Here is a 288358-nt window from a genome sequence, read left to right as displayed (position 1 = left end):
CCATTATATCTCATAGTTATTGTTTCATGTTTGTACTATAGCCTTTTCATATACAGGGTGTTCGGGATAAATTTGACATATTTATAATTAATTATATTTTTCCGTAAGTTACATGTATTAACACACACTTCTCTTCATTTAAAAGTTTGGACCCTTCTTCATTCATATACAAGATGTCAGAAAGGATGGATAGCTGGAACCCACCTGAATCATGGAAGAGAATAACTTGTATCATGATGATTCGTGCCCGCCATCAAAATAAGGATATTACGACTGCTGCCCAATGCTCCCTGAATACAGTAAAAACAATCAGGCATGAACTAGAGACTTGCAATGGTGACTACGAGGATGTAGCAAGAAGAAAGATCCCTAGCAGACGATCTGATTGCGTTCGTACAGCAGAATTCCTCGCAAATCTGCAGGAACAGGTGTTGAAGAACCCTGCCATTGGAATTCGGGCTTTGTTCGTGGAGTTGCTAACTGTAGTCAAGCCCTGGATAACAAGGGTAGCCAATGGTAGGCCGTATGTATGGCAGCAGGATTCGGCCCCTTGCCACACCTCTGGGAAAAGTCAAAAATGGTTGTCTGAAAATTTCTACGACTTCACCAGTCCAAATGTTTGGCCTCCAAACTCCCCAGACCTTAACCCCATGGATTATTTTGTATGGGGCGCAGTTGAAAAAGACACCAATCGCACTTCCAGTAATACAAAAGCCCAGTTAATGGATAAAATTAAAACAGTTTTTGCGGCCCTTCCCAGGGAGACTGTAGCATCAGCTTGTTCGAGGTTCCGAAGCAGAATTGAAGCTGTGATCGATGCTAATGGTGGTTATTTTGAGTAAATCTTGTTGATAGTATTGTAATTAACTCTGCCTGTAATGTTTTTTTGTCAATTCATTAAATTTAATAGATACAAAGAAGATTTTCTTTTTCCTTACGAAACTGTCAAATTTATCCCGAACACCCAGTACCATTATACATTGTGAAGCAACGTAACAATCTAAACACAGAAGCAGCCGATAACGTACGGTTAGGAGTGTTCCTAATGAAGTAGCCAATGAATACATATTTTGAAAATATTTCTAAATTCGCAGTAGTTTCGTAAGAAAGCATCATTTTTATTATTTTTATTACAAAAGTATACATATCACATAAAAAGCTTGTTTATTATACTAAATGCAATCAGTGAAAGTTAAGAGAGGCTTACGACTAACTTCAAAATAAGGTCGCGACCTTAGCAGTTTACGCACTGTTAATTAAGAGCGATCTGATCGTCGAGTGTGGTTATTGTGCATGTCGTATGTTCTACATCTCTTGCAGTAAGAGCCCATGTGCATGAGAGCGGATGATGAAAGAAAGAAGCAGTGTAGTGGTGCGCGACCTGAAAAGTTTGAATCCTGTTGAACTAGATCTCCGTCACTAAACTCAAGCATTTATCTGCAAAGCAGGTATACTTCCGGAGTACACAACATACCGTACTTGTAATTCATGTTTCTCAATATATTTTTTAACAATACGCCCACATAAATAAAAATAAAAAAAATTCCACGGCACACAAATATATAGTAAGTTGATATAAATAGGTGTTAACTTAAAAAACGTTTTGTGCCAGTGATCAAGGGATAGAAGAAAAGGCAACATTGATGAACACCAACAAAAAACGCAAAAATAAGATCAGTTGATATCACACACATCATACTGTCATTTGATCTTTTGGTATGCTCGTTAAAGAGACTTTTGCAAGCTGTTGGCATGAATGCTGACTCATTGCCTGCACGAAACATAACAGCATATCTCCATGGCAGATGTGCACTTCATCCTGCAGTCTCTCACTCTGTCAGCTACAGAAGTCTAATACTCAATCATCTGTGTACCTGCAATTGTGGTAGTGAAGATTTTAGAGAAGTTAGTAAGAACTGGCATACAGAAATGGGTAGACAATCATTCTATACTCTGCAGGGAACAGCATGGGTTTACTAAAGGCAGGTAATGTTTTAGCAATTTGCTCATATTTTATAATAATGTAACGGCTAGTTGGATAAAGGGTACACTATGATAATATTGGATTTTTCTAAGGCATTTGATAGGATACCACACGATAGGTTGTTACGTAAACTGGAGAATATGGGATTGGAACATAATTTATTGATTTGGATGAGGGGATGGTTAACAGATAGATATCAAAAAGTGGTATACAGTGGGTGTGAATCTACCAGATTTAAGGTAACCAGTGGTGTACCTCAGGATTCAGTCCTTGGGCCATTTTTGTTCAATCTATACATTAATGACTTCAAGCAGGGTCTATCATCAGATTTGCAATTGTTTGCTGATGATGTGAAGATAGGCAGGGCAATCAGGGATGCTACTGATATTCAGAAATTACAAAATGATTTGAATAGATTGGAAATCTGGGAAAACGAAAATGGCTCTCAGTTTAATGTTAGTAAGTGTAAAGTTATGCACTTTGGCGTGATTAGAGATCCAGCGGCATATTATATTAGCGAGATTATGTTACAAGAAACTGAAGAAGCAAGGGATCTTGGTGTATTGGTGGATAAGAATTTAAAGTTCAAAGGTCACATAGCAAAAGTTGCAAATAGAACTCAGAGGATAATTTCTATGCTGAAGCGAACCATGATATGTAAGGATAAGGAAGAAATTTTGCCTCTTTATAAAGCTTTGATAAGACCACACTTGGATTACTGTGCGCAGATTTGGTCTCCCGGATTTCAAGGGGATAAAGAAGCTGTGGAAAGGGTGCAAAGAAGAGTTACAAAGATTATATCCGGATAATGGGATTTAGATTGAGGACGATTGCGAATATGTGGATTACAGACTCTGGTTAACAGGAGAAAGAGGGGTGATATGATAGAGGTCTATAAACTTTTGAATGGGTGTTATAGCATTTCAAATGATGAAATTTTTCGTTATATGGAAGGCAGGGAGAGAACACGGAGGCATCCATAGAAGTTAAGGTTGTTCTCTGTCAAGAAAGGGATAAGAGCTAGGCTTTTCTCTCAGAGAGCAGTGAGTGAGCGGAATAATTTGCCCTTAGGGGTAGTGAGTGCATCTAGTGTAAATGAATTTAAGGGAAGGTATTGCTGGGTTGGGTAATCTACAGCCTCCCTCGATGAGTCCTTGACTCCCTGGAGGTCTTAGATAATAATAATAATGCTATTCAGCTTACACTTGTGCATATAAAAAGGTAACTGATACCAAAAAGTTGGTAATTTATACATTGACTTCTTTACAGGTTATCCCCTATTCTGTGCATAATTCACATAAAGTGCTGTGTGCAGTGTTACACCTGTTGTACAAAATGAAAATGCTGGATTCCCAGCCACATTGGAATTAAGGGAAATGAGACTGCAAATCAGTGGCGCACCCAGAGTGGCCCAAGGGCCCTCCTCCTAAAAAAGAAAAAAAAACACTAGAAAAATTTCCAAAAATATTTTCCTAATAAAATTAATTTTTTTATTTATGTTGTGTCGTGTCTTCTATTTCTATATTACTTATGAATTAGCGGTCACATAAGATGGGAATACCATACAGCTCTCGGGAATCAAGGCCGCTGTGAACGCAAGGCGAACTAGGTGGTAGTGCTCGGACGGACCAAGCGCTCCTTCGTTTGCCCGAGATGGGCCAGAGGAGATCACAGGTTTCATGTATTGGCGATCATTGCAGATGCTCAGTCATATCGTCTACTCAACTCGCCCCCCCCCCCCCAAGATTTAATCCTGAGTGCGCCATTGCTGCAGATACAGCTGCTACATCGGTTCATACTTATTTCAACGTATTGTTTGACAGTACCATATACAGACTACAGATAGTTTATAAGATCAAAGCTAATTCCACAATGGCAATCATCTAGCAGGAAGCACTGACAAACAAATGACATGATATTAAGCCTGGAATTCAACGGCAGTGTAGTCAACGTAGAAACAGAAGGGAGGAAATTGTTTTTGCTAGGCTCCTTATAGACCACAGTCATCTTACACATTTTTATTTACTGAGGGCTGATGACTCACGAATGTGTAAAAACATGCAACAAGCATCTTACTAATTGTCATATTCTGGTGAGTGCCAGCACTGCAAATGAAAGAGGAATGAAATTTTTACCTATGTAGTTGAGCCCCATACACTCAGGCAGATGTTATCAGACTCAGACAAAGTACATGATGTTTTTAACTTTTCACAAATAATTAATTTATACAAACACATTCGATTACAAATTTTATTTATATGTAGATACGTGGTACAGCGCACTAATGCTCAAACGTTCCTCCCTTGCAGTAAGCGCTTTCGTCCACTATTGCATTTCACTGATTATGTTTGTCCTGTCGATTGCCATGCTGACATAACCTTACAGAATGTCCCTCGACTAACATGTGCCATTTCAGCTGTGTTGGTCACAGATGTACCTGCCAGCCTGTAACCATTGCAAACGTCCCTGGCATTCCTAGGGACGTGTGTATAAAGGCAAACGGAGGCCTGCTGCAGTTTATCTCATGTTAAAATGGAATTCAGAGAGGACCTCAGTGACTTTGAAAGAAGCATGATTGTTGGAGCCAGGCTGGCAGGTACATCTGTGACTAACACAGCTGAAATGGCACATGTTATTCGAGGGGTTACAGGAAAATTCATCGAAAAGCGAATTCATCGAAAGACAATTCATCGAAAAGGCAATTCATCGAAAGACAATTCGTCGAAAATGCAATTCATCGAAAAACAATTCACCGAAAATTTTAAATTTTCGATAATGTTATGGTAAAAGTAATCCATTTAGAACAAAAACTAAACCATGCAGACAGCTTCTTGTACCAACAACTTCTACTAAGTCATTTAAGTCACAGAGTTTTTGTAATAAAGTACATGATTTGGACACATTATTTCTTTGTCGCCCCGAATATAGCTGAACTGAAAACTGGAACGGTTCGACATTTTCTTGTGAAAGTTTCAAATAGCGATTCTGAGTAATATTCATCCCATAATAATTGCTGTATTGAAGTCGCATATTACTACTAGCAACAATAATAATAATGAAGCCCGCATAGCTCAATCGGTAAAAACGAAGCCATTTAGTTAGAAAGACCTGTGTAGTTGGATCCCATTTACGCATACTTTTTATCAGTCCTGTTCTGCTAAAGGTAAGTTAGCAGGCATAATATAGATACGGCTGGGCTTTTCTTCCGGAAACAGGCAAATCAGTCCCATGAACAGACATGAAACAGTTATCGGACAAGAAAGACTATAAGAACCATATTGTTCTATAATTTTTCCCTATGAAATTAGCATTGTAATCTCCTTATTCACGGTTCAGGTTTTGTTCTAAATGGATCAATTTTCTCATAACATTTTCGAAAATTTTAAATTTTCGGTGAAGTGTTTTTTCGATGAATTGCATTTGCGACGAATTGTCGTTCGATGAATTGTTCATTCGATGAATTGCCTTTTCGATCAACTCTCCTGATACCGTTTGCAATTGGTATTTGCATATGAACTGCATCTGTGCTTGGTGAATCGTAGACACTGCATTGCAACTACCGATAAAGCGACCCAATAGTTCGGTGTTTCCAAGTTTTGTCCATTACCTCTATGATATGCCTTAATGGACATGGCAAATTATCAAACATATGTAAACGCCAGCAAATTCTACCACTCGCCAGTAGGATTACCGAGCAGTTAGCATATCCATTCTCCAACCGACAGACCACGGATTCGAATCCCACCATGTGCAGATGTCTGTAATTCTGTTTAGGTGGTTCGAAAGGGTTCCATTTTAGAGTTTCTGGATTAAATGAAAATTATATAAAAATAGGGGAAACCCTTAGCCAACCCAAGCTACTTTAGTACTACAGCATTACAACTTTTCATGAGTGGGATCGAGCTGATTTGAAAAATGGTGTCAGTGTTTAACTATTATCTATACTGTACATATTTCTGATTAGAAAATTATTGGAATAAATTTCATTTATTAAAAATGACCAGCCATTTTATTAAAAATATGTGAGAAACTAAGAGAACATTTTTTTTAATAATTTTAATTTATGTTAATTTTTATGGCTATTTTGCCTATTTTTTTTGTTTAGGAGTATCCCTTTTATGATGTCATTGGCTTTTCACTCAATTTTTAGGGCATTACTCATGTTTTAAAGATATACATATATGAAGAATATAAGGAAGGAATAATTTTGGACATGCTTTTGTAGGATGTTCCTGGTTGTCATCTTATTGAGCGGCATCCGGCCTATGGCGATATTACTGAAGTATGACTGAAAGGAAAGTGGGGTTGGAAATGTAGAGATAGGAGAAGGAGAATTGCGGATAAAACACAAGGTATGTGAAATTTAAAGCTAGGGGTTTTAAGGGTGGGCGGTGAATTCATTGGGAAGAAGGTGAAAGATAGAAATTTTGGGGGAAGGAAAAGGATACAATATGATGAAACAAGATTTTTTTTTTTTAATTCTTTGTAAGTCAATATTATTGAGCCTGGTCGGCAGAGTGGATATTGTTTCTACTCGCCAACCAACAAGCTGTGGATACGAATCCCAACGTGAGTATGAATGTTTATAAAGGTCTTTATATGGTAGGTTAATTTCATCATCCATTGTGAGAATGCTTACTAGAGGCCTGAAATAGCATACAAATACCATATTGGGATCTCTATAGCTGGGTAACTACCATCCTTAGCATCCCCACTCAGAGTATACTAAATGTATGATAGATTCACAACCTTACTGTATAGGATTCACATAACGAAATAATCGTCCTCTAGGGTGTTCCAAATTTTCAACATAATGTTTGAAGAATAGATTTATTTATTTTCTATTGCCCTTAATTAAATATAAGATCAAGAACCTTTCACCCACTTCTGTATTACGGATATTTACAGAAAATAAGAAAAAATCCGGGCAAGATTTTATATTAATAATTTTTTTCTGAATGCTGATCTGATAGAAGTTTGGAATAATTCAGTAGTGGAGTATAATGGAGTATATTATACTTGGCATGAAATTATATTCTTAGTTTAATATATTACTATTTTTTTTTGAGAAATAAACAAGAATTAAAAGCATTTATTATTAATTTATTTTATAGTGATCTTTCTTTGGGTATCGAAAGGAAAAGGCTTGTCTTATATTTGGCCTAAATACAGGCTCTTCATCAGTATTTCCTTGAGCGAATTTTCTTATCTCTTCTTAAGTCCGTTTACACAGATCTTTCCTGACACACTCACAAGGAAATCCCACACAGTTTTACTTTCCATTTATGTTATAAATTGTACAATGAGAGCTATGTTCAAATCACCTGAGATTCATCTTTGTGACCAGACTTCTTGATTGTGGAATGCCATCCACATTTCAGAGTAGCTACAATGTAGAAAGAAATCTTTACACATGTTTCTTATTACATTTTACTCTCTCTCTCTCTCTCTCCCCCCCCTTCTTATCAAAATGGACCAATAGGAGGCAAGTATATGGACGTTTAGGAAACGATCATGTTCTTCTACAGGGTGTTCGGGATAAATTTGACAGTTTCGTAAGGAAAAAGAAAATCTTCTTTGTATCTATTAAATTTAATGAATTGACAAAAAAACATTACAGGCAGAGTTAATTACAATACTATCAACAAGATTTACTCAAAATAACCACCATTAGCATCGATCACAGCTTCAATTCTGCTTCGGAACCTCGAACAAGCTGATGCTACAGTCTCCCTGGGAAGGGCCGCAAAAACTGTTTTAATTTTATCCATTAACTGGGCTTTTGTATTACTGGAAGTGCGATTGGTGTCTTTTTCAACTGCGCCCCATACAAAATAATCCATGGGGTTAAGGTCTGGGGAGTTTGGAGGCCAAACATTTGGACTGGTGAAGTCGTAGAAATTTTCAGACAACCATTTTTGACTTTTCCCAGAGGTGTGGCAAGGGGCCGAATCCTGCTGCCATACATACGGCCTACCATTGGCTACCCTTGTTATCCAGGGCTTGACTACAGTTAGCAACTCCACGAACAAAGCCCGAATTCCAATGCCAGGGTTCTTCAACACCTGTTCCTGCAGATTTGCGAGGAATTCTGCTGTACGAACGCAATCAGATCGTCTGCTAGGGATCTTTCTTCTTGCTACATCCTCGTAGTCACCATTGCAAGTCTCTAGTTCATGCCTGATTGTTTTTACTGTATTCAGGGAGCATTGGGCAGCAGTCGTAATATCCTTATTTTGATGGCGGGCACGAATCATCATGATACAAGTTATTCTCTTCCATGATTCAGGTGGGTTCCAGCTATCCATCCTTTCTGACATCTTGTATATGAATGAAGAAGGGTCCAAACTTTTAAATGAAGAGAAGTGTGTGTTAATACATGTAACTTACGGAAAAATATAATTAATTATAAATATGTCAAATTTATCCCGAACACCCTGTATAAGGTCCGGATAGGGCAACTCGTAAATGCCGGCGAGTGTATTCTCGTAAGCTCTCTGGTCAAATACAAAAAATATAAAAGTTTCTGTATTTAGCTTTGAAATAATGCTGGATTTAATATCCACTTGATTTATACAATCTGGCATCGTCGAAATGAAGCATTTTGGCTCTTTATTTTAGATAATAATAATAATGATAATAACCTAAAATATTTTTTGAGAACGGCGATTTCTCGGTATCGAAAGTTAGAGGTTTGATAATGATTTTTAAAGCAACGAAAGAGGTTTTAAAAAATCTAGGGATTTTGTGAGCGCAAGGTCTAGTGCTTATGTAAAGCACAAGTATTGTGCATCATTATTGATTGTTGGACAATTTCATAACTTTTGCATGAATCACTTGAATTTCCTCCTTAAATTGGGAGAGGAGCAAATGGAAAAAAGAAATCTGTTAAATTGTTTGGTAAAAAAAAAAAAAAAGAGAGAGAGAAAGTCGAGATTCTAGGTTACAATTCTTTTCAAAGCTATTTGGAGGTTATGCTTCTTTATAGGCAACAATACAGAAGGAAATGTCAGAGGTACAATAACATAAAAAAGAGAAGTGATTGCAATTGTAAATATGTCGTCTTACAACTTTGACGATTGTGTACAAAGGTTGCTTAATAATAACTACGGAAAAACATCTCGAACAGCTCCTAATGTTTAACTGACAAAAACAGCGTGTGACGCAATTAGTGGCACGTCGCCGAATTAATGAATTACTGTTTGTGTCCTTGTGGATATTTCGAAAAAAAAGGAAAGCAAAATGTGAAAGATATTTATCATAAGTATTATTTCTAAGAAATTCCCATGCTACTACTCTTAAAAAATATTATTTTTAGCTATTTTTGCCTGTTTTCGTTTAGGAGTGTCCCATATTTTAAAAACATTGGCTTTTTACTCAAGAATCCAAAGGGCATTATAAGTATATTTTAAAGGTAAAATATATGCAGGCTAATTAGAGAAATAAATTTTGCACATGCCTTGTTTTGATGTTAGGTTGTCTTGGTTCTCCAACTTCTGCTGTTAGGCTGTTAAATGTTAGGCTTTAAATGTTTTTAAAATAAGGGACACTCCTAAACGAAAACAGGCAAAAATAGCCGTAAAAATAAAATGATATTTATCATGTTTTCATTAAAATTCTCATATTACAGCAGCATATGACAGAAAACTGCACTCATATAAGAATATGTGTCCTGATGAGTATGTAGAATTTTCAGCCAAAAAACAAATAACTGACATTAGGTTTTATTAGGCCGTAATAGTAAAGATGATTAAACCGACTAGTTTCGCCACATATACTAGTATTTTAATTTTTTTTTCGCGCACAATTACTGAAGAACTGACTGACCAGCTTCCACATTCCAAGTGTTTTCTGTGTTTTACTTTTGTGTAATGGTTTCTTACATATTCTGCTTTTTAGTTATGTAATGGTTCACGTTTATCCCTTTATTGTATTATTTTTTGTTCTTCTTAATCTAGAAGAATAAGCCACTAGCATAAGAGGTGAAACGAGTCGGTCTAATCATCTCTGCTATTACGGCATAATAAAACCCAATGCCAATTTTTTGCATCAGATATGTGTCCTCTTAAACACACTACACTTTAATACACAGTGCGCTTTTAAATGACTACAAATAGATAGCTGGGGCTAAATTGGAAATCTGAAATTCAATATTGTCTATGCCGATCCCATTACATAAGTAAAGCCATCTCTGTATTAGGCATTAACACAGGGTTTCCCAGATGGGAGACTGAAGAACTCTCCTTACTTTGCTGGCAGATCACGTTCAAAACACAAAAATCGTATTTTATTATTATCATATCTTATTATTATTCTATTATTATTCTCGTATCCCATATTATTATTCTATCTTATTAATTATTATATCACATATTATTATTATTACATGACACCTCCAAGGAGCCCAAGGACTCATCGCGGGAAGGCACTCCACTTCGCACAACCCACCATCTCCACTACTTAATCCTCCATTCTATATAGATGGCGTTAAGTGTATACTCGAAATTACGCCTTTATTTGAAAAAAAAAAAAAAAATCCCATATAAAGATTCCTATCAACACGACGAGATTCGAATTCGGGTCTTTTCCAATCGAAAAAAGAAAAATCGAATACTGTTTCCACCCTTGGTATTTTTGCCTGTATGAGGGATGAAAAACCCGTGTTTAAAGGGAAAAACAGTGTTCTAGTTCAAGTCCTGAATGAAAATGTTGTTCGGCTATTCTGTCTTATTTTGTAAATGAGGCAAATCTAAGATGCCACTAAAAATGCCCATATTCAACGTAGAATGAACAAGTAGTCCGTCAATAAACTGACTTGTTCATTTACTAGAATAATATTTAAGCAAAATTAAAATGGTGACATATATTATTAAAAATTTTAATTTCTTCATTTTTTTTAATTCAAAAACTAAGATATTATTGAAGAAAATTTTCAGAAGTGATCAATAGCTTATGAAAACAGTTCATGCGAGTTACTTAGGTACTGCTACTTAAAAGGGATAAGTTATTTTTCAATTCAATTCAATTCAATTCGATAATTAGGATTTATGCGTTGATCGAGAGTTCACTTATGAAAAAGACATCTTTCAAACATAAGTTTGCGAGTTATGTCATTTTCATAATATATAGTTACTACTAGAATTCAGATAATTATTGCCCTTGTTCGGTTCTTCCTAGTGTTCGATGAGAACTTACATCTCAAAACAGCAATCGGAACAATGAAATCTTTAAATCCAAAGCACTAATGCAATGAGAACACATATAGACTCCTGGATAAGGTCCATATTGTTTTAAGTAGTGAAATACCAAGCATTACTCATGCTTGGTAATGCTTGGTTAACTTGCGAAGCTTTGACGAAGTTTAAAAACCAGTTTGCTTATTTGGCAGGAAAATAACAATGAATATTTATTATCCTTTTGTTTAATAGGATATCTTTCACATATTTTACGTTGGTGTTTCATATGAATTAATCATCATCAGGCTATAATTTTTATAGTAATCAGACTATTACTTTTCATATTAATTGATCATCATGTTAATAATTTTCATATTAATAAAACCATCGCGCACCGACGGGGTTATTTGAAATAAATCCCCCATGCAATAAATTCATTCAGTAAAAATAGTGAAGTTAAATTTCACTATCTTTCTGCTCAAAAATGAGCCATTTCTAAATGTGTTTTCTAATTAAGCATTTAAACAAGTAAAAATGGGGGCAATTATATTGAAAGAGGACAAGGTCATTAAGAAATTTTGAGGTCAGTGTTGAATATCCAAGTCCTTGTTCTATACAGTGCTACTTTTAAAAAACTGTAATACATAATGACAATTAAGTAATAAAGTATTCATACTTCAGCCAGTTAACTTCTAAGATTGAGGTAAATTATTGAAGATACGTCGATTGCATCTTTGATCTTTACTAAAAATTAAGGACCATATCAAATGTTATAAATTTTGCAAAAATTTATAATAAACAAATTCATACTCTTATAACTTAAAAGAGCATGAACTGAACGGTTAGCTTCTTAATTCTGGATGATAATTCATGCAATCGTATGGCAAGGACGTCAGGTCTCGAAAGCCTAACCTCATAGAATGACGTTCTATTTTTTTATTTTATTTTTAGTGATAAGAAGGTAAGGCCTTCAGTCATAAATTGCATAATGCATTTTTTCCAAATTTTTACACTCCTTTACCATTAACAAAACTCCACATTATATGTGGAGTAATTTGTGGAGTAATAGATGTTTACGAGCGGAAAAACTATTAATTCAATCGTTTTAGGTTAGTTTCATAATCCGTTCTGTCTGCACGTACGAGTAACTCCCCTCTTAGTTGACGATTTTAGTGAAATCTGATATTTAGAATGTTCATTAAAATTTGTCGAGTCATCCAAATTTCGGTTTAAATCCGATGATTTTAGGATGCGGGGACTTCTACAACGCGATGGAATGTGCAGTTTTTCCTTTGGTTAGAAAGACCTAAATATAAATCTCGTCTGAGACGCGAGGAGTTTTTATTCTACAAAAGAGACGAACGGGTAAGAACACACGTAATTATCAGAAAAATACAGTATGTACTGATATATATATATACTGACCTCATATGGATATGAGGTCAGTATATTTCATTCTCATAGCTATATGAATGAAATGGCCTTTTAATGAACTTTTATTTATATTTAAGACCTCTGTTACAATTTGTCGAATCGTCTTCGCCTTAGTTTAAATCAGACAATTTAGAGTAGAAAAATTAAGCAAAACCATTCAAAACGATATAAATATAATGTACGTTACATAAAGTCAAAAAGTAGGAAAATTATCACAAAAGCCATAAAAAGATACGCTTCGCAATAGCATTTCTATATAAGACATCATTCGTTATAATACAGACAAACGGTCATCAAAACGTATGCCACCGGTGAAATATTTCCTTAACTACACACTAGAATGTAATCCATATGACTCCTCTGATAAATTTGATCAAGTCTGAAGTGCATTTGGAATCGGTATGATTATTTTTAATTTTTAAGACATTTTTTTCACTGAACAGTTCGGAAAATTTTTCTTATCAAATTAGCTGATATTAAACTTTAAAACCAAACTTTGACTTATTTTGAATACTTAAATTATATAAGAGATCAAAGACTGAAATTCTTAATACGATTAATTTTTGTTGGAGATATTGATTTAATATCAGGCCAAATGAAGACGAGACTGGATCTTGAAGGAAGAATGGAACAAAAAGTTAGCATGTTTAAATTTGCTGTATAGAGATGACAAGTTTGTTTAGCACAAAAACAAAGTTTCATGAATTTTTGTTGAAGATATAAATCGGATAATAAATCATAAATTTTTGTTTTGTATAAAGAGATAAATGATCTTTGAGTTTTAGTTGATGTTATTACAGCACGACGTCGACCAAACGGAAAATTGATGATGAAAATAAGATTTTTAAGTAAATACTCATCGCGTGGTCTGTCTTCTATTATTGGGTTGTGAGCTTTATCTTCGGGCTCACATTACATGTGATGGCGGATGTATTCGTTTTCCTGGGGTTCCACGTGACTGTTTTTGCATTCACCTGCTCTCCCATTAACAGCAAATCCTATCCACAAATTACCTTCTTTTCATTTTACAAACCTTGTACTAAACAAATCACCACAGCTTTCAGAATAGCATCTGCAATTCCAGATTATTCTATATTAATATCATTACTAGACAATCTGGTACCTGTTTTATTTCTCACAAAAATAAATAAATAAATAAATAATCGTTTCTTCCGTTATTTTTTTTTTCTGATGATTTCTGGAGAAGATGAAATTTCGCTTCTTGAGATAACATTCCCCAGTCTTTCACTATAAAAATAAAAAAAAAAAATGCGAACATATTAAATTTTAAAACCCTAAATTCTAATTCAACCATTCTTCAATGGTCTCCTAATAACATTGGTAAGTTCAATTATTTTCTCCAGAAAAAAGAGTTTCAAAAAAAGTTTCTTTCGGTCTTTATTTTGACAATACCCAAATCTCTATACAAGACGCAATTTCACTTTGGGATAACTCTAATCTCCAATTATCTTTCCATAAACATAATAACTATCTAATATCTATCTAATATCTATAATAACCATAAACATGTAGTTTTTGAGTTATCATCATCTAAAAAATTAGGTTAGGTTTTCTTGTTTTGCTCCATGCAGATCTTTTAACTCTATAAAAATCGCAGATCCATCCAAATGTTGTTGTTCTCACATCTACGACGGTGTTCCTAAGAACGTCTTAAAATAATTGATTTCGCACAGAAGAGATCAGTGAGATTTTTAATTACTCATCCCTTTTTTACTCCACTCTTTTTCAAAGACAAGTTCAGTTTATGCAGCTTGCATTTGCCACAAATATTTCCATAATTTTTCCATATTTTCACTGTTTTCATCCGAAATCGCATCCGCAGTTCTCTCGCTCTCTTTGCTAAAATGCAATGATTTCCATAAATTACGGAACAAAAAGAAAAATCGTGATAACTTGAGGAGAAAAGGAAAAAATATCTAAATCTAAACGTTAGGTGCATTATGTAAAAAGTGACATTGAGTCTGGTTATATAAAATTTGGCGCTGTTAGAGGTATATTCAATTGAGCGACGGCATAAAAGTCGACGTTTGAGTGATTTTCCATACCGTGTCTGGAGTGAAAACAAGACATTTCGAGACAATAAAAGTCTTCTATATAGCTTCAATACATCTAAGCGATGAATTCAGGTGGGGGAGCCATCCTAGGACTAGAGGTCAGCCAAAGTCAGGTGGAGGTAGTCAGATATGAGTCGTGTCGTTCCGCTATTCACAAACTGTGGAACCAATTCCAACAGTCACAAAGAACATCTCGGAGATACAATTAAAGCACACCACGGGCTACAATTTCAGTGGGTTACCGATATCTCTGATTATCTGCTCGCCGAAACAGGAGCGTAACTGCAATCCCAAATCAGTTATATGACCTCGAGTCGACTATAGGAAAATTAGTATATGGAGAGAACCAGGAAAACGTTATCATCCCTCTAATATCAGAGAAAGGGACCCTATGGTGGAGGTTATGCGATGGTTTGGGGAAGCTTCTCGTTGGGAGGACGCACCGACATGTATGCGTTTCCAAGCAGAACAATGAATGCTACAACTTATGAGACGAGGTCCTGGAGCCTTAAGTTTTCCGTAAGTAAGTGAAATAGGGAAGACATTGATCCTACAAGACGATAATGCTCGTCCTCATCGACCGTCGCTTGTGAACGAATATCCACAAGAAGAGAATATCATACATATGGACTGGCCAGCCCGGTCTTCTTACCTTAATCCTACTGAGCATGTCTGGGATGCTCTAGGTAGATGTGTTACTACTCTCAACCCCGCTTTCCCAAACTTTGAAAGACTTAAGATGGCTTGGCAGAAGTAATAGTCTGAGATCCTAGACATCATTATAAACAATATTAAACTATTCATTTGTAATTTTGTTAGCGTTGCTTTCACATCTCATATCATACTGCTTTTCACCGAATTGCATAAAAATTTATCATATAGTTTTTGAGTTATCATGATATTTATCTTTGTTCCTTTAGTTACTGAAACCAGTATATATGAAAAACTATTCAATACTCCTTCAGAGTAGAAATCCAGACTCAATGAACTTTTTTCTTTCTTTCTATTATCTTTTAGAATATTCTCTCATCTTATGTATTTCTTGAAGAGTACAATCTATGTAAATAAGTTTCTTCTTTTTCTTCAACTTTCTGCCCATCCAAGGCATAATAATGCTGAGGAACGTTTCACGAATAGCATTATAATAAAAGAAATTGCGTACCGCTAAACGTGATCATGGTTAATCGCGTCTTGTCCCTGGTTGTCATGATAACTCAACATTTCATTCCTTTTTACCGTTACTTATCAATCTTCACTCAATTGGGAGCATCGTGCCCTCGATCAGGAATATCCATCTGACTCTATTTTGACTCTCTACTTCATCTAAGTCCAGTTCCTTCTAATATTTTGAAGTTCTTTTTCTCCAACAGCAAATCTTTGGTCCGCCTATTTTCCCCTTTCCTTGAGGATTCCACTCTAATACTTGTTTGGCTTTGGGTTTTTTAAGGTCCTGTCCTATTGATCTCCTTTTGCTCGGATTGATGTTATACATTACTAGTTTTTTTGTTTAGTTTTCTATCATAATTCTTTGATAGAAAATAGAAAATTCTTTGATTTTCTATCATAATTCTTTATTGAAATCTTTCCGGATTTTAGATTTTTTCTTAAATATTAATTTACAGAGCTCTGAATGGTTTTCTTCCTAATTGCTTTTGTTGTTGTCCATGTTTCTGATGCACAGAGTAATACTGATTTAATATTTGTATTAGATAATCTTCTTTTGTTTTTAAACAATTCTTTTGATCTCCATATTTTCCCGAAAATGCTAAAAATTCTCTGTGCTTTCTGTGCGTTAGATTTTATATCCTCATCTACTCATCCTTCTTTATTTATTATTGGTCCTAGTTAATTAAAGTTCTACACTGTTTCTAAAATTTGTCCATCCAGTGCAATGTCTTTTCTCATTTGTGATTTATTTTCATTATTTTCGATTTCATTTTATATATTCGACAGTCAAGGCTTTTTCATTTAGTTTTATCGTTTTTTCCTTTCATTTTTGTTGTGTACCAATAAATGTATATTGCCAAAAATCCAGGTCATGTAGCTGTTTAGATTCAACTGTATTCCATTTGTGCTTTTCGGCATTTCTCATAACCCAGTCTTCATAAATAAGATATACTACTGTGGATAGAATGCAGCCATGATTAATTCCAGTTTTAATTTCAAAGTTTTCTGAAAGTTCTCCATTTTGTATGATTTATATTAAAATGTTCGTAACTAAGTTGATGATTTTACATTGTATGACATAATACATTTCCATCGAGCTTCCCTATCAATGCTGTGCTGTCAAAAGCTCTTTCAAAAATCAAGGAAGTTGATATAAAGATTTGACTACCATTCTATTGACTATTCTGTTATTATTCTGAACATTGCTATTTGATATACTATATACATGGCCTGTTGGCTCTAAATCCTGATTGTGTTTCTGTTATCTTTTTGACTATTTCTTTTTTTTATTGTTTCTAGTATTATTCTTATTAATGATGTTCCTCTCCCGTTGCTTCAATCTCTTAAATCTCTTTTTTTTTTCTTTTTTCCTTTTTTTTTTTGGTATGTTGATTAGTAATCCAATATTCCATTACTAATCACCAAAAGGATTGTTTAACATTTTGTGACTAGTAATGATGAAATCAGTAAATGCAATCTGGTATTGCTTTGGTTCTTTAATTTTTACAATGTAATAAATATCTAGTTCTGATTAGCAACGTAATCAAATTTCTCTCTCTCTCTCTCTCTCTTTCTCTCTCTCTTACACACACACACACACACACACACACACACACACACACACACACACACACACACACACACACACACACACACACACACACACACACACACACAAAATTGATTAATTGCATTTTTAGTGGGAATGCCTTGCGATTAATTCGATGATTATTTTTTTTTCTTTTCAATAAATTATCTTTCAATTAACTATTTTAAAGGTGAATTTTTCTACATAACTCCGGACAGAAGAAACGTGCGAAACTAGGGCAGACAGCTAACTCCATCTCGCGATCCTAATCTTAATTAGTACATATAAAACCCGATTTCACAATAGATAAAAACGTTACTCAGGGCCGTCGTAACCTACTAAGCAACTCAGTCAATGTCTAGGAGCGGCAAGTTAGAGGACGGCAAAAAGACGACAAAATTGCAATCTCAACCAAAAAAAAAAAAATGTGTTTTTTGTAACGTTGTATTTTTTTGTTTAATAACGATATTGTCGGTATGGCGCTAATGCGTGGGTACAATGGCAGCAAAGACCACGTTGTCGGGTGATTTGAATTTGTGAGATCCTGTGCAGTGCAGTGTGTGTGTGTGAAATGTATTCTTCGCGAAAATTAAAAGAAATGTAAACTGAAACTGAAACTGGAGAAAGAGTGTGTATTAAATGTTTCAAAAGTGGATGTCTATTAGGTGACGAAAACGCAGCAAATCTTAGTAGAGTGGACAGTACCGATGGTAGGACGGAAAATATCGGAATTAATGTCGAATGTGCGACCATGGAAATAGAAGAGAACGAAATGGACATAAATAAAGCAATAGCACGCTTGAATGTTATCCTTCACAGAAAAAAAAAAATCGCAAAATTGAAAAATTGAAGCAGCGGTAAGAGAATAGTAGGGCTGAGAACAGAAGGTCGTCTGAAGAATAATAAAAACCGAGCGAACAAACAAGAAAAACACTTTAAGGAGCAAATTGTAAATGGAGACTCAATGATCGGGAGGAGGGGGAGGGGGTACTTAATGAAAGTGTGATAAAATCGTGCTTCTCTGGTGCAAAAATTCACGATATTAGTCACGTCATCCGGATGCAAAAAGGTAAGGGAAAGGCACAAATTGTCCTGGTTGGCATAAATGATTTAAGAGATGAGAAGTATTCCATGAGGAATGATGTAGAGTTGTTTTAGAAGAGGCAAACTGAAGAGTGAAAAGGTGAAGATTGTAAGTCTCCAGCCAAGCTATGATAGAAGCAAATTGATGAAGAGGGAGCTGGTAGCTAATGAATCAATACGTAGGTTGTGCAGAAGGAATAATGTAGGATTTGTGAATCTGTGGTCCGTGTTTGACAGAAACCAGGATTTGTATAATTCTGATTGACTGCATCTAAATGGTTTTGGTGTCAGGTGTCTAGAGAGCTTTGTTCACCAAACATGCCGAAGCGCAAATTCAAGAAAACTTGTGGAAGCAGATGAATTTGTGTGAAGGCACCTATGAGCCGAGTGAGAATGACCAAATGCGGAATCTAGTCTCTCAAGCAAAAATACTGAATAGGGCAGTTAATTCCTGAAGTAAAGTCGGTTGATTGGCCTAAAAGAATGCTGTAGTTTCTATTAACTAATGCCAGAAATATTGGGAACAAGAGGGACGAATTTTTGGCATTAGTGGACATTTTCGACATTTGGTCTCACTAATGAGACCAAATGAGACTTGGCTAACAGCAGATGATGTAGTTAGAGATTGTTGCTAAAGGTTAGGGAGTTCCACAGATGATTTGGAAGACTTGCATCGGCAAATTAGTAGACCGAGTACAAGTGAAGTGATTATGACGGGCTTCAACTATGGAGATATAAAGTGGAAGGAAGAAAGATCATATGGGGAGAAGAAAAAGAATTTATACACATACTGAGAGATCATTACTTCAAACAACATGTGAAAGAAGGAACTAAGAGTGCGAGGGTATTGGATCTGGTTATAGATTCAGAAGATTTCGCCTATCGGAAGCAATGTGGCCACCAAAGTGGCCACATTGCCTCCGATACTGGCGAAAGTGACAATTCATTCTTGACTTGGAATATTCTAAAACATACATGGGAGAGGTATGAGAAGTGGTATATGTCAACAAGGGGGGGGGGAACCACAAAGCAGGTGTTTATCACGAGCTCAGGAGGAAGCTTACATCTGTGTAATGGCACAAAAAACTGCAGGGTAAGAATGTTATTAGTGCATAGGAGATAGTTAAGGGTCATTTAGAAACAATATTAAATTGTATATCTAAGGTAAAGAGTTTTCATCCGGTAGGAGTTAAATGGATGAGTAGTATCATTAAGCATAAGATGCAGAAGAAAGGTGACCCGCAAACTCATGAACAGTATAAGGGCAAAATCAGATTATGAGAAGAATTCAGCCGAGCAGGCCAAAGGAAATCCCAAAGAGTTCTTTCGTTAAGTGGCAAATAAGAGAACGAATGACTATGGAAGATCAACCTTAATGAGTGATGATGGTCACGAGAAGACAGAAGCGGATAAAATAGTTGAGTTATTGAGTGACCACTTTGCAATGGTATATGATCCAAGTGAAGTTACTGCTTTAACATATGTGACAGACACTAATGTGGGAACAGAGGTGAATGAATTGGGGATTCTTAGGATATGCAGAATCTAAATGAAAATACAGCTGTGTGATTAGATGGGATATCAGCTAGGATTTTGCTAGAGTGTGTGCATGGGAAATGGAAATGCCTCTGAATAGACTTTAATTTAAGTCATAGCTCTGGCAGAGTTGCAAATGAGTGGAAAGAGAGAAAAATAATTACCTTACATAAGAGAGGTTCTAAGACTGCAGTAGCAAATTATAGACCAAGCAGTATCTCAGGCGTTGTGGTAAAAGTGTGGGAGAATTGGTCAAGGAGAGAATTCCAAAATGGATGAACAAAAAAGTGATATTGTGAGGGGCAACATGGCTTTGTGAAGAGTAGGTCAGGCTTTAATAATTGACTAACTTTTTATGATAGAGTAACAGCTGAGTTGGATAAAGGAAATGGCTACACGCTGTATCTGCTGGATTCTGCAAATGCATTTGCAGAATATCGCATGGAACTCCGTTAAGTTCCATGCGATATCGGTGGCTGCTGCAGAGATATCAAAAAGTAGCATGTGGAGATGCAGAATCTAGGTGAAAAGAGGTGACTAGTGGTGTGCCGCAAAGTTCAGTGCTGGGACCATTGCCGTTTTATTTGTACATAAATGGTATAGGAAATAACCCGAAAGGAAATATTCAGTTGTTTGCTTATGATGCCAATTTAGGTAGACTAATAGTTAATCAAGTCCGTGCGGTTAGCTTAGTGGCTTTGCGCTTCGCAACCATATGCCTGGGGAAGGAGTGTCCTGGGTTCGATTCCCGTCGGTGACGTGAGGAGCTGAAGGATCTTCCTCAGCCATAGCCAAGTTAGCCAGTCTTGGGCGTGGAAAGCAGTGTTTTTTCCCCAATTTATTCTGGGGTTTTTCATCCCGCAAGCAGGCAAACTGGCCTTGAGAACTCAACACTACAGGCCATAGGATACACCAGGGCATAAGGCTGACCACCTTATCCTGTAAACGGATTGAAGTCCGATGATCAATGGGCCCTCGACACCGCAAGGTAAAAGAGGGTATAAAGAAGATGAGATAATAGTTAATCAAGGCGATGTGAAAAACTTGCAGGACGATTTAAATAGGCTGTCAGTATGGGTAAAGGATAATGGGTTTCAGTTTAATGTGGAGAAATGTAAAGTTATGCATTTTGGGATAAATAAATTACAAGCTATGTACCACATTCATGAAACTGTACTCAGGAAAATAGATAAAGCTAGAGATTTAAGGATGATGGTAGACAGAGAGTTAAAGTTTTGAGGATATATTGCTAAGGTAGCCCATAAGATTACTTTGCTACTGAAGTAACAAGTAGAGATAAGAAAGTTGTAATTCCTCTTTATAAGGCCTTGATACGTCTGGATTACTGTATTCGGGTCTGGTCTCCAGGATTTCTTGGAGAGATGAGAAGCGGTGAAGAAGATTTAGTGCAGAGTGACCAAGATGTGAGTGATCTGTGGAATGTTTCCTATGAAAATAGATTGAGAATGGATTGCAAAAGTTGTTTGATAGGAGAAAAAGCGTGAATATGATAGAAACATATAAGTTGCTTAAGCGGATTTATAGGATTGATGCAGAGAGAAATGTTTCAGCACTTGGCTAGAGGGACCAGAACAAGGTGTAATTTCTGGAAGTTGAATAAAGGTGTAACTAAAGGGAATGTGAGGACCAATAGTTGTGAATGAGTAAAATGAATGGCCAGAATCGGTTGCGAGTGCTTTGTCTGTTAGTGGGTTCAATGAGAGGTAAATATTCAATGAGATTGTGTGGATAGTTTGGGTCTCCCGCGATGAGTCTTCTGTCTCCATGGAGGTACTCGTACAACAACAACAACAACAATAATAATAATAATAATAATAATAATAATCCCCCAAGGAACACGGCCTAGTCGTGGCGGTGGGGCTTGTGTACTTCAATGATGTTTAGAACTATTCTGGCGGTAGCATAGCTTCCAGCAGGGCCACCGTTGCAGACAGGTCTTAACTGAGGAGCCAGACTAACAGTGTTCCATCCCCCATCTTAATGGTGAAAAGCAAGAAGAAATCCATTCCGGATCAATCGACGCCCGGGTCATCAAGAACTACGTCAGATGTTGGGGATCCTGGGCATCAGACTACAAGTGGGCTACAGGACCTAGCTCTCCTTGCTGGGCAATCAGGGTAGGAAATTGAAAAGCGACTGGAAGAAACCAAACTCAAAAATGGACTGTAGAAGAAAACAGAGAAGTTATGAAATGTTTTTACAGATCAACACCACAAAAACGGGTTTTAGAAAGCGTAATGCATTTAATTTGGAAACAAAAATTCCCAGAATCTGCAATAACAGAACAAAGACTTATGGACCAAACGAATTTCATTTTCCATAACAAAATATTTACTGAACTTGAGCTGCAAGAGTTATGCAATAAACAAACAACTCCAGTAACAGTAAATCATCAGGAAGTAGCTGTATCTAACTTTGGAATTCAACTCGGTAAGCATCAAGCTGACAACATACCTCAGAATGTTTTGACAGAAGTGCAGTGTAAAATGAAGTCAGGGATATTGGAACATATGAATTCTATAAATGACCGTATAAGACTACCGCCAGTAAAAGCTTTACATGAATCTAAGCTAAAACAGCTTCTTTTAGACACAAATGCTGTCATAAAAACCATCACAATCAACAGTATAAAGGAAACAAATCAGCTTAGGACCTATACAGCACAGCCTATATCATTACAGTGAATCTTAGTTGTAAACAGCAAGAGCAAAAGCCCAAGGATGAAACAATCTGCACCATGGAAAATCCGGTTGGAACAAAAAGCAACAAAGTTGGAGCCGATATGAGAAACTTAAAGAGTTTTAAAGAAGGACGGCTAAAAAATAATAACAGGGGAACAAACTGATTAACACATATAATTTGGCCAACAAAACAATTGCGAAGTTAACGAAGAGCTAAATCAAAGAATTATAGCGACTGCACATAAAATTAAAAGATATGAAGCAAGAATAAACCAATATGTACAAAATATGCAATTTCGAAAGAACCAACATCAATTCTTTCAGTCTCTCCAGAGAAATGCAAATGCAGACAATCATTCACCAGAAAAAGAAGAAGCACTCAAATTTTGGAAGCCGGGATAATCCTATTGAACATAATGAAGATACCACATGGATTAAGGATTAAGGACCATGGATCAAAATGTCATTATCGCTAAAGAAATGGTCAGTGCAGAAGCTAGAAAATTAAAAAACTGAAGTGCACCTGGCAAAGACGAACTACATGGATTTTGGTTAAAGCATCTAACCAGACTACATGATCGAATGGCAGAACAATTTAATTATTTGCAGTCAGGCTCAGTGGAAGACTGGATGATATCAGGGCGCACTTTTCTCTTCATGAAAGATAAGGATAAGGGTGCGTACCCAATAACTATCGTCCAATAACATGCTTACCAACTATGCTTAAACTGTTCATTGCAATCATAGCAAAGTCCATGTACCGTTACTTATCGGATAACCAGATTCATCCGATTGAACAAAAAGGCAAATTTCAAAAATCTAGAGAAACAAAAGACCAGATCCTTATCAACAAAATGATTCTCAGAAATTCAAAAAGACGGAAAACTAACTTACACATGGCATGGGCAGACTATAAGCAAGCATTCGATCCCCCTCCCACATTCCTGGATCCTAAAATCACTACAAATATTTGGAATTAGCAAAAACATACGTTCGTTTCTGGCTTCTACTATGAAATCATGGTAAACAACTTTAATAGTCAATAAGGAACGATTCGGAGATTTTAGCATTAAACGTGGAATTTTCCAAGGTGATTCCTTGTTGCCAGTGCTCTGCAACATTTCTTTGATATCTTTGTCTATGATTTTGAAGAAAACAACTCGGATATGACATTCTTAAATATAATATTAAAATTTCCCATCTGTTGTAAATGGATGACTTGAAGTTATATGGAAAATCGGCAAAGCAAATAGATTCTTTACCGAACACAATTCGTATTTTCAGTTCAGGACATCAAAATGGAATTTGGTTTAGATAAATGCGCAATTTTATCTATTAAATGAAGAAAAATTAATAACACTAGCAATTTTAATTTTGATCAAGAGAAATATATAAAAACAATTTCAGCTGACGAACACTATCAATACCTAGGAATATTAGAAGCCAGTGATATTCTCCAACAAAGTTAAGCAACATGCAGCAGCAGAATACACCAAAAGAGTTATAATATTCTGAAAACAAAACTAAATAGATTAAACGAAATTAGAGCAATGAATTCTTAGGCTATACCAGTGATCCGATACACAGCTGGCATAACAGATTGGACAAAAGAAGACCTGGCCAAATTGGACTGCAAAACTAGAAAATTAATGACTATGCATCATAGATCACATCCACGAAGTGATGTTGACCGGTTGTACCTACCATGGAGAATAGGTGGAAGTGGTCTGCTGCAAGTGAGACAGACTGTGGAAGAAGAAATTAGTTTAAAAAGTTACTTCGACATTAACTCTGAGCAAATGCTTCAAGCAATCATACAAGACGGTCTTCTAAAAGCAACAGGAAACAAATCCGATTACAAAAGGGAACAGCAAAATAAAAGATATGTGCGCTGGAAAATTCAACTGACAGGGCCAATTTCTTCGCAAGAACAGGTATTAAAAACTAATGCAATGAAAAATTTTGAACATCAATAATAACAGCAAATGCAGATTATGCGATAAGAAAGATGAGACTGTAGAACATCTAATCAGTGCCTGCAGCAACATAGCTCAAACTGATTATAAATACCGCCATGCTCAAGTGGCAAAAATAATTCATTGGCATGTACGCAAAAAATATGGCTCTCTTACTTCTGATAACTGGTGGAAGCATAAAATACAGAGTATTGGAAAACGAAACAACAAAAATTCTCTGGGACTTTAGAATACAAACTGATCGGTATTTGGAACACAATAGGCCAGAGATCACAATTATCGAACATCGACAGATTTGGATTATTGATATCGCAGTATCCAGTGATAACAACATTAACAAGTGATCAAGGAACAAGTGATCAAGATCAAAGAACCTGAAAAAATTACTACATATCGAGATCTGGCAATCGAAGTTGGCAGGCTGTGGCTTAAACACACCAAAGCCATCCCAATAGTTACTGGCACTTGGTTCAACTTCAAAGAAGCTATCCAACTATTTACAGCAATTAAACATCAACGAAGTGACCCTATATGATCTACAAAAAAAGAGCATTACTTGGAACACATATTTTACGACGCTATCTGACAGACTATTCTTAGATTTTTGGGTAGAAGCTGAATTCTTCTGTATCACTAGCCAAATTGTTGTTTAAATTATATCTTGTTTTGATTGTTTATCCATTTTATGAATAAAGTAATAATAATAATAATAATAATAATAATAATAATAATAATAATAATAATACTTTTTTCTTTTTTTTTAATGATGATGATAATTTATTGATTGCTAAAATATTTATACATACAATAAACATCTTGTATGACATTGCGCCTTATATACCGACTTCAGCACTAATTTTCTACACTGGATTTCAATTGAAATTTTTAATAATATTTTTTTGCCTTTATATTATGTATTTACAACACATGTTCTTCTAATATTAACAATGAAGATTATACAGAATTTTTTGTGTGTGTATATATATATATATATATATATTTTTTTTTTTTTTTTTTTCAAAGTTTGAGAAAGAGTAATTATACAAACAAATTTCTGCATCTGTTTATAAGGATTACTTGTAGATGAGTGAGGCAAGTGAATCCCACCTACTTCGAAGCTTGGGTTAGCTTTTATGAAGAGAGTGGGATTTTGCCTTCACTATTTATGTTGGATTATTGATATCGCAGTACCCAGTGATAACAACATTAACAACAAAAACCTGAAAACTGCTAACTGAAAACTGAAAACTTGTTACTGCTTATGTATGGGATGTAGGCATTGGATGCTAGTGATTTGTGATGTGTATATTAGTGTTAATGGTATATTAACTTTGTTGATATATTTTCCAGAGTTCGTTTTTTAATGTTCTGTAGTAATCTACGTGTTTTAAATTTCTTGGTAGGGTGTTGAGTTGCGTGGGTATCTGATGTGATCTCATAAAAGAACCGTATGAGTTGTTGAAGGGTGTGTGGATGCAGAGAGTTGTTATAGGTCGTGTTATACGATATGTGTCTGTTGTTCCGATAGGTGATGTTGAAGTAATTCCTTGTTAATGTCATGTAGTGTTTCAGGTTTTTGATACTCAGAATTCTGTGTATCGCCATGTGCTTGTCGGATATTGGTTGTTGCGTGTAAGGTATCCAGATCACTGTTGACACGATTTTCCTGTGTAGTGTTTCTAATTTTGTTAGGTGGCTGTTTAATGTATTTGCATAGACTGTTATTCCGTATCTGCATAGGGATTCGCAGATACCGTGATACAGGAGTTTTTTTTTTTTATGTTGGATGGAATAATGTCTTTAACTTGGAAGAGTTTTGCTGCGATGATCAGGAGTTTGGCGTGTAGGTATTCTATATGTTTTGTCCAATTAAGGTGGGAATCTGTATAGAGACCGAGGTATTTTGCGTGTATTACATGTTTGATTTCGGAACATTGGCAGATATTTTTGTTGTTAATGCAGCGGTATGTGTGACAATGTATCGATAGTGATGCGAGGCGTATGATTCTTGGGTTGTGTATTATCAACATCTGAGTTTTGGTGCCGTTGATTAGAATTGCGTTTTGGTGGAAGTATCTTGTGATTTCATTTAGGTCTTGTTGTGCTTTGCAGAAAGCTGTGTTAATGTCTGTGTGGATTGCTAGTAGTGCAGTGTCATCTGCGTATTGAAATATTTGACTTCTTACGGATATGTTATGAACATCGTTAATGTATATGTTGAATGGAGTGGATGATAACATGGCACCTTGAGGTACACCGTGTTTTATTTGTATACTCCGACTGTGACATGTACCTATTTTTGTTACTTGTGTTCTGTTTGAGAGGTAGTTCTTGAACCATGTATGCAGTGTTCCTCTTATACCTATTGAGTGTGGTTTGGTGAGTAGTTGTTCAAGTGTATCATGTTCATGTTATCAAATGTATCAAATGCTTTGGTTAGGTCCAGCAGTATAAGGACGGCGTACTTGTTTTTGTCGAGAGCTTTGTTTATTGTACCGGCCACGTCTTCTAATAAAGTAATGGCGCCTTTTGTTTTCTGATAGCCGTATTGGTTTTGTGAGATGATGTTGTACTTCTGTAAATAGTCTGGTGTGTGTAATTTTTTCTAGAATTTTTGAGATGACTGGTATAAGTGTAGCTATTGGTCTGTAGTTCTGAGTATCGTTTCTTTTGCCGTGTTTGTATATTGGCGTAATTACTGCAGTTTTTAGTTGTTGTGGTATAATGCCTGTGTTGTTTAAAGTGTGTTATAAGGTCTGTGAGTCTTATTTTGTGTATTCCTGGAAGGGTCTTTGGTTTTAGTTGTAGGATTGCTTCTTTCAGTTCCTGTTTTGTTACGGGTGGAAAATACATCGTTTGTTGTTGACTTTGTGTCGGTAGTTTTTTGTTGATCGTTGGTAGTTTGTCTTTTTTGAGTTGTGTGATGTTGTTTGTGAAAGCATGGTTGAATGAGTCTGCTAGTTCCTCTTGGTTTGTGTCCTCGCCGAAGCTTTTTGCAATAAAATCTTGTGCTGAAGTTTTCTTTTTTCGAGTTACTAATTCGTTGAGTGTAGCCCATGTTTGCTTAATGTTGTCGTTATATTCCCTGAATTTTTGGAAGTAGTAGCGTCTTTTTGCCCTATGAATTTTTGTTGTTAGTTAATTTCTTGTGTTTTTGTATAAGCTTTGTATATGTGTGTTACTGGGTGGCTTTTTAAGTTATTTCCATAGATTTTCTTTTACAGTAATAGTATTTAGTATGTCGTCATTTATCCATGGATTGGTGTCTGTTTGTCGCCTCGTTTGTGTAGGTTTTGTTGCTTTTTTGTATATTTCTGTGAAATTTAGTTGAAAATTCTCGTATAATGTTACAGGATCATTTATTTTAAGTAGGGAATTCCAGTCTGTATTTTTTACTTGGTTATTGACAATGCTCTTTAGTATGATCGAGTTTTGTCGACTTTTGTGGTGGTGGGAGGGGGGGGGGATAGGAAACGTAATAAAACGAAGTTGAGACAAAGTAGTGATAGGCAATTTTGACGTTAATTACTGATGATGTATATGTATCGATGAGAGCCTGTATGTCGGTATGATCAACGCATGATTTTGTTAGTGAGATATTAGTATTTCTTCTCTTGTTGAGGAATTAATGGTAGCGTTTATGTTGTACTGACTTAGTATATCTAGATATGTGTTAGTGGTTGAAGAAGCGTGGTCAAGCGTATTTATGTTAATGTCTCCTATTAGGATGAGCCTGTGTGTTGTACGGGATTCGATGCCGCTTAGCCATCTTTTTAACTCGTGAAGAAAACTGAGTGAATTATTATCTGGGGGTCTGTATATTGTGTTTATTGTGTATTTGATACTATTGTGGCTATTTGTGATTTCCAAAATTAATGTTTCCGCATGTTCGAAGTGAGTTTGTTTTTCAGTCACATTGTATTTTTCTTTGATAAATGCCACAATGCCACCTCCTCTTTTGTTTGGTCTACATAAGTTGTAGGTTTGATAATTATTTATGTTGTATGCGTAAATTTCTGTGTCGTTTATTGCAACTTCGGTCAGTATTAGCGCATCTATGTTTATCATGGTATCAATATAAGCCAGTGTTTTTTTATACTTCTTATGTTTGTGTGTATGATAGTGAAGTTGGTATTGGTGGAAATGTTGTCTGACAATTTCTTCAGAGTCAAAGACCTTGAAGTTTATGTTGTCTGACTGGATATGTTCACCTATGTTACAATGAACACCTATTTTTGTTTTTAATTTTACATAGTTTCTTAAATTTAGGGGCGGCAAAATAATGTTTGCCTGGGAGCAGCATACATCCTAATAATGGTTCTGACCTTACTTCAGTAAAATTAACTTCTTGGTCCACCCATAGTTCTGATCTTTTATGCGATTTACAAATTTTATTGAATTATATTTATATTTAAATATTTATATTCGGATTTATATCTATATCAAACATACGAATATTTAAATGATCCGAATATAATTATATATTTTTTAAATCAAGGTAGGTGACTTAGAATGTCACTCATGACAAAAGTTTAATAGAGTGAAACAGCATCCGGAAATGATTAAATATAGTATTTAATGCTTACAGTGTTTCATCTCAGTTCCAGAGACATTGTCAATACGAAATGATACTTGTAACACACAGAGAGACAGCACAAAAATAAATGAAACACGTGGACAAAAGACTGGAGTTATACACACCAGTCAGCGGCCTAGGATGTAAACTAGTATCTCGAAGTATTAGTGGTTTCCCATATTTTGGGAAGTTTCATACAACCATATATATTCAAATTAGGCTGATTTTAAAAGCAGCGAAGATTCTAAAAACAGCCTTTCTTTTCTAAATTTACTGTGATGAAGCATGATGGTCTTTTTTCAATTGATTCTGTAACCTGTATCCAAACTACAAGGTCAGATTGACCATACTAATGACTGCAGATGTATTTTTTATGTTCTTCAATTTGCATGGTAGCTGATCTTCCTGTTTTTTTCCACAGTGGGACAATTTGCAGGAACAAGGAACTCTATATACAATACACTTGGAACTGAGAGGGGAAGGAGTTTGTCTTTAGTGGAGTGGATAAGAGTAGCTAGTTTTAAGTGGAGCTTGAAAGTGGTGCAAAGATTGTATTCCTTTGAGATTCTGGATATTTTTTCTGATGTGCCTTTGATGTGATGAGTGGGTTTTCTATATATACCGAAAAGGACAGGTTAACATTAGATGGGGGGGGGGGGGTGATCAAGGTTTCTAGGAAGGTCAGACTATTATGAGTTTCCTTTTCCATTGCAAATTGGATTCTAGGGTGAAGACTATTCAGGTGACAGAAAAGTAGCAAATGTGTGTGGGCCATGATGCCAAATAGAAAACACATAATTTACATATCTTAACCAGATAGAAGATTTGAGAGTGGCTGAGTCGAACATGTTTTTCAAAATCTTCCATAAAAAATTGACAAGGGGAGGCGAGAAGGGATATACCGCAGAGGTACCCTCTATCTTAAAAAGAAATAACCGGAATGGACAGCAGCGAAAAAGAGGTCAATGATATCAAGAGGAAAAACTTTTTTAAAGCAGTAAGTTGTCATTTAAGATAATGTTAGTGAACAACGAGGTGATGTCAAAGCTCACTAGGATATCAGTATTATTATTATTATTATTATTATTATTATTATTATTATTATTATTATAAAAACCTCCATGGAGTCAAAGACTCATCGTGGGAGGTCCACTGTTATACATACGGTTTATCATGCCGCGCCTTAAATATATTCACCGTCTCTGCACTCACTACTCTCTCGGGCAATGCATTCCAATCACTCACCACTTTCCATGCAAAAAATCTGCTCTTCACTCCCTTGCTCACATCCTCCTTTTATATAGCTTCCATGGATGACCTCTTGTTCTCCTGCTATCCTCACCCATTCTGTGCAAAATCTCCCCAACATCATCATCATCATCATCATCATCATCAAATTCCTGCCATGTACCCTCAAGAGGTGTACAGGATATGATAGTACCACATGAAAAAATTACATCATTACTAACTTCCTATCAACAATTTTCCTCCAAATCAGTCTGTTACTTGTCAAGACGCCAACATTATCAGATCTTATATTTCTATCGTCTAAGGCACTTTGCACCGTATCAATCCACCTATATATCAATCTCCTCAACATTAATCTGGTAATAACCTTTTAACATCTTATATGTCTCAATCATATCCCCCCTCCTCCTTCCACCTTCCTTATCCACCCGCAGATACTGGAATAAGAATAAGAATAAAGAATAAGAAAGCAGATCAAAAACACAAAGAGGAAACATGACACCGTTCAGTGTTTTATTCTCTAGAAGAAAATAAAAGCAGAATCTGAGAAATCTTACAAAAGTTATAAACAGAAACAAATTAAAATAATGAAAGTGTCTTTGTTAAAGTAACTCAGTTGATATTAACAAGAGCTTGCACTTCCAAAGTCGAATATATTAATAGAATATGCATTATGACTCAGTACTAATATACCCAGTGTACTGAATATATACAGTGCATGTGCAGGGGAATATTATTTTCAACCAGAATATCTTTATTTCACGAGTTATACTGCTTGCTTACCGGCACTGATTTCCATCATGGAAACTAAAGCTCGATGTCTCTGCTAAAGCCGGCCGTTCTCACCTTTGTTGAAGTTTGAGAACAAAGACTGGAAAGTGGGACATTGGGTCATATTTGTGTTAAGGACGTCTTAAATATCACTTTTTCACTATACTCAGATGATTCAAAACAAGGTCTACGTAACAAAGCGGCCAAGGATAGAAAAGAGGAAAACTTCGATTAAAAGTGAATTTGTATATATAGAAATTTATAAATAAAGCAGAAACAGTACGCATTTTTGTAATAGTCAATAAATTATTTTTCCCTGAAATCCAGTAAGTACTTATATATTAATTTCTTACTACACAATGACAAAATGACAAATAAACAATGATCTCACGTCAGCAATACTTAGAACGTATGGTAAATTCAGGAATGGAAAGAGAAGTATACAGTTAAAAAAATATCCGTTATGGAACTGACCCTTTCTCTGTACAAATTCATTTCTGAAGAATAGATGAAAACGTGACCTCTCAGCCACAGAAGAAGTGCTATTTATAAAAAGGAAAAAAAAAAGTACTGTAACAGAAACTGCAAATCACTGCGAGGCGTTCTGTCAAATATTATATATATATATATATATATATATATATATATATATATATATATATATATATATATATATATATATATATATATATATATATATGTCTCTCTCCATGAATGGTTCCAGTCTTTTCTGAATGATCTTAAGTAAGACTTTACTTGCATGAGAAATCAATGCTATAGTTCTGTAATTTTCGCACTCTCTTGCATCTCCTTTCTTCAATTAAGGTATATAAACTGATTTTTTCCATTACCTAGGCCATGTGTGTGTATATATACACACACACACACACACACACACACATGGCCTAGATATATATATATATGTATGTATATATATATATATATATACATACATACATACATACATATATATATATCTAGGCCATGTGTGTGTGTGTGTGTGTGTGTGTGTGTGTGTGTGTGTGTGTGTGTGTGTGTGTGTGTGTGTGTGTATACACACACATGGCCTAGGTAATGGAAAAAATCAGTTTATATACCTTAATTGAAGAAAGGAGATGCAAGAGAGTGCGAAAATTACAGAACTATAGCATTGATTTCTCATGCAAGTAAAGTCTTACTTAAGATCATTCAGAAAAGACTGGAACCATTCATGGAGAGAGAAATGCCAGACGAACAGGCAGGATTTCGAAAAGGCAGAGAAACAAGAGATCAAATTGCCAATGTGAGATGGATAATAGAAAGAGCACAGGAATATCACAAGAATGTCTACCTTTGTTTCCTTGACTATAGCAAGGCTTTTGACTCTGTACATCATGTGAAACTGGAATGTGTTAAGAACAATGGGAGTCCCAGAGCATTTCATTATCCTTCTGAGGAATCTTTATTATGAACAAGAAGCAGCTACTGTCCGAACAGATCTTAAAGAAACTGAGTATTTCACAATAGGTAAAGGGGTGCGACAAGGATGTATTTTATCTCCATACCTGTTTAACTTGTACAGCAAATACATTTTAAGAATGGCAGGACTGGAGGAGTCTACAGTTGGAATTAAAATTGATCGAAAAAATATCAGTAATTTGAGGTATATGCAGATTATACCACATTGCTAGCAGAATGCAAAGAAGATTTGAAGGAACTTATTATGAACGTTATTAAGAAAGTGCTAAATATGGTCTTAAACTTAACCTCAAAAAGACAAAAGTTATGGCAACATGTGAACTTAATGATTTTGAAGTAGATGGGGAGAAAATGGAACCAGTTAACAATTTTGTGTTCCTAGGATCCCGAATTGATAAAGATGGTTATTGTACCGAAGTTAGAAGAAGATTATTACTCGGTAAAAAAGCAATGACAAATTTAAGCAAGATCTTTAAAGATAAAGATAGCCTCACAACAAAAATCAGAATCGTGAAAGCAATAGTATTCCCTGTGGTGCTGTATGGATGTGAAAGTTGGACCCTGAGAAAGAACGAAAGAAGGAAGATAGATGCATTTGAATTATCGGTTTGGAGACGCTTACTAAGAATACCATGGACTGCAAAGCAAACCAATAAATCAGTGATAGACAGAATAAAGCCAGATTGCTCCCTTGAAGCTATGATCATCAAGCAAAAATTGTCATACTTCGGACATATTATGCGAGCAAATTACAGTCTGGAGAAGATGATGATGATGCTTGCTAAAGTTTGATGGAAGCAGGAGAAAAGGAAGACCAAGAATTAGATGGTTGGATGGAGTTAAAGAAGCAACTGGAATGCGCTTGAAGGTTCTGAAAGACGGACAGATCGGAATGGAGAGTGTATGTTCATGGAGTCGCCAGGAGTCGGAAACGACTCGATGGATCATAAATATACTGTATATATAGTATCTTTTTTTTCAAAACATTTCACCTGTCGCTCGAATTTTCATATTCTCTACAATATTATTTTTCAAAACTGAATTTTAGTTATATCTTAATATCTTTAATAAAGCAACAAGCAGTACACGGTTTTTTTTTGCGGTTTCCTATTTTTATATAAAATCAAAACAATTAAGATGCTAATACAATTTTTGAAATTCGGCGATATCACGGAAATCATTCATGATGTTAACAGCAGAGAGTGGTAGTGCATGGCAGAATGCTTACCTTTCAGAATGAGGCTATCGTGAACTCTCGAGAATGTTCATGAACCTTGTCACGATTGCATTCTTTTCTACATCTTGTAGGTCTCAGATGCTGTCAGCTGAACATCTTAACCTAGATGAGGTTCTTCATAAAACCTAAAGAAACAAAAGGCAAAAATCGACTGCTGCGAGTAAAACACGGTGTACATGTACATAAATATTTCTTTGTAATTTGTATATAAATGTAACCTGATATCAGTACTGTCCGTGAAAGTAGTAACAGCCAACTTTAAAAACGATGCAATTGTGAAACAAAGTGACACTGCTCGAGAAAATAATGAAAGGTCAACTTCAAGTAAAAATAATTCTCATAAACTGCGAATCAAGCTTTTGGTGAAGAAATTGAACGAGCTTATTTTTGAATGTACCGTCAATAAATACTTCTACTAGCAAAATTTCTTGAGAGTTCGTAATGAAGTGCAAAATGAATTAGACAAATCTAGAGTTGAAGTTTTAATGTTTTATTAATGCGATGCACCAGAATACATAGTTGAACTTTTCGATCTGAAAGATTATTCAGAAATACAACTATTGATATACAATGTGCTTCCCAGTTTTTAAATGCGCATTTTGCACGGGATTATTTTATAATATCTGAAAATACTAAATTAATTTTAACTGTTGAAGATGTCAATTTTGCAAGTGTATTTCTTAAAATAAAAAATAAAATGTCCCATGAGGTATCCTCTACAACTTATCTTAGCAATATAATAGATCATCACTCAGTACTATTGGATCAGTCTCTACAGATATAAGTAGTGATATGAGCTGTACTGTTAGTAATGAAAACATTGAAACTGATACATTTGAAAAAGAAATTATCATCTAATGTAAATCAACTATATGAAGAATTTACCAAAATGTTCATATATACAGATGACAAATACCATTTATAGTGGAATAAATAAAGGAATGTGCACAACAGCCGTTTTCCTTAATATATCTAAAGCGTTCAACTGTGTGCATCATGGCTTGCTCCTTTTGAAAATGTCTACATATGGCATTGCAGGCGTTACAAATGATTGGTTCAAATCTTATTTAAATAACAGAAAACCGTATATCAGCTGTGGAACCTTCCACAGAGCAACAAAAAGAAAAGACTGAGTCCGGCAAGGTTCGGTGCTAGGACCTACAACATCTTATTTTTAATATATGATCTGTGTATCATTTTATTATTACATGACACCTCCAGGGAGTCCAAAGACTCATCGAGGGAGGGCACCAACTCCATGACTGTCCGTCTCAACCACTCAATCCGCCAACTACAATGAACCGCTACTACTTTCATCAACGACAAGAGACCATCTACCGCCGGTCACCACCACCACCACTAGTATTTTCATAGACAATCACAAATATTCGTGCCTACGGCGGAATTCGAACCCGCAGCCTTGTGGCTGGAGAGCGGATACGCTAACCACTCGGCCAACCAATATCATTTTACCAAACTTTTTGGTAAAATAATATCGTTCGCTGATGACACGGCATTAATATATACTGAAACGACCCTTGAGGATTTATAAAAGAGGATTAATCATTATATGTTGACACTACTAACTAAGTGGTTTAGCAATAATGGTATTAAATTAATACTGATAAAACTAAATACATATATTTCACCTTAAAAAATAATAATAATAATAATAATAATAAAGAAATCAGTGAAGTATTTGAACCATTATATTGACAGCAACCTGAAATGGAACTTCTATATCGCATTTTTTAACAAATAAGTTAAGGTTTTTAACGGAATATTTTATGTTAAAAATTTGTCAATTCAGCATTTTTAAGATGTTTACATTATCATAGATACATTCTTCACTGCAATATGGTATCACCTGTTGTGGTGGAGATTACTACAACAATCTGTTTCCTTTGATTCGGACAATCAGATCTATAGCCATTACTAAAATCTTCGCATATTCAACTAGTGACATGTTGAATGTCACTAGTGGAATATGCGTTTCTCTTTCTCGGCATTTTACCATTACTGAAACATTATCTATATAATTGTATACTACATGTAATAAATAACATTGTAAATTTTTCTGCAAAAAATGTAGACTATGGTTTACATCTACAAGCATCTACATTATCTGCTGAAATCATTACTTTGGCACATGAAATTGGTGGAGAATGTTTTGATATATTTAGCCAGAACGATGTAGATGAATTGCTTGTGGATAATGCTTTAAGTGACGATGATATTACTGGATATCGATTAACTTTAAATATCGTCGAAGATCCAGAAAACGATAGTGAAGCGGAAGAAAAACCTGTTTCCCTCACTACAAATATAATTCGAGGTCTTGAACTGTGCAATAAATTGGAAAATCATTTTCTTGTTAATGATACACAAATTCTGAACGAGCCTTTAAATTCCAAAGTGAGCTGAAGAACTGTATGTCTGGATATCGCGAGCTGTATAAAAAATTAGTGAAATCATCATCGCAAAGTTTAATCACTGATTACATTGTCAAAAGAAAAAATTCAGCACAGAACGAGGGTGAAGCTAATTCTGTTTGTGAAGAACCATTGCTTTTACCATACAGATCTGATGCGCTGACTTTCTCTTCTGGTGATGAAAGTGATTTTGCACCAGTTCAGAAACGTTGCCGAATATTGTCTAATAAAAAAAAAAAATGTTACTTTTCAATAAAATTAAATGAATAAAACTTTAAAAACAAACTTAGGTATTCTTATTTTGCTGAATTTTCATAAACTTTTTTTATGCGATTTTAGGTTTATTTTAATTCATTGCTTCGGTTTTATGCGGTTTTAGAAAATTATGGAACGTATCCATAATTTTTCAACGTAGGTTTAGGCCTTTTTTGTGCGATTTTTTATATGCAGTTTTCTGTGGAACGTATCTACCGCATAAAAAAGAGACCGGACTGTGTGTGTGTATATATATATATATATATATATATATATATATATATATATATATATATATATATATATATATATATATATATATATATATATATACCGGATGGTTCAAAATTCCACGTACAAATTTTGAGGGGAGATAGAGAACATCAAAATCAACTATATTCACATAGGAAAGCATGACCGGAAACGCCACTGGTACTAACAGGGACACAAAGATACAGAAATAACGCAAGGCAGCAAGTAGTATAAAAGAACTTTATTAGGCGTAACTGAACAGTTCAATAGTAGTTGGATACATAATATGGTAAACGAAGTGCATGTCTGCCATCTCAGCGTTCGTAAAACGACGCATATTCTTCGTATGAGGTCGAAAGTTGAACGAGGAAGCACAATTGCTCACCTGGAGCTCTGGCGAACAGCGCCACTTATCATTTTCGGGTGGCCTTTTCGGCCATGCTTTCCTATGTGAATATGGTTGATTTTGATGTTCTCTACCTCCTCTCAAAGTTTGTACGTGGAATTTTGAACCACCTTGTATATATATACATACACACACGTGTGTGTGTGTGTGTGTGTGTGTGTGTGTGTGTGTGTGTGTGTGTGTGTGTGTGTGTGTGTGTGTGTGTGTGTGTGTGTGTGTGTGTGTGTGTGTGTGTGTGTGTGTGTGTGTGTGTGTGTGTTAAAGTTACCAAGCTATTTTAAACCTGGTTTTACTCCATTTCCCAAGTAAGCAAACAGACAAACAAGTCGAGTTTGCGCCTGAGTGTTGCAAGTCAAGCTGATCCTACAGGTAGTGCAAGACCAAGGCAACTCATGGTAAAAGTAGTATAAGCTCCGATCACTAATCTTAATATTTACCCTTAATGCAAAGCACACCTCTTAGCGGAGATGTATGATATTTTCTATTAAAGGCAAGGGGGCCACTACCCAGACCGGTTTCGATCTTTATTGAGGTCTCATCAGTGGGAGCCAGGCTAGAAATACCAAGATTTTAGTAATACCGAGCTCATAAGTATTTTACCAGAACAAGTTACCATAAGGTGTTTTAACATTATTAAATAAAAATCTCAGGAGGAGATATAAATGTAGAAACTTTATATATATATATATATATATATACAGGGTGTTCGGGATAAATTTGACATATTTATAATTAATTATATTTTTCCGTAAGTTACATGTATTAACACACACTTCTCTTCATTTAAAAGTTTGGACCCTTCTTCATTCATATACAAGATGTCAGAAAGGATGGATAGCTGGAACCCACCTGAATCATGGAAGAGAATAACTTGTATCATGATGATTCGTGCCCGCCATCAAAATAAGGATATTACGACTGCTGCCCAATGCTCCCTGAATACAGTAAAAACAATCAGGCATGAACTAGAGACTTGCAATGGTGACTACGAGGATGTAGCAAGAAGAAAGATCCCTAGCAGACGATCTGATTGCGTTCGTACAGCAGAATTCCTCGCAAATCTGCAGGAACAGGTGTTGAAGAACCCTGGCATTGGAATTCGGGCTTTGTTCGTGGAGTTGCTAACTGTAGTCAAGCCCTGGATAACAAGGGTAGCCAATGGTAGGCCGTATGTATGGCAGCAGGATTCGGCCCCTTGCCACACCTCTGGGAAAAGTCAAAAATGGTTGTCTGAAAATTTCTACGACTTCACCAGTCCAAATGTTTGGCCTCCAAACTCCCCAGACCTTAACCCCATGGATTATTTTGTATGGGGCGCAGTTGAAAAAGACACCAATCGCACTTCCAGTAATACAAAAGCCCAGTTAATGGATAAAATTAAAACAGTTTTTGTGGCCCTTCCCAGGGAGACTGTAGCATCAGCTTGTTCGAGGTTCCGAAGCAGAATTGAAGCTGTGATCGATGCTAATGGTGGTTATTTTGAGTAAATCTTGTTGATAGTATTGTAATTAACTCTGCCTGTAATGTTTTTTTGTCAATTCATTAAATTTAATAGATACAAAGAAGATTTTCTTTTTCCTTACGAAACTGTCAAATTTATCCCGAACACCCTGTATATATATATATATATATTCCTGAGCTTCTACTCGGTTGTAATGGTACATTTTAAAGAATAAATATTTAATGACTTAAACCGAGATAAAATATGAAGTTTTAATGAAAATGATACAATTAGTTTCAGCCTTTTAAAGCCTTCTTCAGGTATCCACTAAAGGTAAAATACAGTAATAAAAATTGAAGTTACAAAAAACTGAGAATTACAGGCAAAAATGCAATACATAATTGACACAAAAACGTTGTATTTTTCAAGTTGTTCTATCTAACGCGCTATTGTTTATTGCATGTGAGCTTGCAAGTTCTCGTGAACGCCAGTATTGAACAACTGCAGCATGGCTATCAGGAATGTTGTAACTCAAATAGCTGTTCAAATGTTCAGGATTAAGTAGGATTTCCCTGGACTCCACGATTTTCCTTTCAAACTCATCACTGCAACGAAAAATGTTTACGGATTTATCCCAGCAAACTGACTCTGTAGATCATCATGAGGATTGGTTGAGAAAAGAACATGACTGGATAGGGCAGATGCATGTGATCTTTTATAGGATATGCCTCTATTATGCTCGTCTATACGAAGTTCAACAGATTTGTTAGTCTGTCCAAAATAAGGAATATTACAATCGCACCACAACTTGTAAACACCTGGATATTTCAGTTGTGATGAATAGGCTTCGGATGGCTTATAAGAGAACGGACTTTAGGGAGTGTAGTGAAAAACGTGATGATGTTGTATTTTTAAGGACTTTAGCCAATTTATTGGAGAATGAAGTAATGTAAGGTATTGAGATGCTACCTTTAAAATCAGTAGTTTCCGTAGTACATTGCCTAGGAGGATCCAGAAGAAATTTCTTAATCGTTTTTTCAGAATATCCATTTTGTTTAAAGATAAGAGAAAGGTGATTAATTTCTTTTTTGAGCTCATCTGGTTCATTTAAAAGAGAGCGTGCTCTGTGTCCTAAGGTAGAAATAGTTCCGAGCTTTTGTGGTGGAAAGTGATGAGACTGACAGTGCAGATATCTGTTGGTATGAGTGGGTTTTCTGTATATAGAGATTTTAAATCTATCAGAGCATCGTGTAAGAAATACATCCAGGAATGGCAGGCAGTTATTTCGTTCTAGTCCTCAATTCTGAAGATTACCACAATAAAATGCTTCAATTGCTTGAAGACAACATTACGTATTCAATTCTTCAGGATGATCCAATAACGGAACTACAAAACCACACAAACAATCTGTTAAAGACTGCATTTAAACTTCCACAATATTCGCATTTCTTTACGCTCTCTACACCCTCTTATACCACGCATTTATGAAGTTCCAAAGATACACAAGGAAAACACTCCTCTTCGCCCAATTGTGAAAGGAACTGATGGTCCTACTTATAAGCTTTCGAAACATCTTGCAGAATACCTCAAGTATTTCTCCAATAAATCTTCATCGTTCATAAAAACACCACAGACTTCGTTTCTCATATGAAAAATATTTCAATCAGCGAAAATGATATCATAGCAAGTTTTGACATTATCTCATTATTTATTAACATCCCTACAGAGGAGGAATTAACATTACTAAAGGACAAATTGTCTACAAAGATATTTGCTTTATTAAAGCATTGTATTCAATCTGACTACTTAAGATATAGGGACTCCATTTACAAACAAAACCAAGGCCTAGCAATGGGCAACCCTTTATCCCCGGTTCTAGTACACATTTTCCTGGAATATTTTGAAACGAAAGCCATATCATCCTTCTCACTTAAGCCAAAACTTTGGAGACGTTATGTTGACGACATTTTCATCATATGGAGTCACGGACACGCATCTCTCATGGATTTTCCTCATCATCTTAACAACCAGCATTCTAATATAAAATTCACTGCCGAACTAGAACGAAATAACTGCCTTCCATTCCTGGATGTATTTCTTACACGATGCTCTGATAGATTTAAAATCTCTATATACAGAAAACCCACTCATACCAACAGATATCTGCACTGTCAGTCTCATCACTTTCCACCACAAAAGCTCGGAACTATTTCTACCTTAGGACACAGAGCACGCTCTCTTTTAAATGAACCAGATGAGCTCAAAAAAGAAATTAATCACCTTTCTCTTATCTTTAAACAAAATGGATATTCTGAAAAAACGATTAAGAAATTTCTTCTGGATACTCCTAGGCAGTGTACTACGGAAACTACTGATTTTAAAGGTAGCATTTCAATACTTTACATTAGTTCAGTCTCAAATAAACTGGCTAAAGTCCTTAAAAAATACAACATCAGCACGTTTTTCATACACTCCCTAAAGTCCGTTCTCTTATAAGCCATCCGAAGCCTATTCATCACAACCTGAAATATCCAGGTGTTAACAAGTTGTGGTGTGATTGTAATATTCCTTATTTTGGACAGACTAACAAATTTGTTTAACTTCGTATAGAGGAGCATAAGAGACACATCTCCTATAAAAGATCACATGCATCTGCCCTATCCAGTCATGTTCTTTTCTCAACCAATCCTTATGATGATCTACAGAGTCACTCAGTTTGCTGGGATAAATCCGTAAACATTTTTCGTCGCAGTGATGAGTTTGAAAGGAAAATCGTGGAGTCCAGGGAAATCCTGCTTAATCCTGAACATTTGAACAGCTTTTTGAGTTATAACATCCCTAATAGCCATGCTGCAGTTGTTCAATACTAGCGTTCACAAGAACTTGCAAGCTCGCATGTAACAAACAATAGCGCGTTAGATAGAACAACTTGAAGAATACAATGTTTTTTTTGTCAATTATGTATTGCATTTTTTCCTGTAATTTTCAGTTTTTTGCAACTTCAATTTTTATTACTGTGTTTTAATCAATCTTCTGAAATCTACTTCTGAACTTCCTTGACACACAAGACTATCTCTCCGCTCTTTCCATCCCCTCATTCCTCGTTTGTACGGCCTGCCTAAGATCCACAAGGCTGACACTTCTTTAAGACCTATTGTGGAAGGTATTGACTCACCTACGTACAATCTGTTTAAACATCTTGCAGCGTCTTTAAAACATCTGGTTGGTAATTCCTCCTCAATCAAAAACTCTGAAGATTTCATCTCAAAAATAAAAAATTTAAATCTCATAGACTCTGACAGAATGGTGAGTTTGACATCGTGTCTCTTTTTATGACTGTACCTACAGATGAAGTTCTGACTCTTCTTAAGGACAAGGTTTCTAAGAAAATATTAGCTTTTTTAATTCAATGTATCAATTCGGCTATTTCTGCTATGAAGATAAAATATATAAACAAACAAGCGGGTTAGCTATGGGCAGCCCTCTATCCAAAGTCTTAGCTAACATTTTTTAAGAAGATTTTGGAGAGAGCTATTTCTATAGCTACTTTAAAACCTGCAACTGTGGTTATGCTTCATTGATGACGTCTTCCTTATCTGGGAACATGGTTTAGAGGTACTTCAAAACTTCCTAAACCATTTAAATAATCACCATCAGAACATTAAATTCACACCAGAACTAGAGATTAACGGCATTCTCTCCTTCTTGGATCTAAATATCAGTAGATTACCTGACTGCCTTAAATTTTCAATTTTTCGAAAAACCACCCACACTGATAGATATTTGCATGGCTCTTCTCATCACTATCCTCCTCAGAAACTGGGCATCATCTCCACCCTTGCCCATCGAGCAAGATGTCTCACTTCCACTGAAGAAGACCTTCAAACAGAGCTTAACTTCCTGAAAAACACCTTCTTAAATAATGGATACTCATCTCGCAACATCACTAAACGTTTGAGACCACGCCAACAACCTCGACAAGAAGATGAATCCAACCCTATCACTCATATGCAGTTACCATTTATCAGTTCTCTTACCCCAAAATTATCTAGGATTATGAAGAAATTCAACAGAAAGACCGTATATACTACTCTGCCAAAACTTCGTTCTTTTCTGAATCGACCAAAACCAAAACACAACCAACTGCATTTTCCTGGTGTTTATATAGTTATGTGCGACTGTGGTCGACCTTATTTTGGCCAGACAGATAAATCTATTTCACTTCGTCTTGAGGAACATAGACGTGACATCTCCTACAGTAGAACACGAGCGAGCGCCCTTTCCAGTCATGATCTCTTCTCCGCAAACTCTAACCTCGAAGAGCGGCCACACCAAGTTGATTGGGACCGCACAACCAATTTATATATATGAATTTGAAAGACGAATTATAAAATCAAAAGAAATAGTTCTGGACCTTCACAGTTGAACAACAATCTAAGCTATAATTTGCCTGATTCCTATAGCGCAGTAATCCAATACTGGCGCTCTAAAATTAGCTGTCACACACATTCAACTCATGCCAACAGTAGCACGCGGTCACCTATTCAAATATGACTGTTACTATTCTGCTTCTTTTTATTAAGCTGGAAAGTCCATGTTTTTTACCTTGTTATTTTTATAAGTCTTATGTTATTTCTTACTCACCTGAAGAAGTCGATGAAACTAGTCGTAATTTATTAAAGTTTTTTGTTATACTTTCTCGGGTTCATGTCAGTTAAATTTTAATTTTATAAATAAATAAATAAATATATATATATAAATAATACTATATATATATATATATATAGTATTATTTTTGACTGTCTATTATTATCACTTGTATCGGTCTAAACCAATGGTTCGCAACTTTTTAATATGAAGGGCACAATACTGCGGGCGCTGCGTTGCCGATTTCTCCTGATTTAAATAATTAAACTTAAAATAACAATTGCATGAATGGTTTTGAAATGTCTTTCTATATTACTTTTTTTAGAAATAGTCACACTATTATTGCATAATTTAAAAAAAATACATTTGCCATTATGACCGATAAAGCAAGGCGTTAGCGTCTTATCTGACAGATACATTCTAATTGTTAACATTAATATTCTTAAACAGTTAAAGAATATTCATGTTAACAATCAGCATGTATCTGTCAGATCAGATGCGAGCGCCCGAGTGGACGAGAGATCTCTGATCATAAGTAGTTTGAGTTGTTGACGTCATCTAGTTATCAATGCGACAGCTCTCACTACCCTTCACACCATTTCTAAACATTGTTAGAATCCTTTGTGTTTGTTGAATCAGCCCCGCTATCAGTGTAAATACTTTGTTTTCCAAAGATATTTCTAACCTTTTATAATGGATAAAGGTGCAAGGAAAAGAAAGTACTATTTTAATGACGATTGGTAGGATGAGTATTGTTTTATCAATCGAGGAAAGAGGTCTGGAGCTTGCTCCACCTTTACTACGAGTTGCCCATAGGGCATTACTTATGCTTGCATCCCCCGAAACTTTTAGTTTCTATATATTCGGCACGAAACTCTTGCAGTTTCTGTATTCGGCTCTGAAATAATGTTGTATTCGATATTCACTTAATTTGTACCATCATGTATTATATTTGCAATGTTTTTTCTTTATGTTTTCTTGCGTTTTAGCACATACTAGTAATGACTGTATCTACTACGTACTACTATACAGATATACTACGATCTACGTGCTACAAAATTACCGCTGCGAGCTCCAAAGCAGTTTACAATAATTTCTCTGAGGGCGCACCAAAAATTCACTGCGTTGCCAACCTCTGTTCTAAATACTTGCTCCACTGTTGTATTGTATTATAATTTGTTCCAGAGGCGCACTCAGGATTTAATCTTGGAGGGGTCGAGCATTCAAGATTTAATCTTGGGGAGAGCGAGTTGAGTAGACGATTTGAGAATACACACTACGCATTGCATACGAACTATGACTGAGCATCTGCAATGATCGCCAATACATGATACCAGTGATCTCTGGCCCAGCTCGGGCAAACGAAGTAACGCTCGAGCACTACTTCGTTCGCCTTGCGTTCACAGCGGCCAGGATTCCCGAGCGCTATAGGGTATTCCCACCTTATGTGACCGTTAATTCATAAGTAGCATAGAAATAGAAGAAATGACACAACATAAATTTAAAAAAATAAATAAATTTTAATTAGAAAAGATTTTTGGAAATTTTTTCTAGTGTTTTTTCATTTGGGGGACCAGGGCCTCTTGTCCCCCTCCGTGGGTGCGCCAATGATTTGTTCTACTTATTTAGTGTTTTAATAGACTCTAATAAATTAATTACTTTTGACATATTCAAATGTCCTTTCAAGATCACATTTCTTTTTTTTACACAAGCGCCTTTTGCCTTTTAACCATTCTTGGTAAAAATAAAACACATCACATCAATAGCTATCCAACCCTCCTAGGAGTGTTTAAGGCATTAGTTATGAAATATTTTGAAGCTTGAATCATTTGAGCACTACAAACTTTGTCGAATGAAGAAGAGAAATTTGCCTATTATCATAACCTAACTATAGACAGGATATAAGGTTAGCGAAAGAAAGTCATTAATGTACAGGAATGAAAGTATAACCAAAAGCACAGAGCATGGTGCAATTTTGTGCTGATAAAAAAAAATCGAAAAAAGTAACGTCCAGGGAGGAAGCTGGTGATTCAACCGCAAAAAAACAGAAGGTAGACAGTAAGTTGATAACTTGTATAGAGGCCTCTTTGCTGAAATGTCAAAAACGACCAGATGAGATTCTCCAAATTTTTCCATGACTTGTATCAAAAATCAAAAACATTGGGTGAGGTTAGCGAAAAGTTCTACTGTGGAACGACAATGGCAGATTCACATTGATGTGTCCAAATAAATGGAGTTGGCTACTGATGACCTCCTCCATTTTTTGAGAACTCAAAAATGAAAGAGGTCATCAATGGAACTATAGTCCCATCGGCATTTGGTCCTTTTTTTAGGAATCGGCTGTGTATATAAGCTTACTTTTATGCTGTTGAGAAGAAATGCAATATGAATATGGAAGCTTATACAGGCGATATAGGATGGGTAAGCATTCCAAAATTAACAATTTATATTAGCAACGAAAGAGCCTGTGTAGCTCAGTGGATGTGGCGTTTGCACACCATCGCGCTAGGCCGCACGAAGGAAGTCTTGGTTTCGAGTCTAGTCGGCGACTAGAGGAAATTTTTCTAAGCCTTTTTTCGACCGGTTCCCGAGTTAGTCGATCTCTGGCACGGGCAAGCAGGTTTTTCCTCCCGGAAACTCGGGTTTTTCGTCCTGTAAACTCAAGAAAATCGACCGTAGAACCCACATTATTTCAGACATTAAAATATATTGTGTTAGGGTTAGAGACCACGCGATGGCGGCACATTTGAGCCGTCTCTCTTCACTGCGTACCGCTTAATTAGTGATAGCCTTGGGCCATCTGTCTCTGATTGGGTACCAGTGGAGATTGAACTGCCCACTCAGTCTCCAAAAGTTAGATAGGGCTAAATGGCCTCGCCTACTCCCGTATATACGGGAATAAAAAGGCGTTAGCTGATTTTTTTTTTTTTTTATTAGCAACCATCCTATTTTTATTTATTTATTTAAAAATGCATTTTAATGAATTAAATTTAAATAACTAAGATTAAATTCTTAATTATTAAAGTTATGACTACAAAAACTAATTAAGTTGTTCTAATTAAAATTAGAGCAGCTTCATTGTAGCACTAAATAAATGTCGTGTTAACTGTATTCAAATAATGAAACATTTTTATATTAATATTCATTGGTATGTTATAGGTTACAGGTTTTGCGATCAGAAGTTGCAAAACTTATAGCAAACCGGGGCTATGAGGATCAGAGTCAGCAAGCTCTTATAACCGTTCACATACAAGTTCGAATTGTTCAGAGTAGAATATTAAACTGTCGATATTTCCATTGTTTTCGAAAGAACTATCATGACATCTGCAACAAATTACACTATTCAAAGCATTCTATCGAAAAATAGCATATATTTTTTATGACTGGTCATAAACAGCGGTATTCCCTTTCCCGAATTACTTCCATGTTTAAAAATACATGGCTTGGTCACTAACATCACGCAACACTTATTCACTTTCCGCGGAACACAATTTCGGAAACCCTGTACAAAAGGTGACAATTCATATCCATGTCTTCGTCGTGCTCCTGAGACCTTCCATTGGATATATTAACCACTGGATGCTAATGGACTTCTGTGAAGGCTAACTGGTCAGCTGGCAGAAGAAGACGAATCACAGTCGCAATTGATGCGGAGGAGTCTCAAGGAGCAGACCTCTATAAAAGAAAAAACTGGGCTCAGCTGGTCAGCAACCAGTATGGATCCCTGTCCAGGACAAAGTGATGGACCATACGGTTATGGTTCTAGAAATGCGCAGGGAGAATTATTATTTAACTTAGCAGCAAGTTTTAATTTACCAATAATGAATTCAGTATTCAAAAAGAGGTTTAACAGATGGTGGATTTATATTTATCCTGATGGTAATAGCAAGTGGAAGATCGACTTCATTCTCCGCCTAAATACAAGCCTATTTACCTCTGTACTGGTGCTCAATAATTTTAGATTTAGTACAGATCACAGAATGGTGAAAGGAATGATCTCATTATCAAAACAGAAAAACAGGATTAAGTGTATCAAACCAAACAAATCAAATGATAATGTAATATACAACAACAAAAAAAAAGAAAGAAAATTCGACAAAAATGATTGTTATCAAAATCTGAGACAGTCAGAAAATGATATTCAAGATCTTTGCAAGGCTATTGAAACTATTATTACGTTTTTTAAATAAAACTTTAAATAATTCTACTGGCAGGAAGAATGATAAGATCACTCAAAAAAAAAATAATAAGATACTAATAGATGAAAGAGAAATACTAAAGAAAAACAGATGACATTCATCGAGAGATAAAATTAAATTTGCAGAAATTGGAAAATTTGTCAAAAGAGAAATCCGAAATGATCTGAGAAAATTCAATACAAGTGAAATATCCAAGGCATCGGAAGACAGAACCTCATTAAAATAACTAAAATTGCTCGAGGCGATTTCTGAACTTTATACAAGCCGTATAAAAACAATATAATCCTAAAGATTATATTGAGATTTTCCCTAGTCAATAGCTGAAATCAAAAATAATTCTTCTTCACAAAAATTATGAAGAAGAAAAATTCGTAAAATCAGATATAAACAACTACAGGCCTATAAGTGTACTATCACACAACTATAAAACTTTTACAACAATAATCCTCAAAAGAATTTGTAACCATCTGGACTCTGAACAAGCAGGTTTCAGGAAAAAAATTTCTACAATATACCATCTACACAACGTCATCAAATAGTAGAAAAATATTTAGAATACAATAAGCCTTTATATATGGCCTTCATCGAATATAGCAAAACATTTGATTCCATAGAACATTACCGTCTTTCTGTGCTTTGAAAGACATGGAAATGGAGGAAAAATATATCCGGCTACTTCAAACATTTATGAAAATAGTGAGGCATCTATCAGGTCGAAGGAAAGCAGCGACTTCTTTAGGATGGAGAGAGGCATCAAACAGGATCCCATTGCTCACAAACTTTTCACAGCAGCCCTCGAAGCCATTTTCAGGAATCTGGATTGGGATGATTATGGAATTAATATTCAGGGGAAGATGTTAAACAATCTACGTTTTGTGGATGACGACGTTCTGTTTGTTGAAGATGGCTGTCAATTTAATCTGATGATCAATGAATTAAGTATAAAAAGCAAGGAAATAGATCCAACAATAAACTATCATAAAACAAAAATATTGACATAACATGAACATATTCCCATTGATGTTGAAAATACTATAATAGAATATGTAGAGAACTACAAATACTTAGGACAAATGACCTACATGTCAAATCGTTTTGACCTTGAAATCCAGTGCAGAATCGACAGTGCTCGGAAGAGGTACTGGGGAATGAAGCATTGGATGAAAATGAACTTCTCGATTTCTCTAAAAAGAAAATTATTAGATATGATTATCCCATCAACTTTGAATTATGGCTGCCAGACTTGGGCACTAACCACTACAACGACGAAAAAGCTCCAAGTTTGCAAAAGAGCAATGAACAGGAGTTAACTAGGAGTATCCAGATTAGATAGAATAAAGAACAAGGAATTAAGATACCTAACAAAAATAAAAGATGTCATTTGGAGAGCTAGGAAATCAAAATGGGATTGGGCAGGCCACTTAGAAAGATATCAAGATGATCAAAGAAAGCAACAGAGTGGCTGCCGAGATGAGTCAGAAAACTTGGAAGACAGACAAAAGATAGAGAGATGACATCGCAAAATGGCTCGGTGTCACATGGACAAGAGTGTCCCAGGATAAGAGAGAGAGAGAGGGAGAAGTTGGGGCAGGCCTTTGCCCTCCAGTGGGACATTTAGGCAGACATAAACGAATATAAAAAGTGCTAATCCATTTTGCGAAATAAGCTTAAATGATCTAGGTTTAATTGTTTTTAAGAATGCACGATCAATATAAAATAACGCTATCATGAAACGTACACATTTTTTATGATTTGATTACTGTTTTTCCTTCCATGTCTGTTATATTCTACTTTAGATAAAACCGTTTTCATAATTACAACAATCCTTAACTATCGAACTTTTATCTCTAGTCGAAATGTACTTAAAAAACTTAACGTCCTACACTTTATTCTCTAAGGAAAATATATATGAAAGGGTACAGTCTTTCGTGAGAATGAAAGGGTAAGAAGCGAGGAATGGCGATGTTAATTTTGTATAGAGGAATTCTACAATCACAAGGTGAGGTGTTATGAGGGAAATAATTTCAGTCATTTTGAGAGAGTATGGTGCGAGGCGGAAGTAGGTGGAATGATTTTTTAGTTATATGTTTCAATAGACCCAGGAACTGTGGAAAGTGCTGACAAGAAATGTATAAGCAAACTGGCTTAGCAAACAAAACAAGGTGAGCATTATCGGGAATTTTAATTACGATAATACAGATTAAAATGAGGAGACGAAATCTAAGCCATGAAAAAGAAATTTGCTAGTTGCTGAGAGAGTTAAATTACTTTAATCGATATTGCAACAAAAGGACAACGAGAATCGTATCTTAGTTCTGGTCATCCCATCGTTTCAACTGACGAGAGTAACCATGAGGTAATCACCCTGCTGGCGATGATGGAACATCATACAACACAATATAAGAACTTATACACTGCTTGAAAAAAAATCAACGGACGCCACAGTGTGAGGAACAAACAGCCATGGTGCTCACCTTAATAAGATGTAGGACCTCCTTTCGCTGCGACGACCGCAGTAATCCTAAGGGACCATACTATTCGCAAGCGTACGATAGCGATTAATGGGAATTCTGGACAATTTTTTCTGGAGACATGCAATGAGGTCCTCGACTGTCGTGGGACAGAGGTCCCTTGATCTTACCCGAAGCTCCAGTTCATCCCACAAATATTCAGTAGGGATGAACGTCACTACACTTGACTAGTGTGGTGACATTCATGCTCACACACCACGCAGTTACAACAACAGCAGCAGACTTATAACACAGTGCTTTGTCTTGCTGAAAGACACAATGGTCATTTCCGTAGAAATGCCACGAAGTAGGAAGCATTGCTTTGTCCAGAATTAAGATACCTCTCGGAGTTCATGTTCGTGGCACCACAAACAAGTTCAAGGCCAAAACGGAAAACATACGACCATACCATCAAACCACCACTTCAAATTTCATTGTTGGGGTTACGCAATCTGGTAAAAGACGTTCATCTGGCATCCGCCACACCCCCTCCATTTCTCGGTAGAGGGTATACCTTGATTCGTCGTTCCATAACACAGTTTTCCAAGCGTCTAAGTCCCACCGTTTTCGCGCTCTGAGCCACGGTTCTGAATATTTTTGTGTAGATTCGTGTTCCAATCGAAGCCCAGAACTCCGCATTTAACGTGGCGTGCAACGAATGGGCGGTTTTTACATGGAGTTATGAAGTGCTCTCTACGGTCGCGTTAGGTCAGTGGTGAGTCGTCCACTGCAAGTAGCACTTGCAGTTAACTCTCTGCACTTCCATCTCGGTATCACTGATTGTTGACCTATGGTGGCGTGATTTGTCAACAATTTGCCTAACAGAGGCTTGCAACATGGCATATCATCACAAAGTCACTTTCAAACTCCGTCAGTTACTTTCCCGCAACCAATTCATTCAGACACAGTTGCACTGACATGGGAGCATCATATTCCCCCAATTTTTACCGGCTAAAAACACGTGGCTCGTTACATGGCACGATGTACCCTGCCCATGAGGGTGTTCGTTGACTTCTTTCCAACCATTGTGTGTGTGTGTGTGTGTGTGTGTGTGTGTGTGTGTGTGTGTGTGTGTGTGTGTGTGTGTGTGTGTGTGTGTGTGTGTGTGTGTGTGTGTGTGTGTGTGTGTGTGTGTGTGTGTGTGTGTGTGTGTGTGTGTGTGTGTGTGTGTGTGTGTGTGTGTGTGTGTGAATAAATTACCTCCTACCAGAAGGTAATTTATTCCTACATGCTCCATTGCTTATATTACATGCAGCTTACAAGTACTGATTAACATTTCTATTTATATTTTTGTATCAATTTTCATATTTACATTTATATTTTTATATATACATATATTAATACTATACAGTATAATTCACATAATATCAGTTAGATTACAAGGACTGGAAGTCGATTTTATTGGCAAATTTAATTAATTCTATATAATACTTTTCGATAAGTCTCTGTTTTGACACTGGCCACTTGTCTCCAGAAGTGATGACGTGTTGTATTAGGGGCATCCGGATGGATGCAATAGCTGACAGTCGTAAAGTATGTAGTCAACAGTCTGTTGACTACATACTTTACAAATGCATGATGGTGATTCTAGGATATGGAATCTGTGTAAGTAGTGTCTTAGTTTTGCATGTCCCGTTAGTAGCGTGGTTAAACCTGGAGAAATGGCGTGTTTTTTTCAGCCGGAGTCTGCTTCTGATGCTTGGCAAGAATTCTTTTGTTGTTGATCCGTTTTTTGATGTTTTCCATTCTTCTTCGCACATGTCTAGGCTTTTCTCTTCTGCAAGTGCTTTTATAGCAGATTTCGAGTACTTTTGTAATTTGTTTCTAGCTGCTTCTTTAGCCAACTGATCCACTCTCTCGTTTCCTGCTATTCCAGTATTTCACCTGGCAGAATTTGATTTCCCATCCTTCTAGAGTGAGATTTTGAATCAGATTTCTTGTCTGTTCTATTAATGCAATATGGTTGTTCTGTTTTTTTTTTATGGTGCTATAGTGCTTCTACTATCACTGTAAATTGTTGCTGTCTTTTGATGAGAGGTGTTGAGTTCTAATTCCTGGAGATATGTAAGTGACTGAACTATAGCAAGTTGTTCTGCTTGGTTGTTGGAACAGAGAGGGTTCTTCGGTCAGTGTGTGTGTGTGTGTGTGTGTGTGTGTGTGTGTGTGTGTGTGTGTGTGTGTGTGTGTGTGTGCGTGCGTGCGTGCGCGCGCGCGCGGGCGGGCGTAAGCATGTAGACTTTGCCGGTTCATAGATATAGAAGTCAGTTTATAAGGCAGATTTATTAATTTAATTAATTATTTAATATCTTCAGTGTTCTTAAGTACCAGAATTATTTTATAGGTCTTTTGGAACTATCTTGAATTTATCGCTAATGACTGAATGGTTTCCAACAGAATTTAAGAAAGATGTGGTAATACGAATTCATGAAAAAGGATGCAAAAATGATCTTAAAAATTATAGGCTAGTCTCTCTCTACTCCCACGTTTCTCCAAAATATTACAGAAATAAATAAAAAATTGAGTAGTAATTTTTTTAGGAAAAAAAACTGCTCCTTCTCTGAGAACCAGTATGGATTTAAACAGAAACTAAGTACTGAGCACGCGCTGCCGAACTTCACAAACTTGATTTATTGATCAGAAGACCAACACACACTAACTTTATCAGTTTTTCTAGACCTCCAGAAAGCTTTTGACAAGTAGTCCAAGATATTTTACTTAAAAAAAATGGAGACTATAGGAATTAGATGATGTAATCATGCCAGGTTTAAAAGTTATTTATCTAGATCACAAGCAGTAAAACTTAATAAAATCTATAGCATTTAGTTAAATTGCGGTGTTCCTCAATGTTCTGTGCTTGGACTAGTATTATTTATCATTTACATCAATTACTTCTGTGACCTACATTTGTCAAGTAAATAATTTTGCAGATGACACCGCACTGATATTCACTGCAAATTCTTAAGTGAAGTGCAAAACATGGTCAACACAGATCTCCAAATAGTGACAAGCTGGTTTCGTGTAAATAACCTTTCTCTCAGTACCGAAAAAACAAAATTTATAAATTTACTAAACTAAAGAGCCAAAAGACTTCATTTCGGCGATGCAAAATTATATAAGTCAAGTGAATATTAAATCCAGCATTATTTCAAAGCCGAATACAGAAATTATAAAAAGTTTCGTAGAAATTTGACCAGAGAGCTTACGGGAATACACTCGCTGGCATTTACGAGTTGCCCTAGCCGGACCTTATACGAGACATGATCGCTTTGCTCAAGCGCTCATATATTCGCCTCCCATTGGTCCATTTTGATAAGGTTTCACTAACCTGACAGCTGTTTCGAACTGATTGGTTAATAAGGTCCGGCTAGGACAACTTGTAAATGCTGGTGAGTGTGCTCCCGTAAGCTCTCTGGTCAAATCTGGTCAATACTCTCTGCACCATTCACCCTCGCAGAGGTTTCATGCATTCCCTCGCTATGCTAGATAACAGGCGATGTTCCTAATTCTAAATATTATTTATTGTATTATTATTTACTATGTATATTATATAGTACGTTTTCTAACTAGCAGGATTAAAAATAGAAGTTTCTTCTGAAAATAAAAAAACAGTACTTGCTTGCGCAAAGGATAGACTAACTCCAGAAATGGATGGAAAAAAAATCCTGCCGCCTAGAAAAAAGACCCGAATCGAACAACTTCCTTGTACTACTAGCCTTATAGAGGATTCCAAGAATTTACGATTTTTTTAAAAAATTTTATTTTATTTTGTTGTATATGTTAGTTCGCGATTAATCCGGTTAGTTCGCGAAATGGCTGGCCACTTTGCCAACTGGCTGAAGTACAAAATATAAGGAACATGTCAAATCTGTTCTTATTATTCGGACACTGGCTGCCAATTCTAGTAATGGCAGGAGATTGTAGCCAAAATAATAAGTTACTGTGTTTGTTTTTTTTAATAACCTTTTGAAATATTTTGGGAAGAACTTTATTTGCATTTTGAACGGTAAAAATTATTTTATTTATATCAAAATCTAAAAGAAAAATTATATAATTAATGATATTAATAATTTAAATGCAAAGTTATACGAATTTATTGAACTCTTTATAGGAAACCATATATGTACTTATTACTATATAAAAATTTTGGCGAACAATTTTTGAACGAAATTCTACAGTTTCTTTAAAACTTTTCAAAGAAATCCTACAGTTTTATTGAACACTTTAACAGTTTGTTGAACATTTTAATAGTAAACTACTTGTACTTCTCACAATAAGAAGAATTTGTTGCACACTTAGAAAAATAAGTTTTTTGGGACACTTTAAAAATCATAATCTATATTCTTATTAGAACATGAGGAGCTTTCGTGACACTTGGAATTGCGCATTAGTTTTAGACTCTGCATTTACATCTATTTGTTGAGGACTTTTGAGTGCAGTTGCAGCGAGTATAAATTTGCCCACCACTGGATGAGATTCTTCAAAGAGATCTTTCTTCTCCGCGCATTGACTTCAGCTTTATAAACTTCCCATGATGAGAGAAAATTCACTTCTAGGGAACATTTTTTAAGCACGCCGTACTCTGTCTCCAGCTTGTAAAACCAACTTCGACTCTCATGGCCACCGCAACTACATTGCGACTCTGTAGACATCAGGTATGCAGATGTAAACATTATCTCCCACACTAGGAGGTAGCCACTTGACATTAGATTTAAGGATTTTGTAGCCAGAATCTGTAAAATAATGTGCGCTATTGTTCTTTTCGTAAGAATTATTTCTTGGTTTTTACAGAGAGAGTGCATACAACTTTCCCTCCGTTGCCTTCAATTTCACTTTCAGGTGTTGCTTCGTAATCGCATGAACAGGGTGCTCACAAGTAAGGGCAAAGTACATTCCTCTGTGAATACCATACACAATATTTTCCTGTCCTTGTTAAGTATGACTCAGTTAATATTCATAGGCTGCTTGTTTTTTGTTATGGGAGATCTCTCTAGCTCATCATCTGTTAGAAGCTTGTCCAAGATGTCTTTTTGATGGATGTGAAATACTTAGACCTGCTTTAGCTTCACAGCCAAAGAAGGCCGTATAAGGTCTAAGAGCTTGAGCCCAATGTTGTGATTTGTTTTACATCCATATCATAATCATGTTTACTTAATGTCTTGGTTATATATTTGTAAGTAACCTTGGCATTGAGTATGTCTCGATTCAGGTGCGTGTGTGTGTGTGGGGGGGGGGGGTTACTATCTTTAGTTCATGCCACATGCTACTAAGTTCATTTATTACTTTATTTACGAACTCTCTTCCATTTCCCGATTGTTACTTCTTTTGTCTTTAAGTGGTCACACACATTTTGTCAAGCGATCCCGATAATTAAATATGAAGGCGTGCAAGAACACTGTTGATTTTGGAATTTGGCCGGGCGTGATTGGCCAAATCCCGAACTGGGCAGCCAATGCCCGAAGAAAAAAAAGCATAGCATGTATGTCGGACTTTAGACGATCAGTTTGGCCAATGTGAGAAGATAATAGCCATTTCGCGAACTCGCAGATATAAGACTTTAGCCCTTACAACAGTATATTGCATAGCGATATACCGTGATTACAACGTTTACAGATCAGGATGGCGAATGGTTGGTGTACCACTTTGAAATTCCATCGCGGGCATGCATGTTGGGTCTTTAGGTGGAAGATGAAATTGATCGCCCGGTGTGAGGTTATCACTCTGCTTACAATTGAAATGAAAAATCTTCCATATTTGTCTCTACAGCATAATTTCCGGATTATATAACCTACAGCGCTTTTAATACTACTATAGTACTCTAGTGGGAAGGATGAAGGGGAAAAAAAACGTACTAATGTTTATACGTGATCTAAGCAGAATGCAATACAGAATGTGTAAAACTGCTTATAAAAAAAAATATTTATTTTTCGACTTACATATTATATTATTTCCTTCCAAGGAGAGAAGAAAAGAAGAATTGGCCTATTATATTATAAATCTCATTTTGTTTCTTGCTGTATTTTACAATTTGTCCCAGTGATATTTCACTGGCTAAATGCGACAATAATAGTAACTCCGTTCTCTTTTTATTGTGTTTGGCATCTTTGCCTTACGCTATTTTTATCAGGAAGACATTCGTCTACTGTATTTTTGAAACACTCATTCACAGAAAAAGCATTACAAACTTCTTTTGTGATATAGGTCACCCTTTAATTTCGATAAGTAAAATATTATTTGAATAGGCCACTGATGAATGAAATATAACAATAAGATGACTTTTAATCTTTCAATATGATGATTACAAGATATTATTCAAACGAGAAAAAAGGACGGAGGAGTGTGCGTTTCTTTGTAGTAGTTTAACGTCAGTACTCTGACATCACCAACTGCGTAACTTCCTGTAGATCAACTTTAATGTTATGCAGCAAGTATATTAATTCACTTGACCTAAAAACATCGTTAGTGCAAAAGAAATTTAATGAGGCCACCGGTTAAAGTCTAGACTACTACTACGGCTAGAATTTGTTTTTAAAAAATACTGAATAAAACTAACCTTTTAGGGGGAAGAGGAAGTTAGTATACATTTTTTTAAAAAATCAAAGGCCTAATTTAGAACATGAGAATAAAGACAATTTTCTTAATGAAGGCAAATTTCTTTCTGTATGCCAAAGATAAATAATAGTAAACTAAAAACACAGGGAAGAGGTTAAAATTTTAATAATTCAAATAACTTATTGGGATTATCATAAAACTATAATCTCCGTGACCTAATCTTCTACTAAATTCAAGATTCATAACTTAAAGCTTACAAACTATTGTCAGTAAATAAGAATCTCATTTCTAATATACAGTCACCCTCGGTTGAAAAGCACTTCCCTGTGCTTCGTAGAGAAAGGGACCACACTTATTTTGAATGGTTTTATTTACTTAAGCACAATTAATTTAGCCACGGAGGATTTACTTTTAATATAATATTTTTAATGTTAATGGTTGCATGAGACTAAGGTGGGCAATTTGCTTGTGAGAATTCAGTTCAGGACAAAAACCTTTACAGGAGCTTTTCAACTGAAAGTAAGTTAGGTCTTATAAAACGGCGAGTTTCTCTCCCAAAAATTCTCATCCTCTGTAGGTCAGTCAGTATCGACGATGCCCTATGGCTGAAAAGTCTTGGATTCGAATTCGGTCTAGGACGCAAAGAACCTGCATAACGGTTTTTCAAATGAAGGTCTCGCACGGAGCTAAAAGGATTTTTCTGTAATGAAACTGGAGTTTTAAATCCAGCGAAACAGATAACCAATCTCACATAATTTCACTTCCTCCGGCTGTAGTTTTAACCAACAATAATCATATCCTTGATGTGTTTTTCATCCCATAAAAGGTTAAAATAGGCTAGCATGAACTTCTCTCGTTGAATCTTGACTTTACAGTGGTCGGATAATAATAATACAAAAAATAATACGAATGAAAATTTAAAAAAAAATTATCTAGTTTTGTAATTGATAACACTACTGATATGTTATATCAATTCCTACTAAAAACGGAATAATTACTAATAAAATGAAATAAACAAATATGCCAAAATAACAGATAAACTGACACCCCATTCGTTACTTTCAATTTTATCCTTTTTGGCTGCGTAATTTTAAGTGAAAATTTCCATTACTATATTCAAAGAAAGTCTCCATCTGTGAATAGTTCGTAAAGTTATTTGTCAGGAACCCTTTTTTGTAACACTGCAAACCGCATTCCCATTCAGAGTCACAACGGGAGACGAAAAACTACTGCACATGTATGTACATGTTACATGTTAGGGGATTGAAATAATCGAGAGAGAGAGAGAGAGAGAGAGAAAAGACATTTCTCAATTTAAGGTGTAAAAAGCATAAATATTCATTATTTAAGTCTCTTAACTGTCAAATATCAAAGTAATCATCTTTCTAGTTGCATCATGCTCTTAAAACAGATAGCAGTTTCGCGACAATTACATTAAAAAAAAAAAGGAAGACCGGCATTACATATTAAAATATAAAAATAAAAAAACTGTAATTGTGATATATAAGACAGGATATCACTATATAACTTATGTACAGCAGCTTTTAAGCACTGTTGGTGATATATACCAACACAGTGTTTATCTGTAAACCGGGAATAATATTCACTTTTTCGAAAGTTCACAAGAACGCTCGCAGATAGTGCTAAGAAATGTTGTGGCCATATTTTTTTTTTTTTTTTGTCTTTTTAAGACGGTCTTGACGGCTGAAATGAAGTTTTTAGAGAGATCAGCATACAACTGAGTTAGGTTTCCCACAGCTGAAATATCTTTTATATTATTTCAAAGTTTAATAATTGGAATCTTATTAACGTCTACGGAAAAAGGATTTTTGGAAGAGCCTCGTCAATTAACCACTTGTGAAAATCCTTGAACACGTTGAGGAAAATTTTTTGAAGCTGATAAATATATATTTTACGTGATATTCATCAAATGGTGAGATAAAATATCCCACAACTATTTTTTTTTTTTTTATGGTGGAAAGTGGTCCAGATTTTTTCCCCTCTTCGCATTACATTCACTTCAAACGCATTGGTAGGAAAACATGGCAGGCAACCATTTACCTTTTCCGTGAAGTTTCGAATGAAGCTCATTAAAATATTATTATGCCCAGAAGAAGTCAATTCGAAAATGTTTGAAATGATGGTAGCCAAAAGTATGTGTTGAATGTAGTAAAAGTAAAAGTAAATAATTTTTTTACCTTTTCATCATTTCCCATGAGAGAAATGGAATTTATAGAGTTAACTTTGTGTGTGTGTGTGTGTGTGTGTGTGTGTGTGTGTGTGTGTGTGTGTGTGTGTGTGTGTGTGTGTGTGTGTGTGTGTGTGTGTGTGTGTGTGTGTGTGTGTGTGTGTGTGTGTGTGTGTGTGTGTGTGTGTGTGTGTGTGTGTGTGTGTGTGTGTGTGTGTGTGTGTGTGTGTGTGTGTGTGTGTGTGTGTGTGTGTGTGTGTGTGTGTGTGTGTGTGTGTGTGTGTGTGTGTGTGTGTGTGTGTGTGTGTGTGTGTGTGTGTGTGTGTGTGTGTGTGTGTGTGTGTGTGTGTGTGTGTGTGTGTGTGTGTGTGTGTGTGTGTGTGTGTGTGTGTGTGTGTGTGTGTGTGTGTGTGTGTGTGTGTGTGTGTGTGTGTGTGTGTGTGTGTGTGTGTGTGTGTGTGTGTGTGTGTGTGTGTGTGTGTGTGTGTGTGTGTGTGTGTGTGTGTGTGTGTGTGTGTGTGTGTGTGTGTGTGTGTGTGTGTGTGTGTGTGTGTGTGTGTGTGTGTGTGTGTGTGTGTGTGTGTGTGTGTGTGTGTGTGTGTGTGTGTGTGTGTGTGTGTGTGTGTGTGTGTGTGTGTGTGTGTGTGTGTGTGTGTGTGTGTGTGTGTGTGTGTGTGTGTGTGTGTGTGTGTGTGTGTGTGTGTGTGTGTGTGTGTGTGTGTGTGTGTGTGTGTGTGTGTGTGTGTGTGTGTGTGTGTGTGTGTGTGTGTGTGTGTGTGTGTGTGTGTGTGTGTGTGTGTGTGTGTGTGTGTGTGTGTGTGTGTGTGTGTGTGTGTGTGTGTGTGTGTGTGTGTGTGTGTGTGTGTGTGTGTGTGTGTGTGTGTGTGTGTGTGTGTGTGTGTGTGTGTGTGTGTGTGTGTGTGTGTGTGTGTGTGTGTGTGTGTGTGTGTGTGTGTGTGTGTGTGTGTGTGTGTGTGTGTGTGTGTGTGTGTGTGTGTGTGTGTGTGTGTGTGTGTGTGTGTGTGTGTGTGTGTGTGTGTGTGTGTGTGTGTGTGTGTGTGTGTGTGTGTGTGTGTGTGTGTGTGTGTGTGTGTGTGTGTGTGTGTGTGTGTGTGTGTGTGTGTGTGTGTGTGTGTGTGTGTGTGTGTGTGTGTGTGTGTGTGTGTGTGTGTGTGTGTGTGTGTGTGTGTGTGTGTGTGTGTGTGTGTGTGTGTGTGTGTGTGTGTGTGTGTGTGTGTGTGTGTGTGTGTGTGTGTGTGTGTGTGTGTGTGTGTGTGTGTGTGTGTGTGTGTGTGTGTGTGTGTGTGTGTGTGTGTGTGTGTGTGTGTGTGTGTGTGTGTGTGTGTGTGTGTGTGTGTGTGTGTGTGTGTGTGTGTGTGTGTGTGTGTGTGTGTGTGTGTGTGTGTGTGTGTGTGTGTGTGTGTGTGTGTGTGTGTGTGTGTGTGTGTGTGTGTGTGTGTGTGTGTGTGTGTGTGTGTGTGTGTGTGTGTGTGTGTGTGTGTGTGTGTGTGTGTGTGTGTGTGTGTGTGTGTGTGTGTGTGTGTGTGTGTGTGTGTGTGTGTGTGTGTGTGTGTGTGTGTGTGTGTGTGTGTGTGTGTGTGTGTGTGTGTGTGTGTGTGTGTGTGTGTGTGTGTGTGTGTGTGTGTGTGTGTGTGTGTGTGTGTGTGTGTGTGTGTGTGTGTGTGTGTGTGTGTGTGTGTGTGTGTGTGTGTGTGTGTGTGTGTGTGTGTGTGTGTGTGTGTGTGTGTGTGTGTGTGTGTGTGTGTGTGTGTGTGTGTGTGTGTGTGTGTGTGTGTGTGTGTGTGTGTGTGTGTGTGTGTGTGTGTGTGTGTGTGTGTGTGTGTGTGTGTGTGTGTGTGTGTGTGTGTGTGTGTGTGTGTGTGTGTGTGTGTGTGTGTGTGTGTGTGTGTGTGTGTGTGTGTGTGTGTGTGTGTGTGTGTGTGTGTGTGTGTGTGTGTGTGTGTGTGTGTGTGTGTGTGTGTGTGTGTGTGTGTGTGTGTGTGTGTGTGTGTGTGTGTGTGTGTGTGTGTGTGTGTGTGTGTGTGTGTGTGTGTGTGTGTGTGTGTGTGTGTGTGTGTGTGTGTGTGTGTGTGTGTGTGTGTGTGTGTGTGTGTGTGTGTGTGTGTGTGTGTGTGTGTGTGTGTGTGTGTGTGTGTGTGTGTGTGTGTGTGTGTGTGTGTGTGTGTGTGTGTGTGTGTGTGTGTGTGTGTGTGTGTGTGTGTGTGTGTGTGTGTGTGTGTGTGTGTGTGTGTGTGTGTGTGTGTGTGTGTGTGTGTGTGTGTGTGTGTGTGTGTGTGTGTGTGTGTGGTGTGTGTGTGTGTGTGTGTGTGTGTGTGTGTGTGTGTGTGTGTGTGTGTGTGTGTGTGTGTGTGTGTGTGTGTGTGTGTGTGTGTGTGTGTGTGGTGTGTGTGTGTGTGTGTGTGTGTGTGTGTGTGTGTGTGTGTGTGTGTGTGTGTGTGTGTGTGTGTGTGTGTGTGTGTGTGTGTGTGTGTGTGTGTGTGTGTGTGTGTGTGTGTGTGTGTGTGTGTGTGTGTGTGTGTGTGTGTGTGTGTGTGTGTGTGTGTGTGTGTGTGTGTGTGTGTGTGTGTGTGTGTGTGTGTGTGTGTGTGTGTGTGTGTGTGTGTGTGTGTGTGTGTGTGTGTGTGTGTGTGTGTGTGTGTGTGTGTGTGTGTGTGTGTGTGTGTGTGTGTGTGTGTGTGTGTGTGTGTGTGTGTGTGTGGTGTGTGTGTGTGTGTGTGTGTGTGTGTGTGTGTGTGTGTGTGTGTGTGTGTGTGTGTGTGTGTGTGTGTGTGTGTGTGTGTGTGTGTGTGTGTGTGTGTGTGTGTGTGTGTGTGTGTGTGTGTGTGTGTGTGTGTGTGTGTGTGTGTGTGTGTGTGTGTGTGTGTGTGTGGTGTGTGTGTGTGTGTGTGTGTGTGTGTGTGTGTGTGTGTGTGTGTGTGTGTGTGTGTGTGTGTGTGTGTGTGTGTGTGTGTGTGTGTGTGTGTGTGTGTGTGTGTGTGTGTGTGTGTGTGTGTGTGTGTGTGTGTGTGTGTGTGTGTGTGTGTGTGTGTGTGTGTGTGTGTGTGTGTGTGTGTGTGTGTGTGTGTGTGTGTGTGTGTGTGTGTGTGTGTGTGTGTGTGTGTGTGTGTGTGTGGTGTGTGTGTGTGTGTGTGTGTGTGTGTGTGTGTGTGTGTGTGTGTGTGTGTGTGTGTGTGTGTGTGTGTGTGTGTGTGTGTGTGTGTGTGTGTGTGTGTGTGTGTGTGTGTGTGTGTGTGTGTGTGTGTGTGTGTGTGTGTGTGTGTGTGTGTGTGTGTGTGTGTGTGTGTGTGTGTGTGTGTGTGTGTGTGTGTGTGTGTGTGTGTGTGTGTGTGTGTGTGTGTGTGTGTGTGTGTGTGTGTGTGTGTGTGTGTGTGTGTGTGTGTGTGTGTGTGTGTGTGTGTGTGTGTGTGTGTGTGTGTGTGTGTGTGTGTGTGTGTGTGTGTGTGTGTGTGTGTGTGTGTGTGTGTGTGTGTGTGTGTGTGTGTGTGTGTGTGTGTGTGTGTGTGTGTGTGTGTGTGTGTGTGTGTGTGTGTGTGTGTGTGTGTGTGTGTGTGTGTGTGTGTGTGTGTGTGTGTGTGTGTGTGTGTGTGTGTGTGTGTGTGTGTGTGTGTGTGTGTGTGTGTGTGTGTGTGTGTGTGTGTGTGTGTGTGTGTGTGTGTGTGTGTGTGTGTGTGTGTGTGTGTGTGTGTGTGTGTGTGTGTGTGTGTGTGTGTGTGTGTGTGTGTGTGTGTGTGTGTGTGTGTGTGTGTGTGTGTGTGTGTGTGTGTGTGTGTGTGTGTGTGTGTGTGTGTGTGTGTGTGTGTGTGTGTGTGTGTGTGTGTGTGTGTGTGTGTGTGTGTGTGTGTGTGTGTGTGTGTGTGTGTGTGTGTGTGTGTGTGTGTGTGTGTGTGTGTGTGTGTGTGTGTGTGTGTGTGTGTGTGTGTGTGTGTGTGTGTGTGTGTGTGTGTGTGTGTGTGTGTGTGTGTGTGTGTGTGTGTGTGTGTGTGTGTGTGTGTGTGTGTGTGTGTGTGTGTGTGTGTGTGTGTGTGTGTGTGTGTGTGTGTGTGTGTGTGTGTGTGTGTGTGTGTGTGTGTGTGTGTGTGTGTGTGTGTGTGTGTGTGTGTGTGTGTGTGTGTGTGTGTGTGTGTGTGTGTGTGTGTGTGTGTGTGTGTGTGTGTGTGTGTGTGTGTGTGTGTGTGTGTGTGTGTGTGTGTGTGTGTGTGTGTGTGTGTGTGTGTGTGTGTGTGTGTGTGTGTGTGTGTGTGTGTGTGTGTGTGTGTGTGTGTGTGTGTGTGTGTGTGTGTGTGTGTGTGTGTGTGTGTGTGTGTGTGTGTGTGTGTGTGTGTGTGTGTGTGTGTGTGTGTGTGTGTGTGTGTGTGTGTGTGTGTGTGTGTGTGTGTGTGTGTGTGTGTGTGTGTGTGTGTGTGTGTGTGTGTGTGTGTGTGTGTGTGTGTGTGTGTGTGTGTGTGTGTGTGTGTGTGTGTGTGTGTGTGTGTGTGTGTGTGTGTGTGTGTGTGTGTGTGTGTGTGTGTGTGTGTGTGTGTGTGTGTGTGTGTGTGTGTGTGTGTGTGTGTGTGTGTGTGTGTGTGTGTGTGTGTGTGTGTGTGTGTGTGTGTGTGTGTGTGTGTGTGTGTGTGTGTGTGTGTGTGTGTGTGTGTGTGTGTGTGTGTGTGTGTGTGTGTGTGTGTGTGTGTGTGTGTGTGTGTGTGTGTGTGTGTGTGTGTGTGTGTGTGTGTGTGTGTGTGTGTGTGTGTGTGTGTGTGTGTGTGTGTGTGTGTGTGTGTGTGTGTGTGTGTGTGTGTGTGTGTGTGTGTGTGTGTGTGTGTGTGTGTGTGTGTGTGTGTGTGTGTGTGTGTGTGTGTGTGTGTGTGTGTGTGTGTGTGTGTGTGTGTGTGTGTGTGTGTGTGTGTGTGTGTGTGTGTGTGTGTGTGTGTGTGTGTGTGTGTGTGTGTGTGTGTGTGTGTGTGTGTGTGTGTGTGTGTGTGTGTGTGTGTGTGTGTGTGTGTGTGTGTGTGTGTGTGTGTGTGTGTGTGTGTGTGTGTGTGTGTGTGTGTGTGTGTGTGTGTGTGTGTGTGTGTGTGTGTGTGTGTGTGTGTGTGTGTGTGTGTGTGTGTGTGTGTGTGTGTGTGTGTGTGTGTGTGTGTGTGTGTGTGTGTGTGTGTGTGTGTGTGTGTGTGTGTGTGTGTGTGTGTGTGTGTGTGTGTGTGTGTGTGTGTGTGTGTGTGTGTGTGTGTGTGTGTGTGTGTGTGTGTGTGTGTGTGTGTGTGTGTGTGTGTGTGTGTGTGTGTGTGTGTGTGTGTGTGTGTGTGTGTGTGTGTGTGTGTGTGTGTGTGTGTGTGTGTGTGTGTGTGTGTGTGTGTGTGTGTGTGTGTGTGTGTGTGTGTGTGTGTGTGTGTGTGTGTGTGTGTGTGTGTGTGTGTGTGTGTGTGTGTGTGTGTGTGTGTGTGTGTGTGTGTGTGTGTGTGTGTGTGTGTGTGTGTGATGTGTGTGTGTGTGTGTGTGTGTGTGTGTGTGTGTGTGTGTGTGTGTGTGTGTGTGTGTGTGTGTGTGTGTGTGTGTGTGTGTGTGTGTGTGTGTGTGTGTGTGTGTGTGTGTGTGTGTGTGTGTGTGTGTGTGTGTGTGTGTGTGTGTGTGTGTGTGTGTGTGTGTGTGTGTGTGTGAATTTCGAGATTAAAAGCTATTTCTTCAGGGTGTGTGTCAGGGGGTAAACAAAAAGTGTGTGTGTGTGTGTGTGTGGTGTGTGTGTGTGTGTGTGTGTGTGTGTGTGTGTGTGTGTGTGATAATGTGTGTGTGTGTGTGTGTGTGTGTGTGTGTGTGTGTGTATGTGTGTGATTTTTCTGAATTTCGAGATTAAAAGCTATTTCTTCAGGGTTAACTTCAGGGTTAAACAAAAAGTCTTAGCATGAAATATCTTCACGACTTCACTTTTATATAGGGAGCAGCCGAGGCATGAAGCTATTCTATATATCCGATAATGCACAATACAGGAAGTGTATTGCACTTCCTGTATTGCAGTATTTAGACCATCTATGTATAACCTAATACGACAATAACTTCGCACACTAGGGAAGAAAAAAGTCAGAAATATCATAACTTCTTGTACGAAAGAAAAATAATAATAATAAATAAACAAATAACATCGCAGGAATCTGTAGATACTTTCAATTCACATTGCAGAACACATAAGAAAGCATAACGAAAATGAAAATACGGATACGAACAATCAAACCCCTTGGTTAACAAAGCACTTTTAGATGTACAAAGAAAGGATGCTTTATGGGAAGCACTATAGCGATACCAAAGTAACTCAGCTTTAAAAGCAGAATACGAAAGAATAAGAAACAATCTTACAATGTAGATAGGAAAATCCAAAAGAATCTCTCTAGATCTACTCTAGAGACAAATTAACGTCTATAAACCTGGCATTCGACTGACGAGATGCTGGATGCTGAATCAATCCAAGCAAAGGTCCAAGAATGGATGGCATAAGACCGAAAGATATTAAGTAACACGCAATTAGTTTAGGTTTAATCATACTAAAATTAATGAATAAAATTTTTCAAACTGGATAGCCACCCAACACATTAAAAACCTCACTAATCAAATATGTAAACAAGGGAGAAGAAATTCATTCAGCAACTACGGACTCAACTACTCTACAAGTTATCAACCAGATTATGGAGGGCATCATTCTCAACAAACATGCTACATATACAGAAAAATTTCATATTTTCTTAAAGCACTGTATGCTTTCCAGAAGAGTAAAGGAATAACAACTATTTTGGAGGATTTCACAAATCTAATCAATGCTGCCGTAGGTAAAACCAAAGGTGTCATGGTCGTCTTTATTGACCTGTCTAAAGCATTTGATGAACTGAAACATGAAACACTTCTAGAAAAGCTGACATATTGGAATAGGTGGAACTCTGTACGCATGGGTTAAATATTACCTCCAAAACAGAAAGCAAATATCATGCATCGGATTATTCTACAGAACAGAGTTACTAGTAACCCGTGTCGAGTTACTAGTAACTCGACAAGGAGCTATTCTCTCTACTTTCTTCTTTATCTATATGCATGATATCGATCAGCTACCTCTCAGGGACAAGATTTTCCAATACGCAGATGACACAGCAATGGTATTCACACGTTCTGACATAAGCACTGCTCAAGCAAATGCAATATGACATCAATCTGGTCACCAGGTGGCTATAAACCATAAATTCTATTCATGTAAACTCTGACCGTACAAAATTAATGGTATTCAGAAAGAAACTCGGCCAGCCAGTTGGCAATAAAGAGATAACACCCCAACAGTTGCTTTCCTACATACCATGCAAATCCTATCGTATCCTTATCCTCCGTCTCTTAGGACGGGTTGAGTGCCCTCTAATGATGGGCTTACGACGAATCAATGCAGCCGGCTCGTCATTCCTCTGCTGCATTCCCTAAGGGCAGTATTCATGACTGTAATCCGTGTGTATTCACGAGGTCGGTTTGCCTGTTCTGGGGAATGAAAAACCAGAGTTTCCAGGTTAAAAAAAACGCCACCTCCGTATGAGACCGGCTAACTCACCTTCCGTCGAAAGAGACCAGATAAAGGCTCCTCGCGTCACTGACGGAAATCGAACCCAGGTCTTTCCAACCAAAGGGCGTCGTATATACCAGCTATCATTTTGTAGCTACGCAGGCTACAAAGCAAATGCGTAAGTAAAATAATCACCATTACACAAGTCGAAACAGTACGATACATTGGAACTTACCTGGATGCAGATATGAACTGAAATAGCCACGTAAAACACCTAAAAATTAAACTCCAGATAGTAGAAAGCAAGCTATACAGAACTGAAAGATTTAGTTCCTACATACATAAAAGCACTAATATACAAGGTATTATGTGAAAACATATCAAGATATGCTACAGCAACGTGTGCATCTGCGCTGACTATAAACTAAACAAATTAATATCACTCAAATATAAAATGTAAAATGATTTATCTACACTGCAATGACAACACAATAAAGTATTAACAGCTAAACATGTATGCCACTAGGCATTTATGCCAAAGCATTACACGATGCTAAGTATAAAATAACTAGAACCATGCACAGTATAATAAGATCCTAGACAACTATATAAACATATAAATATAACAATCATTATGGAACAACTGCCCGGAATTTTGAATGCTCGGAAAAGCGTTCCAAAGAGTTCTACACTTTTCACCACAATCGCTTTTCTGAAGAAATTACAACAAATATACTGTAATACATTTTATAGTGAAAAACCACATTACAGTAGTCCCCCCCCACCTCTTATCCGCGGAGGATACGTTCCAAGATGCCCCGCGGATAGTACCGAACCCAATATATATAATGTTATTTCCTATACATACATACCTATGATAAAGTTTAATTTATAAATTAGGCACAGTAAGAGATTAATAATAATAACTAATAATAAAATAGAACAAAATTATAACAACGTACTATAATAAAAGTTATCTGAATGTGAATGGAATCTTAGCAACCTCAGCATACGTTTTATTATTATTATTATTATTATTATTATTATTATTATTATATGAAGTCGAGAACTTTCACCTTAAAAGGATGCCCTAAATTTACGGCTTCTCTTTGGCATATCCAAATTGTCAGAATCACTACTCTCGCGCTTAGGGACCATTATTAAGTAAAATAAGGGTTACTTGAACACAAGCACTGCGATACCGCGACAGTCAATCGGATAACCGAGAACTATTCAGAACGGCGCGCAATTTAAAACTTATGAATAGTCTATTACTAAAAGAAAGAGCCATACGGCTTCATTTCGGCGATGTAAAATTACATAGGCAAACTGGATATTAGATCCAACATATTAACGTTTCGTAAGCTCTCAGGTCGACTTACGAAACATATAGTTTCTACAAACATTCGGCTTTGAAATAATGTTGGATCTAATTTCCACTTTGCCGATGTAATTATAAATTATTTCTAGAATTTTCCATTTAATATTTTTGGACCCGGGTTCACCGCGAAAAACTGAAACCGCGGATAAGGAAGGACTACGGTATAGTGAAACCCGCAGGGATTGAAGCAGCGTTATGAGAGGTATTGCTGTACTCTAAAACGAGCAAGTTACACCATAAAGGAGAAACAAGTTCACTACATAACTTATGGGCCTAATGCGATGTAGGCTTCCAGTTAAGCGATGCACCACCAAATTCCTAAGCATCGTGTGTGTGTGTGTGTGTGTGCGTGCGCGCGCGCAGTCGCGTTCACATAAATCATTATATATCCCTTATCCACAAACAGTATTAAATTTAAAAAAAAAAACATTTACCATGAATATAATATTGTGTATATGTACGTATCCAAAATATGCAAAATACAGCATTATTATTTGTGTGCTGAAGATCTGGATGAACAGAAAATGTAATACGGTATTTTAATTGTATGTATGGGAATCTCCGTATATATTTATATATCTAATCAGATATGATAATGATAAACCAGTTTATTATTTTTTTATGTGGTTCCCACCAACGAAAGGTTGTCAATAAACCTATAGTACTTTTGTACCGTGGATAGGCTAAGGATTTTTTTTCTCCTGTTTTTATCATTTCTATAATTCTTTTATTACCTTTTCACATAGTCCCGGAAACCCTGCTCTAGAGACCAAACATGGAACTTTTTTTCAAGCCGTTTCAGGCCTTTAAGCGGGCAATGATCTCACACTGGGCGATGAATTTGGGTTTGTTAAAAAATATATAAAAATTATTATTACTCTTATTATTATAAAAATTTACAGATATTATTTTCATTATTCAAATGAAATATACTCAAGTAAAAAATGTCTTGCAGAAAGAACGGGAAACTAACGCGGCTCAGCAACATCCTGACAAATATCGATGTTCTAATCCTGACCGAAGTTTGCGTATATAAAATTAACAATTACCAGTCTTACGCCATATGTAGAAGGCGCAAGAGGGGGGGGGGGGCATTATCGATTTTGTAAACGAAAAGCACAGTGCAACCTAAACCATAACCACGCTTGAACATGCAGCAACTCTTGGAAATCACGAGTAACGACACACACAATCACAAATACATGATAAATACAATATGCAGACCACCAGATAGAAACCCACTCAGTTGCCTTCAAAAATTATAGAACAACAAATACTTATCCAAATGGTGACATTAACAAATATCCTTGACCGTGGCTCTCCGACCACTAACACATCTTGATATATTAAGCCAGTACAACATGAACCCGAGCATAAACTTCCCAACAAGAGAAGAAATACATAACGACTCACTAACAACACAATCATGCACAGACCACATCACACATACACACCACCAGTAATCACCACTAAAATCGCTGACCACTACTTTATCGCAACTTCATTCCACAGTGCTACCTGTTCGTCTCCCCTCTCTACATACACACCGCGCGCGCGCGCTGTAAAACCTCACTGGATAAACCACACTCTACTATAATAGTAAGAAGCATCACTGGTAACCTTATAAAAAACGCAAAGTAGAATAGACAACTTAATATTAATGATCCAATAACTTTATACGACAGCCTCGAATTCCCGTTTATAGAAAATATATAAAAGCAACAAAACACCCAAGAAACAAGGACTAAATAATCCTTGGATAAATCAGAACATTTATCAGTCTTGCAATAAAAGACATACTATGGAAGAGTAAAAAAAAAAAAAGTCACCCAACGACATTCACCTACAAACATTATACAAAAACACAAGAAACCAACTAAACTAAAATTAGAGGTGCAAAAAGACACTATTTTCAGAAATTCGGGAAAAATACAGTGCCAAAATTTAGCAAATGTCTACACTTAAATGAACTACACCCTTTATCCCAAAAGAAACCGAACGCTTAGAAGAAACTAGAGGCGCCACCTGTTGTATATATATATATATATATATATATATATATATATATAGAGAGAGAGAGAGAGAGAGAGAGAGAGAGAGAGAGAGAGATTTTTTTTTTTTTTTGTCGAAAGCGGCAACCTTCATTAGTGTTGTGTCAACTGCTTATGACATTTGTTTCATTAGAAGCGGAGTTATAGTGTCAAGAGCGCATTACTGCTCCAGAACTCTTCTAAACAAAAGAGAAGATGCCAACCAACGTATAAAAATTTATATCACGGAATTTGTGAAACAATACTAAGGTATGGTATAACTATCTACACAAACACAAGTCACTTATCAAATTTAGAAAAACTCCACCAATGAATCGTTTCCGAGGTGCTTTGGAGACCCGACACACCAGACAATAACCTAACCGAACCCCTAAAGGCAAAACATAAAATCCTGAGGTTAAAGAATTTAAGATACTACATACTAAGACGCTATTTCAATAACTTACCGTAATAACAGAGAAACGTATAGCATAACTAGACCAAACACAAGCCTCTCCACAACAAGGCGCTATAATAATTTGTAGGGCACGAGGGAGAATGTGAGGGTGAATCTTATACCTATACTACTCAACAACTTGCCATATTATGTAAAGGATCTGAGCAGTTACAAAGCATTGAAACCTGAAATATAGAAATTGTGTCAGCCCACTAAGTATTGAAAAAGTTGCCATACGCATCTCATAAAACAGAACCACAACAACAAACGCTAACAACATAAAGTTAAGTCAATCGTTAAATCTCACTGTCTTCAGAAAAGCTAACTGTAGCTTCGAAGTCAGTGGGATTACTCTGCCTCATCATTCTTTCTGCTACTATTAGCAACAAAGGAATAGTATTACTAAATATTAGCATCCAACTCATTTTCATAATATCATTTCCATCCCTTTACATTATCAGTGAACTTTCCAAGCAGCACTCTTGCGACTGTTTATTAGAATCATCTGACATTACCATTGTCCATTTTGATTTGCTTCTCCTGAGTAAATGTAGATATGCACTATCTACTTTGACTTCATTTTGCAATTTGATTTGGTGATGAGAGTATTCGTTTTTCATGCACTTTGTCTTGTCAGGGTACATTTCTAATCCTATCTTTCTACAGTGCAAATGTATTTCATTCATTGCATTTATTTATTTCTAGCTCAGATAGCTGATGAGCTCTCAGATACTACTAACATTTTCAGATATTTTAGTACGAATTTCAGAAAAGACTGATAGTTTTGATCAGTATAATATACATCATCATCCTCCCAAAAAAAAAAAAAATTCCCTTAAAAGCCTGCTCCACTTCCAAACGCTAAACAACAAAATATCTCATCACGGTACTTACCACAACAAACAGACGTTAGGCTTATGACATGTTTCAGTATAACAATTATTACCATATCTTTTTTTTGTTTGTTTGTTTGTTTTCTTTTTGTAATTTTTTAATTCTCTGCTAAATAATTTATTCAAAAGTTTTTAAAAAGTATCCTGCATACTTACATATAATAAAAAATATAATAATTTCAAGGAATCTTTAGAAAGAATTCACAACCATGTAAAATAAATAAATAAAAATAATTTCTTCCTGTGCACAATGCTCAAACTACAAAATTATACTATTTTATTAATATTTATTTCTGAACTCTGGTGTGCGAAATTGTCCCTAATTATTTCAAATAAATAAATAAATTTAATTAAATGTTTTACTTTTACTACATTTTTACAGAAAAGACTGTGCAATGCAGATAAATTTTAGTAGAATCGAAAATGACTTAGAAGTGGAAAAGAAATAAGATAGAATAATTAAACATTTATTCGTCTGAAAACAGACGTAAGCGGAAGAATTCATTATAAAAATATTAATACCGGAAACACCTGCGTTTATTATTTTAATGGTAAAATGTTTAGCTAAGCTTCATAGCCATTGTCAATATAGTTATAGGAAAACTCAAAACAGAACAATTTGCTTGAAAGGATGTGATATTATGTGCAATATCGACTGCAGGAGAATAGCTAAACTGCATTAATAGATATTCAAAATAAATTATAATAAATTAATTTAGTTAATTATTTTTAAATTATAAACAAAATTTAATTAAGATTATGGAACACATGAATTATTATTATTCCTGACACCTCCAAGGAGTCCGAAGACTCATCGCCAACACGCGAAATCACGTGCTTTATAGGTAAAGTTTTCCAACTGTTATACAAGCAACATAGTCAACTACAATAATCATAAAAGAGAAGTTAATTTTCCGACCGGTAATAATAAACCACTCATCCCACAATACGGACTGATTACCCTATTATCGGAATGGATTCTCCTTTTTCTGAGATGCGCAGAAGTGTCGAAGGATCTCTAATCGGTGGGCGAACTATACAACTGTCTCAACCACTACACCGAACCTCTACTACGAATCATCTCCATCAATGCCATCTACCGCCCACCTCCACCACCACTACAACTAGAATTCTATGTCAGTAAATTGCGCGCGTTCTAAAGGGCCGATTTGTCTGTATGCGGGATGAAAAACCCGAGTGTCCGGGAGAAAAAACCCTGCTACCTCCGTATGAGATCGGATAACTCACCTTCGATTGAAAATCTTCAGATAAAGGTTCCTCCCGTCGCAACGAGAATCGAACTTAGGCCTATTCCAATCGAAGGGCGCAATGTACCGTCGTTCTTCCAACTGCGCTACAACTTCCCAAAATGGAGAAAGTTGTAGGCAGTCGTTTTTGTTCAGAATCGGGTTGTGAACGTGTGCTTCACATCTTTCTGTAGAGACTTTTTAGAAGAAAGTAATTGTATAACACTTTAATTTTGTTCCACTGAATGTGTTTTCTGGATGTTCTCATTCGACGTCAACCAAATAGCAGTTTACAGTTCTCAGTATATAGAAAACCAACACATACTGGTAAACACATTGATTCAAACTATTATCATTGTCCTTGTCAGAAATATGGTGTAATCTAATCCTTAGTTGATAGAGCTTATAAATTTCTTCTACAAATTCTCTTTTAAATATAGCGTTGTTTATTATCAGAACTATTTTAGTGCAAACGGTTATAATGCAAAAACTATCGAAAAAATAATAATTATGGCCGTCGGCCTAACCCTCCTCAAGAAGAAATTACCAGAATTTATATTCATATGTTGAGGGACTTTCTGAAAAAACAGCAAGATTACTTCAACAGGTTATATACAAGTTGCTTTCCATCCAGTTCGCAAACTTACTATGTTACTTATCTCACTAAAAGACAAATATACACATTCATCTTATCTTGTAGTATATAGAATCCCTTGCTCTTGTGGCTTATCTTTTTATGGACAAACTGGTCGATCTGCACAGATTCGTCTGGAAGAACATCAGGAAATATATTTCTATTAACGAACCTAAGAAATCCAATTTAGCAAACCATTTCTTCTAGAAAAATTCTACAAAGGAAGTTGTGTAGAACATATTCACAAATCGAATCTGAACAAAAATGACTGCCTAAATCTTTCTCAATCTTGAGAAGTTATATGAACCAATACTCACCATTCATGTGTTCCATAATCGTAATTAAATTTCCCAAATTTAATTTGATTATAATTTAAAATTGATTAACTCAATCAATTTATTGTAATGTACTTTGAATATTATTAATGCAGATGGAGTTATTCGTCTGCAGCCCATATTTGCACATAATACGATAAGTCTGACGTTAAAAATAATGAAATATATCAAGTGCTTTCAATTAAATGTTTATTATTTTTATTTTATTATTATTTTTTTTTTTTTTTTGAGTTTTCCTATAACTCTATTGATAATGGCTATGAAACTTAGGTAAAAAATTTACAATAAAAATATTAGACGTAAGTGTTTCTGATATTAATATTTTATAATGAATTAAAGAGCCTATGTAGTTCAGGAGAGCCTGTGTAGCTCAATTTATGTGGCATTTGTACACCACGGCTCTTGATCGCATGAAGGAAGGCTTGGTTTCTAGTTTAGTCCGCGACTAGAAATTTTTCTAAGCCTTTTTTCGGCCCGTTCTCGAGTTAGTCGATCTCTGGCACGGGCAAGCGGGTTTTTTCTCCTTAAAACTCGTTTTTTTCTTCATCCCGTAAACTCAAGAAAATCGACCGTAGAACCCACACTATTTCAGACATTAAATATATTCTGTTAGGGTTATGAACTAGGAGATGGCGGCACTTGAGCAGCCTCTTCACTTCGTGCCGCTTAATTTTCATAAAATTTTCCGATGTGTGATAACATACACCCATCCTATGAAACGCATTGATTACCTATTATCGGAATGGATTCGCCTTCTGCCATGTGCAGAAGGGGGTAGAAAGGTTTCACATCTGTTGTCGGACAGTAGAATGATGTTCTAATAATCGAATGCATTTTTTGGCTTAATACTCACAAATTTACAGATTTTTTTCATTTTCTTCTTCATTTTTCTTTTTTTCAAATTTTCAAATTTTCTTCATTTTTTTTTTCCTTTTGTAGTGATTTTGATAGTCTCTCCAGTAGGTTCAAATTCGGGATGGACCACTCGATGTCATCCTTTTCAATAACTATTGAAAAGGATGACAATTATGGTTTTCGTTTGAACTTGCTAATTCTTTGTCTTCCCTCCAAAAATTCGTGTGTCATTTAAACACTTGAGTACATGATAGCGAATCATTACCATCCGTCAGCTCAATTTTATCTAACGTTTCGGTAGCACTGTCGTTCAGTTTAACACAAAATCGAAACGCACAACGTGATTTCAAGATTTTGCTTCTCCATTTTCGTGACAAACACACCAGACATACACTTTCTAAAAACACAAAACTCCAGAGATGTTTACCCTACCGAATAATAACTAGCACCGACGGAAAAAGCGGGAATCACTCAAACATATTCTGTCATCGGCGGTTCGAAGTACTACCAATTGTGGCTAAAAAAAAAAAAAAAAATCATTACTTTCCTACTAGACCTCGCAGAACTGAACGGTACTGCAACATGAGTTATCAAATAGAATGAAGAGTGACACGCTTTGATAGCAAATGAGTGAGGAAAATAGATAAAAACAGATCAAAAGAGTGCAGAAGAATTGCACTACTATATTCCAGTAATATCAAGAATCCAAAAAAAAAAAAAAAAAAAAGATACATGGACTTGGATATATGTAGAGAATGCCAACTGAACAATTTCCTCAAATTCTCCAAAATGGAAGAGATGAATGAAAGAATTCACATAGAAAAGCAAGGAAGAAATGGATAGAAAATATCAAGGGCGCAGGTGTGAACCCTTACAGAAAGTTGAAGAACTTGGCTACCGATAGATTGTATTGGAAAGCTGTTTTCATGATAGTCTCAACACACTCTGGACGGATGACGATGTTGGCAATGATATATAAAGAAAAGATTATTATTTGAACTCGAAAGATGAGTGCATGAAAACCTGATAAAACGATATAAATTAAGCAGTATGATGCATCTATTACAGCAATGTCATAGCTTCACTTGGTAAGTTAGAAATATCACATATATATGTGACAGTTCTGATATTTCACTTGCAATGATATACATATATCTTACTAAAATTTGCATAACACAGCAAATAGAGTATATTCACTTCACGTTTCATTTTCCAATAGCTTGGTGTTTGAGTACGTATGAATCATTCCTTCAACTGTTAATTTTTGAGAAAATCATTTTCTATCAAATCGCATTTGAGTAAACTAAAACAGTTAACTTTATGAGAGTGATGTGGTAACTGTAAAAAAAAAAAAAAAAGTAGGATGTCATAGAGCTAGGTGTGGAGTATTCTGACAGTTCTTACGGCAGACTACAGAAAGTATTATTATGCAACAATGAAACATTTCATGTTAGGATCCACTGGGATTCCTAAATTTCTGCCTTACATTTTCACACAATAGCTCGCTATATTGTGTACACTTTATCTAAGTTCTTTTTCCTGATAATCCACAAAGTTATGATTGCTGTAAATCTCAGAATATTATAAGAAACAGTTTTCTTCTTGAAAGTTTTGAATTTAATTGGCAAGTGAGATCATGTGCTTCCAATCTCATTTCTAAAATTTAGTATCTTCCTTATATTGAAAGATTCATTTGTGATTTGTGGCCATTTACAGAAAGGTGTCATCCTCCTGACAACATCGGTTACAAATGCAATTGGTTAAAGTTGCCCATGTGTTCTTTGTAAACTTAGGTTGCACAGACTTTGTGGAACTGGACACTGTTCTTGATTACCGTGTAGCAGCAATATGATTAATCTTTGATAAATGAAGGTGAAACGGAATAATAAAGTGAGTTAAACCCAAAAAACAAGATATGCTTCTTCATGTCCCGTTCATATTTTCGATCATTCTTGTCTATATTATTATTATTATTATTATTATTATTATTATTATTATTATTATTATTATTATTATTATTATTATTATTATTATTATTATTATTATTATTATTTTAACGGTGTCTCCATGGAGTCAAAAGACTCATTGCGGGAGACCCGACATTGACACACTAACCATTATTTACACAATACCTGTCATACCTCTCCTTAAATTCATTCACAGTTGAAGCATTCACAACCAGTTCTGGCAAAGCATTCCACCCATTCACAACCCTCCAAGTAAAAAATCTAGTCCTAACACCCTTGTTAATCACACTCTTACACAATCTCCAGGGATGGCCCCTCGTTCTCTCACATCCTGCATTGGTCTTAAGAATATCATCAGTATCAATCCTGTAAAATCCTTTTAACAATTTAAATACCTCTATCATATCTCCTCTCCTACGTCTATCAACTAGTTTTTGGAGACCACAGATCATCAATCTATCCTCATAGGGAACATCCCACAGACCTGCAACAATCTTTGTGACCTGCCTCTGAATCCTCTCTACCACTTCCGCATCACCAAGAAATCCTGGCGACCAGATCTGTGCACAATAGTCCAAATGCGGCCTTATTAATGCCTTATAGAGTGGAATAATAACTTCCCTATCCCTGCTTGTTAGGGTGTTCCTCAACAACCATGTAATTTGATGTGATGTTTTGGCAATCTTAGCAATAGGCCCTTTAAACTTAAGTTCTCTGTCCACAATAACTCCCAAGTCTCTTATCTCATCAACTTCCTGCAGTTCAGTTCCGTTAATATAGTAAACAGCATGCGATGTCATCCTCCCGAAGTGCATCACCTTACACTTAGCCACGTTGAATTGACAGCCATTTACCTCAGTCCATAGCGTCAGCCTATTTAAGTCATCCTGTAAAATATCCACATCATTTGAATTGATTATCGCTCTTCCCAATTTTGCATCATCAGCAAACAAGTGGATATTTCCATTCAAGGTATTTCCAGTATCATTGATGTACAAATTAAACAATAGAGGACCAAGAACTGAGCCCTGAGGTACACCACTAGTCACTTGCCTTTTCCTGGACTCAACTCCTCCGTAAACGATTCTTTGATATCTGTCCGCCAGCCATCCTTTAATCCAAATCACCATCTTCGGATCCAAATCCATTTGCTCTAATTTATGTAACAGAGTTCCATGTGGAATCCTGTCAAAAGCCTTTACAAAGTCAAGCAGTATCACTGAGTAAGGATTTCCTTTATCCAACTCCACTGTTACTTTATTATAGAACGTAAGCAAATTACTTAGGCAAGACCTACCCTTCACAAAACCATGTTGCCCCTTATAAAGTATCATATTGCTGTCCACCCAGTCCTGAATTCTAATTTTAACTAATTTCTCCAAAATCTTAACCACCACTCCAGATATATTGAATTGTCTATAATTTGCAACATCAGTCTTAGAGCCTCCCTTGTGCAATGGAACTATTTTCCCCTCTTTCCACTCTATTGGCACTTTACCAGAACTGAGGCTTAAATTAAACATCCTGGTTAGAGGAGTTGCTAATTCTCTTGCACATTCTCGTAACACATGGGCCGATATGCCATCTAACCCAATGGCAGTGTTAGCATTAAGGTTCTTTAATATATTAAGCACCTCAATTTCATCTATCTCTATACTCTCATCAGGCAATGGCACATCTGACACCGCACTATCACTACGAAGATGATACACTTTTGCGAAATGATCACTAAGCAACTCAACTATTTGATTAGCTTCAGTAATTTCCTTACCATCAACACTTTTTGAAGTAATCTTTCCATGGATATTCTTCCTTTTACTAGCCACATAGTAAAATAACTCTTTAGGGTTTCTTTTGGATTCATCAGCTAGCTTTATCTCATAATTAGCTTTGGCTTTCCTTACAATACAGGTTACTCTCTTTGCCTGTACCTTATATTGCTCATTGGAACGCTCATCACCTTTTTCTTTATATGTCTTCCACAACCTTTTCTTTATCTGCAACTCTTGTTTAATAGTATTAGTCATCCATTTTACTCCTACTTGATTTCTCCTTCTGACTCTGGGAATACAGTCTGATACAGCTTTCTTCAAATACTCCTTGAGAATCTCCCACGCACCATCAACATCTCTCCCCTTGAATTTCTCATGCCATAATACAGCTGAAAGCTGACTTCTCAGCTTGCCATAATCACCAGCCTTGTAATTCCACATATACCCATTCTTAATAGAATATTCAGTATGTCTTTCAATCTCCCAGGTCAAGACCACATGATCGCTTTCCCCAAGTGGAGACATTGTAACTAAATTACTTATTGATATGTTCTCCGATGTTATGACCAGATCTAACACTCTAGAATCTCTTGTCCCTTCCATCACATGCTGTCTCAGGTAATTATCTCTTAACAATTGTATAAACTCCATTCCCTTTGTTCCTTGTGACCATTCCTTCCCCCAATCTATGTCCCCAAAGTTAAAATCCCCCATAATAATTACTTGACCTTTACTCATCGTGCTAATTTGCCAATACATGCTATCTACATTCTCCCTTATTCCCCTTGGATTATAGCAACAACCAATTACATATTTCGGCTTGTTAATCTCTATCTCACACCAAACAGCCTCTAATGAACTGCCCTCTACATACCTGTCACAGTGAGGTACTTCTATCTTTTTTGGCTTTAATGTTTCGTCTATCATTAATAAAACCCCTCCCCCCATTCTGTCATCTCCGTCCTTCCTGAAAATACTGTACCCCTTACATTCAATCCCAATAACTATATCATTCTTGGTTAACCAAGTTTCGCTAATTCCTATAATTTTTGGCCATGTTATACTAAGTAATGACAAAAATTCTTCACACTTATTCCTAATACTTCGAGCATTGGTATACATAAACTGCAATACACCCTTCCTCCCATAATATCCCTGTGTGCGAATTACCCCACTCTGTCTACTGTTAACATTCTGCGAACAATTAATCCCAGTTTCACAACGATTAATGACTTTAGTACTATTTACAGCTAACTCTATCACCTGCCTCCGCAAATTTGTCACTGTATTCTGTCAAAAGCCTTAGCAAAATCCAAAAGTATCATAGTGTATTCATTCATCTTGTCTAGTTCAATGGTAACATTGTTATAGAATGTGAGCAAGTTGCTAAAACATGACCTTCCCTTAGCAAACCCATATTATTCATTGCAAAATAGAGATTGAGTGTCAACCCATTTCTGAATGCAAGTCCTAACCAATTTTTCCAAAATCTTCACCACTACTCCTGAGATACTAATTGGTTGATAGTTAGATATATCGGTCTTTGCACCACCCTGCCAAAAAAACCACCCTATCACCCTTTGCACCACCCCTCCACCACACCAAAAAAAAAAGTAAACAAGAACGTAATTTTAGTATGTACTGATGACTTAACTAGCAATAAAAGTTCAGTATAAGAAACTATATGAAAGGGATGTTGGAAGAAGGTAGAGTGAAGAGTGATAAAGTGAAAATCGTAACTATATTACCACGATATGGCAAACATGAATTAAGAAGAAGGGCTATGCTGGGAAATGATGCGATTCGTAGGCTGTCTAGAAGGAAAGGATGCGAGTTGCTGGAAGTGTGGTGTGAGTTTAAGGAAAAGTTGAATTTGTATAAGAGGGACGCCCTGCACTTGAATGCGTGTGTTTTATTTTATTTATTTATTTAGCGTTTGGCGAGGAAGAATGCATGCATAAGACACCACCCACACCCACCCACCCACCCACACACACACACACACACACACACACCAAAAAGGACATACATGACAATAAAATGCGTAAAAAATATAATAGTGTGAAGTGACACTCTAATCATATATACATATAAAAATGTACAAATAAGCATAAAATTAAAATTGGATGTTTAAGTTCGACAGCCAATCAACAGCATGTGTATAACCTGTTATAAAGTCAGTTACTGGTCCCATGTAGGCTCTGTGAGGAGAGTCAAACGTGATATGTTGTATAGTTTGGTTACCCTCACCACAGTCACAAGATGAGTTTGGTCTTATTCCCCAAGTAAATAAGGAAGCTCCACACCTACCATGGTTGGTGCGAACCCTATTTAGGGAGGTCCATATTTTTCGAGGTAGGTCGAACCCTGATGGAAGGCTCTTTGGATTAAAGACAGTCTGCCAGATTACCAGGGCTTTGACAGTCCATTCCGTCTGCCATGCTATTGTTGCATCATAGCCCTCAGTGACAAGCCGTTGCTCCGTTATTATAGGCGGGTGTCTTGACTTAAGCCTCTGTGATGTAAAGCTGTCAATATCAGAGTGTATAGGAAGCACTGGATTCTGCCACCTTTTGTTATATTTGCGAATCAGGGTGTCTTGGCGTCGTAGTTGAGCAAAAATGTTCTGTAACTATGTTCACGACGGAAATGAGCATTTTCATGGAAATGATGCCTAGGTGGAAACGATTTAGACTTTGTGTTAGTCCGATTCGGAGCCATCAAACGTGTACAATGATGTTTGCATATATATAAGGCACTAGAGAAGAAGAGAGAGATCTGCAAATTCTCCAACTGTATCATGCAAACTACAGACAAGAGTATACAAAGGAACATGCAGGTAGCATATTATGTCTGTACACAATGGTAGGAGTATCAGAAACAAAGGGGTAGAGTTTGTTGCCTTGGTCAATATGCTGGAAACTTAGATTATAGGCATTTCCGAGACCTGGCTATCAAAAATAGGCATATTAACTGGTATTGAGCGTAAAGGATACAGTGTTTTTAAAAAGAATAGAGAGGATAGAAGAAGAGGGGGTGTGCTGCTAATGATATCAGATAACTTGAATCCACTTAGAGTTGAGACTTATGATTGTAATACTAGTAACAGTTTTTCATGTGGCAGTGAGTTTTAAGCCATATGGCGTGAAGTGGAAACTAAGAAGATCAAATACATAATGGAGTGTTGTACTGACCTGGTGGATCAGCTGCTAGTGATGGTGAAATTCATCACCAAATAAAGACGATGGGTGCGAAAAGAGTAATCGTAATGGGAGACTTTAATTATTCCAACATTGATTGTGTGTAGCAGGAAAATCTCATGTATGATAATTTTATTATTATGTGACACCTCCAGGGAGTCCAAAGACTCATTGAAGGAGAGTGTGCCAACAGCATCGAACGATTGAATCTCTTCCGCGCTCAAACATGCTTAACTTTTTCGTGAGTCATTAGTAGCAGAGGCTCTACCAATCGACCAAACTTTGCTGGCAAAATATAAAAACCGAGCTAGCCAGGATTATATAGTAAAATGTATGATATTTGATACGGAGTTATTTAGGCACAACCTTATTTTGTTTTATTTTATAAATGTCTTGTGAGCTGCAGGTTTCCAGATAATTTACTTATCATGATTGCCTGAACACCATTACGAAAACTGGACTTCATGAATCCCAAATCAAATCCCCTCCCTGATTAGGGCTTTTTTTTTTTTAATTCACCTATTATCTTTTGAAATAGACAGTTATTTTTATAATTTATTAAACTATATTTTGTTATAGGTTTCAGGTTCCAATCCTAAAACTGTAACTTACAGTAATAGGTTGCAGTTTCGGGGGTTTAGTTTAGATGTCAGTAAAGTTCAGAAGTCGTTTCCGTAAATCGAGATTTACCAAATAAATAATCGCGCGATAAGCAGCCAGGAAGGAAAAAATTATGATATTAAGTTAAGATATTTTAGAAAAGAATCATACTTAATTTGTTTTGATTTCATTTCAAGCATTGAGTAGAATATGATATGCATCTAATGTATGCGTTGTACACACAGTTACAATAGGATAGTAACACAGAAGCTTATTAGCTCTTTATACTTAAGTTATAGTAACACATGCTTTTGTGAAGATTATTAGCAGTTAATATAGGCATGCTAATTGCAGGATGCAAAACTGTTGCGAGGTTCCTGCTACTATGTTGTTTAATAATCGTATTCCTTTCAACCTTAATAGAAAGAAGAAAGGTCCAGTACCCGTTCTGTACCCATAATAGTAAAACGTATTAATAATCTATAACAAATGCTTTTCTGCCGGAAATATTAACATCAGCTGTTACTGTCGTAGTTTTCTATGTGAATAGTATGGCTCCTAGGCAAAGGTCACTTAGCGTGTCTTCTGATATGTCGGATCATTTTTACAATATTAACGAGCGTCCAGTAGATGATATTTCTTTGGAATTTTTCTACAAACCTCATACTATAACTCTTCTTACTGTATCTATTGCTGTTCTCTTATATATTGCATTTACAAGGTATGCTTCGAGATTAATGCAGTTTGCGTTTTGAAATTGCTGTTTTCCCAATGTAATGCTCAATCTCAATATGAACGGGAATTGTTTTAATAACAGTTTGTGCCTTATTAATTTTGGAGTAATTCCAATTATCTGAATTAACTCTCTGCGTATTCGGATATTGTCCAGTAATTATTAAAATTCATTTAAATTTTATATATTAATTTTGTAATTTGTGTCACATTGCAGATTGCAGTCATTGACACATTAAGGGAAAATTCAAAATTGAATTTGCAGAATTCATGTAGAATTATGTTTAAAAAAATTCCCAATATGAAAGAATAAACAAACATTTGCAGTCCATTTGTTTCTATATTTTCATACCTGTAAAGCATTAATTTAGATGTGTAGTATTTGCTATTCCCTATATCTCCACTTCTAATTATTATTATAATTGTGTTTCTGTGAAATCAACAAACTCATCGCGAGATACCCTACATTGACACACCAACCATTATTCACACAATACCTGTCATACTTCTCCTTAAATTCATTCACAGATGAAGCATTCACATCCACCTCTGGCAACGCATTTTACCCATTCTCAACTCTCCAAGCAAAAAATCTAGTCCTACCATTCTCGTTAACCACACTCTTAAGCAATCTAAAGGGATGGTCCCCGCGTTCTCTCCCTTCCTGCACTGATCTTAAAAAAGTCATCAGTATCAATCCTATAAAATCCCTTTAATAATTTATATGCCTCTATCATATCTCCTCTCCAACGTCTATCAGCTAGTTTTTGAAGCCCACAGACCTTCAATCTATCCTTGTAGGAAACATCCCACAGACCTGCAACAATCTTTGTAACTCAGCCCTGAATCCTCTCCACCATTTCTTCATCAAGAAATCCAGGTGACCAGATCTGTGTGCAATAGTCCAAATGTGGTCTTATTAATGCCTTATAAAGTGGGACAATTACTTTCTTATCCCTGCTTGTCGGTGTGTTCTTCAACAACCATGTAATTTGATGTGATGTTTTGGCAGCCTTTGCAATATGGCCTTAGACACTTAGTAATGCGGTTTGCTGTCATAAACTATCTAAAACAGCTACAAAAATCACTCTGTTTCTTGAAATTTTCCAACTATAAGCATGTATTATTTGCAGATATTCTTCAAACATAGAAGGTTTCCATATAATATCCATAGCCATTATTAATTGTAATAATGTTAGACCTCCACATAATGGGCTAACTTTCACCTGTTTAGAAAGTAAGGTTAATAAGTCACAGGCTAAGGCCATTGTTAATTTTACAGAGCACTGAGTGTGCCTCATTATTAGTAGGCTATTGGAATTAGTGCTTTTGGATGTTTCCTTGTTGACTTGTTAATCTTACCTTGTTATTGAAGTTGCTGAAATGAGTATTATTATTAGACACCTCCAGGGAGTCCAAAGATTCACCAAGGATGGGTACCTGCTCTATAACTCTGATTCTGCCATTACATCCACCAACTGACCACAACTACTACACCAATGGCATCTACCGCTGACCACCACCACTAGTATTTCCATAGACAATCACAAACATCCATGCCCATGGCAGGATTCGAACCCGCAGCCTTTTGGCTGGAGAGCGGATACGCTAACCACTCGGCCAGCCAGGCTGGCCAAAGGGAAACTAAAAATATTAAAAAAAATGGGGGCACTATGGTTTCAGGTTAATTGACAGAATGAGAATATTCATATGGATTATGCCAACCATGGTTTAATATCGTTGTTTTTAAATTTTTAATGCTTCAGCCACCCATAAAAGATCAGAAATCTGTAATACATCTATTGCTATGGACAGGAAAAAGATTAAATAATTCATAAATCCTGATCTAGATACCATACATGGATTTTCCTTTTTCAAGCCAGTTCAAGACTGCAGTAATAGAGGATGAGAACCTAAAATTTAGGTTGTTAGGTAACATGTTGGTAAAAACAGCACAACATGTTATGATGTGCAGGACACTGACATGTAGGAGTAAGGAGATTATAGTTCTGTTATTGTATGTTAGGTTTTGGTCAGGTTATATGGATTACTCTACAGATATGGTCACCTTGTTTTGAGAAGAGATAGTGGAAATACTCCAGAAATGAGTAAGGTGGCTTCTGATCTCTTGAATGCTAAATAAAGAAAGCAGTTTCAGTCTAAGTTTGAAGAAAGCAATTTTCAGTCTAGTGAACAGTAAGGAGAGATGTGAGACATATAAGTTGGTGATGGGTTAACAGATCAATGCAGATGATATTTTCATAGAATTGAAGGAGATAGGGCAAGGGGGGAGGGAAAAGGCATCCCTTGAAGCTAGTCAGTTTCTTGCATGGCAAGTGCTGGATGATTAGAATGCATTCTGAGAGTTTAGCAAGTGTTGGGATAAGAATACCTTTAAGGCAGGATTTGATCAGCTGTGTATATGTGTAAGACAGTGTTACCTCTTGCCTTCATAGCGCTCTGGTGATAATAATACTTCTGCTCATAATCTTAAAGCAGTGTTCCAAGCCTCTCTTGGATGATATTGTCAAAAAAAAGAAAGAAAAAAAATTTTGAGAAGAGTAAATATTTGCTTCTTATGAAATCATGGGTACAGCTAATTAGTGAGTGAGGTGTGCCCAAGGACATGGTTTATAGTTTGTCTTAGTGTATAATTGTTTATTGTTTTGGTGACATATTGTTGTTCCAGTTTGTTTGTTATGTTGGTGAATCATCTTAACAGATTCTTTTGCATATGTTATTAATTTGGCAGTGTGATCTGCTCTACTCATTGTTGGTTATGATGCTCACTACACACAGGCTGGCCTGGTTGGCCAAGTGGTTAGCGTATCCACTCTGCAGCCAAGAGGCTGTAGGTTTAAATCCTGCCAAAGGCATGGATGTTTGTTATCATCCCTAACCATTAACATATGTAATGCTATAACCTGTGTCCTGGCACAGTATGACTTTTAATGTCTTTGCACCATAAAAAGCAAATCAAACCAAATTACAGTCTGTTTTTGTTGTTTCAGATATTGGTATTATTAATTGTTATTAACATGTGGTCCAGAGAGGAAGTTCTTGTAATTTAGCTCTGATGATTTAGTTGAAATAGGGATATGGCCTAGATGCTGTATGATAAGTTTAAGTATGCTTGTCATTAATATGGTATTTGTGTGGTATCATAATTCTCAATCATAACATTGGTGTAAGGAAATATGCAGACACTCACATTATTATGCCAACCACTGTAAAATTATATTTGACAAGAAATAATATTTGCATTTTCATCCTTATTTTATACAAGCGTGAGCAAACAAAATTTTGCATGTGAAATATCTTTACAACTAAAACTAATTGTAATAATAATAATATAATAGATTTAGTTTAATCCTTTATCCCAGTGAGAGCAAACAAAGTTTGCGCCTGAAAATATCTTCAGGACTAAATATAGTGTTGTACTATCTTATCCAGTAAGTAGTGCAACACAAAGGCAACTCGTGGCAAAGGTGGAGCAAATATTACAGTTGACATCGAGTAAGTTGCTACAGATACTTCAGTATAGAGGAATTGACTTCTTGGGATACTAAATTGCTTTAGTGTCCCATAACACATACCACACTGCCTTCACAGGCCATGTATAATGTTATATGTTATTGGAGGAATCATTATCCAGACTAGTTTTAACCTTTATTGAGCTCTCATTAGTGGAAATTAGACTTGCAAAGATACAGATGACTAACTTATTGGTGTATTACCATACTCCTTATTAAAGTTGTACCCCCCCCCCCTTCCCTGTAAAAGAAAGAAATTATTCTTGACAAGAAGTTGAATTTCACAAGTAGGCTTATTTTTGCCTCATTCTTTGGTGAAAGAAGTATAGACAAGGGCATCACCAGATTAGATCATGCCCTGAGGCAAACAATTAGATATCACCCCTGATGGATTATAAGTTAAAAATATAAGAAAATCTCCAATTGCTATTTTGTTTTCATTACAAGAGAAACATTAATGCAAAACGATTACATAATAATATTAATTAAATGTTTGCTCTACCGGGATATAAAATTGTTTATAAGCTTATCAAATTTAAATTATAAGCTATGTCTGCCTCTATCGATATAGTTGCTAGACTAACCAATCTTTCTTGGATCATTGCTATACGTAGATAATATTTAATCAGTTTAAGCTTAGAAAAACTTCTTTCCTCACTTGCTATGCTAATACAGGAATTGTTAGCGTAGTGACAGCACCTACCACAATATGGCTGAACGAGCACCCTTATTAAGCCATGCCGTGAGGCAGGCTGCCTCTATGCTACACCCTGTCGACGGTACTGAGTATAGAAACAAGAATATGATTCTTGTTTAGTATAATTTACTTCCTAACAGAAAGTGCTATGCCATATAAAAATATTTAACTGCTTTGGTGCAAGATGTTCAGTATAGCACTACTCAACTTTCCAGCAATTTTTATATCTGAAGAGAGGGTTTGTATTCTGCAGAGCTTGGCAGAGAGAGAGAGAGGAAAGATGATTGAGATATAACTTTGTGAGAGAAACCTGTTAGATTGATGTTGGAGAAATATAGGCTATCTCTGACTTATGTAAGAGTTAAATTCTGCAAACTTTGTGTAACTCGAATTTTACTTAAGTTGGGTTTAATTCCCCACTCCCATATTCTCACCTGTTAATCACACCCTGTTGTTTACAATGTATGGTAGTGCATTTTTGAAGGTTTTTTTTTATTAGTTTCATTCACAGGATTCACACACAAATTAGATTTTAGTATATACTTATTAATGGAAAGTATTATAATAAAGTATAAAAAGTATGAGAAAATTGAGGGTTGGGAAATTGTTTATTTTGGCTGTTCAGCCATCATCATCAATTTTCTGATATATACACTCAAGGGGTGTTCAGGCTACTATGACAGCTTTACATGATTAAGTTTACATTATTATTCATTTCCTATCAACAATTTTCCTCCAGATTAGTCTATCACATGTCAGCACTCCAATATTGTTGTATCTAATATTTCATTCTTTTAAGGCATTTAAAAGGATACTGACCAAGGAAATTCAGGAAAGTGATTTCCTCACTCCTGGTTTTCTTAAGAGAGAAAGACATTGTGGAAACAGAAGAACGATTTAGTGAAATAAAGTGAAGAGGGTAATTAGAACAGAACAAAGGGTTAGAAGAACAGTATGAGATGTGGCGAATACAGAACAAAAAAATTATACAAAAATGATGAGAAACATCAATAAATGGAGCCCAAAACAGAGAACTATAAAAGGTTAATAGGGTGAAATCTTGATGGACAGAGATGGACATGATACTGTCGGTTATATAAGACACAGGGAGATGTTGAGGCCCAAAAGCGGTTGATTGATGATTTGAAGAAAAGATCACCACCCAGCACAGAGTGAGAGGCAAGATATACTGGGGAATTCTGAAGTTTGGTGGTTAGGTGATAACAGATGAACTATTCTGATTGTGTAATTTCATGAAAGAAAAGCACCAAAAGAATGAGCAAGATCAGTTCTTCATCCATAATACCCATTCACAAAAAAAAAAAAAAAAAAAAAAAAAGGGCTGCATAAACTACAGAACTATTATTCTAATGAGAGATGTACTTATGATATTAACAGAAAGAATTGGGAAACTAATTGAAGAAAATCTAGGAGATGAGCAAACAGGATTTAGAAATCTGTGTATCAAAAATTAATGTTAAGATTAATTGTGGAGTGCTCTACATAAATATAAGCATACTGCTTTGTTGGCTTTCAGAAAGCATTTAACAGTATATTGATGAGAAAGTAGTATGGGCTGTATTCGAATCTTATGGAATGGACAGGAACATGGTATGTTTATAACAGAATATCAGTGATAATGCAGAGGCTGCTCTGAGAAATTGCAGAAAAACAGGAAGTGATTCTGGGCAAAGAGGCATGAGACATGAAGACCTGCTATTCCTTTTATAATGCTTTCAGTAATTTAAGATTTTCAGATGACACTCATTATTGAAAAAGATGAAGAACTAGAAAGAACAGTAGTGAAGTTAAATGAAGGAGGAAAGAGATGTGGGCTGATAACAAACATTAAAAAATCTAAAACAATGATGTTTGGAAAGAAGAGGATGAAGAAACATATAAAGGTCAATAGATACAAGCTGGAAGAGATGAAGGGCTTCATGTACCTAGGGTACAACATGATGCACAATTTTGGATAAAAAAAAAAAAAAAACAGAGAGAGAGAGAGCTTGTATAACAAAAGCGAATGTAAAGCTACAGGTATTGAACAAGATATGAAAAAGTAAATCAATGAGCCATGCCTAAAGCTGAAACTGCTGGAAACATGCATAGTCAAAAGCACTCTATGTGGTGTGAAAGATCGATAATGGTCAAAGACAGTGAGATGAAGGTTGACATTTGAAAGAATGTTCGTGTGGTTAGCCTAGTGGCTTTGCACTTCGCAACCATATGCCTGGGGAAGGAGTGTCCTAGGTTCGATTCCCATCAACAACGTGAGGAGCTTAAGGATCTTCCTCAGCCATAGCCAAGTTAGCTGGTCTTGGGCATGGACAGCAGGGTTTTTTCCACCAGTTTATCTGGTGTTTTTCATCCCGCAAGCAGGCAAACCGGCCCCGTGAACACACACGGATTACAGTCAGGAATACTGACCCAGCCATAGGTCTGATTCGTCAGCTATGCCGGTCCCGGAGCCCGGATAAAATTTGGGGGGACTGAGATGGTGCCTTACCTCCCCTTAAAGGGGACTCACGGCCATGTATCATCACACAAAATTTATTTATTTATTTGAAAGAATGTGTTATAGAAAGATTCTACAAATTGGATGGATGCAAAAGGTAATAAATTGTAGAAAATCAAACTTCAGGATGGATAACAGCAGAAAGATCAAAACTTTGATGTTTGGTGAAATGGACGATATATAAACAAGAGGACAGCAAAGATGAGATTATGTAGATCATGCAAAGAAGTATCATGGAAACTTCAAAATTTGAGTCACCTGGCCACGGATAGCGGGGAATGGCAAAGAATGGTAAAAAACTGCATTGGGCTCATGAGCACTAATGATGATGATGATGATGAATGGTCTAACGCAGGGGTTGGCAACCTTTTCAGACTCACAGGCCACATTCAACTTTTAGTTTTAATAATCGGGCTGCAAACGTTTAATTAACGGAAAATAGTGAGTGAAAAAATACTTAAGTTATCAATTTTTATTATATCAATCTTAAAACACACAGAAATATTTAAAGTATGAGATATGAAACAATGAAAATGAAACTCAGTGAAAAATTATTATCGCTTATAAACAAAGTAATATAGTTTATCCATCACAATATGTGTGTCCCTCTTAATGTGCCTTTTGTGACTGTTTTCTCTTAGCCAAATTATCTAGATCCACTTGCTAACCTAAGGGCTGCCGCTTGCTGACCCCTGGTCTAATGCACTCACCCATCTTCATTACTTGTAGATCCACCCATTTATTATTATTACGTGAGACCTCCTGGGAGTCCAAAGATTCATCAAGGAAGACACCTACTCTACAGCTCTCTGTCTCCACCAACTACAAAGAACCGCAACTACACCAACACCATCTACTGCCCACCACTGTTAGTATTTTCACAGACAATCGCAAACATTCATGCTCAGAGTGGGATTCAAACCTCTAGCCTTTTGGCTGGAGAGCCAATACATTAGCCACTCTGCAAACCAGGTTGGCACACCAATATAAATTTTGCACTCTTGCCCTATATTAGTTCTCCTAGCCAACCTTGTGTCCACCTTTTGGATACAAGCCACTGAATGGGTTGGAGAAATTCATCTGATCCCTCTTGTCATTTTCAGATCATTTGATCAATTCTGCCTTCCATCACTTGCAGATGAGTTGCTAGTTTCTTCTGTGGTAATTCATAGTAAGTTATTGTAGATGATCTCCTCTCTTTGGACTCCACCATTGTCGAAGTACCCCAGGACTCACCACTTTCATTAACCTTTTCTCCTACAGACTGGGGACATTCTCTGCTGGCTGTAAATCCTATCTCTAGTTTTGATGATAGTATAATTATGCATCTTCCCTTCCTATTCTTAATTTTACAGCCCTTTAAGTTCTCAGGTTATCCAAGCTTTAAGATTTTACATGTCTAGAACTGTGATGTTCTTGCTATTCCTCATTACAGTGAGGACAGCGTTGTGAACTTCAGCTGCCAAAACACGTTGCTGTCTTATTGCTCATAAGAAAGATCTTCACTGTCTCTTACTTGGATAATACTAGATCTCAAGTAAAGATGAGATTTCTCTTCTTAGTTAGTTGCCACTTTTTTACATCTAGGCTTTCTTGGCTTAAACATAGCACACACACCCATAGCTTCCTAAGCCTCAGAAGATGCTGCTTCTCACCAATAAAACTACTGACATGATATAAATCGCAGATTTAGTCCATCTTCAAAATCCTGTCCTGAGATTTAGGATGGTACCTCAAAAACGAAAGAAGTCTCGATAGTATCCAAACTAAGAGAGCAGTCTGCTTCTCCTTCCCCTCTCTCACTCACTCACTCAGATGTTCTGTTTCTTCTTTTATTCCATTCTGTAGGTATTTTTGTAGTTGCTGTTCTCCCGAGCTACACTATCACTCCTCCACTTGCTTAATGGATGTAAACACATAAGTAGCTGCTGGTCAAGCCCAATACACCTTTCAGCTGCTTCATACTTAGCAAACTAATTTGTCATACTCTTTCACCTCATCTACCGCTTCTGTGGATATCCTTCCGTACATTGTTTTCTTCAAGGTCTCTGACTTCCAACTTGTTACAAAGCACATTGACCAATTCCTTTATTCTTCTCAACTATGTGTCCCACATGTTGTACTGTTGTATTAAAGATTTTGCACTTGTTTATGATGTTGGTTTATTAAACGTTATTTTGAAGCATTATAAATTATATAATGCTTTTAATTAGTATTCTGTTAATTAATATAGTTCATACCAAAGGTTCTAAATACTCCATAAAAATCATATCTCATTCATTCTTTATTTTACTCTGCATTCTTGCATTTAAAAATATAAGCTAAATATATTCATAGAACATTGGGTCTCACATGTATTACGTAAGCATTCTTTTATTATAAGGCTAACACAATGGAATTATTTATACAGTTGTATTTTAATGTAATTTGATTTGAATATACAGTGTTATTTTGTGTATTTGTAGAAATGAAGTCAATCTGGAAGCAAATATATGGTGTGGAATCAACTGTGTAGTATTCTTTTTTCTAATCATCAGTGTATTAGCATTTCCTAATGGTAAGTTTTTTGTTATATACTTTTTAATTTTGTAAGAATTTCTTTTCAAATATCTTTGACTTGGTATAATTCCTCTCCTCTTTATTATTATATCAGTCAATCAGTTGTATAAAAGAGATTGAAGAACTATCCATTATCAATTTAAAAAAGTAATGGTGTACAGAATCGGTATTTATCAGTATAATTCCTAAATGCTACATGACTTTTGCAAGTGACACATTGTTCTTTACTTTCCCAATCCTGCATTTCAACTTTGAGCTTTGAGAAAATATTCTGAACTCATCATCAAATTCCCAATAAATATCCTCAAGGCTTATACATGATGCCATGATAGAACTAGAGAATTAAATTTACATTATTACTAATTTCTATCAACAATTTTCCTCCAGATTAGTCAGTTATTTGGTATGGTCACTGCTAACCGCTCATTCCACTTAGATCGTGGTCTTCCTCTGGATCTTTTTTCACACCATCCTGGAATCATAGGCTTGTTTTGCAAACCTTTCCTCTCCCATTCTGTTTAAGTGACCACACCACATTTGATTAGCTCTGCTTACACAATCCTGAATATCAAGTTCTTTCTTAATGTCTTCATTTTTCCCATGATTCTGCTATTGATGGCATTCATTCACTTTATAGTTTTTTTTAGAAATCTGTGGTCTCTAATCATTGATCAGTTGCTTTTTAATCCAGCTCTTAGATCTATATATGAGTTGAAATTGATTTCAACATTTTCTTCTAGGCTGCTGATTTAGTGCTTTAGTTAATTTCTTATTCTATATAAATTTATTTAATTGGCTCCCTGCCATGCTGGTATGCTTATGCTGTTATCTGTTTCTAAATTCTCCAATTTGGTTGGCCAAGAGGTTATCATACCTGCTCTTGAACCAGCAGGTCATTGGTTCGAATCTTGCTGTGGGCATGGATGTTTGTAAAAGCCTATTCTGGACAAGCTTATAAATCTCTTTGAGTTTATAAGGCCGATCTTTTTTAATTTAATTTAATTAAATTTTTTTTTTAAATTTAAATAATCATCTTAACTATCATATTCTCATATTTTGGCTGTTGTACTTAAATATTCAAAATGTGAGAGTATTTTGAAATGCAGCATGAAAGTAATGTCACCCCTCTGTCAAAAAATATAATTTATTTAACAATGGCTTTTGCATGGATTAATCTTCCATCTTTTACTGGCATTCTATCATTTTTCATCATTCTCACTCAGCAGTTGCACTTCATCTTAACTATCATATTCTCATATTTTGGCTGTTGTACTTAAATATTCAAAATGTGAGAGTATTTTGAAATGCAGCATGAAAGTAATGTCACCCCTCTGTCAAAAAATATAATTTATTTAACAATGGCTTTTGCACGGATTAATCTTCCATCTTTCACTGGCATTCTATCATTTTTCATCATTCTCACTCAGCAGTTGCACTTTTGGCATTGCTGAGTGAGATTTATGCCAACCCTATAAATGTCTACTTTGATATTTGAGCTCTACATGAACAGCTTACTTTAGCTTTTAATCATTCCCAAGATTGTGTCCCTGGAATGCATTCTCAGAAGGTGCCATATCTGAGCTTTGGTTGGGGTGGAGATGATCATCCCATCCATGTTGCAATTGCATCCCTTGTATGCACACTAGGGTGACATCTGGTTTTGTCATGAAGAAGGAAAACATCTTTCCTGTTAAATTGAAAAAATGCACCTGTAGTGGTCGGTCAAACTCTACAGGTGCATTTTTTTTTTTTTAATTTTTTTTTATCCACAAAAAAAAATCACATCTTTGTTCCTGTATGACATTGCCAGTTTGTACTACTTGTGTATAACAAGTAGTACAAATTGGAATGTGCCATACTCATTCTATTACTAATTTTCATAAAGAGCTAAGTTTCAATTTTGATATCTAGTTTAATGTAACTTTTCACACCGCAAGGTAAAAGAGGATAAAAGGAAAATGAAAAAAATGAGATGCAACTTTTCATAATGTGATCCACATAGATGAATGATAGTAGTGATAGCATGCATCATATCTTGCTCCTAATTTAATATTAAACCATTGTCCACCAATTCCTCCATAACTGTTGACTTTATAACTAAAATATAGATTATGAGTAATGTTCTGTTTCCCTATATAACTGTGCATTTTGAACAGCTTTTCCCTCAGCACCTTCACATATTCTTTTTAAATCTGCCAAATATACGAGAGCTGTTCAATAAGTAATAAGACTAATTTTACTGTCGCGAAACCACTCATTACAATATTAATTTCTGTGGAATAAAGAAATGTTGCTGTCTGTATTAACAAAAGAGGTTGATAGATGCGTATACGGGCTGATGTGCCAGAGTGTCACATGACTAAACGCAAGCTTGTTTCGCGACCAGTCATCGAAATGGAAGCATCCTTGGAACAGTGTTATGCAATTAAATTTTGTGTGCGTTTGCAAAAATCAGCATCGGATACTTTTAACATGATACGCGAAGCTTTCCACGATGAAGCAATGTCGAGGGCAAGTGTTTTTTGCTGGCTTAAAACTTTTAAGGAAGGAAGGCAAAATGTGGAAGATCTTGAACGTGAGGAAAGATCTTCAACGTCCATCACAGAGACAATGATCAACACAGCAGCGATTATCATCAAGGAGGATCGCAGAATTACAGTATGCCAGCTGCATGTTGTCCTGAATATTTCTGTGGGAAGTGTTCACTCAATCATGGCTGAACATTTGGGACTGAAACGTGTTTGCGCCTGATGGATTCCCAAACTCTTGACACCGGAGCAAATGCAGCATCGAGTGGATGTGTGCACAGAATGGAAAGAAAGACTGGAACAAGAAGGCGACAACTTCTTAAAACGCATCATTACAGCAGATGAAGCTTGGTTGTATCACTATGACCCTACAATGAAACAACAAAGCAGTGAATGGAAGCATCCGTCTTTGCCTACTCCCAAGAAAGCAAAAACTGTAAAATCGGCTGGTAAAGTTATGACCATAATGTTTTTTGACTACGAAGGCATTGTTTACCAACACTCTGTAGAACCCGGGAATACTGTAAACGGCTCATACTATGCGGATGTTTCACGGACAATGGTACAGCACGTCAAAAGGAAGCATCCATTGCTGAAGAATGGCTTCTTATTGCACCATGATAATGCAAGGCCACATATTGCTGGTTGTGTAGTGGACGTTTTGCAGAAAAACAACATAGATATCCTACCACACCCTCCATACAGTCCTGATCTTGCACCATGCAATTTCTGGCTGTTTCTCAGCTCAAGAAACCACTAAGAGGCCGCCATTTCGAAAGCAACAAAGCATGTGTAAAAGCTGCGGAGGCGGTTTTGAAAGAACTCTCAAAAAACAGACTTGACATGTGCTTAAAAAGTGGATGCAACATTGGAACAAATGCATCGCCTTTAATCGTCATCATGTAAATGATGACGATTAAAGGTAATCTATTTTCTGTATAAAGATAGTCTTATTACTTATTGAACAGCCTAAGTAGATCCTTATATTCTTATGATTTCTCGACTATTTTTCATAAAAGGAAAATATGATACCAGCAACTACTGTTTGTGAACCCAGCTTGTTCTTCACATTTCTATTACACAGATTTTCTTAGCTTCTCCTCAACTATAGTTGTAGAATTACGAATTGTTAAAGTAATTGTTCTTTTAATTATAACTAAATTAAAATGAATAACTTTTGTGAAGATGTGTTTCAGAGGCATCTTCAGTGTCAGAAATGAAAAAGAATAACATACGGACATAACAGAAACAAAAATTCAATAATGCATTGCTACAGCTTTAGTAATGTAATAGTGGTCAGTTAATTCCTCAAGCTAAACTAGGAAAGATGAACAGATATCAGAGACATTAAATTATCAGTGAAGAAGATGAACATTCTACCTGTTCAAATTTGGAAAGCAAAATAATGCATGACAGCTTTCTTTATAAAGCTGTTCCATAAGAAATTTACTCTTGTGTAAAAGGACTCTGTGCTTAGAGGAGATAGCATGTTCCACAAAGCTAGACTGGTCATTTTTGTGAGAGTCGATACATTTTATATCAGTCACAGTGAACAGAAGTAGATCTTTGTAATTGTCCAAAGTGTGATAAGCTGTAAGGGCAAGAAATCTGCTAGACTCTTGGAAAGTTTAATGCAGTAAGTTAGTCTTTTGGTGACGAAAGGAAAGTAGAAATTTTCTGCACAGGGTGAGATGTCTGAAATAATGATTCATTGTGTTATCCCATGACATATTATTATTAATAAAATGAGATCATCATGGAGTCAAAAGACTTATCATGGGAGATGCATAATGTTACACACAAAGTCCATCAAACCATGCTTTAAACTTATTCGGTATATCTACATTCACATTCACAAAACAGTCACTGGCCAGTGACTGTTTGGTGAATGTGGATATACTCTCAATGGCCCCTTGTTGTACCCTCCCATTTGATGAGAAATTTATTTTAGTCATAATTAAAAAACTACATTAACCCAGTCACAACCCTTTACCAACTTAAACATCTCAATCATATGCCGTCATCATCAATCTGTCATCATATTCCACACCTCCAAAGACCAGTTACCAACTTAACTATATCCTTGTCACCACGAACCCCATGTACCCAATCTGTGCACGCTAATCCATATGAGGCCTGATCCATTCCTTATACAATAGAACCGTAACCTCTTTATTTGTACTCATTAAAGGTTGTGGCCAGTCATAACCCTTAATAATCTGATATCATGACCACAACTTACACAGTGTAATCCCTGTACTGTGCCACCACTCCAAAGTCTTTTGTCTCCTCAACCTCCTCCAAAATTTCCCCAACAAGTATATACTTTGCATCCCATTGTTGCCCACCAAATTTCAAAAACTTATTCTCTGACAGTTCCATACATTTGTCCACTCATACCATCTGTTCAAGTCCTGTAAGGCTACACCATCTGCTCGATTCCTCATCACTCTTGCCAGTTTTCATCATCTGCACACAGTTGTATATCTCCAGTTAAACCCGTCCCAGTATCATTAATATACAAGTAAATAACAATAGCGTTGTAAGTCAGCGGTTAAAGTACAGGAAGATGGTTTAATGTTAAATCTGGTGTGAGACAAGGATGTATATTATTCCCTCTGTTATTCATTATCTATATGGATCACATTATGAAGGAAAGTGGTATTAAACATGATATCAAAATTGGAGATGTTAATGTCAGCTCTTTGCTTTATGCAGACGATGTTATACTTCTAAATAAATCTGCTACAAGTCTGCAAGATTCCCTTACTAAATTGAATAACTGTTGTAATAGATATGGTATGAAGGTCAGCAATAAAAAGACAAAGATAATGAAAATAGGCCGAATCGTTGAAAATGTCAACTGCGTTGTGAATGGAAAACTTGTGGAACAAGTAAAACATTTCAGCTACTTAGGCACGATTTTTAGTGAAGATGGTAAATTAAATATGGAAATAGAAAACAGAATCAACAAAGCTGGTGTGATAGGAAGTCAATTGAATAAATTCATATGGAATAAGAGAGAAATTACTTGGAATACTAAATTAGCTGTATACAAGACAGTGTTCAAACCAGTTTTAACTTATGGATCTGAGAGCTGGGTCAGAAGTAAAACATTTGACCAAAGACTAGAGACTGTAGATATGAGAGTCCTGAGAAAGATTAGAGGCGTGAACAGATGACATCAATGGCAATATCAAATTAAAAACGAGGATATTAGGAAAGAACTTGACATTGTCAGCATCCAGGAATGCATTAGCAGAGCTAATCTCAGGTGGTATGGTCACTTAAATAGAATGAGCGAGGAAAGATTAGAAAAACAAGTGTTCTCTGCCAGGTTGGCAGGAAAAACGACCCAGAGGAAGACCAAGATATAGGTGGATTGATACTGTAAAAAGTGCCTTAGAAGATAGAAATATAAGATCTGACAATGTTGTAACTTTGACAGGTAAGAGATTGATTTGTCAGAAAATTGTAGGTAGGAAGTTAGTGATGATGTTAATTTTTCATGTAGTACTATCATATCCTGTACACCCCCCTTGAGGGTACATATCAGGAATTTGATGATGATGATGAATAACAATGGGCTAAATAGACTGCTGCAGCACACCACTAGTGACTTTCCTCTTCTGGGATACTATCATCCGTTCCATCTGCCCAAACAGACTGCTGCAGCACACCACTAATGACTATCCTCTTCTGGGATGCTATCATCCAGTTCCATCTGCCCAAACAGACTGCTGCAGCACACCACTAATGACTTTCCTCTTCTGGGATACTATCATCCAGTTCCATCGGCCCAAACAGATTGCTGCAGCACACCACTAATGACTATCCTCTTCTGGGATGCTATCATCCAATACCACTTTATTCATCATGAAGAATACATATCTTATATCAAATACCATGAGCCAGGAATGATAATATTTTCTTGTGAGGTGCAGTTTCTTGTAGAGCAACAGTGTCCACTTTGTGCCTGCTAAAGATATTATTTAGTACCTCTGTTTTTGGTCAAGTAAATCTCTCGATGTTCAGCTGGAGTAGAGTCAATCAGTTCCCAATGTTTAAAGTATTCATATTTGGTCATGAAGTGTTAAAATATAAGACTTATTATTGTTTATGTGACCATAGGTTTTTTTTAATTACTATATATGTTCATATAAGAACACCTACCAGTTTCGCTAGCATCTGTCTAGCTTTCTCAAGGCTTGAATGGTAAACACAAAAAAATGATAAATGCACAAAGTATGAAGAATACAAAACCATTAGTAACTATAAGGTAGCTAAGTTGATACATTCACGTGACAATGTCAGCATGTATTGCGAATCTTTAGTCCTTGTCCTGAACACGCGTTATATGATTGTTGGCGTATTGTAGTTCCGTTAAACTGAGTGAATTGATTAAATTTTTCCAAGTCTCATTCAGAGACTTGGAAAAATTTTGTTGGCTAGTTGATGCTTGAGCCAGTATGTCTGCTTTGATGATGTATACTCATTTCTTGTAGTGTATCCTATTGTCGGCATCTGGCCGAGGTGAAGAAGTATTAGTCAGAGGTTGCTACTTCCTATTGGGTGGAAGGCAGTACAGGCTATCATCATTCCCTCAGATAGAGGCAATTCCTGACATGGAGCAGACATCTGTGCAGCTGCACATTATCTGGTGGATAGTTGCTGTGGTTAATCTTTGGATACTTCCCTGGGGGGGCATGCTTATTTAACCATATCACATTGTTGTCTTAAGGTTCTGTAGCATTTTGTGATATGGTGCCCCTCCACCATATTGCCATTAGAAGTGGCTCTTGGTAAGGACTCACAAACACTCCTAATAGCAATGCTGCTGTTGGTCTGGGATTGCTTATTCATCGAGTTACTCTACTGATCCCACAGTTGCTCTCCATGTGGAGGGGTGGAGGGCAGGGGGGGAGGCTGATCCACTATCTGCCAGCTGTGGACTGGTCTAGTTGCTATGATCTCTGTGACTCAAAAATTTTTGTTGTATCTCAGAAGTCTTTGTGACAGAAGAAATGTAGGAACAATTAAAGAGGAGTGTAATTATTTCTCTGTGCTGTATTCATTCCATTAAACTTAATTATGAGTACAAGCATACCTGAATGCACAGTTTTATATGTATATTTTAATATATATAATTATTAATGTGTTGTATGCTGACATAAAAAATAGAAACAGTTGGTTCTTTGATTAATTTTGACACGAGTAGTTTATAATAGAATGGAGAGGATGGTTACATACATACGTACATAGCTCATGGCAAAAACATGATGTTAAGAAAGAGAATCATGATGTCATTATATAGTAACAGGATTGAAGAATTTAAAATATTTTAAGTTAAAACGTTGAAGGAAAACACAGATCTAATCGAAGAAGTTGGAAAATAAAAATAAGAGTTAAAAGTAAAAGTCTTAATATGTTATAATAAGGAAAAGAAACATATATATCATTATAAATTCAGATCTAAGTTTGTAATCCAGGTCACAGCTTCAGGAGCTGCTTGTAAAAGTCATTCTGATAAGCACGGAAGGTGCATTCTGTTACAATATGTTGCATAGTTTGTCGTAGAGCACTACAGTCACATTCTGGAGATGTTTGTTTGTTCCATTTATAGAGAGTATTTCCACATAGGCTATGATTTGTCCGAATTCTATTTAGTAGATATGTTTTGCGAGGTAGATCTGATCCTGTGATGATATGATCACCTTTAAAGTTGTTATGCAAATGTTCTTTTGTATTTTCCTTCCATGTTTCTTCCCACTTTGATAAAGGATTAAAATTATTTAGCACTAGTTCTTCTGCTGCTCGTAGTGATGGATGGCAAGATTTCAGTCTATTGATGTTAAGAGTTGGGAGATCCTGATGAATTGGTAAGTTCGGATTACCAGCAATTTTTTGGAATTCATGGACTAAAGAATTCTATATACGTAGTTCTTTAGGAATAATGTCTGCTAAAAGAAGTAACCAATATGTTGGGGTCGATCTAATAGAGCCTGTAATTAATCTTAAGATATTGTTCAATTGAGAAATGGTAATCCTTGTGTGAGGGCTATTTAGCCACACAGGAGCACAATATTCAGCACTTGAGAATACCAAAGCAAGGGGGCTGTTGTCTGAAGAGTAGAGGCTCTAGAACCCCAGGTAGTGCCACAGAGTCTCTGTAGCATATTATTATGTGTCCTTAGTTTATATGCCAAGTTTGAAAGATGTTGTCTGAAAGTGAGAGAGTGGTTAAGTGTGACTCCCAAATACTTAGGGAATGTATTATATGGAAGTATAGTGTTGTTCAATTCAATTTTTAGTTTCACATTTGCCAAGTTATTATTTAGATGAAAACAAGATATTACTGTTTTGCTCCTATTTAAACAGAGCCTCCATCTTTTAAAATATTCATCCAGAATAGTTAAGTCAGCTTTTAAAATTTCTTCTGTATGACTTATTCATTTATGCTGTGTAGTTATTGCTATATCATCAGCATAACAAAATTTCCTTGATGTAGTGACAGGAAAATCAGATATATACAGATTGAATAATAACAGAGATAAAACAAATCCCTGTGGCAGTCCATTATTTAACTTCCTTTCGCTGCTAGTCTTATTACCTATAGTCACTATAAATCTTCTATCTCTTACGTATTGTTAATAATATGGACTATTTTTTTGCATGGGATAATTTTATATAATTTATATAGAAGGCCTTGTCTCCAAATGGTGTCGAAGGCTGTTGACAAATGAATAAATGCTGCTGATGTTTTTAAACCTTTTTGAAAACCAGCTTCTATGTGAGTTACCAAAGAGAAAACCTGGTCACAACACCCACAATTTGGTCTGAAGCCAGCTTGTTCTATTGGGACATTTTTAAAAATTGTGGAGCTTATTCTATTATAAATAAGTCTTTCAAAGAGTTTATAACAACAACTGAGGAGAGTAATAGGTCGGTAACTTTCCGATTTATGATTAGGCTTATCAGGCTTTAAAGGATAGGATGAGAGAGAGGATGGTTAGTTGAGGAGAGGATGGTTAAAAATGTTAGCCACAAGTACTAATTAGAGAGAGAAACATGAAGTTTGATTTTGAGCATGATCTCTAATAAATGGAAGTAGTGGAAGGTAAAACAGAAAAGTCCAGTTCAATGACAGATCTGAAGACTATGATGACTGCACTTGATAATATGAACTGGGATAAGTATTTGTATTTGCAAGATGGATTTCACATAATGGATTTAGCATTCAGTGCTTGAAGAAATTCTTGTTCAGTGAAAAATTAAATATGGATAGTCAGGAAAACCAGTATGACAAGTTAGCTGCTAACTTGGAAACATATGCTAAGGTAAGAAATAGATTATGAGAGAGAGAGTATGTTAGTATGGAGAGGATGACCTCCTAAATTGTGGGAGTGGTTTTTTCAGACAAGGAATAATTGTGGCACTTGGTAAGGAATTTAGTGATGAATCAACTCAGGCTACCTACTTGAATTGGTCAGGTTTTAAAATTCTTGAGTGTGCATCAATGTGGTAGTTGGTTAGTATGCCACTATTATCTATCATTTGGTTGTTTTGTATTTGTGTCAAAGCACTTCATGCTGTGAGGCCAGTTTATTTTTGTTTGTTAATTCTATGCTTATAAACCCGGTATAATGCAGAGGTTTCCACCTCTGTGTTACACCAAGTAATTTACCCTCATTTGCAAAGACCTAATAAAGATTATTCTTTGCATTCCTAGATGGGATTCAGAACCAGATCTTTCCAGCCAAAGAGCATCATTGATACTGACTGAGTTGTGAATTTTTCTGCTTTGCATCACTGTGGTAGTTGGTTATCATTTACGTTCACCAATACCAGAAGCATCAAGTGGTGAAATTTTTAGCATTGGTGCTTTAGTGAGACCTGGCTCACAGAGGATATACTTAGAGAGATAGAATGCAATGAGCTTGGCATGAAGTACTAAAACATACAGTTCAGTGCCTCAGGGTCTTCTGAAGAGGATAACTGTGTATTGCACAAACAGGTAAACCTTATTGATACAACTAAAACTGTTTATCATTATGGGAAATTTCAACTATGAGGATATAAACTAGACTAAGGGGAAAGCACTCAAGATGAAAGAAAGAGAGTTTGTAATTACAGAGTGATAACTACTTTAAGCAACACACAAGGGAAGGAATTTATGCAAGAATCTGTACATAAATGAGGTAGTAGTTTAGCTTTTAATTAGAAACTTGGCATTCAGTTTTAGCAGACAATATGAGAGCTTTGAATAAAAAAGGATATATGTTGAACTACAAAGCTGGTGATTATGATGGACTGTAAAGGCAGCTGGAAGTGGGGTTTTGGCATGAAAACTTGCAGAAGTGGTCAAAGAATGTCTGAAGAAAGCTTTAGCTGACTATATCTCTAGATTTTTTAGGTTTATTTTTGTTGATATAAGACTTTTGTATAATACCATATTATTTTATGCATCTAATTTTTGTTATTTTGTTATATTTCAAATTTAATTATTTTAGTTTTAACTTTAATTGCAGTATCACTTTATACCTGTATGGTGATACTCCAGCATGTGGCTGAGCATTGTGAAAAGGATTAACATTCTTTATTCTAGCTTCCTTGCAATTGTGCTGATGCACTGATGATGCCTGTTAATTTCAGACCAAAATATTTGCAATAATAAAATTATTATTCTTTATACTTGTGAATCTCCTTCTTCAAGTGTCATCCCCTAGAAGGAGGTTGGCAACCATGTCACAGAACTTTTTTCTTTCTTTTGTTGCTCTGGAACATTTATGGTAATTCAAGCCAGTCCAGTCCTCGATGTCTTCAAACCACATTCTCCTGGGTCTACTCTTTTTCCATCTAGTTTCCCTTCTAATATTAATTTCTGAATGCCTTCTTGTCTAGTTAGATGTCCAAAATATTTAAGTTTTCGTTCTTTAATTATTTTCATTAATGTTCTTTTCATTTTTGCTTTCTTTAAAACATCTTCATTTTTCATTTTCTCTGTCCATGGTATTTTTAACATTCTTCTGATGGCCCACATTTCGAAAGCTTCTAATTTTTCCTCTGCTTCTTTATTTAGAGTCCAAGCTTCACTGTTGTAGAGATGGCTTGACCAGATATAGCATTTTATACTTGTGAATAAGTGTGTGTAATAATCATTATTATGTCTCTAGTGCCATTAAAAATTTGTTTAAGGTAGTTAAGCCACAGATAGCTGCAGTGCTGAGGAGAACACTAATTTGATGGAATAAGAATGTTATTCTTTCCTGTTACAAGAGTTTGATAAGATCGCCTATTGACTACTATGATTAGATATGATCACCTGGGTTTGGAGGAGATGAGGAGACTCTTGATGGGATCAGCAGAGAGTAATCAAAATATCTGCCTTATGGAATTGTGTACATGAAGATGGACTCAGGGAAATGGAATGTAGTCTTCAAAGTTTCAGTAATAGATGGAAGAGAAGAGTTACTATGCAAGTTGGTAGAGAGATTTAGGCAATTATAGAAGCAGGTGAGATTTTACAGCTCTTGTCAGCTGTGTGTGTGATGGGGAAGAACTTGGTATCATCCCTGAAATCTAAGACATTCTGCCTTCCCATAGTATGGCTAGCCAGTTTTACTACCCAGTGAAACACTGCTGTATTGCTTTTTAGAGGCACAAAATGTGGTTCTTGCTATGATTTTTCTCCAGAGTAGGATCCCCAGTTTCTGTTCCACCCCCTTCTTCACACATGTAATGTGAGTGATAGCCTTGCTGAATACACTCTCACATCATAATTAACCCTTTAACTTCTACGGTCAAGTTAACTCGAGCACAGAAAAAATGGCGACCTTGCTATGGTCGAGTTAACTCGATTGATGAAAAATCAATTTAACTTGATTTTTCATTCTGCATACAGACAAATCGGCCCTTCAGAACACATGCAATTTACAGACAAAAAATACCAGTTGTGGTGGAGGGTGGTAGATGGTGTTAATGTGGATGATTGGTAGTAGAGGTTCGGGTGGAGACTGAGAGTTGTACAGTAGGTGTCCTCCCACGATGAGTCTGCGGATTCCTTGGAGGTGTCACGAATAATAATAATATGCAGCACGATGCATAAACCACGTGACTGCGGGGATTTCCTTGATGTCACAATATGGCGTCTACCAGTAAATATCTGCGTTATCTTACTGATGATCAAATTGATGAATTGTTAACAACAAATGAGTCGGGAGAAGAATTGTCCGAGTTAAGTGAATTGTGTACTTCAGATGAAGAAGATCCTGGTGATTCTACATAAATTAATGTGTGGAATTTGCTTAATCAAGTGGACACCCCTCGATTATGCAAATTTTATAAAACTATTATTGCCATTTTTGTGAGTGAACAAGTGTATATCAAGAATGTATGATTCTGTCCGGACTTAATACTTCGGTAAGAAAAATTATTTAATTATTTTTATTTATAAATTTTTTGCAAATTAATTCAGCACATGGGACAATGTCAGTAGAATATAAAATCAGCAGTTAAAGGGTTAATTCTGTAAGGTCCAGGTTTTTCTCATGTATGTGGCAAGTGATGACTACTGGTGATTGTGAATGCTTCTTCAGTGAACATTTTAAAATAAAAATAATAGGTATTTATGCACTGCATCACCTGAAAGTCCTCTCTTGATGAGTCCTTGACTCCTTGGAGGAGCCTGTATAATAATTACCCTCAAGATCAGTAAATAGCCTGTTATTCATCTCTGTCAACCTATATTTTATACCAAACCTGCCATATTTTGTTCTGTTATCTTTTATGAACTTAAGGAATGTTAGTACAGTGGAACCTCAGTGATTGAACTTAATTTGTTCCCGAAGGCTGTTCGGAAACCGAATTGTTCAAAAACTGAAACCATTTTCCCATAAGAATTAATGTAAAATGGATTAATCTGTTCCCGAACCCCAGATGATTGTTTATTTAAACGTTTACAACAGTACTTCATGCATAAGATCGTATATAGACATAATGAAAATGCATAAAATTAATTCGTTCCCTGTTCGAAAACCGAAACCATTTTCCCATAAGAATTAATGTAAAATGGATTAATCCATTCCCAAACCCCAGATAATTGTTTATTTAAACCTTTACAACAGTACTTCATGCATAAGATCGTATACAAACATAATGAAAATGCATAAAATCTTATAGAAAAAGAATAAACACAATAAATAGATAAAATAAAAACGAAAATTTAACTTCACTTTAACTATACATATGGAGGAGAGTTGATGGCATAAGTGGAAGGAGGTAAGGGGAGTCCTCTTCCATAAAAACATCAGGTTACTCTCCTTCTGGTTTTTTTTTTCTCTCTTTCGTTTTGCACTTCTCGACTCTGATTGAGACACGCTGGACCCTTGTCTCACTAAAAACCTGTCCAATGACATTTGTTTTTGCCTGCGTTTTATGTTTCTGAAGTGAGACATGGCACTGTCATTGAAATGGTTTATGATGCAGTTTGCTACAGCTTTGTGAAGGTGATATCTTGTCACAAAACTTTGCACCTCACCCCATTTCGCACACATTTCTTTGATCAAAGAACTAGGAACTTCAATCCCTTCCTCTGTGTCTGAAGACATTTCCTCCAACTCTGTCTTTTGCGGCTCCTTCTGAAGGTGTTCCAGTTCTTCCGTGGTGAGCTCATTCCTGTGATCCTCCACTAACTCCTCCACATCAGCATTGTCAACTTCCAAGCCCATGCTTTTGCCCAGAGACACAATATCATCAACAAGAGCAACATGCTCAGCCTCAATGTCTCTGTCTGCTACACAGTCTGGCCACAATTTCCTCCAGGCCAAGTTCATCGTCCTGTAAGTCACTTGCACTCAGGCTTTGTCAAGGATACTTAAGCAATGGAGGATGGTGAAGTGATTTTTCCAGAATTCTCTGAGTGTTAATTCTGTGTCAGAGGTCACTTCAAAACACCTTTGAAACAGTGCTTTGATGTAGAGTTTCTTAAAGTTCGAAATGACCTGCTGGTCCATGCGCTGAATTAGAGAAGTTGTGTTAGGGGGCAGGAACTTCACTATGATAAAATCAGACTCCTCCACTAGCTTGTCCTCCAAGCCTGGAGGGTGAGCAGGAGCATTGTCCATCATAAGAAGGCATCTAATCGGCAAATTTTTTTCTCGAAGGTATTTTTTCACACTTGGGGCAAAGACTTTATGGATCCACTCAATAAACAATTGCCTAGCCAAAGCCCTACTATTAGCCCTACACATAACAGGCAATTTACTTTTCATCACGTTATTTTTCTTAAACACCCTCGGATTCTCAGCGTGGTACACAAGTAATGGCTTGACCTTGAAGTCCCCCCCCCCACTTGTGTTTCCACATAGCAAAAGAGTCAGCCTGTCCTTCGTTGGCTTGTGTTCTGGCAATGCTTTCTCCTCCTGAGTGATGCAAGTCCTCTTTGACAATTTTTTCCAAAATAGGCCAGTTTCATCACAGTCCTTGCATAGTCACTAAATTCTTGCACATATTTCTCAGCAGCTTCTCGGTTCGAACTCGCAGCCTCCCCATGCCTAACCACACTATGTATTCTGCTTCTCCTCTTAAATTTCTTGAACCACTCTCTACTAGTTTTGAACGCATCAGTATCAGCACTCATACCAGGGTTTTTCTTTAACAGGTCATCATGTAATCGTCTCGCTCTTTCACATATTATAGCCTCAGAACCACTATCACCAGCTAACTGTTTCTCGTTTATCCAAATCAGCAACAATTTTTCCACTTCTTCAATCGTCTGCGATCTTTGTTTAGTAAGAACTTTCACTCCTCCTGCAACATCAGCTTTCTTGATCGCCTCTTTATTTTTGAATATTGTACATATTGTTGATTTCGCCATACCAAACTACTTATCAAGATTCGAGACACGAATGCCACTTTCATGTTTGGATATGATTTCTTTTTTCATCTCTCGTGGTTCTAACAACTTTTCTTTTCGCTTTGTTGCTATCACTATTCTTCTATGGCCCCATGGTGGCTTAATTAATAATAATTTATGAAAATAAAAAAACAACAAAACACAAAGAAAATCAAGAAAACTCACTGCAAATTCGAACAGGTGTTTGCACCAAATGAAGGCTGCCGCTTAACTGACACCTTACAGCTCAGCATGCAGAGCACGTGGTTGCCGTTTGCCTGTTCAGAAACCGGGGAATTTTTTGTTCGGGAACCAAATAAAGAACCAAATTCTTTATGCAACTATTCGGGAACCAAATAGTTGCATAAAGAATTCAGTTCTGCAACTCAGGTATTATATATAAAGTAATCTTTATTATAAAATCCTAGTAATTTGTATTTCATAGTTTTTGGTATTACTGTTTACTCCATCTACCCATTTCAGAATTCTGCTCTAGCTATGAGGAATGGAGTTATTTCTTTTCATTTATATAAGGTTATGTAGAGGACACTTTCTCCTGATTGTTTGGTTTTGCTTTCCATCTTAACCTTCTAGGAAAAAGAATTACCTGAAAATTTTGTATCTCAAAAAATTCAAGTTATTAAAATTACTTTTCCAGTGCTTTAAGAATAAGGGAATTGGGAAATATTAATTGTGTTGTGTATTTTTGTAGGCCCATTTACAAGACCACATCCGGTAATATGGCGGATAGTATTTGGTAAGTATTTTATAAACTTAGTCATTTAAAATTTTAATAATTGTGTATTAAACTGGTAGTAGTATTATGTGTAGGAAATAAAGATTATGCCCAAAAGCAATTATTTAAATTCCAACAGATTTGCAGAGTTTTAAGATGGAAATATCATCAGAGAAATCAAAAATAGTGGTAATTGCAGAAGAACCAATATTATGTAAATTGGAAGTAAATCAAAAAATATTGGAACAAGTTATGAAATTCAAATACTAGGTAAATGTTACCAGTGTAAATATAATATTATTGAAGTAAAAAAAAAACAAATCCTGAACCCTAATAAAATATCAGGATCTTTATTTTTCACATATAATTGACTTTAAACTCAACTATATGTGAACATACAGATCTAACAAAAGAAATAAAAGTAATAGGCTATAAATCAGTAGTCTGACTGATATTAACTTATATAAAATACAACAGTGAATACAGTATGTGAAATGAAAGCATTAAGAAAAATAGCTAAAACAAAATTTGATAGAATAAAATTAATTGAAAAGATATATGAAGATTATCAGTTACAACCCATAAATAAATAGATAAAAAAAAAGAAGAATAAAATAGACATGTTAATAGAATAGATTCAAAAAGAATAGTTAAAATAGCAAAAAAACAAACAAACAGAAAATGTTTTTTTTTTTTTTTTGCTATGTTTTCCTAATTTGTAAGTGCAGTGCTATGTTTTCCTAAATTGTAAGTGCAGTGAAAGTGAAAAATGCTCTTTTTCTCCTCACTAATAGTTTTACACTAAAATGATTGTATCATTGAAATAAGTTAATCCTTTCTTTTAGTGTTACGCGGTGATCAGCATTCATTTAGAAATTATGGACTTTACAACCATGTTATAAATAATTTTTAATATCCCGATGTTTCGATCTTCATATTAAGATCATCATCTGGAACAGTGTTTCCCAAACTGTGGTCCATGGATCCCGGGGGGGTGGGGGTCTGCGGGATAGTTTATTTTCATTAAACTTTATCTTATTATGTTGCTCACACCTGGCCTAATTGATATGTTCATATTCTTCCAAATATCTCCATTTATAACAGTATTGCATTGTCATAAATGACACATTTAGTGTTGTAAAATTGTAATTCATTACTTTGTTATATGTTATGATTATCTTAAATTTCGTTATTTCTATTATCTTATTGTTAACTTAACTATATACCTTTTATTTATTGTTATATATTATGGTTTCTTATTTTTCTTTATTTCTATTTATTCTGTTATTTCTGTTATCTTATTGTTAACTTAACTATATACCTTTTAGTCATATAATTTCCTCTTTTATATACTTCTTTATGAGTGCCTAACTGGACTCTACCTAGGAATGATTCCTTTTCGGATACTGGCAAATTTATTTTTCATTGCTGCGCCACCCAGTATCCTATAACATGAGTTAATTCAGGTTCAGGGAATATTTCTAGTTTGATAGGCATTCACTCTAACACACACTAAATAGATATCGGTACTAATTGCAATTTTGGCCAATGATCTATCACTTAAACATATTCATCAAATTCCCTCCTGCTATGGTTCTAATTTTTATAAGTGGTAATTTGAATTCTCGAATTCAGGCATGAGTCAGGTATATGCAACAAAACATGTTTATTGGAACTAATTATAATTACAACAAAAACTGGATTAAAATACTAAGACTTACAGATCTCTTATTAGGTTAATATCTCATGCTAAGCTAGTTACACAATGCTAAATTAATCAAAATGCACTCAGATCACAATGCTAATCATACAAAACAATAGAACTAAATGACGATATTACTCTAAATCAATTCTCTTATGCATGCTACTCTTAAAGACATTTTATACAACTTGTTACTATCTGGCAAAGGTCATTCACAAAATACAAATACACATACAATTTCAGTCACATGCAACTATATAGATTCATTCTTGACTTTTCTTTGTTCAACAGAATTTTGCGGTCTCAAATTACGAATTCTTATCAGAGTCCTCTATGGGTTGTCCACATAACTTAATCTAACATTAATTTCTATCTCTTTCAAAACATATAATAAAGGTCTTTACATTACCCAGTTCTTTCCGAAGGTCTGTTAACTGCTCTATGTTGATCGGGTGATCCTTTGATCGGTTGTTTCTGTGCCTGGCGTATGGCTACGTCGTCCCTTCTACATTTTTACAGACTCGAACTTATTACTGCGTTGACTGAGGATTATCTCTGCATCTTGGTTCTTGAATGGGGCATCCAGCGACTAGCACATTTTCTGCATAGGCCGATGATTCGCGTGCGGCTCGTCTTGGGATCTTGCTCGGCATACTCAGAAAAACTGCCCGCTGTCTGACATCGTAGGACCCTGGCTCGTCCTTTCTCTGTCCACTGGTCAGGAATCCTCAAGGTGAAATCAGGAACAAAAAAGCCTCGCAACATCGTGCGTATTGTGCCTTATATTCTCTCCCTCCTTTTTTGCACGACCCTTAATTTTTATGCCCTCAAGATGATCCTCACTTTCCTTACTGCCATTAGGTGCTGTCTTCTAGGGAAGCGCGCTTGTGTCATCTCCCATGTATGCAGTACCCTGCAGCGTTACGGCTGACACATGCATTTCAGACACGACCTTTGCACTGGTGCTCTTTACTGTCTGGCAATTTACAAAGTTTTAGACAGCCTAATGGGACAAAATTTAACTACTATTTCCCTTTTTACAAAAATCATAAAATCTGATAATTCTCCAATTTAGTTTTCGACTACAAATATTTCTGATACAATTCATATATTATTACACAATTTCCTATACAACAAATCAGAACTTTCTGCTGGTGAACAGGTATTATCTAAGTTAGCTAGAATTCTCATGTTAGATTCTGAATGAATAATTTCTTGAAATTCGTCCATTCAGGATCTAACAACTTCATCTTTCTTAATGATATATAAAATATAAAAAATTTCCATTTTGGATTTTATGGTGGCTGCTGTGAATTAACATTCGCTACAGGGGGGGTCCACAATATCAAAAAGGTTGGGAAACTCTGATCTGGAGCATATACAAATATACAGGACAAGTAGGTTACATTACATACAGTAAGCTAAAGAAACAATGAATTGATCACAAGTTATTCTACTGGCATGACCTCTAGTGAGAAAAAAAAATTAATTATTTATAAACTACATCAAGCTAAATTCTATTTATGATAACATGAATAAACATTCTTTCTTACTGATAGTTTTCTTTCAGTAACAATGATGTCCTATTTTTAGCATTACAATTGTTATTTTTGATTTAGGATCCTGGATTTTCTACAGCCCTGTTTATAGTTGCTCTTAGTTTGCTCCAATACGTTTGGAATTTTTAGACCATCATTATTGTTCAGATTGTAGTGGTTGGTAATAATCTCACAGGCTTCCTTAAATTTGTGTTCATACCATGTTTTGGTGTGATGTAGACAACTAGTGCTTTTCCAGTCAATTCTGTGTAAGGTATACAGGGCATATTGGTGGCTTTCAGGTTGTATTTTTGTACTATTCTGTTTATTTTCTCTGATGTCCCTTTAATGTAAGGAATAGTTATAGTTTTATTGTAGTTTGGTTTGTCTTTGTTTATTATTGAGGTCTTGTAGAGAATTTTGTTAATAGTGTTTTGGCTGTACCCGTTTTTTTGAAAAGTATTGCTGATAACTTTAAATTCATCTTTCAGTGCCTGTTCACTGGAGCAGATCTTCAGAGCCCTGTTTTTAGAATACTCTAAAACGCAGGGCTCTGAAGATCTGCTCCAATGAACAGGCACTGAAAGACAAATTTTTTTTGTCTTTTTATTGCTGACCTTCATACCATATCTATTACAACAGTTATGCAATTTAGTCAGGGGATCTTGCCGACCTGTAGCGGATTTATTTAGAAGTATAACATCGTCTGCATAAAGCAAAGAGCTGAGATTAACATCTCCAATTCTGATATCATGTTTAATACCACTTTCCTTCATAATGTGATCCATATAGATAATGAATAACAGAGGGAATAATGTACATCCTTTTCTCACACCAGATTTAACATTAAACCATCTTCCTGTACTTCCTTCAATTTTAACTGCTGACTTACAACTCAAATAAAGACTAAATATTGCTTGATATAATGCAAAATTTATTTATTTATTTATTCGTATGGAGTTTCCTCCCTTTTTCTGACCCGTCCCTATTGGGGCAAGTTGAGCCCCCTCATGGGGAGGGTTAAGTATTTATGGCTGTAGATCCGTGTGTGTTCACAGGGCTGGTTTGCCTGCCTGTAGGATGAAAAACAGCAGATAAACTGTCATAAAAAACCCTACTGCCCACGCCCAAGACCGGCTAACTTGGCTATGGCTGAGGAAGATCCTCAAATTCTTCACGTTTTTGACGGGAATCGAACCTGCGATACTCCCTCCCCAGTCATATGGTTGTGAAGCGCAAAGCCACTAGGCTAACCGTGCGGACAATGCCAATTGACACCATATAACTGTAGTGTATTGAATAGCTTCTGTCTTGGCACCTTGTCATATGCCTTTTCCAGATCTACAAAACTTAAATACATATCTTTGTTATATTCCCATGATTTCTCAACTATCTGTTGTAAAGTGAAGATCTGATCCTGACAGCCTCTATTTGGACTGAATCCAGCTTGTTCTTCACCAAGCTTTTCTTCCACAATTCTTCTCAACTGTTTCTCAAGTATACTTGCATAGATCTTGCCAGGAACACTCAGTAGGGAAATACCTCTGTAATTCTCACATTCAGTTTTATTTCCCTTTTTATATATGGGTACTATGATAGCTCTACTGCAATCATCAGGAATTCGTCCCTCCATCCAGGCCTTCTGAACTATGCAGTGCAGCCACTGTAAGGCTTTTATACCACCATACTTCAGCATTTCTGGTCGAATATCATCTACTCCTGCTGCCTTTCCACATTTCAAGCCTTTGATGGCTTTTTTTACTTCAAATATGGATATGTATTCCTGACTGTATGCCTGGTGAGTGTAAAAGCCTTACAGTGGCTGCACTGCATAGTTCAGAAAGCCTGGATGGAGGGACAAATTCCCAATGATTGCAGTAGAGCTCTCATAGTACCCATATATAAAAAGGGAAATAAAACTGAATGTGAGAATTACAGAGGTGTTTCCCTACTGAGTGTTCCTGGTGAGATGTATGCAAGTATCCTTTTTTATCACTGTGCTATCATTGCTCATTTCATTCAGCAATTTTTCAAAGTAATTACTCCATACTTCAAGGATATCTTTTTCTCCTGTTTTCATGTTACCTTTATCATCTCTAATTCCTTTTACAGCACTCTTTCCTCCATTTCTAAGCTCCTTCAACAACCTCCAGAATATTTTGCCATCTTCTTGATATTTATTTTCTATGTTCTTGCCAGAGTCCTCCCATGACTTTTGTTTAGCTAGTTTTACACAGTGTTTAGCTTTCTTAGATTTGTCTCTGTATTCTCTAAGAGCACAAGCTGACTTATTTGCCAGGAACTTTTGATATGCTTTTTTCTTTTCCTTCACTGCTTCTTTAACTTCCTATGTCCACCATGGAGTTCTGATTTTACTTTCCTTGCAGACAACCTTACCACATGCCTCTCTGGCTGAATCAATCAGGGTTTTCTTCAAGGATCGCTACTGAATCTCCAAGGTTTCATTCCTGTTCTCAAACTTTTTTTCATTTTTTCTTCAATAATCTGTGTGTATTTTAGTCTACAGTTTACATCTGAGAGCTGCTCAACTTTTATTCACTTTAAAACTTTCTTAGGTTATTCTTTTTGATATGAAATATTTATTGAATGTTTATGTATGAATAAACATTCATTTACATGAATGTTTATTCATGTTATCATAAATAGAATTTATCTTGATGTAGTTTATAAATAATTAATTTTTTTTTTTCACTAGAGGTCATGCCAGTAGAATAACTTGTGATCAATTCATTGTTTCTTTAGCTTACTGTATGTAATTTAACCTAGCTTGTCCTGTATATTTGTATATGCTCCAGATGATGATCTTAATATGAAGATTGAAACGTCGGGATATTAAAAGAGTTATTTATAACACGGTTATAAAGTCCATAATTTCAAAAATGAAATAAGTTAACTTTATATTTCTGTGGCTTTGTGGTTTTTTACATGAAAAAAAAGAGATGCATTAAAAACTTACTTTTTGATTTGAGAATTATTTAGGCAAGACAGGTTTCTCCATTCAAAAGGTGGAATTTTAATTCAGCTAGTATTAGATAATAGGTTTTTTTAGGGCATGAAGTGGTGCTTGGTATAATTTTTCTCCAGAGTAGGCTTCCCAGTTTCTTCCCACACTTTCTTCACACAATCATGTGAGTCTGATAACTTTACTGAGTACACTTTCCACAACATAATTAACTAACTAGGTAGTCAGCAGTCCTCCATTCAAGAAGGTGCTGGCTCTCTTTGGACTCTCTACTTACAGACATTCAAGGGTACAGCAGTAAAACAGCTCCCACAGACTGGCAGCTGAATAGTACACAGGACCGAACCTGTTGGTAATGCTTCAAGGGACTTCCTGATCATCATCTTTCTCATCCATCAGATTACAGGTTGTGTCCCCTATGAACAAATTTTTGCCATCTGTCTCTATCTCTGGCCATTTCTGTCATCTCTCTGAAGCTTGATAATGACAATCACAAACATCCAATGCCATGGCGGGATTTGAACACGCATCCTTTTGGCTGGAGAGCAGATATGCTCACCAACCAGGCCAGCAACCTTTATATGGCACCCTTTCTCAACTCCACTGACCAAACTGGAAGAGAAGTGGAGACATTTGCTATAAGAAGTGACCTAAAGCAAATTATTCATCACCCAACCAAAATTCCTGGCACTCTTCTCACTCATCCGAAACTTGGGATCTTTTCTTAACCAGTTCTCCTTCCAGGCCTTTCCTTCAAAGACAGTCAAGTTCTTTTATCAGTTACAACCCATGATCAAGACTATATTTGGTAATCTCTAAAAGGACAGTGTCCAAACCGTGTATTGAGATGTTTGACACACGTTAATGTTTAATAATTATACACTATACACTACATAATTATATACCACAGCTGAATGTGGACATAAATTTATTGCCAGCATACTAATAAATTACATTACACAAAAAATGTCTTATAAATTTCATACAAATTAAATTGCAATATGTTTTCTGCAACAGTTACAAATTTCCTAAGAACATAGTTAAGATATTAATGTACAATGCTTATAGAAAACTATGCGGAGAGACATTTCAGTATGGAATATTACCATCCTGAACTGCAATGCAGCTGTCACAGCATCATACCATGCTTAGCACCAAGTGATTCAGGAGTTCCTGAAGCAAACTGGCCCAGCTCTGTAACGTCAGGAGAAGACTCATTTAACAGAGACTAATAGTAGGTGTCCTAAAAAGAAGCCCTTGTTAACCTAAAAATTAGATTGCCTCAGTTAATTGATGCAAGAGCATGACAAATGGACCCCTGATCAGTTGAAAAGAGTTATTTTTTCTGACAAGAAAAAGTTTAGCCTGCAGGGAGCCAACAGCAGACAGACAGTTGAAGACGATCAGGGGGAAAAATTCAACCCTGACTGTCTGGTGTCAACAGTCAAATTCTCAATCAGCAAGATGATCTGGGTCTGCATATTGTATCATGGTGTAGGTTTCTAGCATTTCACAAAAAGTTCAGTAAATGCATAAGTGTACCAGAAAATTTTTGATGACTTGCTGTCTACTATTGGAGATCACTTTACCATAATGATGAACTGCATCTTTCAAGATGGCTCTGCCCCTTGTCATAGGGCAGAAAGTTAAATAATGCTGTTATAACCCTAAAATGTATCATATGAATTTAGTACTTAAAAAAATCATTAACTTTTGTTGCAGGTTAATAAGTTGCTCAATTCAGTGATTACTGCGGCCAGGAAACAGCCCAGGTCCCAACTCCATTGAGAATTTGTGGTACCAAATGGAGACTGAAATACACAAGAAGAAACTGAAAATGCTTTGTGAGCTCCAAGAAGCCATTACAAGGGTATTGTATCATGACTTGACAGTTGCATCCATCAGGAAATTGATTTTGTCAATGCTCCACCGATGTCAAGATGTAATGAAGAAAAGAGGAGTACCCATGAAGTACTAAACAGCAAAAAGTGAATTTTTAGCTTTGAATGTTAGTAATACTGTGTAGCTGAACTAAATTTTGATACTGGCATTTGTTTTTCCAGTGAAAATAACACTGCCCACCCGTTATGAAATATTTGCAAATTTTCAAGTTTATCATTTCCTAATTATGTCACAACTTGTTCTACAAAGAGCCGAATATTAATCAAAAATAAAAATGTTATATTACCTGCTTCATTATTTTTGACAATTGTGTTAATTATCCCTTTTCAAATAGGCAATCAAATTTTAAATATCAAAAATACATGGTTACAGCAGGTGATACAGTTTCTATAAACGTGTGTACATTTTTAAAGCTTAGGTTCACAAGATGAAGGTGTTTGTGTTCTGTACTATTACCCTGATGACTAAAATTATGACAGCCACAGACTTGACCACCAGTGACTGCTAAGAGTAGAAATAATTGTCACTAATTTCCAAAAGTTAGGGCTAAAAGAACTCCACCTTCCCCTGTTTTGGGGGTAGATAAAGAATAGAAAGGCAGTAGCATACTTTATTTATATTTCAAGTTTATGAAAACACGAGGAAAACGTTCATTCATTTTATATTTTTTATTTGTGATTAAGAATAAAGGAGAATTTACTGAGCTGTTATGACAACGTTCTCAAGCAGCTTGGTGAAAGAAACTGTTCGAGAACAAGAATTTGATCATAGCCTCAGAAGATGTCTGTTAGTGATGTGACTCTTTTGCCACCAGTTGGTGATAGTGATCATGCCATGCTGACCAGCGAAGTAGCCAAATGGGTGTTCAAATCTGGACAGTTTATATGCTGAACTACAAAATTATTAATTATGACAAACTCAGGAGAATACTATCTTTGGTTCTGAAGGACAAAAGGATGAAAAGAAATTGGGTGAACAAGCTAAAGGCAACCCAAAAGAAAAATGAATGGGAAAGAATAACTTTACTGAATGCAGATGGTTCCTAGTATCAGAAGCAGATGAGATACAGTAGGCTACCTTCACCTGCGATCAACTCTAGTCTGAAAATATTAAATGGAAAATTCAATTCATAAGTTTTAAATTGTGCACCGTTCTGAGTAGTGTAATTAAATCTCATGCCATTCCACCTGAGATGTGAATCATCCCTTTATCCAGCATATGCTGGCCTGGTTGGCCAAGTGGTTAGCGTTAGCACATCCACTCTCCAGCCATAAGACTGTGAGTTCGAATCCTGCCTTGGGCATGGATATTTGTGATTGTCTGTGAAAATATTAGGGCTGGCGATTGGTGGTAGATGGTGTTGGTATAGTTGTGGGTGGTGGATTGAGTGGTGTAGATGGAGAGTTGAAGAGTAGGTACCCTCCCTCCCTCGATGAGTCTTTGGACTCCCTGGAAGTGTCACATAATAATAATAATATCCACTCTGCAATGTATACACTACCTACCCATTAGTCAGTTAGTAGCCATCTCAGTTATCAGATCTACTGTCGCGGTAGTGCAGTGCTTGTGTTCAAGTAACCCTTATTTTACTTAATAATGACCCCAAAGCTCAAGAGTAGGAATGCTGGCAATTCGGATATGCCAAAGGTGGCATATCCGTAAAGTGCCGTAAAGTGCTTCCTTTAAGTGAAAATGTTAAAATTCTCGACTTCATAAGAAAAGAAAAAAAATCATATGCTGAAATTGCTAAGATTCTATTCACATTCACATAACTTTTATTACAGTATATTGTTATAATTGTTCTATTTTATTATTAGTTATTGTTAATCTTACTGTTCCTAATTTATAAATTAAACTTTATCATAGGTTTGTATATGTTGGAAAAAAAAAAGTTGTTATAGTGTATGGTACTATCCATGGTTTCAGGTATCTTCCGTAGATAAGGGGGGAGGACTACTGTAGTTCAAATAATGAGTGCTCACTTCACCAAGATCGATCAACCTGGTGTATGTAACATAGTATACAGTTCTACCAATACAGTGGATGTAAAGAGAGAGAGAGAGAGAGGCACGAGAACGAGGTTCTAGAGTTGTTGCAAACGTGGATAAGAATTCAGCAGGACAGATGGGATGTCAACACGTGTTAAAGGAATGTTCAGCTGAACTGGTTGGGCCCTTGATATGGTTGTATAATTTGATTCTGAGCCTCAGGAAATATCCCAGAGGAATGGGAAGAATGTATGATAATCCTGTTGTATTGGGGTGGTGCCAAGAACCATCAACCTATCACTATTTCTGAAGTGATTGTAAAAATTTTAGAAAATTTGGTAATAACTTGCATTCAGAAAAATGGGTGAACATACAAGATGTTCATTGTAAGGAACATCAGGGATTATACACAATTGCTCATATTTTATAATAATGTTATGGCACAGTTGGATAAAAAAGGAATGAATACACTGATACCATTGGATTTTGCTAAGGCATTTGATAGGATACCACATGAAAGACTTTTGCTTGAACTAGAGCTGTAGGACATGAATATAAACTATTGGCTTGGAAAATGAGTGGCCCACGGACAGGCACCAGAAAGCAGTATATAGGGGGATGTGAATCTGCCAGATTTAATTTGAATGATGTGAATCTGACCAGTAGTGTGTCACAGGGATCAGTCCTTGGGCCATTGTTGTTTAATCTGTACATTAATGATATTGGAGAGGGACTGATAGGAGATCTTCAGTTTGCTGATGATGCAAAGATAGGCAGAGCAGAGATGTTACTGATATACAGCATTTGCAGGGTGATTTGAATAGGCTGGAAATGTGGGAAAGTGATAATGGCTGTCAGTTCACTGTTAGTAAGTGTAAAGCTGTGCACTTTAGCATGATGTATCCAAAAGCATATTATATTGGTGGGATTATTCTTGGAATAACTGATGATACTAGAGATCTTGGAGTTATGCTGGATATTAAAAGTTGAAGTTCAAAAGTAACATAAAAAATTGCAAATACAACTGAGATGATTATTACAATATAGAAATGAACTTGTTTTGATTTGGTATTGCAGTACAATAATATTATTTGATCCACTTACTGGCCATATTGCCATTGATATTTCTGTGAATTACTGATACTCTTAGACAATTTTACTTGTTTCATAGGAGAGGATAAAAAAAAACATTTCTCAGGATTAAAAGTACTTAATATTTCTAGGATCAGTTAACTTATTCTTTCTTGAAAAGGCCTTTAAATCCAGATTTATGGATATTTATTTAGGAAAGGTATATGAATTTAAAATACAGCCCAGAAGTTTAGAGCCCTTCTCAAGAAAGGTATCGAATAATTTTGCAAGGAACATCATACCATGTTTGGTAATTTGTTGATTACTTTTAAGAGTATTAAAAGCAATCTATGGATAAAAGGCACTGTTTTGAATGCTGTTTTGTTGGCACTCAATTTGTATGTATTTTTTGCAAGTCAGAGCATTTAAAAATGTTCACAAGCTGTTCATTCTGCAGAATTTGAAAACCTGTGTTTAAATTTTCAAAATCTGTGAATCTATCCTGATATAATTTTTGCATAATTTTTATTGTTTAATTTATATTTCAATTTAATTTTTACAATAATTTTTGTGATTGTGAAAATAGTAGTAGTGGTGGTGGTGGAGGACAGTAGATGGCTTTGGTGTAGTTGCAGTTCGTTGGTGGATTGAGTGGTGGAGATAGAGCAGTAGAGTAGGTGCCCTCTTTTGATGAGTCTTTGGTGTCACATAATAATAATAATAATAATAATAGCAATATCATACTCAGAATTATATTAGGATAGATCAAACTGTTACAGTTCATTTTCAAAACTTTAGCTAAAGTTTTGCATGTATTTATTTAACTTTAAACTCATCGATTCACCAATCCAGCTAGTGTAGTATTGTATTGTAGATGGCCATAGTAAAATTTATAAAAGCATCATATTTTATATATATATTTGGATCAAGTTGCCTTTATATTATTATAAGGAATAGTTTCGTGTCTGTGTGTATTATTGAATACTACGAATTAGCTAATTTTGAATAATCAGCGAATTTTGAAGAAAGTGGAATTACATGCATTCAACAACTGCCTGGAAAAATATTGATAAGGTATATCTCAAAAACTGAATGTCTGGACAATAAAGAATGAATTACTAAAAGATACTAATCATCACTCCTTTTCTTATGCTGTTGTACTAAATAGAAACTTTTCTAGCTACTTTTCATTCCATCCTGGTTGACCAACTGGATAGCATATCTCTTCCCAACTAGCAGGCTGTGGGCTCAAATTCCACTATGGGTTCAGATGTTTATTGAATGCCTTTAGGTGGTAGATGAATTCATCTCTTGGTGTGAGACAACCACCCTGCTTATTGGATGCCACAAATACCTTGAAAAACCTCTATATCTGGATTTGGGCAGGGTTTCCAGGTTATCTAACTCTTAACTCCTCCCCTACTAATCTATTCTACGTTTAGAATATATACATTTCTTTTGTGAGCACAATTCACATAACATTTTTTTAAAAAAGTTTATGCTTGTGGTTGAAATTCTTAGTCCTTTTTGCAAGAACATAAGCATCTTTCTAGCACCAACATGATATTACTAAATAAGGACTTAAGTACTAGAATAAAAAATGTGAAGTTAAAACTAAGGGATAAAAAAAATTAATTTCACAGCCAACATTACTAGCAATAAATTTGTTTTTCTTTTCTTTTTTTGTAGTTAATAGTATACTGCAGATGCTGGTAGTAGCACTGTTAGTGTCTGAAATGTGTTGTCAATTAGCAATAAAAAAGTGATGGTGGCTAAGAATGGTTTATTTAGATACCCCTAGATTACTCCAGTTAGTACTCTAACAAAAAATTAAAGAATGTTATCTGGTTAGGTATAACACTGTATCCTCTGTTTTTAACATTATTAGTCATATTATATTACAAAATAATTGGTCCAAAGTTAAATAATTGTTTTTTCTTTTCTTTTTTTTCTCCAGGACTCAGTGTCTTATATTTGATGGGTTTGCTGTTTATATTATTTCAGAATTATCAGACAGTGAAAGCTATCATGTATTGGTTTTATCCTGATCTTAAGTCATTTAGAATAGATAATGAAAAGGTATTGTAAACTGTGTATATATAGCAGTGCTTTAATGTGTGTGTGTGTCTGTCTGTCTGTGTGTGTATGTGTGTGTGTGTGTGCACACTCATAAATGGAGAAATGTATAAAGAAATACAATATTGAATTGCATTAAGGTACATTATATATCTTTAATGTAACTGTCTTAAAAAAAACCTTAAATGAGCACCCTGATTATGATTTTGAAGGAACCATAATCATTGAAACAGTTAAAAAATTATATTATTATTATTATTACCTGACACCTCCAGAGAGTTCAAAGACTCGTCGAGGGAGGGCACCTACTCTACAACTTTCCATCTCCACAACTCAATCCACCAACGAACCGCAACTACACCAATGGCATCTACTGCCCATCATCGCAACCACTAGTATTTTCACAGACAATCACAAACATCCATGCCCATGGTGGGATTTGAACCCACAGTCTTTTGGCTGGAGAGCAGAAAGCGAATGTGAATATAATAAGACTTGATGACTTCAATTGTCTTATTATCCCATAATGCAATGAACATATCCTTACAGACTTATATAATGCTGTGCATTATTATTATACGTTATGAGAATATAATTTCTTGGCATCTTTAATTTATAGTATAACCAAGTGAAAAAACTTCCACTTCAATGTCTGACTATGAAAGGGCTAAATGTAGAAAACTTGTCTTATGTACCATTGGTGCCATTTTTGAAAGCTGTTGGATATAACTTTTGTTCATTTGTGCTTCCTCCTTTTATCATCCAGAGGGTAGTATTGCAACATCACCTAAAGATAAAGCTGATCTAGCATCATCCTTCATCCAGCTCTAGAAAAGATGACCAAGGCAAATCACCTATTTTTTTTTACCTGCAGCATTGCATTGCATGCTTCTTGTGATCTGCCAGAAAGATATCAGAAGAATCTTGAAAAACCTAGATAGCAAAGGCTTCTGGTTCTGAATGGAATCACACCAATTGTGTCTAAGAGATGTGCTTCCCACATCTCTTGGACTAATTGAACCAACCATGTTCTTTATCATCTGTACACTGTGCTATATTCAGGCATCTATTCTACAGTATCGAAGAAGAATTATGGATGTATGTGTAACTGAAAAAAAGCAATAAGTGTATACCATCAAAACTATTGACCTACTACTCTCACTTTAGTATTGTCTAAAGTAATGGGATAATCGTCATTAATCAACTTCTTTGACTGACACCCGGAGAATTGTCATTTAATCAGTGACCAGCAACATGGATTTTACCCATGAAGATAGCACATCTCCTCATCTGCATCACCCACCTATGGACATATGTGCCATGGAAAGGTTCATAGAAACATAGGTTTCTATGTACTTCATAGAAACCTGTGCTCTTCTGTTTGGCTCCTAAGACTTCCTTCCTAGAAAATAATTGTGGAGAAGCCTTAGAAATCACCTTCTCTACTTTCCTCCCTGTGAAATTGGATTACCAGTTTTATTTCAGGCTGTTCATTACATGCAATGGTGAAAGGTGCTCTCTTTCAGATTTTCCTGTTATTGCAGGTATTCCTCAGGGTTCTGTTATTTCACTCATCCTCTATCTCATATATGTAAATGACTTACTCTCACTGACCTCAAACTCTATTCTCAGTTTTGCTGATGATAGCATTCTCTATTCATCCTACTCGTGTGACAAACCTTTTAATGCTCAAGCTTCAAGGTCAACCTAATATCAACAATACCAACCTAATCACCTACCTTCGGTACTTCCAAAACAGTTTTGTGTCTTTTCTTGCAAAAAGAGATCTTAGTTCTTCTCCCTTCACCTTTGACAATGCTCAACATAGCCATCAAGATCAGATCTTTTTTCTTGGACTTACTCTTACTCCTAGCCTTTTCTGGCATAATTACATCTTTTCTCTAGTATCCTCAACTTCCAGAAGGCTTGCCATCTTGAATTGGATTTTAACAGTATTGATGTGAACACAGATTGATAAGAAAATAACTATTTATTAACTTAAAAGCTAATATTTCGCTGGTATTATATCCAGCATCTTCAGAGCACAGAAACAAAGTTTGTTACAATAGCGAGACAACCACAATTCGGTGTAACAGTGGGACTAGTATAAGTAATTGCAGCATGCAACACAGGGCTAAAGACTATACCATACAAGACAATACTATAATACAGTGATATTTCGGCTAACGTACATAGTTCGTTCTGGAATCGCATTTGTTAGCCGAAATGTGATTTCCCATAGGTTTCTATAGAAAATTGTTTAATTCGTTCTGGATGCTGCCTACTATTTAAAGATAAGTTTTATAAAAATAGTAAAAAGCACACTATAAAAAGGCAAAAACTCACCAAAGGCTGAGATGAAAAGCTACCCAATTAGATGAAGGAGAATGGAAAGTAGAATGAAAAACTGACGATCGTTACACTATTATATACACTTTATTAAACTGAAAATATATACACAACGTTTTTACTATTCTTCTTCCCAATTTTCAAAGTTTATTCAAGGTAAGTCTTCTCTTCTTCAGTAGCTGGCCTCTGTCTCTTTGCTAAAGGAGAAGTCAAAAATCTGTCCAAAGTTGATTGAACTTCTCTTTTTTTCAGAATGTTTTTAAAGTGATTCAGACACTTGTCTTCAACCAAGGCACAAAGTCTGTTCATTTCAGCTTTGTTGGGATGCCACTTTGTAGCCAAAGACTGAAACACTTCCCAGTAGTGCAGCATTTTTTTAATGTCACCTGTTGGCATTCTTCCCTTTTTATTGCTGTCCTCCTCCTCTGATGAGCACTTTTTATCTTCTTTGTCTCTTTCCTGATTCAGTCGCTTTTTCAACTCTTCAAGATCTTCTGTTGTCAGATCTTTTGAGTGTTCTTCAACTAATTCTTCTACATCTTCTTCATTTACCTCCAAATGTAATGCTTTGCCCAAGGAGACTATCTTATCTAGAATCAATGTCAGCATTTCAGCAAGTTCCCCAGCAGCATCTTCAGCATCTTGAACACTGGAAACAGCACTTCTTATCTTGCAGCAGTCTGGCCATAACTTTTTCCAGGCAGCATTAAGTGTCCTAACTGACACTTCGTCCCATGCCATGGCAATGACTTGAATAGCATGAAAGATATGATAATGATCCTTCCAGAATTCCCTCAGAGTCAGACTGGTAAATGAAGTTGCATCAAAACATCTTTGGAACGTAAACAACCTAGTCGGGTTGGTGGGTCTCTCCTATGTGATGTGGTCAGCTCATTTCTTTGTCACACTGGAATGGCCCGACTGTTCATGTTTGCTGCTTTATGTTAGCTCCCACATCCACTAAAACATTCGTTAGCTGAGTCCAAAAAAAAGTGAAAAAATCTTCGTTAGCCGAAAAATTCGTTAGCAGGGTCACTCGTTAGCCGAGATATCACTGTACTATACTATACTAGACAAGATTATACTAGTCCCACTGTTATACCGGATTGTGGTTGTCTCACTATTGTAACAAACTTTGTTTGCGTGCTCTGAAGATGCTGGATATAATACCAGCAAAATATTAACTTTTAAGTTAATAAATAGTTATTTTATTTAATCTGTGTTCGCATCAATACCGTTAAAATCCAATTCAACATGTGTGATGAACACATAAGCCTTTCCACACGGCTTACCATCTTGTTTCACTCAAAACATTACTTTTACTTATTCTGTACAAAGCTCAAATCCAGTCAGCCTTGGAATATTTTCTGTCACATTTGGAGTAATGCACCTAAAACTTTAAAAAAAAAAAAAAAAAAAAAATGACATTATCCAGAAGAGAGTAGTTTATTTGATCGACTCCTCTCTAACAGACTCTCTTCAGCCACTCTCTCAGAGACAGTTTCCATATTATTCCTCTTCTGTAAATATCAGCATGTGCTTTGTGTGGCAGAACTAGCATCCATTATGTTCCCGATTTCTGTTAGAATTACAGCAATACAAGCAACAGCTGCCCAGTGAAACAGTTGAACTGCTGACTCACCCAACTTTTTCCAGGAAGCATTCTCTCAATGCTACAACCTCTAGCTCTTCAAGAGGAATAGCAACTGGAATATTACTTTGCTATTGAATCTAGCAGCATCTATTTTTGATAGGCCTTGAGCTTCTTTTGTGTGAGAGTGATATATCACTTATATATAAAGGGAATAATTTGATTTGAGATTTTGTTTTTAATTAGGCTAGAAGCAGTCATATGATAATTAATTGGAAGTCATAATATCCAGTGGATATTTTATTTTGTTGCCCGTTATTTAAACCTGCAGAGGAGATACTTAAAAAAAAAAAAAAAAAAAAAATGTGACGAATCACTTATTTCACATAAACCTAATGTTTATCCCACTTAATAAACATTGTTTCAATATACAGGTAACCCTCATATAACGTGGATGTTAGGTTCCATAGAAATGTGGCGTTATATAAATCGCGTTATGCAAAACTCAGATCACATATAAAAAGTAGGGTTAGGTTCCGAAATTGTTTTTTTTTTTAAGATTATATAAACAATGACATATCCAACAAAAATATTTTTTTATTTAATTGAAAAGGAGATGGTAAATCCCGTTTTATTTTATAGCCAGGTCCGAAACTCGGATCGAAATCCATAGAGTTTAATGCCGAAAAAACTATCGGTGGGCCCAAGTGTAAATGAACACTTGGGTAGTACAATACCAGGGCAACTCTATGCAATGGTGGAGCAAGCTCCGTCACTAACTTTAATATTCTCTCATAATGTAAAACCCAGTTCTTAACAGATGTATATATATTGTTTTACATTATGAGAAGAGGTCACTACCCAGACCAGTTTCAACCTTTTTTGAGGTCTCATCAGTGACTAGGTAGACCTGGAATATCAAGGTTTTTAAGTGAACACGAACTTACATACCTCTACTATCGAATTGCCGAAGTGCACTCCTATATTGTTAATTATTGTTAATTACTAAGATAATGAGCCGAAAGGCTATTTTACCGGCAAATTTGTTAATTGAAAGAGAGATGGTAAATCCCGTTTTATTTTATAGCCGGGTCCGAAACTCGGATCGAAATCCATAGAGTTTCATGCCGAAAAAACTATCAGCGGGCCCAAGTGTAAATGATCACTTGGGTAGTACAACACCAGGGCAACTCCATGCAAAGGTGGAGAAAATAAAACGGGATTTACCACTTCCCTTTCAATTAACAAATTCACCAGTAAAATAGCCTTTTGGCTTATTATCTTAGTAATTAACAATATAGGAGTGCACCACTTCGGCAATTCGATAGTAGAGGTATGTAAGTTCGTGTTCACTTTAAAACCTTGATATTCCAGGTCTACCTACTCACTGATGAGACCTCAAAAAAGGGTGAAACTGGTTTTGGTAGTGACCTCTTTTCATAATGTAAAACAATATATATACATCTCTTAGGAGCTGGATTTTACATTATGAGAGAATATTAAAGTTAGTGACGGAGCTTGCTCCACCTTTGCATGGAGTTGCCCTGGGGTTGTACTACCCAAGTGTTCATTTACACTTGGGCCTGCCGATAGTTTTTTCAGCATGAAACTTTATGGATTTCAATCCGAGTTTCGGACCCGGCTATAAAATAAAACGGGATTTACCATCTCCCTTTCAATTAACAAATTCACCAGTAAAATAGCCTTTCGGCTTATTATCTTAGTAATATGTTTATTTAATTCAGGTAATTCATGTAAGTTAAGAAAACATATAAACTATGAAACAAACACATAGTATAAAATTATAAAAAATTATAAATTGTACGTAAACTTCATTGCATATAATGCATAAATATTTTAGGCAAAATAAAATGAAGTGTATATTTTAATCGTCATCACTCTCTTCAAAACTATCATTTCATAGATGTTCTTTATTTACGAGTGTCCGAACGTCATCATCACTTGAATTCTCATTGCATACTTTGGCTGGTTTAGTTATCAAAAAGTCAGTAATAAGACCTTGCTTATGACTATGCTGCAATTTTTTATTAAGTTCATAATATGGAGCTAAACAAATATCCAATTGTCTCGCGAATTTTCCGGAGCACTCCATTGAGAGATCATTATCCATTAAATAACTTTCTTGTTAAATTCAACCCTTCTGCTAATTTCTTTAAACTGAATTCTTTAACAGATTCATCGCAATCAGAATCTTCAGCAGAACTTTCCCTGCCATTTGGTTCGACGTCATCTATTAATTGTACCAGTTCCTCCTCATTTAAATCTATTTCCCATCAATTAATTCACTAATTTCATTTTCAACCATATCGCAAAAGCGCTCTAAGTGGCCATTTCTATAAAAATAAATTTTTTACATAAAAAAAAATAAAAGCATTACATATTGTATGTAATTCACCAAAAAATAGTTCTCAGCTTGATATTAACACTTATGATTTTTAATGCGCTTTCCTGGCAGAAAATGAAAACTATTTTCAACAATAAGCACTTGATATGGTAAACAATTGATGTTCATGCTTGCTAAAGGGTATTTCCCCCCAATATAAACTCTCTACTTATAACTACATGCGCGATTCTGGCAGACGCAAATTTGATGAAGATAAAATTTGATTTTTATGTTGCACGTTGAAAAATATATGAAAAAATAAAGGGTTACTACAGTTTGTAGACCGTCTTATATTGAAACCGCGTTGTATAAGTAGTGTTCAACAAGGGATGCTACAATTTGTAGACCTTGGTGTAATGCATTTTTTTGCATTACATTACCTGTAGTGTAATGCATTTTTTCTTAACCATTAGACCTCATGAACAATTGCAGGACTTATAAAAGTATTTGAAGAAGATGCAGTGATATTATTATATAGTTATTCTAACTCTTGTTGAATATGCATTACAGACAGAATTCTTGTGTGATTGTGGTAAAGTTTATATTGGACAGTGTAGATGAATCTACCTTTACAGGAATGAAGTAACATTAAATAATACTCATTTACTGCATTGAGATAGTAAAAATATTTATTTTGAAACTTGCTGTTATCCCAGAAGAGACTTAGCTGGTAAATCGTTAACCTGTGCCTTTTGATCATTATTTTGTTGATATCTTTTTTTCTAGAAAAATTTATTAATTTTTATATGTTTTGCATAATGTGTATGCACCTGTTAGATTAATTTTATCTCTCTATACACATTCTCAAACTCTGATTGGATGGATTTTATTTGAATACAATATTTGGGATCCTTATAAAAATCATTTAAGCCATTTCAGATTTTTTTTTTCCCCTCAGTTGAATTATTTGCAGGAGTGAAAAGAAGCAAAATATTTTAAAGTTATGTATACAAGTAACTATTCTAGTTTTAATGAACTTAAATAAAATTTGGTTTTTAGGATGTATACTAGAATAAGTATTTTGTGTGTGTCTCTCTTTCCCAACAAAGATAAAGTATGTTTGAAGTTTTTCCACTTGGTTATACTATAAATTAAAGATACAAAGAAATTATATTCTTGATTTAATCCTTTATCCAAGTGTAAGTAAACAAAGTTTGTGCCTGAAGTATTTTCAGGACTGGGCAACTCATATATAGAAGCTAATGACTTCACATCACTTGCCTTAGTATCCCATAATACAAAGCACATCTCCTTGCGGACATGTATAATGCTATGCATTATGGGAAGGGTCACTACCTAGACCGGTTTTGAACTTTATTGAGGTCTCATCAGTGGGAGTCAAACCCAGAGGTGATACCAAGGTTGAAGTAATGCAGAAGTTGTCTTTCCATATACGAGTAGCCAAAAGATATTACTCTGGATTAGAGATAGTTGTTGGAAGTTTTTCCACTTGGTACTATAAATTAAAGATACAAAGCAGTTATATTCTTGGTTTAATCCGTTATCCAAGCGTAAGCAAACAAAGTTTGTGCCTGAAGTATTTTCAGGACTGGGCAACTTGTACATAGAAGCTAATGATTTCACATCGCTTGCCTTGAGAACAAAAGTTTCTAATTATAGACCAGTTTGTGTATCTGCAGTTCTGCATTACTTCAACCTTGGTATCACCTCTGGGTCTTTCTCCCACTGATGAGACCTCAATAAAAGTCGAAACCATAAACATTTATGCTAAGATATTTTGCAGTAATTTTTTTAAATAATAAATGGATGATAAATGGTATTATAAAATCATTAAAATGACAAATCTTTATTAAGGTGAATGTCAATGATAGATAACATATTGAAATCATTTAAAAACTGTGCAAATTAAAAGAGATGCTGCATAAATAAATAACTTTTTGCTGCGGATTGTATCGAAGCACTTGTCGCTGAAGTCTTGTATTAAGGTTGTTATACTTTTTCTTCATTTCTGCTATGTCTCCTCGATCTGCATCACACTTTGCTGAACTCTCTTTCCCCATCAACTTAGCTATGAGTTTCCAGATACTGGGATGCATGTTGGTAATGGAGATTTTCATTGCATTGTGGAACCCTTCTATACTGTTGTTCATTCTCAGCATATTATTATAAGTTCTTTCAACAACTTTCCACAATTCTATAGGAAATGTCGGCTTCATTCTTCACCTTCGCAAGCTGCGGCTTCATTCTCCTCCTATATAGTGGGTTTCAAAGTAAGATACAAATTCTTTGGGCAAATCATCATCATCAGTCAATTGAACAAATCCATCAATAACAATAGCAGATCATTTTAAGTTTGCCATTGCTTGATAAACTTTAGGTTTCCAGAGTTGAGAAGGGTGACAATGCTCACTGAATTTTTTACATAATGGAGTTAGTGCATAGAAACGTTTATCAAAGGAAGCACACACAAGCAGACTGTCAGTATTAGAAAGCTTAATTTTAAAGAAATTACCTTCCTCTAACTGATTAGTTGGTTGGTAAGGTCACCAGATTGTTAATTTACTTTTTACGGCGAATTTTCCAGCCACGATGCATAGCATTATACATGTCCATAGGGATATGTACTTTATTTTCATTATAGGATACTAAGGCAAGTGATGTGAAGCCATTAGCTTCTATATACGAGTTGTCCAGTCCTGAAAATACTTCAGGTGCAAACCTTGTTTGCTTACACTTGGATAAAGGATTAAACCAAGAATATAATTTCTTGGTATCTTTAATTTAAAGATAAAGCACATTAGTACCATGGGTTGGCCTAATCCAGAAGCCTATTTATAGAGACCAAATATGAACATTTTTGACTCCTATTCAGGGCTCCAATTAGCAATGCAGTAGTCTTATGCTAGGCAATGAAATTCTTCTTGCACCTAAAATCATTCGCAAACATCCTTGCTTACCATGGGATTTGAATACACAAGCTTCTCAGTGGAGAGAGTGGGTATTTTATCTTCTCATCCCCTGGCAATGTGATTCACAATTTTGGTTTCAGTTGGATTATTATTTTTTTATTTTATATGGCTCCAACCCACAGTACATTTGTATTGAGGGGAGGAGGGACACTAAGGACTTTTTTTTATTCATTTTTACCAATTATATGTACAGGGTGGTTCAAAATTCCACGTACAAACTTTGAGGACAGGTAGAGAACATCAAAATCAACCATATTCACATAGGAAAGCATGACCGGAAACGCCACCTGAAAGTGAGTAGCGCTGTTTGCCAGCGCTCCAGGTGAGCAATTGCGGCTTCCTCATTCAAGCATTCGGCATCATACGAAGAACGTATCGTTTTATGAACGCTGAGATGGCACACATGCACCTCGTTTACGGTAATGGACAAGCCACTGTACGAATGTATCGTGAAAGGTATCCAAACAGATGTGTACCACATCACCAAACGTTTGCGAATTTGCATCAAAATTTGTATGAGTATGGATCATTCACGGATCGCAGGCATGATAGTGGGCAGCCACGATCGACGCAAAATCCCGCTATGGAAGAGGAGGCGTTGCATGCGATGGACAATACTCCAGAGACTAGCACACATGCCGTTGCCTCTGCTATAGGACTAACTCAATCCAGTGTATTGCGCATTTTGCACTCTGAGTCCTTACATCCATTTCATCTGCAACAGTCCAGTTACTGATGGTGAAGATTATCCTCGATGTGCGGAATTTGCACAGTGGTTTCTGCAGAAAAAGTGCCACAGACCCGGATTTTCCAACTTGTGTTTTGTAAGGTGATTGAAGAAAACTTGTTTTCTTCAATCACCACAATGCTCATGTGTGGGCCAATGAGAACCCACACACTATGCGATCACATGCTGCACAACAACGCATTTGTCATTAATGTATGGGCAGGTATCGTCTCTGACTGTTTAGTCGGTCCATACCTGTTACCACCCCGACTGGACTCCCAGAAGTATCGGACGTTTCTGGAAGAGGTTCTGCTGGATTTACTGAACAATGTTCCAATGACTGTACGTTGGCAGATGTGGTTTCAACACGATTTCCAAAATGGGCTCCAGCCCATTTTGGCATTTCTGTGGATCAGTATTTGGACAGGTCCTTTGGGGCTTGATGGATTGGTCGTGGTGGAACTGTCGCATGGCCTGCACACTCAACTGATTTATCTAGTATTGATTTTTTTCTGTAGGTGACCCTTAAAGCCATAGTATACAAAACACCTGTTGCCTCTGACATGGACTTCAAGGCAAGAATCGCCATCGTTGCTGCTAATATCTGGGAAACTCCAGGTATTTTTTAAAATATATGGCAATCAATACATTGTTGGCATCAGGCATGCATCACTGCTAATGGTCGTAACTTTGAGCACCTGATGTGAAACCATATTATGTATTCAACTACTGTTAAATTGTTCATTTATGCCTAATAAAGTTTACACTACTTACTACTTTGTGTTATTTCTGTATCTTTGTGTCCCAGTTAGTACCTTCCGGTGGCGTTTCCGGTCGTGCTTTCCTATGTGAATATGGTTGATTTTGATGTTCTCTACCTCCCCTCAAAGTTTGTATGTGGAATTTTGAACCACCCTGTATATATATATATATATATATCATCATCATCATCATCAAATTCCTGCCATATACCTTCAAGGGGGTGTACAGGATATGATAGTACTACATGAAAAATTACATCTTACTAACTTCCTGTCTACAATTTTCCTCGAAATCAGTCTGTTACTTGTCAAGACTCCAACATTATCAGATCTTATATTTCTATCATCTAAGGCACTTTGTACAGTATCAATCCACCTATATCTTTGTCTTTATCTGGGTAATTTTCCTGCCAACCTGGAAGAGAACACTTGTTTTGCTAATCATTCCTCGCTCATTCTATTTAAGTGACCATACCACCTGAGATTAGCTCTGCTAATGCATTCCTGGATGCTGACAATGTCAAGTTCTTTCCTAATATCCTCGTTTTTAATTTGATATTGCCATTGATGCCATCTGTTCACGCCTCTAATCTTTCTCAGGACTCTCATATCTGCAGTTTCTAGTCTTTGGTCAAGTGTTTTACTTCTGACCCAGCTCTCAGATCCATAAGTTAAAACTGGTTTGAACACTGTCTTGTATACAGCTAATTTAGTGTTCCGACTAATTTTTCTCTTATTCCATATGAATTTATTCAATTCACGTCCTACCCTACAGCTTTGTTGGTTCTGTTGTCTATTTCCGTATTTAATTTACCATATTCACTAAAAATCGTGCCTAAATAGCTGAAATGTTTTACTTGTTCCACAGGTTCTCCATTCACAACACAGTTGACATTTTCAGTGATTGTACCTATTTTCATTTTCTTTGTCTTTTTACTGCTGACATACCATATCTATTACAACAGTTATTCAATTTAGTAAGGGAATCTTGCAGACTTGTAGCAGATTTATTTAGAAGCATAACATCGTCCGCCCAAAGCAAAGACCTGACATTAACATTTCCAATTTTGATATCATGTTTAATATCACTTTCCTTCATAATGTGATCCATATAGATAATGAATAACAGAGGGGATAATCTACATCCTTGTCTCACACCAGATTTAACATTAAACTACCTTCTTGTACTTTCTTCAATTCTAACTGCTGACTTCCAACTCAAATAAACACTAAGTATTGCTTAATATAATGCCCCATTGACACCATATAACTGTAGTGTATTGAATAACTTCTCTCTTGGCACCTTGTCATATGCCTTTTCCAGATCGACAAAACTTAAATAGAGAGCTTTGTTATATTCCCATGCTTTCTTCAACTATTTGTCGTAAAGTGAAGATCTGATCCTGACAGCTTCTATTTGGCCTGAATCCAGCTTGTTCTATACCCTAGTTTTTCTCCCACAATTCTTCTCAACCGTTTCCCAAGTATACTGGCATAAATCTTGCCCGGAACACAGTAGGGAAATACCTCTGTAATTCTCACATTCAGTTTTTTTTTTCCTTTTTATATATGGGCACTATGAGAGCTCTACTCCAATCATCAAGAAATCGTCCCTCTGTCCAGGCTTTCTGAACTATGCAGTGCAGCCACTGTAAGACTCTTATACCACCATACTTCAGCATTTCTGGTCGAATATCATCTACTCCTGCTGCCTTTCCACATTTCAAGCCTTTGATGGCTTTTTCTACTTCAAGTATGGATATGTATTCCTGACTGCATGCCTGGTCAGTGTTTTTTATCACTGTGCTGTCATCACTGCTTATTTCATTTAGCAGTTTTTCAATGTAATTACTCCATACTTCAAGGATATCTTTTTCTCTTGTTTTCATGTCACCTTTATCATCTCTAATTCCTTTTACAGCACTCTTTCCTCCATTCCTAAGCTTCTTCAACAACCTCCAGAATATTTTGCCACCTTCTTGATATTTATTTTCTATGTTCTTGCCAAAGTCCTCCCATGACTTTTGTTTAGCTAGTTTTACACAGTGTTTAGCTTTCTTAGATTTGTCTCTGTATTCTCTAAGAGTACAAGCTGACTTATTTGCCAGGAACTTTTGATATGCTTCCTTCATTGCCTCTTTAACTTCCTGTGTCCATCATGGAGTTCTGATTTTACTTTCCTTGCAGACAACTTCACCAAATGCCTCTCTAGCTGAATCAGTCAGTGTTTTCTTCAAGGCTTGCCACTGAATCTCCAAGGTTTGGTTGCTGTTCTTAAACTCTTTCATTTTTTCTTCAATAATCTTTGTGTATTTTAGTCTACGGTTTACATCTGAGAGCTGCTCAACTTTTATTCACTTTAAAACTTTCTTACATGTTATTCTTTTCAATGTGAAATTCAATTTTATCCTGCTCAGGACTAAATAGTGATCACTTCCAATTTCAAATCCTCTGTACACTCTTGTGTCCTGCACCAGAGAGAAAACATCACTATCGACAATAACATAGTCAGTAAGACTTTTCTTATTCCTTGCCTCTTCTTCCCATGTGAATTTGTGCACATTTTTATGTTGGAACATGGTGTTAGTAATAACCAGTCCATATCCTGAGCAGAAATCCAACAGGTATTTGCCATTATTATTAGCTTTGCTCTTGTCTCCAAATTTTCCCAAAATATTTTTGTATGTCTGACAGTCATTTCCTACTCTGCTATTTAGATCCCCAACAGGGACCAACTTTTCATTTTTCATTGTGCCGGTTGCTTTCTCTGAAGCATCAGAAAATTCCTCCACTTCTACCTTAATAGAACCTTCTGTGGGATCATAGGCACAAATAGTCTCATTGTCCATCGAATATCATCGAATATATCTATCTGTCTGTGTGTGTGTGTGTGTGTGTGTGTGTGTGTGTGTGTGTGTGTGTGTGTGTGTGTGTGTGTGTGTGTGTGTGTGTGTGTGTGTGTGTGTGTGTGTTTTTCCATCCATAATGTAGAAGCTTTGCTCTAAAATTCAAATATGGAACTTTTTCAAGACATTTCAGACCTCTAACAAGTGGGAGTGCTATGGTCTCATACCAGGCAGTGAAATTCATCTCCTGCCTAAAGACAATCACAAACATCCATGCCCATGGTGGGATTTGAACCTGCAGCCTGTTGGATGGAGAGCAGATATGTTAACCACTCACCCAACCAGAGTGGCAAAACAGTTTAAACTAATAGTAATAAATCCACATGAGTTGGACAGATGTGGAATGGAATGAAATATGATAATGATAAAATTTGGCAAGTTATTTTAGTTTCAATCAGACTATTTGTAGTATGGATATATTTAAACGTGTGGACAGACTTATGTGTTCGTTGAACATGTTGTTTATTATTTTAACGGTTACCTTATCCACTTTACTATGGAACTGGAAGCCAACAACTGTCTGCCCTTCCTGGATACACTCATCACACGTCTCCCAGATGGTTCCTTATCATTTTCAGTTTTCAGAAAACCCACACATACAGGCAGATACTTACACAAACAATCACACCATCATCCTTCGCAACAATATGGCATATTAAAAACGCTAACCCATAGAGCGAGAGCAATCTGTTCAAATGACAAGGCTCTTACTGCTGAACTGACTCACTTACGCCACACCTTCTTGGCCAACGGCTACAATCCACAAAAAATAAACAAAATACTAAACACTCCTAAGAAACCCCTCCCACCATCCACCACAGAAAACTACAACAAAACAGTCACCATCCCTTACATTAAAAGGCACATCCGAAAAGATCTCAAGAATTCTCAATAAACATAAACTATGCACCACATTCAGACCATGTAGCAAATTATCCACCCTCATCCGCTCACCCAAGGACAGCATTCCTCCTTTATCACATCCAGGAGTCTACCAAGTACCCTGCTCATGCAATCAAGCCTACTACGGTCAAACAGGAAGAACTGTGAATATCCGCATTAGTGAACATAAACGATACGTTCGGAAATATCATTATGGGAAGTCGGGCCTAGCAGACCATGCTCTGGATACCCCTGCACACAGGATCAACTGGAAAAACACAAAAGTACTACACAGAAACCCATATAAATCAGAGAGATTGTTCTTAGAGGCGACAGAAGCCCTAAAACACACTCCAAATCTCAACAAATATGGCTGTATTAACTTACCGAAGATCTGGGAGACAGTCATATTAAGAAAAAAACTAGCACTTTTCTAGGACTCTAGTAATATATGATAGCAGTTTTTTTTTTTTTTTTTTTTTTTTTTTTTTTTTTTTTTTTTTCAGATAGAGGGCGCCAAAATCAGGACTCTAGTCTTTGTGTTGCTGCTACAGTTTTGGTAAAGTACACCATGTTGTTTTAGTCTCGCGTATTGTGACAAACAGTGTTTTTGTGCTCTGAAGATGCTGGTTATAATACCAGCGAAATATCAGCATCAAGTCAATAAATTAATTATTTACTTGGTTTCTGTGTTCTATTATACCGTTAAAATAATAAACAATATGGATATATTTGTCTGTAATATATTACCTAAAATACTTTTGACATTTCAGAATCATAATGTGATGTGATGAAACAATAACCAGATTTTTGCAGTAGTGCTATTTAAGAAATCACTTTGAATAATGCAGATTTTTCTCAGGAAAATGATGAAATATTAGCAGGCAATGCCAACCTGGTTGCCCGTGTGCTTAGCATATTTGCTCTTCAACCACCAGGCTTCTGCTTCGAATCTCACTATGCGCATGGCTATTTATGAAGGTCCCTAGGTGGCTGATTATTTTTGTCATCCAGTGTGAGACCACCATCCCATTTATTTGGAGGCATGAAGTGGCTTAAGAAAGTTCCATGTTTTGTTAGGTACTATGGATAATAGTGTGTGATCTCACTTGTTTGCGTAATGATGTCATTAAAATGGTCTGACTTCAATTCTCTTAAGCATTTTTATCCTTATATTATCATTGCCAAATGCATTTCCACTCTTCTTTATTACATTCATTATTTCATTTTTATACATTGTTCTAGTGTAATATTTAAATATTTACTAATTAGGAGGCTCCTCCATTTTGATACTTATTGTGATGTTGTTTTCTGCATTTAAAATCTTGCTCTCTCCATCCTTCAACAGGCCTTACTGTCTTCAGTTAGCAGCATACCATTTTTATCTCTTATTGCATTAAAAAGAGATGAAAATGCTGATATAAATAGTTTTAATGGAACATGTATACTAGACATATTAAAATAACTTTCATGGCTTACACATCTAACAAAAATTATATAGAATTTTATTCAAAAACTATAATTTATTTTATCCAATGTTACGTGGATATCATCATGAGTGAGCTGAAGTGTATGATATTGTTGGAACGTACTCCTAGTTTCGAATCCGCCATTTTGTTGTAATGTACTCTTATTAATAAAATCTATTAATTGCCAATTGATCACTAATACAAATATAGAGAAATTTATATTTATACTGCCCCACCCTATATTTAGATTAGTCCGTATAAAATAGTAGAATCAATTTTCAATTAAATTAGCAGTCTCCTTACTCATTCAGGCCGAATTCAATATTTTTCATTTGAGGCTCCTGCTAGATTCGAATTATTTATGAACGGTGCAATAAAAAAGAATCAGGCAAACACAGTATTGAAATTAATAAAACAAAACATTTAATATAAGGTTATATGATGAATACATGAATTCCACTTCTAAAATGAGGCATTACAATTAAGTTAGAACATCGGGTCAAATCATTTATATTAATTCAGTCTTCAAAATCTTCACAAACAAGTTTCACAATTTTCTCAATTACAAAATTCCCTACTCAAACCAATACAATAGAATTTCTTGTTTAATTAGGTTGCTCATATTTCTCAGTTATACTCCACACTTAACTCTCAGCTGGCACTTATCATATCATTAAACACGGCAGATATTATTTCAAGGTAAATTATTTTTAACTTCTATCTTGGTGATATGCCACAGTAAATGTTAGAATGAGCAAATGGAACTATCACTTAAGTCTTCATACACAGAAACAAATAAAATATGACTGTCCTTACCGGAATTAATCTTCAGCACGTCAGATTTAATGTGAGCACATCTCCAAATTATATTTATTACACCTATGGAACACATTTAAAAGGAATTCTTCAAGGTCATAACTAGATTATCATTTGTCACGCTTCACAATTCTCGACGGGAACTATAGGGCAGATTGATATCTTTGTTTATTACTTCACAACAAATTAAGCTCTGTACAATTCTTCCTAAAAGCAATATAGAAATAAGTAGTATTTCTAAGCTAACTGGATCTATTCTGAATCCTTCATTAACCTTCCAGTCCTTTAATTATCCAAATACGGCACTAAATCCCTATTAATGCCACTGCTGATTTTACTTTCAGCTATCTACAAGTTTTCACTTCGTCTTTGCACACTTTTAAAACTACTTTCTTGAATTCCTGCCCTTCAGTCCTTTTTATTTACTTTCACTCTCTTGCTTATATCCTTCCTTCTTCCCACTTCAAAACTTCTCTCCTCCTTACTCTTATATTAACCACTCATATATTTTTCTTCTCCCCTCGTTATCGAAGCTCACGGTCTACCCACGCGCGTTCCATTTTATTTCTCTCTCCATGGCAATGAACAAAGCGTAAACATTCGCGTTAATGTTACATAAGGCTATACTTTTACATTGAGTAATGAAAAACATTAATAAAATATTACAGTTACGTAATTTTCTCTTTCATTTCATTTACAATTAATAATAATAAAATATATGTTACAGTATATATATAAGGTACATTAAATTATATACATATAATTTCTCATAATATTATTGAAGGAATAAAGTAAATAAGATAAATGATATTTATCACTGGGTCTTTCCAATAGTAAAATATACATTAAAATTATTTAATCAAATAATAGCTGATGAAATTCAGGAATAATACATGAAAAATAATTCTTAAGCAAGGGATTAACAAATAATTTTTAAACAAGTCATGCTTAATATATGATAGGTTATGTTAAATGTGAATGAAGAACAAAATATACATAATAATTTCATTCACAGTTTAACAATATTACACCATTAAGGTTTAAAGGAACAACTATAGAAAGTTGAATATATAAAAAAAAATTTAAATAACTATGAATAATTAATACTGATCACTTCCCAAAACTTGGATTTTGGCATGGTCTGATTGGTTCAGGTTCAAATGCTTTTTTAGTGTTTCACTTGTTCCATGGAAAAGACAATTGAATTTGAACTTGCTGGAATGAAGTTTTTTCTGATTCCAGAGAACTCTGTGTCTGGCGTCAGTAGCATGAGAAGCAAGGCCAGACTTGTTGGATTCCAAAAAATGTATTAATATAGTCTTGATGTTCTTCAGTTCTAATCAAGGCAGAATGGCCAGTCTGTCCAAAATAGCAAAAATGACATGAGCAGGGTATTTGATAGACCCCTGGTTAAAAAAAACCGTCTTCCTTCCTACCATCCTTTATAGATGGTAGGAAGGAAGATGGTTTCCAGATGGTTTGAAGGAAGCATGTAGGTTGAATTTATGAAGAATCCTTGCTATTTGTTCCAAGGTTCCTTTAAGGTAGAGTATGGAAATTCTTTTTACATCGGATTGTAATCTGGTAGAAGGATGATAATTATCAATTCTCATGGAAAGGCTTAGATGTTGGTTATACATTCTTAATAAATGGCTTAAGGAAATTACAACGTACAATAGAATATACATTAAAATAAATTTTAATACACTTCCAATATTTCGGCAATGTCACATTGCCATTTTCACAGGAACTTTAAAACAAGACACGTGCATGCAAGCACAACACACAATAAATGAGGATGAATAGGAAGCTATTCTTTCTCCTAAAAGTCCTGATGGTGCCTCTTAGCTGGCAATGTTGGTATTCTTGGCCGTTTGGGCTGAAGGTCTTCTGATGTAGGTTTCCCAAATTTGGGGCAGTCTCATGCAAAGGTTGAGGTTTTGGATTGTTTCTTAGGGCTGAGGCTGATTCCACGAATAGCCTTTCGTATTTGAATTTACTAAGGTGTATCGTGGCTTTCTTCCACCGTATTCTATGGCGGGTATCCAGCACATGGTCTGCAAGACCAGAGTGGCTGTATTGGTGAAATCGGATGTAGTCCTTGTGTTCTGAAATTCTGATATTAGCTGTCCTGCCTGTTTGGCCAAAGTAGGACAATTTACAGCTGCAAGGGACCTGGTATACCCCAGGTAGGTCTAGGGGGGGGAAGGTTGGTCTTTAGTGGAGAGGATAAGGGATGCCAATTATTATAAATTATCATTTTTTTTTTTGAATGGTAGTTTTGTTGTGTCCATTATTTATCAGAATTGCTTTTAATTTTATTCAGTTCATCTAACAGAAGGGGATCAGAAGAACAGATTGTATGAGCTCTATGTATAAGACTCATGAAAATATCCATTGAGTGAATGTATCTGCCAGTAAAGGTGGCTTCTGATAAAGTGAAAATTCAACATGACCTGTAGGATTGCAAATTATTAAGATATCCATGAAGGGTAGTTGATTATTGGATTCACATTCATAGTGAACTTGATACAGGAGCACAAGTTTATTTTCTCTAGAAACTGAAGTAATTCTGACTCGGTGCATGACCATTTTGCAAAATATATCATCAACAAAATGTAACCGTGCAAATTTATTTATTTGTATGGGGGTTCCTACTCTTTCCCCTCCATCCCTTTGGGTTGAGCCCTCCTATTGAGGGATTAAGGTATATATGTATCTTATGATTTTAAGTCTGTGTGTGTGTGTGTGTGTGTGTGTGTGTGTGTGTGTGTGTGTGTGTGTGTGTGTGTGTGTGTGTGTGTGTGTTCATGGGGCAAGTTTGCTTGTTCTGAGGGTCTGTATGAGATAGGCTAACTCACCTTTAGGCGAGAGAGACCAGATAAAGGTTCCTCATGTCATGGATAGAATCAAACTCAGGTCTTTTTGACCAAAGGGCTTTGTCACATACGACTGAGCTACGATGTTAAACTTTGATAAATTGAGATTCCTAAGAATTCTAATTTTATCATCGTTTAACAGGAAAAACCTTGTAGGGAATATGCTTGCTTTTAGATATGTGCTGTATGCAACTGGTAAAATATAGATTACATTATTATAAAGAAAAAAGATTGTTAATATTTCAAGGAAGGAATACTTACTTGATTGTATAATGCCAGTGATACGTTATAAATTAATAATATTTTGTTAGAATTGATAATATAATATTTTGTAGTATGACTTGCATTAAGCTGCTGTGAACAAAAGTTCAAAGTGCGCGGGCACGCCAACGGAAAGAACGGTTGCCCCGTAGCACGTGCAGAAGTGAGTGGTCAGAAAAAAACAAATGATACGAAACAAGACCCACGTGGGAGAAATTGTACACGTTGGGTGAGCTACGTGAGTTACGGTGATTGCCGATAGGGGAGATGATATAAAAGTGTTAGGAAACCCATCCCACACACAGGGCTTTTTTTTCTCTTCTCTCTCTTGGCTTGGAGTCTCGTGTATTCTGGTGGGTAGACGGCTGCACAGAGGAGCATCTCTGTCCAGGAGTGCTCAGACAAAGGATCAGCAAAGAGTTCTGTTAGGAATTCTGAGAGCGGTAATAGGACATGCCGCTTACGAGCTGGAAGGATCATGCGTTCCTAATCATATGATGAAAGAACACATCTCTGTTCGACTGATGGGCAATCCATGGAAAGGGCTCAGCATCTAGGCAACAGGCCTCACGGAAGCAGAATCGCCTTACTCCATCATTATATCTGGAGTCGGCTAGTTATGCTGGGATCACGTGAACTCACCTTTGACCGGAGAAATCCATGCCATAGCACTGACTAAATGAATCGGAAGGGAGATTGATCAGAAAATGGCAGTCAGAAGTGGAAGGAAGAAGTATTAAGAACCAGTGTGTGTGTACAGTAACATTGAAAATTCTTTGTCTATATAAGAAAATTAAGATGTTATAAATGAGATTAAGGGAAATTGAGGACTTTCATATAATTAAGACAGGACTGTAGCACCTTAATATTAGAATGCATAGTCAGGTGACTCCTATACGGTTAAACTAATGTGTATGTTCTTGAAAGTATTAAGAAGGTTTTTAGTCTGAGTAATGTGATATGATATGAAGATTAATGTGAATATTGCAGTCAAGTTTTGTCTGTTTGTGAAATAACATATTGATGTTGCTTCTTGATGTCCTTACTTAATTAGGATACCTGTATTTTTCTCTGATTAACATTGAAGTTTTGGATTGAGTTTCTTTGTATTGTAAATTGTATTAATGTGTCAAATAAACCTTTCTATCTTTAATCCGAGTGTCTGAGTATTAGAATCCGATGCACAACTTGCAAAAGGATACGATCTTAGCGGGAGAAAATAAATTATGTTATAGGTCACGATTGCAAATCACTAGTCATTATAGTACATCTTTGAGATCACTTCTTGATTAAGACATGTCTAACTTAATCTAATAGCTTAGGTGGCACAGCATAAATAATGCTTTAAGAGAAGTGAGATTTCAGAGACTTTGCCATGCTGGTTTTGGCTCGACCCTGAGGCAATTCCTTTATGTTTTAGAGGTACCACATGACTCCTTAGGAAGGACCCAGCGTATAGTACATATATTAATAGAATTTAAGAAAGGGAGACACAACAACGGAAAACATCTAGAAAAAGAATTCTTTGACGTTATATATATTACGTTTTGTTGATGATATATTTGCCAGCTAGTCCCACAGTGTGGGATCATTTTGTTATATTAATAAACTTTTGACTTTATTATAATCACCTGCCTTATAGTTTGACTTATGTCCCCTTTTAAATAAACCTCCCATACACCTGCTATCACTTTGCTGGCCTGGTTGGCCAAGTGGTTAGCGTATCCACTCTCCAGTCAAAAGGCTGCAGGTTCGAAATCCGCCATGGCATGGATGTTTGTGATTATCTGTGAAAATAATAGTGGTGATGGTCGGCAGTAGATGGCGTTGGTGTAGATGATGAAGGTAGTTGCTGTTGGTGGAGACGTAAAGTTGTAGGGTAGGTGCTTGATGAGTCTTTGGAGTCCCTGGAGGTATTACGTAATAATAATAATAATCATCACCCAGTATGATCACTTTCTCCAGTGAGAGGCATAATAGTTATCTCAATTACAGATTGATTATCAAATATTATTAGAAGATCTAACATTCTTGCATTGCCACTGGTTGGCTGAGTGGTTAGCATATCCGCTCTCTGCCAAAAGGTTGCTGGTTCAAATCCTGTTGTGAGCATGGATATTTGTGATTGTCTGTAAAAATACTAGTGGTGGTAGGTGGTAGATAGCATTGGTGTAGATGATGGTAGTTGTGGTTCATTGTAGTTGATGGAGACAGAGTTGTAGAGTAGGTTGCCCTCCCTCGACATAATAATAATAATAATTGCAAGTCCCTCCCATAACATGCTACTTAAGGGAATTGTTATTCACTAACTATAAATTCTCTTTTATCTTGCATACTTTCTTCTCCAGCTTGTGTCCTCATAGTGGAAAACACCCTTAATAGCCCTTTTTTCATAAGGTTAATTATCTCTGCATTTCAGTCTTCTTCAGCTGATTCTAGTCTATATCAGCACCCAACTATGTGTTTTGCCCTTGTTCAAGAGCATCTTGAACCTGTTCCTTACACCAAATAGTCTCAAACACTTTGCCTGTATTACTCATACTGTCACTTCCATTCTCAATCTATTCCACTTGAATTCAGTTCATTTACAGTCATTAGCAGTACTTTCTTCCTTATTATTCTGCCTGTCTTCCCTGAATATACTTGTGATCATTGCATTCTGTTCCTGTAAGAATTTCCTCTTCTGTTAATCAGGTGCCTTATAATTTTTTGGTCCATGTGCATTTACTAATGATAAGTATTTCTTTATATCTTATTCTTCTTGCACTAGTGAACATGCATAACTGACCAACCGCCTGATCAGTATTCAAGGAGCTCATAAAACCTGAACAATTCAGATAAGTATCCCAAGTTGTTTACTCAGCCAAATTCCTTTCTCCTGTCCTTGATATTCTCTCTGTCACACACACTCACAATGTCGTTCACTAACAGGATCATTCATTTTAATATCCAGGCTCTTGGTGATGTAAGGTACTGTTTGTTGTAAGGCAAACACATCAACATATCTACAGAGTGGTCCATAGTTCACAAACTAGTCAGTGAGGAACTTCAGCAAAAATAAATAATAGACCCATATCACATTAATGAAAAAGTAAATAAAATAAATCTTCTAATTTTTTTCTCGTGGAATGGCTTAGACGTTGGTTATGCATTTTTTACTAACTAATTTAAGGAAATTAACAACGTCAACTAGAATATACATTAAAATAAATTTTAATATACTTCAGTATTTCAGCAACGTCACGTTGCCATTTTCAAGAAACTTAAGAACAAGACATGTGCACGCAGGCACAACAAACAGTAAGTGAGGAAGACGCAGGAACTGTTATTTCTCCTAAAGTCCTGATGGTGCCCCTAGAGGGCAATGTTGGTATTCTTGGGCGATTGGGCTGAAGGTCTTTTGATGTAGGTTTCCCAAATTTGAGGCAGTCTCATGCAGCCAAATTTGTTGAGGTTTGGATTGTTTCTTAGAGCTGAAGCTGATTCCATGAAAAGCCTTTCATATTTGTATTTACTACGGTGTATTATTGTGGCTTTCTTCCACCGTATTCTATGGCAGGTATCCAGCTCATGGTCAGCAAGACCAGAGTGGCTGTATTGGTGAAACCGGATGTAGTCCTTGTGTTCTGAAATTCTGATATTTGCTGTCCTGCCTGTTTGGCCAAAGTAGGAGAGCTTACAGCCGCAAGGGACCTGGTATACACCAGGTAGGTCTAGGGGGAGAGGTTGGTCTTTAGTAGAGCAGATAAGGGATGCCGTTTTTTTATATGGTCTGTAACAAGAAGTTGAGTCATGTTTTTGTAGGATTTTTGTAATTTTTTCCGAGGTGCCTCGGATATAGGGGTATGGTGATAGATTTAGGGTAATCCTTGTAGTGAGGGTGGGGGGGGGTTGTGGTTTATTGGTTTCAATATTTTTTGGATTTTTTTTGGGGGGGGGGAGGGTAGCCATTTGCTGAGAAAGTGTTGAGAATGTGGTTTAGTTCTGTGGTTAGGGCATTGTCATTTGAGCAGATAAGCTTAGCCCTGTTGTGTAGTGTCTTAATGACTCCCTATTGTTGCGAGGAGGGGTGATGGGATTGTTGGTGAATGTATCTGCCTGTATGGGTGGGTTTTCTATAGACTGGGAAAACCAAGGTTCCATCAGGCTGGCAGGTGACTAGTGTCTAAGAAAGGAAGGGAGTTGTTTTTTTCCTCTTCCAGGGTGAATTTGATTCTGGGGTGTTGGTTGTTTAAGTGTGTTAGGAAAGAGAGGAGTGCATCAGAGCCATGTGGCCAAATAGCGAGCACATCATCAACATAGCGAAGCCAAATGGTTGGTTTTTGTGGGGCAGAGTTTAAGGCTTTCTCTTCAAAAAGTCTCCATATGAAAGTTGGCCAAGTGTGGGGAGAGTGGAGAACCCATGGCTGTCCCCCCTCTATTTGTTTGTAGAATTTTCCTTGCCAAACAAATTAGCCTGAGTTCATTGTGAACTGAAATAGGGCTGTGATATTGGGGAGGAAATTTAGCTTTGGCTTCGCTATGTTGTTGATTTGTTCGCTATTTGGCCACATGGCTCCGATGCACTCCTCTCCTCTCCTTCCTAACACATTTAAACAACCAACACTCCAGAATCAAATTCACCCTGGAAGAGGAAAAAAACAACTCCCTTCCTTTCTTAGACACTAGTCACCCACCATCCTGATGGAACCTTGGTTTTCTCAGTCTATAGAAAACCCACCCATACAGGCAGCTGCATTCACCAACAATCCCACCACCCCTCCTCGCAACAATATGGAGTCATTAAGACACTACACAACAGGGCTAAACTTATTTGCTCAAATGACAATGCTCTAAGCACAGAACTGAACCGCATTCTCAGCAAATGGCTACCCCCCCCCCCAAAAAAATATTGAAACCAGTAAACCACAACTCCCCCCCCGCCTCACTACAAGGATTACTCTAAATTCATCACCATACCCTATATCTGAGGCACCTTGGAAAAAATTACAAACATCCTACAAAAACATGACTTAACTTCTTGTTACAGACCATATAAAAAATTGGCATACCTTATCCGCTCTACGAAAGACCAACCTCCCTCCCTAGACCTACCTGGTGTATACCAGTCACCTTGCAGCTGTAAGCTGTCCTACTTTGACCAAACAGGCAGGACAGCAAATATCAGAATTTCAGAACACAAGAACTGCATCCGGTTTCACCAATACAGCCACTCTAGTCTTGCTGACCATGCACTGAATACCTGCCATAGAATACGGTGGAAGAAAGCCACGATAATACACCGTAGTAAATACAAATATGAATGGCTTTTCATGGAATCAGCTTCAGCCCTAAGAAACAATCCAAACCTCAACAAATTTAGCTGCATGAGACTGCCTCAAATTTGGGAAACCTACATCAAAAGACCTTCAGTCCAAGAATTCCAACATTGCTTGCTAGGGGGCACCATCAGGACTTTAGGAGAAATAATAGCTTCCTGCTTCTTCCCCACTTACTGTTTGTTGTGCCCATGCACGTGTCTTTTCTTAAGTTTTTTGAAAATGGCAACGTGATGTTGCCAAAATATTGAAGTATATTAAAATTTATTTTAATGTATATCCTAGTTGATGTTGTTAATTTCCTTAAATCAGTTAGTAAAAAATCTAATTCTGTTTATTTTCAAAGGGAGACGGCAGAGATTCTTCAGCACTAATATTTTGAAAATCGTTGGGCATCTGGTCTTCACTCTTCAGCCTTCACTGATAGCAGGCTCAAGTGAATCAAGTTACAGAAATTAATAGTTTAATTAAACAAGTTTAAAAATAATAAGAATGAACTAGAACTTGCATCTCAGCCTGTTTTAATACTAACTTGCCTAAGAACATTTGGATAGAAGAAATGAACTGTTAAGACTAATTAGCTTCAGTTAGCACAGAGTAATTGCCACACCTGGTTTTAGTAATTCGAGTGTCAAGACTGTGCTGTGATTTGATATGACAGACACAGAGTAGTGAATATGTGTCACATCAGTCATGTGAAATCACATGGCTAGAAATATATATTTTTTTTGTTTTTTGGTCCATGCCAAAATTTAATTGTTATGTTAAAACATTCTGCCTCTGTTTTGATAGATTTATGATTGGGGGAGGAGAAATATCACTGTCTCATCTACAATAAAAAAAAAGTTATGAGTAATATTTTAGATATTTAAAATTAAAATAGAAAACCTAAATAAAAGTTAGGCTTTTCATATATGCATGTTTTTTTTTTGTTTTTTTTTCTGTATCATGTTAGCTGAGTAATAAACACATGAAGAATGAAACAGTAATACTTTTCACAGTTCATGTGACCTAGAAGGAATGGTTAACTTATTTAAAGTGGAAAACTAATTTGTATACTTTATGTTGGCTTTGAGAACATTAGATTCTGAGTTCTAGATTAAAAATGATGGCATAATTCGATCTAGGGATATACCGCATTTTCCAGTGCATAAGATGCACTTTTTTACCTTAAAAATTCATCTTACAAATGGGGTGCATCTTATATAATGAAGGTAAAGATTGTTTCCTCTTTTCAAAGTCGTATGCACTCCCTTTTATGTTCCAAGATCTTTGTAGGTGGTTAATGGTGCAATCAAATTGATGCGTGACCTTCACGTGACTTCTAGCGCATCATTGGCTAAGAACGGGGACTCCCTATTCAAGTTTCATAATATCTTATCCAAGTAATCAGTTACCGATGTTTATCAGTATTGAGTTGACATGCTGAGATATTTTGTGTTAAGTTTTTTCCAGAAAATTTGTATTAAATTTCTTGGGTGCGTGCGTCTTATACACCGGAAAATACGGTACATTACAGAAAAGATATCTTGTAGTTCATATCCCTATCTTATCTTAACCATGTCTGTTTTTTTTTTTTTGTGTGTGTGTGTGTATGTGTGCCATGTAAGGCTTTCATCAGATAGTGATAATCTCACATGAGATGTCAAAGATCACCTATAGTTGTCTCTTGCTATAACAAATGTACTCTATAGCAGTCTCCTAAAAATGTCCCAACCTGGTTCCATAGTCAACAGTGCTGTGTTAATGGAAATTCACTACAGCAAACTGTTCACCATAACAAACTATTCCTGTGGTTTCTAAGTTTGCCATAGTGAGACTTGACTTGTACCACTTAGACTGTGACAAACATTCATGCAACAGTGGAATTGGAATCCACAGTCGGTTGAGTGCAAAAGTCCCCTTTCAGTGGCAAATTAAAGAATATCTTAGTTTTTTTCATCTAAACACGCTTGCTAGATTTCTTGAGATAATGAAGAAAATAGAGAAAGAAAGGCAAAATAAGAGAATGCAGAAATTGTCATATTTTCTATGCATTTTTGTTCAAGTTATCTCATTTGGTAGAAATATTTCTCTAAGCCAATGAGAATTTTTGTTCAAGAAAAAAGAGTGGAAAAATAATAAGTGATATATATTAATGAGCAGGTGTTGTAAAATTCCCACTTCTGTTTTTGCAATTTGACTACAAGTTATTTATATGGTAATATAAAATTCATAAAAAAACAACAGAACGTTACAAATATAGTGTTAAAAAAATGCTAATTTGACATGTGATAATATGGAATATTTTTCATCTGTGAGAATTTCTTAAAAGTTATTTGGAAGTATGTGTTGGTAAGAGATTTTTGTGTTATTTTCAAAATAGGGACAAAGCTTCATTAGGAAGGCTTTTGCAGGATCTTAAGACCTTGCTATGAAATAAGAAGAACAGTAATTAATACTTTTTTTAGTTAGTCTACTCCCACTTAGGAATTCTTCTTGCATGCAATTTTTTTATAAATAATTATTTATGTATATTTCAAGGTGGTTTACTGCTAGTCATATATGGTATAATCTTAGCTATTTTAATTGGAATTATTTTTTTAATAGGAATATGGTGTAAATTGCTCAGATATAACATTAGAAAGAATTCAGAGCCATTTAGATGTATTTGCTATTGGACACTTCTTTGGATGGGTCTTAAAAGCAGTTCTTGTTCGACATTATGGAATTTGTTGGACAATTAGTGTCACATGGGAAATCACTGAGGTATTGCTAACTTTTCTATTTTTTTTTTATATGATTATTTTTGCCACTTTATAAATTACATAGTATTCAGTCATCACTTAACTAACCTCTCAGTTTCTTAGGTTTATATGTAATATTATCACTGTTATCCTTTGTTTATTAATTTCTGAACAGTAATAAATACAAATTACTTCTGATTACTTTATAACATGATTTAGTTTTAATTTTTGGAAGGAAAGCTTTTCATTCAGTTTTAAAGAATGGAAAATGTTATTAGCTTTCATTTCACATGCTGTTTACCAATTCTAAAAACAGCATGTGTTATGTTCTGACAACCTAAATACCCATAAATTGATCACAGTGATGAAGCATACATTCCCTTCCCACTCAGTTCATTCATTTGAGTTGTAATATTTTTAAGAAATCTATTATTTTCAAAGTACAACAGATCAGAAGCGAGAGATTAGAAAAGAGTCACGGAAGAGACTGAAGTGCTTGCCAATGGAAACAGTAATAGTGTGAGAGATGGAGAGAGAATGGGAATGGAACAGGGAAATGGGGGAAGAGTGGGTGGACAGGGAGATATGGCATAGGGCAAGTGGATGTTGGGAACAGCAGTCAATGTATTTATGTATGGAGATGATCACAATAAAAAAATAAAATAGATAGGGTTGCGAGTGGAGTAGCTTAGTCTGAGGATATTTATGTGAGAATAAAGGTGATTGGGCAAGAGTAGGTATGGTGGGAAGGAAAATCACAACCAATAAGTGGCTTGGGGAGGATTATAGACCTAGAAATGAACAGCTATGTTAATTTACAAAATATCAGGAGTATAAGAAATAAGGGAGATGAAATTGTTTCACTTATTGAGTTTATTCACCCCAAAATCATTGGAATAAGTGAAACCTGGTTGAATGATATCCTAATGGGAATAGTATTTTTCATGAGGATAGAAAGGACAAGAAGGAAGGGGGCAGTGCTGCTGATGATAGCAGGGTAATTATGTCCACATAAGGTAGACATAAAAGAGGGATATAGTTGCACTGGTTTTGAGGCACTGTAGTGTGAGGTGGAGGTTGGCAAAAAAAGATATTTAGTTGGATGTTGCGAGATTCAGTTAGTGAACAAGGATAGAATGATTATTATGGGTGATTTTAATTATGGCAGTATAGATTGGAATGAATAGATAGTATTTGGAATATAGGAAAATGAATTTTGCGTGTTCTTGAGAGACAACTATCTCAGTCAGTATGTAAAGGAGGGCACACAAGGATCAAGAGTTTTAGCTCTGATCATTTAATCAGAGGATGTAATTGTGAGTGGGATTTCACACTTCCCTGCAGTTTATAAGAGTGGTCGCATGGGTTGTGGCTAGCCATATGAAGACTTCTGTGAGGAAAAATATATTGTGGAACTACAAGGCTGATGATTATGACAAGCTTAGGAGACTGCTTGAAGTTATAGCATGCAGTGAGGAGTTGAGTGGCAAGGAAATAAATACTGTTTGAGAACTGACAAAGAAATACATAACAGCATCAATGTATGAATGTATTCCGAAGGCCAAAAGGCTGACTAAGGTAGGTGTAAAATGGATGAATGAGGGGGATTAAGCATGAAATCTAGAAGAAGGCACTTTGGAGGCAGCACAAGATGAATAATGGTAATAATCAGTTGCACGAAGAGTATAAAGAGCAGGCCAGGAGAATGATTCAGTTGATAAGAACAACAAAAGTGCAGTATGAGCAGAAGTTAGCAAATCAGGCAAGAAAAACCCTCATGAGTTTTTTTTCAATATGTGGCAAGGAGATGGAAGAATGATTGTGGTAAGATGCTGTTAATAGATGAAAATGGGAGATTGGTGACTGCTGCAGAGACATGGTTGAGGTGTTCAGTGAGCAGTTCATCAGTGTGTTTCATCCTCTATATGAAATCATAAGCTCAAGTGTAGAGAATGAAACTAGATAAGACAATGTTGAGCGAGCAAGAGATATATGAGGAGTTAAATAAGCTAGATACCAATAAGGCAATAGGACTTGGTGACATATCACTACGTGTCTTAAGGGAATGTCCTAAGGAGTTAGCATCAGTCTTGGCTTGTCTGTTTCCCAAAGCATTGGAATGAAGGCAAAATTCTTCCACTTCAGAAAGGTGGTGATAAGGCTTAGGTAACAAATTATAGGCCAATCTGTATATCTGGAGTTGTAGTAAGGTATTGGAGAGGTTAGTGAGAGATAGGATACAAAAATGGATTGATAACAGTGATATCTTTGTTTATCAGCATGGGTTTGTTAAAAGTAGGTCGTGTTTTACAAACTTGCTTATGTACTATAACATGGTGATAAATGTATTGGACAAGGGAGATGATGCATATACAGGTATACTTAGATTTAGCAAAGATGTTTGGTAGATTGCCACACCGCAAGTTGGTAACTAAACTGAATCAGATGGGATTGGATGATAGACTACTGAGTGTGGCTATTGCTATCAAATAGGTATCAGCAAATTGTGCATGGTGAAAAGGTCTATCTCAAGGTTTTGTATAAGACCTTGACTATTTCAAAAGAGGAAAGTCACTAGTGGTATGCCACAAGGATCAGTTTTGGGACCATTGTAACTTAATTTGTATATTAATGATATTAGGATGGGTTTAGCTTGTTATATACAACTGATTGCAGATGATGCAAAACTGGGGAAAGTGATGAGAACTCAAGCAGATGTTGTGGCCTTACAGGAGGATTTAAATAGATTGTATAAATGGACAACAGTATAGAACTGTCAGTTCACTGTAACCAAATGTAAGGTTCTGAAATTTAGTAGGCAACAACAACAAGATGCAAAGTTATCCACTTGGTGGGGAAATTTTGAAGGAAGTTAAGAGACCTTGGAGCGGTGGTTGACAAGAATTTGAAGTTCAGAGGTCACATTGCATCAGATTATGGCAATGATGCAGAGGACCTTAACTTGTAGGAATAAAAAGGTTCTGGTTCTCTTGTATAAGACCTTAATTAGGCCTTGTGTGGATAATTGTGCACATATTTGCTCCCCTGTTTTTTCATAGTGATGAGGATATGTTGGAAAGGGTCCAGAGAAGACTAAGGTCATCTTTAGAGAAGACTCATCTTTAGGATGTGGAATATGATGACAACTGAAGGAATGCAGTTTGCAAAGCCTTGTGAATAAGAGGAAGAGAGGGGCATTTGAGACATTTAATTTGGCAAAGAGTAGTTATCAGGTTAATGTGGAAGAAATTTTTCATAGAATGGGAAAGAGGGTAGAACAAAGGGGACATGCCTAGAAGTTGTATAATGATGGTGTGAGCATGAGTTTAAAGTTGGTTTGATGGGCTTTGTGTGTAACAGTGTTTGCCTACCGCAATGAGTCTTTCCATGGAGGTCTGGTGTTATTAATGATAACGTTAAAGCTCATAAATATGCCTAATTGTGATATAGATATCTCATGAAAGTAGTACATTACTAAGCATTGGTATTCTCACATCTCTGAGAAATGATATTTTAACCTCTTAAATAGTTCTTACCAAGCTGAAATCTTAAAATCTTTTAAAATAAAATTTTAGCTGCCAGTTGTTGACAAACCTACTAGCTATTACTTTCATAGTGAGTTTTATCTATATCACAGAATATTGTGATAGATATTTTACTAGAGTAGTGCATCACTAAACCACTGAGTATTGGTAATCTGATTTCTGTGAAAATGAATATTTTATCCTCTTAAATAATTCTTACCAAGCTGAATCCTTAAAATCTTTCAGAATAAAAGTTTAGCTGCCAGTTGGTGGCAAACCTATTATCTACTACTTTCAAAATGAGTTTGAAACAGCACTAAAATTAGTGAGGATATAATAAAAAGCAAATACACTTGACCTCCACTTTCCTCAGGGTAATGTTTTAAGTATGGTATTACCTGAACAATACATACCAAAAAGTCACTATTTTCATATGCTATTATAATTGCTGTTTACTGTATTTACAGATGTGCATCTTTAGAAAGTTTTGGTGCAAACAAAAATAGATATATTTTTATTTAGCTAAAAAAAAGTATTTAATTTTCTTTCTACGGTAAAGAAATTATTATCATTAATCAGTGGAAGAGGATACATAACCCAACGGTGAAATGTTCAGAAGAATCTTCAGAGGAGCAGACCTCTATAAACAACTCAGGCTCGGCTGGCTCTGGCTGTTAGTACCTGGTTAGGGTAAGGATTCAATCCTCTGACAAAGGGAAGCGGCTTTATCAGTACTGACATGAGGTTGAAGTCTCATGGTTATGGTAAAGCTTGTGATTAGAAAATTGCAGATGACAATACAGTTTATTGTGTACATCTGTAATACTGCAGAGCAGAAAGCAAATGGAGAAACTACTGCTCTATTCTCTCCTGACTAACCACCACAGTGAGCAAATCTACACAAATGGCCACGAATTCCTCGCGGGACTTAAATGGGACAAGGGTGCAAGGAATCTCCCAGCTCAAAATGATGTGTTCACTAAAACTAGGAACCTTGATTATCAGAACCCTATATGAAGCAGATAAGCTAAGAAATGCTATCCAAGAAACTTACTTCCTATCCTTTTACTCAATATTTCCTTTTGTAGCTTCCAGGGATGGCCCCTTGTCCTTGTTCCTTCTCTTCATTGTACCATATGAAAATTCTCCTCAGTGTTAATATGATAATAATCCTTCAACAGCTTAAATGTCTCTCAGTCATATCCCCTTTGTCTTCTGTTCATGAAACTCTGCGGTCTGCATGTCCTTTGCTTTGTCTATCTTCAAAATCAACATTGTACAGTCCTGATATCATTTTTGTTATCTGTCTCTGCACCCTCTCCAAGATTACTTCCTCCACTTCAAATCCTGGTGATCAGATTCTTTCAACTTTGTTTTCTTTGAACAATGGGTTTAACTAAATGAATTCATAAAACTAAGAAATATCAAATTTTATAAATTGAAAGATTATTTTCATAATCTATACACAGGAAAAGAATAATGATAATATAATCAAAGATATGATTTTCATGAAGAGCATAATGTAACTTTTGAAATAGCAGGAAAAGATAATGAACAAATCCCCAAAGAATGAAAAAAATTGAAAATCAACTGGAATAGATAAGATGTGGAATAAACTGTTAATATATGAAAGAAAACATTTACCAAAAGAATTGTGTGATATTCTATATGAAGTAGTTAAAGAAAGAAAACTATCAAATGACTAAATGAAAGAGCTTAACAATACCATTCTTCAAGAAAGGAGACAGGATAAATCTATAGAATTACCAAGGAATACCACTTTTCACAACATTAAAATTATGCATAGAAATAATTGGAAATATAATAAATAATTTTAATTATCTGATGAACAACAAGGATTTTGGATTTTTCAACAATAGATGCAATATTTATATTTAAACAAATAATAGATAAATTCTTAGAATTCAGTAAACTTCTTTACATGTGTTTAATTGATTTAACTAAAACATTTGATAGAACAGTTAAAAGACATAATAACTACATTAAAAATGAGATAAATACCAAAACAAATTTCAGAACAACTTAGTTATGTGTGTGTGTGTGTGTGTGTGTGTGTGTGTGTGTGTGTGTGTGTGTGTGTGTGTGTGTGTGTGTGTGTGTGTGTGTGTGTATTGATTATGAGAAAGCCTTTGATTCAGTAAAAACTTGTGCAGCACTTAAAGCATTACAAAACCAGCAAGTGGAGGAGACATACATCAGGACCATTAAATCAGCATACACCAATGCAACAGATAATTCATTTCAGCAGAAACATCTCTACTGTGGAGATACAGAAAGGAATAAGACAGTGTGATCCGCTATCTCCAAAACTATTCACAGCATGCCTAGAAGAAATATTCAAACTTCTTGATTGGGAAGAAAAAGGTATGAAGATGAATGGAAGGTATTTAAATCATTTATGTTTTGCAGATGACATGGTTATCTTTATTTCAACTGCACATGAATTACAGACTCATATCCATGAACTTCAAATTGCTAGCAAAACAGCTGAATTTAAAACAAACCTAACGAAGACTTAAGTTATGTTCAATAGCTATGTACAGCTGTTGAATATCCAAAAATGTACAGCCAAAAATAACAAAAATCAGTAATGATGAAATTGAACAAGTAGATCATGACATACACTTAGGTCAACCGATATCAATAGATCAAAATATCATGGGCAAAATTAAAAGATACACAATGCTTGGGTGGAAAGCATTTGGAAAATTACAGTGAATATTCAAAAGCAGTTACCATTATAACCACTGTATTTTTCCTATATTGACATATGTCTGTGAAACATGGATACTAATTGCAAAGGAAATTCAAAAATTAAGAACAACACAGTTTAGTATGAAAAGAGATATGCTTTGTATCACAAGACTGGATCACAAAAGGAATACGTGGATAAGAAGTCAAACCAAAGTCTCTGACATCATAGAAAAAGCGAAACACCTGAAGTGGCAATTGATAAGTTCTGTGATAAATACAGATCAAGAATAGACTGAATACATGAAAATAACCAAAGGAATTATACAAAAAGACCCATCTTATTAAATTGAATGATGGATGAAATGATAAAAGAAGTAAACAGAATGGAAAAGTGTGGAATACAAATAAATATGAAAAATGAAGAATAATTGGATATGCTGATGGTATAATCTTACTAGTATAAAATAAACCATAAAGATTACTTTATGGTTTATTTTATTTAATAATGCAGCAGAAATGCAGTAGAAATACATTTAATAATGCAGCAGAAAAGAAAAATGTGAAGATATCAACAGAAAAGAATTAATACCAGGAACAGTTTCTAAAGAATCCATCAATCTCTAGTTAGCAAGATAAAATCTTTAGGGAAAGAATTAAATAACTATATTCATACAAAATGAAGTACAAGAACAAGGCAACAAAAGCCTAATACAATATCTGGATGTCTCAAAAACTTCTTCTGGAAGAATGAAACATAAGTAAACAAAAATAAGAACTTACAAAGTAGTAGTTAGGCCAACTGATATATGCAGCAGAAATGTGTAGCAACAAACAAAAATTAAAACAAATGAATGAAACTGAGATGAAAACATTAAAGAAAAATTGTAGATGTAACAGTGTTAAATCAGGAACTCGCAAATCAGAAAACTTATAAAATGCAGCCAATAAAGGACTGTATCCAAAAAATGGAAAGAAGCTTGGAAAAATCATATAGAAAGAATGCAGGTTAACAGGTGGGCAAAGACTGTGAAGAACTGCTACCAAAAGGAAAAAGATAGAGGAAGAATGAAGAAGGTAGCAGGATGGTCTTGAAAACAGTGGCACTACAAAGAACTAAGCTTTAATAGTGAAGAAAGAAATAGCAGAAAGCAAAATTATGATGAAAACAAATTTCACAGAAAAATGCAATATTTTTAAATTTTAGGAAGCACATTTGTCACTTCAGGTATGCTCTCTTAATTCCATTCAAGATTTTCATACGGTTCTAATGCTGGCTAGTATTAATGCAAAGATTCAGATAGGTCTTGGTATCTTTGTATCAGACAGATTAGATGGAGAAATGATATTTTGACCCATTTACTTTTTATAACTTGATGACCACAGTTACTGAATATTACAAGTTAACAATCTTCAAATAATGCTCAAATTTCACATAGGCAAAAAAGATGACTGGTTTGCATAATAACTGGGATAATATTAACAAATCTTATCTGCATTGACAGATATTAAGAGAGACCTCCAGAAAGTCAGGTATCGAGGAGGCCACATACCACCCATACCAGCTGTCATACCTGTTCTTGAATTCATTCACACTACTTGCACACATAACATTCAATGGCAATCCATTCTGATCATGCATCACTCTACCAGAGAAAAATCTAGCCCTCACCCCCTTCTTGATAGCATTCATTCTCAACTTCTAAGGATGCTCTCTTGTCCTTTCTCCACCCTCCATATGTAAAATTCCATCTGTTGGTATCCTGTATAAATCTTTCAGAAGTCTGTGAGTCTCAATCATACCTCCTCCCCCTGTTTGCTGGTGTCTGCAGTCTACAAATTTTCATTCTGTCTTCATAATAAGTATTCCATAATGTTATCAAAAATGATATCATGAATGTTATCATTTTAAACTATACTTTGCATTCTCTCCACTGTATCAAAATCAGGAAGGAAAACAGGAGACGTGTGTACAATCGTCCAAGTGAGGTCTTATCAAGGCCTTGTAAAGAGGCAAAATGACTTCTTTATCTTGACATATAAAGATTTGTTTCACCATTCCAATTATTCTCTGAGTTGTATTTGCAGTCTTTGCTATATGACCCATGAACTTCATCTTCCTGTCTACTAATACTCCAGTATCCCTAGCCTGATTAGTTTTTCTAGCTTAATCGCATCATCTCATCATCTTCCTTTCCCTCTTTTACCTTGCAGTGTCGAGGGTTTATTAATCATTGGACCTCAAACTGTTCATAGGATAAGGTGGTCAGCCCTATGCCCCAGTATATCCCATGTCTGTGGTGTTGAGTTCTCAAGGCTGGTTTTCCTGCTTTGCGGGATGAAAAATTCCAAGATAAACAGGGGGAAAACCCTACTGTCCACGCAAAACTGGCTAACTTGGCTATGGCTGAGGAAGATCCTTCAGCTCCTCACATCACCGACGGGAATTGAACCTAGGACACTCCTTCCCCAGGAATATGGTTGCGAAGCGCACATCCACTAGGTTAACTGCGCAGACTAGCATAATCCCACCAATATAATATGATATTGGATATCTAATCACATCACATCACATCAAAGTGCATGACTAACATTTAATTGAACTGTTAGCCATTTTCACATGCCCACAATTTCAACCTATTCTAATTATTCTGTAAGTGCTGCATTTCAATTACATTCTTGATTACCCTGCTAATTTTGCATCGTCAGCAAATACCTGTATGTCAAATCCTTTCTAATGACATTAATAACAGTGAACTAAGTACTGATTCTTGTTATACACCACAGGTTACCTTAAATCTTGCAGACTCACATCCCCCATATATCACTTTTTGATATCTGTCAGTCATACCTTCTCCTACCCATACCAGTTTTTTATAATCCAATTCCATATTCTGCAATTTATTCAATAGTTTTCCATGCTGTATTCTGCCAAAAGCCTTAGCAAAATCCAAAAATATCATGCTGTATCCATTTCCCCTTGTCTAACTCAATGGTAACATTATTGTAGAATGTGAGCAAGTTGTTGAAACATGATCTTCTGTTAGTAAACTCATCTGCCCATTGCGAAGTACAGATTCTCTATCAACTCACACTGATAGTTAGATACATCAGTCTTTGCACCACTCGTGCAATGGGATTACCATACATTCTTTCCAGTCCTGTGGAATCTTCCATGTTCTGCGACTCAAATCATGTAACCTGGTTAAAGGATTAGCCAGTTCAGCTGAACACTCTTTCTGCATCTGTCCTGATATCCCATCAATCCCTATTTCCAAATTCTTATTCAGCTTGTGCAACAGCTCTAGTCCCTTCTTATTGTATACCAATTTCTTCATCTAGTGAAGAAATAGCAGTAGCACAATGCTGTATATGCCAGGTGTAATAGCTTTTAGCAAAACATGAAATTACATTATTTTTTAAATCCTTTCAAGAGTTTGTACAAATGTTATTTAACCACTTCAAACTCCTTTCACTTCAAAATGATAAATAATGAGTAACTTCAACATACATCACATTGAACAATCTAGATAAACAGCAGGGTCCTAACTGCACTCACACAGGTCTAGACTTCATTAGTGAAGTGCACAGCTGGGCACATTGTATGCCAAAATGCACGGAGTACATAAACCCCATCCAATTTACCATCACCTGCTGAGGTACATGAAATCATCACCAAACTTAACAATAGGAAAGCACGAAGCCCAAAATGAATTTCTGACAAAATCATTAAATGCTTGCTACATAAAGCCATAATGCACATTTCTGCCATTATTAATGCAGTCTTAAGCTATCACTACTTCGCATCACATAAGAAAGTAGCAGATGTAATCTTAATCCCAAAACCAAGAAAAGCAGCACATTTCCCAAAAACTATTACCTAATCAGCTTTCTTTCATGCCTAGTAAAAATAGCTGAGAGGATAATACTGATAACACTGCAGAAAGTCGCTAAAGAATTAAATCTCATCTCCAATGAGCAGTTTGGATTCTAGGAGAATTATTCCACTGAACAACTTCTCAGAATTTGGAAGAAGCAACACACACATACAGGGCCAGTGGTCCTGTTCATTTCCAAGGCTTTTGACAATATATGGCACAATGGGCTTCTTTATCAAACTCCTGCAGGCCAAATTCCCACTAGCACTGGTCAGCCTTCCCATTCCTCCCTCAGTGATTACAGACTGAGTGTGATCACAGACTACTGGGAATTAGTATCATCTGAATGCAAAATCATAGTAGGTGTCCTTTAGGGCTCCCCACTAACACCTCTGCTCTTTGCCATCTATGTTCATGACATCCCATGCACAGTGGCCCCATATGCAGATGATAATTCATTAATGGTCCATTCCCTGCAACCTAGATTAGCAGTTCAAAAACTGCAAAACACAGTCTCAAATCTAGAATAATGGTTTAAAAAATGGTGAATTGATGTTAATGCAGACAAGAGGAGTGTCTGGAGGGCAAAGTGGTCATGTTTGGCAGCAGGAGCCAAATACTTATGAGTACAATTAGATAGAGGGCTTTGTTTCACAACTCATATTGATCATCTCTACTCAAAAGCAAATAGGTAAGCTATACAGATTACTGAATTATCATAGCTGGTTAAGTTACCTTGATTACCTTGATGGACCTGTGATTTCAGTCATGATTTCTCCAATTTCTTTATGACTGCAGGTCGTAAAGAGTTCACTATTCCTGTCCAGCTATTCCTGTCTTGGGCCTTTCTTCTCAATTTTCTTCTAACTTTCTTAATCATTGGAAACCTGGAAGACCACTTTAAGGCCGTCTTCCAGGTTTCCTTTTGGTATATTTGTATCTCTAGGATACAAATTTGTTACTCTGACTGTCCATCTGTTGTCTCTCATTCTGGCAAGATTTCCTGCCCATCTACTTTTGCTGTTGTAGATTGCTTTTATTACATCCTTGAGTCCAGGCTTCTTCCTGATTTCTGTGTCTTATGTGGTCTATTTTATTTATGTTGCACATTCTTCTTTCTGTTGCATGTTGAGTTGTGTTATTAAGCTTTGTTTTTCTTTTAAAGTTGTGTTCCATGTTTCACTGCCATAAATTAATACTGGTAGGATGTGACTATTGAAAAGATGGGCTCTTATTTTTATATCTATGTTTTGGTTGGCGATTGTTGAATTTATTTTGTTGAAGACTATCCAAGCAGCTCTTTTTCTCCTTGCTATTTCATTTGATATGTCGTTGTTCATTTTTATGGACTGTCCGAGGTAGGTGTAATCTTCGACTTTTTCAATAGTGTGGGATTTACGAGTGATTGTATAAACTTTACAGTATTCGTTTTTCATCTATCTTGTTTTGTCTGGATTTATTTCCAATCCAATTTTTTGGGTTTCAGCTTATGTGATTCAGCATTGATTCTAATAGTTCGGGGGAGTGAGATATTAATACCACATCGTCAGCGAATAATAGGATATTTAAAATTTCACCATCAATGTTTATTCCACTTTTCATGTCAGTTTTTTGAATGATGTTGTCCAGAGTAGATTGAAGAGATTAGGTGATAATACATCACCCTGACGTACTCCTCTACTTAAGTTAATTTTAATTGGGGGGGGGGGGGGTTGAAAAGAGTGATATTTGTTGTGCCTTCTTTGTGGATATCTTTTATGAGCTGGATCTGCAAGTTGTCCAACTTTAAGCAAGAGAAGGAGTAGAAATATGTTATTTCTACTCCTTGTTCTATTAAAGCTTGGAATACTGCATTATGTTCAACAGTGTCAAAATGCCTTTTTAAAATCTGTAAAAAGAAGACAAAGTGGAATCTGGGTATTCTCTGCATCTTTCTGTTAGTTGAGTAATGGTTTGAATGTGGTCTATTGTCGAAAAGCCTTTTTTGAAACCGGCCTGTTCTTTTCAGGTATATTTGTTGATGGAGGTTTGTATTCTGTTTAGGATGACTCTGGTGAATATTTTATATGTGTGCGATAATAGACAAATGGGTCTGTAATTACTGATGTTTTCCATTTAGTATGTGCTTTCCTTAATTGTATATATCGAGTAAATCTTTCTGCTAGAGCTTTAAAGAGTATTTGTCCACCCATTTTTAATTCATCAGATTTTATACAGTCAATTCCTGGTGATCGGTTATTTTTCATATGGTGGATAGCCATTTTTACTTCTTCAGGTAGGATAGATGGTATTTCCAAATTTTCATCTGGTAATGGCACTGTGACTACCTGTTTAGACGAGTAAAGGTTCTCATAAAATGATTTTATTATTTTTTCCATCTCACCTCTGTTTGCGTGTCTGTTTCCTTGATTGTCTATGAAGGCTGATGGTAGTGGTTGCTTTAGACGTATTTCTTTTTCTACTCTACTTTTTTTAGGCTACTATACCGCCTAGCTGCTTCTGCCAGTTTTGTCATTCTATATATATTATAGTCATCTTTGTTCTGCCTCAGTTGTTTACAGATAATTTTATATTCTAAACGGTCTTTTCTTGTATCTCCTGTATTGAAGAAAAGTACTCTTCTTTTCTTCAATAGTTCTATCGTTCTTGCTGATAGGCGATCCCTGGAAGAAGTTCATAGGCGGTTCTTTCTTTGCAGTTCAATAAATGATTATTAAAGTTCCTTAAATCTTCGTCGATGTCATTTTTTAATTTCCAATCGGTTTCTTCCACACTTTTTCTAAATTCTTCTGGATTTATCTGTTTTGAGCGTTTTTTTATGGTTAGACTGTGCTCTTATGCGTTCATTTTTTTATGTATTTTGAGGGTTGCTATTATAGGGCAATGGTCTGAATGAATATTGCAGTAAGTTTTTCCAGTGACTTCAACATTTTTTATTATTCTTTTGCAATTTGTTAGGTTGTGATCGATTTCATTTCTTGTCTCTCCATTTGGGGATTGCCAAGTCCATCTTTTCCATTTCTATTTTTAAAGAAACTATTCATAATGTAAAGCCTTTCTGCTTCAATAAATTCTGCCAGGAGTTCACCTCATTCATTTCTATCCCCCACAGTCCAAGGTTTTTTCTTCAATAGATTCTGTACCAATCTTTGCATTGAAATCCCCACACACTATAGTATATGTTGTTTTTTTCTGTAATGTTTCTCATAGGTATTCCTAGAATTTTTCTATTTCTTCTTTGTCAGCTATTGAAGTAGGTGCATAGACTACTATTATTTTTATTGTTACTGATTTTCCTATTTTTAATTTTAGTGTTCCTAGTCGTTAAGAATGAATTGTGCAAGAAATAATGTTTTTAGTTAGCTTTTTGTTTATGATGAAGCCAACTCCTCCAGCCCTTGTTGAGTTATCTGCAGCTCCCAGGAAAATTTAGTTGCCATTTTTCCATTTTGCTGTTAATTCAGAGCTTCTTCAGGTTTCACAAATAGCAAGGATATCAAATTTTACGTTGGTTAAGTATGCAACTTAAACTACTCCTATACAAAATGCTTATCAGACCAGTTCTGATGTTTGGCTCACCCATGTGGAATCACACAGCAGATTCAAACTTTTGCAAACTAAAAATAATCCAAAATAAATGTTTATGAATAGCAATCAGTGCCCCATGGCTTGTAAGAAACACACAGCTTCACTGAGAAGCCAGTATACCTGAGATCCAAACTATCCTACTTGAAATGGCTGCAAAATTCTTTGTAAATGCTGCCATCCACCTAACCCATTAATCCAGCAAGTGGTACACTACAGTGGGCAAAATCCTGTGAGACACTCATCCCAAAACTATACTGAGCAGGTAAACTTTTTAAACTTTCTGCCAGAAGCCCAAACTGGGCGAGCCAAAGGCTCAATAAAATCTCAAATCCATTATAGTCTTATCACCTAGCAGTGTACTACAACAAACAAGTATCTCAAGACATATCCTCCCCCCCCCCCAAAAAAAAAAAAAAAACGTACCGAACAATTTTAGTAGTCAGTAGATGACAATGGATGAACCAAGAGTTCTCAATAATGTTCTGTAATCTAGCAGTGCAGTTTTGTTGCAAATCCAACACAGGAATGAAGGTGTTGAAAGTTTTTTTTTTACTTCGGTTCTGCTATACATTAAAAATGCCAAGAAATTATATACTTCGTTTTAATCTTTTACCCAAGGAAGAAAACAATGTTTTGCTTCCTTGGGTAAAGGATTAAAACCAAGTATATAATTTCTTGGCATCTTTAATATAAAGGGATAAAGGACCACAGGTCTAATCAAAAGAAGAAGGCTGTTGAGGATATCATTTACTGAAAGACAGACAAATGGACGGGCGCTAGAAAGGATCAATAAAACTTTAACGCTCCTGAAAGATATTGACAGAAGAAAGTTGAAATACTTTGGACATATTGAAAGAATGGAAGGAGGACTTCAGAAAACAGTAATAGAAGGCAAAGTTCCTGGAAAAAGAGGAAGGGGTAGGCAATCAAAGACATGGATTGATGGTGTGTCTGGAATGACTGATTTTCAGAAAATTGAAGCTCCAGAAAAGCATGCAACAAGACCACATAGTGAGGACTTGTGTAGCACATCATCGAGCATCTGAGTGACCATACAGCATTTGTTAGTGTCCAGTGAACAGATGGATGGTTCAGTCAATCCATTGTGCCAGAACAGTTGACATATTTTATTTTTTAAATGAATCCTACCAATAAAAGGCTGTAAATCCATAGGATATTGTTGGATTCTGATTATGTAGAAATTAGAATAAATGTTATTTGATTCAGAATCCAACATGATTTTCCGTCACAAGAACTATATTTGTAAATATTATTTAATGTAAATAACATAAATTATAATTGATATCATATAACTGCCTTAATTATATCAAGTTTTTAATTATTTAATCAAAAGAAAGTGTTAATGATAAAGAGGTTCTGTATTAAATATTATTAAGCTATTTTATTTATTGTTATGTCAGTATTGTAAGAACTTATATTTGTAATTTAACTATGCATTTATTGAAAAGCAAATATTCTAATTATTCCTGTTTTGTGAAAGCTTAATGCTATGTAATAACTCAATGTAGTTGTATAGCCTAATGTAACATTCGCGAGAATGTTTACGTTTATCAGTTGTCATAGAGACGTGTGAAATAAACGAGCGCGAGTGGAGGAGAGCGTGGGCTAAATAAGAAGAGAAAATATATACGTAGTAGGGGAGTCGGAACGGAATTTTGGAACTAAAAGGTAGCAAGGAGATAAACTAGAGAAGTAGAAGTAAATAAAAGGTTCTTAAGGGTAGAAGTTGAGTGGATAATTTTTTATAAGTGAGCAAGGACGAAACGAGCTTTATAGTTAGCTGAAAGTATAATCAGCAGTAATAATGAAAAGGAAATTAATACTACAATTGGATAAAATAAAAAGCTGGATGTTTAAGGAAGAATTCTGAATGAACCCGGCTATTCTAGAATTGTGGCTTATTTCCGATTTGCCCTAAAAAGAACCTCACGGTGTTTAATTAGTTTATGAGTAGTAACGACGATAGTTGAAGAGTACCCTGTAATTGAAGTCTAGAATTCTGAAGTGTGTTTGATAGTGTTTTAAGTATAACCGTGGATAAGTCTTGTAGATGTGTTTTTATTAAGAAAGATAAATAAGTTCCAAAGGTTTGCTCACAACATAATTGATGTATTAGGAACTATTTCTGGTAAGGTTTATCATAGTGTGTTATTTCTATGCTTGAAGAATTGTGTGTTAATTACGCTATGCTTAATGCTACTTCAATTGTGGAAACTCTTTGTGAATGAGAGTTGGAGATAAGAATTGTTTGAAAGATATTTTCAGCTATTAGTGCTTGTAATATTTTGAACTTATAGCATGACTGAGAATTGAGTGAAAACTGACTAGATTGGATGTTCCATTATATTAATTTAAGTGTAGAAACTTTGTAACCCAGAAGCTGAGAAAGTACATGTGAAGACTTGGAAGATTGTGCTATTGAGATTATCTAAACTTAATGTTGACTTGTTTCTAGTATATAGAAATTAGAAGTAAAATTTATGTATGTGTTATATGACCTATATTAAATGTTTCATTGGTTAATCTAATTATTGTATTTGCCTGAATTTCTTATTACTGCACCATTCACAAAAATTCGAATCTAGCGGGAATCACAGAAGGAAAATAAATACTTCGGCCTGATTGAATGAAAGGACTGCTAACTAACTTTGAATTGATCGTACTGTTTCATATAGACTTATCTAAGGATAGAGTGGTGCAGTATAATAGAATCATATATAATCCACATATATAAGTATAATCCATAGGATATTAACACTATGGTTCTCTAGATTCCATACAAAGAATTTTTTTTTTCCAAACTATTTTATGCCTCTAATAAACATAGTAACCTCATGAAAATCATCTACCGCCCAATTAAGCAAAAGATTCATAAAGCAGATTATCAGAGAGATGACATGGGAATTACAAAGTCGAGAGCCATTTGAGTGAACGTAGGGAGGAAAAGAAAATTAAGTAGCAAAATAAGAAAAACAAAGCATGGAATCAGATAAGTCAGCAAGCAAAAATCAGGTAAGTAATGTTGTTTATAAAAAAGGATGTTATTTGATATGGCGACTCTATCATAAAACATGCTGTTGATAATCAGGTTATAATGTCAAGATTTCTGGCAGCTAAAATGAAAAATATAGTACATTCAGTTCTAAAACAGAAAAGAAAAGTAAACAAGATTGTAATTGTAGCAGGCACTAATGACTTAACTAGTGATAAGTTCATTATGAGAGAGGACATGAAAGGGTTGTTAGAGGAGGTGAAAACGGAGAGTGAGCAAGTGAAAATAGTAAATATATTTTACTATTACCTCAATATGATAAAAAATGAATTAAGAAGGGTTATGATATCAAACAGTTCAATGCATATAGAAGGAATGGATGCAAATTTTTGGATGTATGGAGTGAGTTTGAGGGAAGATTAGATTTGTATAAGAGAGATAGCCTACACCTGAATGTGTTTGGTATCAGGAGTCTTGAAAAAACTAATAATTGGTATGAGACCTAACATGGAGAGTCAGGGAAAGTAACTTATAATGGGAGGAATGATGAAAATGAGTGTAAGAGTAAAAATGTTAGGTAATTATGTTAATGACAGGAATGGGTATTATTATGAAAATAAATACAAGGAGAGAACAAATTCGACTTCGTGTTCGTCCAGTTCACACCCATCAAACATTGGCAGAGATGTCTGCATTTATAAGGCACTACAGATCTGCAAGTTGTCCAACTTTGTTATGCAGACTTATTACAAGAGGATACAAAAGAACATGCAGGTAACTTATTATGTCTATACGAATGCTAGGAGCATCAGAAACAAAGGGTAGTTTGTTGTCTTGGTCAACATGTTGGGACCTTAGATTGTATGCATTAGTGGGAACTGGTTATATCAGAATCTGACATACTAATTGGTATCGAGTGTAAAGGGTACAGTATTTTTAGAAAGGATAGGAGAGGAAGGGGCTTGCTGCTAATGATATCAAACGACTTGAATCCAGTTAGAGTTGAGACCTATGAATGTAGTACTACTAACAGTATTTCACGTGGCAGTGAATTTGAAGCAATCTGGTGTGAGGTGGAATTTAACAAGATCAATTGTGTAGTGGGATGTTTACAGACCTGGTGGATTGGTTGCTGGTGATGAATAAATGCACTACCAAATAGAGACGATGGGCACGAAAGGATTAATCATAATGGGAGACTTTAATTATTCAAATATTGATTGGGTAAAATGCAAGAAGAATTAAACTAAATTTATTTAGCTGTTGTAGCACAATTTCCTGAAGCAGCATGTAACAGAAGGAACTGAAGGTCAAAGAGTGTTAGATTTGATTATAGTGTCAGAGGGTGTTTCAATTAAAGACGTAACTATTTTGCCTCTGGTTGGTGACAGTGATCATGCTGTACTCACTTGGGGAAGTAACTAAGTTTATGAATGTTCCATTCAGAAAAGGTTACATACTGAACTATAAAGCAGGAAATTATGATCAACTAAGGTGTATACTGAGTTCAGCAGAATAGTATTGGTTACTGGATGGGAAGAATATCGACAGTGCATGGGAAGGGAAGCCTTTCAAAAATACTTAAATCACACAATACCAGAATGTCTCGAGAGTTTGAAAAATAAATAGGGTTGGAGTCAAATGGATGTGTAATCTTATTAAGCAAGAGATTCATAAGAAGTGGATTATGTGGAAGGAATACCGGCTGCAGAAGGATGATGTCCATTATGAAAATTATAAGTAGCAGACCAGAAGAGTCACAACTATTGTACAGAAATCTAAGTCTGAGTATGAAAAAGAACTGGCTCCTCAAGCTAAAGTTAACCCACACGAATTCTATCAATATGCTGCAAGAAAGAGAAAAAAAAGAATAAATATGAAAGAATAACTCTTCTAAATGGTGTGAGGTGACAGATGCAGAGGAGATTGTTCATTTAATGAGTACCCATTTTGCTAAAAACTATCAACCTGGTGTATGGAAATTGACCTCTTCTGAAGAAACTCAGCTGTATGAAGAGGAGGTATTAGTGCGGTTGCACAAACTGAATAAAAATTCAGCAATAGGGACTAATGGGAAAATCAGCACAGGTTATAAAAGAGTGTTTAGCTGAACTGGCTATTCCTTTGAGCAGGCTATATAATTTGAGTCTCAGAACAGGCAAGATTTTGCAGGAATGGAAAGAATGTATGGTAATCCCATTGCATGGGGTGGTGCAAAGATGGATGTATCCAACTATCGACCAATCAGTATCTCAGTGGTGGTGGTGTTGAAGATTTTGGAAAAATTGGTTAGGGTTCGCATTCAGAAATGCATTGACAGTGAATCTCTACTTTGCAGTGAACAACATGGTTTTACTATGGGAAGTCATGTTTTAGTAACTTGCTCACATTCTATATATCATAATGTTACCATTGAACTAGACAAGAGGAATGGATACACCATGATACTTTTGGATTTCGCTAAGCTTTTGACAGAATACAGCATGGAAGACTGGCATAAATTGGAGAATATGGATTTGGATTTTGAAACATTAGCGTGGTTAAGAGGATAGCTAACTGACAAATACCAAAAATTGGTATATGGGAAATGTGAGTCTGCAACATTTAAGATAACTAGTGGTGTACCTCAAGGATTAGTCCTTGGTCCACTGTTATTCAATCTCCACATTGATGATATTGGAAAGGATTTGACAGGCAATATACAACTATTTGATGATATGCTTGCAGAAGGATTTGAATATGCTGAAAATGGATGCGAGTTCAGTGTTAGTAAATGTAAAATCATGTATTTTGGTGTGATTTGATATCCAATGTCATATTATATTGGTGGGATTATGCAAGAAGAAACTAATCAGGCTAGAGAGATCTTGGAGTGTTAGTAGATAGGAAGGTGAAGGTTAGGGGCCATGTAGCAAAGATTGCAAATCCATTCTCCTGTCTGTTTTCATAGTTCATCATCATTGAATTCCTGACATTTACTCTCAGGGGTGTACAGAATATTCTGCCAGTACTACATAATAGAAAATACATGAGTATTACTTCTTATTTGACAACTCTTTCCAAATATCTGCTATCTTTCATTACTCCAGTATTATCAGATCTTATATTTCTCTCTTCTAAGGCACCTTTCTCCTTATCAGTCCACCTAGATCTTAGTCTTCCTCTGGTTTTTTATTTTTATTATTTGTTTTTTTTTGGTGGCGCATTTCATCATTCCTAGCAACCTAACCACCAGGTTTGTAGCAACATCCCACCATTTATTTCATCTTGTTTTCCTCTACTTTATACTAGATATTCTCAAACTTACTGCTACATGGGGTTATTATTATTATTTTATTATTATTATTCAGGCCTCCAAGGAGTCAAAAGATTCACCGAGGGAGGTCCTTCCTAAGACATAAAGTCTGTGAAGACTCATCGAGGGGAGGTCCCCCCCCCCTAAGAAACACAAAGTCTATCATACCACTCTTTAAACTCACTGACCGTTCTCGCTCCCACCACTCCATCAGGCAATGCATTCCACGGCTCAACCACCCTCCACACAAAGAAACCACTCCTTACCCTCTTGCTTACCATTTCCTTTCATAACTTCCAGGGATGGCCTCTTGTCATCACTCCTTCCCGCTGATCAACCAAGTGAAAGAACTCCCCAGTGTCAACCCTGTAACCACCTCTCAACAGTTTAAAAGTCTCAATCATATCACCTCTTCTTCTATCCACCAAACTCTGCAGTCCACATTCTCTCAGCCGATCTTCATAACTATCCTTGTACAGTCCTGAAACCATCTTTGTCATCCGTCTTTGTATCCTTTCCACAGTTAATTTATCTCCTTCAAATCCTGGGGACCAAATCTGAGAACAATAGTCCAAGTGTGGTCTGATCAGAGACTTATACAACGGAATGATAACCCTCTTATCTCTGCAGGTCAGTGTCCTTCTCATAATAGCAGCAATCCTCTGTGTTACCTTCACCACCTTTGCAATATGTCCCCTAAACTTCAGGTTTCTATCAATCATCAACCCCAGATCTCTTGTCTCCCCTACTTCCTCCAGTATAACTCCTCCCATAGAGTATGCAGCATCCCATCGATGTTTCCCAAACCTCAAGACCTTACATTTTGCTGCATTAAACCGACACTCCCCCCATTCATTTGCCCATCTATCTAGCTTATTTAAATCATCTTGCAGGGCTACCACATCTGCACTATTACTAATAATCCTTCCCAGCTTTGCATCATCTGCAAACAACTGAATATCCCCCTGCAATCCACTGGCTATGTCATTGATATAAAGGTTAAACAATATAGGTCCTAGTACTGAGCCCTGTGGGACCCCACTTGTAACCCTCTGCCTCCTGGAAACTGCTCCACCATACACAACTCTCTGATACCTATCTGACATCCAGACCCATGTGCTGCAACTTAAATATCAGCTTATCATGTGGCACCCTGTCAAATGCCTTCGCCAATCTAAGAAAATTGCAGTATATGCCTTTCCCTCATCTAATGTTCTTGTAACTTTATTATAAAAGGCTAGCATATTGCTAAAACAAGAGCATCCTTTCACAAATCCATGTTGATTCTCACAGATAACATTACTCTCATCTGTCCGATGCTGTATACGGTCCCTCACTGCTTTCTCCAAGATCTTAACAACTACTGATGACACACAAACTGGCCTATAATTAGACACTTCCAGTCTGTTACCACCCTTATGTAATGGCACTATCTTACCTTCCTTCCATTCCCTGGGCACCTTTGCCAAAGCCAGACTTTCATTGAAAAGCCACGTTAAAGGCACTGTCAATTTCCTAGCACATTCTCTCAAAACTCGTGGTGAAATACCATCCAGTCCCACAGCTTTACTGACATCCAGAGTACTCAGTATCTGAAACACACTCTCCTCCTGTACCTCCAGACCTCGAACCAGTCCTATCCCTCTAGCATTAAAACTGACTCCTCTAGGATGAAATACTCCAATAAAGTGTTCATTGCACAATTCCACTATGTCCTCTGCATCAGTCACTCTATTCCCATTTTTATCCCACAATATCATTCTTCCACAGTCATTTCAGTGTCCGCGCGGTTAGCTTAGTGGCTTTGCGCTTCACAACCATATGCCTGGGGAAGGAGTGTCCTAGGTTCGATTCCCGTCGGAGACATGAGGAGCTGAAGGATCTTCCTCAGCCATAGCCAAGTTAGCCGGTCTTGGGCGCGGGCAGTAGAGTTTTTTCCGCCAGTTTATCTGGTGTTTTTCATCCCGCAAGCAGGCAAACCGGCCGCATGAACACACAGGGATACAGCCAAGAATACCTTGAGGCATAGGAGTGACCATTCTATCCTCGTATTTTGGTTACGAAATCCAAGCATGCTTGTAAGGTTGTGGGCCTTAAAGACCTGTTAAAGCCATTGGGATAGATAGACAGTCATTTCTCCTCCTACTGGCCACATAGCTAAAAAATTCCCTAGGATTTTCTTTGGATCTTAGGGCCAATCTCCTCTCATATTCCAGTTTCGCTTTCCTTACCACACTAATCACTCTTCTGGCCTGTGTCTTATATTCCTCATGCATCTCTTCACCTGTCTCCTTATATCTCTTCCATAGCCTCTTTTTCGCATGCAATTCCTGTTTAATATTGTTTGTCATTCACTTTACTCCAAATTGCATCCTCTTCTTCACTCGTGGTATACAACTTACCATTGCTGATAACAAATATTCTTTCACAATTTCCCAAGCACTGGTGATATCCCGGCCTTCCAATTCCTCCCTCCATGAAACTTCCCGAAGTTGACGTCTAAGACTATTATAATCACCTGCCTTATAATTCCACATAAGTTCCCGTCTCTTTGATACTCCTGCATGTCTATTCATTTTCCGAGTCAACACCATATGGTCACTCTCTCCAACTGGTGGGAGAGACATCAACTCAGTTATTATCAACTCTTCTGATGCTATAACCAAATCCAAAACTTTTGAACCTCTTGTTCCCTCTGTTACATGTTGCCTAAGACATTTGTCCCTCAAGAATTGTAGAAATTCCATTCCCCTATTGCTACATGCATCTTCCTCTCTCCAATATATACTACTGAAGTTAAAATCTCCCATAACAATCATTCTTCTTGCACTTGCCAAACTTAGCTGTCTAAACATCTCCTGGTCCCCATCCTCTGTGCTCCTGGGTCTGTAGCAACACCCCACTAAATATCCTGTCTTGCCTACCTCTACCTCACACCATATGCTCTCAAAATCATTTGTCTCACTTCCTTCCAAATTCTCCACTCTTAGAGGACATAGGTCATCACTTATCATAAGCAGTACCCCACCCTCCTATCCTGACAAAAAATGCTATACCCAGCGACTTCTATTCCTGTTGTTATATCCCCTTCTGTCAACCACATCTCAGTGATCGCAATAATTTTTGGCCAGGCTGATGCTATCTGCGCCACCAATTCCTCTCCCTTATTCCGGATACTCCTGGCATTAGTATAAAGCATATAAATGCCATTGTTTCTATACCCAGTATTATCCCTCCTAGACTCCACTGGGCTCAGTGTTACCTGACATTGTCTCCCTTCTCCCAAGTATCCATTCCCACAAGAGGCCACCCCTGCTATCATCCTCCCTGGGACACACTGACTCGTTCAGAACAGCAATCTCTCCAGATGCCTACGTCCTTCCTCATTCAAATGTAAATGATCTCTCACATACAATTCCTCTCTTTCCTCAAACGCACTCCAAGCATCCACATATACCAATCCTCTCTTGTCACACATTCTCGCTATTATGCCATTCAATATCACCGCTCTTCTGCTGAGCTCATCATTATCATACCTAGGCAACACGCACACTATTTTTCCTCTCTCTGTCTTCTTCCATACAGTCTCGAGCAAAAATCTCATATCTCTCGCTGCCCGACTTACATTACCACTCAAGTCATTCGTTCCTACCATCACAATCATCTCATCCAGGGTGTGGCTATTATTGCTTTTATGTGGCTATTATTTAACTGGAGTCAAATCATCAGATATCATTAGTAATACCCTCTCCTCTAATGTCCTATCTTTCTATCCCTCCTAGAAATACTGTACCCTTTACCAGTTACCACATCTAACTCTGGTAACCAAGTTTCTCTAATGCCAACAATCTTAGGTAGCAATATATTTTCCAAAGCAAAACTCAGCCCCTTTTGCCCTGATGCATCTGACATTTATGCATAGGTAACTTGTTATCTACATGACTTTTTTCTTTATCTGGCAACTTTCTCATTACTCTCCCCAAATACATTCAAAGTCTTAAGCGCCTCCGTAGCGCAATTGGAAGAACGACGGTACATTGCGCCCTTCGATTGGAATAGGCCCAAGTTCGATTCTCGTCGCGACGGGAGGAATCTTTATCTGGTCGATTTCAATCGAAGGTGAGTTAGCCGATCTCATACGGAGGTAGCAGGGTTTTTTCTCCTGGAAACTCAGGTTTTTCATCCCGCATACATACAAATCGGCCCTTCAGAACACACGCAATTTACAGACAAAAATTACTAGTTGTGGTGGTGTTGGAGGTGGGCGGCAGATGGCGTTGATAGAGATGATTCGTAGTAGAGGTTAGGTGCAGAGACAGTTGTAGATGTCCTCCCACGATGAGTCTTCGGACTCCTTGGAGGTATCAGGAATAATAATAATAATAATAAAGTCTGAATCCACAGCATATATTTCCACCTGTTTATCAGATAAATAACCATGCTCGGTGACATTCTACCTGCTAATGGAATGTACCATGAAAAAGTGAGGATTGGACATTAAGACAGAAGTCTAGTTAGTTCTCCACATTTCTTAAAAGGCTATGTGAAGGTCTCTTCTAAGATATTTAGCTTTGATTCTAAATTGAACTGCATTTATCCCACCCACTGAGCTAATGCTATGTACAATAGGCCAACAGCCTGTTGTAGGTGGGATTCACATAAGAAGAGAAAATTAAATTTACATTATTGCTGGAAGAAAACCAACTGTTTTCTTCCAAATTAATTGTCAGATATCCAGTAATATCAGATCTTACATTTCACTCTTGTAGGACATTATTTACTGCATCAATACACTTAAATCCTAGTCTTCCTCTGGATTTCTATCCTTGAATCTTGGCATCATACATGTTTTGCTGATTTTTTCTACTCTCATTCTGTTTAAGGACCATACTTCCTTAGATTAGTTCTGTTCACATATTCTTGCATGTTAAAGATGTCAGATTCCTTCCTGATATCTTTATTTTTCATGATTCTGCCATTGTTGCCATCTGTTCATTTTAATATGTTTTAGAACTCTCATATCTGTGGTCTCTGATTTATATCAGGAGGTTTATTTCTATTCCACTCTTAGCTCCATAACTTAAACACTATCTTATATACTGCTAGTTTAATGATTTGGCCAATCCACCATACGATTTTGCTTATTCTATTTAGATAACACATTTAAATTGCATGTTCACTAAAAATTGTGCTGAAATATTTTACCTATTAACTTCTTTTTTTCTTTTTTTGCTTTTTACTCCATACTTTAATGCCTTTCTTATTATTCTCACATAATCTCAGTTATGTCCTCAGTAGGTGCATGTATAATTCGGAGGGTTAGTCAGCAAATTAATCATTATACTGATCTATAAAATGAAAATTTTTATTTTCTGTTTAGTAGAATTGTAATATTTTTGTGTTTTGATATTTAATGATTTCAGATTGATTATCCTCATCTCTGCTTTCTTCATATCTAAAGTTTCTGATGGCTCTTGCTACCTCTGTTCATAGAATATCCTTATCTTCATAATAAGTTTAGTTTAATCCTTTATCCAAGTGTGAGCAAACAAAGTTTGCGCCTGAAAGTATCTTCAGGACTGGGATAAGGTAGTACAACAATAAAATAAAATAAGGTAGTACAAAAATAAATTCTCAACATCTTTCTCTGAATCTGGAGTAATTTAATAATAAGGTTGTACACCCTTTGGCAACTCCTATAGGTTGGGATGACCTCTCATTGCTTCTGCCTTGGTGTCTCCACTACTGGGCCTGGTTCCCACTAACGAGACCTCAATAAAGGTTGAAACCGGTATGGGTAGTGACCCTTGCCTTAATGCATAGTATTACACATATCCGCAAGGAGATGTGCGTTGCATTATGGGAGATACGAGATAGGAGTGATGAGAACTTTCTCCACCTTTGCAACAAGTTGCCTGGTGTTGTACTACTTTACCCCAGTCCTGAAGATACTTTCAGGCGCAAACTTTGTTTGCTCACACTTGGATAAAGGATTAAACTAAACTTATTATTGTCTAACCAAGTGAAAAATAAACTCCCAACATCCTTATCTTCAATTTACATATCTCATCTTTTATCTTCCTTTTGTGTTACTTTATTTAAATATGATATTTAGTAGGCCTCCAAAACAGTTTTGTCACCTTTATGTTATTCTTTTCGATCCAAAAACTTTGTGTGATTTTTTTTTTTCTTGAACTGCTTTAACCCATTCAGTGCCATCTGAATGAAATAATGATTTAACTGCACTGAGCAGTTAAATCATTATTAATTATTAATCATTAAATCTGTGCTCAGTGCAGTACCCAGATGTATCATTTTATTATTTTGTCTGGAGATCTTATCACCATGAATATGGTTAATGTGGATGCTGCATTTCCAAATGGTAATTATATTGAAAAGATTGAAGAGACAACACCAATATTTTGCCTTTGCATCTAAATCTGAATGAATCGGGCATGTAGTATGACGGCATAAGTAGATTTTGCTAGCTAATTTCTGCTAAAGAGATTTAGAAGAATTTGTTTTTCAGTAACAAATAACACAACGTGTTATTTGCTACTGAAAATGAATGGAAATACAGCCAAATTGCAAATTGTGGTCTTGAGTAAAAATGCAGACTAAGAAAGTAAGAGATGTAGTTCTTTGTGTCAGATCTCTGTGTGGAGGAGGAAAGATAGAAAACCATCATAGCTCAGCCAGTTTTGACAATGCCCTGTGGTTAGAAAGACCTGGATTCAAATTCCATCTAGAACACAAAGAACCTTTATTAGGTCTTTTTCTTTTCAGCTGAAGGTGAGTTAGATAGTCTCATATGGAGATGATAGGTTTTCCTCCTGGAAACTCTGGGTTTTTCATCTCACAAAGCAGGCAAACTGCCTAAAAACACTTCAATTGACAACCATAATATATTATACAAGCATTAATTAGGTTTTCAAGAAACCATGTTACTTGGCCATGACAGGCCATTGAGCCTAACATGCAAGGGTCTTAAGATGGGATGTATATTTTTTTTATGTTTTTTTTTTTAATTTATATTATATATACTAGGGGGCTCCCCCCCCCCGATGCCTATGGTGCCAAACCCCCCAAGTTCCGGACTGGCCTATGGTGCCCCCCCCCCCAAGTTCCGGACTGGTAAGCCAGTTCTCTTTGAATTCTGATGACTCGAATTTTGAAAACTCGAAAGGAAGTTCCTTCTCCCAGGCCTATTTTGATTTTGTCATTCAATCTCTAAGTTCCAATGCTCTTGTGATTTAATAAGAAATGACAGCCAGTTATCGCAAGTTATTTTACATGTCAGATCTGATCCACAGCGGTTTATTAATTTTTTGAGCATGTGATCTTGATAACAATCCATACTATACTGCTTATTCACACACTTTGGATTCTAAATACTGAATCTTGAATTTTTTTTAATCAACAGGTTGCCTTTGCTCATCTTTTACCAAATTTTGTAGAATGCTGGTGGGATGCTCTTATACTTGATGTACTACTCTGTAATGGATTAGGAATCTGGGTTGGTATGCTTATCTGCAAGAAGTTAGAAATGAGAGTTTACAACTGGGAGAGCATTAAGTAATTATTTAAAAACTATACTGAGCTAGAATTATCTCATTTTATAATATAGTTAGTTACCTGTACTAATATATCACAAGTACATTTTTACTTAGTTTACTAGTTTATTTTCTGAAGTTTTTTAATAGTTTCTGTTAAAAATAATGATGTAACTTACATTATTAATAACAGATAATTTGAAATATTAGCAGTTAAGAATTCAGATACCTTTAAATGTTCTGTATTTATAAGGTATTGATAAATATTTTGCATCCTTTAAGGATCAAAGCTAGATAAATGGGAGGAGACTTCAACAAATCCTGTAAGAATGTGGAGAATGTGACCAGGGCCTGACCAAATATCCAACCTTCTTTTTGGTGTCTTTACCCAGTTAAACAATGCTCTGTTGTTTTCATCAGAAGGAATCAGGGTGACTAGAAATGTCATCAAATACGTGATATGTACTATCATAATATCCTGTACATCTGCTCAGGGGATGCACAGGATATTATAATAGTACAGTGCAGAAGGTCATTATCATCTTCTTATTAACAGTTTTCCTCCAAATTAATCCTATCTGGCAGAACTCAATATTGCCTGATCTGACAATGCTGGGTGTGGAGGTCAATTACTGGAATAACTTCAAACCTAATAGAATTAAAAATAGGAATCTAAGAATTATCAAAGGAAAAGAGGTGGTAGCAAAGGAATTAGAGAAATACTACCATGTTGGCAGAATTATGCATTACAGAAATGAAAAATCAAAAATAGATGGTATATTGTGAAACAGTAAGTAAGATGATATTCAGATACTAGTGATTGCGAGTGGGGTGGGGGGCTTATACAGTACATGTAAATAAATGCTAAATGACAGACAGTTTCAAGGGATGATATGGTAATGTTTCAAAATGGTTTGGTGTTATGTTGTTTTGATTTACAGCTGAAGCAGCTAAGGATATGAGGCCAGCATGTAGTATGTCTGTAAACTGTGTTTTAGCAGAAGTTTTGAGTTTTCTAAATCTTGTGCTAATGTCCTCAGTATTTTCTCCATCAAGGCATATATCATCTCCAAATCCTAATATTACTATTCTGTTTATATTATCCTTTACAATTTCTTGAATGCATTTTTCTAGTGCTAAATTAAAAAGGATGGGCAAAAGAGCATCTCCTTGCTTCAATCCTGTTTTAATATCAAAAGGTTCAGACCTAATTCCATTAGCTAATACCATGCTTTGGCTGTCAGCGATGCAAATTTTGATTAAATGTATTATCCTATGAGGTATTCTTAGTTCATCTAACATTCCCCAACCATGCTTACCTAAAAAAAATTAACCAATTGATATCTGACATAAACTCTTACCAATCCGTTAACTGTAACCCAACAGAAAGTTACTAACCGCATGGCTGACAGAAACAATTACAAAGTTGATGGCATGCATGCTACCCTAGAAGTTAGGGCCTTTCAAACATACATAAAAAATAACGTATTCTGCAGCCAATAATTGAAGGAATCGATAGCCCTAATTATCACTTGGCCAAGAAACTAACAGCAATCCCCAGGGAGTTAGTAGTTCGTTCCTCCCTCCTACATAAAGAACACACGAGACTTCAGAAACAAAATTAAAAATGTTGCAATCGACAATAAAGATTAGTGATTTATTAGTCAGTTTAGATGTTACTCCCATTTACAGGAATGTCCCAGTCACTGGCATAGTTCATCTTTTAGAAAACAGATTTCCTCTTGACACGACTGCCCATGACCTTCAGTCTGATTATTTCATATGGCAAAACTGTTTCTACATATAAAAAGAGGATACAGCCACAAGTCCCCCCCCCACACACACACACACATACACACTATAGCTAACTTTTATATGGTACATTTTGGGCAATGCATTCTAGATTCAGCATCCTTGAAACCCAAAAAAGTTTTTCTAAGATACGTTGATGACATATTCACCATTTGGCCCAGCATCTGCCAAACTTTCAACACTTTCTTTCCTCAGCTACCTAAATATGCAGTGATGCATTCATTTCACCACTGAAATCGAAAACAACAACACTCTTCTTTTTCTACATACACTTATTACATGTCTTCCCTCAGTCTGTCTGTTCTTCACAGTGTACCATAGTCCAACATATACAGGCCAATACTTACATAGACTCATATCACCACTACCTTAAACAGAAAGTAAGTATTATTAGCACCCTAAAAAACAGAAGTTTAACGATTGCTCTGATGAGTAGGTTCTGAAAAATTAATTTGATATCATAAGAAAAAACATTTATAAGAAACGGTTACTACAAAAAACAGTCCATAAAATCCTTTCTAAAAATGCAATACTCTGTAAAAATATAACATTAAGGCCAAATTTAAACTACAAATGAAAAATAAAATAAAAATCTGCTAAGATCTAAAGATCCTTCCTTTCTTCCCTTGTCCACCAAGGTCCCAAATCCCAAAAAAAAGAACATCCATGATGCATCAAGTACCTTTGTCATGGAAAAGCTGGTCTTTCTGACCATTCACTTGAAATGTGCCACCAAGAGATTGAAAGGCATCAAGTCCTTACGTTGAACAGAAACATAGTATCAACATAAAGTCAAGGAAGCCTGTGAAATGATTATTAATCAATCAAATCTCAACAAAACTGATGACCTGAAAATCCCAAGGATGTGAATGGCTCTCCTACGAACCACATAACATTTGGATAAAGAAGAATAACCCACATAGTGAATACCAGAAGAAAAGAAATCGAATTGGATAACAACACAGTAACTCTCAAGCAGTGAACAGAAATTTAAGTAACAGGCCTAGAAGAAACAAGTAACTGCTGATGTAGTTTTACTAAGATAATTATGTTTTGTTTTATTTTATTTTTTTACTTATTTTCTACCAGGGGTCAGGCTATGTCAACAATTGACCAAGCAGCTATTCTTAGCTCAGTGTAGCTTGTGATCCAGTGTATAGATATATGTTCTCCTGAAAATGACCTATATGTAAAGGTTGAAACGTCAAATTTTATTTTAATTTAATTAAAGTAAGTTTTTAAACATAGTGATTATCGCTGTGTAAACCTGAAAGAAAGAGCATTGTACAAGAGTTTACAGGGGGACTTGAATAGGAAGTGATTACCATTTAGTTGTGAAGTATTTTCAGGACTGAGGCAACTCGTGGTAAAAGTAGTATGACTTCACATCACTTGCCTTAGTATCCTTTAATGCAAAGCACATCTCCTTGCAAACATGTATAGTGCAATGCATTATGGGAAGGTTCACTACCCAGACCGTTTTCGACCTTTATTGAGGTCTTGAATAGGAAGTGATTACCATTCAGTTTTGAACAGAATAAGAATTAGTATCAGATTGGGGAAAAAAAAAACATATATAAAAATATCAAAAAGAATTATTAAAGTTGAGCAGCTTTCAGAGCTGCACTTGTACACTCAGATATACCTATATTATTGGAGAAAACATGAACAAAAGGAAAAGAAGACCCAAACTCTGGAAATTCAGTAGAAGAATTTGAAGAAAATTATGATTCTTGCAAGACGGTAGATGTTTGGGGGGGGGGGGTAGTTGTTTATCCATTATTATTTTAAACTTTAATTTATCCAAAGGGGCACTCCTAAACAAAAATAGGCTAAACAGCCATAAAAAATAATATTTAATTTATCCTTCCCATGGTATGATTCAGCATATCCAGTTGCATTTTCAACTAAGTTCAGGAGCATAATACTAACTTAACAAGTCCTTTCCTCTCTCTCTCTTTAATAGTAAAAATGTTAAGACAAATTTTTACAACTTTTGTTGTTGTTTACTACATAATAATAAAGAAATAGATATTTTGGACATAAATCAGTTTATTCCTTTAAATTAAAGACACTAAAAAATTATATACTTGGTTTAATCCTTTATCCAAGTGTAAGCAAACAAAGTTTGCACCCAAAGTATTTTCAGGACTGGGGAAACTCGTGGTAAAGGTGGTATGACTTCACATCACTTGCCTTCATAACTAACAACTAACTATTTCTAATCCAGAGTATTTTAATAATAAGATATGACACCTTTTGGCAACTCGTATATAAAAATATGACTTCTGCATTACTTCAACCTTAGTATCACCTCTGGGTCTGGCTTCCACTGATGAGACCTCAATAAAGGTCGAAACTGGTCTGGGTAGTGACGCTTGCCATTATGCGTAACATTATACATGTCTGCAAGGAGATATGCTTTGCATTATGGGATACTAAGGTAAGTGATATGAAGTCAATTCCACCTTTACCACAAGTTTGCCCCAGTAATCCTGAAAATACTTCAGGTGCAAACTTGGTTTGCTTACACTTGGATAAAAAATTAAACCAAATATATAATTTCTTGGTATCTTTAGTTTATAGTATAACCAAGTGGAAAAACTTTCAACAACAGTTTATTCCTTGTGTGTGTCAGTCATGAAAGGTTGTAAACCTATCATTGTACATTAGTAGTGCGGGTTGGTTACTGTTACTAAAAGTGTATAATTATAGACTCTTTGAGATCCTTATAGGCTATCTCCTCTCCTGTGTATAATTCCACATCCAGTGCTTTCTGAGGTTTTACAACTATTGTACAAAATGAAGACCCTTAATTTGATGTTTGGTTGTGCCAGATTCCTAGCCACATTGGAATTAAGGGAAATGGGACTGTAGATGCAGCTAAATCAGCACATACTTTTTTTAGCATACTGTTTGACAGTACCATATGCAGATTACAGACAGTTTATAAGATCAAAGCTAATTGCCAAATGGCAGGAAGCATTAGCAAATAAATTGTATGAGATTAAGCCTGAAATTTAGCATTGGATGTCTAGTCAGTGTAGAAACAGAAGAGAAGTTGTTCTTCCAGACTTGCCACAATCATCTTACACAATCTTATTTACTGAGGGCTGCACTTACTGCTCCTTCTGGTCGCATTTCTTTTTTGTTGATGATTCTTATGCTGATAATGAAAATCTTGAACTCTCTTGATTTTGATTGGAAATTTGTTTCAGTAAACTGACTTTTCACCATTTGGCCTGGTTCTTTGACGAAAAGAAAACAATGGCGCCTTGTTTAACTGGCCCAGCTGTCATGAATGAAATAGCATGTTGTACCATTATGTACAAATAGTTATAATTTACAATTATGAATCTTTTTACAATTGTCAGTATTTTATTAGTTTTGGTTTCGTAACATGCATAATTAGAACTTACGATATGTCCTATGAGAAACTGATGTTTATGTTAAAATGAAATGTAAAATACATAAGATTTATTGTACTTACCAGATATCTGATAGTTAATAATTTCAATATTCTTTAATGTAATTCACAATTGTCAAGTTTGGTGATATTTGTTGTTCATTGTAAAGGCATTCTCTATTTATCAACAATGATAACATATCAGCCATTACTAGCTTCTCAATTGCTGCTTAGTGAAACAAGTGTGCTGACACACTTGACAGCTGACAGAGAGAGCATTCAATACTGGGATAAAGAATAAATTTTTAAGACGTTTTTAAGAAAACTTCACAGTTGAAATATATTAACAGAGGATTCCAAAAAGGGAATCTTAGAGAGGTGAATCCTTAGACCGGAAAAGTGAGACTGTCAACAAGTGAACAGTAAATAAAATGGAGATATTAAATGGACGTTCATTTTCAACATTCTAAAAAATGCTAAATGAAAAGTTTCATCTTCTGTATCAAGGATGCCGGTGATGCATTTATTATTTTATTGGAACAAGGGATGGAATTAGTGAAATTTGAAACTGTGAAGTAGAGTTATGAAGATACTCTACTTTTATACTGTTTATAAAGTAGTAACCCCCCCCCTCCCTCTTCCTGGTAACGAATTTGTGATTTGCACATTGTTATGTCCCCTTCTTCCATATATTTCAGTTATTTATATCAAAGGGATCTCTTTCGTGTGACACGTGATATCTCTGGTTCACAAAGGAATAGCCCGAGAGTTGAGCCAAAACCTATGTGGATGATTCTTCCTAACCAACCTCTCGTTAAGCCTAAGAATATTTATTTTATACTGCGCCACTTAGGACCCTTAGATTAATTGAAATATTAATCAAGAGGTTGGTAGAGAGCTTCACCAAAGTATTGCAAATAATTGCAATCGGGACTGAAAATTTACACTGAATGAGTTCCCCGCTTATATCCGTATTATTTCACAGGTGGTGCATTAAATTCCATACAGACACAGGATTTAGTTAAAGAATAGCAAACATTTATTTAACATAAGACATACAATACTATTTACACAAAGAAAGTTTTTCATCCAATAAGGGTTAAGAATTAAATCAACTCTAACAGTATTAAGTCACTCAAATGAATTTCACACTAAGTTTCAATAAGCCTTATATATCTCTCCTGATACAACTATGTAACACTATGAACCTTAATTAAACAATCCCTAATTTTATATCCTCACTCTAGACACAGTCTTATAATTCCTTTTATAAGCAGACATTAATCTAATACACATTCATCAGATTACTCATAATATTCCACACAGTTGTTTCCCTTTGTACTAAAGTCCTCATAATAATTGCCTCTGGGTTCTTTGTTACAATAATTCTATGTGAGATTAAGCTCTTAATTCATACACGTGTTATGTGAAAATCGTACAAAGGATCATACAGGCACCATTCAATTAACCTTAGTTATTCCATACAAATTATCCTTTATACACTACTAAATTTAGAATTAATGATTTTTTTCTTCAAGCATTCACTCCAAAGATCAAATTTCTATTATAATATTCTTGGACAAGTTTAACAATTTTCAACCACACAGTGCCTATTCATTTAATACTTTCTTTAAATCATATTAATCCCTTTCCTACAGTTCTTATTTTTTACTATTCTCGGAGTTCTTCGCTGATTAATTCTTTTACAGTTCTTAGATTCTGCTTTCACACACAAATCAGAGAACAAAATTTTACTTATCTATATGCTTTGTTTTCTTTCCCTCTGATCGACGATATGCCAACATGATCTTCTTTATGGAACTGTAATTTTTTAGCACTCCAGGTACGAACTTTCTCGGGCACTTCATGCTGTATAGCCTGCTACTATGTGGTGGAAGTTTTGAATCAGAATCTTTGCCGACAACTGTTCCTTCCGCATGCTAGCGATGGAATCGGCACCCAGATACGCGGCCAACCACATGAGATAAAAAACCTGGGACATCCACGAGGATCTCAGCAACACAAGGACTAAGACCAAAAGACCTCGAGGGGGGAGGGGGATTCCAACCCTTTTATACTACTCTCCTGTCGACTGCTACCGTAAACTTGGCTGTTCACCCGAGGCACGAACATACTTGTTGACGTCACAGCATCCGATTCTCCTGCTGCTCGCTCTTGCCAACACGGGACAGTATGGGACAACGGTTTGCTTTCCCCCTTTCTTCTCTTTGAGTATACGTAAGCATAGAATTTTCTTGATTGTTTCCTTTTTTTTTTATTGTTTTATAAAATGAAAAACAATTTGACCAAAATTTAAGCATTACTATCGATACAACGTTAGCATATCTTCTTAATTATTCTTTCCATTTCTTAAAGTAAACACGTTTTTTTTTTTCTTTTTACACTAGTACATAACCTTTCCTTTAGATATTTTACAATTTCTTCCTTTCTTTTTCTTGTTAATACACTTGGTATTTAAAGTGCACATTACTATTACCCAGATAACAAGTATTTTCAGTAAGCATTGTATATAGTTTATACTCTGTTATTCAATGATAAGTAGAATCATGACATTCTAAGCTTATCAGGGTATAACAAAGGTCCCCCCTTTTAAGTAAAAATATAAATTTTAAAATTATTGTTTTCCCTTTAAGTGTTCCTCTCTTCATCTCAGGGGTTTCCCTTTCACTTTTCTTTTATTAGGACATGATTCTATTGCAAAAGATACGTGTGCATCCCTGACTATCACTCAAACCGTCAGAAAGTGTATTTGTCTTTCTGGACTTTCTCCCCCCCCCCTTTTTTTTTTTTTTTTTAATATACATTCATCACCACTGGTTGACTCCTTTCCATATTTATGCAGAATTTTCCTGTGATGACCCATCAACTGGAGATCCAAAGTTTACCTGAGGATCTGCTTTCTCTAACACACAAGGCTTCATAATATTTAAATAGTTATTCCCAGGTATGGTGATTGACTTATTCATCAGACCCCTATTTAGTTGTTTCTGAGATTCATTTCTGTACGCATTCCCTTTTCTTGAATGAGACTCTGTTCTGACCTTCTCTAGAGAATCGTCTCCTTCCAAGAATATGTACTTCCTTCCTGGCATAATCACATCTAAAATTGTATTTATTTAAGAAATCATCTCCTAGAATGAGTTTGATATGTGGCAGAGATGTCTTTGACAAGATCAGGAACTCATGCCATACGCATAATCTAAACTCAGGTAGGAATAGTTTCAAATAAACCGATTAATTTTAAATAATCCTAGAAATGATGGAGGTTTGGGATCCAGTGTCCAATAAAGCCTTACAGTGTCTACCATGAACCCTGCCTTCGAACATCATTCCATGAGGTGATTCTCTCATTTTCTGCCCCCTGTTTCCATGTTCTGTTCACATATGTATAAAACTTCGGCTCTTCATTATAATCTCCATTGGTTCTTCTCCTACCACTGTAGCAATTTTGAGCCAGATGACCCATATTATTACTTAAATTGCTAATCGTCCTATGCTCTGATGGTAATACTACTGATTCTTGGGAGGTAAGAGCTGTGAGTTTCAGTCAAGGAGAGGCCTCTGTAGCCTTTCGACTTCCTCGTGAATCAAACTCTTTGTTTCATTTGTCTCGGTGGTCTTATGTTCTGAGGCCTTCATAGATATTGTTTCTAGTCTCCTCATAACTTCGTCTAATCGCTCCATAACAGGTTTCTCAAGGAGCTCCACTTCCTGCTTGACTATAGCCCTGATCTTACAAGTCTCAGGAAGGATTTCAGTCAACTTATTCACTGTTCCATCATCATTGCCCTCTTTTCCTATTTTGTTTTTGTTTTTCTTATCTTGGCTCTTTATTGGGCTGCGTTCTTGCTCAACCAAGTTTACAAGACAGGCAGCAGAAGTGGGACGGATGTCTCCAAGCATCTGCTCCCGTTCCTTAACTGCACTGTAACATTTGTCCAAATTAGTGAACCTTTTGTTAAAGGCAGTTTCTCTTAGCTCCTTGCCTGAATTGCTGGAAGATAGCCCAGTCCAGGTGAGGTCTTTCCTCACCTGAGACACTTAAAGTACTGGCCACTGTTAGCAACCTATTCTGAAAATCAGAAACACTTTCCCTATCCTTTTGAATACACCTCTGGAGCTTCCACAAGTTAGGTCCTAAACTTCCCAATTTGGAAAATTCAGAAAATAGTACCTCACGAAATTTGGAGTACCCCAGAGTTCCTCTTAGAATAGGAGAAGAGTACAGATAGGATTTAGCCTTTCCAGATAGCTTGCTATGGAGTAGAATCAGAACTGAAAGTCAGTCCATCCTCCAGCCCTTCTTAGCTCCTCTATGTAATTGAAAAAGGTGATGACATCGTCAGTTTTCTCCCCTGAGAATTGAGGAAACACTTGTTGTGGGTTAATGTATTGAAAGAACTCGTTATCCCTGCACTACTACTTGGGATAGACATACCTGTTATTTAAAGATGACACACTATCAAAATTTAACCCTCCTTTTTTTTTTTTTTTTGACAAATTTTTCTGAGTGGAATTTTAAATCAGCCTACTGTTATTTACTATTATTCCCTAATTAATTTAATACGTCACAATCCTGTTGGCTGCACCATTTGTTATGTCACTTTCTTCCATATATTTCAGTTATTTATATCAAAGGGATCTCTTATGTGTGACATGTGATATCTCTGGTTCACAAAGGAATAGCCCGAGGGTTGAGCCAAAACCTATGTGGATGATTCTTCCTAACCAATCTCTCGTTAAGCCTAAGAATATTTATTTTTTACTGCACCACTTAGGACCCTTAGATTAATTGAAATATTAATGAAGAGGTTGGTAGAGAGCTTCGCCAAAGTATCGCAAGTAATTGCAATCGTGACTGAAAATTTACACTGAATGAGTTCCCCGTTTAGATCCGTATTATTTCACAGGTGGTGCATTAAATTCCATACAGACACAGGATTTAGTTAAAGAATAGCAAACATTTATTTAATATAAGACATACAATACTATTTACACAAAGAAAGTTTTTCATCCAATATTAAGAATTAAATCAAGTATAACAGTATTAAGTCACTCAATAAGCCTTATATATCTTTCCTGATACAACTATGTAACACTATGAAACATAATTTTATATCCTCACTCTAGACACAATCTTATAATTCCTTTTATAAGTAGACATTAATCTAATACACATTTCATCAGATTATTCATAATATTCCACACAGTTGTTTCCCTTTGTCCTAAAGTCCTCATACTAATTACCTCTGGGTTCTTTGTCACAGTAATTCTATGTGAGATTAAGCTCTTAATTCATACATGTGCTATGTGAAAATCGTACATTCTTAGGTACAAAGGATCATACAAGCACCATTCAATTAACCTTAGTTATTCCATACAAATTATCCTTTATACACTACTAAATTTAGAATTAACAATTTTTTTCTTCAAGCATTCACTCCAAAGATCAAATTTCTATTATAATATTCTTGGACAAGTTTAACAATTTTCAACCACACAGTGCTTATTCATTTAATACTTTCTTTAAATCAAATTAATCCCTTTCCTACAGTTCTTATTTTTTACTATTCTCGGAGTTCTTTGGCTGATTAATTCTTTTACAGTTCTTAGATTCTGCTTTCACACACAAATCAGAGAACAAAATTTTCTTATCTATATGCTTTGTTTTCTTTCCCTCTGATCGATGATATGCCAACATGATCTTCTTTATGGAACTGTAATTTTTTAGCACTCCATGTACGAACTTTCTCGAGAACTTTATGCTGTATAGCCTGCTACTATGTGGTGGAAGTTTTGAATCAGAATCTTCACTGACAACCGTTCCTTCCGCATGCTAGCGATGGAATCGGCACCTAGATACGCGTCTGACCAAGAGGTAAAAACCTGGGACATCCACGAGATCTCAGGAACACAAGGACTAAGACCAAAAGATCTCGGGGGGGGGATTCCAACCTTTTTATACCACTCTCCTATCGACCGCTACCGTAAACTTGGCCGTTCACCCGAGGCACGAACATGCTTGTTAACGTCACAGCGTCCGATTTTCCCGCTACTCGTTCTTGCCAGCACTGGACAGTATGGGACAACGGTTTGCTTTCCCCTTTCTTCTCTTGGAGTATACGTAAACATAGAATTTTCTTGATTATTTCCTTTTTTTTTGCGCTCATGTCACATCAATTTCCTGAAACAATTACCTGCATTTCACCAATGCAGTAAACTGCCACCAATCTTTTCACCCCAAAATGCATAACCTTACATTTTGCCACATTAAATTGACATCCATTCTCCTTAGCCCAGACCTCCAATCTATCCAGATCATCCTGCAAACCTTTGACGTCATCTGCATTCACTATTACCCTACCCAACTTCGCATCATCCGCAAACAAATGAACTGTTCCTCTCAGATCCTTTCCTATATCATTTATGAACAAATTAAACAGCAGTGGTCCAAGAACAGATCCTTGTGGCACACCACTAGTCACAGGCCGTCTTGTGGACTCTACTCCTGAGTAAACCACTCTCTGATATCTCTCCTTCAACCATCTCGCCAACCCTATGTCCATCCCCATATGCTGCAATTTACTGATTAGAATTCCATGTGGTATCCTGTCAAAGGCCTTAGCAAGGTCCAGTAGAATCACTGTAAACCCATTACCCTTATCCATTTCAGCTGTCACTGTGTTATAATACGTGAGCAAGTTACTGAGGCATGACCTACCCTTCACAAAACCATGCTGTCCCCGATACAGTATCCCATTTTCTTCTATCCAATCTTGTATTTTCCTCTTGACTATTTTCTCTAAGACCTTGATAATGATTCCTGTTATGCTGATTGGCCGGTAATTTTCAACAGCAGCCTTGGAACCACCTTTGTGCAGTGGAACTATTTTCCCCTCTTTCCACCCCCTTGGGATTGACCCATTCCCGAGGCTTAAATTAAACAAAATGGTCAAGGGCACTGACAAATCTTTCGCCGCTTCACGTACGACACAAGCTGGTATACCATCCAATCCCACAGATGTATTGACTTTGAGGTTCTGTAATAGACTAGTTACCTCTACTTCATTCATCACAATTCCAGTATAAGCTGTTGGTTCTTCCATTCCTGCAAAGTCACCACCTGGATGATATTCTCTTGCAAAGTGCTCGCTCATTAATTCTACAATATCGACTGATTCGGTTACCTCCCTACCCTCAGCATTTTTTAGATCATTCTACCATGAGCATTTTTCCTTTTACTTGCAACATATTGAAAAAACATGTTTGGGATTCTCTTTAGCCTGCGTGGCCAATTTCCTTTCGTAATCTGCTTTTGCTTTTCTTACCACCCTTGTTACCATCCTGGCCTGAGCTTTATACTGTTCCTGCGCCTGATGGTCATCCTTCTCCTTAAATTCCCTCCACAATTGTTTCTTTTTTTGCAGCTCAAGGTTAATAGTGTTATTCATCCATTTAACCCCTACTTGATTTATTATTCGGACTCTTGGTATACAGTCAACCATTGCCTCCTGCAAACAGTTCTTAACCACCTCCCATGCACTAATAACATCCAGCCCTTGCAGTTTCACATGCCATGGCATTGAGCCAAGCACACACACCTAAGCTTGTCATACTTTCCAGCCCGGTAATTCCACATGTACCCTGTCTTAATTGTAAATTCGACTCCTTTAGCCACCTCCCAAGTCATGACCTTATGGTCACTCTCACCAATTGGTGGCAACATCGTCATGTTCGTTACAGCCACATTCTCAGTTGCAATTACTAGGTCCAGCACTCTCTGCCCCCCTGGTATTTTCTACTACATGTTGCCGTAGATAGTTGTCCCTTAATAACCGCATAAAAACCAATTCCTTCCTCCCATGTGCCCTCTCCTCTTTCCAGTCAATGTTACCATAATAATAATTACCCTCCTTCCACTCATTTCTTCTATTTGCTTATGCATACTATCCCCACCATCTATTCCATCACCTGGTCTATAGCAGCACCCAATTCTATATTTTGTTCTGCTAGATTCTATCTCACACCAAACAGCCTCAAATGTGCTTTTTTCCCCATCCTGCAGTTCAACTTCTATACTCCTTGGCTGAAGCTCATCAGCTATCATCAATAACACTCCTCCCCCCTTTTTATTCACCCTGTTACTCCTGAACACGCTATACCCGTCGCATTCAATCCCACTAGCTTTATCATCTTCTGTCAGCCATGTTTCACTAATATCAACAACCTGTGGCCTGGAAGTGCCAACCATGGCAAAAAATTCTTCCTTCTTGTTTCTAATACTCCTGGCATTAGTGTACATGAATCACAGAAGCCCATTTGTCCCCTCCCTACTTTGATGCCTTATATTAACTATCCCATTCTGATTTGTTGTCCGTCGTACTCGCTCGGGCATAATATACTCATTCATACACTTAACTGCCTCCCTAAAGTCTGCATATCTACCCCCCCCCCTTAATAAATCTAGTTTCCCTGAGTCTGTACATCCACTTCCACATCATTCATCAACACTTTTTCAAGTCTCCGTACACCAACTCCATTCAAATGTAACCCATCCATCTTATATAAGTCCTTTTGCCCATCGAACTCATTCCACACATCTACAAATTCCACACCATTCTCCATGCATAACCCACGCATAAAGTCATTGGCAATTATGGCCCTCCTTCTAAACACTTCGCTGTCATACCGCGGTAAGATACTCACCATCCTAACTCTCTCACTCTTCTCTTTTACTACCTCAAATAACTCCCTCACATCCTCTATCATTTCCATTTTGTCCTCTTTCAAATCATTCGTTCCTGCCACGATTATCATCTCTTTCACCCTCTGTTTTTGCAGTCGAATAGATTCGCTGACGTCCTTTATGTTCGCACCCGACTGGTACGACTTCGTTAAACTCTCAATTATTACACCTCTTAATAGCGAATCCCCATACAGCACTCGCTCCTTCATTTTATTGACGTTTACGAACATTCTATTATTTGCCGTCACAGACTTCCGCCGGTTATTTGTCGGTACGTTCAACACACATTTTTCCATTTGTCTTTTAGCTCTGTGTATCGCACCGTTCAAACGGGCAATTTCGCTACTCGCATTTATCTCACCATTTTCATTATCAAATAAATCATCCATTCTTTCTGTATTTCTACATTCATTTACACTTTCAGCGACGCTCTCACACCTATCTGGCACTACCACGCAATTCTCTAGCACACCACCATTTTCTACATTCTGACTATCGTTAACTATGTCACTCTCGACACACGAAACACGCTTGAAATCCTCATTCTCTTTACACCTTCTGCACATATTAACTCCACTATCACTTTCTAACCAGACTCCCATCGCTCTTCGCAAGGCATACATCTCACAGACAGAACATTGCATAAATTCGTTTACATCAAAACTCTTAAACAAACATGGCGACCTGGCTGCCATTTTTTTCTTAATCGGTGCCATGTGTACGCTATCTTATCTTAAAAATAATAATTAAAATAACAGAAAACACGCAAAAATTTCACAGACATACCAAGAAACAAAAAGCAAACAATACTACTTAAAATTCTAGTAAAATATCTAATGTTAACACAAAATACTACTAATCTTTTCAGGAGCTCTCGACAAGCCGACGATCTAATCAGTGCGACACCAAGCGACCCATACATAGATGACATCTTCCTTATCTGGGAATATGGTCCAGAGAACTTACAAAACCTTCCTAGATCATTTGAACAATTACCACCAAAACATCAAATTCACATCGGAACTCGAGGTGAACGGTGTCCTCGCCTTTTTAGATTTAAAGGTTACTAGGATGCCTGATTGTCTCAAATTTTCTATTTTTCGAAAAACAACTCGCACTCACAGATACTTACATGCCTCTTCTCATCACTTCCGTCCCTAGAAACTCGGAATTATCTCCACTCTGGCCCATTGGGTGAGATCTCTAATTTCAGAAGAAGATCTTCAAATCGAACTTAACCACCTCAAAAACACCTTCTTGAACAATGGCTACCCACCTCAAAGTTCTAATCGTCTATACCTATGTCTCCAACCTCGGCAAGAAGACAACTCGAACCCTACTGCGCACATTCGATTACCGTACGTAAGTTCTCTATCGCCCAAATTGGCAAAAATTATGAAGAAAATTAATATTAGAACTTACTTCACTACTCTACCAAAACTTCGTTCTTTCCTGAGTCAACCAAAGACAAAACATCACCAACTTCAGTTCCTAGGAGTATATAAAATCATCTGTAGTTGCGAAAAGCTGTATTATGGGCAAACCAATAAGTCAGTCTCGCTACGACTCGAAGAGCATCACATGATATCTCTTACAACAGAACCCGTGCAAGTGCCCCCTCCAGCCATGTCATTTTCTCTACCAACTCTCTAGAAGAGTGTCAACACCAGATAGACTGGAATCTTACTACAAATATCCATAAATGTCCTGATGAACTAGAAAGACACATCTTAGAATCAAAAGAAATAGTTCTGGACCCCTCACACAGCGCAGTAATTCGATTTTGGCGTTCTTGAGATAGTTCCCACTCACTAATGGCTCATTCTAGACCTGCCACGCAGATGCCAGTTGAAACTTGCCTGTTGTTGTTTCTAACTTGTTTATATGAGAAGTTCATTTTTTATCTTGCTATCTTTCCAGTTTTTTGTGATATGTACATCGGAAAAAGTTGGCATTCTGACGAAACTAGTTGTGTTCTAATTAAAGTTTTTATCTTATCTTGGTGTTTCTAGTCAGTAAAATTCTGATTTAAAAAAAAAAAAAAAAAAAATATATATATATATATATATATATATATATATATATATATATATATATTTGTAACTTATAATGGAAGTGCAGTAATAACATAAGTATAAGAAAGAATAAAGTATACAAGATAACGCATGCATAAAAAAGGAGATAAAGTATATGATAAGTTTTTTACGTGGGCCATTCATATGCTGATATTTTGACCTACTGAAAGTCCAAAAGTGAGTTCATAAATATTTATGAATAGGTTGTTCATATTAAAAAAAAAAATATTAAATAAATAAATTAAATAATATGTTACTAAGCAAGGGAATAGTTGAGGGAGTTGATTTCTTTTGATTTTTACAGTACTTTATCAGCTACTATTTTTCATATTTTCTTTAAAAAAATTATGATATACAAACTATTTCTTATAGGGATATTCAGTCAACAACAGGAAAAATAAGAAGAGCAGTTCTACAATTTACTCCTGCAAGGTAGGTAATTTATGCAGTCATTTTGTGACATTGCTGTGAGCAATACCACTGTAAAGTTGCGTAAATGAATTTGTTTAAGCATATGCCACAATTTTTGAAGTTTTACTATAGCCAAACTGCAAAAATTTTGCTACATGATTGCACCACTTTATATTAACTTAATCTTGTCAACTGATTCATTTTATATACATATTATTTATCTGTCATAGCTGTGTCATTTTGTATGTTAAATATAGTTTCGAAATTTTTCCCAACGATACGCTGGCCACTCGGCCTGATTAGCCAAGTTGTCAGTGTATTTGCTCTCCAGCAAGCTGGCTGCTGGTTCGAATCCGGTCATGGCATGGATGTTTGTGTCTTTAGGTGGAAGATGAATTTCATAGCTCAGTGTGAAATCACTTCCTGCTCACTGGAGATTTTAGATTGGCATAACCAGGATTAATTTTGGCATGCCTCAGTAGTGGCACAACTGGAAGACTGATGGTATGTTGCGCCCTTCAATTGGAAAAGGCTTTAGTTTGATTCTTGTCGTGACAAGAGGAATCTTCATATGGGTTTTTTTTCAATTGAAGGTGAATTAGCCAATCTCATACATGGATAGCAGGGTTTTTCCCCTCTGGATTACAGCTTATGAAGACAGATTGAGAATTTGTAGACTGCAGATACTAGCAAACAGGAGAAAGAAGGGTTGAGACTTACAAACATCTGAAAGGGTCATACAGGATTTCAGTTGATGGAATTTTTCATTTTATGGAGAGTAGGGTAAGGACAAGAGGGCATACTTGGAAGCTGAGAATGAATGCTGCTAAGTAGGGGTTGAGGGCTAGATTTTCCTCTCATATGATGGTGCATGATTGGAAAGAATTGCCATTGGATATTGTCTGTGTAAGCAGTATGAATGAATTCAAGAATAAGTATGATTGCTGGTGTGTATAGTATGTGGCCTCCCACAATGAGTCCCTGACTCCCTGGAGGTCTCTCTTTTAATAATAGTAATTATTACTATTATTATTATAAAATAAGGTGGTTTCCCATTGTCTTCCTTTTCCAGTGATATCCTATGTGTGTTCATGGGATTGGTCTTGCCTGTTTTGAGGGATGAAGAAGCCGACTTTCTGGAAGTAAAAAAACGTATGAGATGAATTAACTTTCCCTATGATTGAAAAGCTCCAATTCCTCACATCATGGATGGGATCCAAACCCATGTTTCTCTAACCAAAGGGATCCATCGAAACCAACCGAGTTATGGAGGCTCACAATACTTGTGTACATTTTTTATTCTAATCGAATTAACTAAACTAAAACCGCAGCTTTTTTTAAACTTCTTTGGTTATTTTCTGTATTAATTAAACACTTGATATTATTTTATTAGCTATAGGCATGATCAAATTCACAAATATTCCATATTATTATTATTATTATTATTATTATTATTATTGCATGCACTTAGCCAGCCTGGTTGGCCAAGTGGTTAGCTTATCTGCTTTTCAGCCAAGAGGTTGTAGATTCAAATCCTGCCTTGGGCATGGATTTTGCGATTGTCCTACTAACTCTGTGTAGAAAGGGAATCTGATCCTACCACTTCAGAAGTGACCATATGATATCACAGTGTCATTCATGTGAATAACTTACATGAACTTTTCCTACCAGATATCATCAGAACTCTTCCAGTCCTTTAGGTAGCACTTTTATCTATGGGACAATAAAAATATACACATACATATGCAGTAATCCCTCAGTTATCTAACCACAGTGGGAAATCAGTTTACAAGTCAGAAAATTGAAGGTTAGATAAGTGAAGGTACAAGAAAATGTCCAGTACTGCTAACTCACCAACCCACTCAAAAGTGGGTTAATTTAAGGTTTGGTCATTTAAGGTTGTATAATGGAGAAATCAATGCATAAAAATATATGAACAGAAATAAGGTGTGGTGATGGATTCATCAGTTGCACTACAGCTTGATAATGTGTAGATGGAATCCTTTGAATGACAACTCCTGGAAAGGCACTATCTAAAACTAGAATAAGTAAACGAGATGTATTAATAACTTTTTGATCATAAAGGTGGCAGGAATCAAAGAAAAATGTTAAATTTATCTTCTCTTTTATATTTTAATAATGCTTTAATACTTGAAATAAGTAGAATGCTTCCAGATCTGAAGATATTAATCTCCATTTCTGGCCAGAACAAACTAACATGCAGCATATAAAAAAGAAGCAGATGCAGGAATATATATCAATGTACAGTGTCATACCATTGCCTAATACAGAAATTCACCATCAGCACCCTGAGGGAGAGCATAGATGTCACAGTCATACTTAGCGATGAGAAGAAAAACCAGAAAGTAAAGTATCTTTTGTTTTATGTAATTCTAGTTCATGAAAGATTGTAAACCGGTATTATACCAGAACTCTCTTCTAGAGACCAAACATGGAACTTTATTTCAAGCACTTGAGGCTTTTAGTAAGTGGGGAAATAGTCTCATACCGGACAATGAAATTCATCTCCCACCAAAACACAGTTGCAAATACCGTTGCCCATTGCAGGGTTTAAATCCCTAGCCTGTCGGTTGTAGAGCAGATATGCCAACTTGCCAGCCAGCTTGGTGGTGTTAACCACCACCAACATACAAATCAAACATACATACAAATCAAAAAATCAGCTAACACCTTTTATTCCCTTATAAGACAAGTAGGCCTCTCCTTTTCTTCTTTTGGAGACTGAGAGAATGGTTCAATCTCCACTGGTAGCCAATCAGAGATAGCTGGCTCGAGACTATCATTAACCATCTCTTGGCCCTAGCACAATATGTTATTGTCTGAAATGGTATTGGTTCTACAGTTGATTTTCTTGAATTTATGGGACAAAAAAAAGTTTCCAGGAGGAAAAACCTACCTGCCAGTTCCAGAGATCAACTAATTCATTAACCAGTCAAAAAAAAAGCTTAGATAAAATCTCTCTAGTCAGCTACTAGATTTGAAAACTTAGGCGATTCTTTAGGTGGCCTAGCACATAGGATGCAAATCCCACTTCCACTGAGCTATACAGGCGTGGATAAGATAAAATGGTAACAGTAATAGTTCTTTCACCCTTCCTTACACAAAATGTGTGACTGACAGAATAACCCATGATCTCAAAATAGCATAATATAAATGTTGCCCTGACTCCTCTAAACAAAGTATCTCTCATAATGTGTTCACTAAAGCCACCTCACCCACTGTTAAAGAAACCAGAAGTTTACAAGGCTGTGTTGTCTCGGATATTTGTTAGGCAGCAATCCAAAATGCATTAGATCTTATATAGAAAGTCTTCAATGCCATTCTGATCATATGAATTCATTTGTTTCTATAGTTATCTACTGTTTGTGAAGTTGGTTATTTTGTAATTCTTGTGAAATATAATTTCTACTGATGTTATTTCTTTGTTGGTCTGTTTTTTTTTTTATTATTATTATTCAAGTTTCACTTCTATAAAATATAACAAGTTTAGCTAAAAACTGAATTTTCTTAATCTTGTATAGTATTGTTCTAAATTGGTTTTAAAGATATCCATCCATTAACACATTGACTGCCAACTATGAGATAATTCGTAGTAGGCAATCTAGCCAAGAGGGCCGACTACAAGTTATCTCAAAGTTGCTGGCCTTGCCTTTTTTGTGCATCTGAGAGTATATTCGTAGTATATAAGCATAACTAAGGATAGTTGGCTTCTGGGAAGAGAACAAAAAATCAAGGCTGGTGTACATGAACAGAAAATTTATTCATATAGTGAAAATCAAATACAAAGTAATAGAACAATTTTATTTTTTGTGAAATTTTTTAAAACAACCTTCCACACAAAGTGCTGGCTTCTCTTCATAGGCTGGACAATAACATGCTTCTCGTCATTTTTTTAACTTGGGTACAAATTCAACATGGCTTTGTCGGACACAGTTTTTTTTCGGTAGGTGGGATACTCTCTAAATAATGAACTTCTTCTGATCTAATTTTCTTTGAAACTGGTAGAATCTCTTTTCCAATCAACGCTTTGCCAAATGCTTCTCTAAATTTTATAAGTATTATGTTAGAATTAGTTACTATATGAAAAAATTTGAACATGTGTATACACCTGGTCGTTGGCTTACGACCTATGCAACTTACAACCACGCAAAAAAAAAAAAAAATTAATTAATAAATTAATAATAAATCAGGCAGCTGCACGTACGATAACTATGGGATACACTAGTTATTGTATGATAACTATCTCTCGCATACACTCGGTCACTTTCAAACATCTGTTGCGTGTGGTGTATTAATTAAAATTCTACTGAAATTCTACCCATAAAATGTCTAGTAAAAGGAAAATGCCTTCATCTACAGATACGCCAGCTAAGAAGTCAAGGAAAACTATTGATTTAGAGTGTAAAATGAAAGATATCCAGAAGTACGAAGGCGGAAAGAAAGTGAATATGACAGCACGTGACGAAGTTATCACATTCCATGGTATCAGCGATACTTAAGGACAAAGAAAGAATTCGGGAAGCTGTGAAAGGTTCCGCACCTATGAAGGCTACAATTTTAACTAACAACGACAGGGACCCATCCATGAAATTGTGAAATTGTTGTTTATGTGGATGGGAGATTTAATACAGAAAAATTCACCCATGAGCCTTTGCACAGTGCAAGCGAAGGCTAGAAGTCTGTTTCAGAGTTTAAAATCACACGCTGGAGATGATTACGCAGAAGATTTTCAGGCTGGTACTGGATTGTTTAAGCGTTTTAAAAAAAGATTTGCTTTGCATAACGTACGTGTCACAGGAGAAGCAGGAAGTGCAGATGAAGATGATGCCTAAAAATTCGTTGATAGTTTCTACTCTTTAATCAAAGAAGAAGGTTATCTACCGGAACAAATATTTAACGTAGATGAAACCGGCTTGCAATGGAAACGCATGCCTAATCGTACGTACATACACCAAGAAGCAAAAAGGATGCCAGGATTCAAAGCTTTTAAGGATCGGTTGACTTTGTTGCTTGGTGAGAATGCTGTAGGTTTTAAGCTTGAGTCTTTTCTCTTTTATCATTCTGAAAACCTTTGTGCAATTAAGCACATCAACAAGCTCACACTACCCATTTACTACCATTCAAACCCTAAAGCTTGGATGGCTCAAGCACTGTTCGAAGACTGGTTCATGAACTGCTTTATTCCCCAGGCTTGTCAATATTGCAGAGAGAGGTATCCCTTTCAAGATTTTATTGATTATGGGCAACACCCCTAGCCACCCTCCTCATCTGGATGACCTTTAACATGATGTTAGCGTGGTTTTTATGCCACCTAACACAACCACTCTCGTTCAACCATGGATCAGGGTGCTATTTCAGCATTCAAGGCTCACTACCTCAGAACGACATTCGCACAAGCCATCGAAGTGATAGATTCTGATGCTGATTTATCTTTGCAAGACTTTTGGAAGCAGTACAACATTCTTCAGTGTATCAATAATATTTCGACTGCATGGGAATGTGTAACAAAGAATTGTATGTCGGGAAACTGGAAGTGATTACAGAAAAAATAGTTAAACTTGCAAAAAATCTTAAATTAGAATGTGAAATAGAAGAAACGTAGAGGAGTTGCTAGATTGTGAAATAAAAGAACTTTCGGATAAACAGTTGATTGAATTGGAAGCACAAAGAGTGTCAGAAGAGAAAGAAGAAGAGGAGCCAGAAAATAAATTCACTGCAAAGAGTTTATCAGATTCTTTTTCGCAACTGAATAAAGCTCTCGCCAGTTTCGAAGCAATGGACCCTAATGTAAATTCAAGATGCTGTGTGTTGTTATCGTGAGATATATGAAGGAAAAAAGAAACAAACTGTTCAAACAAAGCTCAGCATGTTCCTCATCAAGAGAACATCTCCTACCTCAACCCAAGAACATGACCCTGATGATCCACAACCCAGCACAAGCAAAGATTAAAAATTGATTTTGTAAATTTCATTTGTATTAATTTTTACATTAATTTTAGATTGTATTTTTGTATTTACAGTACAGTATGTACAGTACAGTATGTACAGTATTATTTTTCACATTATGTACAATACACATAATTATAAATTTCAAAGATTATAAAAATAAATGATAAAGATGATGAAAAGATTAGAAAAGTTAAAGAATACTGTTAATAAATATATGGCCGACATACGACCAGATCGACCTACGACCTGTCAGTCAGAACGGAAGTCGGTTGTAAGTCGACAACCAAGTGTATATATTTCTACATTATATAATGCAATTTTTTTCGGTCATCTAACGATCTTTCTTAGAGCTGAGTAGTACGATAGCATTTGATCTCCTCAGTCAATGCCGGACATTCCCTTATTGTATTCTTGAATTATTATTATTATTATTATTGTTCTGGGAAACTCCAAGGAGTCGACAAACTCATTGAGGGAGGCCCTAACATCATGTCTGGAACAACTATTCAACATTCACACAGTATCTATCATATCTTGCCTTGAACTCATTCACGGTCGTAGCACCCACAACAGACTCTGGAAGCTTATTCCACTCATTCACCACTCTCCAAGCAAAAAACCTAGCTCTAACACCCTCGTCAATCACGCTCTTGCCCAGCTTCCATGCATGGCCCCTAGTCCTCCCACCACCAGTCATATTTTCAGAAATATCTTCTGGATCAATCTTATAAAAACCCTTCAGTAATTTGAATGTTTCAATCATATCACCCCTCCTTCGCCTATCGTCCAATTTCTGCAACCCACAAATCCTCAACCTATTCTCATAAGGTTCATTCCACAGACCTTCTGTCATCTTGGTCACTCGTCTCTGGACCCTCTCCACTTCCTCCCCATCACGAAGAAACCCTGGTGCCCATAACTGGGCACAGAAGTCCAGATGGGGTCTTATCAAGGCTCGATACAGAGGAACAACAACTTGTTTCTCTCTGCATGTTAAAGTATTTTTCATAAGCCAAGTGATTTGGTGAGCTGTTTTAGTTACTTTTGCAATGTGCCCCCTAAACTTCAACTCCCTATCCACCAGCACTCCCAAATCCCTGGCCTCATCAATCTCCTGGAGTACGGTTCCACCTATGCGCTATACTGCTGCTATTCTTTTCACCCCAAAGTGCATAACCTTACACTTTGCCACATTAAACTGACATCCATTTTTCCGAGCCCAGTCCTCCAAACTATCCAAATCATCCTGTAAAATTTTGACATCCTGTGCACTCACAATTGCTCTACCCAACTTTGCATCATCAGCAAACAAGTGAACACTTCCTCTCATATCCTTTCCAATATCATTGATGAACAAATTGAAAAGCAGTGGTCCAAGAACAGAGCCCTGTGGCACTCCACTAGTCACAAGACGTCTTTTTGACTCCACTCCTGAATAAACCACTCTCTGGTATCTCTCCTTCAACCACCCTCCTATCCATCTTACCAACCCTACATCTATCCCCATCTGCTCCAGTTTACTGATTAGGGTTCCATGTGGTATCCTGTCAAAGGCCTTGGCAAGGTCCAGTAGTATCACTGTAAACCCATTACCCCTATCCAGTTCAGCCGTCACTGTGTTATAAAACGTGAGCAAGTTACTGAGGCATGATCTACCCTTCACAAAACCATGCTGTCCCCGATACAGTATCCCATTTTCATCTATCCAATCCTGTATTCTTTTCTTGACTAATTTCTCTAAGACCTTAACAATGATTCCTGATATGCTAATCGGTCGGTAATTTACAACAGCAGTCTTGGAACCACCTTTATGCAGTGGAACTATTTTCCCTTCCTTCCACCCGCTTGGGACTAACCCAGACCCGAGACTCAAATTAAACAAAATGGTCAAGGGTACTGACAATTCTTTAGCTGCTTCTCGTACTGCACGAGCTGGTATACCATCCAATCCCACAGATGTATTGACATTGAGGTTATGCAATAGACTACTCACCTCATTCACCACAATTCCCGTATAATCTACTGGTTTATTCGTTTCTGCAATGTCCCACCTGGATGATATATTCTTGCAAAGTGTCAGAATTTCCAAGAATTTGCAAGAAATCCATTTACATGCTATAGCAGGACCATTTCACTGCCAAAAAATCTCCCCTTTTTTCAATTTTCGATTTGCCACTTCTATGGGATTTCCCTTTCTGTTATTATGTAGTGTTCCACATACATAAATTTTTCGTGCAGTCAATAATTTCGTAAGAGTAACAGAATTATAAAAATGATCCATAAATAATAGGTATCTCTTATTGAGATATTCCTCCGGTAAGTGCAAAACAACTTCAGTAGTGTGACCCAAATTATGGTCAGTTTCTTCAGATTTACCGGAATAAATTTTTATTTTCATAACAAGACTATCGGACTCGCACAGTTTATAAAGTTTGATTCCGTATTTGTGTTTTTTATTTTGTATATACTGGCTGAAACTTAATTTTCCACTCCATAGCATCATTGATTTGTTGATACAAATATTTTTATCTGGTACGTATTTTTGGCGCATAATATTATTAAAATGATTCAATATTGGTCTTACCTTGTATAGTCTGTCAAAAGATGGTATTGATTATCAGCAAAGTGAAAATAATGCAATAACAACTGGAATCTATTTCGACTCATATGTGATCACCAAAACATTATATTATAAAGTGGGTTTCTACTTTAGTAATATGCTCTATTGTTGGAAAAGAACAAGGGCCATTTATAATAAAAGTCGAATAAAAACTTTCATTTCTGCGACGCTGACATCCTTTCATTGTGACGCCCTGTGAGATTTTCTTACTCATGGAAGTTTTGCAATTTCTTTGCTCAGCATATAAATTAATTTGTTCGACCAGTAATGCAAGAAACTCTTCGAAAAAAATATAAGTCCACCAATATTTGTACAGCAAAATCTCTTGTGTCCAATTTCAAACTAATGTTCTCTTGGAAAATTAATTGTTCAGGATCTTGTTGTATTTCGGTCCACAAATTATCGTTCGTATTTGATGTTGCTTGGAAAGTATCAGGATTATCTTCAGGCTCAGGGATGACTTCATCTTCGCTGTCCTCAGTCAAATCCTCAGAAGGTTCATAATTGCTACTGTCGTAACCATCCTTGGCAAAAATCTTGTAAAATTCTGACTCACTTAGATTAGTGTAATACTCAAGTTATTCTTGAGTCAGTGGTCTTTTCTTATCCATATTGTGGGGTTATAAATATATGTTATAATAATAATTATAAAACAAAATACTCAAGAAAGAAGTAAATTTAATGTACTCGACTAAGTTTGATTCACTACTTAAATATTTACACACATATCTCTAATTCTGCTTTAGCGAAACAACAAGTTGAAGCGTGTCTGAGTATGAATTAACTTGTAGTTGGCTACTGCAAAGAACTTTCTGTTACATATGCCAACTACGAGATAACTCGTGAGGCCTTTTTTCCAAAAAAAAAAAAAAGACACATTCTGTATGTTTTTGATGATTACTATGCATTATAATTAGGGTTTTGAATAATATGATGTGATTAAATCAAATTGGCTTCTGAGACCCAAATCCTGAAAATTGCCATGGCAGTCGACATGTTAATTTCATGCCAATTATTTTGATGCGTTTATTAATTTGTATGCTTTGGATCTTTTTCTTCAGTGTGTTCACATATTGAACCCATTTGTTTCTATAGTTATCTACTGTTTGTACTGTTGGTTCTTTAGTAAAATAAGCACGATAATAAAAATTATTAATTTATTCAATTAATTTGTTGAAAAAGTTTATTATTTAGAACTACTTTGTTACTTATTAGCTCCCTTCCTTTAAACCATAACTTTTGTTTTATCAGTAGATATCTCAGTAGATATTTGGTAACAATATTTTCAAGGTTGTCTAGAAATAACTGTACCTTTGTCTTATGTATCAGCGGTTAACATTTGATCATCTGTATATAATAATAATGTATTTAGTTGGTAATTTGGTTCTAGCTGTATTTCTGTGTTATTTACACACTGTCATTCTTTCAGTATGAGGGTGGTCTGAAAAGTTCTCATATTATTTTTATTTTTATGACAAATACATTTATTCCGGCTCCATTAACCCGTCCCTGTAGTGGTTCTCAGTAAGATTTGCAAAATACCCCTCTACAGCTGCAATCACCTCTTGATTCGAAGAAAAAAGCTTACCAGCGAGGAAGAGTTTTAGTTTTGGGAAGAGATAGAGGTCAGAGCGAGCCAAATCTGAGAATAGGGTGGATGTTCCAATTATTCATAATAGTGCAGATCCCCTTAATTTTCCCATTGCCAAAACACCTTTGTTGGCAGGTCCATTGTCTTGATGAAAGATGATTTGTTTCTTCTGCAAACTGGATTTGCAGAAGAAACTTTACTCACAAATTTTTTTGTCTAGTCTGGTTAAAAGATTGGAATAATATTCCCTGGTTATTGTTTTAACCTTTTCAAGATAATTAATAAACAAAATGCTTTTAGCATCCCAAAACACCGATGCTATGACCTTTTCTGCTGATGAAACCGACTTTGTCTTCTTTGATGCTGAACAACCGGCTTCTGTCCACTGTTTTGACTGCTGTTTGGATTCTGGTGTGTAATGGTGAATCCAAGTCTCATCCATAGTAATAAATCGACACAAAAAATCAGTTTTATTCTTGTTAAAATACTCCAAGCACTGTTCAGAGATTTTCATGCAAGTATATTTTTGATCTGCTGTGAGCAAGCGTGACACCCATCTTGTGCAAAGCTTTTTCATATTCAATTCTTCACGCAAAATATATCCTACACATTCTTTTGAAATGCCTATAGTCTCAGCAATTTCACGCACTTTGACTCGCTGGTCATCCAATACCATATCATGCACTTGATCAGTGATTTCTGGTGTTTTTACACTTTTCGGACGTCCTTCACATGGATCATCTTCAAGGGTCTGGTATGGCCACATTTAAACTTGGCAGCCCATTTCCTAATTGTCGAAAATTAAGGAGAAAAGTGTCCATAAACTTTTATGAACTACAAATGAATTTCTTTTGCTGTTAAGCCTTCTTTTACAAAGAATTTTATAACTGCATGATACTCAATTTTATCCATTGCAAGGGATACAGACAACACTTTTGCTTCAGACAGTTGTATAAAACAATCTACTTGATAGAATGACTTGCAATTTCACATGGATGCTTACGACAGATGTACCAACTTAGAAAAAAAAAATCTTGCTGATAGTGTTGCCATCCATGGTCGAGGCTGAGAACTTTTCAGACCACCCTCATAACTCTGAGGTATAGCTTATCTCAAGCCTTTTTATAGATGTCCTTTTCTTATTCCTAATTTTCATCCATTCTGAAGATATGGCACTGTTTTTTTACTGTTATGATGTCAAAAGCTAGTTAAATCCTGATGATTGGAAAAAGGATCTGTGTGTGTGTGCACAGATCCCTTTTTTTTATTACAATATTATAATTTATTACAATAGTGCATATGTGTGCACACATGCACTATTGTAAGTTTTATACATACATATATATTTGTCTCATGGCTACAATAGTTGTTTTATCGACTGCAAGTGGTGTTGGTTTCTATACTGAAATCTAGGAACACAAATTTGATCCTGGATATATGTATTTTGCTATGATAATTCTTTCCTATTCTTAAAAATCAATGCTAGCTTACACAATAATTAAACAAATTAAGTCTTAACACTTCCATATACAGAAAATGAAACAGTTTAATAATACTAAGATACATTGAATAAAAGGAAATATACAGCATTCTGAAATAAACTTTAACAACAACAACAACAGAAACTCATCCTTAAGATCTACAAACACAATTAAATAAATAACATCTTATCTTATCTGTTGAAAGTTTTTTCACTTGGTTATACTATAAATTAAAGATGCCAAGAAAATATATTCTTGGTTTAATCCTTTAATCATTTTTTACATCAGTTGCCTTAGTATCCCATAATGCAATGCTCAGACCCACTGATGAGACCTTTATTAAGGTCTCATCAGTGGGTGCAGAACTAGAAGTGATACCAAGGTTGAAGTAATGCAGAAGTCATGTTTTCATATACAAGTCAAAAGGTGTCACACCTTATTACTAAAATCTCTGGATTAGAGATTTGATGTTAAAAGTTATTTCACTTGGTTATACTATAAATTAAAGATGACAAGAAATTATATTCTTTGTTTAATCCTTTATCTAAGTGTAAGCAAACAAAGTTTGCATTGTGTGAAGCATTATACATATCCGTAAGGATATGTGCATTGCATTATGGAATACTGAGGTAGTTGATATGAACTCATTAGCCTCTATATACAAGTGGCCCAGTTATTAAGTGACTTCATGTGCAAACTTTGTTGGCTCACACTTGGATAAAGGATTAAACCAAGAATATAATTTCTTGGTATCTTTAATTTATAGTATAACCAAATGAAAAACGTTCAACATCTATCTCTAATCCAGAGTATTTTAGTAATAAAATGTGACACCTTTTGATTACTTGTATATTATTATTATTATTATTATTATTATTATTATTCAGGCCTCCAAGGAGTCAAAAGACTCATCGAGGGAGGTCCTTCCTAAGACATAAAGTCTGTCAAGACTCATCGAGGGGAGGTCCCCCCCTGAGAAACACAAAGTTTATCATACCACTCTTTAAACTCACTGACCGTTCTCGCTCCCACCACTCCATCAGGCAATGCATTCCACGGCTCAACCACCCTCCACACAAAGAAACCACTCCTTACCCTCTTGCTCACAGTTTCCTTTCGTAACTTCCAGGGATGGCCTCTTGTCATCGCTCCTTCCCGCTGATCAACCAAGCGAAAGAACTCCCCAGTGTCAACCCTGTAACCACCTCTCAACAGTTTAAAAGTCTCAATCATATCACCTCTCCTTCTTCTATCCACCAAACTCTGCAGTCCACATTCTCTCAGCCGATCCTCATAACTATCCTTGTACAGTCCTGAAACTATCTTTGTCATCCGTCTTTGTATCCTTTCCACAGTTAATTTATCCCCTTCAAATCCTGGGGACCAAATCTGAGAACAATAGTCCAAGTGTGGTCTGATCAGAGACTTATAACAACGGAATGATAACCCTCTTATCTCTGCAGGTCAGTGTCCTTCTCATAATAGCAGCAATCCTCTGTGTTACCTTCACCACCTTTGCAATATGTCCCCTAAACTTCAGGTTTCTATCAATCATCAACCCCAGATCTCTTACTAGCAACAACTTAAATACTTCTGGGTCTGACTCCCACTGATAATATTTTGGATTTTGGCAAGATAAATACTTTGATTTTCTTTCATTTGTTTTTCACTTTGATTTTATTTTACTGGTGCTAGTGGTGGTTTTGGCCCCACTAGCACTGGTTTTTTTTTTAAAGTAAATATTAAGATTTGTGGTTGTGCAGTTAATATCTACATTCTAGATTAATTTTGGCAGTATCATGGCTGCCATTTTATAGTATCTCAAATAGAGCATTTACTGGTGTTGTAGAATTATTTCTATATCACAGGATTATTTAATTCTCAATCTCATGACTGAAAGTTTTTTTTTTTCTGTTACTATCAAATGCAGAGTTTTAGCCTTTTTCCCCACCTGAGATAATGGTACTAATTCCCCCAAGGGTGCGAACTTTAGAAATTGAAATTGCAGGATGAAAAGAAGTGAGACAAACTAAGGTTTTAAAAGAGATAGTTGTTGCTAGTAAGATTTATTCTTTCACCCCATACAGTGGAGTGAAATATTTAATTGTAGTTAAAGATATGGAAACGCGGGACAAACTATTGCAGAGTTTTACTTTCAGTGCAGCACAGTTTTTCCGGTAATGGTAGAGAGCCAGGTTAAAACAGGAAAATCTGAGAGATTTCTGCTGAAATATATAGAGAACAGTAATGAAATTCTTATACAGATATTCTCGAAATGGGGTAAAATTCATAACATATGAAAGGGTTTATCAGTTGAGGATCCAAACTGGTTTTCTGGTGATGTCACCTTCACAATGGTTATGAAGATGCCTGTACCAAATTTTGTCAACATCGGTACAACCCAAGTTATGGTAAAGTATTCCAAAGTACAAAGGTAGTGCCTACATTGTAGTTCATATGAACACTTGGGTGGTCAAATGTTTAAACTGCATGGAGATCAGACATATTGCTAATCAGTCTCAAACCCTGTCACAAATGTAAAAGTTCTGACCACTGCATAAACACCTGTCCTTTTAGAACTTTTGCTGAAAGAATAGCAGTACCAGAACCAATTAGAACACCGTATATATCAGAGAGGCATAAAGAAGAGTTCCTGGATCTTCCAATTCAGTCTAGTAAAGACAGCACTTTTAACCCTCTCTTGCATAAGGGCCTCATATGAGGACACAACAAAATGATGTTCTCAGATGAGGACATCATTTTTAACATATACAGGGTACAAATTTAGCAAAATTAATGAATTCGTGGTAATACTATAAGATTAAATGGTACTTTATCATCATTATAATTTTTTATAAATGAATATAAAAATTCATGCATTCAGAGGGTTAAACAAACTACCCTTGCTAAAATCACAAAAGGTGTGCAACCTAATCAACTAGAAATTAGCCTCAAAATTCCAGAACTGCAGGTGCCACTTGCCCAGTCAAATATGGTTGGAACAACATCAGTTGAAATTTCCAATAATGAACTTAGTATAATAACTGAACAGATACAAGGCGAAATGCAAAAACACGAAACAGTTTTACAAGCAGAAACTGGAGAAGAAACAGAAAAGCAAATAAGACAACTGAAAGAACTTAATATGCAGACATGATCATCAAAAAGGAAAGATGAATTAATAAAAAAGAAATTGAGGATAAATAAAAAAAAATTAAAAGATGTAGTAGGTTGCGGATCATCAAATGAAAACTCTTTGGGCCCAGAAGAGTTTATGGACTATGAAGAACCATCTGATGCTAATAAAGGAAAAGCAAGAGATATAATTAAAAAATAATAAATTTTACTGATCCAAAGGTTTCTCAGTATGATTATCATCTACATGAAAAGAAAATAACTAGCATCCAAATCAAGAATGATAGACATGAAATCGAAATAATGGAAAGCAATTGTAAAAAATTGGAAAATAGTTTACAAGAAGCAGGCTACAATTGCTCTTTCACAGATTGAAGACCTTATCAGGTTCATCCAAAATCTAGAAGTTAAAGACTTACCAGTGACACTTCACTAATCATAGCATCTCCTTTCTGCATTGCCTTATTAAATTACATGGATTCCACAGGCAAATTAAACAAGAAACTATATGGAAACTTATGCTGCTGTTTGTTTCTCCAAGAAACATACTTCTACAGATATAAAGATATAAAAATTTTAACAGATAGATATCCACTTTCGTATTGGAACTTTGGAAGATTTAACTGGGCTGGAGTAGGAGTTCTTATTCCAAAGGGATGCAGAAGGGAGAATCTTGACAGTAGACTGGAAATACTGTGGATATGTAATGAGGTTTATAAATGTTTATGCTCCATCCAAGGAACAGTTAGATGAAAATTCTTCCAGGAATTGGAAGAATTTTCATATCACCTCCAGGGAGTCCAAAGTCTCATCAAGGGAAGGCACCTACTCTACAAATCTCTGTCTCCACCAAACACAACTACCTTCATCATCCACATCAATTCTATCTACCACCACTAGTATTTTCACAGACCACCACAAACATCCATGTGTTTGTGGTTGTCTGTGAAAATTCAAATTCACAAGCCTGCGGAATTCAAACCCACAGCCTTTTGGCTGGAAAGCAGATATGCCAACCACCAGGCCGGCATATGGTGCTCACTACATCATAGCAGCTGGAGACTGGAATTGTATTGAAAACCCAACATTAGACAAAATAGGAGGACATCTGAGGAGTGGAAAAGTGGGATATGCACAGTTAAAAACATGAGCCATATGTTTACTAGATGAGCATCTCGACAATGCTCATCTAGTAGACATATGGAGGATTCACAATCTTAATCTCCAGGCTTACACATAGATGAATCAAGGTATTGGTACCCATTTTGATCGAATTTATATCTCTTCTTCCCTTGTAAATAGGATATTATTATTATTACGTAACACCTCCAGGGAGTCCAAAGACTCATCAAGGGAAGGCACCTACTCTATAACTCTCTGTCTCCACTAACCACACCATCTTGACATCAACATGTCAGATCATAATCCAGTTCTTAAGTTCCACTGTATGGAACAAGTAGAGATCAGTTCTTGACCATGAAGACTTCCACCAAATTTTCTGTTGATCTTTTCAACCAAATTCCAGACCCTCTGTTAAAATTGGAATAATGTTACCTGGAATCACTTAAACAGAATGGGAAAAGAATGGTCAACAAAAACAGAAAAGCTAAAGAATAGCAAAAAGTACACCCAGAGAGAGAGAGATGGTGGTTGCAGCAAATATTAGTGCTTTAAAGACCAAATGTAAATTTTAGCAATATTGCAACCTGACAAATAACCATTTAAATTAAATTGGTAGGAAATTAATAATGTAAACTTAATTATATGGTACTTCTTAGTATGCTGTATCCCTTTTGAGGGCATATATAAGGTAATGATAATTAGGTAAATACCAATTTTTTTTCTTCTTACTCTTTAGCTGGACACATGTGCGATGGTTAGATCCCAACTGCACATACATGAGGTTTCTTGCAGTTATAGAGATTGTTATCTTCTGGCAGGTAATTTAATATATGTTGGTAATATTATAGAATATATCTGTTTAAGACACTTTAGAATTATGCATTTTCACTTAGCACAAAAAATTTTTTTATGAAATGTTTATAAAATTTGGCAAACCATGGCATGTGTTGATGCTGCTTCATATGTCCTGTTTTATTCTTTGCATAATTACTGTATTATCCTTATAATTCCATAGACTTCAGAGGAGACCCTCACAATCCACGCTATCTTTCATATCTCTCTTTGAACAAAGCACTCAAAACAAACTCTGGCAATCCATTCCATTCATTTATCACTCATTAAAAAAAAAATATACATATATATATATATATATATATATATACAGGGTGTTCGGGATAAATTTGACAGTTTCGTAAGGAAAAAGAAAATCTTCTTTGTATCTATTAAATTTAATGAATTGACAAAAAAACATTACAGGCAGAGTTAATTACAATACTATCAACAAGATTTACTCAAAATAACCACCATTAGCATCGATCACAGCTTCAATTTTCTGCTTCGGAACCTCGAACAAGCTGATGCTACAGTCTCCCTGGGAAGGGCCGCAAAAACTGTTTTAATTTTATCCATTAACTGGGCTTTTGTATTACTGGAAGTGTGATTGGTGTCTTTTTCAACTGCGCCCCATACAAAATAATCCATGGGGTTAAGGTCTGGGGAGTTTGGAGGCCAAACATTTGGACTGGTGAAGTCGTAGAAATTTTCAGACAACCATTTTTGACTTTTCCCAGAGGTGTGGCAAGGGGCCGAATCCTGCTGCCATACATACGGCCTACCATTGGCTACCCTTGTTATCCAGGGCTTGACTACAGTTAGCAGCTCCACGAACAAAGCCCGAATTCCAATGCCAGGGTTCTTCAACACCTGTTCCTGCAGATTTGCGAGGAATTCTGCTGTACAAACGCAATCAGATCGTCTGCTAGGGATCTTTCTTCTTGCTACATCCTCGTAGTCACCATTGCAAGTCTCTAGTTCATTCCTGATTGTTTTTACTGTATTCAGGGAGCATTGGGCAGCAGTCGTAATATCCTTATTTTGATGGCGGGCACGAATCATCATGATACAAGTTATTCTCTTCCATGATTCAGGTGGGTTCCAGCTATCCATCCTTTCTGACATCTTGTATATGAATGAAGAAGGGTCCAAACTTTTAAATGAAGAGAAGTGTGTGTTAATACATGTAACTTACGGAAAAATATAATTAATTATAAATATGTCAAATTTATCCCGAACACCCTGTATATATATATATACACAGGTAACCCTCGTATAACGCGGATGTTAGGTTCCATAGAAATGCCACATTATACAAGACTTAGATCACATAGAAAAAGTAGGGTTAGGTTCCAAAATCTTTTTTTTTTTTTAATTATATAAACAACAATGACTTATCCAACAAAAAACAATATTTTTATTTAATTCAGGTAATTCATGTAAGTTACGAAAACATAAACTATGAGACAAATACGTAGTATAAAATTATAAAAATTACAAATTGTACATAAATTTCATTGCACATAATGCATAAATGTTTTAGACACAATAAAATAAAGTGCATATTTTAATCGTCATCACTGTCTTCAGAAATAATATTTTGTAGATGTTCTTTGAGTGGCCGGAGGTCGTCACCACTTGAAATCTCTTGGATATCATTTGTATAATTCTCATATTCTCATATGTATGTAACTCACCAGAAAATAAACTGCTCAGCTTGAGAATAACACACTTATGATTTTAAATGCACTTTCCTGGCAGAAAACGAAGACAATTTTTAACAATAAACACTTTATACAGTAAACCCTAGATGGCGAACATTATGGCACTCGTGCCAGGGGTTGCATGTCTGAGAATTTTGCTGGCATGTCAACGATTTACAGGTGATATCCTTTTATACGCTTATAAATTATTCAAGTTTTTTTTTAATTGTTACAATATGTACAAGGTGAATTTTGTTTTACACAAGACAGCAGCTATAAAGACATATATCATTGGTGCAGTATTAACAAAAGATCGCACGACCCAAAGACAAAAGCATCACAGACAAGTGTTGAGTTGAAATGCTAATTCTCTTCAATCGAATTCCATAACATCTGAAACTGTCATACAACATTCACTATTAGTTTTAACACATTCACAACAGGGTGTCATTTAATGTTCCGATGGAACTTCTCATTACTGACTGGCTCAACTCACACAAACGTTTCATTTTATGGCTTCTTGTTTGTGTTTGAGGTGGCAGGCAAACTCACATATTCATTATATGGCATGTTTCAATTCTTGGTAGTCTTTTATTTTAAGTTAGCCTTTGTGATCTGTCATAATGACATCGAGAATTTCAAATGCAATAAAACAAACACTTATTTCATAATTGAAAAATTGAACAATAGTTTTTAGTTAGATACTGTGTTTCGGTGCAACATATGGTTTTGCTTAAGTCTATATAGCATAGTTTCTGTGAGAAGGGTCATGTGATTTATGACTTAGCACCGTTTTTATTCCGTCTGTCTCTAATTGCACTATTTGTTTAGAATGACACAGACTGCAAAAGCCTCTGTATAGTACCTTGTTCAGTGATGCAATAAAACTAAATTCGATACTTATAACTATTTGTGCGATACGGGCAGACACATATTTAATGAAGATAAAATTTGATTTTTAAATCCCGCAGTGGAAAATATGAAAAAATAAATAAATAAAGGGTTACTAGAAATTGTAGACTGCGTTGAACAAGGGTCATGTGATTTATGACTCAGCACCGTTTTTATTCCGTCTGTCTCTAATTGCACTATTTGTTTAGAATGACACAGACTACAAAAGCCTCTGTATAGTACCTTGTTCAGTGATGCAATAAAACTAAATTCAATACTTATAACTATTTGTGCGATGCGGGCAGACACATATTTAATGAAGATAAAATTTGATTTTTAAATCCCGCAGTGGAAAATATGAAAAAATAAATAAATAAAGGGTTACTAGAAATTGTAGACTGCGTTGAACAAGGGTTACTCAATTTGTAGATCTTATATGAAGGTTACCTGTATATATATATATAGTAAAACCCCAAAGTTACGCGGTAGGCGGGACCAACAAAAAGCGCGCAAGTCGAATTCGTGTAACTCAGGGTATAATTTTGCATGTAATTTATATATACAAACATACAATTGGGACCAAAGGTTTACTTAACACCTATATTTTTTAAGAAATATAATCATAATTGTAATTTTTCGTTTTTTTAAGTCCTGCGGTGAAAAATATGAAAAAATAAATAAATAAAGGGTTACTAGAAATTGTAGAACACGTTGAACAAGGGATACTACAATTTGTAGACCGCGTTGTATAAGTACTGCGTTATACCTTTTTTATTATTACCTGTATATATATATATATACATACATACATACATACATACACACACAGTAAAACCCCGAAGTTACGCGGTAGGTGGGACCAACAAAAAGCGCATAAGTCGAATTCGCGTAACTCGGGGTATAATTTTGCATGTAATTTATATATGCAAACATACAATTGGGACCAAAGGTTAACATAAACACCTATATTTTTTAAGAAATATAATTATAGTTTTTTGTACATAAAAAAAAAGAAAGTTATTTCGATGTCGATAGTTTCATAAAATCTAATAGATTCATCTGACAACATAATGTCTTTTTCTTGTCATGCAAAATTTCTTCATAGCAAGCTAATGATTTTTTTATTCCTTGCCTTGCGGCTACAATTTGTTCCTCATTAGAATCTATGTTCTCCAAAATCTGTAAACCTTTCTTTTATGATTGTTCTTACTGTGGATTCCTGTAGCTCGAACTTCTTTGCTACCTCACAAATTTTCATTCCGCCTTCAAAATCCTTAATAATGTTGAGTTTTGTTTCCAAAGTCAATGTTTTTCTTTTCTTGCTAGCTGTAGAAGAATTGGACTTGCTTCTTTTGGATGACATTATTATTTTTTATGTGATAAAATTTTTATCAACAGCATAACATTAAACAATCGTAAGGTTTGTAGACTAAAAATCGTATGAATGGAGACCGCATGAAACACGTCAGTGCTTGTTCACAGCATGTGCGACACTGACGAATGCGTACGGCACCTGAAAGATACGACTAGTGGTGAGGCGTGAAGCGAGACGGGAATACATACATATAAGAAACCACATAACTCCAGATTCACGTAAGTCGGGGTATGACTGTATATATATAGTCCTTACAACTTTGCTAACTGCTTGTACTCAATTTCCAGAGAAGATCACTTGTTCTGTCCACTGAAACTAGGTGATGAAAAATTTCCTCTGCTAAATTTGCATGCGATTCACTATGAATAGATTTGCTTGAATAATAAAATTATGTATAATCAGACCCTTGAAAAAATAGAGCTTTGCACTTTTCTTTTATTTCTTTTTTTTATTTTCTGATGAACCATCCCATGATAATCCAGAAATTATTAATTACAAAGGCACAGTATCCATACCATATGTTGGTAGTGCATCAAGAAAAATAGCCTGAATATTAAAGGCAGTCAACATCAGAACAGCCATCAAGCCAGTCAATATCTTAAGAAGCTTTCTACACCCCCCCCCTTAAAGTCAAAGTTCCATTTTATAAGCATCCGGGTATATACAAAATTTCGCGTTCTTATGGAAAGATATACATAGGTTATATTGAGAGAAGTTTCAAAATTTGCAACAAAGAACATATAGGCAATGTTGAAAACAGAAAGGAAGAAAAAAAGCAGATTCACAGTGCACATTCTCAAAGAGCATCACATGGTAAATTGGCAAGCATCCTCTAATCCCCACTTAGAAGAGAATTACTTTGACAGGTTTTCAAGGAGTCTTCTGAGGTCATTCACTCAAAAGGCACACTAAATAGAAATCAAGGAATGATCCTTCATGATATCTTGAAATCATTAACATGTAAAATTTAAGCCTTTCCTATGCCAGAAATTATATACAGAGTCTACACAGAGTTTTATGTGTAGAGACTGCACATAACATTCCTAATGATAGTTGTGATTAAACTATCATTCCAATCTTTTCAATTTATATATTAGCTGCTGTTCAAAAATGCTTTTGGGGGGGGGATTTTTACTTGTGTTATGCAACCTCCTGAAGCTGTTATTAGCCATATAGACAGTGAAACATAGCAAAGAAAAACATCTAGTATAAATAAAAAAAAAGTATACAAGTTAAAACCTGATTATTTATTATTCATCTGCTGAAGTTAGTTGATAGGGGAAAAAGATGTGCCTTTTCTAACTATTAGCCAACTTCTGCAACCACAAGCTCTCCATCTGTCATCATAACTCAGGCATTTCTCAGATCACTCACCATCTTTGTTACTTTTTTCTAGATCCTCTCCATCACTTCCTCATCCCTAAAAAAAACTCGGGTGACAGTAATCCAGACCTGTGGGCACAGTAATCCAGATGTGGTTGTATCAAAGCCTTATAAAGAATAATGAACTTCCTCATCTCTCTGCTTTTCCGAGTGTTCTTGAATAGCCATGTAATTCTATGAGCTGCTTTGGCTATCTTTTCAGTATCCTCTGAACTTCAGTTCCCCATCCACCAGCATTCCCAAATCCTTAGCTTCATCAGTTTCATTAGTGTGGTACAAAGCTTGTAATCTTTTCTTCCCAAAATGCATTTTTCCACATTAAGCTGTTACCCATTATCTTTTGCCAATATTTTCAACCTAATTATATCTATCCTGCATACTCCTGATTAACAGTATCTAATTTTGCATCATTAGCAGACAACTCAGTATTTCTCTTCAAATCATTTCGTATATAATTTATGTGCAAATTAAACAGCAGTAGTCTAAGCACTTGATATTCAAAGGTCAAGGGAACAAAAATAATTTTCAGTTAAACAAATTGGAATTATATCAATGTTTCTATGAGGTTTGTGCATACCTACCCCTATTTTTTTCTCTCCATTCTCATAAAGTTAAATAGTCAACAGAAGAATCTCTAAAACCAGTATTTGTAAAAATAATATATAATATATGTATCCTGTTCCTGCATGTTGTTACAATCTTTTCTTGCACAGTTATGCCTCAGTTACATTGACTGCTGATCATAATGTATTAAAATTTACTGGAGGTATCAATTAAATTATGCCCTTTTTTTTAGACTTTGGATATCCCCTTTCCCCATTTCTCCTCTATCTCACAGTGTCAGATCTCCTCCCCCTTTCTGCTTGTATGCCACATTCACAAATTAAAAAAAAAAAAAAAAAAAACTATTATTTTAAAATTTCCACCTGAAGTGGGCCTGAAAGAATACTGTATATACAGTATACAATCACTAATGAATTGCAACAGACCAGGGGCATAGTTCATTATAAGCAAGGTTTGCAGTAGGGAATTTATGGTAAAAACATGAACCCTGCCAGTGAAACAAAAGAAATCGCCAGAAATCAAATAAATCATGGGAAACAGAATAGGAAACCATGAGAAAAAATAAATAAAATAAAAATAAAAAAAATAGGAAATCACCTTAAAAAATTGCAAAAAAGTCTAACAAAAAAACATCCAGGGAAACAGAACAAAGGAAATTGTCAGATTACTATTTTTCTTCTGAAAAAAGCACAACAAGAAATACAGTAATTTATCATTTATCTGACCACTTTAGGTAATTTGCTGTTGTGATAATTGAAGTATAATTACATGGAATCATGTTTGATGACATGAAAGGATTTGGAAGATTTAATAAATGGTAGTTTGCTGTAAAAAAATGCAGGAAAGAACAAAAGAAATCACTGGAAACTGAAGAAGGAAATCATGGGAAATAGAACACAATAAATCAGAAACAGGACAAAGGAAATGGTGGGGAAATCATGAATGGACAACAAAACATAGGAATTACAAGAACCATTACATAAAGCACACAAAATAACATGATGAAAAAGTACAAATGCTAACAATAATGAGAGATAAAGAACTAGAAGAGTATCAAATTATAAAAATGAAAATCAAGAATTAATTAGGTAGACTCGGTCTGATATAAATAACATTTTTGAATGGCATCTTTTAAATATGATTTATTTTCACTTGAGCTAATCCAATTATACTGAATTGACTCAGTATAACCATAATTAACTACCAGAAAAGTTCTAGTGAAGACCCTGATAGCATTAATGCTATTCTAAAGGAAATTCATTATAACAAACCTTCCAAAATTGCAAACTATTTCTCTGGAACCTGCAAGTCTGCTATAGTGTGAATTACATATTATTTTCACCCCATGTTACCTTGTTATTAAATATACAAAGTGAGTTTTTCTGTTATGGTTATTTCTACTGATATGTATTTAAAACACATACCAGCTATTTGGTTTATTTAAATTTTGTTTATTAGATTACAGAGTTAAACACCTTTTTCTTGAAGCATATTTTTGAGATTCCTCCAGATCATTCTTTGAGTGTAGGCCGCTTGGGCTTAATTGGGCTCATTGTTGCTCCAACTATAAGGTAAAGTTTGTTTTTTAGCTAATCAGTAATGATAAGAATGTATTTATTATATATATGCACATATAATATGAAGCATCTGAACTAGATAAATTTTAGATAAAAAGTATGTTAATTAACACTGACAAAAAATAAAACGTTTGTAATTGCACAAGGTTGGTGCATAGACTAATGTATCTAACTATTGATCTATCAATATCTCTGAAAGGGGAGTGGGGATTTTGATAAAGTTGGTATAGTTTGCCCACTGTTTGTAAGTCTCTGCTTGGCGTCTTGCCAAGAATAGTCGATTCATGCTGAGGGGGGAGAAAGAAATGAAGGATGCATGAATTGGTTGCCAACACGCGAAATCACGTGCTTTATAGGTAAAATTTTCCAACTGTTATGCAAGCAACATAGTTAACTATAATAATCATAAAAGAGAAGTTAATTTTCCGACCTGTAATAATAAACAACTCATCCCACAATACGGACTGATTATCCTATTATCGGAATGGATTCTCCTTTTTCTGACATGCGCAGAAGTATCGAAGAATCTCTAATCGGTGGGTGAACAATAAGAACTTGCATACAGAAATGAATTGACAGAGAATCTGTACTTTACAATGAATAACTTTGGTTTACTAAAAGAAGGTCGTGTTTGAGTAACTTGCTCATATTTATTATTATTATTATTATTATTATACACCTCCAGGGAGTCCAAAGACTCATCGAGGGAGAGTGTGCCAACAGCATCGAACGATTGGTCCCCTTCTAACTACTAACCGCGCTCAAACTTACTTAACTGAGCCATTAGTAGCAGAGGCTCTACCAATCGACCGACCTTCGCTGGCTAACATTTGATAATAATCTTATGGTTAAATTACACAAAGGGAATGGATATACTATATTACTTCTGGACTTTGCTAAGACTTTTTACAGGATGTGGCATGGAAGCTATTATATAAGTTACTGGACATGGGATTAAATTAGTAACTGTTAGCTTGCATAAGAGGATAGCTGCCTGATAGATGTCCAAAAGTAGTGTATTTGGTGCGGGGGAGATCAGCCAGCAAGATTTAAGATAACTAATGGTGTGTACCCCAGGGAGCAGTCCTCTGTCGACTGTTACTCAGTGTTGACATTAATGACATTGGAATGGACAAGAGACATACAGCTGTTTGCTGATGATGCAAAGATAGGCAGAGTAATTTGAAATGGAGCTAACATGCAGCACTTGCAGAATGACTTGAATAGGCTAAATTGTGTGCATGTGAAAATTGCTGTCAGTTCAATGTTAGTAAATGTAAAGTTATGCACTTTGGTGTGAAGAGATATGCAGTAGCATATTGTATTGGTGGAATCTGATTGAGCTATGGATCTTGGAGTTTTATTAGATAGGAAGTTGAAGTTCAGGTGCCATGCAGTAAATAAAGTGAATACAACTAAGAGGATAATGCACTGCTGAAACACATTAACAGGTAAGGATAAGGAAATCATTTGGTCTCTTTACAAAGCCTTGATACAACCTTATCTGGACTATTACATGCATACTGGTTTCCAAGGTGATGCAAAGGAGAGAGTGTTAAAGATTATATTGTGACTGTGAAATTTAGATTATGAGAACAGATTGAGAATTTATGGACTGCATACACTAACTAACAGATGATACGATAGAGGCCTGCAAAGTTTTGAATGAGTCATATAGTAATAAGTGATGGAATTTTTCATTTTATAGAGAGTGGGGAGAAGACGAGGGCATCCATTAAAGTTGAGAATGAATGTTGTCAAGAAAGGAATGTAAACTAAATTTTTCTCACATAGAGCATTGCATGATGGATTGCGTTTGAAAGTTGCAAGTGCATGTAGTGTGAATGAATGCCAAAAAAGGCATGACAGGTAATGTGGGTTATATGTGATCTCCCTTAATGAGTCCCTGACTCCCTCAAGGTGTCTGGTAATATTCATAATAGTAATAATTTTTGATTTATAAAGTGAAGGAGCACTGTTTGGTCAGACTTTAGATTCATGCTCTTCATGGTATGAAATCATTGTAAATTCTGAGTTTGAGAAGAGTTTATTTGTGCAGAAACATGTTAATCATGCATCACAATCTGTAAAAATCACATTACATATGTATTGTGCACAACTCTATATGAATTTGCTTACTAAATAACTTAAGGAAATTACAACGTACAATAGAATATACATTAAATTAAATTTTAATATACTTCCAATATTTCGGCAACGTCACGTTACCATCTTCAAAGGAACTTACAATAAAGACACGTGCACACAGGCACTAAACACGGTAAATGAGAAACGAAGCAGAGTGGCTTTACTGGTTTCACCAGTACAGCCACTCTGGTCTTGCAGACCATGCTCTGGATACATGCCACAGAATACGGTGGAAGAAAGCCACAATAATACACCGTAGCAAGTTCAAATTTGAAAGACTATTCATGGAATCAGCCTCAGCCCTAAGAAACATGCCAAACCTCAACAAATTTGGTGCATGAGACTGCACCAAATTTTGGGAAGTTTACATTAGGAGACCTTCAGCCTAACAGCCAAGAATACCTACATAGCCCGCGGGGGGGGGGGGGACCATCAGGAATTTTAGGAAAACCATAGCTTCCTCGCTTCGTTTCTCATTTACTGTGTTTAGTGCCTGCGTGCACGTGCCTTTTTTGTAAGTTCCTTTGAAGATGGCAATGTGACGTTGCTGAAATATTGGAAATATATTAAAGTTTAATTTAATATATATTCTATTGTACGTTGTAATTTCCTTAAGTTATTTCATAAGCATGTACAACCAACGTTTAAGCCTTTCTATGAGAATTCTATATAAATTTGTGTTACTTTTCATCTGTTGCTTCCTGTACTAGCTTGCTATCTTGACATTATGCGATGTTTTTAAGCATTTTGTATTGCTAATTTCATAAGATAAGCTTTTCCTGCTTCTTTTTAGGCAGTATTATACTTATGTAACTGATACAAGATGCCACAGAGTAGGAACCCAATGTTGGGTCTTTGGGTAAGTTTCCAGTTGATAAATTTAGTTCTTCATTTTGGAAATATGCATGTTAAATTATATTTCATGTAGTAGTTCTAATCACGAACAGCTGTCTCTTATAATGGAAGATACAAATGGAAGACTGTAATTTTTGATTCATTCTCTCAACATTAAGCATGATCAGTTTTATTTTTTTGCAAGATGCGTTACATTTTAGATATACTTAAAAAAAAAGTTGATTTCTTTGCCTTCCCGTTTAACATGATAAGTTCATTGGCCTGTGTCAGCTTGCTTCACATCTGCATAGTCTGTCATGACAAAGTATTTTGGTTTCATGACATAGCATTTAGTATTGCTAAATGCTATGTCATTTTTTAAAAGCTTCATAGCATACACATGAAGTAACTGATACAACTGACATAATAGTGTGAAATTGTACTACTTGTTGTTGTTTATTCACTGTTGCCATTTGTTAAATTTATTTTTAATGTATGCTCACTACTCTGCCTTGCTTTTGGTTTTCTTTATACCTTTAATATGGTCGGCCATCTTAAGTTCTGACTGCTGCCATGTATATGTTTAGACTATGTCTTATCTCCCACGCTCTATAGTCATCATCATCATCATCATCATCATCAAATTCCTGCCGTGTACCCTCAAGGGGTGTACAGGATATGACAGTACTACATGAAAAAAATTACATCATTACTAACTTCCTATCTACAATTTTCCTCCAAATCAGTCTGTTACTTGTCAAGACTTCAACATTATCAGATCTTATATTTCTATTGTCTAAGGCACTTTGTACCGTATCAATCCACCTATATCTTGGTCTTCCTCTGGATCGTTTTCCTGCCAACTTGGCAGAGAACACTTGTTTTGCTAATCTTTCCTCTCCCATTCTATTCAAGTGACCATACCACCTGAGATTAGCTCTGCTAACGCATTCCTGGATGCTGACAATGTCAAGTTCTTTCCTAATATCCTCATTTTTAATATGATATTGCCATTGATGCCATCTGTTCACGCCTCTAATCTTTCTCAGGACTCTCATATCTGCGGTCTCTAGTCTTTGGTCAAGTGTTTTACTTCTGACCCAGCTCTCAGATCCATAAGTTAAAATTGGTTTGAACACAGTCTTGTATACAGCTAATTTAGTGTTCCGACTAATTTCTTTCTTATTCCATATGAATTTATTCAATTGACTTCCCACGATACCAGCTTTGCTGCTTCTGTTGTCTATTTCTATATTTAGTTTACCATCTTCAGTAAAAATTGTGCCTAAGTAGCTGAAATGTTTTACTTGTTCCACAGGTTCTCCATTCACAACACAGTTGACATTTTCAATGATTCTGCCTATTTTCATTGTCTTTGTCTTTTTATTGCTGACCTTCATACCATATCTATTACAACAGCTATTCAATTTAGTCAGAGAATCTTGCAGACTTGTAGCGGATTTATTTAGAAGTATAACATCATCCGCATAAAGCAAAGACCTGACATTAACATCTCCAATTTTGATATCAGGTTTAATACCACATTCCTTCATAATGTGATCCATATAGATAATGAATAACAGAGGGGATAATGTACATCCTTGTCTCACACCAGATTTAACATTAAACCATCTTCCTGTACTTCCTTCAATTCTAACTGCTGACTCACAACTCAAATAAAGACTAAGTATTGCTTGATATAATGCCCCATTGACACCATATAACTGCAGCGTATTGAATAGCTTCTCTCTTGGCACCTTGTCATATGCCTTTTCCAAATCGACAAAACTTAAATACAGATCTTTGTTATATTCCCATGCTTTCTCGACTATTTGTCGTAAAGTGAAGATCTGATCCTGACAGCCTCTATTTGCCCTGAATCCAGCTTGTTCTTCACCAAGCTTTTCTTCCACAATTCTTCTCAACCGTTTCTCAAGTATACTTGCATAGATCTTGCCAGGAACACTCAGTAGGGAAATACCTCTGTAATTCTCACATTCAGTTTTATTTCCCTTTTTATATATGGGTACTATGAGAGCTCTACTCCAATCATCGGGAATTCGTCCCTCTGTCCAGGCTTTCTGAACTATGCAGTGCAGCCACTGTAGGACTCTTATACCACCATACTTCAGCATTTCTGGTCGAATATCATCTACTCCTGCTGCCTTTCCACATTTCAAGCCTTTGATGGCTTTTTCTACTTCAAGTATGGATATGTATTCCTGACTGCATGCCTGGTCAGTGTTTTTTATCACTGTGCTGTCATCACTGCTTGTTTCATTTAGCAGTTTTTCAAAGTAATTACTCCATACTTCAAGGATATCTTTTTCTCCTGTTTTCATTTCACCTTTATCATCTCTAATTCCTTTTACAGCACTCTTTCCTCCATTCCTAAGCTTCTTCAACAACCTCCAGAATATTTTGCCACCTTCTTGATATTTATTTTCTATATTCTTGCCAAAGTCCTCCCATGACTTTTGTTTAGCTAGTTTTACACACTGTTTAGCTTTCTTACATTTGTCTCTGTATTCTGTAAGAGTAAAAGCTGACTTATTTGCCAGGAACTTTTGATATGCTTTCTTCTTTTCCTTCACTGCCTCTTTAACTTCCTGTGTCCACCAGGGAGTTCTGATTTTTTTATCTTTGCACACAACCTCACCACATGCCTCTCTGGCAGAATCAATCAATGTTTCCTTCAGAGTTTGCCACTGAATCTCCAAGGTTTGATTCCTGTTCTCAAACTCTTTCATTTTCTTTTCAATAATATTTCTGTATTTTAGTCTACAGTTCACATCTGAGAGCTGCTCAACTTTTATTCGCTTTAAAACTTTCTTACATGTTATTCTTTTCAGTATGAAATTCAATTTTATTCTGCTCAAGACTAAATAGTGATCACTTCCAATTTCAAATCCTCTGTACACTCTGGTGTCCTGCACCAGGGAAAAAACATCACTATCAACAATAACATAGTCAATGAGACTTTTCTTATTCCTAGCCTCTTCTCTCCATGTGAATTTGTGCACATTTTTATGTTGGAACATGGTGTTAGTAATAACCAGTCCATGTCCTGAGCAGAAATCCAACAGATATTTGCCATTATTATTAGCTTTGCTCTTTTCTCCAAATTTTCCCAAAATATTTTTGTATGTCTCACAATCATTTCCTACTCTACTATTTAGATCCCCAACAAGGACCAACTTTTCCTTTTTCATTGTGTCAGTTGCTTTTTCTAAAGCCTCAAAAAATTCCTCCACTTCTACCTTAGTAGAACCTTCTGTGGGACCATAGGCACAAATAAGTCTCATTGTCCAGTTCCCCATTCTCATATTTGCCCACATTACTCTACTTGAGACTGACTGCCATTCAAGAAGATTAGCCTCGTATTTTGTGTTGAATACTATGGCTACTCCTTCTTTTCCTTGATTGTCATTGCCTGAATATAACATTTTGTATTTATTGCTCAGAAAGATCTCACCAGTTTTGGTCTTTTTTGTTTCAGTCACCCCTATTATGTCGATCTGGTACTTATCTAATTCCTCAGCTAGCTCCATTTCTTTGCCATTCAGGCTTCTTACGTTGATAGTACCGATCTTTAACTCTGGTGATGTTGAGTTGGGGTTTGTTTTCAGATTTGTTCCAGTAGCTGACTTTTCGCTGTTCGCCCTGGTTCCCTGGCGAAAACAACGGGGGCCTTGTTTAACCGGGCGACGCCCCAGCCGGCATGAAATTTTGTCATGTTGTACCATCATTTTTTATTTTGGTTTAACCAATAAGAATACAATTTGGTCGGCTAAATCCCAAATTGCCAGCCCATCCTCGTTCGTTCAGTATCAAAGTAGATACCCAACAGGGTGCACCACGAGAAGGTGAGGATTGGACATTAGGTCAGAAGCCCTGGTCGGTTCTCCGCATTCCTTTAAAGGCTATGTGGAGGTCTCCTCTCAGTTATACAGCTTTGACCCTTAAGCACGCTCTATAGTCTAGCAAATTTATTTGTTTATCGACTAAGCCAGCTAGACTATGTATTGAGTATGAAAGTATAAGAAGTTAACCCAAAAACAATGCAGATATTGTATTTGAATTCCTATGTCTATTCCCCACTTTAATCTTATACGTACCTTAAATCAATCATGGCAAAATTAAATAAAAATTGTATACACTTCCCTTACGCAGGTTCAAACTTTTTAAGGCTAGTGCATTGACAAATTACAATCAGTATGTTGTTACAAGCCATTTATTTAAGCCTAAAGAGTATTTACAGTATGCACGCAAAATAGTTACAACTTCCTTACTGCTCGACTTTAGTTTTGAGCTGGCTTAATATCTAGACATTACATTTCACAATTATGAGACACATGCTGGTTAAGCCAAATTACCATTACTTATACAATGTCTCACAAACCATTTAAATACAATCTTCACATACATTCACTTTACATGCTTTCAGTAATATAATTATTTACAAATTCCTTTTAGCAGACAGTCCTTCACATTAATCTAATGTTCCATGAGAATCTTCTTATCTATCTCTTCACTTATGCCGTTGCTCCTTTTCCTTGCAATAATTTCTTTCCTCACTCACGGAGTCGACTGCCCCTTCTTTATTAGATCCTTACTACAGTAGTGATATGCAGCTCCTTTTCTTCCTGACAAATCAAAACAATGTTTCATTCATAGTGGCGATCCAAGTAAACGATGAACAAAGCTTCTCTTTCACTCCCTGATGAAGAATCGGTGATCTCCAGAGAGAGAATACCTTAAGAACCCTGAAGATCAATGAACAGAGCTTCTCTTGCAGTCTCCAACAACAAATGTTGACAATCTCCAGTAAGAGAATGCCTTGAGAACTCTGGAGATGAACCAATGAAGCTTCTCTTATTCTTCCTGACGACGAATGCCAGTGATCTCAGGCAAGAGAATGCCTTGAGAATCCTGAAGATAAAATTCCATACTGACGAGATGCCTTATATAGGCCTAGATTTCACATTCTGTGTTTCTCAAAACTAGTCATGTGCTTACCCTCAGGCATGTTTGCACCATCTTCATGTGATTTTTCTTTATTCCTAATCCTTGGCACTTGTTGACCTTTGGATGTGATGACATCATTCTTCACAAGTCTCTGTAACTGTCGCTTATGGTAATCCTCTTAACTCTGCTAATCTTAGCATTAGACTTGCTGACTCATATGCCACATTATTGTAACAAAGGGTTGAATACAATAACTTACAAAAAATCATTATTTCAACAATTATTTGACAACCTTTTTTGTACAACCATGTAAAACCAAACATGATAAGTTAAGATATTACTTGTCATGAGAGATTTTACAATAGCCTGTATATTAATTGAATGTTAAAATAATTTTCATTTCATGTTTTGCTGTTTATTTTGGTCTCAAAACAGTAAAGTTCATGTTCCTGATGTACCCAATTTATGAAGACAGTTTAATTTTGTAGTCAGAATTTAGGTAAATGATGCTTAAGTGGTTACTGACCAACTTGAGTAGAAAAAAAGAACTGTTAGTTTATTATTCAAGTTTGAGACAAAACAGTCTTGAAAATTCATTAAGATGTTTGGGTGTAAGGGGATGAATCCTAATGGTTCACACACTCTTCACTTATTTCCAAGGCTGCTGTCTGTTCCTTTATTTCAGGAATCCAGTCCACATTTAAACATGCAGTTTTGTATATTTTACAATATGAGGAATCCATTTTTTTTATAACAAGTTAAAGCAACCAGTTGTCTTCCAGATGTGTTAGCTTGTCATAAAAAAACGATGGAACTGCTGGATCAGCTCATACTTTTTCCACTCACTGTTTGTTAGTCTCACTACATACTGCAGACAGTTTATAGTTTTAGAGCTAATTGGCCAGTGGCAGTCATTATGCACAGACTGGGGTTTGCATGAGATTGCACCTGAAATTGGGCATTAGCAGTCTGGTCAGCATGGAGACAGGAAAGAGGAGTGTCCTTACTGGGCTCTGCATGATTCACAGTGATTTTATGTTACTCATTCTTTTCTATTAAGAACTGATGAATTACCTATGTGTGAATAATGTAACACACATCTTGCCATTTGTTGTGTGTTCTGGTGGAGTGCTGATGCTTCACTCAAGAAGGAAGTGAAATTTTTGCTCATTTGGCTGAGCCTTATACACTTGGGAAAATCTTATCAGACTTGGACAATTGCATGAAGTTTTAACTTTTTACAAAGAGTTAATATACAAACATATCTGATTATAAATTCTATTTATATGTAGATATTGCTTTGCTTAGGTTATTTTTTTAAAATTTGCTTTTTGTACACAACATTTTTAAAAGCTTTATGGCTTACTCATGTAACAAAAAATATATAGAATTTTATTAAATAACTCCAATATAATTCATCCGATGTTATGTGGACATCATCAGGGAGACAGATGGTTAACTACATTCAAAATATGAATCACAATAATGAGTCATAAAGCATACATATACTAGTTCATATCTTGGTCACAGTTGAAGTATATAATTACAGTATTAGAGTTCAAAGGAACAATTGTAAAAGTTTGTAGATAAAAATAAATTTTCAATAATTATTGATTTTAAAAAAAAATTATATATATGAACAATTGATAGTGACCATTTCCCAAAACTTAGAGATGCAGTCTAAGTGGTCGAAGGTAAGTTGATTTCATACCATTTCACATTTCAAGGAAAAGATGATCAAATTTAAACTTTGTTAAATGAAGGAGTTTTGTCTGGTTCCAAACAACTCTGTGCCTGTATTGTGAGAAGCAAAGCTAGACCTGTCAGATTCCAGATGTGTAATATAGTCTTGATGTTCATCGATTCTAATCAAGACAAAATGGCTAGTCTGTCCAAAATAATTAGCAAAGATGATAGGAGCAGGGTACCTGATAGACACTGGGTAAGGAAAGAGAGGTAATGCATCCTTTGGTAAGAAGGAAGACAATTTCCAAGGTGGTAATACCAGACTACAATCTGATGTGAAAAGAATTTGAATATTCTACTTTAAAGGAACCTCCGAACAAATAGCATGGATTCTTTCAAATTCAATCTATACACTTCTTTCTTGGACTGGCTGGTCACAAACTTGACAGAAACCTATTGCTAACTTTAAACATAATGACAGCAATGCATTAATTGACTTTGAGTGGTGTGTGCTAGTTAATATTCAAGAGAAATGAACTATATTTCAGTACTCATAAAAGTACTCAGAATAAGCAGTTTGCCAAGCAGTATTTCTTCAAAATATTTAAATTTCAAAATCTTGCTTGAAAGATAAAAAATCACACAAAATAACTGAATGTGTTAAAATTGCAGTTGTAATTGCATTATATATATATATATATATATATACCATTAATTATGAATGCTTATTTACTCATATTTATTAGAGTTTCATTCAACTGTACATGTTTGTTGTTTTTCATTTGTTACACAACATGGATCAAAGTGTAGTAAGGAAATAATGTATTTCATAACAATATTTGTGTATAGTGATAAGTCATTATCACAACAGTTGTACTGTAAGTGCAGTTTTGTTTTGCCTTTTGTCATGTAAATAGTCAGATGGAAATAGAGATTGTAAACACTAGGTTTCATGAAATTGCATTTAGTCAAATCAAAGAAGAACAATCATTATCAGTTGGTCATTTTTAATAACAAAAATAGTTATTCTGAAATCTGTTGTCATCAAATTCCTGGCATTTACCTTCAGGGGTGTACAGGATATCATAATAGTACTATATGAAAAAGTTACATCAGTACTAACTTCCCATTGACAATTTTTTTCCAAATTAATCTGTTATTTGTCAAGACTTCAATATTATCAGATATTATATTTCTCTCTTTTAAGATACTTTTTTTTTGTATCAACCCACCTAGATCTTGTTCTTCCTCTGGATCTTTTTTCTGCTATCCTGCAAAGAACATATTTAAGTGACCATACCACATCTGATTAATTCTGCTGACACATTCCTGAATGCTAACAATGTCAAATTCTTTCCTAATATCCTAATTTTTAATATGATACTGCTGTTGAGTCAAAAGGAGACTGAATGTAAAAAAACTACAAGACAACAATATTCTAAGAAAATATCAACTAGAACTAGATAAAAACCTGAAGGAACTACCAAAACAGAATATAAAGATCGAAGAACATTGGTGCAAATTAAAGGAAATAATATTAAATTTGGCAGAAAAAACAATAGGTTACACAGAAAGAGAAAGTAAAAAGGATTGGATCTCGAATGAAGTAAAAAGGTTAAGCAATCAAAGGAAAAGCATGAAACTAAAACAGAACTATAACAGAAATGAATATAATAGATTAACCAGAAAAATTACAAAACTAGTTAAAAGAAACAAGAATAACTCGTTAGAAGAAAAATGCAAAATAGCAGAAAAGCTATCAAAAGAAAATAACCTTCATGGATTATATAAACAAATAGACCAAATTAGTAAGACACTGAAAACAAAAATTATGATCAAAAACAAAGAGGGACAACTAAATGAAAGTAAAACAAAAAGAATAGCCAGATGGGAAGGATACTTAAAAGATTTATATAATAAAAACAGCTCCCAGGATATTACGATTCCAGCCACTGAAATGGAAGAGGAAACAAATATCTTTACCAAAGAAATAATAGCACACAACATAGAAAAACTCAAAACTAGGAAAGCACCAGGCATTGATCGAATACATGCAGAATTCTTAAAAGCAGGAAAGGAACAACTTTCATCATCATCAAATTCCTGACATGTACCCTCAAGGGATATACAGGATATGACAGTAAAACATGAAAAATTTACATCATTACTAACTTTCTATCTACAATTTTCCTCCAAATCAGTCTGTTACTTGTCAAGACTGCAACATTATCAGATCTTATATTTCTATCGTCTAGGGCACTTTGTACCGTATCAACCCACCTATATCTTGGTCTTCCTCTGGGTCGTTTACCTGCCAACCTGGCAGAGAACACTTGTTTTGCTAATCTTTCCTCGCCCATTCTATTTAAGTAACCATACCACCTGAGATTAGCTCTGCTAACCCATTCCTGGATGCTGACAATGTCAAGTTCTTTCCTAATATCCTCGTTTTTAATATGATATTGCCATTGATGCCATCTATTCATGCCTCTAATCTTTCTCAGGACTCTCATATCTGTGGTCTCTAGTCTTTGGTCAAGTGTTTTACTTCTGACCCAGCTCTCAGATCCATAAATTAAAACTGGTTTGAACACTGTCTTGTATACAGCTAATTTAGTGTTCCGACTAATTTCTCTCTTATTCCATATGAATTTATTCAAATGACTTCCTACCATACCAGCTTTGTTGATTCTGTTGTCTATTTCGATATTTAATTTACCATCTTCACTAAAAATTGTGCCTAAGTAGCTGAAATGTTTTACTTGTTCCACAAGTTCTCCGTTCACAACGCAGTTCATATTTTCAACGATTCTACCTATTTTCAGTGTCTTTGTCTTTTTATTGCTGACCTTCATACCATATCTATTATGGTACTCAATTTAGTCAGGGAATCTTGCAAGCTTGTAGCGGATTTATTTAGAAGTATAACATCGTCTGCATAAAGCAAAGAGCTGACATTAACATCTCCAATTCTGATATCATTTTTAATACCACTTTCCTTCATAATGTGATCCATATTGATAATGAATAACAGAGGGGATAATGTACATCCTTGTCTCACACCAGATTTAACATTAAACCATCTTCCTGAACTTCCTTCAGTTCTAACTGCTGACTTACAACTCAAATAAAGACTACGTATTGCTTGATATAATGGCCCATTGACACCATATAACTGTAGCGTATTGAATATCTTCTCTCTTGGCACCTTGTGTTATGCCTTTTCAAGATCGACAAAACTTAAATAGAGATCTTTGTTATATTCCCATGCTTTCTCAACTATTTGTCGTAAAGAGAAGTTCTTATCCTGACAGCCTCTATTTGGCCACATGAATCCAGCTTGTTCTTCACCAAGCTTTTCTTTCACAATTCTTTTCAACCATTTCTCAAGTATACTTGCATAAATCTTCCTAGCGACACTCAGTAGAGAAATATCTCTGTAATTCTCACATTCAGCCTTATTTCCCTTTTTTATATATGGGTACTATGAGAACTCTACTCCAATCATCGGGAATTCGTCCCTCTGTCCAGGCCTTTTGAACTATGCGGTGCAGCCACTGTATGACTTTTATACCACCATACCTTCAGCATTTCTGGTCGAATATCATCTACTCCTGCTGCCTTTCCACATTTCAAGCCTTTGATGGCTTTTTCTACTTCAAGTATGGATATATATTCTTGACTGTATGCTTGTTGATTGTTTTTTATCACTCTGCTATCACTGCTTGTTTCATTTAGCAATTTTTTGAAGTAATTACTCCATACTTCAAGGATATCTTTTTCTCCCGTTTTCATGTCACCTTTATCATCTCTAACTCCTTTTACAGCACTCTTTCCTCCATTTTTAACCTTCTTCAACAACCTCCAGAATATTTTTCCACCTTCTTGATATTTATTTTCTATGTTCTTGCCAAAGTCCTCCCATGACTTGTTTAGCTAGTTTTACACAGTGTTTAGCTTTCTTAGATTTGTCTCTGTATTCTCTAAGAGCACAAGCTGACTTATTTGCCAGGAACTTTTGATATGCTTTCTTTTTTTTCTTCACTGCCTCTTTAACTTCCTGTGTCCACCTGTTGTCTGCAAGGATAGAAAAATCACACTTCCTGTGATTTTTCTATCCTTGCAGACAACCTTGCCACATGCCTCTCTGGCTGAATCAATCAGGGTTTTCTTCAAGGTTTGCCACTGAATCTCCAAAGTTTGGTTCCTGTTCTCAAACTTTTTCATTTTTTCTTCAATAAGCTTTGTGTATTTTAGTCTACAGTTCACATCTGAGAGCTGCCCAACTTTTATTCGCTTTAAAACTTTCTTAGATGTTATTCTTTTAAATATAAAATTAAATTTTATCCTGCTCAAGACTAAATAGTGATCACTTCCAATTTCAAATCCTCTGTGCACTCTGGTGTCCTGCACCAGGGAGAAAACATCACTATCAACAATACCATAGTCAATGAGACTTTTCTTATTCCTTGCCTCTTCTCTCCATGTGAATTTGTGCACATTTTTATGTTGGGTCATGGTGTTAGTAATAACCAGTCCATGTCCTGAGCAGAAATCCAACAGGTATTTGCCATTATTATTAAAAAAGGAACAACTTTTGGAACCATTAAAAACATTACTTGAAAGGATCTACAAAAACGAAGCAGTGCCTACTGATTGGACCAAATCAGTCATAACTCCTATATACAAAAAAAGGAGATAAAACAGAATGCAATAATTACAGAGGCATTATCCTCCTCAGTATTCCAAGTACAGTTTTTACGAAAGTAGTCCAAAAACAAATTAAGCCATATATAGAACTGGCACTAGGAGAAGAACAAACAGGTTTCAGACCAGGGCGAATCACAATTGATCAACTATTCACCTTAAGACTGCTAATAGAAAAGACACTGGAGTACAACCAAAATTACTACATAAATTTCATAGACTTTCGTCAGGCATTTGATTCAATCCTTAGAAGAGAACTATGGAAGAATTTGGAATTCCCAACAAAACCATAAGAATAATAAAGAATCTGTATGAGAAATCTGAAAGTGCAGTATGAATGGAGGACACCTTAACCAACTGGTTCCACACAGAGAGCTGAGTAAGACAGTGATGCAATCTGTCACCAGACCTGTTCAATCTTACACTGGAAGAAGCAACCAATAAGGCCTTAAACAATGAAGACTCTGGAATCAAAATATATGAGAAAAAAGTGACAAATTTAAAATTTGCAGAAGACATTGCATTACTTGCAAGCACAGAAGAAAATCTACAGCCAATTTCTGATAAAATAAAGGAGGAGTGTATAAAATCTGGATTAAACATAAATATAGACAAAACAAAAATTATGCAAATAGGAAAATGAAGCACCAATCTGAAAATTGAAATTGATAGTAAGAATCTAGAGCAGGTAGAAAACTTCACCTACCTTGGAGGAGTTATTGAATACAATGGTGAAATTATAAAAGATATAAACAGACGAATCAGTCAAGCATCCCAAACTTTTGGACGACTTAATAAAATATGGAAGGCAAGAGACATCAAACAAGTAACAAAAGTAAGAATCTATGAAACAATGGTCCTCCCAATACTCCTCTATGGAAGTGAATGCTGGAATCTCAAAAAGGCTGAAGAGAAAAAATTATTAGTTACTGAAATGGGTTGGCTAAGAAGATTACTTGGAGTATCTCTGCTGGATCAACTAAGAAACAAAGACATAAGGAAACAATTAAAACAAGAAATAACAATAATAGACAAAATCCAAGAAAGAAGACTGTGATGGTTTGGCCATGGGAACAGAAAGACTACCATCTAAAGCCCTGAATACAACGATGGAAGATAAAAGATCCAAAGGACGGCCCAGAATTAGATGGATAGACAAAATAAAAGAGGACCTGAAAACCAAATCACAACAAGCGACACCAAACTGGACAGAATTGTTCGGACTCTCCCAGGACAGACGGAAGTGGAAACAGTTCATTCGGTCTCATCATCATCCACATAGATGATGGAAAAGAGAAGAAGAAGACTGCTGTTGATGCCAACTGTTCGTTTCCTTGTCTTTGTTTTTGATCAAGTATTTTATTTCTAACACCCAGCTCTCAGATCAGTAAGTCAAAACTAGCTTAACCACACAACCAGCCATGATGTGTATATACGTCAAGGTTACCATGGATGCAAAGTTCATATTAAAATTGTAATTCCATCGATGATGGATACGAAGTGTAGAGGAGTGATGTATTTTATCCATATTGATGGCAATGTGGTTAAACACTGTCTGATGTACAACTAATTTCTCTCTTATTCCATCTATCTGTGCTAATTCTGCTGTCTATTTCCATATCTAATTTTCCATCTCCACTAAAATTGTGTATAAATAGTTGAAATATTTTACTTGTTTTATAGATTCGCTTTTCAGGATGCAATTGATGTTTTCAATGTCTCTGCCCATTTTCATTGTCTTTCTTTTTATTGCTGATTTTCATGTAAAAGTTATTACAGCAGTTATTGTTTTGTCAGGAAGTCCTGTAAACTTATCCTGGATTTATTTAAAAGTATAACATCATCTACAAAGAGCTGATATTAACATCCCCAATTTCAATATCAGGTTTAATACTGTTTTCCATCATAATGTGATCCAATAAAATTATGAATAACAGTGGAGATAGTCGCACACCTGACTTAACAACAAACCATCTTCCTGTACCTTCTTCAATTCTAACTGCTGATTTACAACTCAAATAGAGACTATGTATTGCTTGATATAATGTCCCATTTACACCATATAAATGGAGCATTTTGAACAGCTTGCCTCTTGGCACCTTATCATATGCCTTTTTCAGATCTTTAAAAACTTAAATACAGAACCATGTTATATTCCCATGATTTGTCAACTATTTGTCTTAAAGTGAAAATCTAATCCGGACAACCTCTATGTAGCCTGAACCCAGCTTGCTCTTCTCCAAGCTTCTCCTCCACAATTTTTTTTCTGTATACGATTTCTTCCCAATTTCTCAAAAATCTTAACTACAGAAGAAATACAAACAGGCATATAGTTTGATACGTCCATTTTACCACTACCCTTATGCAATGGTACTATCTTACCCTTCTTCCAGGAACCTGTTCCATCAAAAGACTTTCATTAAACATCCAAGTTAATGACATGGTGAGTTCCATAGCACATAGTGAAATTCCATCTAGTTTCCCCCATACACACAACTTATTGACATTTATCGTACTCAGTATTCAGAATACATCCCCTTCATTCACTTTTAACACTTCACCACTCATTATCCTTGTAAGAATAAATGCTGGTACCGGGATGGAATATGCTAATAAAGTGATCATTAAATAGCTCAACTATATCATCTGCTTTGGTTGAGTCATCCATTTGGGGCCAAATAGATGAAACTTTTGTCATGCATTTGCCCCCAAATTTCCAAATTGCTTCATCTTCTTCACTCGAGGTATACAATCTGTCATTGCCGTCAACCATTTTTTTTTCTTAAGTATCTCCCATGCCCTGATTCCGTTTTCAAATTCTTTCGTCCATTGTACTGCTGCAAGCTGGTTTCTTAGTCTATGATGGTCACCTTCCTTATAATTCTACATAAATTCCTTCTGTTTTGACACCTCCACATGCTTATTCATCCTACAAGTCAGGACTACATAGTCATTCTCACCAATGGAGGGAGCAAGTATATCATAGTCACAATCAGATCCTCCACTATGACCAAATCCAAAACTCCTGATTCTCATGTTTCCTCCACTACATGCTGCCTAAGACAGATGTCCCTTAAGAAATCCAAAAATTCAGTTCCCTTGTTACTGCATTCTGTCTCCTCTGCCTACTTTATATCACTATAGTTGAAGTCCCCCCCATAATTATTGCTCGCTTTGCAATTGCCAAACTAATTTGCCTGAACATTTCCTGCTTATCACTATTTAAATTTCCTGGTCTTTAGCAACATCCCACTAAATATCTTGTCTTATAAACATCTATCTCACACCATATACTCTCAAAGCCACTGGTGTTATTTCCACTGAGATTCTTCACCCTGAGAGCACACAATTCATCTCTTATCATGAGTAACACTCCACCAAAGTGGTAGAGTGTTACTCATGCCCTTCGATTTCTATCCCTGTTAGAATATCCTCCTCCTCAGTTAACCAAGTGTCACTGATACCAACAATCTTTGGAGAGACCAAGCCAATCAATGCCACAAACTTATTCCCCTGATTTCTAATGCTCCTAACATTTATATATAGAATTCCTTAAACCAGTATATTGTGAGTATTTTTATTACCATTATAACCCCCCCCCCTCATTTCTCAAGCTCATACTCAGTCTCTCCAAATGCCTGCACCTTCTGCATTCAAATGTAATCCATCTCTTGCATACAGCTCTCTTCTGTCCTCAAACGTATTCCATGCATCCACATATTCCAGACCTCTTTTCCTAGACTTTCTCACTATCATCTCATTCATCATCACTGCTCTTCTCCACTTTGCATTATCATACCAGGCAGCACACTCACATCTTTCCTCGGACACATTTCTGTTACATTATCTCCAACATCAACCTCAAATCTCGTTCTATGCAATTAGCGCTACTTGGGGTGTTCAGAGTAGAGTGCTTGTCTGGTGGAATGATAGAGTGTGTAGCAATGGCAGTGAATAGGAGGGTGAAAGTGAAGAGAGGATGATGGTAATGGTTGGGATGAATGTGCTTTCAATTTACATTTGCATAGAATCATGGCTATCAGATAAACCATCTCCATCCACTAATCTGTCCAATGCTAAATCTATATATATATATATACATCGCTAACATTCTCTTCACCCTCCAGCACATTACTGGCATCCACAAACTGAAAATCACCCAACCCATTTCTGCAGCACTATCTCCACCACTAAATTCTGAGATCGAGACACTTATGTCTCCCACTACCTACATTTCATGCCCACATACACATTCCAGGGTACATGCATAGTACATGTGCAGCAAGTGCCAAAATCACCAGAAAATTCACTTGCATTATTTGTTCTGCTTGTTATATTATCACTGTCCTAAGACCCCATGGAGTCACAGACTCATCTAGAAGGTCCCTTTTCTCATACACACAGCTCATCATGCCTTGCCTTAAACATATTCAAATTCTTCGCAGACACTATGCTCTCAGGCAATACATTCCAATTATTCACAACTCTCCATGCAAAAAAATCTCCTCACTCCCTTGCTCACATCCTCCTTATACGGTTTTCAGGGATGACCTTTTGTTCTCCCCCAATCTCTTGCCATTTTATGAAAAACCTCTTCAGCATTAATCCTATAACAACCCTTTACCAACTTGTATACATCCCTATTATATCATCCCTCTTTCTCCTATCCACTAGACTCTGTAAATTGCATCATCTCAACCATTCTTCATATTCGACATTTTGGAGATCAGAAACTATTTTGGTCAGTTGCCTCTGGACCTCTTCCAACATCTCTTTGTCTTTTTGAAAACCAGATGACAAAATCTGTGGGTCATAGTCCATGTGTGGCATAATCAGACACTTATACAATGGAACAAGAATTTCCTTACTTCTACAAGTCGGTGTCCTCTGCATCATTGTCCAGAATTTATTAGAGGACACAATTTTGGTAATGTGTCCTCTAAATTTTAGATTCTTATCCACCATCACTCCAAGTTGTCTTATTTTCCCCACCTCCAAAAATGTATCCCCCCACTAAGTGCAAATTCTACATCCCAATTTTGTTTCCCAAATTTTAAAACCTTACATTTTGCAACATTGAACTGGCATCCCCAGTCCCATACTCATTTACTCGGTCTATTCAAATCTTCTTTTAAGGCCACAACATCTGCTCTTCTCCTCATAGTTTGTCCAAACTTTGCATCATCAGCAAACAACCGTATATTACCCTTCAAATCCTCTCCAATATCATTAACATACAGGTTAACTGCAGTGGCCCTAAAACAAACCTCTGAGACACACCACTAGTGATTTTCTCTAATCTGACTATCAACTTAAGCAGTAATCTATCAAAAGCCTTTGTAAGGTCTAAGTATGCTGCTGTGTATTCAAGTCCCACAGCCTTATTAATATTAAGTTTGCTTAATTCCCTATACACCTATTGCTCACTCGCAATCAATATCTCCTCCTCTTCATTCACTGTTCTCAAGCTCTCCATGATGTCAAATGCACAAGGATAAAATACCTTAATGAATTGTTCATTACATAAGTATGTCCTCCACAGCTTATTCTTTATATTATTTTCTCCAATCACTGCCATCCTACCATAATCATTATATTTATTTATTTATTTTTTTACTTCATTAGCTAGCTCCTGCTCATACTGAACTTTTGCTACCCTTACCAACCAAGTCACCTTCTTTGCCTGTTCTTTGTATTCCTTGTGGAATTTATTATTACTACCACTCCACTTATGTTGCCTCCATAATGCTTTTTTTTTCTCTGTATTGCATGTTTAATCTCTTCCTTCATCCATTTCACTCGTACCTTATTTAACCTTCTGATCTTTAGAATACATTTCGACATTGCTTCTACTAGATAATTCTTGAATATCATCCAACTTCTCATTCCATGCTACAGCTGCAAGCTGTCTCTCAGCTTCTCATAATCACCAGCCTTGTAGTTCCACGTATATCCTTTCCTCTCGTAAGTCCTCACATACATTGCAACCACCCTGGTAATCACTTCATGATCGCTCTCACCAACTGGAGGGAGATTTTACACCTCATTTATAATAACCTCCTCTGATGAGATGATCAAATCCAAGACCCTCAATCATTTGTGCCCTCTGTTACATACTGCCTGAAGTAAGTTGTCCCTCAAAAACTGAAGAAAATCATTTTCTTTACTTTCATTTTGACATTGCTGTCTTGTCATCTCAATCTGTATTGCCATAATTAAAATCACCCATAATGATCCATAATGCCATAATTAAAATCACCCTTTTCCTGTTGCTTGGCTAATTTTCTTATACAGTTCCTGGTCACTATCCTCCACATTACCAGGTCTATAGCAACATCCAGTGAAATATTTAATTTTCTTTACCTCTATCTCACACCATACTGCCTCAAAACTACTACCACTATTTTCCCCTTGCATATTTGCCTTGTATGGACATAACTCTTTTTCTATCATTAATAGCACTCGACCTCCCTTTTTACCCTTTCTGTCTTCACAAAATACATCATATCCTTCCATCTCTATTCCTGTCAGGATGTTATCCTCATCCAACCATGTCTCACTTATTCCAACAATATTTGGGTGAACGAATTCGATCAATGGGACCCTTTCGTTTCCCTTGTTTGTGATACTTCTAGCATTCGTATACAAACCTATCAGTTTATTCCTGGATCTATAACAAGTTTCACTGATGCCACTTATTAGATGTGATTTCTCCATACTTTCCTTGAGCCATTTCTTTTACTCTTTACTCATCCCAGAATCCTTTTCAAATCCAACTGTTTTCCCTACATCCTAGGTCATCTCCTTCCTTTTTGTCTACACATGCATTCACATCCTCTTGGAGCATCAACCTTTCTAATGCTGTATTCCCCTGTCCACTCTGAGTCTCCCTTTTTCCCTGTTTGTCTTGCACACTTGCTCTCATTCTCTACACTCATGCTACTCATTTCTTCATAAGCCCCACCTCAATCTCTCCTTCCCTACTCTCCTGCTGTTTCATATTGCTTCTTACTTGCTCAGATTCATTCTCTGCATTCATTACTCTCCCTTCCAGCAGCAGCAGCAGTCTCTACAAATGACTTACACCATAACCATTCAAATGCAGTCCATCATTCTTATACAGATCAGTTCTTTCTTCGAACTCATTCCAGACATTAACTTTCTCTTCACACATTTCTGCTAACATATCAATTCATAATTCTTGCTCTCCACCTCATCTCATTACTGTCATGCCTGGGCAACATAGTGACCACCTTTCCTATCACACTGTTATCTTTTATCCTTCTCAACAACCTTCTGATATCCAGTCTTACATTCTCCTTGTTCCCAGTTAAGTTATTTGTCTCTGCTAACACTACCAGCTCCTTTGCTTGCTTATTCCTCATATCCAAAGCTCCAGTCACTATTCATTATACCTACTGGACAACAAACCTTGTGCATCTTCTTGTTTACCACACCTCTAATAATCGAATCACCATACAATGCCACGCAGCTCTTTTATTACCATTTTCATACCAACATTTGTTTTTGTCTTTTTTACTCTTCCACTCATATCTCCATTTCTGTTCATTTCACTCTGCATCTGCCTCATCTTCACCAACTCAGCTTTCAATTCTTGTGTCCTTTTTTTTGCTATCATTTGCTATTTATATATCCTTCACTGTTTTATCGCCACACTTGTTCTGTATCCACCCCACTAGCCACTTTACGGTTAATTGCACTCCGTGTTTCAACGTCATAATCGCACGCTTTATCGTCATTTGAACTTTTTTCCTCACTATCACTTCCACACACACACTCTGAACATTCGCACAGTCTTCATCTGCCGTGTCAGTTACGACGCCATGTTCCCTACTCATATTTAAACTATATAAAGTCATATTTAAGCAAGCCTCATGGTCCATCAGAAATTGCATTTCCTACACACCCACACTCATTTTCTCTTATTCAGTCTCTCTACATATATCCTCCCTTGCATACATACCCCTTCACAGCACTGTACCTTTTTTGAGAAATTCACACTGTTTACTTTATTTGTCTTCTGCGCAGACCTTCACAGTGATTTGCCTAATATGTAGGTGTTTATTTTTTCTGTTTACTAAAAATAGAATGTTTTCTAAAATTTATTTCATTAGTGTTTCTATAAACAGCATGCACTTTTTCTTAGTAATATAATTTCCTTTTGTTTTGCATACAGTCATACTTTGATTAACAAAGAGAATGCATTCCACCAAATTACTTTGTTAAGTGACACTTCGTTCTCAGAGGTAAAAATACTATGATCATAATATCTAAAGAAAATTAGACTTTTTTTTTTTTTGAAAAAAGAAAAGTTTTATTAAATAAAAAAGTCAATATTGCATACATAACAAAGATAAAATCACGACATTTTAAAATACGAATCTAAAGTTGATTGTTTGTGCTTTTTTTCTCTTTCATTTAATTGCCTATATGGATTTATTGCATTTAACACTGATTGCTTAACAATAACACTTCTTCCTAAATCAGGATCATTTTCACTGAAAAAAATTTAAAACGTTTTCAATGTCATTCAAGCACCTTTTTAAATCTTGGGTTGCTAATACTTTTTCAGTAGGAACTTTGGCTTTGTTGCTAACAGATTTTTCTAAATCTTCCATTGAAAAACCATCTTCTGCATTTAATAAATTTCTTACATCCTCTTCATCAACATATTCGAAACCTATTGATTGAGCCATCTGGATAACTTCATTTCTAATCTGTTGAATGTTATTTTCTTCTTCTAGTACAACTTCTGGTCATAATTTGCACCAAACTCCATTTAAGCATTTCTGAGTGACTTCTTTCCAATAGCTATTAATGTTTTCAATTGTGTCTTTAATGGTGTAGTTTTTCCAAAACGTTTTAATTGACATTTGCATTTTATCTTGTAGTTCAATTAGATTGCTTAATGTACCATGCAGATAATAAGCTTTAAATGTTGCTGTTACTCCTTGATCCATCAGTTGAATCAGGAAAGTTGTGTTTGCTGTAAGAAAGACAACTTTGACAGGAATGCATGTGTCTAACATACTATTAAGATCAGTAGGATGTCCCAGAGCATTATCCAACAACAAAAGAGCTTTTCTTCAAAATTGTTTCTTTGGTGATACCATTTCACTTCTGGATAGCTAATAACAATTTTAATTTAAAATCGCCAGAGGCATTTGATCTAAAGAATAATGTTAAATGGTCTTTGGCTGCTTTGAACCCAGCTGCTGATTTTTCTTCAATAGAAATGAAGATTTTTGATGGTAGCCGTTTCCAGAACAAACTGCTTTTGTCAACACTGAACACCAAATTTGGTGAAAAGTTTTCATGTTCAATTATTTCCTTTTGTTTTTCTGGAAACTTATTCAAGCTTCAAGATCTACACTTACAGTTATCCTGATAATTTTACACTATGAATTCTGGCCTGATTTTTAAATTTCTCAAATCAACCACAAGAAGCTACAAAATTTTCTACAATTTCTTCAGTTTGTTTAGATTTCAGGTGATTAAAGAAAAATAATGCTTGATGAAAAGCCAAACAGCTAAAATAAAAAAAAAATTAATAAGGGATTTTTATCCCCTTAATTTAAAAATAATGCTTTTTCTTGAATCACTATTTGAGTTAAAGGCATATGATGTTGTGACATATCATCTATCCACAAACTTAACACTTTCTCCATTTGTTCTAAAATTGGACTCCTTAAGCGAGTTAATTTTGCTGCTGTAACATCTGTGCAATTCTGAGCAGACTGTTTTATTTTTTCTGATCGACTAAGTATGGTTGTTAAAGTTGACTGTGCTAATCCTAAAGAGTGTGCCACATCGAATTTTCTTTCAACACGTTGTACGACATTTAATTTAGTTTCTGATGAAATTGCTTTTCTTTTTCTTGATTCTGACATTTTAACTAAATATTAATATTTACAAAATCTGCAATAATGCTATCAGAGAACATACGTGATTTCTTGCAATGTACCACACTGAAACACACCTTACGAAGTGTAAGCAAAGACTAAATTATGTGGATGATGCGTGAAACTGTTAAAACAGACATACCCACAGCTTGGGAGTACGTGACGAGTCACCGTCGTTCACCATTCAGATGATTGCCAGGTGTTGTCCTTAAAATTTTAGTATTTTTACATAAAATTGCAGACTTCGTTACCAGAGGCAACGTTAATCGAGGTATGACTGTATATCTATAGTTTTACAAAGACTGGAACTGCATATAGAGAATAATGCTGTACTAATGCTAGATGTGTATATACACAGTATAGTGAAACATTTGGATAACCTCATTTTATTTTATAACTAGTACAATATTCTGTTTCAGTATAATTGATAAGAGAAATGTATTCCAAAATTTTTTAATAATCATCCTTCTTTTATTTTACCCCAAGAAAATGCCTTATAATTTTTGAAAATTATTTCCAAGAAAAGACTAATTCGTGAGTCTCTTTTTGTTTTCTGGAAATTACCTGGGGTAAAAAGTCAAAATAAGAAATCATGAAGTTTTATGCAAAAAAAATCTGCATTTCGAAACCTGTTGATAGATCACAGTATATTCAATTTTCTTTGGTAAATGAAATAAAAAAAAAGTATATGATTATTTTATAAAAGTAACAGACTATGGTGTGTGTGTGAATGAATCATAATCATTACTGTGTGTGTGTGTGGTACACAATGTTTGATTGTATTTTTAGTGACTATAGGTGGAGAAAAGAATGTATTCTACTTATATATATAAGATATGTATCTTATATACATCTTATGTATATAAGATAATTCAATAAATTGATTGGTAATAAAAAAACATGTTCAATATTTCTTTCCATGGAGCTTACATACATCCCACTCCCCTTTTTGCATCCCTTTCTCAAAGCAACATTTAATTTAAAAAAAAACTTTAATAATAGAAAATATAATTGCTTACAGCAGTTGATAATTATATGCAGTGCTACTTCAGTATTGCAGGTGTGTAGATGGGGAGGGAGAAACAAAAGCAATAATGATTATTTTTGTTTTATTTTCTTGTTTTTGTGGATAATGTATGAGGATATAATCATAAAATCAAAATGTTGTTACCCATCACCAACCCTCTTCCTACTATATATCAATGACCTACTGCAATTGACCTCCAACCCAATACACAATTTTGCAGATGACAGCATACTCCACTCTTTGCTTGCATTTGATAAGCCTTACCCTTCACAACTCACCTCAACCTATAGAACATCAACCACCACCACCCTCAACTCCGATCTCCAAGCCATCCTACAATGGGGGTTCGGATAACCTCATAAATTTCAACGCCAATAAAACCCATTTTTGTACTATTTCCCATAAAAAAGAACCATTGTTTCCAGCAGAGGAACTAGAGAGGCTATAACTTGTCTAAGAATTATTGGGGAGAAAACACTAAACCATGGGGGAAAGTTGTTTTGTGGATTTCAAGACTTTGAAAAGGCATTTGATACAGTGAAACATAAAAGGCTTTTTGCATTCTAGAAAATATTGATATTAACTCTTATGACTTGGAAATCTTAAAGAGATTATTTTGGACACAAACAGCGTCAGTATGAGTTAATGGAGAGGAAACAGGAGAGTTCCCAGTGGAGAGAGGAATTAGACAAGGATGCAAGTTATCACCATTATTGTTTGACCTTTATAGTGAACAAAATACTTAGAGAGGCACTTGAGGATGTAGAAGAAGGAATAAAAATAAATGGAAGAATCATTAATAACTTAAGATATGTGGATGATAGTGGTGATGGCAGAAAGTGAAAATGGATTACAACAAATTGGTAAAAGAATTGAAAACTCATGTAAAGAGTACAGACTAAGGATTAACACACAGAAGACCAAGATAAAGCTAATGGGCAGAAAAATAGGAGATAATGCAAAGATAAGATGTGGAGGAAGGATTTTAGAAGAAGTGGAAAATATTTCAATATTTAGGTAGCTGGATCTCAGAGAAAGGAATTTCAGAGTTGGACATTAGAAATAGAATAGGCAAAGCTAAATCGGCATTTATGGAAATGAAGAGAATTTTAATAAACAAGAATGTTAAAATAGGTGTTAGAGTAGGAATAGTTAAAGCAATAGTTTGGAGTATTGCAAGTTATGGAAGTGAGGCATGGACACTCAGAAAGAGAGCTATGAAAGAATTAATGCATTGAAAATGTGGTGTTATAAAAAGATGGAAAAGATTAGCTATACAGAGAGAATATCAAATCAAGAAGTTTTATGAAAAGTTGGGATGGAAAGAACACTGCTCAAGAATATTATGCAAAGAAAGACCAGATTTGCAGGACATTTTCTGAGAAGTTCTTTGGGACACCTGACAAGAATCATTATCTATATGGATCAGTGGTATTAAACATGATATCAAAATTGGAGATATTAATGTCAGCTCTTTGCTTTATGCAGACGATGTTATACTTCTAAATAAATTCGCTACAAGTCTGCAAGATTCTCTGACTAAATTGAATAACTGCTGTAATAGATATGGTATGAAGGTCAGCAATAAAAAGACAAAGACAATGAAAATAGCCAGAATCATTGAAAATGTCAACTGTGTTGTGAATGGAGAACCTATGGAACAAGTAAACGTTTCAGCTACTTAGGCACGATTTTTAGTGAAGATGGTAAATTCAATATAGAAATAGACAACAGAATCAGCAAAGCTGGTATGGTGGGAAGTCAATTGAATAAATTCATATGGAATAACAGAGAAATTAGTCGGAACACTAAATTAGCTATATAAGACAGTGTTCAAACCAGTTTTAATTTATGGATCTGAGAGCTGGGTCAGAAGTAAAACACTTGACCAAAGACTAGAGACCACAGATATGAGAGTCCTGAGAAAGATTAGAGGCATGAACTGCTGGCATCAATGGCAATACCATATTAAAAACAAGGCTATTAGGAAAGAACTTGACATTGTCAGCATCCAGGAATGCGTTAGCAAAGCTAATCTCAGGTGGAATGGTCACTTAAATAGAATGGGAGAGAAAAGATTAGCAAAACAAGTGTTCTCTGCCAGGTTGGCAGGAAAACGACCCAGAGGAAGACCAAGATATAGGTGGATTGATACGGTACAAAGTGCCTTAGACGATAGAAATATAAGATTTGATAATGTTGGAGTCTTGACAAGTAACAGACTGATTTGGAGGAAAATTGTAGATAGGAAGTTAGTAATGATGTAATTTTTTCATGTAGTACTATCATATCCTGTACACCTCTTGAGGGTGCATGGCAGGAATTTGATGATGATGATAAAGTTGAGGGTAAGAGAAGATGTAGAAGACCAACTAGAGAGTGGTTCAATGACATCATGGAATGAACTGGTTTAAGAATGACGGAGGCGACAGACCAAGAAAAATGGAAGAGCTGCTCATCTGCTGCAACCCTCTTGCTAGAGGATGCTACCGGATGATGATCCTTTTTGACGATATCCAAATTTCTAGACAGTCTGAGATATCGCTTCTTGGAATCACCCTCACATCAAACCTCTCCTGGCATAAACATATCACAACCATTGCATCCTCAGCCTCAAAAAAACTAGGATTTCTCTTTCACTCCAGACGTTACTTCACCCCCGAACAGCTACTAACATTATACAAATCACAAATCTGCCCAGCTATTGAATACTGCTCCCATATATGGGGTGGGGCCCTTAAAAGCTCTCTCAAAATGCTCGACTCAATACAGAGGAGAGCAATTAGACTTATCAATGATCCATCCCTTACCAACTCTCTCGCCCCACTTTCACACAGATGTATGGTCTCTGCAGTATATATATTCTACAAATATTTCCATTGGAAATGCTCATCCAAAATAACATCAATAATTCCTCCGCTCAGTACAAAGCTCATTGGAACATGTGCAGCTGCTGCACAGCATTCCTTCACAATACACCTAGAAACAAACAGAACAAGTTTCTTTTCCTCTTCCTTCATCCCTGCAACTACTGCACTGTGGAACAGTCTCCCACCTGCTGTGTTTCCCAAGGAATACAATTTAAAGTCATTCAAATAAATTCAAAAAAATTCAAAGTAAACAAATTCCTCCTTTCTCAGCCTATTACCCATACATGGTACTAATGTACTATATGTTGACCAACCAACCTCCTGTGTATCGGCCCAACATAAAAAAATAAATAAATAAAAATATACATCACCAGATACGGAAACCAACTTATATTAGTAATGCATATTTTGAAAAGTAGTTTTTGCATCTTGAAATGATGTAGATACCTTTCGTAATAATAATCTGGAGTTTAGGAATTGTAAGATTGCAAAATATGCAATTGCATTCTCAAGTCTCCTCTATTCTTTGATACATATCATTGTAGCTGCTAAGGTTGACTTCTAGATATTTAATATCCACTTGCTTACAGATAAAATTATCAACAACCAAATTGGATTGGTTATGATAAGTCTTTGGAATACACCAAAGTAATGAAAATAATCTAGTAGCTAACTAAATTATATCTGTTTTGTTTAGAAAAAGAGTATTCAACTAGATACTCCCACACCAAAATAAACCACACGTTATGAGTATCAGATACAAAGTAATGGATGACTCTGAAACAGACAATTTAATCCCTGAAGGATGTAACATGTAAATAAAATAATTATAGATCATCAAAGTAAATTACTGTGAAAAAAAGTGGGCCTAAAAAGGGAGTAATAGAGATACTTCTTAAAATGCACAATTTGCCTAGCTAGGCTCAGCTTTTGAAATCTAGAATGCTGGTGGAAATGTTCAGAACACCATAATCTTGGTGCATGCTGAACTTAGTTTTTGATCTGTAGCAACCAAATCTTCTGGTTATTTCAACCAAATCTTCTGGTTATTTCAACCAGCCATCCAGCATTAACAATTAGACTGAGAAAACTATCTGGGAGTGAACCAGTGTAGGTAGGAACTGGGTATGCATTTACACAACTTAAAGAAAAACTAAATCATTGGGTGATATGAATTTTTTTTCACCCAGTATTTATATCACCACTTACTGCTTGCAAAGAGACCAGAAACCATTTATGGACTCCAAAGTGTTGGTTTATTTTTTCCTTATCTCTTTCTCTCTCTCTCAGCCTGTAATGCAAGTGTTGTTTTTATGGATGTCATGGAAGAGACCAGCATGTCTTCTTTTTGAAAATATCACTTTAAAATGGTTAATCTGTTAACTAGTTGCTTGATAGCATACTGGACCAAATATAGTGGTAATGCTTTATAAGGGAACCAGGTCAATTAGACAATAATCTTGTTGCAACTTTTCTGCAGTGAGCCTGTAATCTTAAATAGTGGGATGTAGAAGAAACTAACAAGATCACAATTTGTATAAATGTTGGTGAAATTCTTCATGTATAATTTAAGCATATTCCATATAGTAAATTACATACAAAGAAGAAAAAAAGGGAAACCTTTTCAAATCCATTTCACAGATTGGATTGTCATCATAATAGTTACCTAAGGGCTATCCATTCCACCTCCAATCTACACAACTTCACCTTTTACTTACTGATTCTTCAATCAATACTTTACTTATTCCACTACTGTTTTGAAATAAAGTATTTGTCTGTTTCATTTCAACTCAAAGGTGGCGTATGTTCACTCTAGTATTCCAGGCCAAAGTGGTGTTCATCTTAGAATCTTCTGTTTTAATCATCTCACTGCTGAGAAAAAGCCAGCCAAACTCTCCTTGTTGTCTTATTTTGAAACCTAACCAAACTTATAATACTTATAAATTATGTTTTATTGAAATTCTTTCTCAGCATGTTCTACATTATCTCCAACATCCTTTCAATATATCCATTCCATAATATTTTTTGAAATGGTACACATGCACACAGGACTGTGCAAGATTTACTGCACATATGTGCACTCTTTCTATCTCCACCTTCTCTTCAGATGAGGTATTTGAACATGTGGAAAAACCTAGTGTAATTTTTCTTTTCTGGTGCTGGAAGAACAGTTGGGGAATCTCTTCCTTTCAATCCCACATTGGTCACAAGGTTATTCATATCCCATTTTATTATTATTATTATTATTAAACAAGACCTCATGGAGTCAAAGACTCATCTAGGAGGTCCTTTTATCTCACACATATCTCATCATACCGCGTCTTAAACAGATTCAAACTCCTTGCAGACACCACACTCTCAGGCAAGGCATTCCAATCACTCACAACTCTGCACGAAAAAAACCTGCCTCTCATTCCCCTACTCAGATTGGATTTTATACAGTTTCCAGGGATGACCTCTGGTTCTCCCCTGATCTCCCACTATTCTCTGTAGAACATCTCCACCATTGATCCTATAACAACCCCTTACCAACTTGTAGGTCTCTATCATATCTCCCCTCTTCCTTCTCTCCACTAGACTCTGCAAATTACATCTTTTCAATCTTTCCTTATACTCGACATTCCAGAGGTCAGAAACTACCTTAGTCAGTCGCCTTTGGACCCTTTCCAACATCTCTTCATCCTTCTGAAAACCAGGTGACCAAATCTGGACACAATAGTCCATGTGTGGCCTAATCAAAGCCTTATACAATGGAACAAGAATCTCCCTACTTCTACACGTCAGTGTCCTCTGCATCATTCCCAGAAGTCTTTGTGTTGTCTTCACAATTTTGGCAATGTGTCCCCTAAATTTTAGATCCTTATCCACTATCACCCCCAGATCTCTTATTTCCTCTACCTCCAACAATATATTCTCACCAAGCATAAATTCTGCATCCCATCTTTGTTTTCCAAATTTTAAAACCTTACATTTTGCAACATTGAACTCACATCACCATTTGCTTGCCCAATCACTCAATTTATTCAAGTCTTCTTGCAAGGCCACAACATCTTCACTACTCTTTATGGTTCGTCCCAACTTTGCATCATCTGCAAACAACTGAATATCTCCATCCAAGTCTTCGCCAATATCATTAATATACAAGTTAAATAGTAATGGCCCTAAAACAGATCCCTGAGGCACTCCACTAGTGACTTTCCTTTTCCTGGATATTGCACCCCCATACACAACTTGTTGATACCTATCAGATAGCCAGTCTCCAATCCAATGCACTAATCTAATATCCAACCCCATCTGCTCTAGTTTGACTGTCAACTTATCATGAGGTACTCTATCAAAAGCTTTTGCGAAATCCAAGTATATTACTGTGTATCCTTCTCCTCTGTCCAAGGAAGCAGTCACTTTATTGTAATAAGTAAGTAGATTACTAAAACATGACCTCCCTTTAGCAAATCCATGCTGTCCATCAAAGATTATACCATTGTTGTCAACCCAACTCTGGATCCTAGTTCTCACAAGCTTCTCCAACAACTTAACCACAACACCTGACACACAGATAGGCCTATAGTTTGATGCTTGAGTTCGATCACCTCCTTTATGAAATGGCACAATCTTGCCCTCCTTCCACTCTTTAGGGACTTGACCAAGTGCAAGACTCGTATTAAAAAAATATGTCAAGGCAGGTGTCAACTCTCTGGCACATTCCTTCAGAATACGCGGTGATATATTATCAAGTCCCACAGCCTTATTTACATCTAGTTTACTCAACTCCCCAAACACCTCTTGCTCACTTACAGTCAGTCTCTCCTCCCCATCATCAACTGCTCTCAATCTCTCCATGAAGTCACATTCACAAGATTGAAAGATCTTTATGAACTGCTCATTAAGTATCTTCACCACACATTCTGCAACAGCTGTCTTTATACGATTTCCTCAAATCAGTGTCATCCTTCCATAATCATTCTTTCTTTTGCTGACTACATATCGAGAGAACTCCCTAGGATTCTTTTTAGCTTCATTAGCTAACTGCTGTTCATATCTCTCTTTAGCTACTCTCACCAACCAAGTCACCCTCCTTGCCTGGTCTTTGTACACCTCATGAAATTGGTTACTTCCACTTCTCTTATGCTGCCTCCACAATCCCCTTTTTCTCTGTATCGCATGCTTAATCTCTTTATTCATCCATCTCACACCTACCTTATTTAACCTTCTCACCCATGGTATACATTTAGACATTGCATCTACTAAATATTTTTTGAAAATCCCCCAATCTGCATTGATCTCTTTTCCAGCTAACTCCTCATTCCATGCTACACCTGCAAGCTGTCTCCTGAGCTCTTCATCATCACCTCCACCCTTTTAGTTCCACATATACCCTTTTTTCACAGGGGTCCTTGCACTGCTGGCAACCACCCAAGTAATCACCTCATGGTCACTTTCACCAATTGGTGGATGATTTGATACCTCATTGATAATTACATCCTCCGATGAGATGACCAAATCCAAGACCCTTAATCCTCGTGTGCCCTCTGTTACATACTGTTTGAGGTAGTTATCCCTCAAAAACTCAAGAAACTCATTTTCTTTACTTCGAGTTGCTATCTCTTCATTCCAGTCTATATTGCCATAATTAAAATCACCCATAATGATCACCCTTTTCTTATTTGCTTTGCTTATTTGACTATACATTTCACTATCACCACCATCCACATTACCAGGTCTATAACAACATCCCACCAAGTAATTGATTCTATTCACCTCTATCTCATACCATACTGCCTCAAAACCACTGGCCCCATTTCCCTCTTGCATCTCTACCTTGTATGGACATAACTCTTCTCTATCATCAATAGCACTCCCCCTCCCTTTTTACCATTTTTTCCTCACAAAACACATCATACCTTTCCATCTCTATTCCTGTCAGGATGTCATCCTCATCTAACCATGTCTCACTTATTCTGACAATCTCTGGGTGCACAGACGCAATTAGTGCAACCATTTCATCCGCCTTGTTTCTTATACTTCTAGCATTGGTATACAAACACAACAACTCATTTCTGGATCTACAGCTGGTTCCACTGATACCACTCACTCGATGTGATCTCTCCATGCTGGACTGGGGCCATTTCCCTTTCTGCTTCTTCATTTTAGAACCCTTTGTAATTCCATCTGTTTCCTTTTGATCCCTGATCATCCCATTACTTTCCTGCCTACACATGCTCTCACCTCCTCTTGGAGCATCCACCTTTCTCACGCTGTGTATCCCTGTCCACCCTGAGCCTCCCCGTTTCCCTGCTCCTCTTGCACACCCATTCTCTCATTTTCTATACTCATACCACTCACTTCCCCATTCATTTCCACTTCTTCAATCTCTCTTGTCTTACTCTCCTGCTCTTCCACATCACTCCCCTCTCGATCTGATTCATTCTCTCTATTCACTTCTCCACTTTCCAGCAGCAGTCTCTCCAAGCGACTCGCACCATAACCACTCAAATGCAGTCCATCGCTCCCATACAGCTCACTTCGTCCCTCAAACTCATTCCACACATTAACAAACTGTACTCCCATCTCCTCACACATTTCAGCCAGAATACCATTCATAATCCTGACTACCCTTCCTGTCACACTATTCTCTTTTATCTTTCCAAGCAGTCTCCTGACATTCATTTTGACATGCTCTTTGTTCTCTCTCAAATCATTTGTACCAATTAATACAATTAACTCTTTTGCTCGTTCCCGCCTCATATTCAATGCCTCAATCACTACTCATTTTACCGGAAAACATACCTTGTGCATTTTATCCTCTAACACACCTTTAATAATGGAGTCGCCATACAACGCCACTCGCTCATCTTTCGTTAACTCTTTCATGCCATCATGATTTATTTTAATAGTTTTGACCTGAATTCTCTTAATTTCATTCCGCATCCATTTCATTTCTTGCTTCATCCAATCCAATTCACCTTCCGAACCTCGCGACACATTCTCTCTATCATTAAATCTTTCTAACTTTCTAACTCTCGACCCCCTCTTCTCACTTTCCCTCTCATTCATCCTTCTTTGTTTCCGTACTTTCGGTCCAACATACGTCCAACTTTCACTATCATTCTTCTCACTTTCACTCTCACATATCTTTCTTTGTTTCCATACTTTCGGACTAACATGCGTCCAACTTTCGCTATCATTCTTCTCACTTTTACTGTCATTCATCTTTCTTTGGTTCAGTACTTTCATTCCAACATGCGTCCAACTTTCGCCATCATTCATTCTTTTTTCGCTATCATTCATTCTTTCGATTTTTTTTACTTGCGATTTCTGCATCACGCCATTTCTACTTTCATTCGTTCTCTCAATTTCGTTTCTTTCCGCCTCACTTTCGTCTCTTTTAACATCCGTTACAGTTGTCAAATCGCTCTTTTTCTTTTTTCCTGATTTTTTAACATTTTTTCACCTGTCTTTCCCACCATCCTTCTCTTTCAAACGTGCACTTGTGCCACAATCGGTACTAGCACTTTCTGTCATCAATTTCATATTCGCATTCATCAATTCCTCGTTCAGGTCACATCTCGCACACACCCTTCTTCCATCCACATTAAACATCCACAAATCATTTATATAATCGAAGGAATACATATAACAGACCTTACACTTAACGAAACGACTGAAATCTAAATTAAAATCATGGAATGACAATGCCGCCGCCATTTTTTTTTTCTCTGCAGGTTACTAGGTCTAATATTAACTATTTCATATTTAGTTTAGGCAAGAAAAAAAAAACCCACACTAATAATATCAGTGGTGTACAACGTTTACAGCCACTCTTACAATTACGCATATTATTAGTGTGGGATTAGCAGGAAATTAACAGAAACTTATCTGAATCAGGAGCTCTTCAAAACACGTCCGTAGTGCTTGACCCACTAGCGCCCTCTGATTTTAGTCATCACTCTCAATGTATACAAGTTCTGAAAAATTTGTTCCCATTAAGCTCCCATCCTTGGTCTTTTTTTTTTTTAATCAGTTGGGCTGCTTGCTTTTCTCTGGTCATACATTACATGTGATATGGTGAATGGATCATTATCCTAAAATTTTGCAACTAATAATGGGATAACAGTTATGCTCCATTCTTATTCTGTTTTTCTTGACTGTATATGTTATCCATAATTTGTTGATGATAGTCATTTTATTTCTCTTTCTCATTTGACAAACCTTGCATTACAACCAGTTTCTGTGAATTTCCTGCTCATCCTACAGAGTGCAGCTAGAAGCTTGAGCTTAGCATAAGTGACACCACATATGCTGATCTCAGAATGATCCAAGAAAGAAGACTGGCTGCAATTTAAAACAAAATACTTGGTTGACATTACTATTTTACATGTTGAGAACATTCTGAGATCAGCATATGTGGTGTCACTTATGCTTAGCTCAAGCTTCTAGCTGCACTCTGTAGGATGAGCAGGAAATTCACAGAAACTGGTTGTAATGCAAGGTTTGTCAAATGAGAAAGAGAAATAAAATGACTATCATCAACAAATTATGGATAACATATACAGTCAAGAAAAACAGAATAAGAATGGAGCATAACTGTTATCCCATTATTAGTTGCAAAATTTTAGGATAATGATCCATTCACCATATCACATGTAATGTATGACCAGAGAAAAGCTAGCAGCCCAACTGATTAAAAAAAAAAAAAGACCAAGGATGGGAGCTTAATGGGAACAAATTTTTCAAAACTTGTATACATTGAGAGTGATGACTGAAATCAGAGGGCGCTAGTGGGTCAAGCGCTACGGACTACGGACGTGTTTTGAAGAGCTCCTGATTCAGATAAGTTTCTGTGAATTTCCTGCTCATCCTACAGAGTGCAGCTAGAAGCTTGAGCTTAGCATAAGTGACACCACGTATGCTGATCTCAGAATGATCCAAGAAAGAAGACTGGCTGCAATTTAAAACAAAATACTTGGTTGACATTACTATTTTACATGTTGAGAATATAAATATGCATCTGAAATTCTACCAATAGAATAATAACAGCAAAAAGTACCACTGATACAAATATGCCTGTCGAATATCTACTTCTAAATTGTAGCCAACCTCCTACTTTCTCAACACTTGGCTCATTGTATTACACGTGTCTTTAAGAAATATCTATACACTGCTTGGAAAGACATCAATGAACACTATAGTGTTAGGAACAAAAAGCCATGGCACTCACCTTGATAAAATGTATTAAGGTGTGGCACTCACCTTAATAAGATGTATAGCTCCTTTCAATGCGATGAATGCAGCAATCCCACAGGGTATATTTTTCATAAGTGATCAATGAGAATTTTGGACCATTCTTCTTGTAAGTATGTAATGAGGTCCTGGAGTGCAGTGGCATAACGAGGGCATGGTGAAAGAGGTGCCCGCCACGGGTGCAACAAGGTTTGGGGCGCAAAATGTAAAAAATAAAAATAAATAAATAGATATAAAAGTCCCTAAAATTTCGGCAATACGCCTCTTTAGACACACAAATGGACACACCGCAACTCATTTTGATGGGGTTAATAGTAAGTATTTAACATATTGCATTTAGTAAAATTTAACTTATCACATTTAAATTTTTCAAAATCTTTGTCATTTTTGGTTTGGGGGGGGGGTGCAAGTTAGACACTTGCCACAGGTGCTTCATACCCTTGTTACTATACTGCTGGAGTGTTGTGGAGCAGACATCCCTTGACCTCACCCAATGCTCCACTTCATCCCACAGATGTTCAATAGAGTTGAGATCAGGGCTCTGTGGAGGCCAGTCAAGCGTGGTGACTTCATGCCCACAAATGTAACTTATTTACAACTGCTGCTGTAAATAAATATTATTTACAGCAGCAGCTGTAAATTATAACTTATTACATAATGCATTGTCTTGCTGAAAAAGAATGGTCAGTTCCATAGAAGCACCACAAAGTAGGAAGCATTATATAGTCCAGGATGTTCAGATACCTCTCAGAGTTCAGTGTTCATGATACCACAAACAAAGGTCAGAGGCCAAACTAGGAAAAACAGGACCATACTATTACACTGCCACCTCCAAATTTCATGGTTGGGTTTATGCACCTGGTAAGAAACATTCACTGGGCAACTGTAACATGATTCGTCACTCCATAACGCAGCTTTCCAAGCTTCCAAACCCACTGTACATGCTCTTTGCACCACTGAAGATGACTCTACGTGTTGGTTCGGATAACGTGGGACTCGCATATTGCAGTCCTACCATGGAAACCTATGTTGTGAGCCTTGGGTCGGAATGTTTTTGTGCAGATTCATGTTCCAGTCAATGCCTGGAATTCTGTATTCGACATGTCAGCCGACAAATTGCAGTTTTTACATATTATCCTTCATAGCACCTATGGTAATGTTCAGTGAGTGTGGTGGGTTTCCTACTGTGGGTAGCACTTCTGGTTGACTCTCTGTGCTTCCATCACAGTATGGTATCGCTAATTGTTTACCTGAGATGCCCCAATTTGTTAACAATTTATCAAACAGATAGGCCTGCAACATTTCATCCTATCACAAGGCCTCTTTCAAACTCCATCAGTTTGCTCCTTGCAGCCATTTCACCTAGACACAGTTGCACTGACTTTGGAGCATCATATTCCTCCAATTTATCCTGGCTACAAATGTGTGTCTCATTACATGGCATGATGCACTTTGCCCACGGGAGTGTCCATTGACATCTTTCCAAGCAGCGTATATAATATATAAAATACTACTCCATTTACACTTTGTTCCTGTTTACAATCCTATACTTCATTTATTTCTTTTCTCAAAAACTTGATGCTGTAATGATTCTTCCCTAAAGCCAAGTGTTCAGACCATTGCCTTGAAACATAATTTCATTAACAGAAGAATATTCTTATTATGTATTTTTGAATTTAGAGCCCCCTCAACCTAATGAATGCTTTGGAATCTGAAATTTCAGCTACTGAATTATCTTCTGCACTGTCGATTCATTGAACAAAATTGACAGCATAATGAAACTGCTATGAATTGAAAAGAATCAAGATTTGACATGAAAACAAATCTAGTCAGTTGGGTTGATGCATCAGCCAGTCATGGCATAGTATCTTGTTAGTTTGCTGTGATGTGGGTGGTTTTCCTTTCCTTGAACCCATCATCATATACTCTTGTTGTTCATTCACACAATGAACAAGAGTATGTTTTCCATTGTGAGAAGCATACATTAAGAATTAATACTTATCTCATTTAACTTATAAAAGCAAGCATGGGGAGAGGAACTATAAGAAGAAAATATTTTTTTAAATGATTTTAAATAAGAAACTATGAGAAAACAGCATTATCAATGGCACAAATACCAGAACGTAAAACAGTATATGTAGCAAGGTGTTGCAGGGTGGAGTGGGCAGTTGAGAGTTAGTGAGTCTATGAAAAACTTTCAGGTGAGGCAGACTAGAAAATTATATTTACGCCACTGAACGTTATGAACAAAACTTGTAAATAGTGCTGTTATGGAGGTTGGGTGGTTACAAATAAAAAATATTATCATCATCATCAAATTCCTGACATGTACCCTCAAGGTGTATACAGGATATGATAGTACGACATGAAAAATTTACATCATTACTAACTTCCCTATCTACAATTTTCCTCCAAATCAGTCTGTTACCTGATTTGGAAGAAAATTGTTTTCTTTTCTTTCTTTCTTTAATTTACCACCTTTCTCTCACTAATCTTTCTCAGGACTCTCATGTCTGTGGTCAAATGTTTTATTTCTAACCCAGCTCTCAGATCCATAAGTTAAAATTGGTTTGAACACTGTCTTGTATACAGCTAATTTAGTGTTCTGACTAATTTCTCTTTTATTCCATATGAATTTATTCAAATGACTTCCTACCATACCAGTTTTGTTGATTCTGTTGTCTATTTCCATATTTAATATACCATCTTCACTAAAAATCTGCCTAAGTAGCTGAAATGTTTTACTTGTTCTGGAGGTTCTCCGTTCATAATGCAGTTGATATTTTTCTTAAACCAAAATATGAAATGATGGTACAACATGGCAGATAAAAAATATTAAGAAAACTTTTTTTTTTTCTTTTTAGGGCCATCACTTTGACTGAAGCTATTATTTGCATTAAATTTGGTATGGAATTGTTCGCACAGACTCATATTAAAAACATTTTATTGTGGCTTCTAGTGCAGGTATCTCTTTCTTAATGATGTAATGAATATTTCCAGTTATATTTTATAAATAATAAATATAAATAAATAGTTCTAAAACTTTTAAAAATTAATACTGAAGGTATAAGCAATCAGAATTTCCTTTTCTAACTCATTAGTTTAAAATAATTTTAAGGAAAAGCAAAATTTTACTTAAGTAGTATGGTGTTAACTTGTGTGCTGCTAATGATCACAGTTCAGTAACAGATTAGGGAATAAAGTGAACAACATAAAGATGAGAGCAAATAGCTTAAAAGAAATAAACATAGTTAGAGACGATTACATTTTGGAAAATTATGGAGACAACTACTGTGTTTGAGTAAAACTTTAGTTAAATATAAACCAAAGTCAACACAACGTTTTGACCTTCATATCAAGGTCATCCTCTGGAGTAAATACAGAGAAACAAGCTGCACTACAATCTACATGGTTTGCTAAAGTTACTGACCAACCGTTACAACAATTATTGGTCACCTCTGGTGAAAAAAAAAACTTTTACTACATCAATGCTAGAGTCTTATTATTATTATCTATTGGTTACAAAATTACATTGGGCTGAAGAGCAACATGTTTATATATATCATCATCATCATCAAATTCCTGCTGTGTACCCTCGAGGGGGGGGGGTACAGGATATGATAGTACTACATGAAAAAAATTACATCATTTCTAACTTCCTATCTACAATTTTCCTCCAAATCAGTCGTTACTTGTCAAGACTCCAACATTATCAGATCTTATATTTCTATCGTCTAAGGCACTTTGTACCATATCAAACTACCTATATTTTGGTCTTCCTCTGGGTCGTTTTGCTGCCAACCTGGCAGAGAACACTTGTTTTGCTAATCTTTCTTCGCCCATTCTGTTTAAGTGACCATACCACCTGAGATTAGCTCTGCTAACGCATTCCTGATTGCTGACAATGTCAAGTTCTTTCCTAATGTCCTCGTTTTTAATATGATATTGCCATTGATGCCATCTGTTCATGCCTATAATCTTTCTCAGGACTCTCATATCTGTGGTCTCTAGTCTTTGGTCAAGTGTTTTACTTCTGATCCAGCTCTCAGATCCATAAGTTAAAACTGGTTTGAACACTGTCTTGTATACAGCTAATTTAGTGTTCTGACTAATTTCTCTCTTATTCCATATGAATTTATTCAATTGACTTCCCACCATACCAGCTTTGCTGATTCTGTTGTCTATTTCTATATTTAATTTACCATCGTCACTAAACATCATGCCTAAGTAGCTGAAATGTTTTACTTGTTCCACAGGTTCTCCATTCACAACACAGTTGACATTTTCAATGGTTCTGCGTATTTTCATTGTCTTTGTCTTTTTAATGCTGACCTTCATACCATATCTATTACAACAGTTATTCAATTTAGTCAGAGAATCTTGCAGACTTGTAGCAGATTTATTTAGAAGTATAACATCATCTGCATAAAGCAAAGAGCTGGCATTAACATCTCCAATTTTGATATTATGTTTAATACCACTTTCCTTCATAATGTGATCCATATAGGTAATAAATAACAGAGGGGATAATGTACATTCTTGTCTCACACCAGATTTAACATTAAACCATCTTCCTGAACTTCCTTCAGTTCTAACTGCTGACTTACAACTCAAATAAAGACTAAGTATTGCTTGATATAATGCCCCATTGACACCATATAACTGTAGCATATTGAATAGTTTCTTTCTTGGCACCTTGCCATATGCCTTTTCCAAATCGACAAAACTTAAATACAGATCTTTGTTATATTCCCATGCTTTCTCGACTATTTGTCGTAAAGTGAAGATCTGATCCTGACAGCCTCTATTTGGCCTGAATCCAGCTTGTTCTTCACCAAGCTTTTCTTCCACAATTCTTCTCAACCGTTTCTCAAGTATACTTGCATAGATCTTGCCACGTTTAAACCACTTACAAAACCAAAAAACACATTCAACTCCTCTAAGTATCCTCTCCTCCCATTGGCACATCCTGCAGTTTATTGCATCTACTGCACCTGTAACTTACCTTATATTGGTGAAACTGAATGTACAATCCCTATACTTAAAAAAGACACATTAAATATAACAATTTTGGTGAAGCAGGCCTCTCAGATCACGCTGTCAACACCTTACACCAAATTGATTAGAAAAATGCACGCTCTTTACACCATACAAAAACCTGATATGAAAGAAAATTTAAAGAAGCCTGCGAAATTCTGATTAACCACCCGAATATCAACAATAATGGTGGCATGAAAATTCCAAGAATCTGGATGGCACATATTCAGCCTACTTAATATTTTTAGGACTTTAAGCAACTTTCAGCTAGTATTGGAAACTATTCCATACTGACTGGTTGAAATTTATATGTATAATCATGTTTTTAATATATTATATAAACATGTTGCTCTTCAGCCCAATGTAATTTTGTAACCAATAGATAATAATAATAGGACTCTAGCATTGATGTAGTAAAGGTTTTTTTTTTTTTTTTTTCACCAGAGGTGACCAATAATTGTCGTAACGGTTGGTCAGTAACTTTAGCAAACCATGTAGATTGTAATGCAGCTTGTTTCTCTGTATATAGTGTATATGCTCCAGAGGATGACCTTGATATGAAGGTCGAAATGTCAAGTGTTGATTTTGGTTTATATTAAACTAAAATTTTACTCGAACATGGTAGTTGTCTCCATAATTTTCCAAAATGTATTCTGATCACCGTGTAAGCTTAAAAGAAAGATTAGAGAAGATTACTCATGATCATACTTTATAGTAAGATTATGGACACTTGGAACACTTGGAGCAAGTTGAGCAACATAGCCTTACTTCAAGGACTCCAAAATTTCCCAATTTTTTCTATTAATAGAAAGGATGATAAATATTCAATACTGTTTCATATTCAAATAAAAAAAAATGGTTGCGTTTGGTTGTGTTTTCAACTTAGAGTTTCTAAAATGACTGAGGAGCCTTACAAGAGTATAACCTTCATCATATCAACTTGCATTGCTATTGCACTATTAAATAGTTTTAAAAGTACAAGAACTTTCATTAGTTCTTCAGATTAAGATTTCAAGTGAAAAGTAGTAATAGAAGGCAAATACCGGCTTCTAGGCAGAATTTGCTGTCCTTTTAGAAATACAGTACAAGTGTCATGCTACATTGGCCACTTGCAAAATTTTATGCATTTCATAGGACAAACAGTGCTTTGCTATTTAGCTATGAAATACTACTAGAAATTTATTATCCTTTATTTTAATAGTTTTTTTTTAATGTCAAAGTGAAACCTTTTTTTTTAGGCTCTCTTCTTCAGTTCTGTTCTTTTCCTTTTTAATCACACCATGTCACAAGTAATTTTTGTTATATTTTTCCTTAAAATTGTTGTAAATAAAGTGTGTCAGGCTGATTTTCCAATTATTTGTAGCTTAAATGCATTGAATGGCTTGGATTGTATTGGCCAAAACTGGACCATTATCACAGTTACATAGTTACTTGTTCATTGCAGAGTTCTGCCAGTGATAAATCATTTGTTTCTACTGTTGCATCTTTCCTGTTAAGGCTAAATAGTATAATTTTTTTATGCATTGTTTATAACCAATAAGATATTCCAGGGTGTTATATGCTAGTATGCTGTCAGGCAGAACAGAAATTCAGTATGACAAAGAAATCTGCTAAAAATGACTGCTTGTGCATCTATTTTTATACATAGAGGTATGTATACCTTTTTCCTCTCTATGCCATACACCACTAATTTCATATATGTAATATAATAAATTTAGTTTAATCCTTTATCCAAGTGTGAGCAAACAACATTTGCACCTGAAAATATCTTCAGGACTGAGGTAAGGTAGTACAGCATCAGGAAACTCGGAGCAAAGGTGGACCAAGCTAACATCACTCCTATCTCAGTATCTCCCATAATGTAAAACACATGTCCTTGAGGATATGTATAATATTATGCATTAAGGGAAGGGCCACTACCCAGACTGGTTTCGACCTTTATCGAGGTCTCGTCAGTGGGAGCCAGGCCCAGAAGTGGAGATACCAAGGCAGAAGCCATGGAGAGGTCATCTTTACCTATAGGAGTTTCCAAAAGGTGTGCCACCTTATTATTAAATCACTCTGGATTCAGAGAAAGATGTTGAAAGTTTATTTTTCACTTGGTTAGACTATAATAAATTTAGTTTAATCCTTTATCCAAGTCTGAGCAAACAAAGATTGCACCTGAAAATATCTTCAGGACTGAGGTAAGGTAGTACAGCACCTGCCAACTCAGAGCAAAGGTGGATCAAGCTAACATCACTCCTATCTCAGTATCTCCCATAATGCAAAACACATGACGAGACCTAAATAAAGGTCGAAACCGGTCTGGGTAGTGGCCCTTCCCTTAATGCATAACATTTTACATATCTACAAGGAGATGTGTTTTGCATTATGGGAGATACTGAGATAGGAGTGATGTTAGCTTGGTCCACCTTTGCTCCGAGTTGTCTGGTGCTGTACTACCTTACCTCAGACCTGAAGATATTTTCAGGCACAAACTTTGTTTGCTCACACTTGGATAAAGGATTAAACTAAATTTATTATAGTCTAACCAAGTGAAAAATAAACTTCCAACATCTTTCTCTAAATCCAGAGTAATTTAATAATAAGGTGGCACACCTTATGGCAATGCCTATAGGTAAAGATGACCTTTCCATTGCTTCTGCCTTGGTATCTCCACTTCTGGGTCTGGCTCTGGCTCCCACTGACAAGACTTCAATAAAAGTCGAAACTGGTCTGGGTAGTGGCCCTTCCCTTAATGCATAGCATTATACATATCCTCAAGGAGATGTGTTTTGCATTATGGGAAATACTGAGATAGGAGTGATGTTAGCTTGATCTACCTTTGCTCCGAGTTGCCCAGTGCTGTACTTCCTTACCTCAGTCCTGAAGATATTTTCAGGCGCAAACTTTGTTTGCTCACACTTGGATAAAGGATTAAACTAAATTTATTATATTCTAACCAAGTAAAAAATAAACTTTCAACATCTTCATCATATATGTAATAAAATTGCTGCATTGTGCGCTACAGAAATACTAGATCTGTGGAATGTCGGTAAGACCAACAGGAACCATAAATATGTGAACAAAACGGATATCAGTTTTGTGTACACATTATTTATTTCATTTTTTCCCCTTTCTCTTAGACAGTACACCTTATTGATATACATACTGAATTAGCAGCAAATATTATTTAGTGTGACATATACTATATATTAGATCATTTCAGAATTACATAAAGCAGTACTTCTGCTCTAACTGAATAGATGAAATATAATACAATTTAATATAGGATATACACTAAAATATGTCCACTTAGTTCAATTTTGGTTTCATTAGAATCATTTTTAGTGACAAACTGGTTCAAACGGCTAGTAATAATTTTCCATTGGCTGAGTGGAATCTAATCAAATTTGGAATTTTGGATTTTTATTAAATGTTGTTGTCATTTAGTATCACTTTTGATCAGACTATTTCTAGCTGCAAAAATTAGACAAAATAAAATTCTCTGTCTAGTCAAAATAAATTATTCAACTTTTGATAAACTGATTTCACACGCTAATATGATCATTTTTTTGAATACCATAAATTTGTCACAAATATCACGGTTATGCATTTTGGGGTGAAAAGATTAGCAGCAGTATACCACATTGGTGGAACTGTACTCCAAGAGATTGATGAGGCCAGGGACTTGGGAGTGTTGGTGGATAGGGAGATGAAGTTTAGGGGACACATTGCAAAAGTAGCTAAAACAGCTCATCAACTCACTTGGTTGTTGAAAAATACCTTGACGAGCAGAGACAAGCAAGTTATTATACCTTTGTACCGAGCCCTGATAAGACCTCATCTCGACTACTATGCCCAGATTTGGTCACCTCAGTTCCTTCTTGATGGGGAGGAGGTGCAAAGAATCCAGAGGTGAGTGACTAAGATGATAGCAGGTCTATGGAATGAACCATATGAAAACAGGTTGAAGATTTGTGGGTTGCAGAAACTAGTTGATAGGCAGAAAAGGGGAGATATGATTGAGACATTCAAATTGCTAAAAGGATTCTATAAGATTAATTCAGAGGATATTTTTGAGATCAGGACTGGTGGTGGGAGAACTAGGGGACACCTATGGAAGCTGGGCAAGAGTGTGGTTAGCAGGGGTGTTAGAGCTGGGTTCTTTACTATTAGAGTGGTAATTGAGTGGAATAAGCTGCCAGAGTCTGTTGTGGGTGCTATGACAGTGAGCGAGTTCAAGGCAAGGTATGATAGATACTGTGAGAATGTCAAATAGTTGTGTTGACATGGAGTTTAGGGCCTCCCTCGATGAGTCTAAGGACTCCATGGAGTAGCCCGAAATAATAATAATAATAATAATAATATCATGAGAGTTATTGTTTCAAAAATAAAAGATGGAATTATTTGCTGTTAAAGAACTCGAATCTGGACAATTTCAGAATGTATCATTTCATCATCATCAGACTCTGATATGTACATACTCAAGAGATGCACAAGACACTGTGATAATACTACATAAAAAGTTTGCATTGTTACTAACCTTCTGTCACAGTTTTCCTCCAGATTAGTCATTTATCTTACTGCTGTTATATGAACCTTGGATTCATATTGCTCCTTTAGTTTAAACATTGTATAAGCTAGCTTTTTATGTTATGGAGCCCCCCACTTTCATGAACTGATTTTGGCTGCAGTTGATTTATGATTATATCATGATATGTTAAAATTATGTTAGTGAAAGTAAATCATCTATTTCATTGACTAGTGAGAATAACAATACCATGGAACCTACCTATCTTGGTAGTTTAAACCAAGTGTAAGTTTTGGGAGAAACTCATGTTAGAGGCTGAATAGAGTGAAACAGCACTAAGAAAGGATTAAAAATGTTATTTAATCCTTTCAATATTTTATCTCAATCACTAAGACATTATCAGGAATTACAATATGAAACTTGTAACACACACACACACACACAAAGGCAACACAAAACTTAGTGAAACATATGGACGAAAGACTAGTCCTGACTAGGTGGTGTGCCCTCTGTGGACACCTGTTGGCAGCCTAAGATGTAAACTGGAATCACAAGTATTAGTGTTTCCAGGGGTTATGAGAGCTCGAAGGGTTTAAGTTTTTTTGTGATTTTTGGAGGCCAGGAAGAAACCTTTTTGAGCAGACCTCACTTTTTTTGATCTGAGGTTTAGTGGGATCCTAATCTAAATGTATGTAGGTGAGTGGTCTCTGAGAATGATGTCCATTTTTCTGTTCTATTTACTATTAAGAATAGCAGTAGTACTCCCCCCCCTTATCAACTCATGATGACTATACTGCTATCCTTGCTTAGTTTCTTTGGAGCACAGAATTGGCAAGAAGATAATTTCCTTTAGGAGGCAAAGATCGTGAAAGAATGCTACCGACGTCAAGCCTAATGTTGTTAGCTATTTCTGGAGCTAAGTTATGGATACCACAAATAATAGATAAAATTCATGATGTAAAAAACAGGTAAAGACAAATAAATGAAGATATAAAATTTCTGTATAACTAAAATAAAGAGCCAAAAGGCTTCAATTTGGCGATGCAAAATTATATAAATCAGGTGCATATTAAATTCAGCATTATTTCAGAGCCAAATGCAGAAACTATGAAAGTTTTATGAAAAAAGTTGGCCAGAGAGCTTATAGGAATACACTTGCCGGCATTTATGAGTTGCTCTAGCATAGACCACATAGAAGACATGATTGCTTTACCCAAGTGTCCATATATTCGCCTTTTATTGGTCCATTTTGATAAGTTTTCACTGGCCTGACAGCTGTTTCAAACTGATTGGTTCTCCTCAGAGACCAGGCAGAAACCTTAAGAGAGCAAAACCCCTCGTTCAGTACTAAGGAGCTCAAAACGTCGGAGAAGTGTATTTTTGTAAGCGAACTCTCAGTCGGTGCGTAAAGTATATACTAAAATAAAGAGCCAAAAGGCTTCAATTCGGTGCAAAATTATATAAATCAAGTGGATATTAAATCCAGCATTATTTCAGAGCTGAATGCAGAAATTATGAAAGTTTCGTAAAAACGTTGACCAGAGAGCTTTGTGTATACACATAAGAGCTTACCTCCTACCTCCTTGCTTTTTTCTTATACTTAAATCCATAGTCTTACTCTTAAATCCATGGAATATACTTGCTGGCATTTATGAGTTGCCCTAGTGTGGACCATATGGAAGACATGATCGCTTTGCCCTCTGAAATAATGTTCGATTTAATATCCACTTGATTTATATAATTACTGTATAACTCTAGATAAAGTAAAATCAAGATTTTAAAAATGCATAAAAATCTAAAATATACTAAGATATAAAGGAGTATCAAAATTGAAAAGTAATAAGAAACGGATGACCAGTATAAGAATAATCACAGTATTGTCCATTTTATATAAGAAAAAGAAGTCATATTATTATTATTATTATTGTTTCGGGCGACTCCAGAGAGTCCTTAGACTCATCGAGGGAGGCCCTAAACATCATGTCCACACAACTATACGACATTCTCACAGTGTCTATCATACCTTGCCTTGAACTTGCTCACCGTCAAAGCACCCACAACAGACTCTGGCAGCTTATTCCACTCATTTACCACTCTAAAAGTAAAGAACCCAGCTCTAACACCCCTGCTAACCACACTCTTGCCCAGCTTCCCTAGGTGTCCCCTAGTTCTCCCACCACCAGTCCTGATCTCAAAAATATCCTCTGAATTAATCCTATAGAATCCCTTTAGCAATTTGAATGTCTCAATCATATCTCCCCTTTTCTGCCTATCAACTAGTTTCTGCAACCCACAAATCTTCAACCTGTTTTCATATGGTTCATTCAATTGACCTGCTATATGATGTGGTGATTTTGTAATTAAATTTGCACTTCACAATAGTCTTTACATTGAACTTCCTGTGATCTAAAATTAGCGATGTGATAAAGGCAATAGAGAAACAGAAAAGAAAAGTAAAAGAGATTATAGTGTTTGTAGGAACTAATAATTTAAGTAGTGACAAATCTAGTATGAGAGAGGATATGAAAGGCTTGATATAAGAAGTGAGAAGGAAAAATGAGAAAATAATAGTTACTTTATTACTGAGATATGATAGTAAATGATTCACTGTTCAGGCTATGTGGAAAGAATGGATAGAGTTTTTGGATGCATGGAGTGAATTTGTTGGTAGAAAAAACTTACATAACAGGATTGGCCTGACTTTGAATAGATTTGGCATCTGGTTCCTAGAGTAATTACTGGAATGTGATCTAATGCAGAGAGTCAGAGAAATTAGACAATCTTGAGAGGAACACTGATGATGAATAAGTTCAGCTGGCATGTGCAAACATTATAGTGATATGAATCTGCTGAAGGGATGGACACAGCTTTGGGTTTGACATTTTGAGCAATCTGGGGAGGAAAAACGATAAAGTTGCCTACCTGGGCCAAGCAGACTATGGATTTAAGTATAAGAAAAAAGCAAGGAGGTAGGAGGTAAGCTCTTATGTGTATACACAAATACTAGGAACGTTAGAAACAAAGTGGTTGAATTTGTTGATTTGGTGAATACATTATGGCCTAAAATTGCTGGCATTATTGAAACCTAGCTCTCAGAGTTGAATGTAGCAATTGGGAGTGATGGTTGACAGTAGACTGAAGTTTAGAGGACATATTGCTAGTGTTGCAAAGGCTGCAATCATAGTGCTGCTATGATAAGAAGTACACTAACATGTAAAGATAAGGAAGTGGTTGTGATTCTCTATAAGGCACTGGTCAGACCACACTTGGACTGTTGTGCTCAGATCTGGTCACATGATTTTCAATGTGATGTGGAGACATTGGAGAGGATCCAGATGCGAGTGACTAAGACAATATCAAGACTTGGAAATCTGGCTAGGAGAGAAGTTGAATAACTGTGAATTGCAGAGAATTGTCAGTGAATGGAACGCATTACCAGAATGTGTTATTAATGCAAGGAGTGTTAACGATTTTAAGATTCTCTATGATATGTTGTCAGTTGAATGAACCTCCCACGATGAGGCTGTTGACTCCATGGAGGATATAATAATGATAATATGTAAATTATGTAGTATTTTTAGGAATTGACAGAAGAGATAGGAGGGGGAGTACTACTAATGATATCAGAGGCCAGTTAGGATAGAAACATGAAGGCAATAATGGCAGTAATGAATGCATGCTAATAATATCCCATGTAACAGTGAGTTTGAGGTTATCTGGTATGAAATGGAGGCTAACAGGATGGAATATATGGTGGGATGTTGCTATGGACCTGACAGTTCATTTGTTGGGAATGAAGAAATACATCACCAAATTATGTTGATTGGTATTAAATGAGTAATTATTATAGATGACTTAAATTATGTGAATATTCACTGAGTAATAGAGAAAACCCATGAGAAGAATGAAGGAGAATTTATTGAGCTGTTGTGAGATATCTCTTTCAAAACAGCATGTGAATGAAGCAGTTTTATTTGATTTATATAATTTATACAATTGAGGACAAAGAGTGTTAGATTTGATCATAGCATCAGAAAGAATTTCAGTTAAGGAAGTGACTGTTTTGCCACCAGTTTATGACAGTGTTCATGCCATACTGACTTAGGAAGTAACCATTATGTTTCAATCAGAACAGGTTACATGCTAAACTACAAATCTGGAAATTATGACAAACTCAGGAGAATACTATCTTTGGTTCCATGGTATCAGTTTTGAATGGAAAGAATACCAGTAGAGTATGAGAAGCTTTATAAAGGGATGCTTAAATGGCATGGTATCTGAATGTGTCCCTAGAGTTCAAAGAACAACTAGGATGGAAGTGAAATGAATGCACAATCTAATTAAGCGAGAGATCCATGAAAGGAAGATAATGTGAAAAGAATATTGCGAGAATAAGAATTATGAAATATATTAAAGCTCAGGCCAGAAAAGTTAAAATAGAAAACTAAGTTGGAGTATGAAAAGAAATTGACTGCACAGGCTAAAGACAACCCAGAACAGAATTATATTGTTATGCTGCAAGTAAAAGAAAGCATGAATGCAGTGCAGTGCAGTGTGGAAGAATAACTTGACTGAATGCAGATGTAACCCTTGTATCAGAAGCAGATGCAATAGTTCAAATAATGGGTGCTCACTTTGAGGGGAGACCAACCAGTGCACAGTGCAACCATTATATTGGGTGAAGAGATAGAGGTGCATGAGAAGGAGGTTCTAGAGCTGTTGCATAACCTGATAAGAATTCAGCAATAGTGTAACATGGAATGTCAGCATGTATACTAAAGAAATGTGCAACCAAAATTGCCTACAGCTTGACATGTCTGTATAATTTGAGTCTTGGCCAAGGAAAGATCTCAAAAGAATGCATGTTAATCCAATTGCACAAGGCTGGTGCAAAGACTGATGTGTCTATCACCTATCAGTGATGTGGAAATTTTTAGATAAGCAGGCAAGAACTTGGAGAGATGGGTGAACAAGAAGCTGTACTTTGCAAAAACACAGCACGTTTACTAAAAGGAGGTCATCTCTGAGCAATTTGCTTATATTTTATAATAATATTATGGCTAAGTTGGATAAAAAAGAATGAACACACTATGATGCTGTTGGACTCTGCTAAGTGATTTGATAGACTACTACATAAAAGCAAGACTTGGATAAACTGGAAAATATCTGGAAAAAATAAACTGGAATAAACTGGAAAATAGTAAATGATTCACTGTTCAGGCTATGTGGAAAGAATGGATAGAGTTTTTGGATGCATGGAGTGAATTTGTTGGTAGAAAAAACTTACATAACAGGATTGGCCTGACTTTGAATAGATTTGGCATCTGGTTCCTAGAGTAATTACTGGAATGTGATCTAATGCAGAGAGTCAGAGAAATTAGATAATCTTGAGAGGAACACTGATGATGAATAAGTTCTGATGATGAATAAATATGAGGTGTGAATCTGCCAGATTTAAGGTGACCAGTGGTTGTACCCCCATCAGTACTTGGACCATTGTTGTTTAATCTCTGTATTAATGGTATTAGAAAATGCCTGAAAGGAGACCATTCATTTGTTGATGATGCAAAGATGGGCAGGGCAATCAGAGATGCTACTAACATACAACATTTACAGTGTGATTTGAATAGGCTGGCTGGATGAGTAAATGATAATTACTATCTTTCCAATGTGAGTAAGTGTTATTCACTTTGGCATGATGAGATATCCAACAGCATATAATATTGCTATGATTATGCTTAGAGTAACTGATGAGTCTCTAGAGTAGATCTTGACTGCAGACAGAAGAGGTGTGATATCATAGAGGTCTATGAAGTTTTGAAAGTGCATTATAGGATATCAGCCGATAAAATTTTCATTATATGGAAGGCGAGGAGAGGACTGGGGGGGGGGGGGCATCCATGGAAGATGTGTGTGGTTAAGTAAGGGATGAGACCTAGATATTTCTCTCAAAGGACTGTGAGTGAATGGAACAGCTTACCTGTTGAAATGAGTGAAATGAGTGCATCTAGCATGCATGAGTTTAAGAGAAAGTATGACAGCATGGGTTTTGTATAGCCTCCCTGAATGAGTCCAACTCCCTGGATGTTCAATAATAATAATAATATACAGGGTAAAAACCCATTTTGAATATAGCTGTCTTCAGAAATATGGGAGAAGAAAAGTTACAGAAGCTTTTTGCGTTCATTTTTATGTCATGAAGTTGCCAAACTTCTGAAATGATGTAGGAGCAGTGAACATTAATAGTGTTACAGTGTATCTTAATTCCTACCAGTTCCAAATCTTCACCTATATCGTTAATATACAAGTTAAACAGTAATGGCCCCAAAACAGACCCCCTGAGGCACTCCACTAGTGACTTTCCTTTTCCTGGATATTGCTCCCCCCATACACAACTTTTTGATACCTATCAGATAGCAAGTCTCCAATCCAGTGCACTAATTTAACATCCAACCTAATCTGCTTTAGTTTGACTATCAATTTATCATGAGGTACTCCCTCAAAAGCCTTTGTGAAATCTAAGTATATTACTGTGTATCCTTCTCCTCTGTCCAAGGAAGCAGTCAATTTTTTGTAATAAGTAAGTAGATTACTAAAACATGACCTCATTTAGGGAGTTCATGCTTTAGTAATCTATGTTTTAGTAGTCATGTTTTAGTAATCCATGCTGTCAATCAAAGATAATACCTCAATCCAGAGTTGGGTTGACAACAATACCATTGTTGTCAACCCAACTCTGGATCCTAGTTCTCACAAGCTTCTCCAACAACTTAACCACAACATCTGACACACAGATAGGCCTATAGTTTGATGCTTGAGTTTGATCTCCTCCTTCCACTCCTTAGGGACTTGACTGACATATTAAAAAAATATGTCAACTCCCTGGCACATTCCTTCAGAATACATGGTGTTATATTATCAAGTCCCACAGCCTTATTAACATCTAGTTTACTCAACTCCCCATAGACCTCTTGCTCACTTACAGTCAGTCTCTCCTCCCCATCATCTAATGCTCTCAATCTCTCCAGGAAGTCAGATTCACAAGATTGAAAGACCTTTATGAATTGCTCATTAAGAATCTCCACCACACATTTTGCAACAGCTGTCTTTATACCATTTTCTCCTATCAATGTCATCCTTCCATAATCATTCTTTCTTTTACTGGCTACATATCAAAAGAACTCCTTAGGATTCTTTTTGGCTTCATTAGCTAACTGCTGTTCATACCTCTCTGCTACCCTCACCAATCAAGTCGCCCTCCTTGCCTGGTCTTTGTAGACCTCATGGAATTGGTTATTTACACTTCTCTTATGCTGCCTCCGCAATGCCCTCTTTCTCTGTATCGCATGTTTAATCTCTTTATTCATCCATCTCATGCGTAGCTCTTTTAACCTTCTCACCCTTGGAATACACTTAGACATTGCATCTATTAAATAGTTTTTGAAAATTCCCCACGCTGCATTGATCTCTTTTCCAGCTAACTCCTCATTATTATGTTACACCTGCAAACTGTCTCCTGAGCTCTTCATAATCACCCCCCCTTGTAGTTCCACATATACCCTTTTTTCACAGGGGTCCTTGCACTGCTGGCAACCACCCAAGTAATCACCTCATGGTCACTTTCACCAATTGGTGGATGATTTGATACCTCATTTATAATTACATCCTCTGATGAGATGACCAAATCCAAGACCCTCAATCCTCACGTGCCCTCTGTTACATACTGTCTGAGGTAGTTATCCCTCAAAAACTCAAGAAACTCATTTTCTTTACTTCCAGTTGCTATCTCTTCATTCCAGTCTATATTGCCATAATTAAAATCGCCCATAATGATCATCCTTTTCTTATTTGCTTGACTAATTTGATTATACATTTCATTATCACCACTATCCAGATTACCTGGTCTATAACAACATCCAACGAAGTATTTGATTCCATTCACCTCTATCTCACACCATACTGCCTCTAAACCACTGGCACTATTTCCCTCTTGCATCTCTACTTTGTATGGACATAACTCTTTCTCTATCATCAGTAGCACTCCCCCTCCCTTTTTACCCCTTCTATCCTCACAAAACACATCATACCCCTCCATCTCTATTCCTGTCAGGATGTCGTCAAAATTCTCTAATATAAATGAAATTAATGTACTAGAAAATATTAATTAATACCTGTAACTATTTGAACAATGTACTAGCATGATAATATTCCACTAAATGCTTATGAAAAGGTTAACTGACCAAAATTGACTTGGAAAGAAGAGACGTCCTCTGATGTCTGTTTATCAGTCACTCTTCCCCCCATCAACGCCAACAGACTCATATCCATTCCCATTTGCTCCAACTCATGTAATAGTTTTCCTTGCAGTATTCTATCAAATGCCTTTGCAGAGTCCAGCAGTATCATGGTGTAGCCATTTCCTTTATCCAATTCTGCTGTCACCTTATTATAAAATGTGAATAAATTACTGAGACAGGACTTACCTTTTACAAAGCCATGCTGCCCCTATAAAGTATCATATTATTATCCACCTATTCCTGAATTTTACTTTTAACCAACTTTTCCAATACTTTAACCACCACTCCAGAGATACTAATTGGTCTGTAATTTGCTACTTCTGTCTTGGAGCCACCTTTACGGAATGAAAATCTTATCCTCTTTCTGCTCCCTTGGAACCTTGCCAGAGCTGAGACTTAAATAAGTTCATCAGAGGCGCTGCCAGTTCGCTTGCTCATTCTCATAGCATACAAGTGACATACCATCCAGGCCTACTGCTGTATTTGCATTCATATTTTTCAATATACTGAGTACCTCCATTTCACCTATCTCAATTCTCACACCAATCTTTATCACCTTAGTAACTGCAAAGTCACCACCCGGATGATATACCCTTGCAAAGTGATCACTTAGTAACAACTATTTTTTCTGTTTCTGTCACTTTCCTACTATCAACATTGAGTAACTTTATCTTTCCATAATCGTTCTTTCTCTTACTTGCTATGTAGCGAAAAAACTTGTTTGGAATTTACATCAGTCTGCTTAGTTAATTTTCTCATCTGATCACCTTTTTATTTATATTCCTTTCAACTTTTCAACTTTCTTTCTTTTTTTTTTTTTTTGTGGCTCCTGCTTTATATTGCTACTCATCCACTTAATCCCTACTCTGTTTATCGTCATATGTATGTATTGTCACTGATATGTAGTCTAATACTGCTTTGTGCAAACAATCCCTGACCTCTTCCCATGCACTAAAGACATTCATTCCATTTAATTTCTTATGCCATGGCACTGCTTCAAGTTCCCTCCTAAGTTTGTCATAATTGCCAGCTTTGTAGTTCCACATAAATCCTTTCTTCACTGAAATTTCTACATGTTGAGCAACGTCTCAGGACAAGCCGCATGCTCGCTTTCCCCAATTGGAGGAAGAGTTGCTACTGTAGTTATAGATAGATCTTCTGCTGATGCATGTCATCCATATCTTCTTCTGGACACCCAGGTTTATGGTGGCAACCAACAATATATTTTGTCCTATTGGCCTCTATCTCACACCAGACAGCCTCAAATGAACTATTTCCCTCAGATCTACAATCTTCCTTAACTTCTATTTTTGTTGGTTGAAGTTCTTCAGCCATCTTAAACCTCATAACCTGCCCAGATTGGCTGTCAACCATAAATTTAGGATAAGGTGGTCAGTCTTATACCTAAATATATATTCTTGCATGTAACATGTATTCTCCTGGTTGGTTTGCCTGATTGCGAAATGAACCTGAGTTTCCAAGAGATAAAACCCTGCCGCATCCATATGAAACTAGCTGACTCATAATCATTTGAAAAGGCCTGTTAAAGATTCTTTGCATTCTACATAGGATTTGAAATGTGATCTTTCCATCTTAAGGGCTTAATCAAAATTGACTAAGATACAGAAGTAATGATGAAATAATATACATAGTAATATTTTTTTAATTAATATAATAATTATTTAATAATTTTAATAAGTTAAATAATAAGTAACTTTAATATATCTTTATATTGTAAAGTGTATGTTTATTATTTCCAAATTCCATAATTTAGTTGAAAAGTTGTAAATAACGATATAATTTGTTTCAGACAATTCTCAGTGTTCTTTGTGTGTTTAGTTGTGTTATATATGCCAAGTATCAGCAGATAGCAAAGACAAAAAATCAGCAGGTATCTTTATTTTCTATACATTACTTTTTTTTACATATGGTATTACATGACATATGTTAGTTAAAGTATAATTAACATATGTCATGTCATTAATGTTACTTCTTTAGGTTATTTTATTTAATACAAACTTTTCTCTGATTTTAACTGGATAACTCTTGATAGTCCAGTACATTATGTATAGCATTAATATCAAACATAGCAAAGCCATAAATAATTGAAACAGTTCATATATTAGTATCATTTATGTACATAACACTTTCAACAATGTCATATAGCAATATGCAAGATCATCCTTTGGCAAATGTAACATACTTTCCAACTGAGTAAAAAAGAAACTTGCAAGAAATGTAGGAGCTTTTTTTTCCAGTCAAGATAAGCCTTATAAACTCAAAAAAACTATCATGTTTGTCTAGAGTAGGGTTTTACAAACATCCATGCCCAAGGTTGGATTTTCCAACCCACAACCTGTTGGTTGGAGAGTCGGTATGCTATTTAAAGGAATATTTATTGCTATAATCCTTCATGGTCTATATGTTCAATAGTTGATATGTCTCCATTTTATAAACTGAGTTGTCCACTATACACTCATCATTGTCAAATCCCTAATATGTATCCTCAAGAAATATGCAGGATACTTGGATAGCACTATGTTAAAAGTGTTTATATTATTTCCAACTTTCTATTGATAATTTTCCTGCAAATTAGCCTATTATCTGTCAGGACTTCAGTATTATCAGCTATTATATTTCAGTTTTATAATTTTGATTACATTAATCCATTTAGATCTTCATCGTTCTAAGGTATTTTTTCCTGTCATGAAATACCTAACAGTGCCATGTTTCTTCCTAATGTTTTCATTTTTAATATGATTTTGCCATTGATACCATCACCTTCTGCTCACTCCCCTAATTTTTCCCAGAATCTGAGGTCTGTAACAACTCATCTTCAATTAAGTGTTTTATTTTTAACCCAGCTCTCAGATCTATAAATCAAAACTGTCTTCTATACTGCTGGTAGTCTTTTGACTGATTTTTCTCTTATTTCTTATCTCTTTTATATATTTATAGAGAGAGAAATAATTAAATAAATTTAATTATTTGTCTCTCTATAATACTAGCATTGTTTATTCTGTTACCTATTTTCATATTTAATTTGAAATCTTCACTAAAATTGTGCTTAAATAGCCAAAATGTTTTGCTAGTTACTTTTAAGATTCTCCGTTCTGAATGCAGCTAAAGTTTTCCATGTTCCTTCCTATTTTCATAGTCAGATCTTTTTATTGTTGATTTTCTTGTCATATTTATTATGCAGTTATTTAGTTAAGGAATAATCCTGTAAATTTGTACTGGAGTTATTTAGGAATATAACATCAACCCTAAAGTAAAGAGCTGAGGTTAACATTAGTAATTTTGATATCAAGTTTAATTTCACATTTTCTTAATGTCATTCATTTAAGTGATGAATAACAGTAGAGATAATGTGCACTCTTTTCTTATACCTAATTTATCAAATTATTATCCTGTACCTCCTTCAGTTTTAACTGCTGACTTACAACTTAATAATATAGCCTATGTACTGTCTGATATAATATCCTTTTTACACTATGTAACTGTAGTATTTTAAGCAATTTTTCTCTTGGCACCTTGTCATATGCCTTTTCCAGATCTTCAGAACTTAAATACAGATCCATGTTTATTCTCATTGTATTCTTCAATATTCTCTATCCTCATGATTACAAATTTTTTGAGAGATGGTGATAGGGGGGGTAGCATGCAAATAACCAGCAGTGATATAGATTACAGTAGCAGTATAGTGACACAACAAGTCTAATACAAGGGCAAATGTAAATTCATTTTTCTTAAGCATTTATGTAATAGTCCTAGCAAACTATGAGCAGTGTGAGATCATCAACCACTCAATAAACTGTACCATCTAGAACACTGAAAGTCATTTTATGCTTTACAACTATTATGGTAGCAGATAATATACCCATTGAAATCCATCATGTTGACCCAAGTGTTAGGACAGTTGAAAACTATCATACTAACTATAATTAAGTATGATAGTGGTGTTTCCTTTAGTGCCTCTAAATTTATTTGTTTTCCTTTCTCAGTACTCATTATGGTACATTTAACATGCTAATATGTTAGCAAATGAGCTAAGGTTGAAGACTATTTATGTAGTAGAAATGTTGGTTGTTGTGCACAATGCTAAGTTGAGTAGCATTGTTGGAATTTGTTAGTCAGCATGAGACTCAAGAGCTATCAGTTAGCAGGTCTTGGGCATGGACAGCAGGGTTTTTTCCCCCCAGTTTATCTGGAGTTTTTCATCCCACAAGCAGGCAAACCAGCCCCGTGAACACACGGATCTACAGTCATAAATACTTAACTCCCATGAGGGGGCCCAACTCGTCCCAATAGGGACAGGGGAGAAAAGGGAGGAAACTCCATATGAATAAATAAATTAACTTCAAACAACCCTCAGAATAAAAGGATGGCATAAATATTTTTATGTTTCCTTTAGTGCCCTTGCATTCTCTTATGTGTGAAGTTGGTATAAAAAATATGTCTACTATTAATTTCAATTTCAATTTAATTTGGTTTTATTTCATTTAGATTAGATATTATATGATTAAGGAATAATCCTGCAAATTTGTTAAAAAGAAGAGCTACCAACAGAGAGGACTGGAAAGACATAGTGCTACACCCTCACACTGAGGAAGATACATGATGATGGTAATGCTCACTTGAAGCATACTATCCTATCAAGTTTCTAAAAGGTTTTGCTTGGTCTCTAGAGCAGAGTATTTTGTTGTATACACCTCCTTTAATTGAGGCATTGGTAGTTCAACTTATGCAGAGGGCCATTTTTGTGGTACTGTAATTCTGTTACAATAGCCAAGAGACCTGAATTATCTAGTCCTTAGAAATTCTTGCCCCCCCCCCCCTCCAAAGTGTCACAAACCTTCTTGATAGCATAATTATATGATGTCCTTAAACCAGGAGGGAATTAATTATCATGGGGAAGGGATCAGAGTTATAGCAGGATAATAAAAAATCAGCATCACCACCAGAAATGATAACTAAGGTAGCTAAACTAGACAGATGGTTAGAACAATTAACAAATCAAATGTGATGCTTTATATAAGTATTTGATAAGCACAGAGAGAGAGAGAAAGAGGGATGGATAAATATAGACTGGGAATAAGAGGGAAAAAAAGACATTTTCACTCTTCATTCTCCTCCCATATGTTTCAGAATTATTGCCAGTAAGGTCAACCAGAGATAATAGAAAGTAATAATAATAATGGGAAGGTTGCAACATAAAAATATGTTGCTTCCTTCCTGGAGGAACATAGGAGATATATGTTAGGAAAGTGAGACAAATAGGTAAAATGATGAAAGAAAAGTTCAGGTGCACGCAGCATGTCAAATTAATAAGTGGGAAGGTAAGCAAAAAAGTTTGTAAATGATTAATGATAGAAGTAAACACCATTGTTGATGAAATGGGGGGGGAGGGGTACACTTCAGATTAGTGTGGAAGAAAGTGGGAAAGGTGATTCAGGACTGCTTAGGCAAGAACAGCCAGCTGACCCAAAATCGTAAGTTACTGATCATTTCCAAATGATGATGTATTAGCTGTTCCTGTCAGATCTGGCTTCCAGTTGAAAGAAGGTGTTTATATACAGTAGTTGTGTATACCAATGAAGATAATGAAATTTTTTTCATGTCATGATGATGCAATTGGAGTGAACATGGCTTACTGATGGGAATGGTATCTCTTAGTCGTACTGGATCTTTTTCCACAATTCAAATGCCATTCTTATACCACACAAGATCAATAAACAGTAGTTTGTGACTTCATAGATGGAGAGATAACATGACCGGTTAAAATGCTAACTCTGAAACAAATAATCCAAATATTTTTTTTCAGAAAATGGGTATGATATTTTGAAAATTGCATACTTCCATGAATCAAGCTATCACTCATCAATGGAAGAGAAAGAGATGACAACAACTACATCCAATAATACAGGGAGGTCCTCATTATAAGTGAAAAACAAGGACTAAGATAGTGAATCCACATATAGTGAAAATCAAATTTCCATAAGAGTTAATCTAATTAAGGGATAACTGGTACTATGCCACAAAAACTGACATACTGATGAAAAACTATTAAATATTCCCAAGCTGACCCAAAATTATTCTAGGAGAAAGTAGTGAAGGACCATATACAGCATTGGGCAGATGAGTGTAATGTTATCTGTGAGAGTCAACATGGATTTGTGAAGGTGCTCTTGTTTTAGCAATATGCTAGCCTTTTATGATAAAGTTACAAGAGCATTAGATGAGGGAAAGGCATATACTGCCATTTTCTTTGATTTAGCGAAGGCATTCGACAGGGTGCCACATGATAAGCTGATATTTAAGTTGCAGCATATGGGTCTGGATGTCAGATTGGTCAACTGGATTCAGGATTGGCTGTCCGATAGGTATCAGAGAGTTGTGTATGGTGGAGCAGTTTCGAGGAAGCAGAGGGTTACAAGTGGGGTCCCACAGGGCTCAGTACTGGGACCTATATTGTTTAACCTTTATATCAATGACATTGTCAGTGGATTGCAAGGGGATATTCAGTTGTTTGCAGATGATGCGAAGCTGGGAAGGATTATTAGTAATAGTGCAGATGCAGCAGCCTTGCAAGAGGATTTGAATAAGCTAGATAGATGAGCAAATGAATGGGGGGGTGTCGGTTTAATGCAGCAAAATGTAAGGTCTTGAGGTTTGGGAAACATCGATGGGACACTGCATACTCTATGGGAGGAGTTATACTGGAGAAGTAGGGGAGACAAGAGATCTGGGGGTTGATGATTGATAGAAACCTGAAATTTAGGGGACATATTGCAAAGGTGGTGAAGGTAACACAGAGGATTGCTGCAATAATGAGAAGGACACTGACCTGCAGAGATAAAACAGTTATCATTCCATTGTATAAGACCCTGATCAGACCACACTTGGACTACTGTTTCCAGATTTGGTCCCCAGGATTTGAAGGGGATAAATTAACTGTGGAAAGGCAGATAACAAAGATGGTTTCAGGACTGTACAATGATAGTTATGAGGATCGGCTGAAGGAATGTGGACTGCAGAGTTTGGTGGATAGAAGAAGGAGAGGTGATATGATTGAGACTTTTAAACTGTTGAGAGGTGGTTACAGGGTTGACACCGGGGAGTTCTTTCGCTTGGTTGAACAGTGGGAAGGAGTGATGACAAGAGGCCATCCCTGGAAGTTACGAAAGGAAACTGTGAGGAGTGGTTTCTTTGCATGGAGGGTGGTTGAACCATGGAATGCATTGCCTGATGGAGTGGTGAGAGCGAGAATGGTCAATGAGTTCAAGGAATGGTATGGTATGAATGGTATTATAGACTTTGTGTTTCTTAGGGGGGGGGGACCTCCCCTCGATGAGTCTTGATAGACTTTGTGTTTCTTAGGAAGGACCTTCCACAATGAGTCTTTTGACTCCATGGAGGCCTGAATAATAATAATAATAATAATTCTATATTTCCACATTAATCTAGTAATAACCCTTACAAACTTGTTTTATTATTATTATTATGTGACCCCTCTAAGGAGTCAAAAAACTCATTGTAGGAGATCCATTCCATATAGCTATGTGGTCCATTCCATATAGCTCATCCTCTGTACTACTTAATCTTCATCCATAACTTAACATAACAAATATCAAGGAATGCAATGTAAATAAGTTCAACACCAATACCTATTGAAAAAGCATGTAATAATTAACATTCATAAGAATAGTTTAAATTGTTGTCTCTAGCATATTGAGAATACAGGCAATGTCTATCATTCACTCACTCACTCACACATTGCTTAATCTTAATAATATATATATATATATATTTTTTTTTTTTTTTTTTAACATTCATTCCATAGTTAGTATGCTTTCTTTTATACACTGGGCTGTCTTACCAATTCTTTTAAGATTTATAAACATGGTTACAAGAATAAGATGTGAAATAAAAAAAATAAAGCACTCTAAATCCAAGCAAAACCATGATGTCATTATAAACTTACAACTGAAGCAAAGAGACTATGTTGAAATATCAATACATAAGTAGTAGATTATGACTAAAACTAATTAAAAGGTAGCTTTCTTTATATCGTCTTTCAAACAAAAACTGCTTTAGTGGTAACAGTAGTCTTTTTCCACTGAACCTTTCTTACAGATTCCTTGACTTGGCAAGAACTGTTTTTTTTTTTTTTTTTTTTTTTCGGAATCTCAGAACTGGATGCATTTTTAGTGCTTTTCTAAATGTACTTAAACAGACTTAGATATCTGTTCATAATACAAGTGACCACATTAGCACAAGGAATTATGTAAACAGCTATATATGAAAGAGGAGTGGACATTTATCATTTGGACAGCACAGCAATAAGCTTAATTATGAACCGAGGAGAAGGAGACTTGAAAATTTATTTGGCATAGATGTCTGGTGAGTATTTCAGAGACAAAAATTATAGACAACCAGGATGAAGACCATGGCTGTCTATAATTTTTGTGATAATACAAGACTTTTTAACAATTTGGAGGTAAAAGCAGGTTTAACAGAAGATAGTTCTGTTATTAGAAGGTAATCTATAGAGCATAAGGTATGTGTTTGTCAGGATTTTGTTATTACTGACTGACTTTTTAATAATTTCTGATGTAGTTTCTTTCTTTACAAATATCTTCTTGGAGTTAGTATGGAATAATTTTTCTCTAGATATAAAATTATTTGCCTTTGCTATAAAGGCAGGGTATTTGTCTTTTCAAAATAAGCTATACAAGCTAATTGAAAGAACTGTTATGGATTTACATATCTCTTACCCTAGAAACCACTATAAGTCAATCCCAACCCACCCTCCCTGTTTCCACAAATGCAGCTCGAGTGAGGGAAGCCTGCCTGATATTCATGTCTTCCCTAGTTGGAGGAATTACCAACTAGACCTCTAGGTGTCTTTCATCACCCTGTGAAATATCACTGCCCTGCTTACTGGAGACATCAGGTAGCTTCTGATATGTTTTGTCTCTAGAATAGGATCACTGGTTTCTTCCCTCCACACACACACTCAGACATACCTCTTATATGTAGTATGGGTGACGAGCTTGCTGGGGGCATGCTCAACATAACACAGTTATTAATGAATTAGGGAGGCAGAACTTTCTCCATTTAAGGTTAGAGAAGAACCTGATGGTAATGCATCTGCTGGAGGCTTCCCAATCAGCTGGTGAATAATCCTGCTGCTGCTTACTCTGCTAAATCATGCATGGAGGGAAAGTATAGCAGAGGGCACTATCAAGATCACACTGGCATCCATTGAGTGAAACATGGTTGGATGAGGATGACATTCTGCCAGGAACAGAAAATGGGTATGATATTTTTCATGAAGATAAGACTGGACAAAATGGGAGGAGGAGTATTGTTGATGGTAGCAGAGGAATTAATTGCCAACTAAGGTGGAGATGAAATGAGCAAACAGTGCAATAGTTTTGACACAGTATGATGTAAGTTGGAGAATGAACAGAACAAAATATTTAGTTGGATGTTGGTATAGACCTGGTAATGTGGAGGACAGTGAGAAGGAAATATATAGGCAAATTGGTCTGGCTAACAAGAAAACAGTGATCATTATGGGTGATTTTACTAATGGTAATATATATTGGAATGAAGAGACAGCATCAGGGAGCAAAGAGAATGAATATCTTGAGATTTTGAGGACAATTACCTTAAGCAATACATAACATAGGAGGTCCATGGGGATGGAGGATCTCGGATTTGATTATCTCACCAAAGGATGTTATCATAGATGAGGTGTCAAATTTCCCTCCAGTTGGTTAAGATGACCATGAAGTGATTATGTAGGCTAGACATATAAAGACTTTTGTGAGAAAGGGATATATGTAAAATTATAAGGCTAGTGATTTTGATAAGCTCAAGAGACAGCTTGCTGCTATATCATGGAATGAGGAATTAGTTGGAAAGGAGATCAGTGTTGCTTGGAACCTGTTGAAGAACTCCTTGGGATAATTTTTTTCAGTTATTCTAAGGAACATTTGGGAAATTAATCATGGAAAAGTTCACAACCCAACAACAAAAAAAAAAAATAAAAAATCGTGCAATTTTATTTTGAAAATCAGCATATGATTATTATTAATTGGCCATCATGATCTCCAAATCTGACTGCCCTCGACTTCTTCCTGTAGGATTACTGGAAAGAAAAGGTGTATGTGAAATGCCCCAGACAATCCAACTGCTCAAGGACAGCATTTGTGCAGAAATTGCTACAGCCAGAAACATTAACAGCTGTCAAGGAACATGCCATAGAAAGGATCCATCTTTGTGAAGCCAAAATTGAAAGTCATTTACATGATGTGGATTTTCTTAACTAATTATTAAAAAAAATAATAAAAATAATAATAATCTCCAGGTTCTATATTTCATTATGACAAAAAAAGGAATAAAAATAATTAATAAATAAAACAGTTATTTTTACATATAGACTACCCCATACAAATAAACTTTAACATGCTTTTTCCTCTTTTTTTATAGTTTCTTTATGTAAATTCACAGTATTCCAATATTGAAACGAGAAGTGCCTTAGTAGAATGAAAAGTCAGATGTGACAATACCAGAGTGCTGACAAGTAATAGACCAATTTGAGAAAAACTGTTGATAGGACATTAATAATAACATAGTCCAACACAATTTTTGCTGACTTTTATATGAGACTTGTTCTTTTACTAATTTGGGTGCACTGATTTCAAATATCAAACCCATTTTTCTCTATCACGTCAGGTTTTTCCTCTATGGCATTTTCTTTTTGCTAATTTGTAAGTTTTTGATAGTTTTAAGGAGGCAGTACTATTTAGAGGATCAAAAAAATCGATTTTTTCTGAAAGTATGTACTTTTAAAAATCTGTTCCTAACTTTTTATCAAGAAATTCGAAAAATTCCCGAAGATATAGCCTATTATTCAAAGCGGTGCGCAGATCAGAATCGGAGCGCTCACCGCTCTCGCTTGTCAGTAAACGAATAAATGCGTAAGAACCTGCAACGGCACGTACTGGTGCTTTGAATGCGAGAGAGGCCGAATAATTAGATACATAACTACTTAACAATATTCATTAAAAATTACAAGAATATTTATAAAAAAATAACAATTTTACTTACACATGAGTTTCAGGGAATAAATTTTTGTTTATCCCATCTTCCTTGGTACCAGTCTTCCATAGTTTTTAAGTCTTGATGAAATCTTTCGCCTTGTTCATCGCTTACAGCACCTAAATTCATTTTTGGCATTTTCCCTTGCTCCACTGTCGTAAATTTTCTACACATGACTTACACACTTTATTTGGAGCCCATGACTTGTCCTGATCTGCAATTTTTACATTAAAGTATGCAAAGTACACTTTCTTAACGAAATCAGTGATATTTGTCCTTTGACTGGGAACAGTAAAGCTGCCACAAATATAGCAGAAGGAATCTACACTATTGACACAATTTTGAGTAGTAGACATGATGTATTTTCTTCACTGCCGACTAACATGCAATTAACAAGACAAAAAAAAACAGAGACTTTATTGAAACGTTATAAGCGCTCATCATACTTTCACAATCGATTAACGATTGACTGATTTCGATCATTCTTTGTCCGCTATGATGCATATAGCATTCATTTGTTTTAGGCAATTGTCATCGCCTACTTTTCATCACCTAAATGTATTAGGTCGGTTATCAGCCTCTCTCACATTCAAAGTGCCAGTACGTGCTGTTGCAGGTTCTTACGCATTTATTCGTTTACTAACGAGCGAGAGCGGTGAGCGCTCTGATTCTGATCTGCGCACCGCTTTGAATAATAGGCTATATCTTCGGGAATTTTTCGAATTTCTTGATAAAAAGTTAGGAACAGATTTTTAAAAGTACATACTTTCAGAAAATAATATTAAAAAATCGATTTTTTGATCCTCTAAATAGTACTGCCTCCTTAAAACTATCAAAAACTTACAAATTAGCAAAAAGAAAATGCCATAGAGGAAAAACCTGACATGATAGAGAAAAATGGGTTTGATATTTGAAATCAGCACCCAAATTAGTAAAAAAACAAGTGTCAGATCATAGTCAGCAGAAAAAAAATTTTTTTTTTGTTGGTCAGATTAAGTAAACTTAATCACGTAGCACTACCATATCCTGTACAACCCTTACGGTACATATCAAGAAATTGATGATGAAGAAAGTGAAAGAATATGAATGACCATTGTAAAATTGTTTTAATTTTAAACACATTTGAAAAGCTATAAAACAAAATAATGTTCATCTAACATAGTCAGAAAATACTAATTATTTTATACAATGATCTCTCTCTCTCTCTCTCTCTCTCTCTCTCTCTCTCTCTGTTTTCACCAGTATTTTCTTGATTTTACTTGGATTTTGTATTTTGTTTCTTGAATAAAACTTGTTTGTGACATTTTTTTAAAATTTATATATATATATTCATCTTTTTTTGACTGACTGAAACCGAGAAAATAGATAACAAGTTAATTTAATGGAGCACACAACATGTTTCGTCAAAACGACTTCTTCAGGTGTGGTAACACTTAGAGCAAATTAAAAAAACCATAAAGAAGTCGTTTTGACAAAACATGTTGTGTGGTCCATTAAATTAATTTGTTATCTATTTTCTTGGTTTCAGTCAGTCAAAAAAAGATGAACATATCTAATCACCGATTCATTGTACCTAATGATTATATATATATCTGGTCCACAAGACAAGGATGTACATAATCTCCACTCTTATTCATCAACTATGAATGGAATAGATGATATTTGACCAGAAATGCTTAAGTATGGAGGTATAAAAGTTTGCAGTGGCTACACTGCATAATTCAGAGGGCCTGGACAGAAGGTCAGATTCCCAATGATTGGAGTAGAGTTCATAGCACCTATCTGTAAAAAAGGGAATAAAACTGCAAATGTGAGAATTACAGAGGAATGTCTCTACTAAGTGTTCCGGGTAAGATTTATGCAAGCATACCTGAAAAGAGGTTGAGAAAGATTGTGGAAGAGAAACTTGGAGAAGAACAAGCTGGGTTCAGGCCAAATAGAGGTTGTCAAGATCAGATTTTCACTTTAAGACAAATAGTTAAGAAATCATGGGAATATGACAAGTTTTAGACTTAAGTTTTGTAGAACTACAAAAGGCATATGACAAGGTGCCCAGAGAAATGCTTTTCAAAACGCTACAGTTATATGGGATGAATGGAGCATATACAGAGCAATACATAGTGTATATTTAAATTGTTAGTCAGCAGTTAGAATTGAAGGAAATACAGGAAAATAGTTTGATGCAAAATCAGGAGAAAGAACAGCTAATAAATTTGGCATGAAAATCAGCAATAAAAAGAACAAAACTATGAAAATAGGAAGGAACACAGAAAACTTCAGCTGCATTCGAAATGGAGACCTATAGAACAAGTAAAACATTTCAGCTATTTAGGCACAGTTTTCAGTGAAGATGGCAGGTTAAATCTGGAAATAGACAACAGAATAAACAAACCTGGTATGGTGGGTAGACAGCTGAATAAATTTATATGGAATAAGAGAGAAATTAGCCAAAACACCAAACTAGCAGTATACAAGACAATGTTCAAACCAGTGTTAACTTGTGGATCTGAGAGTGGGGTTAAAAATGAAGTACTTGAACCAAAGACTAGAGATATGAGGGTTCTGAGAAATATTAGGGGAATGAACTGATATCATCAATAGCAGAATCATATTCTCTTCCACTCACTTCCTTATTAACTGTAATTGATGAAGGAATATAGAAAATAGTTTTGATAGTTTTTGATTTAATGCTACTGATAACTTGTTTCTTTAGGAAAATGTTAATATTTGATGAATTTAAAGTACAGTAAACTCTTGCTAAACTAAACTCATATAAAGACCACGGGGATAGTTTACTATAGCATTTTATCTAAGGGGATTTGGGTAGGACTTTTTTCAGTAGTTTGTTATAACAGTATTTGTTATATTGAGAGTCAACTGTATATGATTATTAGTAGAAAAATTATTACAAAATGAAATCAGTTTGCAAGCAAGGTATTAGTACTGTAAAGTACTTATTGTAAATTAGACATTTGTTAATAACTTAATTCATCATATTTGCAGATTGCGATAATATAGCTAAGTTTTAAAAAATATTTCAAAACATTTACCTAAAAAATAGCAAAGCTACTATAATTATGTTCTCTCTCTCTCTCTCAGAAGGACTTAACAAGCCAATCTGATGCCAGTACAAGATCAGACTTGAACAGTGCATTCAAAATAGACAACTCTGTTTTATCAAGTTCAAAGAATGAAAGCAAACATGTTGCTATGCTACCTACTAGTACATCTTACCAAGAAAGAATACGTAGACGGAAAACAAAGTTAATTGATAAGAAATGCACTGATTGATTTCTTTGTTCAATAATAATTTTTATGAAGAAAGTTTCCATAGATCTAAGCCCATCATCATGCATAATGTTCATGTTAAGATGTGGGATAAAATACAAAAGGATTCTCAGTATCTATCTGTCTACATAACAAACAGACAGAGAGAGATGAAGCTAAATTATTTGGGAACAGTACCAAATACTAATGTTATACACCCTTTATGGTAGCTGAAAATCACAAATCTAAACGGCTATACCTAAACTGTAAGTATTTTATTTTGCATGGCATGAGGTAAAAACCTAACAGTAAAATTCATACTGTAACTTTTGTTATTAATTTGAGTAGTTAGCCTCAGTGAAATAGCAATATGCTGTTAGTAGATGGATGCCAAAACCTTTCTACGATAGATAAGATTGCTAAAATTTTAATATGCCTTAAAAAAAAAAAAAAGTGTTGGCAGTTAGCAGATCTGATAACATTGTTGAAATAGTTTATATCTGATATATATACAAACTTAATTATAATTTATATAGAAAATTTTCATAATTGGAAAAATATTTTGAAAATGGTGGAAATTAAATGTTTGTTTCTTCCTTGCTTTTTATTGTCTTCCTGATTAAGTTCAAGATAACAATTGTGATAAAATTTAATGATACCCTTCTGATATTCCCATACACATAAAAGAAAAAAATCCTGCAGTTGATGCATATGTTTCAACAGATTTTTGGACTAGTTTTCCCATTTTACCTACTAACAGTTATTGCAACCAAGCTTCTATATCACCTGCATATAATCGATTAAATGTTAGTATTTTGCATCTGGCACATGCATGAAATTTACTTCTTATGCCTCCCCCCCCCCCTCTCTCTCTCTGTGTGCTCTGCTCCTCTTGTTCACTAGCACAAAATGCTGCCACCAGCCTGTGAAGTCACTTCTCAGGATAACAAGCTATAGGTCTGAGTTACCTCATAATCATGTAGTTTGCTTGAATGGGTAAATTTGAAAGACAAAAGTGATTGGCTTACTTTAAAGAACTTCAAGGTACTTATGTTTTTCTCTCTCTTTATACACACACACAATTTTTATGGCATTCAACTTGATATGATTTATGACGTCCCACATCAAATTACTTTACCTTCAAACTGTGTGGCCTGCTAAGTCTTTAGCCTATCAGTGACTTGTGGTATTCCTTGCTTACCAACAATACTTATTATAGAATGTTATCTGCATACATATTAATAACAATTAAGCTATTAAGAAATACAACAAATTTTATAACAGGTCTTGAAATAAGAAAGAAAAAAAAAATAGCCTGCACTTTATCACTTTACTATGAGTTCAGTAATGCCCATAAGCATCCCACAGATCCTTGTAATCTGCATGTTGAAATAGACCTAACATGCTACTTTTTAAAGTTAGGGATTTTCAAAAGTTGCATAAATATTTTTATTTTTATTTTTTTTAATGTTGACCCCATACATCACAGGTTGGTTGATTAACCTATAGTACATTTGTACCATGTATGGGTGGTGGGTTGGGAAAGAAGGTACTTGTTCACATTTGATTTGAATGACTGTATATTGTATTCCTTTGGGAACACAGCAAGGGGAAGACTGTTCCATAGTACAGCAGTTGCAGGGTGAAAGAGGAGGAGAAGAAATTTGTTCTATTTGTTTCGAGGTGCACTGTGAAGGGATGTTGAGCAGCAGCTGCATGTGTTCCAACAAGCTTAGTACTAAGTGGGGGGAATTATTGATGCTATTTCAGATGAACATTTTCCATGGAAATATTTGTAGAATACACATAGTGCGGAGACCGATCATCTGCGTGAAAGTGGGGGGAGTGAGTTGGTAAGAGATGGGTAGTTAATAAGTCTGATTGCTCTCTTCTGTATTGAGTCAAGAATTTTGAAGGAGCTTTTGGGGACTCCACCCCATATGTGAGAGCAGTATTTGATGGTTGGGCAGATTTGTGATTTGTATAAGGTTAACAACTGTTCAAGGGTGAAGTAACGTCCTGAGCGAAAGAGAAATCCTAGTTTTTTAGAAGCTGTGGATGCAATGGTTGTTATGTGTTTATACCAGGAGAGGCTTCATGTCAGGGTAATTCCAAGAAGAGAAATCTCGAATTGTCTGGAGAAAAATGGTTCTTTTTTATGAGAAATAAGACAGTACTGGATTTT

The 288358-nt window shown here is 36.1% G+C and overlaps 1 protein-coding gene across 2 annotated transcripts; it reads left to right on the top strand.

Moving 5' to 3' along the window:
- Nucleotides 1–82226: 82226 nt before the first annotated feature.
- Nucleotides 82227–286763, top strand: LOC150094657 (phosphatidylserine synthase-like). Of its 2 annotated transcripts, XM_090411079.1 has the most exons (13): nt 82227–82507; nt 91732–91823; nt 107958–108002; nt 121123–121244; nt 149124–149282; nt 176694–176845; nt 193256–193315; nt 209950–210031; nt 217422–217534; nt 220482–220547; nt 256809–256908; nt 273605–273685; nt 286006–286763. In XM_090411079.1, the coding sequence occupies exons 1-13, from the start codon at nt 82338–82340 to the stop codon at nt 286195–286197; spliced, it is 1434 nt and encodes a 477-aa protein (XP_090267205.1). In that variant the 5' UTR covers nt 82227–82337; the 3' UTR covers nt 286198–286763. The 2 variants fall into 2 exon arrangements, with proteins under 2 accessions (XP_090267205.1, XP_090267206.1); XM_090411080.1 differs by lacking the exons at nt 217422–217534; nt 220482–220547; nt 256809–256908.
- Nucleotides 286764–288358: the final 1595 nt, after the last annotated feature.

This window comes from Typopeltis vanoorti, chromosome 21 (genome assembly GCF_054136105.1).
Source record: "Typopeltis vanoorti isolate ZY-2024b chromosome 21, IOZ_Tvanoo_1.0, whole genome shotgun sequence".
Classification (NCBI taxonomy): Eukaryota; Metazoa; Arthropoda; class Arachnida; order Uropygi; family Thelyphonidae; genus Typopeltis; species Typopeltis vanoorti.
The sequence above is the reverse complement of the archived record's forward strand: the minus strand, read 5'-3'. Positions and strand labels throughout refer to the sequence as shown.

Excerpts from the sequence above, each read along its gene's own strand:
- LOC150094657 (XM_090411079.1), top strand. The coding sequence starts at position 82,338 with ATGGCTCCTAGGCAAAGGTCACTTAGCGTGTCTTCTGATATGTCGGAT. Across the intron at positions 193,316-209,949 it reads CTACAATTTACTCCTGCAAG|CTGGACACATGTGCGATGGT; the intron begins GTAGGTAATTTA and ends CTTACTCTTTAG. Across the intron at positions 220,548-256,808 it reads ACCCAATGTTGGGTCTTTGG|GGCCATCACTTTGACTGAAG; the intron begins GTAAGTTTCCAG and ends TTTTCTTTTTAG.